This window comes from Peromyscus californicus, unplaced genomic scaffold (assembly GCF_007827085.1).
Source record: "Peromyscus californicus insignis strain IS unplaced genomic scaffold, ASM782708v3 Scaffold_20__1_contigs__length_68692818, whole genome shotgun sequence".
NCBI lineage: Eukaryota > Metazoa > Chordata > Mammalia > Rodentia > Cricetidae > Peromyscus > Peromyscus californicus.
The window spans coordinates 24606713-24895070 of record NW_026294503.1 but is presented as its reverse complement, the minus strand read 5'-3'; the positions used below and the strand labels follow the sequence as shown (position 1 = coordinate 24895070).

The 288358-nt window shown below is 45.0% G+C and overlaps 1 protein-coding gene and 1 non-coding gene across 2 annotated transcripts; both read right to left on the bottom strand.

Moving 5' to 3' along the window:
* Positions 1–2908: 2908 nt before the first annotated feature.
* On the bottom strand, positions 2909–3015 carry LOC128117277 (U6 spliceosomal RNA). Its single transcript, XR_008220760.1, has one exon. It is a non-coding gene; the product is annotated as a U6 spliceosomal RNA (small nuclear RNA).
* Positions 3016–113029: 110014 nt separating this feature from the next.
* Fer1l6 (fer-1 like family member 6) lies at positions 113030–238964 on the bottom strand. The gene is made up of 40 exons (XM_052747861.1): positions 238886–238964; positions 232437–232557; positions 229735–229789; positions 229514–229645; positions 225919–225981; positions 221754–221832; positions 221267–221423; positions 220336–220522; positions 219217–219409; positions 216474–216826; positions 211145–211253; positions 208907–209090; positions 203389–203509; positions 201479–201579; positions 198320–198410; positions 193910–194029; positions 191822–191974; positions 184011–184188; positions 179475–179599; positions 172987–173121; positions 169860–170009; positions 158950–159060; positions 158516–158677; positions 156967–157150; positions 154939–155162; positions 153165–153290; positions 151414–151450; positions 150123–150247; positions 148401–148532; positions 147384–147509; positions 142725–142852; positions 138506–138676; positions 136565–136725; positions 134874–135016; positions 133833–133921; positions 133334–133432; positions 131787–132028; positions 130241–130404; positions 118586–118686; positions 113030–116712 (listed from the first exon to the last, which is right to left on the bottom strand). The coding sequence occupies exons 1-40, from the start codon at positions 238962–238964 to the stop codon at positions 116526–116528; spliced, it is 5598 nt and encodes a 1865-aa protein (XP_052603821.1). The 3' UTR covers positions 113030–116525.
* Positions 238965–288358: the final 49394 nt, after the last annotated feature.

The window sequence follows — 288358 nt, the reverse complement described above, 5'->3', positions numbered from 1 at the left end:
CCTAAGGGAAAAGTAGCTGTGGCTTGGGAGGTACAGGCAGAAGACTCAGGCAAGGTCATCTTCAGCTATAGTGAGTCTGAAGCCAGTCTGGGCTCCACGAGACCCTGCCTCAGACAAACAAACAGAGCTGTGAACAGTTGGCTCGTACTGCTGAGGTTTCCAATTTTCCAGATTTGGTCCCATTAAATTCTAGTTGTTCAGAAACTTTACAATGTCTTCTCCTGGGATTTTTTTTTTTTAAATATGGCTCTTTGAGTTACTCCCTGTGAACCACTGATCTATAGGAAGCTTCTCCTCCATGTTATTTTCAACTGGGGTTGATTTTGCTCCCTCCCGAGGGGACATTTGACAATATCTGCACAATTTTGATTGTCATGACTTGGAATGTAAAGAGAGCTACCCTGTCTGGTGGGTTGAGGCCAGGGATGCTGCTGAACATGTGTAACGGGACGGCCCTCCATTGTTGAAGCCCCGGTTGTCCTCAACAGCTGGTGGTACCGAGACTGAAATCATGTGAGTTCTTGTAGGCAGGGTAGGTGCTAGCTCTCCTCTGTATCCCCCCAACAACAGGCCTTCCACACTGTGAGGTAGGAGGTGATTATCTTCCTGGGCGGCAAGAGAGGCAGAGGTGAGGAGGGGAGAGGACCTCAAGCTGGACGTGCATGGGAGGGTGGGGTGGAGAAGAAACCTTTCAAAGCGTTGAAAGCTGCCATGACAGCCGAAGGAAAAAGCAGCCAATTGAGGAGCCTTCAGAACATCTTAAGAATGTCTTCCAGCCAAGAGGCAAGGACAGCACAACCCCTGGCTTTATAGAGGAGACTCTTGGAGTTGTTGTCTAAGCGGCTACAGGTCTGTTTAAGTACAGCTCTCCTGCCTGCACATGCATCTTCTTGTCCCCTTTTCTTTTTTTTCCTTTTTCCTCCTCTTTCTCTTCCCCTCTCCTCCCCTCCTCTTCCCCCCCCCCACTTCCCCTCCTCTGTCCTGCTTTCAGAATTCTAGCGTGATAGTATATTCAACAGTTAGGGAGAGTGGTGGGTAACCTGGGGCTTTCAATTCATGGGTGAATATTCTGGCGGTCAGCGCCATGCTTTTTTTGTTTGTTTGTTTTTGTGTTTTTGAGACAGAGTTTCCCTGTGTAGCTTTGGAGCCTGTCCTGGAACTCCCTCTGTAGACCAGGCTGGCCTCGAACTCACAGAGATCCGCCTGCCTCTGCCTCCCGAGTGCTGGGGTTAAAGGCGTGCGCCACCACCGCCCGGCAGCGCCACTCCTTTATAAGTTGCATTTCTCTGTGTAGACAATGAACCACTTTAGGAGGGCAGTCAAGGTTAAAATCATCTTAACTCATTTTCCGCAAGTCCCTTTCCCTTTCTGAGCTCAGATCTTGAGGAGACTGTTGTAGAGGAGACGAGCCAGCCTCTCTGGATTGCTTAGCCTTTCTGTCTCAGTGTGTCTTCCTATCACTAGCCCATCATCTGTTGCATGCCGCCTGAAGTCTGGCGTGTTTTCTCACCAGGCTACATCTCGGGGCTGGGTGCTGGCTACTTTCACATTCCACAGTAACATCTGCCTGCAATATCCTTCCCACCCAACATCCAGTAAGCAGTTTAACCGAGATTCAGCCTTTCTTGGTAAGAATCCCCATGGCTGTACACAACAGATGTTTTCCGCACTTATCTTTACCTGTGTGTTCAGTGTCCAGGGAGCAGTGGTGGTGAGGGAGGTGGGTCAGCAGAACTGTCCCCAGGAGCATGGTAACACAGAGCCCGACAGCCTTTCCATCCTCTGTAAGCCCCACAATTGTATATTCTGAATGCCTCACACGGTTCGAAGTGCTGCAGTCAAGTTCTTAGAATACATTATATATAGTTTCTTCCTTTTTAACATACTGGGCAGTGAAGTCTTCTGATTCAATTTGTATTCATCTATACTTTGCAGCGAGACTTAATGTAAAATAACCTATTAAATACAACTCTTGAATTACTCCAATTTGGGAAAAATAGAAGTGAAATACAGAGGGCAGCTTCCGAGGGCAAGACATCGATTTGAGTTCATGCTAAGTCCCCCGGTCCTGTGGGCCTCTGGGAACTAATACACTCCTCTGTTGCTCATGCTAGGCCGCAGCCCTGTGCTCCTGAGTGCAAAGGTGTTCTTAGCTTATTCACTTCTCTGTCCTTGGTATTTACGGTGATGCCCCTTCATTCTGGGTGAAGCTCCTTCATTCTGAGAAGGAGCCGAGCACTGGCCGTGATCTCTCTGGAACCTGCCCATCAACAGACACCTTCTTTTCCTTTCAGTCTGGTAGTAAAATGTTTGAAAAAACATGGACCCTGGTGGATAGTTTTAAGCCGAAGAATAACAAGAAGTGAAAACGTTCCATTTTCTGTCTCCTTAGAGACTTACTGTGTGATCCAGTTGTTTTAAGTATTGAAATCTCAGTTCATCCAACACGTCTTTGGTGAAAGTTCAGTGCCACCCAAAAGAGCCCAGACCAAACACAGGTTTGAGGTCACCTGTGCATTGTGACCCCTTACATAGCTCCACTGACAAGTGATGATTTGGGCCTCCTCAGGATTTCTGGGTGTCTAAGAAACTATTGTAGGATCTTTGGAATAATGTTTAGAAAAAATCCTAGGTCTTCTGTTGACTGGCTGTTTTGTTGAGCCATTCCCTTAGACTGCAAAGGATGATTATCCCTCGGATTTATTTTTCAGTAAGACATTGCAGAGCAGTGGCCTTTTCATTGGAGTAACCTTATTAAATTCACAACAGCATTAAACACCCAGAGCAGGGAAGAGGGACCTTCATCTATGAAACCTTCCAGACACATCCTCTTTCTTGTGTGCAACCAGATTGCTCAGATGTTTGAGAGGAAATGATGTCTTGGAGCTTATGTTTTTGTTTTCTTTTACTATGGAACGAACGCTTCAGGAATTTGCATGTCATCCTTGTGCAGGGGCCATGCTAATCTTCTCTGTATCGTTCCAATTTTAGTATATGTGCTGCTGAACCGACCACAGCTTTTATTTGGGGCGGGGGGGGGGGGGGGAGCATTCACTGTGATGGTTGTGGACTTTCACAGTCTGAGTCTGATTCCCCTCCTTGGTGAACCGGGGCAAGACCAGCAGAAGAAATTGGTACTCTTACTTCAGATTTCAAAATTGTGGGACACACACACACACACACACACACACACACACACACACACACACTTGCCATTTTAAGCTGAATTTGTTACATAGCGATAGCTAACCAAAGCAAAAGTCGGGAGTTGGATGTAGGCAACTGTCATAACAAAACTTTTACTCTTGGCTTTGGAACTGGGTAGTGAGTGGAACTGGAGGCACCTCAGGGGGACCCCCAGTGAAGGCTGAAAGTGCTGGGAGGAAGTGGTACCCGAATCTGGAGGGGAGACAACCTATGCTGTGTGGCGGTTGGAAGTTTGGCAATACGTTGATGGCAGAAGACAGAAAAGACGTCCAAAGAACTTGGTAGCCTCAGAAACTGTTTCCAGAATGTTGCAAGTGCTAGCTGCCTGCTTTTGGCTACATATGACTCAGAGAAAAAGCTGGAAAGCAAAAGCATCAGAGCAGAAAAGCTTTCCGACTTGGGTCTTGAACAGATTTCGTAAATAAACCTGCCTGTCATCCAGTCTGCAGAGTTTGCAAATCTGCAGTTTGCAAATTTGCTTGGGGTGGGGGTGGGGTGCGGCGCAAATCCAAAGCGCAGGGAAAATGGGATCGGTTCTGAAGTCAGGGCTATGAGATCTACTGAGAGTGGACCTCAGTCAAGCCTCTACACACACGTGCTTCTAAGAATATAAGGGCATCTTCCCACAGTGCTAACACCCCTGCATATGGAGAGGCTTATTGCAAATAAAATCTGACGGCTCTTTTCTAATGGAAAGGAGCCTGGCAAGCATCATAAGAATCTCACATGCATTTGCTGAGTTAAAATCATATTAGCAAAACAGAGTCAGCCAGGCCTGGTGACACAGGCCTGTAATTCCAGCTTCTGGGGAGGCCGAGGAAGGAAGATCGCAAGTTCAAGGTCTGCCTGGGTTACAGAGGGAGCTAAGTCAGCAGGGGCAGTTTAGCAAGACTTGTCTGGAGAATAAAAAGTAAAAAGAGTGTTGAGGACATAGCTCTGTGGCAGAGCTTATGTCTGGTACTCATGAGGCCCTGGTTCGATTCTTAGTAGTGAGAGAGAGAGAGAGAGAGAGAGAGAGAGAGAGAGAGAGAGAGAGAGAGAGAGAGAGAAACACCAGAGCAGAGCTGGACAAAAAAGGACAGACATTAGAAATGGCAAGAGGCCTCTAGGCTCAACATGCAGGAACCAGAATGGGAAATCTATCTAGATATAGAAATAAGCTGTTTGTTTTCCTAAAAGAAGGATTATCTGGAAGCCAGTGTCAGGAATGGTGGAGAAGCACCCCCAGGGACCACGGCTGTCCTTAGAGCAGATGGGATGGGGTGACAGGCACCAGGCTGGGTTTCAAAATGGCTGTCCACCAGCATTCACTGCATGTGCTCTCTCTCTCCCTCCCCCCTCTCTCCCCCTTTTTCCCTGTGTGTGTGTCTAAGTGTGCAGGTGCTAGTGTGTATGTGTGTGCACAACATCCAGAGGACAATCTGAGGTGTTATTCTTCACAAGCTCTTCCCTTCGTTTTTTGAGACAGGGTCTCTGACTGGCCTGGAATTTGCCAGGCCAGCGAGCCCCGGGGACCTGGCTGTCTCCACTTCCCCAGCTCCGGAAACCAAGCATATGCCGTCACACCCGGCATGTTTTATGTGGATTCTAGGAATCGAACTCAGGGTTCTTATGCTTGCAAGGCAAGAACTTTCCTGACTAAACTAGTTCCCTGGCCCAGCCCTCCTTCAGGATGAGAGTCTCTAAGCTTGTTTGTGCTGTTCAGGGAGGCACAGTTTGCTGCTTCAGATCCTGAGACACCCCATCCACACCAGGATCTGATTAGATGACAAGGTCTAAACCTTGGGGTTGAGACTGCTGCAGAAAAGGATTCAATTCTCTTAGGTCTCAGGAGGCTAAGGACATTTTATATGTGGAGAGCTGGGAGCCAGTAGAGGCCGGAGAGGCAACAGCTACAGCTTGGTTTATTGATGGTCCAACAAACAGCACCTCCTGTTAGCTATGCCTTTGTGTGCGCTCCTTCCAGGAATCAGTCTAGGTTCATAGATCCCTTTCTCTGGAGGAGTTCGGCAGAAGGTGCACCAGGTCAGCTCAGGGGCCTTAAGAGGCGCTGGAAAGCTCTGCCCTGGTGCTTTGAGAACCTTAGCTGCCACACAAAAAGGTCATTGCTGCCGGGCCAGCTTCTCAGAAGGCTGAGGCAGGAAGATATGGCCTACCTAGGAACTTAGTAAGAGCCTGTCTGAAAACAAAGAGGAAAAGGAAGGTGGGCATAGAGCTTATTGGTAGATGCCTAGCCAGCAGGTGTGACCCAAAGTTGTCTCTCTCCTTCCTTCTCTCTCTCCCTCCCTCCCTCCTTCTTTCTCTCCCCTTCCTCCCTCCCTGCCCCCCTTCTCATAATAATAATAATATGACAGTAATAAGCTATAAGGGTAACTCTTGCTGGAAGAACCTTGTGAAGAGGCCTATATAAAGCCTTCCCTTCCCCGCATCTGAACCTGAGCTCTGCCCCAAGCCAGCCCATGGTGAATCCGCTAGTGATGTGCTGAAGGAAACAGCCTAGCCCACCAGCCACCAAGCAAGCCTGGCAGAAGCCTTGTCCAGCTAAGGGTGACTCTCACAGAGTGAGCAAATGCAAATGGGTCCTTTAGGCCGTTAAGTCTGGGGATGTTTGGTTATATAATATAGATAAATAAATACATTGACTCAACAGTAGAGCAGATAACAAACCAGTTATAATAATACTTCTGAGGAATAAGAATGTGTGTGTGTGTTGGAAATGCCTGATGGGTTTGATTGAAATTAACTGACTAAACACAGTCACAACCTGAACATAATCATAGCTGAAGAGGCAGACGGTGGAAATGGAGCAGGCTCATCATGCCCAGCTATTTTTAGCATCTGCTTGGGATTTGCAGTGGGATCAGGAAGAGAATAAACAAAAAAACACCAAGGTCTAGTAGAGTTGAGATATTTGTTCATGTATCTTAGTGATAGAAACTTGGCGTCACCTCTTTCCTGAAGGAAGAAAAGTAAGTTTGCACTGCTGTGACATGTCCCTGCTGTCCCTCCAGCTCCCGTTCCCCACCTTCCAGTCACACAGAGAAACCACCACAGCTCTTCAGATCAGCCAAGTTCTAACACTGCTTTCTTAAAAATTCTTGGCCAATTTCATAATCCATGTAATGAATTTTGGTTATGCTTACTCCCCATTACTTTCTCTCATCCCCACTCCTGACGAAACTTCTTCCCAACAGTCTTCCTATTCTGATGGTGTTTGTGTCCGTCCCAGTGAGTTGAGTTAAGGTGGCTGTGTGAGCATGGGTGAGAAGTTCTTTACTGGAGCACGGGCAGTTTACCAGTGACCACACCACCGGAGACAGCGCCACCCCTTAGGGACTAGTGAGACAGTTCAGCTGCTAAAGGCCTTTGCTGCCAAGCTTGACAGCCTGAGTTTGATCCCCGGAGACAACAAGGTAGGAGAAAAGTGACTTGCAGATTGTCCTGTGAGCTCCAAAGATGCGCTGTGGCATTCCTGTGTGTGTGCACACACAGTACATAAAAAAAAAATAATAACAAAACAACAACAATAATAATAATAAGGATGTTCCACCTCTTCTCCCTGCCTGATGCTATTAACTGTCACTAGTTCCTCAGGAGGGGTGGGGACTCTTGGCCTCCTTCCCTTCCATGATGAAATTTTGACAGACCCAATTCTCTCATTGATTTTTTTTCCCACCCCAGATTATCTTTCTGCTTGCATCCCCCATTTCCTCCATCCATCACTAACCTTTGACCTCCACCCACCTCCAGCCATGTTCGGGTGTGAGACATGCTGGCACAGCTTCTCTTGGTGGGAGACCTTGCTGATGCTGTCCACGTCTCCAGGTGGTCGGACTGACCAGGCTTTAGAGTATTCCTTGGTGCTCACCTGCATTAACCAGCTCTACAATTACTAGAGAGTTGCTTGCTTGGCTTCTGCTTCTCTTGTGCCCTGTGTTTCTGCTGCAGATACAAACTACTGACAGGACATGCCAACAATACATAGCATCCCTTGTGTGATTGTAACATGGCCGAATATCAGTGCTTTCCAAAGTTGCACCAAGAGCACTCGCCAAAATGTAGATTTGCAAACCTTTCCCCAGGTAGTCTCATCTGGGGGTCTGTGCATATTTAGGCTCTCCTAGATCCCTATGATACAAGCAGTCAGGCAATACCATTTTTACAAAGTTCTAGCTGGAGGGTTTCCTGTCTCCTTTTGCTTCTTACTGCTTAACCCTGGGCTGTTTCCCTCCATTGGAGAAGGAATGGGGAGACCATTCTGTGAAACGCAGATGAAGAAGATATGCTTGGATCCAAAAGGAATATCCTGGAAGTCAAAGATACTGATGGAAGCAGTAACTGTTTGCAGATATTCATCCCTCTTTTCTCCGATTTCTTTTGCTAACAGTAAGAAAAAAAAAAACACATTTCAAATGATGCCGACTGATTTATCCTCAAGACATCCTGTGAGTAGTGTCTCAAAGCTGGGGACATGTGTGCAGCTGGAGACTGATAAGCTACCTGCTTCCTCAGCTGTGCTGTTCTGGGAACTAAGTCTGTAATCATTGAATGCAACAGCTGTTCACTACACAGGTCCTCACAGCCTGGTCCAAAGGCCCAGAGCATCTGAATTGGCAGGAACAATAGCAGTCATCATGTATTTTCTTTGGGGTTGGGTGAAGAGTTAAATATAAGTGAGTGTAAGTGAAGGTACAATAAAGAAACCACCCAAATTTTATTATTGATGTGTGTGTGTGTGTGTGTGTGTGTGTGTGTGTGTGTGTGTGTGTAGAGAGAGAGAGAGAGAGAGAGAGAGAGCTCATCCAGAGGCATCTGGAAGAGTCCAGAGCAGACTGGACATAGCCAGGCTAGGGCAGCAAGAAATGGGAAAATCATATGTAGTATAAGGAGGATGAGCAGCTGAGGGAAGGAAAGCCCATGAGCTAGAGCTGCCTGGGTAGAGGAGGAGGTGAGAAGGGCCAGGGTGCTAGTGTGGGCTTTTAAATGTATGATGGATACTTGTGATTGGGGACTGAAGGAGCCTGGAGACCAGCATGGGCTTTGATATGCTGATAGGCATCACAGCTGTACATGTCAGTACATCACACATGGACATGTCAGTAGTCACATGTCCCTTCTGCCAGAGGCAGGGAAATTACTCATTTTGGTAGAGGGCAACCCATTCCACAAGTTGTTAAGGAATGCTTTTTTTTTTTTTTTTTTTTTGTCTAATTACCAGAAATCCTTCTACAGTCCAGCTTGAGTAGACCCTAGACTTAATTTAGGACCAAGTCACCAGGCCTGTCCTTTTTAGGGGGGAAATGGGTGCCCTTTGGATCTGACTTTCTAGCCTTTTGTTGATGATAGGGGTGTGTAGAATTTGATGGCTTCAGACCTGGGCAGGGTCCCCATGGACCCAGAAAGGCTGGAATGCTGGTCAAAGGCCAGAAGGCGGAGGGGATTCAGATAGGTGATGGTGTGAGACTTGAGGAAGTTTGGGTAGAAGCATCAGGTTTACTGACCATTGGGTAATTTCGACAATTTTCTCCTGAAAGAACTTGAAGAGACGAGATGATAATTATTACAAGAGATATGGAAATCAGTGGGCCAAGGAGATGTAAGAGCTTGGGCCCGTGAGGGACCTGACGATATCCTTGGAGTTAGCCCCTGGAGGCCACAGTTCGCAGGCCAGTTTTCTTTCACCTGGCTGCAGTGGCTCATCTCAGCTTTCATCAAGCCCAGGTCCTGCTGGTTTTGCAGGACCACTGAGGCTAGGGAGATGAGCCCACTTTGGAGCAGTTGCAGGTCACAGTCGATTCCTGGACGGTGTCCGTCAGCTGAGTGGAAATCTGCTGGGGACAGATATAGACTAGGGACAGAAGGTGTTACCATGACCACTGTCTGTCACCTGCACTGAAATCCTCATTGTAGAAAAAGCAGTTAACAATTGTCTGTAAATGCTGGAGTCGACCAAGGCCTTTAAGCCACAGTCAAACAAAGCCTGAAAAGTCATCAACGTAATAGAAGCATAAACATTCATCTGTAATAAGACAAATTTCTTGGCAGGGAAGAGAACAGAGGTCGGGAAGAGCTTGAGGACCCAGAAGGTGGTCTGGAACAAAGCGTGAACATTCTCTCCTCTCTGTCCAGAGGGCTGAACATGTACAGATTGGACAGAGGTGTTTTCAGCACAAATCGAAGCACTTTTAAGCTTATATTTAGAAAACAACCAAAGGAAAGTTAAAAATGTTGGGCTTATGACTATAGTAATTTTACTTATTTTTAAAAAAGTTTTAGTAGCCAGTGTTTTTGTTACCAAGATCAGATCAATGCATCAGAACTCCATCAAGTGAGCTTTGACGTTTTAGCTGGGAACATCTAATCATTGGCCATGGCCATAGGGGTTTGGTTACCCAGAACAGTCCTTGAGAAGCATTTTTTTTTTAAATAAAGAAATAGTAAAAGCAAGTTTTAGTCAATAACATGGTAGCTTGAGAATGTTTTTGGTAGCTTGAGATTGTTTTTTTTTTTTTTGCTGGGTGGTAGTGGCGCACGCCCTTAATCCCAGCACTTGGGAGGCAGAGGCAGGCAGATCTCTGTGAGTTCAAGGCCAGCCTGCTCTACAGAGTGAGAGCCAGGACAGGCACAAAACTACACAGAGAAATCCTGTCTCAAAAAAAACAAACAACACCGAGAGAGAGAGAGAGAGAGAGAGAGAGAGAGAGAGAGAGAGAGAGAGAGAGAGTGAGTTTTGTTTTTTTTTCATTGAAACCTGTTTTGTGAATTTACCCTTTGCATCCAGAGGCCTGTTAGCAAGGTAAACCTGGCTGTGAGCTTGCCTTTCTCAGGAGAGACTTAGCTCTAGGAAAAGTGAGGCCTGATTTTTACAGATGAAATCAATCCAGGCTGCAGGTAATCGTGCCTTAGCCTCAGAGCCTTTTTCCATTAAAAAAAAAAAGTTTTTTAAAAATTTGTATAAAATTCTAAACTATCAAGACTTTCTGTTATAGATTTTTATAGATAAATTTTTTTTTATTAAACCACACCCAACGAACTTACAAATCCTGAGATTAAGAGAGTTTACACAATGGTCTTACAAATCCTGAGATAAAGTTTATACTGTACAAAAGTTTAGAAATATAAGAGAGGGTATTTGGAGAGTTAAACATCTGTGACCACACTTTGTCATTTTTAAGGACAGTGAACAAAACCAAGAAAAGGAGGACATAGGCAGCCGTGAACCCTATTGGGAACAGTTTACTTTTTAGTTGTTTTTGAGCATATAATGTCATTTTCCGGGATGTTTTGTTTTCCTTCTCTCTGTCACAGAGTCCGGTGGACAACCTGACCCGGGACAGAGACTTTGGAGGAAACCTCAACAAGTGTGCTCGGGTCTGGGGCGGGAAGGCCAAACTCTAGCTCCAGCGTCAGCCCTTTCAATAAAGTAGAACCATGTATAACAATTTTTTTTTTTTTTTTTTTTTTTTTTGTTTTTCGAGACAGGGTTTCTCTGTGTAGCTTTGCGCCTTTCCTGGAACTCACTTGGTAGTCCAGGCTGGCCTCGAACTCACAGAGATCCACCTGCCTCTGCCTCCCGAGTGCTGGGATTAAAGGCGTGCGCCACCACCGCCCGGCCACAATTTTTAATAGTATACACATCCAAAAGACCTTTGAATATCTGTAAAACCGAGTTTACTGATCAGAGGGAGAGACTAGAGTGAGCAGGGAGCAGAGAAGGCTTAGAGAGAAGAGATTTTCAAGAGAGAGGAGCAGACTGGGACCCACATAAAGAGAGAACTGACTCCTGCGGGTGGTCAACTTGACACAAGCTAGAGTCACTGGAGAGGAGGGAGCCTTGGTTGAGAAAATGCCTCCATAAAATTGGGCTGTAGGCAAGCCTGTAAGGCATTTCATTAATTGGTGATTGATGGGGGAGGGCCACCCTTGGGCTGGCAGTCTTGGGTTCTATATGAAAGCAGGCTGAGCAAGCCATGGGGAGCAAGCCAGTAAGCAGCACCCCTCCATGGCCTCTGCATTAGCTCCAGCTTCCAGGTTCCTCCCCAGTTTGAGTTCCTATCCTGACTTCCTTCAGTGATGAACAGTGGTGTGGAAGTGTAGGCCAAATAACTCCTTTCCTCTCCGAGTTGCTTTTGGTCATGGTGTTTCATCACAGCAATAGAAACTCTAACTACGACAACCCTTATGTGGGTTCTGGAAATCAACTGAACCCTCTCACCAGGCCTTCAGACTTCTTTACAATAATACCAGGACCCAGTATAAAAACCAAAATGATCAAGTCTGATTTTCAAAAAGAGGGAGCCTGGGGGAGAAAATCACAGCAAGATGTCTCCTTCTGTATTAGGCAGTCTCTAGAAGACAGAACCTACAAAGGGTGTGTACGATGGGAGACGTACCAGACTGGTTTATCCGCCATGTGCTGGGTAAGCCCACAGTGGCTCTGAGTAAGCTGGAGAGGCTGAGCATCGAGTAGCTGCTCAGTGCATGAAGCTGGATGCCTTAGCAGTCCCAATCTGGTGTTGAAGGCCTGGAAGATTCCTGGAGAGTCTTGATTCCTAAAACAGTTAGAAGGCTTGAAGGAGCTAGAGTCTGAGGATGGTGGCAGCGGCGGCAGCAGCAGCAGCAGCGATGGCAGCAGCAGAAACAACAACAGATGCACCCGTCAACAAGAGGTGAAGACAGGCAGGCATCAATGCTTTTCCCTTAGACCTTTTGAAAAGGAAATGTTTAAGCTTATTTGTGGTGTGTGTGTGTGTGTGTGTGTGTGTGTGTGTGTGTGTGTGTGTGTGTGTGTGTGTGGTGTGTGCATGTGTGGGCATGCACAGCAGGCATATGGAGGTCAGAAGACAGCTCTGCGGAGTCAGTTCTTCCCTTCCACTCTCTTGTTGGCTCTGGGAATCCACGGAACCATCCCACTGAGCCACCTCACCAGCCTTCAGACCTCTGTCTGGTAACACCACCACCGACAGCCGCCCTCGCCAGCAGACGGTGAAGCGGGCAGTGAAGCCACACTGCTCTCCCCTCAGACCTCTCTCTGTTGGAAGGTGTCAGCCATGCTGAGCTGGAGGCCTCCCTCAGTCGATCTGGAAATGCCCCCCTCTCTAAGTCACAGATTCCAAACACTGATAATCGAAACTGACCATCCCCATTTTTTTTTTTACTTGTCCAGGCAATCCTGAAGCTCTCCATTCCTCCAGCAATTGTAGATTTTTTAAAAATCATCTTTAATGCTGATAAAAGGGCTGAATTACGGTGCTGTGGGTGGGCATAGGACAGATGATCTACTCTCTGCCCTATGCTCACCAAGTCCCATTCTCCTAACTTGGGGGAAATGCTTAAGACAACTGAAGATTCTTCTCAGTCTACTTTAAAGATTTGAAAAACCTCCAGAAACCCCAGGAGACCCACACCACCACCGAAGAGTCTTTTCCCAGAAAACGGCAACAGACAACAGGCAGGAAACAGGGGCGTGTTCTCATTTGAGAGCCTGCTGGTTTTGTGAAATAGACAGGTTCCCACCTGTTTTCTTGACTCCGGAAGTGAAGAAGACCACAGGGGGACAGTGGCTGAAGCAGTGGCCCGAGCAGTTAAGAGAGCAGGTTGCTGTGGCAGAGAGCCCTGGGCACAGCAGGAACTGAATTTACCCTTAGCTTTGCCTGTGACTTTCCAGACTGTAGGGCAAGTGCTCAACCTGCATGACCCTGAACTTGTATATTAAAGTTACTCCAGGAATACGGATGCTATATCTGTGGAGACGGGGAGCAGATACAAACAGCTGTGAAGGGCTGTACCACATATTAGCCATTTCCCTTGTCACTATGACCATATACCTGACAGGGTGACCTGAAGGAGAAAGGGTTTATTTGGGTCATGGCTTGAGAGGATATAGCCCATCACTGTCGGGAGTTAGGGCCACAGAAGCTGGGGATTCTCAGGGGCTGGGATTCCTCATCTCCACGGAATGAGAAATGGAGCTGGGCTGTACAGCTCAAGGCCTGTCTCCAGTGTCCAGACTCCTCTGGCAAAGCTCTACCTCCTCCAGCCTCTGCAGCCTCCCAGAACAGCGCCACTAGCTGGGAACTGGGTGTTCAAACACATGTCTACGGGGGATGCTTCCTGAGTGGGCTGGTCCAAAGCTGGGATGCACCTTCCATCCACACAGGCCCTTCTGTGGCTTTTCGACAGCATTTTGAATCTGATGTGGTTGCATACAGTCTTCTGTTCACAGTCCTTGGTGGAACTGTTCACGGTCACTAGAAATGCCAGGGGTGAACCCAAACCTCACTGGTGTCACTGAGGCTTCACACCCCCTTACTAAACTCATGGAGTACATTCCACAGTGATACACAGAGCGGCTGGGTTGTCACATAGACCAACATTTTATTAACAGTTAGATATTTATTATATTATACTTTAATCAAACAGTTTCGCTTGAATGAAGTCTAAAAATTGACTCAATGAAAAATGTATGGGGTTTACAGCAATGCCCAGGGAACAGAATCACACCAGTGGTGTCCAATGTGAACAGCTTGGGATACACTGTGAAAAGATAAGCCCAAGACATCTGAAGCAAAACTAGTGGGCTAGATGTGTTCCAGAATAGACTCTGCTGCACATCACCTACACCCCCGGGGTGAAGGAGACGGCCACTCAAATACATCATTTCTTCAGCAAAACATGAATATGAATGTAACGGGGGTGGAGGGAGAGTCTTGTTAATAGACTCATGTGAATTCAGGTCAGGTTTTTCAAGCAGATGAGTTACAAAAAAAAAAAGTACTGCTTTTCAGTTGTTTGTACATTCTGGAATGTAGAAACAGACGTTTTTAACTTGTAGGAAAGTAGGCCAAGAGGAAAAAGCAGCCCAATCCAGAACCTTAGACCCGAGTCATACTTCATAGATTTTTAAAACACTTCCCTTCTCACTGCCTTCTCTCTGAGGTACCTGGCCCTCAGATGAGGAGTCTGAGGAACAGCGAGGCTCAGGGGCTTTGCCAACACCAACCACTCGCTCATAACCAGGGCCCTGACTAGACGCCGGGCCCTTTTCCTTGACTCTTGACCTTCTTACCCATACCACACACCACACAATGAGCCCCTAAGAATCAAGGTGCTAGCAGAGGAATTCTTAAGCATGTTCCCCAAGAGCAAAATATGACCTCCAAGGAAGTGCCTACCAACTCTACAATTTCTACGAAGGCTCAAAGGGAAAGGTGAGAGTGGAGGACATAACGTTGACCTTGCAATGTTGAGTGAGAGATGTATCCATGATGCTCGGATTAGTCTCAGGCATTACATAAAATCCATCCCAAATGTTTACTAAGTTCCAGTGGTATTTCAGAGGAACTACTACCCCAGGGATTCTAACAGTAGGAACTCACTGAGCACCCGATATGCCAAGAACCCCTCCTCATGATACCTTGGAGTGTTCTTATCATTCCCCTCCCCTAGGTGAAGGAATAGGACTTCACAGACACAACAAAGGTCATCTTTCTGGAGAGTGACAAACTAGGAATGGGGTCAACTCTGATGGTGTCTTAGCACCACACTGTGCAGTATCCTGCACAGAGTGATGACAGAGTTTCACACTGCCCTTGGGATGGATGCTTTTTCCACTAACTCAGCTGTTGCTGAGTGAAAACACATAGTCCTTGAATGTGGCATGACTCATGTTCCAGAGTCCCAAGTGCAAGTTGCTTCATCCACCTCTATTTTGGTGCTGCAGTCCCTAGGAGGAGGAAACACAGGAGGGAGTTTGCTCGTTGTATGGAGGAAGCCACAGTAGATGCATGAGGTTGAGATGCAAAAGAAAGGGGGGGCTTGGGAGAGGGTTGGAGGCAAAGATTCAAACGTGAAGAGCCTCACTGTTCTCCCTGGGAAGATTAGAATCTGTTGCCTAGACAACAGAGAGTCAAACAATGCTTTTGCATAAGATGGCATCATGGATGCATTTCCATGTCTGTTGTCTCATTTGTCTTGGAAATCAAGAACTACTTCCTGGGGCAGGTATCAGCTAAACCATGACAGAAGACTGGTAGGATGTCACTACTAGAGACTGTTGACTTTCAGGGCAGGATATGGCAGCCAGGAATAAGCATATGTGTGCCGGGATTCAGGTCTACGACCCTTACAGTGAGCAGCCGCTGTATGCACTGTACTCGAACACGCCTTGTTTCTTTTAATGTTGTCAGAAGCCCTTTAAGGAAAATCATAGCTCCTAAAATATAGAGATGGGATTCAGATCTGTGCTTATTGGATCCCAAAGCCTCTTCTATCCCACAAGTCACCTCTCCTTATGAGTTCCATCTTGGCAGAGGCTGAAATAGAAAGCTGAAATTGGAGGAGTGTGTGTGTGTGTGTGTGTGTGTGTGTGTGTGTGTGTGTGTGTGGTATGTTTGTATGGGGGGAGGTGTGTGTGCATGTGCACATGTGTGTATGTGTGTGTGGAGGCCAGAGTTCAACATTATTCTTCAGAAGTCTATCTTTTGTTGTTGTTGTTGTTTGTTTTTGTTTTTGTTTTTGTTTTGTTTTGAGACAGAGTCCCTTGCATTCCTGGAACTCACTGATTTGCCTGGGCTGACTGGCCAGTGAGCCCTGGGGATCCTCCTGTCTCTGCCTCCCAGTGCTGGATTACAAGCACATGCCACCATGCATCGCACAGCAAGCCCTTTACCTCCTCTGTTATTTCTCCAGCCCCAGAATTGTGTTTTAAAGAGCCTCGACACTTTGCGGTGGATTTGGACTTGCTTTCCAGAACCATTGCTTTCAATCAGTCTCCCTGTAGCCCCAGGAGAGCTGCAGTGGTGGACATAAGATGATTGGACAAAGGCATGCTGCTCTCACTGGTGGCACTGAGCTCAGGGTTTGTTTTTTGGGGCTGCTCTTCTATTCTTCCTGTGCTTCTCTTACTTCATTTTCCTGAGTCAGTGGCTTCCACGAGAAATCAGAAGTCAGGAGAAAGAATTCTGTGAGCAGGCCTCACCACAGTTAGGGCTGTTCACAGTGTATCTTCAAGGACTGGGAGACACTGCAGAGAATTGGCTGAGACGTGGAGTTCCAGCTGGATCTGCTTGGCTGGCCTGTGGGATGTAACCACTCCTTAATCCCTACCATCCCTCTGTGCCTGCACAGTATGTCTCTTGGAATCCCGGGACTGTTGTTTGGGATTTCTGGGCCCAGGAAAGGTGCTGCAGGAAAGGAAGAGGTTATAGAGCTCAGAACATCTTACACCATCCTTACTGCATAGACCCCTTCCTGCAGGTTTTGACAATGGAGTGAGGAGACGTTACTGGACCATTGGAATCCAGAATTTTATTTATAACTACTGAGTAGCCCTGTGACCTTCAGACAACCACTACTCAACTCTGTTGGCTTTAGATTTCCCTCCAGAAAACAGAGATAATAAATGTTACCTTCTTGTATTATTTTAAAGATCAGATGATCTTACGCAGACTGTGAGCATCAAACAACGTCTCTCAGTCACCCCACTTGTCCACAGGAAGTAGACTACAGTTCTGAGGAGCAAGCAGGGCTACCAACCTCCTTGTTGGTCCCTGAACACAAGTGGGGCAGAATATAACCTAAGGTGTGTACTTTGAAGTCTCCTGTGTCTCTGAAAGTAAATGCCTGTTTTCTCTTTTCCCTTAACATCCTCTCGTCTGTCTCCATGTGGTGAACGTAAGGACTTTTCATTGTTCGCAAGGTAAAGGAGGGAAAACTATCTAGACATGTTCAGCATCTTGCAGCATGCTTCATCGCTGAGCTAAAATGTCAGATCCTCCCTGTCTCTGCAACTCTGAGTTAGAGGTTTTGTTAGAAAGCAATCTGTGGCCGGGCGGTGGTGGCGCACGCCTTTAATCCCAGCACTCGGGAGGCAGAGCCAGGCGGATCTCTGTGAGTTCGAGGCCAGCCTGGGCTACCAAGTGAGTTCCAGGACAGGCGCAAAGCTACACAGAGAAACCCTGTCTCGAAAAACCAAAAAAAAAAAAAAAAAAAAAAAAAAAAAAGAAAGCAATCTGTGAAGGGCTTTGGCATTAAATAAGGGAGCAAACCACTGTCCCCTTCAGAGTGGCACTGGGCAGTCCAGCAGGGTGCCAGCGTTGCTGCCTCTGGGGATTCAAGCCTGCCACCTGCCTGTCACTCTGTGTCCGTATAGATTTCCCTCACTCAGGGTTGCCTTCCCACGTAGGAGGTGGGGTCAGGGTAGGGTTTGGATTCCTGAGGTCATCCATCAGAGATGTCCCGTGACAGTGTGGTTGGATGGACAGAGCTGTGAGTGGGGGGTGCTGGAGGCACCATCTCAGATCTTTAGCAGCTCTTAGAAGCGGGAAAGACTGAAGCAGACACGACCTTCATGGTTCCCTGGTACTCGGAGGTAACGCTTTAGGAAGTCAACTCAGGAGAAGCCATACAACTGACTGCTGGAACAATCGTCTCTGGATGAGAAACCAGAGGGCCGCCGCACTTTCCTCCACACTGAAACATCCCCCTGGAGGGAGGGAGAAGGAAGGAGGCTCCTAAGACTCCAGAAGTAAACAAAAAGCCCCAGGAAGCTCAGAAAGTTCACCAGGGTCACAAGGCTCCTTCCCAAGGTGACATGAGCAGTGAGTGGTGCTGAGGAGCGAAGAATTCCTTGACTCTCTGCAAGCTGTGAAGCGAGCTCACGGGATGTAGCTTTGCGAGTCTTCACTTAGGCTGGCGTGGGCTCTGGTAACACCATTCTTTTTCAACTAACTCAAATAAACTCACTGTTTCACCAAACTATACCTGGGTGGAATGGCCTCTGGGTACCCTGTCTTGGACGAAGAGATGTTCATTCATGTCTTGTTCATTCCGTGAAAAGTCACACGAGAGCTAGGAACTCTGAGAAACTACTCCAGGTGCCCAGGCTGTAACACCAGGGGACAAGCAGGAATCTATGGACTCATTGGACACTTATCCATTGATAGTTTATGGGGTGGTTATCGGAACCAAAGACAAGAGGCAGGCTGCAGAAAAGGAAGAGAAAGCCCCGTGTCCTAGCTTTGTTTCTGTTGAGGTGAAATACTGATTGACAGCTACTTAGGGGAGGAAGTTGCAGTCCATCACGGTGGAAAAGTCAAGGTAGGAACTTCAAACAGCTAGTCATGTGACACCCACAATCAAGAGCAGAGAGAAATGCATGTGTGCATGCTCGACTGCTTGCTTGCTTACACTCATCTCCACTCTTACCCAGTGTAGGACCTCTGCCTAGACAGTGATGCCAGCCACAGTCGTCTGGGTCTCCCCACATCAGTGAGTTAGGACAATCTTCCACGGACAGGTCTCCAGGCCAACCCAACGTTGATAATCCCTCAAGGAGACTCTACGGTGATTCTAGGCTGTGACAACTTCATAATCAAGAGCGGGAAAGAGGCTGAGCCTCCAGTGACCACGGAAGAGCACCTGCTGCACCCTAGGCATCACCATCCCTACCCTTGGCTTGGGACATCCTCCCCTTTTATGTTCCATCCTACAAACACCCAGCTGGGCAACCTCCTCATCTAACTAGCTTTGGATTCCAGGACTGATGTCCAGGCACTTGGTGTTTAGGGAAAGACTATCAGGGAGCTTCCATAGGGAGCTAGCTCGGATTGATGGCTGCATTTCTCATTTTAAATCAGTGGTCAATCCCTCTTCTTATAGGAAAGGGTCGGGGTCCAGAGGGCATCACTGAGAATTCCAGGTTCTTATGACTTGGAGTAAAGAAATGGACGGGAAGCACGTCAGTAGTGGTGGAAAGGAAGCTTGTTAAGAAAGAAAAAGGTACTCCTGAGATTGGAGGTGACCCAGAAAGCTTGAAAAAGAGGAAGGAAGGGAGGGAGAAAGGGAGTGAAATACTTAATGACAAGGCTTTAAAAAAAATCAAAACAAAACAAAAAGCATACACACACACACACACACACACACACACACACACACACACACACACACACGGAATCTGCTATGTGTTGGCCAACTGCTCCTTGGCATGCGGCCTGCCCTGGAGTGTGGTTGATGTACCCAGTGGCACTTCGCTGGAGAAAACTGATTCTCCCTTTCCCAGCAGGTATCAGTGGTAAACAGCTTCTCGGTTAGGGGTGGGACTTTGTGTCCATTTCCCCTACAGGGAGTTGGGGGAGGGGAAAGAATATAATCAGAATATACTATATGAAAAAAATTTAAATAAAAACAGATAATCACAGGTAACGTTCAAACATTGGACTGAGGGAAGGATGATAAAAATTCTCAAGTAGCAAAAAATTTTCTCTCCATCTCAGAGACAAATGTGTCAGGCAGGTCATTTTTATTCGGCTTTGCAATTCCAAGAACCCAGAGTGGATGTGATATCAGCTGAGGAGCTGCAGTATTTATATAATATCCAGTAATGTCTTTTTCTCTCCTTGTTTAATCTTGCTCCCTACCCCACACTATAAAGAAAAATACTTCATCTAGAAATGCCAAGGAATCAATCATGTCTCTAAAGGGCAGTTTGGATACTTGGCATGAAGCTGTGAATATCTGAATTGTATGAGACATGGTGTCTGCCAGGGCCACCGGGTATGGGTGTGCAGTGTGTGCGCTGTACAACCCTGGGGTGGACTGTTCATGTTGTCTACGCAGCTGTCTCCCCCTCCCAGGTTGTGTGTACAAAACATGATGTATGGGAGTCCTTGGCATACAGAGAAAACCAACAACATTGTTTAGATAGGAAGGTCTCCAGTGCCTCAGATATGACACATTTTGCCTAGTGGAGGTGGTCCCAGGCCTAGAGCTGAATTTCTTTCTTGGGTGTTCCTGCACACATTCCTGAGAGGAGAGCTCGCCCGGGGAAGGGCCTGGACATGAACGTGTGGGATGGGGAGAAGCTGGGGTGAAGGCTGCTCTTTTCTCGTTTCAGGGACCTACAGTGTTTCTGACAGTGAGGGGCAGGAAGATGTGAGCGCTCACTACCGTCAGTCTTCTCTCCCTACTACGTTCAGTGTGACCTCAGATGTCATCAGCTAGAAACAGTTCCCCAAAGCTGCCCTAAGAATGAGTCCTGTGGTTTGTCTGAGCTGGAGAGGGCAGTGGCTAGATGAGACCGGATGGAATGATTCAGCGGGCTGAATTATGGAGCAGGGGCTTAAGTAGCAAAACGTTATTGTCACACAGGTCTTCTCATAAAGACACCAGGGTCGGGCACTGGGGAGATGGCTCAGTGGGTAAAACACTGGATGCTCAAGCACCCATGTGAAAAACAAACAAAAGAAGCAGCTGTCTGTCATCCCAGTGCTGTGGAGGCAGAGATAGGAGAATCTTCGGGGCTGTGCTAGCCCGCTTGTGAGATCCCCATTCGGTGAGAGACTCTGCCTCAAACTAACATGGATGGAGAAGCAACCGAGGAGGTACCTGGTGCTGATCTCTACCACCCACAGCCACCTCTCCACCACAGAGTGTGTTGGGCCCCAACCTAAGGACCTTGTTTTGACTCTGTCACCTCTTTAAAGGCTCGGTCTCCTGAATAAAGACACGTCATCAGTGATGCACATTGAAATGGTTGCCGGGTCCACTGCCCGTTCTGTGTGGTCCTTGTCGTCTGTGTGTAGTGACGGGAGAAATGTCTGACCAGTGCATCGCTCAACTGCAAGCGCGAGCATGGGGGGCTGTGCCGCTACCACTACCTTCTTCAATCATAGGACCTAGGAGGGGATTCTAACTCCCTCCCAACACCTGACATGTAAACAGAAAGGGGACACCCCCAGGGCTGTTGTCTAGCGGAGAAAGCCCTGGAGAATGGTGTATAGCGGTCGGGATCCCAGGGGCCAAGGGAGCCAAATCTGACTGTTCCCTCTTTGGAAAGGGACCCTGGCAGAGAAGGACAGCTGTACCTGCTACATAAGCATTGCGTCTGAAGCAGTTTAAGTGAAGCCTGGGACGCCGCTGGGATGGTGGTGGAAGCTGGGAGTTGTGGGAGTCTCTTGTCTGGTTCTGCTGCAGCCTTTGGATCACTCAAGAGGGTGAGACAGAGGGCGTGGGTAAAGAGGTCCAGGGGGTGCCTCTCATCTGGGTGTGCAGCTTTCCCAGTGCCATTCTCAAACAATTTCCTTCCACCTGCCTGACACCAATGGATGGCTGAGGAGCTCAGGACTCCAGTCTGTTTCTGAAAGATGGTTTGCTTGTTTCTAAACAAACCCAAGAACAATCACCAAGTAGCTGCTCTTGTTCTTTGAGCTCAGTATCCCAGAAGGCAGCACCTCCTGTATGAAAACTGTGTTGGAAGGTTGTAGAATCTTCAGGAGGTGGAGACTCTCTGGAGGAAGTAGATCACAGAGGGTGGGCCTGAGGTCTTCTAACCAGCCCCATTTCCTGTCTGCTCTCTGCTTCTTGACTGCAGACTCAATATGACCAGCACCCCCCCCCCCCCCCGCCCCCGTCCCGACTCCAGTCCTGCTTCCCTGCCTTCCACCACTATAATGGACCGTATCCCTTTAAAAAATATTTATTTTTAAAGTGTGTGTGTGTGTGTGTGTGTGTGTGCTTGCATGTTGTGTAAGTTCCCTCTGAGATGAAACATTCAGAGAATCTCCTTAAACAGGAAGGCCAACAACTCAAAACAGCTTCAGGAAGTCCCTGAAATTGACCAGACTCACTAGGCCCCTCCCTGACAGAGTAAGCAATAAAAGCAGAGAGTCCCTCACAGACCAAAAGAGCTAAGCTGTGACCTCACAGACCAAAAGAGCTAAGCTGTGAAGGACATTCGAGACCAGACAAACTGACTGGAAGAAGCAGAAAGAAACCAGCCTAGCTGCCTGGAAGGTTTAGAATAAAGTCACTTGGAAAGGACACTCTCCAACCTGTTGAGGTGCCCACAGGCTGTGCAGTGTGCTCTAGGTTTCCTAACTTCTGTGAGCTGTCACCCATGCTGGGGTGGGCCTTGGTGATGCAGCTGTCTGCGAGTCATTTCTGGTCCTGTAAGTAGCTCCCTCAGCCATGTTTCTGTTAGTAACTTCAAAACTCATTGGTTCACCAAGTTGGATATTGGTGTGTTGTGGGTTCCTTATCTGGGGTGAGTAGATGTGTGTGCAGTGGAAAAGGAAAAGTCTTGTCACACAACAGTGCAGGTGCCAGTGGAGACCAGAAGATAGCACCAGATGTTCTGGAGCTAGAGTGACAGGTGGTTGTGAGTCGCCCGACATGGTCGCTAGGAACCGAACTCAGGTCCTTTGCAGTTCATGCTTTTCAATGCTGATCTCTTCAGCTCCATTTCCCTCTTACATTATGAGCCAAGTAGTGTCCTACTTCCTTAAGTTGCTTCGTTGGGCATTTTACCACAGCAATGAGCAACATAATAGTGTAGGTTCATTTACTCCAGGGACGTCAGCCCTTGGTGTGCACCAGAATTCCAAAGGAAACTTTACATGCTGTGGACTGGCCTGAGCCATACCCTGGAAGGTTTCGTTCACATCCAGGTGATTCTCAGATTCAACTGGGTTTGAGAACATGGTACCAGGGGCATGGCAAGATGGCTCAGAGTGTAAAATGCCTGCCACTAAGATGGATGACCTGAGTTTCATTCCTGGGATCCACATGATGGAAGGAAAGAACCGACTCTCACCAAAGTTGTCCCTGATCTCCTCATACACACTGTGACACACACACACACACACACACACACACACACACACACACATACACACACAAACACATAATGAAATGAAAAAAAAATTATTGTTATTTTTAAAGGAACACATTAGATCCCGGGTCTGAATTTCACTTTTAGAGATTATGGTCTCTTCTAAAGCTTATGTCTCCATGGAAACAGCAGAAAATAAATCAATATTTAATTGAGGCCCTGATGACTCATTTGTGATTTATTTCTCATTTACTCTGGGTTAGGTTGACCATTCTCATTTCCATAGTGAAAGTAATCGGGACTAGAAAGTTTGACACTCCCTCAGCACTATTTCCTGAGCACCTGCTGTGTGCCAGATACTTTGGTAGATGCAGGGGACACAGGACCCTGCTCTCATGGAACCTCCATCCCAGTCTAGAAGATGGATGATTAGAGAGCGACTATGAGTTCCTGGATCATTAACCCCTGTTATTTTTAGCACACACTTTCACCTGAAGAACCTTCAGATTTGGGTGATAAATTATAGTTTATCCTACAGACCAAAAATATGATCAAAATAGAGGGTGAGTTAGGCAATCAATAAAACAACCCAAGCATTGTCTTCTAAGAATAACCCGATGTATAAATGTGTACCTCTGACATCTTAGGCATCAAACAACGGTCATTGTCTTGTTTGAGAGTGTCTGTTAGGAGAATGGACTTGTGGGTGACAGCGATGGAAGCAGGTTTGTACCATGATCGAGTTGTTACAGTAATCTGAAGTTGGAAGCTTGGAGGTGGTGAATGGCAAGGAGTTGCTGGCCATGCAGAGACCTGGCGTAGTGTTCCGAGAAATGGGGGCAGTAAGTAAAAAGTCTTAAGATGGAAGGAAACCTTTGTGTCTGAGGGAGAAATGACTGCTACCGTGTCCAGTGTCCAGTGAGTCCCTGGAGGATGGATGGAGATGAAATGGTGGGCAGGTGGGCTGTATTAGCCAGGGTCCTCTAAAGGAACAGAATTTGTGTAAATTTGAGATTATGTGTGCCACAGCACATAGCTGGAGGTTGGAAGACAACTCCCAGGAGTTGGTTCTTTCTTGCCACTTCCTGGGATCAGGAATTGAACTTAGGTCGTCAGGTCTGCACAAATGCCCCTCCCAGTGTTATCTCCACCCCAGACCAGGTGATGGTTTGAATGTAGGAAGATATGCCCAAGGTTGCTCGGCTTTGTAAATAGCCAGGCTGGTCCTTGAACTCCGGGCTGTCTGCAAACCCCACATTCCCACTTCATTCTCCAAACATCAAGTGTCATTATGGTGGGTTGGAAACCTCACTGGGTCACAGTTGGCAGTTTGCTCCATCTCACATGACCAGGAAAATGGCAGTCACTTGACACCATTGGCCTCTAAAAATGGCACTGTTTCCCAAACCTTGAAGTTTAAAAACCACTGGTTTTAATTCTGATTATACATGCTGAGCTGGTGGTGTTCCTGCCAGCGGCTCGGTTACACATTTAACTGTGGCTTCTTGTGGTTTTCTTTGTGCTGGGGACAAGGCTGTCATTTGCCTGTGGTTTTGTGGACTGCTGTGGATGGGACCACAGACTTTTTTTTTTTTTTAATGCAGCGGCTGAGACTCCTCTAAGGCACTGAGAGCCCTTTCAACAACACCTGGTGGGGGCAGCCAGCAGGGGTTGACCTTCTGGAACCAGTTGTGGGCACCTATGTCCCTAATGTTTAGGTTGCTAGGAAACGAAGCAGCAGAGAAAAGGGCTTTCTGAGGTCACAGGAGGCACAATTTGTGTTAATGGTATAAATTGAAATCATGCTCTAGTCCAGTGGTTCTCAACCTTCCTAATGCTGCAACCCTTTAATACAGCCCCTCGTGTTGTGCTGACCCAAACCATGAAATTATTTTCGTTGCTACTTCATAGCTATAATTTCACTACTGTTAGGAATCATAATATGAATTTCTGACATGCAGGATGTCTGATTGGTGACCCTGTGGAGGTCGAGCCCCACAGGTTGAGAACTCCTGCTTTAGTGTTTGCTCAGGTAGGACTGGTTTTCAGCAGAGGAGAAACCTCATGTCCTCTCCACAGAGCATATCTAAAGAGCGTATCTGCTCAGTGAAAGGAGGTGCTAGCAGCTGTGTGTGTGTGTGTGTGTGTGTGTGTGTGTGTGTGTGTGTGTGTGTGTGTGTATCCATTTGTCTCTGTGTAAGAAATGTTAGTAGGTGGGGATGCCCAATAGCATTCAAAGGACGTTGTCTCTGCGGCCTCTCTTTCCATCATGGCTGTGTTTTATGAAACCAAACCTGGGCCTTGAAGGTGTTGTTAGACTCTGTCCTGGATCAGCAGCATGCTCATCACTGGGTGGCCTTGTGGAACTGCAATACCTCGAGCATGCTGACTTTGAAATCTGGATGGGGAGCCTGGCAAGCTGTTTCAACAAGGCCCTGCGTGTGTGTGTGTGTGTGTGTGTGTGTGTGTGTGTGTGTGTGTGTGTGTGTGTGTGTGATGTGTGTGTTAATTTGAGACCCAAAGGGAAATGATGGTCTCTCAAACCCAGGCTTCCTGCAGCTGATGTCTCCTTGGGTTTCAGCTTCACGTGGTAAGCCAGTGTACCCCAAATGCCCAGCCTATGTCAGGGAGGCTGAATTGACAGGCCTCTTCTAGGGAAACCCTCAGTTCTGTGGCCTGTGTTTTGTTACCAGGTCATCACAACCAGGAGAGGCGCTGGAGGAGAAGGGTTCCTAAGGAAGCCTGAGATGACTGTTTTCTTGTGACCTTTCACATCTGAGCACGGCATCTGAATCACAGTGCTTTTACTGTGATTCAGAATCTTCTCAGAAAAGAGGAAGCTGGGGCCAGGGTGCCAGGGCCCATCTTTCTGGTTGCTCAGGGTACCAACTGAATTGTGCTCATGGTGACTTTGCCTATGTAAGAACAGGAATAGAAAGACTCCTCCCCACTAAACCCTTCTTGACAGCCCACCAGTCACAGAAAACCCAGCTCCTGAGTGAGATGCCCTCCCTAGCCCAGAGAGTAGCAGAAGTGACTGAAATGTCCAGGACCCAAGGCACTGCTTCCAGAGACAGCTCCTTCTCTGCCACCCAGATGCACTGTCCTTTGCCCTTGGGGACACAGTCCTTAAGGCCAGTTTATAGATAGGATGGGTTTATAAGGTTTCTTGACAACCCACCCTAATTCTTTTTTTTTTTTCCAAGACAGGGTTTCTCTGTGTAGTTTTGGTGCCTATCCTGGAAATCACTCTGTAGACCAGGCTGGCCTCAAACTCACAGAGATCTACCTGGCTCTGCCTCCCGAATGCTGGGATTAAAGGCATGCGCCATCACTGCCCAGCTTCCCACCCCAATTCTTAAAACAAACCAGAGGAAAGAGAACTGGCTCATGCCTCCCCGACCATCAGGGACTGTTTGACCCACCTTCAAACTCAGGTGGAATGTTGGAATTTTAGAAATGATGCTGGAGGAGCTGGGGATGTGACTCCATTGGTAAAATGCTTTCCTAGCATGGGTGAAGCCCTGGGTTTGACCCCGGGCATGGCATAGATTGAGCATAGTGACACATGCCTGTAATCCCAGTACTTGGGAGATGGAGGCAGGAGGATCAGAAGTTCAAGGCCATCCTCAGCTACAGAGCAAGTTAGAGATCAGGCTAGGATACAGGAGACTGTCTTAGGGAGGAGGAGGAGAAGAAGGAGAAAGAGGAGAAGGAGAAGAAGGGGGAAGAAGAGAAAGAAGAGAAGAAGGCTAGAGGGAGATGGAGGAAGAGACAGAAGAGGGAATGGAGGAGGAGGGGAAGGTGATGGAGGAAGAGAAGATAAGAGAGGCCTCAGTAGGATGATTCTGGTTGCATTACGAGCTAAGCAGGGGTAAGTAGGTTGGTCCTTAGCATGAGGCTGGATGGGAAGTTCCAGCTCACCAGTCAGTAACTGAGGCTTATTACTCAGCCTGTGCCTCAGTGTTGGCATCTGTGAAGTGGATAGGAACACCTGCTTCTCAAGACGACTCCAAAATTGATGCCCAAAGCCACCTTGCACACAACCGACAGTCTAAGATGGGAACTGATGTGATGTAATTATAACATTGACTGATCGACTCTTGGGAGATTCTGTTAAAAAAAAAAATGCAGATCCAAACCAAGTGAAACCCTTGGGCCTTGATGTTTGACACCCACACTCATTCAAAGAGCTCACAAATGTCGCTCAGCTGTGGGCCTTTTCTAGGTCCAAGTGGGAGGAGATCAAGGTCAAGCGCAACCCTGTTGCAGATGCTCACACACTTGCCCTGGAGTTGATGGAGGCAGGCAGATGAGGTCTCTCGTGCAGAGTTAGACCTGTAGAGGGGCAAAAGCCCTCTAGGGAGCAAATCTTAGCCAGGCCATCCTCTGCCTTAGGACTCCAAACCTTAGGAGGAGGGAGGCTGCTGCCTGTAAACCCGGTGCATGGATCTCAGCCTCTTCTCTATTAATCTGACATACACTGGAGTATTTACCTCCTGGAGGGCTGCATGGGCAGGAGACAGACTCAGAAGCGTCTAGGCCAGCTTTTCCTTTGAACCGTCGTCATAAGACCCATCTTTTCTGTTGACAATCTGGCAGATGTTTCCTCTCGCCAGCCTGATGAGTCATGCCCAGAAGCAATGGACTGAGTAGAAAAACGATCACATAAACCAGTTTTAAGGGGGATGACACTGGTTTGTCATATTCGAGTGGTAACAAGGAAAAACAGGAGAAAGGGGGACATTGAGAAGAAACTTGTGTCCACTCGGGAGAGAGCCTTCTATGGCTTTACTCCGGGGGAGGGGCAGGCTTTCCGCTGCCCTTGCTAGAGGAGTCTTCCTATTCTCTCTCAGACAAACCGGGAGCCCGCTCAGAAGAGAATGATGAGCCAGCACTTCAGTGTCCTGGATCCAGCAGTCACTTGAAGTGGGGTTGGCTCTTGCCAAGCTGGTCCTCTTCATACTTCTTGGAGACCGCTTTCCTTGAGCTTGTGGGAAGAGGAGGAAATAGGACCTGGCTCCTACTTTGGTCTCCCCTTCCAGAGGGATAACGGACATGGAAACCACTCCAGTCAGAAGGTTCCTGAAGAAAAGTCTGTAGGCCTGAGTTTGAGGCCTTGCTCTGCCTGTTGTCTAGCTCAAGCTAACCTACAGCTGTCACACATCAGTGTCCTCACTCTTTAAGTGAGCGTTTTTTACCCTGACCTGTTCCTAAGGTGAGACTCCAGGAGAGCCATGGAGGCTGAGCAAGCAAGATGCCAGTCAGGGCTGCTTCACTCTGCGTCTTGGGTCTTGTTCCATGAATGAACAGAGTAAAACCTCCACTGTGTCTTCTCACAGTGACAGTGCCACAGTTGAAAATCTTTGCCGGGGTTGAGCCTGTCATATCTGAGCGCTGTCATATCCCAGCTGGGCAGGGCATTCTTCTGTGATTTAGGCCATATTCATGCAGTAACAGTCTTGGTCTGTCTACATCTCCCCCGTGACAATCTCTACTCACAGCATCTGGCACTGGTGGTAACCCTTCAGAGTGGTCCCTCACGGCTTCAAGGTGACACACAATGGTTGAGGAGCTCCCTCACTCCTCATACTGTACATTCTGAGAGTTATTGTGGTGGACACTCACCAGCTCGCCCTCCATCCGGCCCGCAGTGGCAGAAGCCTTAAGCCGTTGGAGCTGTGACCTGATGTACTGCTCAAATGTGTGACTAATCCCAAGAGTGACACATGGGTTTCCTTCCTCTTCTTCTTAAAATGACTCATCTGGATAAAGAGGGAAACGATTCCAAGTCTGTAAGAGTTGGAAGTTCTCCTTCTTCCCCAGAGAAGCAAAGTGAGGAGAAGGGTTGCCTCCCCCATGCAGGGTTTGACGGAACCTGTACAGGTTGCATGCCCTGGGGTGTCTCTTGAATCCTACTGCCGAGGCTTAATCATGGCCATAGTGGGAGGAAGAGGCTAGACCTGTCACAAAATGGGTAGCTTGCAACACCCAGTTGAAACTATTGTCTTTACAAAAAGAGTTGTTTTATGTTTAATTACGTCTACATGTGTACATCTATGTGTTGTATGTGCACACGAGGGTAGGTGTCTGCAGAGGTCAGAGGCACCTGGTCCCCGTGGAGCTGGAGTTACAAGCAGTTGTGAGCTCGGGATGTGGGGGTGGGGAATGGGACTCAGATCTTCTGGAAAAGCAGCAAGGGCTCATAACTGCTGACCCAGCGTCCAGCCCCCGAAACTGTAGTCTTGTCTGTACAACAAGGGTACTGATATGGATGGTTCCTGAGGTGCTTTTGGTTCAAGGCAATTTAGTTAAATTTTGTAATTTTAAGAGAAGGAGACATATAAATTTTACCATTGCATTTCTGATCCTCTTGTCTTATGTCTTGTATGTATCTAATGAGATAAATGTACAACTCTTAAGAAATGTTTGTTTGTTTTTCATGACAGGGTTTTTCTGTGTAACAGCCTTGGCTGTCCTGGAACTTGCTCTCTAGACCAGGGTGGCCTCAAATTCACTGAGATCCGCCTGCCTCTGCCTCCAGAGTGCTGGGATTAAAGGCATTGGCTACCATCACTTGGCGTTAAGGAACTTTTAAAAAGCACCCCATTCTATACTTCTACTTGATACTCCTAATCCAACACAGTCCCATTTTGACAACCCAACCATAATCGTATAAATGTTACTGGGAAACTGTGTGTTAGCGCTATCTACATGGTGTTCTGAGCTTTTCATGTTGGCAGTGAAGTTGGAAGAAGAAATTCATATTCAAGAGAAAACCAATGCCTGGGAAATGTATTAAATGCCAAGTGCTAAGAATCAAGTGTCACAAGATCCCTCGAGGAATGAACAGAAGCATTTTCCTTGTGAGAATGGGGAAGCTGATTCAGAACACGGCTCTCGAGGATGGAGGCATTTCTCCTCTGTTAAGAGGAATTACCTTGGATTACATGCTTGCATGAAAATGGCCTTCTATTACCCAGACTGAAGAGGGGAGGGAGGGACGGTGGGAGGGAAGAAGAGAGAGAGAGAGAGAGAGAGAGAGAGAGAGAGAGAGAGAGAGAGAGAGAGAGAGAAAATGATTCCAGGCAGAGGGGTCATGTGAGCAAAGACCAGAGGCCTGGAGTCCCCTGGCTTTTGTAAGAAACATATCTTAGTGAAGCTTCAGCCAAGTGAGGGCCAAGGCTGATCAGAATGTTGGCTGAAAGAAGGTAAATTTGCTTCAGAGTAAGGAGGGCCTCGAAGAAAAGTAGACACAGGCATACGATAGGGGAGCTGTTAATATTAGTCAACTATTTTCAAGTGGAGTTGATGTGAATGAAAGTGGAGGCAGAAGGGGCAGAGAGAAAGACAGGTTGCTTTAAGGAGTTAATGGCAGGACCAAGCTTAAGAAGTAGTCACCAAGACCAGAGGGCTTCAGCGTCTACCTGGGGGTCCATAGATCTGTCATATCTGGTACAGCCGATCATGGCAGCGGAGAAAGCAGTGTAAATACGTTTATTTACAGGTGTGGAAAGTGAGGCTGACTGGCTAGCTGGCTAATCCTAGGTCATCTAAGAATGAGCCCCTTGGCCATGTGTGTTATCTGTCAATGGAAAGCCGAGAAAGACACACCTACACCATCACTCACCTTGTCCCAGCCCTCTCCATCTGTGGCTGAATGACAGAGTCCCCCAGGAGCCTGTCACGTGTTCTCTGCCCATCTTCCCATCGGCGCTCAGTCCCTGCTCATCAGAACCTCGGGTACTGCGAGGATGTGTTCTTCAAAGTCACCCCGAGCCACTGTTGCTGAAACTCTTCTGTGTGTCACCGTTGCTCTTACAACAGAGATGCACTTCCTCAGTGTCCTTCAAGACTCTCTGGTGGCCCTGATGATGACCCTGTGCCGGGCAACTCGGAGGGACTCCCAAGACCTGCTCTTCTGGCCATTTTTCACAGAGCAAAGGGAGGGAAGGAAAATCCATCTGGGTTTGACATCTCAGGCACCCATGGCAGTAATGACGTGGCACTCTGGTACACAGGACCATCTACCCACCCTCTTTGTATCCTGTCTTCATTGTTAGTCAAATTCATTTTTATAATATTAATCCTATGGGGTCATTGTGTTAGTTAAATTACTGTATATGTGTAAAGTACTTAGAGAAGTGCTTGGTCCAGCAAAAATGCTCAGTAAGTGACAGCTATGTGTCCTTGTTTCCTTTAACTGTTAACTTGACAGTGCAGAATTGTCTGAAAGGAAAGCCTTGACTGAGGACTTACCCAGATCAGACTGACTTGTGGGAATGTCTATGAGTCGTTGTCATGATTGTTAACGGATGCAGGAGGATCCAGACCACTGTGGGCAGTACCCTTCCTAGGCAAGTGCTTCTGAGTTATACAGGAAAGCTGGCTAAGCATAAGCCTGTGAATGACCCAGCAAGCAATGCTCCTCTATGGTTCCTGCCTTGAGCTCATATCCCAGTTTCCCTCAATGACAGATTGTGACCTGAAGTATAAGCCAATGAACCCTTCCTTCCCCATGTTCCTTTTGGTCGGAGTGCTTTATTACAGCCACAGAAAGGAAACTAGAACACCATGGCTATTGAGAACGCGTTCTACCAAAGCTCCCAGACCTGGAGCTAGTATCTGAGACTCCGGTGCCCGTCCACCTTTACCTGGCTGAAGCCTGGCCTGCAGATAGGAACCGATCAAGGAGAGCTGAATCTAAGGCTGGTAGCCATTCACAGCCCCACCTGAAGCCTGAGCCTCATGGAATATGCGCGCGCGCGCACACACACACACACACACACACACACGCCAACTAGCTTAGGCATTTCACCTCACTTGGTCTCTGGGCCCTGTAGAACCAGTGTCCTTGGTAACTAGAGGTAGAGATGACAGATGCAGCCAGAAATAGGTCCCCGGGCACTTGTTTGAGACTCCTAGGAGGGGCTGTTTCATCAAGGGACAGGATAAGCATCCATGGGAAGGTATGTCTGGGGAGTTACATGATCTCTTCATTAAGAAGCTATGGATTTCACAGCACCCCAATGTAAGGGGTAAATGCAGCTCTGTGGGCTCATGGCGCCTTCTGTATCAGTTTCCTGCCGAGTCAAATGAGGTCACGCAGGCACGAACCGGAGCCTGGCACTTTCTAATGATTTTAGTGAGTAGCAGACATTGTTACTACTAGTCCCTGGTGATAGTTTCATGGGAGGTGACTTCGCCCGGGTCATAATGAGAGTTCTGGAATAGGGAGAGGAGGATTACATGCCGCCTCTGCCCCTTTCAGTCTCCGTGTCCTTTGCTGAGTCTCTCTGTAGAACAGAACACCCCGGAGTCCTTGGTGAGGACTCAGTGAGGGGCTGGATGCAAACTGGGTAGAGCAGAGGCACAGTCATTGCTCCCGTGGGGCTGATTTACGGCCTCAAGATCACTCCCTGGGTACCGGACACAGCCTGGCAGGCACTCGCTTGTGATCTTAAGGTACTTACTTACCTTTGAGTGTCTTAATCTCATGGCTATAAAATAAAAGTGATACTGTTAGCCGATTCATAAATTCTTGGAATTGAATATGACAGATGTTACCCAATGCTAGGTGATGTTGTTATTGCTGCTTATTTACTGATGGTGGATTGATAGCTCAGGGCGGATATCTGGAGCCTGTCTTGGGTACAATCCTGACCTCAGTAGAGTGACTTTCTCAGCCTATGGATCTGCTTTCCTATCACTATGGGCCCCTTCCCATCTCAGAAAGTGCTCGCTCCAAGTCATGTCCATGTCAGTGGTAACCTGGTCCCCGCAGGTCTTTGGTGCGGACCAAATGGCTCCAGCACTGAGCTAGTGGATGGACTTTCATGAGAGTAAATTCAGGGGCATATTTTGTGTTGAAAGCTCTCTTTCTCTTTCATCCATCCCTTTGACTCAGGGCTCACTGTGCAAAAGGAGCTGACAGGAAGTGGACTGAGGGATTGGGTCATGGGGCTTAAGCACTGGCTTGGGTTCTAAGCTGAGGGCTTCCTAGAATGACCTGCAGCCAGAGATCAGCCTGAAGCCTGAGCAAGTTCTTTCTAGGGGTTCAGGCCCTCTGTGTGTTCCAGTGAATAGATTGCCATTAGAAATAAGGGGTAGTGTCAAATTCATCACGGTATAATCATGATGGACCACTTGAAGCGTCTACTATGTGTGACAGGCTGTCCTAATTCATAGGAGGTGAACACCATTTCCATCTCCACTGTGCCGGTAAGACATGGCAGATCTGGGCTCGGCTCCCAGTCAAACTGCCTCTCTGTGTTTTGGCTGGGCCTCTAGAAGCAGCTCCCGAGACTTCGCTGTGCAGTCCACTCTTCATTGTGATGCGAGTGCTCATGATAGAAGACTTCTAGCCACCCTTCCTGGTTCTACGGCTTTCATCAGCTGTGGTCACCAATGATAGGAGAAAGTTCTCGGTCTCTTCTTCTACCCTTTGCCCCAGGGAAGAAAGAAATGTCATAAGATGTGAGGTCTCCTTTCCCCCAGGCTCACTTATTATGGGAATTGCCCAGGAGTCAACATGGTCAGTAAAAGTCTTGACAGTTTCCAACGAGCCGGGAAGTCCAAAGGAGCCACCTCAGTTAGAAGTTAACACCATCTGGCCCATCGTTTACCTGGAGCCTGAGGTGTGTACGACCCTGTCTCTAGAAGTCTCTGGGATGCACCCATGCACATTTGTTTAACATGCCCTCCAGGTTAGTTTAATAATCAGATTTTGAGTCTTTCATTTGGATTATAATGATATGACATGTGAACAGAAAAATACAATTTGAGACCATTAATCAATTTGAGTTCATTCTGCCAACATTATTAGTCACCGTCTCTGTCAGTCAGGGCCCTGGAATTTCTTATTAGTTTGATGAATGTTTAATAAATTAGTTGTTTTTGAAATGTAGGATAGGGATTTTTTTATTTTTTTATTTTTAATCAGCTAAAGGGTAAGTGCCGCCACTCAGAGCACAGTGCCAGCCAGCAGCTGTCACTATTTCTAGGCCTGGACAAGCAACAGAAAAGTACATGTCCTGGAGCTGGTAGGGTGAGGTGTCAGAAGAAGCCTTTGCACAGTCTCCACGGGGACTCCATCAACCCACCGCCACCCATAGCGGGAGGTGCCTATCCCTCACTGTTGGTGAAGTCCAACCAGAAGCTGGAGGGTAAGGGGCTACCAGTGGTGGGACAACAGAGGGCAGCCTGGAAGGGCCCAGGGCAGCGTGGAGTGTTGTGGGGGACAGGAGAAGATCACCAGAACTTCTGCACTGCTCCCCACACTGACGCTGGTTGTGGGCCTAATGAGTATCACAAACTGTCTCTACCCCAGGGAGCTGTCTGCCTGGGGCAAACTTGCCAAAGGACCACTCCGCATCCTTCTTCCATGGCTCTCGGGATGCTATTGGCAATAGCTTTGGAACGGAATTTTCCTCCTTGCTGTTGGGTCATGACTACACAGCCTTCCTTCCATGGGGTGAGGCTTTTCACTGAGAAAATATTTGTGACAAGTCCGGGCGGCACTTTTGTTTTCCCATTGTAGACTTAGAATCTGGTGATCCTGTTGCAAGGTAGATGTCCCAGCTTTGGTTCCAGTGTTCATGATTGTCCTGGTCCCAAGTTCAAGCACCCACACCTAAGTTATTTATGTTCTGCTTCACCATCATTTCATTCCTCATGCCAGGAAGTCTTGGAGGTGTTTGGACCACTGAATTCAATGAGAAAGTGCATCAGAGATGGAGTCGTGTGAGAAAATCACCTCCACCGCTGTTCTCCAAAGGACTGCTTACTTTGCCATGAGGTTGACTGAGACTGCACAGATTGTCTCCTGACTTTTCTCTAGTAGAGAATCCTGGGGTCTGAGACAGCCCCCCACCCTGCTTCTTTCATGCAGATTATGCCTGTGAACATGGCTTTGAAGGAGTTGGGTTCTCCATTAGCATAAACACAGAACTTTGCTTTCAGGTCCTATCTTGTTCAAATGCGTTGCTCACATGAAAGTCCATCTGCTCTCCTGCGTATTTCACCTTGACACTCACCAACTTTCTCCACTCTAGGAGGACGGGGTTGTAAATGTTTGTTTGGCTCACTGTCATGATGCCAACAGCTGGAACAGTGCAGGCACATCATAGCACCCGATAAACTCTGAATAACTTTGTGCGTTATCTCCCCCACTCCCCACGAGCCTTTCCACTCACAAATAGGGGAACTAAGACTCAGACTGTGTATACTTTTGAAGATAGTCTAATTTATGGACCACCATCTGAGGATCAGAGGAAGGAAGTGGGTCTGAAGATAACCATTTCACTGGGAGCATTTCTTTTATTATTCTTGTTTTTAAAATTTCCGTTCAAGTATATATTGTATTCTTAGCATATTCCTTCCCTAGCCTCCCTTCCCTCACCCTGCCCCTCACTGTGAGTTATCTTTGTCCCCTAGACAGTTCACTGATAATTTCATACCATGTGTTTCTACATGATTTTATGTGTCTATATAAAAATCTAGGAACCACAAGTGAAAGAAAACAGCATATTTGTCTTTCTGAGACTGACTTAGTCTGCTTAATATGATTGATTATTTCTAATTGCATCCATTTCCCTTCAAGCCTTATTTATGGCTGAAAAAAACTGCCATTGTGTATATAAGCCATAAGCCATAATTTTGGAAAAAATCTAATTATCAGGTTTTTAATTTAAAAAAATTTAATTGAAATATTATTTTATCATTTCCCCCTCCCTTTCTTCCCTCCTACGTCTCTCGTGTTTTCCCTTCATGGCATCCTCTTCTTCCTTAACCATTGTTGTTACATATACATATAAGTAAACAAACATAAATACAACCTGCTGAGTGCACTCACTCTTGCCTGCACGTCCATGTTTCTAGGATTGACCACTTGGTATGGGAGAACCAATCGGGGGGCTCCTCTCTAGAGAAGACTAATTCTCTTTCCCTTAGCGGTTCATTGCTTGAAGCTTTTCATCTAGGTTGGAATGTCACCCGACGTTGGAATCATTCAGGTCGTATACAGGAAGCCATTGTAGTCCATTCATCTTTTGCTAGACACTTAGGTTGGTTCCATAGCAGCTGGTCTGAATAGTGCTACAGTAAACATCAATGCGCAAGTGTCTTTGGAATGTGTTGTCTTGGAGTCTTGGTAAATATCTAGCAGTGGCACAGCTGGATGCATGGTAGATTTATGTTGAGACACCAGGAGCATTTCTTGAGCTCAGTTCTGGTTCCTGGAGGCAGTTCCATGACTTCCCACCATGAACCTGATCCCCCACACTGGTTATTTCTTCTTCCTATTCCACTAGCATTGTTTGGAGAATTTTTACCCATGGAGCGATTAAGGAGGCAGCACCAGTTGGCTAGGTCTTTATGTAAATATTATCTTGCTTCCTCCTTATGTAACCACAACCTGCTTCTCACTATATGCAAGAGCTGAACACAGGCCAAGCCAAAGGTGTCCATCTTGTTTCTGTCCATCTCTTTCTGAGCCCATGCATATGCGAAGCTCTCTAACAGAGGACCTCGTCCTCTCTGCATCTCCAGTGACTAGGCAGCAGCTGTTATACAGCAGGTGCCTGATAAGTGTCAGCTGAGTTGACTTCATTCCATCAACTCTTCCGTACCTTAGGGTCCATCTTGAGTCCTAAAGGCTCTCACATCTGACTTCAGGCCTTTTTCTTAGGAGTTCCTTGTGTCTGGTGAGCAGCCAGAAGTGGGATGAGGGTAACTGTGGGCTCTCCTACTGACAACTAGGCACAGATGATGATTAATTTGGCAATTATTTATTTTGGTCTTAGGAAGCGTTTTTTGTCGCTCTTTAGTCCTTGATTGATGGGATGGCTCTCAACAGCATGTGGGTACATTTTATGCTTCACTGGTGAGTCCCACAAAGACCCACTGCATCAATTAAGCTGAGGGGCGTGAGAGGAGCCAGGAGGAGAATTTGTCATTTGTGTGGCAGACAAAGCCACCTGAGTCATGGGGCTGCAGGCCAGACAGGCTTCTATCCCACAGTTCCCAAGACTGAGTGCTGAGGGAAGGCCTGGCACATGGTATGTGGACCCTATGTAGCTGCTTTCTCCAAGAAACCTGGAGAGGTGGGACCTCTGTATCCCTAACTTTAATGCCAGGGATGAAGTATAAAGTGTAGGAAGGCAGAGAAAATACTCTGGAAGCCAGAAGGAAACATGCTCATTGTAGGGAGGGTTCAAAGGTGTGGTTTTGAGATTACAGAAGATTTTCTGGAAGATGACATTTTGAGTCTGGAGGATGGCAATATTGGATGTGCAGAGAGGGTGAGAAAAATATTTGGACATCAAGCATATCCTGAGCAGCTAAGAAGGGCATAAATTATGTCAAAGAGCAATAAGTTCCTCCTGGCTAAGCAAAAGGGACAGAGGGTCATAAACATGTAGCAGGCAGTGAGATCTTTAGGATGGATCCCAGAAGCCCACTTTCTAGCCTTTGAGCGCTTGGGTGTAGGAGCAGAGATTCTTAGCTTTGGAGTCTGACCTTAGGGATTTGAACTTGGATTCATTAGCTGACTAACCTGAGCAACTGCCCCAGTGGACACCAGAGCACATCCAACACCTTTTCTCTGACTCTGTCAGGAAACTACAACAAACTCCCATAATGCTCTTTTTACAGTTGTGTGGAAAGCAATCAGTAAAGGAGAACGGATAAGAACTCTTCTGTTACTCTAGTTACTGTTACACAGTGGCATCCGTGACAGGTGACCTTGGGATGTATAGGAAAGGAAGGCAGATGGCACCAGAATCTATTTTGGAAATACCTAGGTCATGATGTCCCTTATCAGCGTTTTTTTATTAATGATGAGCCGTTGATACTGACAGACACTTTTCTTGGTGCTTACAAGGTACAACATCATTCATCTATAGTAAACCATGTGGTGCGTTGTGTATCGTGTGTATTGGAGGAGAGTTGAACTGATTGTTATAATTGATTAGAGACTTTAGGTAGGAAGAACAGCTCAACTCGAACCATACTTTAGCTTTATTTTATTTTGTTTTTGGGTGGTTTTTTTTTGAGACGGGGTTTCATGTATCCCAGGCTGGCCTCAAACTCTCCATGAAGCTGAGGATGACCTTGAACACCTGACCCTCCTGACTCCACCTCTAGAGTCATGGGATTACAGGTGTGAAATTCCATGCTTGGTTTATATGATGCTGAGAACTGAATCCAGGGTTTTGTGCCTGTAAGCCAGCACTCTATTAGCTAGGCTACATGCCCAGCCCCCAACATATTTTCAAAAGACTTAGCGGGGTTGTTGCTGGTATAGTTGTAGTGGTATAGTATTATACCACTGATGTAGCTCAGTGGTATAATACTTGCCTAGCACCACTAAGACCCTGGGTTTGATCCTCAGACCCTTATCTAGCAATGCCTAGGCATTAAATACTAAATTAAGAACTATAATACACAGATCAGTAATCCATGATTCCCTCCACCAACCATCTCAACTGGGGCCACTGTCATGAAAATAACCACAAATGTAGCAACTTCAGCAAAAAAAAAAAAAAAAAAAAAAAAAAATCTACATAAGGTTCTGAATTTAAGGAACTAGTTAACTCTAGTCCAAGACCCACTGCTCCCTGAGACAGCACACCTATTTAAAAAAATTTTTAAAGTCATGAGTGATCCTTTCCTGGTTAAATCGATAAATCCCAAACTGAAATTATGGCACAGCACACATGTAAACTTTACAAAGCAAGACCCCAGAGTTATGCTACGTTTGAAGTCACTCTGGTTCAATTCTGTGAATTTTGAAGACACCTGGGATGGATGGAGTGGACAGCTGACCAGCCATTAGAAGCTCTGTGCTGATCACTTAGTGTTGGATAACCAACTGATGTGCTCTTCCCTGGAGAAGACTGATTCTTCCTATCTCCTCATGCCTTAGCTGCCCACAGTTCTTTGTGTCAGGTTGAGTGAGGCCTTACTCCTCACCCCTGATCATGTTAGCCTGTCTATTGTTGCTGTCCTTGTTTGGATAATGCTTAGGAAGTCATGTTGGTAAGACTTTTGTGGGTGTTTCTTCTGACACTCCTAGGAGACACAATCTCCCAGCGAACTCCCGGATCCTCTGCTCTTACAATCTCTGCACACACTCTTCCTCAGTGATCTCTGAACCTTAGGTACGGGATTTGTTTCTAGATTTATCCATTTATCCACTGGGCTCCACAACTCTGCATTTTAGTTGACTATGGTTTTCTGTGATGGTCTTTGTTTGTGTGTCTGTTGCAAAGGACGTTTCCTTAGTGAGCAGTGAGGACTACACTTATCTGTGGGTAAGGAGAAATATTTAGAAGGTAGTTAGGGATTATGTTGGTTTAGTAAACATATACATGTAAGTAACTTCATACAGACTAAGCAAGTTGTATTTATGTATTTAGGAATATACATACATACATACAAATATATATACACATACATACTTATGTGTGTATTTATATATATTCACATACATATATACATGTATGTAACAATGAAAAAAGAGGTCATGAATCTGAAATAGACCATGGAGGGGCATATGGGGGGGGGTGTTGAATCGAGAAAGGGGAAGGGAGAAATGTGTAATTGTTATCCCCCCACAAATAAGAGAAATAGCAACAACAACAAAGACTATGTGCATCCAGACATAGTAAGTCGTCACCAAGGAAGGGAAGGGACAGACTTCTGGTCACTGTCTTGTCTGCTTCCTCTCAGTCTGCCTCAACGTGCACAGCAGTACACACAGCAGCGTCTCATTTGACACTCGACGGTGGCCGGCGGAGTGAAAATCATTAACTCCGTGGATAGACAAGGTCACAGAGCTGGAGAAGCAAGCGACTTTCCCAAGGTCACAGAGGTAGTGAGAGGCAGAGCCGGGGCTGGGACACCGGGTGTCAGCTTCCATCTCAGCTGTGGCGGTCCAGGCTCTCTAACATCGTGCTCATTAAGTTGACAAGGAACGATTTTTAATCTCCCTGATGCAGATGCATTGCGCCCTGGTAAAGAAAGCCTGTTTCCTCTGAGATGAGTCATTCATTGATCACTCTCCGTGCATGGGGAGGGATGGTGGAGGTGTAAATACTTCTCTCCTGCCACGGGGAGTGCTGGAAGACTTTCTCGGACCATTTGCTTCCCTCATTTCCAGTGTCTGCCTGCCCTAAACCCAGGGTTTGCTTTAACCCCAACGGTGTACAAGGCATCCTTCCTCCACTCAGCCCCGGGGTAGGGTTTCAGCTCGTCCCCTCACAGGCAACATTGGAAGGGTGTCTGGCCCAGCGCTGTGCAAAGGCTGACTCACCCAGTGCTGAGCGGCCCGGTTCTTCATCTCTAACAGCGACACAAGCAAGGGTGGACTCAGAAAGCATTAAGTGCCGGTAGTACCATCGGCAGTCACACCCCCGCAGTTTCAGCGTCTCATGTGATGGGCTTTCTAGTGCTCTCGCACCCGTAGCCGGGTACTCACTGTCTTCAACCTCATGACCGTGTTGGGTAAGAGACTATTTCTGTTTATTAAGAAAGGGCAACAACGAACCAAAGAAACCGTTTCACCCCAGTCCAGTGGGTTTATTGGGGTGACTTACGGAAGCTTGGGTGACTTGAGCAGCTGCATCCCTAGAAAGCCGACCCCAGCATGGGTGACCACTCACAAAAGCTGTATCGGTGGAGGTGGATGTCCCTGCAACTTGCAGACAGCCAATCACTCCGCCAGAGTCTTGTGTCCCCCAGCCACTGTTTCTACACCTCAATACAGAGCATCATGATTTTTACACATCTTACAACTTCCTGCTGAGCTTCTGAGACTTCCCTTCCTCCTCTGGGAGGGAATATTTAGATTCTGAAGGAACCCATACATAACGCGGCTCTATCATGCAAATACTCAGCCTGGTTTTTTAGAAGATGGAATGAATCTGAGTGTCTGTGTGACTTATCCAAAGTCACAAAGATAACAAGTATTAAAGTTACTAACTGAATGTGGTCAATCCGGCTCTAGTGGTCACAGTTACCTATGCATACCACACGACCCTCACGGGGTTGGGTGGAGCCACAGGGATTCTTCAGAGTCATGACTTTGGCGGTTGGTGAGGTGCCACACTAGCTCGGATGTGTCTACACAAGCTGGGAACTGATTGGATGCTTCTAGGAAGGGGAAAGGCCGTATGAGAGTGGGCATTCTTCCTTGGAATGTGGGAGTGAGATGAGCTGGTGTCAGGAGAAAGGAAAGCTCTCTCCACTCTGGTGGAGAAATGAAAATGCCGTGTGCCTGCCTAGTCAAGATGTTCAGGTGTCAAAATGGTCAAGTGGACACACTGACAGCTTTTCATCGAAGGCTGAGGAGAACACCGAGACACGGGGCAGCACAAATTTGATTTCCTGTAGCTCTGAAGTCTGTTCCCTCAGCCTCACTGGCATCCCTGACTTCAAGGTGTGATTTAACATCAAGAGAGTCAGAGGAAAAGCAGCAGCCCACAGTGAGCTCTTTTCTTCACACATAGCTTAGGATCCCTGACGTTACATCCTTTTGTTTCCTGAGTCAGTGTAAATAATCTGACAGGGAGGTGTAGGGGAGGATTGTGTTAAATTAGTACCTTCTGGTCCTTTGACTGAGGACCCTCCAAATCTGCCAACCTTGACCTACCTGCTGTCAAACACGTGACTTTGAGGTTTTCTGAACTATTCCCAACCTTACGATGTATGGGCAACTGACTGTAGGCTGAATGTAAGGAACGGTTCTGTTTTTTTTAAACAAGAGAGAATCACAGGCCACACTTAAATATTATGACCCAGTGACTTCTCCTGTTTTCTCAAATCATGCAACGATTCTCCCTATCCAGTTCTGAAGGGAGGACCTGATTTGGGAAAACCAAGGCCCCAGTATGAGACGGACATGAAGTGAGTGGGAAAGCTAAGGGCCCTTCATGATCAGATTTCCAAACAGGGAGGACAGGGCCCAAGGGACCAGGCATCTGCTGGAATGTCCAGCTTACACCACTGTGTCTCTCCCTGGTCCCCCTTTTAGACCTCACAGCGCACAGCGCAGCAGACACAAGCTTGAGAGAAGAAACAGGTTCCGGATGAGAGGTGCTGAGATGTGTCCAGACTCATAGACAGCTGATTCCTGCAGCTCCGCCTGGCCTCCAGCCCAAGCACTCCTCACTGGCCACACCCTCTCTAGAGCAGAGATGACAGTGGATGCCATCTTAGGTGAGGCAGGCACACATGTTAGCCAGACTTTCAATGGTAAGGAGGCTATGTCCCTTTAAAACGTTTCACAAGCATGGGCCAAATATCAATCTTGAGCTTTGCTCCTTGAGTTCTGCTATTTACCAGTCACGTGATCATGAGCATATTATTGGATGTCTCTGAGGTTTGATTTGTCTCACCTGTAAAGCTGAAACAATAATACTTAACGCGTGTGAAGATAGGATCAGATGACATATGCTTCGTGCTACGGACACTGCCCAGCATTAGGCTAATCAAGGCTGTTCGGATTTTTTTCTTTACTGGTACTGATTCTTGAGATGTGGTCACAGAGTTGTTCTTATGCATGGGCTACCTTGAGCTATGGGAACGTTCACTCACTAATCTGTTCAGCAAATATTTATCAAATGCAAATGACAGGAGGGAGAGATAAGCTGGGGAAGAATTTGGATCAAGTCCTTTGCCTCATGGAGTTCATATATTCATATGGGGAAGACAAACTGTGACAATGAATAAATCATCTTAAGCTGTGATAAATACTGTGAGAGAATTAAACCTGGTAGGGGGATAAGAATGATACAGATGGTGGCTTTTTTTTTAAATTGAGTGGTATGCAGTAAAACCAGGTAAGACCCCAAGTTTTTCTGTGTTTTCTTACTTGGTATTCTTCCTGTAAAATTCTAGAGAATGTGTTCGTGTAGACTGAGCATCTCACAGCAGAGGTTGGAAGGACCATAAAGGCTGCTGTTCCATCCTCCACTGTTCCACTTTTCTAACATAACGCTTTATTTTGATGGCTACAGAACTCGGGGGGTAGTGAGCTAATGGAGCGTGCACACAAGGGCCGATCCGGCTCAGGCTACATTGATTTCTCTGTCCATATTCACTGACATCATCTTCTCTTGCATTCCAGTGAGCACTGAACTTGACAAGCTGGGACCAGTTCCTGAGTCATCACTTTTTGCCCCTCTGGGTTTTGTGAGTGCTCAGCTCTGAGCCAAATCCCAGGCTAGTCCTTCTGAGTATGATTGGCAGGAGGCACAAGGGGTGAGACTTCAGAGATCCCCTTTAATAATTTAGAAATTATTAAGCATGTCAGAAATTTGTATTGGGACCTTGCGGGGGAATGTAGCTCAGTGGCAGAGCACTTGATTGGCATGTGCACGGACCTCCCAGCACCAGGAACAAAACAAAACAAAGCAGCATACCAAATAAAAACAACCCAAACCCCCGAGATGGAAGTACAAACCTACTGTTCACTCCTTTCCTGTGTAGGTATGTACGTCTGTCTAACAGATCTCTGCTTGGCCAGCAGATGAGAGCCCTCCCACCTCCCATCCACGAGCACTTTCAGGTCTGTCTGTCTCGTCTTCCCATCAGAACTCAGCTCAGTCAGTGTCACCCAGCCCTGTCTGAATTGAGCAGATTAAACAGCCTGACATGTCTATCCTCCATGTGCTGTGGGACTTCACCACCGGGCTGCAGCTCAGGCCCAAGGGCACTTTAGATGCTTTATTTTTCTAGGTAGTTGATTTGTTTTTAAATCAAGAGTGGCCAAATGCCGGGACAGTCTTAAACAGTAGGGAGGGAGAGGAAAGTTAAAAGCACGTTTGTGTCTCACCTGGATGAGGCCATCACTGTCTATCTTCCTGCAATATTTATGAAAGTTTATTGAAAGTAATAAAACCCACCAAAGACAGGTAGGTGTCCTAAGTGTGTTACCCACATTAACTCCCTTTATCATAAAATAACAGTGTGAGGAAGATACCTTAGTTCATTATCTGCAAGATTTTACAGAAGAGCAAACTGACGTGTGGAGAAGCTAAGCAATTTGCCCAAGATCACACCACCAATAAACAGCAAAACTGGAATTTAAACCCAGGCACTCTGGCCCTGAAGTCCATGCTCTTAAATTTAGGCTTACTGTTTCTCCCTGTTCTGAAGAAGAAACAGGCAGTGAGGGGTTTTTGTTGACTGAATCCTGACTAGGTTCCAAACACTGCTAGGGCACCCCATTGAAGGGTGGAAATGGGACATTATCCCAGTTTTATAATTATTGTGAAACTATAACTCAGAGATTAAGTAACTTGCCTGTGGGCAAAGATGGCCAGTGGCAGAGCTGTGTGATTCCAGCTCAGACGTCTGGTTGTAAAGTCAATATATGCCCCTTTCTTTGCACCAAAAGATGGCTGATAAAAACACCCCAGAGTTAGAATCCCAGTCTCCCTTCTAGAAGCAGTATGGGTGTTTCGAAAGACCACATTACAGTCTCTGTAAATTTGCCGGCATAGAGAAGCAGCTTCTCCCCCGTGGCCTGTGAGTCCCTCCATCAGGCCGCATGACAGACAGAGCTGAGCCCTCCCTGTCTGCAAAGTGAGGACACTAATCATCATGATTTTAGCCTTGCAAAGCTACTGTAAACATCTGACGCTGTATTCATGGGAAGGGTTTGAAGAATAAAACCCTGTGAAGGAAATCCATAAGGCATGGTGCCTGAAGATCAAACCCTGGGTAACCAAGGGCAAAAATCTGGCAGAACCCAACGCTGCAGAAGTTTTGAGCGATTTCTCTGCGGGTGTGTCCTTGACACCCTTCTGCTTCAAAGTCATGCTCTCCAGGTCCGTTTTTCCCTCCACTGGCCCTTCTGTTCTGGAGACCATCTGCCGATGCATCCATCTATCTATCCACCCATTTAGGTTTTCACTGTGTGTTAAACATGCATGTTATCCTGGTTTCTGGCTAAAATCAGTATCCCCAAATAATGGCCTCTAGTGTGAAAGGCACACACAGCTCCTCGATGTGTGTATGTATGTGTGTGTGTATATAGACACATATATTTAGTATGTTATTAAATGCTTAAAAACCACTAGAGAAAATATTCTATATATATTCTCTTATTTGATTTTTACAAAAACCAAAGAATAAAGAGGTTATCCTCCCATTTTATTGAGGAGAAAACAGATTTGGAAGAATGAATTCTGTGACTAAAGCCACGTGAGGAGAATGCAGGGAGCCAGGGTCCATTCTCGATTATGATCCCAAAGTCAACACTTCACCCTGATTGTACTAAACCATACAAATATAATCACTGCAAACTTTTACCTTTTTTTTTTTTCTACCAAGTCTCAATAATAAGAGGGTTGGCAAATGGCTGCCTGAGACTGGTTGAGAAAGACACTTTGGGAATTGATATGAACTAAGATGAAAATATTGGCCTGAAACAAAAATCCATCCCACAGCATGGGTAAGGGAAGTTTGGAAAGCAGCATTAGAAACTGTTAACAAGTCGATGGCTGAAAAACCCAATCTTTTAAAAGAACCCAGAGCCTTCCTTTTGCTTGACTATGCCGATCCATTCTCTACCAGATGTGGCTCTACTAAGGAAGCGTGAATGGCATGGCCAAGGGATGCAACATGGAGGCTGGGCCTTGTGCAATGGCTGGAGGTGGTGAAGAAGTCCCAGCAAGCTTGTTGCTTCTACTGCCGATGCTGGGCCTGAAGTTGCCCCAGGGAAGTGTGGCTCGATGCTGGGAAGAAGAGGTGGATGTGGAGCAGAGGAAGAGTGAGGATGATGGGGGACCCCCAAAGATGAGCTAGAACCACATGGGCAGGTTGGAGCTTGCATCTTTCTCTCATCACCTCCAGCTGTGGGTGGCCTCCCTGCTCCAAGACTCTCACATGCTGAGGGCGGGGCTTAGCGGGAAGTCATTTTATCATGCGAGGCATGTCCTTGTTTCTTAGAAATTCATTACCTTAATTTGTTGTCTCCACCCTCATTTTGCTTTACTTTCTCACTGTGTGTATGTGTGTGTGTGTGTGTGTGTGTGTGTGTGTGTGTGTGTATGTGTGTGTGTGTGAATTTCCCTGAACCTCAAAGAGGGGGCACCAAAGAAAGCATATCTGATCAATGGACGGGAGGGCTAGAAGATGACACCGTCTGTCCTCGATACCAATGACACCATCTGTCCTGGAGTGCCCTGGCCTTCCTTGTCACTTGCCTTCTTATTCCAACCGGTGTGGCTCTGAAGATTCCAGTCATTGTCATCACAGCGATCCTTGCAGCAGGCAGCTGGCAACCCAAACCAGACAGCGGAGATGGAGATGGAGGTCTGGAGTGGGATGTGATCTTCCTCCTGGGGCTGCCCCTGCACTTGCTGCTTCCTGGCGGACTCCAGGAGAACAGCTAATCCCAATGCTTCCATCAGCACAGATGGAACCCTCCCCACCATTCTGCCTTCCCTACCATGATGGACGATGCCATGTGAAACGATGAGCCAGTTTATACCAGCCAGAAACTGTTTCTCTCGGTTATTTTGGTCATGGCAATATAAGAGTAACTGATACAACTGGTGTGTGTGTGTGTGTGTGTGTGTGTGTGTGTGTGTGTGTGTGTGTGCTTTCTTGTGTATACTTTGCTGTTGTCGCTGAAGGTAGGCCATGGTATGTAAAGGGACAGAGACTGGAATGAAAGATGCTGATGTCTAGGAATGGACGCATGTCTTCTGTCAGCCTGTTGACGTGGAGCGTAGGGCCAATCTGGGGTGGGGGGGGGTCACTGAGGTGATTTAGGGATTTTGATGCCGTCAGTCCTACAGGTTTCCACACACTCTTCTTCCTCCATGGCAGCCACCACTGCTCAATACTCAGCGAAGGGCTAAGGGGGGAACAGATTTTCTCGGATTCCTGCTGCAGGGAGAGTACCTCCACCACAGAGGATGCTTCTCTGCATGCATTTGCCTCTGTCTACACCTGATCCCTGTTGCTTGTTGGAGCCAGGCTCTAGGAAGCACCTCTTGGTTCTCCCGCCCAGGCCTGTCTTCAGCAGACAGGAGCCTTCCTGCCTTCCTGATGCTCCCTGCCGTGGCAGCCAACTTGCCTCACTCTTCTGAGCATCAGGTTCCCTGATTGGTTGAAGACTCATGTTACCTCCCTGGTAACAGAGAGGATGGAAAGCCCTACTTTAGGACCTCCGCCCCCCAAATAATACTTACTATAATAGGTTTAGATGCTCTGAATGCAGCGTATGTACTTGGTATGACCTCGTTTTATTTATTGTCCAAAGCAAGCCTGTGGGAGAGGGACTAGGGCCACCCCTTCCTTATAAGGGGAAACTGAGGCTTAGAAACGAGGAACAACTTTTCTAATGTCACACAGGAAGTGAAAGAGCCCTGTTCTCAGTCATTACATTTATTGATCTCATAGCTGTTGCTGTTATTGAGCTGGTATGATTCTCATATCCCTCAAAAAAGTGGAAAATTGTGCACATAGCTTTATACCAGTAATTGCTATTTTACTCCCAATTTCTTATAAAACAAGCCCAACTTAAAGTTAAAACAAGAAAACTGGCTAAGGGGTGAACTGGGGACATTATAATTTGTGCAGAAATTGATTACATAGCTTTCTTTGGGGGGGAACTTTCTGTACCCTTTCTGTAGATTTGATTCAGTTCAAGGTCACAGGGAAGGGCGTTCTGGTGGCTCTTGAGGCTCAGGCAGCTGCTGAGGTTGATTGTGTTTACCTATTTTCACTGTGGTGAAATTGTATCAATTTCAACCTGATAGCAGACCTGGAACAGTCTCTTCCCTAGGTTCATTTCAGACTCTTTTGAAGATCTTTTTGAAACATCACTGTGGGCTCTGCCACCATTCTGCCAGCCCCAGTGGGACACTTTAGACTAATATGCCAGGAATCTTGTGTCCTGATGCAAATCTCATGCCTCTCCTGCCTTACCCAGCTCTGAATCTTGATGATTCTTAAGAGCCACTAATCAGCCATGAGGATTGTGGGATAAAGGCTGCTACATGCTTGAAGAGCTCAGGGCAAGAGAAAATAATTATTTATCAAGTCACTCTGTTCCCAAACCACCTTTTGAAATTTTGTTTCTATGAACTTCCATAATTAGCTTTGAGAGAAATCAGTCACCTTGAAATGAAAAAGTAATGGATTCTTGAAGGGTTATAAATAGTCACTGAATGGCTGCCCTGGACTATCGCTGCTTATGTGCCTAGTGGTAGATGATAGGAGGAATTAATTGGGAAGAGAGAAAAAAAACCCACAGGAAGGAAGCTGTTTTCTGGAAACTCTGTCTGGGAAAATCTTGTATGTGCCTGAGGGTGCTGTGGGAACCTGGGTCGGGGTGGGGGCTCTTCCCCTGTTTTCCCAGGCGAGGTTAGCATGAGATGTGGGGCCAGTGTCTGGTGGATGCTCACTTTTTCCCAAGTATGATCTCAACCCACCACAGTTCTTCACTAGGAGTCTTAGTGGAGACATGGTAACAGGAAATTGAGGCTGCTCTTACTTCTTTTGAGATACCTGGTTATGGTTTGAAGTCATCCAGATTTTTATTTAATTTTGTTTTCACAACAGTAGGACTTATTTTTCTTCCCTTTTAACTTAATATTTTTCCAGTTTAACATCAGCCCAGGGATACAAGAGTGGGACCATTGTCACCTCAGCACAAATCAGTGATGCCAACCTGCCTGGTAGCTTGTGTCCTCATCACAAAAATAATTCCCATGTCACTTAAGAGAGTCCCTAATGAAGCTTTAAAATGTATGAATTTCTCCTCAAATGAGGGTAGGAGAGCATTTTTCTTTCTTATATATCTCTCTGAAATGTGCAGTAACAATCTCCTCAAAAATAAAATTTTTGCCTCCAGAGGAAAAAGAATAAACTATGAATTTCATTAAAACCTGACCTTTGACCTCTTTGTGGCATTTCAAAATATGATGAAATGGAGAGCACCAGGCCATAAAATACCTCCTTCTGCTGCACAGTAAACACAGCAGTTGTGGAGAAGAGCCACTGTGGTGTGGTGTGACCTATGGCTGCATTGACTGGCTGTGGTGTGGTGTGACCTATGACTGCACTGGCTGGCTGTGATGTGGTGTGATTCATGGCTGCACTGGCTGGCTGTGGTGTGGTATGAGTTATGCTGCACTGGCTGGCTGTGGTGTGGTATGAGTCATGCTGCACTGGCTGGCTGTGGTGTGACTTATGGCTGCACTGGCTGGCTGTGGTGTGGTATGATTCATGGCTGCACTGGCTGGCTGTGGTGTGGTGTGACTATGGCTGCACTGACTGGCTGTGGTGTGGTATGAGTTATGCTGCACTGGCTGGCTGTGGTGTGGTATGAGTCATGCTGCACTGGCTGGCTGTGGTGTGACTTATGGCTGCACTGGCTGGCTGTGGTGTGGTATGATTCATGGCTGCACTGGCTGGCTGTGGTGTGATTTATGGCTGCACTGGCTGGCTGTGGTGTGGTGTGAGTCCTGGCTGCATTGGCTGGCTGTGGTGTGGTATGAGTCATGGCTGCACTGACTAGCATTCTCCGGGAACAGCAGTTGTACATTAAGAAAATGACTGACACACTGTGGTTACCCAGTCTCTAGTATTTGGCAGACAGCCTCTCAGACATGAAGGGAAGCTATTACTTCAAGGAAGCTTATTGACAGCATCCGTTGTAATGACAAAACCTGCAATTTCAAGTGGAAATTACAACCTGGAAGCTGTTATCTGTCACTTGCTGGTGGCCGTGTCAGAGGAGCAGCAGGTGGCACTTGAACTCAGGAGTTTGGCCCACCAGAATACAAGGCACTGATGGGCGAATCTTGGATGGGCAAGGCCCTGAGGGCTTAGGCTACAAAATGTCTCTGGCTATTGCTGTGCCTTTACATGTTTGCCACTGACATTTTTCTCTGGTATCTGGCATGGTGTGAATGGGTGTGGTGGAGAGACCCCCACTGCCTTTAATGTAGTGTGATTATTTCACGGAAATATTTCATTCTACTGGGCATTTTTACCTGTGGACTATTATGAGGATGATTTCCTCTTAAGCTTTACTATTTAAAGTGTTACCCCTGCCCCTGATAAAGCAGGAGCTGCAAAAGATAGAAAATAGGAACAAGGATGTATCACACAGCCAGGACTTATGAGAGTCTTTTTTTTTTTATTTTAAGATTTACTTATTCTTTATGTACACTGGGGTTTCACCTGTATGTATGTCTGAGGGTGCCAGATCCCCTGGAACTGGAGTTATAGATGTGAACTGCCACGTGGGTGCTAGGAATTGAACCCAGGTCCTTTGGAAGAGCAGCTGGTGTTCTTAACCACTAAGCTATCTCTCCAACCCGACTTATGAGTTTCTATGAGGAGCCATATAAACTATGGTTTAGATTAATGATTAAGGAAAACAATCGAGTCCCAGGAGTTAGCTCAAGTTCTTTCTGATATTGGGAAATGTGTTCATAGGTTTTGATGTGCATCACAGCTAAAACAAAGCTTTAAACAATTAACTTCATGTAACTAAAAACCAAAAAATTCGATGGTTAGTTAAAATAATTGGACAGGCTTCTAAAATACAAAAAGTAGATCAAGTAAGCTGTTTTTCTGGCAATTATAAAAACTACTGCCTATGTAAACGGTTATGGCTGAAAGGCTCCTGATCTGTGAGAAGTCTAAAAGATAAATGTTTAACTGTATGTGGGTTCTTGGGGGATAATTTGCTTTTCACCTGTAATGCGTAAAATGTTTAATCATGTAAGGGATATGGACAACGGGTTGTTTTTTAGTTGTATTCATTGTAATCATTCACTTAAAAATAGAATGTTTGAATTTTTATATTGCTTGAAGGATTCTGCTGGGGTATATAAGCTGTGAGGGAAAAAATAAAGACACAGTAGAAGGAAAACACCAGGAAAGAGGTAGAATAAAGACATCAGGAGACCGTAGAGAAGGAAGTCACCAGGAAATCGAAAGAAGGGAAACATCGGGGTGGAAGACAACAGAGGAAGAATAGAGCAACAGAAAGAATAATGAAATGAAGAAGACGCTTTTATCCCTCGAAAAAGAAGTCTGTGTTTTCTTGCTGACTCTGCATCTCATTCCCAGTGTCTCTGAGCTGCAGAAGGCTGGACCCTCTGCACCGAGTCTGGACAGCCCCCAGACAGGAACACTTTCCTGAGATTGATGGGAGTATTTACAAATGCGAGAATCTTTGCCTCCTATAAGAAATTTTTATCTTTCAACAGTTGAACTTCAAAAAAAAAAACAAAAAAAACAAAAAAAAACCCTGAAAGAGCCGGGCGGTGGTGGCGCACGCCTTTAATCCCAGCACTCGGGAGGCAGAGCCAGGCGGATCTCTGTGAGTTCGAGGCCAGCCTGGTCTCCAAAGCGAGTTCCAGGAAAGGCGCAAAGCTACACAGAGAAACCCTGTCTTGAAAAACCAAAAAAAAAAAAAAAAAAAAAAAAAAAAAAAAAAAAAAAAAAAAAACAACAGTTGAACTTAATTCATATAGTAAATGCTAGATATTTGAAGCTAGTGTGTATTAATCCCAAGGGAGTTTCATTGGGCCATTTCCATTCATGCCTATAACAGACTTTGACTACACCCACCCTTCTATTACATTTTCTTACCTCATTGTCCATTTCCCTTCCCTTCCCACATCCCTAGTAGGCTCCCTTTTAATTTCATAACCATTTTCCCCCATCTCAACTTCCACATATGAGGAAAGTTTGAGATTGCTTATCTTTGTGTTCCAGCCATTTTCCTACAAAGGAAAAAAATAATTTTATTCTTCTATATAGATGAGTAAAACTCAACTCTCTCTCTCTCTCTCTCTCTCTCTCTCTCTCTCTCTCTCTCTCTCTCTCTCCCTCTCTCTCTCCCTTTCTCTCCCTCCCTCCCTATCTCTCTCTGTTGGTCTATCTACACATATATGTATGACACACAGACAAACAGAGTCTCTCTCTCTCTCTCTCTCTCTCTCTTACACACAAACACACACACACACACACACACACACACACACACACACACACACACCACCCCACATCACATTGTCTTTAACCATTTCTGTATTGATGGGAGTCTGGTCAGGTTCTGTAACTAGGGGCGTAGGCAATGAGTGTGGACATGGAGGTATCTCTATAGTAAGTTGACTTTGATTATTTGGCATAAGTACCCAGAAGTGGAGTCTATGACTGGGTCATATAGACGTTCTAAAAACAATGTGACTGTCTCTGTTATTGTGTGGTGAGCTGTTGCTTACATAGGGAGGACCTGCAGAACTAAATGAATGAGTATTTCCCGAGTGATCATTAATATGGTGGCATAGCAATCTATCTGTAGTAAAAGATTCATCAGAAATGCGAAATGACTCAACAGCCCACAGTGTAACAGAAATCATAAAGTTCATTCTCTGAGTCTGAACAGTGTTAGATTTCATGCTAATATTTCAGAAGCTACTACTTGTCCATCCAGTTAGATGCAGTATCAAAGAAGATCTTTACTTCTCTGGAAAGGCTATTATTAATGCCCACCCTTTCCAAACTGTGTATCTGAGGATTTCCCTCACAAACTCCATCCTAATGCGTGTGCCACACCGCGGCGAGCCCAGAAGCATACACAAGAAGCTAGCTATCTTCTGTTGAACCCAACATTTCAGAAATTTGCAAGTGTATGTGTATTTTCAGAACATGTTACTTACGTTCATATGGAACACTAGTTTCCATTGTTGCTTTAGATGAATTAAATTATATTTTGATTATTTTTTTAGTTTTCAATTCTGGTATGGGTCAATATCAATAAATATATCCATGTTGTTGAAAAGACTGCAAGATCTTCACTAATTTTTAATAATATAAAGAAATCCTGAGACCAAAATTTTGTGAACCAAGAAAATTAAACCATCCCTGAGTGGTCTGCCAAGTGGTACTTTATTATGTTTTTGAAGGGACATTCTGTATTGTCCTTTGCTATATTTTCAAAATTTTGGTACATTTTTAATGCTTTTATTTTTTTGATTTTATATTACTATTATTTTGGGCTTTTGAGACAGAGTCTTTCTGTATAGTTTCACCTGTCCTCAAGCTTGCTATGTAGACCGGGATGGACTTGAACTCACAGAGATTTGCCTGCCTCTGCTGCCTCCTGAGTGCTGGGATTAAAGGTGTGTGCCACCACACCTGAAAATGCTTTTACTTTTATTAAATATCATGGACAGGTATTAGTTGTCTATTGAATGAATCATGTATTGCTAAAATTAGGTCTTCATGAATTAAAAGTGACAAACTCGATTGAGAAATCTAAGTGTTAGGATAGGCTTGCACATAGGACTATGTGCTCAGGTACTGAGGCAGGAAGATGGCTTGAGCTCAGTTGAGGAGCTTAAGGAGACCCCCCAACTCTTGAAGGAAGAGAGGACAAAGTGAAAAAAAATGAAGAAAAACACAACACAACACCTCTACTCATATTGAGCCTGCATCCTCCTGGGACTTAGGGAAGCTGGGCTGGGGATTTTTCAGCTCTGTACTTGTTTGTTCAATCACATGAAAGCTAATTAACCTCTCCAACTCCCATTCTCTGAACCTGTAGTATTTACCTCTCCAGGTGGAAGTCAGAACTCCAGAGTGAGTGGATAGGATGCCCGCTTCAGAAGGGTGGGGGCATTAATAAAGTTGTCATCACAGCACATACACGGCCTAACCCTTACATTAGCTTCCCACAGCTGCTGGAACACAGTACCACAAAGTTGGGAGCTCCAGAGCAGCAGAATTTTCTTTTTCTTTTCTTTTCTTTCTTTGTTTCTTTCATTCTTTCTATTTTTTTTTTATTACAGTTTTGGCAGCCAGAGGGCCTGAGATGTGCTCACAGTTAACATCGATGTGTTGTCAGGACTGGATTCTTTTTGGTGGCTCCAGGAGAGAACCTATTTCTTCCTTCACACTCCACACTTCTGCTGGCTGCTGGCCTTCCTCAGCTGTGGCCATATCCTCCATTCCCTGCTTCAGCCACCACACTGATTACTCTTCTGGCCAATATCTCCTCCTCCCTCTCCTCCTCCTCTCCCTCCTCCTCCCTTTCCTCTTCCCCCTCCTCTCCCTCCTCCTCCTCTTCTCCTGTCCCTCCTCCTTATAAGAATACCATGATTATACTTCCAGCCATGCAGTTAATTCAGAATAGTTTGTCACCTCTAGAGCCTTGATTTTCTCATGCCTGCAAAGCTTTTGTGCCTTCTCAGGCTCCAGGTTTCAGGCATGGATGTCTCTGGGAGAGTTATTAAAGTACTCTTCATCTTATCTTCCCATAAGAGGAGACGATGTTTACAGAGAAGGTATCAGGGTTGATCAAGGGTGAGGAAAGACAGGCTCCCCTCTCAGCTCCCACCAGCCCATAGTTTGGAACTATAGAGGCCTCTGACCTGGGCAGGGTCTTTTCTTCTGTGGACTTGTAACAAAATTACCCCTGTGTACAAGTACAGTGTTCTCTGTACTCAAGATATTATTGATCTCATTCTACACAGTATTCATGAATTATGTGATATGGCTTCTTGGTCTTCTAGTGACTAGGTATTGATAATAATAGTTCTATCTCTGTAGTTTTTGAAGGCATCAAAGCCCTTAATGGGAAGACTAATTATTAATAATGGTTTAATTCACAAACAGATCCATAACATATGACCAAATGGGCCACAGCTTGGCCTCCCTGTTGTACTCCCGTGACTATACATTATGGCTCCAGATGAGCCAACACTTGATACTCTACTCTTCTGAGAGTCTCTTGGTTCCAAGTGCCTCTTTCTTGCCACTGTGGCCTATTTGATTCCATCATGCTAACTTTCAAGCTCACTCCTAGACTGGGTATGTAACATGGCTTCATGAAGACTTTGACTTTGGGGTGCTGTCTGCTGAGTTCTGACAGGATGGACCAGAAATAGCCCTTGGAAGAATAAAAAAGCAAAGAGAGTTTTGTATGTATTAAATGAAATGCTGCTCTGGCTTTGAGGCAGGGTCTCTCCCCTTCAGTGAAAGCCTTCAGGAAATGCCTTCACAGGCCTGTCCAGAGGCCTGTCTCTACCTGATTCCTCATCAAGGCCTCATCAAGGTGACAGTCGAGATTAACCATTACCTTACTATTCTTCAAACTAAACTTCTCAAGAAAGAATGTCATCTACAGTGGGTGTAATGGTGGCCTCCAAAATCATAGACCATGTCCTGATCCTCAGAACCAGAGAATATTACCTTAATGGCAATGGAGCAGATGTTACCTTCTATAGTGACAGATGTGATTGAATTAAGGGTCCCAGGAGACTGTGATTATCCAAGTGGATCCAAAATGCCTCCACAAATGTTCTTATATGAGGTAGAGGATGTGAGACAGAAAAGCAGAGGGCAGAGAAGTATGGAAAAGACGGACATCAAGTCAGAGGCATGGATTTGAGTAATGATGCTACAGACCAAGGGATGCCAAGGAGTGTCAGCAGTTAAGAACCATTCTTCTAGGAGCCTTTGGAGGGAGAGAGGCCATGCTGACATTTGACTTTAGACTTCTGGCTTCTGAGACTGTCAAAGGAAAAAAAATATCACAGCAGGAAGTCATTCAGTTGGTAATAATGTTACAGTACACCCAGGGAATAAATTTGCCTTTGACGGGTTGAGATAGGCATAGCAGCCACTTGTTAATAGTAACGTAACAACTGCTGTAATAAAAGCTAGTACTTAAGGAACACGCACTCTTTGCTAAGCGCCACACTCATCGTGCTAATCCGTAATCTTAGTCAACTGCATGGAGATTTCATTAGACTGGCATTGCTGTAGGGGAGGGAGCCAAGGCTTTGAGCCTGGGCTGGACAGCTAGTGATGGGAGGGTATTTCTGATTCTTCTTGTGAGTCAGCAGTAATCTCCAACAGGACTGCAAAGGCAGCCCATTCCATTGGGAGGAATAGCCAGAGAAAAGGGGGCCAGAGCAGCAGCTGGCAGAGAGAGGCCAGCATTTTGGGGGGCATTGAAGTTCCCCCACTGAAGTTTCATGAGTAGGTGCTGGGATCAGATGTAATATCCATTTCCCTACTGGAGACTCAGTTTCCCTTCAATCGTATACATCCACAAAGGTCTATAAACTAAATTCTGGTAGCTAACACAAGGTCAAAGGAAGGACCAAAGAGAAGTCACTTCTACGCTAATTTATGCACTGCAGCGGGCAGTTGGAAGCTTCAAGAGATTTCAGAGCTTTGATTCCATGTCACTAGTTATACCAGGCCTGGGCTCCAGGGGAGGCGAGGTGTTTGCAAGTAAGTTCAAAGGATGAAGAAATGAAGAACTTGTGTTAGATGTGGAAGAAACAGGTTGGCAGACAACCTTTAAGTATTATTGTTATTATTATTATTATTATTGGTTTTTTGAGATGGAGTTTCTCTGTATAGCCCTGGCCATCCTGGAACTCGCTCTGTAAACCAGGCTGCCCTCAAACTCACAGAGATCTACCTGCTTCTGCCTCCTGAGTGTCAACTTTTAGTTCTTATTCTGAGTATTAAAAGACCAGTCAAAGACAGTCACTGTTTCCTGTAGACCATGACTTACTGATAAGGGATAAAATGAAAAAGCTGTTGGGCTAACACTTGCTGAGTGTTTTCTACATGCTGGGTGTCTCACACAAGTTCTTTAACTCAGACTTCAAAATAACCTTGGAACTGAATTTTATTTCTTGGTCTTTTCTTCAGAGCTCCTAGAAGTTGCTCAGTCATTTTTACCCACCAAATGGGGCTGGTAAAATGATGGGACTGAGGGACCACAGTTAGTACTTTTTCTAAACCAACCACTATAAACTAACACTGCTATTAAACAACAATATGACCTTCAAGTATATCAAAAGGAACGGCCATACCACCCTGAACGCGCCCGATCTCGTCTGATCTCGGAAGTATATCAAAAGGATGTGTTGAAACTATCTGAAGGAAACACAGTTTGTACAGTTGGGTGTGTAAATCTAAGAAATATTTTTCTGTGTTATTTTAAATAGGTAAAGAGCTCCAAGCCTAATATTAGCAAAGTAACGTTCATTCATCTATTGGAGGGTTAGATGGCAGTGACCCTGGAAAACAGCGCACATTTCTTCAGAGTCCCTCCTCAGGGAGTAGCCAACCTGAGTCAAACACATGAGTTTTCAGTGAGTTTGTTGATAACTTTACACGCTTATGGCAGAAAGGTCATGCAGAAGTAGAGGCCCAAAGTGGGCAGGAAGGCCTTAGTGGAGAATAATGGGGAATAACAATATGGCTGTCTAGATGCTCGCAGACACTCTTGCACAACCCCTACCCCTGCCCATCCTGTGGCTTTTAGCGCAGTCAAGTTCACAGTATGGGTTCTAGTTTGAGGCTCATCCACTAGATGGTTCTTACAAGGCTGAGAAGAGGTGGACCTGGAAACCAATAATAAGTATTTGTGAACCTCTACAGCAAAATTTAATGGCTGTGGCAGTTTTCATTACAGTCTATGAAATAGCAGTTACGGCAGACTGGAAATGAAAGTGACTGTGACAGACAGTATGAGAAGATCACGTTAGCATCAGAATGAGCGTTAGGATGCGGGTCATCCACGCAGCCTACAGACCTTTAACCTGTACTCTGGATTCACATGTGTAAGCCTGTGATGTGGGTTCCATTTAGACCTCTTCAGGGTCCCAGATTCATCTTAACTGTACATGTAAACTGTTCAGCATTGTGTTGATGTATCTATTTTCTACATTTTTTAAGGAAATAAACGCAGTCAAGTCAGGCCCTAGATGGTCTAGTCCTGACGGCTCCCTCCAACCTCCTCTTCCTATTTTTCTTCTACAAGTCCATCTTGCCTGGAATGTTTGTGATGCTAAAGTACCTCTTGTCTTTGCCCGGTGCACTCTTTCTTCGGCCTTCAAGCCTCAGCTCAAGTGCCATTTCCTGTTGAAGGCTTCCTTCCCCTCATTCTGTTCTCATAGCACTTTATACACATGGCTTTGGTGGGAGCACCATGTATCCACTCTCATCCTGGGTACCTGACCTGAAAGCATCATGCTTTAAGACTCATCGGCTTCAAGGCTTGCCTGTGCTGCGTGCCCACACCACAGTTTGCTACTCCCTCCACGGCCTTTTTCTCGTTATACATTGACCATATACAATGCATTTGTAACATGAAATTACTGATCACCCTCCTAAGGCTGGGAGTGTAGTTCAGCTGACAGAGTGCTTTCCTAGCATGCATGAAGCCCTGGGTTTGATCCCTGGCACCATATTAAAACTAAACAGAGTGGTAACCACAGCGCTTGGGAGGTGGAAACACGATGATCAGAAGTTTATGGTCACCTTTGGCAGGACATCAAGTTCGAGACTAGCTCCTGTGCTAGGCACTGGAGGAAGGGCCGTGACCTAAAACACCAAATGAGCCCACATTTCAAAGAAAGAGATTAAAACTAACCAACCAACAGACGATCATTCCAGGTGGTGGTGAGCACCGGGAAGGAAAGAGATCAGAGATGTGGGAAGAAGCTGCATGGAATTGGAGAGAGCTGAGGAAGTGGAGGGATCAAGGATGCCACAGAGGCATGTGCTTGAAGGGCGAGAAGCCAGACATTGTAAAAACGGGGACAACTGTGTCCTCGGCAGAGGAAGGGCAAGAAAGCCAAGGCTCAGGTAGGAACCCATAAGCCTGTTTCAGAGATGGTTGATGAACGGGGAGCTGGGTAAATAAGAGTGATTGGAACTAAAGCCGGAGAGGGAGACCCAAGGCAGGGTGGGATTTTGTAGGCCTTTGCAACATGAGTTTTAATTTTCAACACAGTGGGAATGTACAGGAAGATTTAAGCAAAGGAGCAATACAGTCTGGCTTATACGCTCCCAACGCCACTCTGCTCAATAGGGTGGGGCAAAACTGAAGCACCATGTGAGAGATCATGACAGCGCCCCAGCTGAGAGTGGCCTGGACTGGGAGTGGCAGCACCAGAGGAGAGAAAGGCAAGGATTTGGGTTATGTTCTAGAATTTTCACAAAAGTGGGGATGACTTGAAAGACATTGATCCTGTAACATGCAGTAACATGTATACCACGTGATACTGTACCATGGTGAGATGCTGGGGTTCTTCTCAACCCTCAATCTGAGGCTTATCAAATGGTCCATATAAAAAATGTCTTCTCCAGTGGGAAATCTCCACTAGGAAACAGCGAAGTCTGTCTCTGGGCTGGCAAGAATGGAGGCGCTGGAAACCGCATCTCCAGACAAATTTTGATTCAGCACGGCCCCTTGGCCAGAGAAAACCAATGTTGGGGCATTCTTGGTAGAAGCAGATCCTGATTATAAATGCAAGATAACCCCCCATGCCCAATTCCAGATTCTGCCTACTTGTATAGCATTTTCCCTCAAGAGAAACACATCCCATTCTGAAGGGGGGTCGTTAAGACTCAGGAAACAAGCTTCATATTTCAGGAAGCTCCTGGAACTTAGATTCACAAGGCCCCTCCTCAAGGTTATATAAGCAGTAAGGACTTCTGGAGAAGGAATTTCTCTTATCTGCCTATCTGCCTGCAAGTCATGCGGGAGAGCTCCATGGTTGCAGCCTTCATGAATCATCACCCATGCTGGGGTGGGTTTTTCAGTAATGCAACTGCTTTTGAGTCACCCATGTTCCTGTCAGTAACTCTTTACCCACACTCCTGTAAGTAACCTCAGCAAATACATTGGTTTTTCAAATTGGAATCTGGTAGAATAACTGCTTCTGTCTGTCACTGGTGCCTTGTCTGGTCTGAGTAGGTATTTATTCATATCTCTTGAGGAAAAATGAACACATTCTATCCTTATACTCTGTTGGCTGCTGAGCTAACAGGAAGCCCTATTGCACTTTACAGTTCTATACTACAAACAGAGCCCCACAGAAGACAAAGTAGCAGGTCTCTGCATAGAAAGGGCATGCAGCCAGGGTCCCCACTTCTCTGCTCCTGTGTTCCTCCCAGTGTTCCAGAACTTCTTGGAGTCTAGGGAAGTCTAGATTTGAATGAGCAGGGCTCCAGAGCCGGCATAATGAACTTTCCTGGTCTGAATTCCATGCCACTGTGATGGATTCACTCACTAATGAGCAGGCCTACAGCAGGGGAAGCTGGGTGCCACGCACCCTCTGCCTTCCTGGGCTTCATTTACCCACAGTTCTAGCAGTAGCGACTTCAAAACGTCAGCCACTCTAGAAGGTCAGGTTTTACTGTTTAAATTGGAGCAGGCTCAGCTGATGATACTTAGAACGGACAGCATGACAGATGCTGATTTTACCTCCTAAAATGGTGTTTATAAGAGCTTATCTCATCAGAATTCATTAGCATCACATTCACCACAGAGAACGTGTGAAGAATGCTGATGAATGCTGATCACCTCACATATATCACACACCCTTTAGTATCTAGTTCTGGAAGAGAAGGGGACAGAGATAAGTGAGATATGGTAAGTGCCTGGGAAAAGGTCAGGGATTTAATTGACAAGTCATTAGTTGAGGCAGATCCAGAGAAAAGCAATATGATATAGGGAGTAGATAGTGGAACCTTAAATAACTAGTGTGAACAAAAGATGGTCACACTTCATATGTCATGTAGTATAGGTGTAAGGATTCGTCCTTAATTACGTCATCAGCCTTTGACGGCGTCCCAGCCTAAAAATCGGGTGGGCCCTCTGTGCGCTCTGTCTTCCCTCCTTTCTGCTCCTTCCTCCCGTCGGCCCCCCTCTTTCCCTCTCTCTCTGCCCCCTCTGCCCCCTCTGCCCCCTCTCTTCCCAATAAAGCTCAAAAAAGGTAACCATGGCTGTGATTCTTTCAATCAGCACGCTCCTCCGCCGGCATGGCTGCTGCGGGCTGCGACCAACCATGATCATGAGGAGCAGTGCCGTAGCATAAACAACAATAGGGTGACAGATTTCAGCTTTGGAGTCAAGTGGACTGGCTATATCATCCACTAATGTGCTTATCTTGGAAAAGGCGGCATAACTTCTCTATGCCTTAGTTTCCCCATCTGTGACACAGAGAATCATATGTTATCACTAGAACCTTCCAGTGAAAAATAAATGAGATGAAGTGTCCAATGACATAATATATAATGGATGCTCAAAATACTAGAAAATATTAATGTAGGATCTTAGTGTATGTATTGCTTTTCTATAATTTCTTCCCCACTTTTGATGAAAATACTGTTCTCTGGAGTATCTTAGACTCCCTAGGAAGCAGGAAGTTCTGGTTTATCTGTGCTTAAATGTGGTAGAGAAATATATTATGCACTGTGTTGGAAATGGCTAACTAGCTAAGATACTGAACTTGAGGAAGAATACTATGATTCTAACAAAGAAACAAAAGGAAAGCAGCTTATTAGAACATGACATGCAGGAGAATCAGGCTGCACATGGGAGAATCAGGCTGCAATAGGAGAATCAGGATGCACACAGGAGAACCAGGCTGCACACGGGAGAATAAGGATGTACACAGGAGAATCAGGATGTACACGGGAGAATCAGGATGTGCACACGGGAGAATCAGGATGCACACAGGAGAATCAGGATGTACACAGGAGAATCAGGATGTACACAGGAGAATCAGGATGTACACGGGAGAACCAGGATGTGCACACGGGAGAATCAGGATGCACACAGGAGAGTCGGGATGCACACAGGAGAATCAGGATGTACACAGGAGAATCAGGATGCGCACACGGGAGAATCAGGATGTGCACACGGGAGAATCAGGATGCACACAGGAGAGTCGGGATGCACACAGGAGAATCAGGATGTACACAGGAGAACCAGGCTGAAATGTCCATTTTTTAACAGTTGGAAGGATCTTTAGAAAGCAGCTAATTTATTGTCTGGTTAGTACAGTTGAGGCTGCTGGAACTGCAGGTTGGGTAACTATCTGGAGACCTCTCCCAGAACCCAAAGAAACAGAGCAGAGGTTGTGTCTGAGTCCAGGGACTCTGTGTCCTTCCGTTTCCTATTGCTTGTTTCCTGGGACAGCAATGGCAGTACACCAGTGAGAAACACTGGTCTTGATTCAGTGTGCCGTGAACTGATGCTAAGTGGTCAGTTGGGTGGTGGACTGAAACCTGTGTCGAAGGTAGTCCATAGGAAACAAAGCTCAGACACTAGCAAATTCATGTTACAACTGAGAGAAAAATTGAAATTTCAGATGCACAGATGTTGGGGTACAGTTAATGTTTGAAAGGGAACTGTTTTTTAAGCATTCTCCGGGTGAGCCAAAGAGAACCCCTCCACTAAGTCTTGACCTTCACGGCAAAGAGAGAATCAGATCCTCTGAAAACAGCTTGAGTACCATTTGTAAAGAGCCAGGGTAGAGATAGGTGGTCCTGAAATAGACTGTTCCTCCTGAAGCCTTTGAGGATTTGGGTGGCCTGGATCCTGAGCTCCACTTAACCCCTGGAGGAGATGGATGTGGTCACCAGAGTCTACGCCTTTGTAAGGATGGCGGCCCCCAGGATGTCTTTGATGGTGATTCATGGATCATAGAGGTCCAAGGGTCCAACAGATGGACCGATAACTAAGAGGTTGCCTTTATTTATTTATTTATTTATTTATTTATTTATTTATTTATTTATTTATTTATTATTCATTCATTCATTCATTCATCCATCTATTTATTTATTCATTCATTCATTCATTCATTTATTTATTTATTTATTTATTTATTTATTTATTTATTTATTTATTTATTTATTTATTTATTGATAGGTCTCTTTATACAGCCCTGAATGTCCTGGAACTGGCCATGTAGAATAGGTTGGCCTCAAACACACAGAGATCCGCCTGCCTCTACCTCCCAAGTGCTAGGATTAAAGACATGTGCCATCACACCTGGCTACTAGGAAACGATTTGATTTGTGAAACTGAAATAAAAGTCTACTTTCCAAGGAGACACGCATACTTTAAGTCATTCCCATGGCAGAGAATAAACTGCTCCCAGAGCTTGAGAACCCACAGTTCTTTGGCTAAATAAGAGCTTAGGTGCCCCGAGGAAGAGCCTGTGATACCGTCATAAATATTTAAGAGAACCTTGCTTCCCTTTCTGCAGCTGTTTGCAGGGGTCAGCTTATTCTGAGAGGAAAAATTTCACCCCAGGTTTTAGGGCTTTGACACTGGCTTTGAGGTTGTTAGCAATTCCCCAGCAGCAAAACACACTACCGTGGGCCAATCAATTCCATTTTTACTGAAGGTTGACTCCCTGTGGCTCACGCTTACCCTCTGTTATTTCCTTAGTACTGTAGTATATAATGGAACAGATGGGCTCAGTCCCCAGGAGAGGACTGAGGACTCATAACACAAGGATGTTATTGCAGGAAAAACAAAATGGAAGCTCCCAGAGCTGCCCTCCCTGCCAGAAGAGTCCATCAAAAGCAGAAACACATCCCCGGGGGAAATACAAGTGTTTGTGGCATTATCAGAGACTGGAAATACACAAGGATGGTTGTACTTCTATCACTGTCTTGGCACAGACTATCACAAGCTTAATCAGGAAGAGGTTCCTATTGCACTGATTTGATTAACTTACTGCAACAGATCTGCACAGACTCTGGTCCCACAGGGGCAGCTACTTATTGGGAAAATGCATGTTAATCTACCCCAGTGAATAGACTGATCGCAAAGCAGTTTGCTTTGACCTACAAGACACAACAGGCTGTCCACCTTCACTGCGGCTTTACAAAGTTATGTCCAGTGCTCTTCTCTGCCAGGACTAAGCACATCGGAGACTTGGCCATCTCTCTCATCTCACCATCTCAAGGGATTTGATTTTGGTTTGTCACATCGATGACATGTTGGATAGTCTGGAGAGTAGAGGAATCTACACACTTATGCCTTGATAAACAGCATCAGAGGATCCTGACACCTAAGGCAAGTTCTTGAGTGTCAGTGGGAGATCCCTTTCCAAATGATATCTTACTCTACAGTAATCTGCATATACAGCAAGAGCCTGTATGACCCAAGCTTCTCCTATGGCCCGGGGACAAACCAAGGGCTGTTGTTTGCCTAATACACATGGCTTAAGCTGAGGCCTGTGTGTCCCTGGTATGACTGTCCTATCAGACTCGGTGTGGTTTCTAAGAGCTTTCTAGCATTAGTTTAATACATGGGAGTGAGTAGGAACTGGTTAGAAGAGCTGACAACCAGAGCTGCTTAAGACGTGCTGGGCCATCTTTTCTAAGCATCATCTAATCTGGGTGGACTTTTAGACCACCAGATGAATAAATCTGGGGAGCTCAAACATTATAATCCAAAGCCACTTTCTCTATCAATGTTAACTTGCCTTTAGTATTCCTAGCAAAGAGAAGAAGCCATTTTGGTGTGTTGGTTAGGAGCTCCTATTTGCAGCAAGAGGGATTCAAGTTCAAATCAGGATAGGGCACTACATTAGCTCTCTATTGCCACCATAACAAGCTACTAACCAACTTGGCTTAAGACAATACAAATCAATTATTATTGTTATTATTATTATTATTATTATTATTATTATTACCACTCTATAGCTTAACGGTACATAATTGATCTCATTGGGCTGGACTTCAGGTGCTGGCAGGACAGTGTTCCTTGGGGAGACTCCAGGGGAGCTTCATTTCTTGGCCTCACCAGCTTCAAGATGCTGTCCATCCTGTGTAAACTGACAACATGACCACTCCATGGTGTGGTTAAGGGACGGTTTTCATTGTAGATATAGGAAGAATACATCCGGGGACGTCTGGAAGAGTCCAGAGAAGAGAGAAAAAGTAGCGGACTGAACGTGGCCAGCAGCAGACCGGGCCTGGCCAGGAGAGACGGAGGGGCATGGTGGTGATCGGAGATAAAGACGGAGAGAGGGCCAAGAGAACACGGAGAGAGCACAGCTGGAATAGCAGGGTTATAAGGGGAAATGGGTCGCTGGGGGGGGGGATTTTCCTCCCGTGCTGGAGGAAATCTGGGATGGTGATGAGAAGAGCTGAGCAGCTCCAGGACGCCAGCGCGGACTCTGAAATGTGTAACAGGTACTTGTGATACTGAGAGACCCTGGAGGCCAGCATGAGCTTTGGTATCTAATAGACACCTCAGAGAGCCATTTGTCCCTTCTGCCAGTGACAAGGGAAATGGCTCCTTTGGTAGAGGGGAACCAGCTTCACAAGGTCCTTGGGGAGGCTGGCTTTTGTCTAACAGCCCAAACTTGGAAAAATGGAGTTTCCTTTGTACCTGACACCCACTCCCCTGGCATCGCAGCCCTTTCCCACCATCAAAGGCAGCATCGCTGCATCTGCTGGACTGTTCCTTCACATCTGCAGCTCCCTCTTCTTCCTGTAAGGACATTGTTGCTTACCCTGGATGCACTGAGATTGTCTGGAACATTCTCCTGATTGTGTGGTCAGGTGATTAGCAGCTTTATTCCCCTTTGCCATGGAATCGAACACAGGTTTGTAGGTTCTAGGGACTTGGGTCATCTGAGGTTGGCATTATCTTGCTTACCATGTGCACCAAATAGGTGTATTACTTTAGGCAAATTACTTAACTCCTTAATCCTTAAGCACTTTCTTTTGTAAAGTGGGAACAATAGAGGTCAGTTCACGAAGTGAGATAAGAATTACTTGAAGCAAATAGACCTCACAAATTTAGCTCAGTATCTGACACATACTGAACAATTCCTGTAGTGTTCTCTCTTTATTCTTATAAACAAGCAATTACTAATGCAGAACTCCCACACTTGTGCTCTAGACCATGGTGCCCTTAAATGATGCTTCCAGACACCCCAGCCAGCGACAGAGGCAGCAAAGTCTCAAGAGTCTGGTTTCCATACCTCTGCCTGCCTTAAGCCTGGCTGACACACGTCCTCCTTGTGACGGACGCCTCAATTACCACCGTCAAGGATTTGGGCACTTGGCAGAGATTGTCCTGGGAAGGAAGGGCTTTTGTTGTCTTAAGGACAAATGACTCAGTGGATATGAGCCTGGCACAGTTCCTGCTTCTATGAATGGCCACAGACATCCCAAAGAAACCAGTCAGTCAATGCTAACTCTGCCTTGAGACACAAACAAGCATACGGTGACATGTACTGTTTCAGGTACCCTCACCTTCTTGGAGTCAGTTGCTTTTGACTTTAGCTACTGGGAGTATCACACTGTCTCCTGGGTCAAGTGAGGGTAAATGCCTGTATCATGAAGACATAGCTCTTCTTGGCCGGACACCCCAATTTCTGTTCCTGAATCCCTCTTTTAGGCCACACTTTTGCCGTAGGCTTCTCAGCTAACAGAATGGCTTGATGGGAGTGAAGTGGGCCATTTGGGGTTCACTTCCTCCTCTAACTGGCCTCCTCTTCCGCTCCTATGTCCAGACTCACCACAGAGCAGCCCCTGCCCCACTCTTAGGCAGGGTCCCCCCTACTCCTAGGCTTCCTGTCACTCCTGCTAATTTGGACCTCTGCTGTGTTTGTTCTTACGCAGTTGTCTGTCCTTGGATTCTGATTTCTCTTAATCCTTGGGCTGAAGTGGGATAGTGAAAAGGTAAGGAGAAAGACGTTGATAGATGTCTGTTTCTACAGTCTTCTGGGGCTGATCTTTCCACCTCCTGAGAAAGCGCTGGTAAGTCACTTTGGTGTCTTCCAGTGTGATAAGGGAGCCTCTGGCACTCCATAGGTGGGGACAGTCCTCCTGATATTGCCACCAGAGCTGTCCCATTGAAAATGCCAATAGCTTCCATTGAAGGACACTGTTCTAACTGGATCATCAGTCTTCGCAGAGTTAGAGGTACACGTTTGATGATCCTTGAATAACAAAAAACAGGCAGGTTATCCTTTATGTGCTTTTGATTTTTTTTTTAGAGTATGCGATGTATATGTGTGTATATGTATAGTATGGTGTAGTACATACATGTTTGTGAAGAGCTGAACACCTTCCAACAAGATGTCTAACCTCACCGAGTCTTATCTGCTTCTTCTGTAAAGTAGGAGTGATTATACCCCCCCATTCACTGAGTAATGAAGGGATCAGGGGTTCTCCACAGTAACTGCTAATAAACAGTAGCTATTATTAGTGGTGATGATGAGTCTCTAGTGGCTGGCCATGATGGAGATCCTGGAGGGGACTTATTTTCTCTCATTGCTCCCTCTCTCTCATTTGCTACCAAAATAGGAAACTATGTGTCACTTTAAACCCAACTAGCATGCTGCAGGTCACAGGGAGGTGTCACAGGAAAGGTCCAGTCCTAAAGCTGTATCCCATCATGCCTGCTTGCTGGGAAGGAGGACCAGAGTGCTGACTGGATCATCCTGGGATTGGCTGGAGTGGAATTGCCCCCAAGGGTCTCATCTTGTTCATCTGAGAAGGCCAGTCTTAAACTTTGGCATGCGTCAGAGTGACCTGGAAGGCAGGTTAGGATATGTGTTATTAGGCCCACTATAGTATTTCTGCTTCAGGTGTATGGGATAGGGCATTTGCAACATTCTCCCGAGGCTCTGTGGACCCAATAAGAGTGGAAACACACTGGGTCAACATTCACGCAGGGATGGCATAGGAGAAAATACTGATGCTGTCAGCCTGAGGGATATATTTTGAGAACCATTGAGTTGGAGAAATGAGAAGGATATAACTGGATCTATCTGGATCCTGCTAGTGAATTCGCCTTTTAAAGAGAGTATTTGTTATTTCCGTTATATACTCGTTTTGTAGCCTCTGCTACTGAACCTTACTGCTAAGTGATGTAAGTTGAAGATGGCTGTAAGATACACTTAGAAACAGTTCCAATTTTGTTGGGGAAGCAGAGCCTTATCCATGGCTGTCACCTTCTGCCCTCTCAGAATCAGGCAGAGTCACTTCGTAGTTCTGCTCAAATACCTTCCAAGGTAGTCAAGGCCACAGTACTTGCTGACATTCTGGGGTAACTTGACACTGGTCTCAAGTTGACACTTGGAAGAATAGACCTGTCTCCCATGGTGGCTATGGGCAGGACAAAGTGGCCTTTGCTTATTATGTGAAGGGCCAGGCACTGCTGAGGTCTGGGCCACCAGCAGCGTGGCCACTGGCAGGTCCTCGGCTCCCTCTGGGTGACAGTCTTCCTTGTACAGCATTTGACAGCCGCCTGTCAGCTCAGCATCAGATTACAATGCTGTTATGATTTTCCATGCCTTTGTGACCTCTGGTCCCAGGCTGATCACAGGCTAGCTTGTCATTTCTGGGTATTCCCCATCGAGATAACAGAGACTGTCTGGCTAGCACACCCCTCCCTCATCCACCCACCCTTTGGGCCTGTGAGCTAATCAGCTTTGAAGAGCTGTGGTGTTTTTCCATAAATCTCTTCTGTGCCTCCTTGTCCATATTAATGCACTTCGGAGACAGCTGAAGAAGAGCTGTGTGATGTGCCAGTCATGCCAGGGGTGAGGGAGATTTCCATCCGCATGAAGCAGAGCTATGGGAGAAAATACCCTCTAACTTGAGGCGGACCCCCTGGAGTCCTGCACAGAGCCTATGATCAATCAGGAGGATGCAGGGCTGCACATCTGGCAGGATTCTGTTCTGTACAATCACAGATAAGCTGCTCTCATTTTTCTTAAGAGCTGCAGATTGGTGCCAGAAACCGGGGCCAGCGTCTGCAAGGACTAAACAGCGTAGGACACAAATAAGTTTGAGTTCGTGTCAATTGCTATGGATCGGGGCAGCTACGTGAAGTTCCAGGGTCAAAAGAACACTTTGAAGTCAGAGAAAGTAAACAGGCCTGATCTTGGAATTGTGTCTGTGGGCCATAGGCTGGCAGAGTGGCCTTTGGTGGCCGCTGTCATGGTTACTCGCTTTTGTTTACAGTCTGGGAAATTAAGTCCTGGTAAAGACAAAAAGGCCCTTGTCAGATGAAATGACCTGTTGGTAGTAAATGTAAGAGCAGAACTCAGATTATCCAACATTATTACTTCAAAACATTTCCAACCTCTTCAGAAGAGAAGCTGTGGACACTAGATTAGTTCAAATCCCCAGATCCATTATTACCTGCTGTGAGGTTTTGGGCACCCCTTAGAATTTTTGTGATTCAGTTTCCTTACATGTAAAATGGAATGGAAACATCCATGGCATTGTTGGGAGGTTGCATGTGGTCATGGCATGTGGCTCAGGGCCTTATATACTCATGCTCAATTATCTTTCCTATTCCCAACAGTAAATTCTGTGGGTTATTTGGATGGCCATTTTTGGAGGCACTTTGAATATCACAGAGGTGATTTGGCTGTACAGATCTGTTTTCTTTCCCTGGGAGTTAAAGGTTTGGCATTAGATGACCTTCAAGGTTTCTCCAGTTCTAAAATTTTGTCTGTTTGCATGACTAGGAATAAAACCTAGGGCCCTGTGCAGACAATGAAAGTGCCCAGTCACTAAGCTGTGTTCCCAGACCTCAGCTCAAAAAATCTCTGTGATTGCAAATGACTCCCGGGACTCTTCTTTCGTTGCTTCTATGAGCTGGTACTTTGGAAATTAGCCCTGGAAGGACTTCTGGAGCCTGACCAAGGTCATTCCAGGTATAATGCATTCTGATCTCCATGTAGTAATTCATGGCATGAGACACCAGTGCACTGCTGTTGCATGGTGGGATGGATTTCTTTAACCTTTCAAGGGCAGGCACTGACCTGAGTCTCAATGTCCCAGCACTCTGTATGGGGCCTCCCATGTGAAGGTGGTGGACTCTACTCCCAAGGTTTGAGGAAAGATGTCCAGGGTTTATCCACAGCTCAGAGAATTAAATTTTGCAGGGGGTGCACAACTGGGTTAGCTTGTGAGTCTGAGGCTCTGGCCCTGCCGCTTCCTCTGGTGGCCACTTGACTTCCAGGCATTAAATGGGGAAGCAGTGAAATGACCCGCTGTCCTTGAGGTGGTAGCCAAATGGACAAGCAGGAAAGGCTGCCATCTATCTGGTGGGGCTGGACCAAACTGGAATGCATCAGCGTGAATAGCTGTGTCTCCTCTGAAAGCCGTTCCAGGCACAGGTTAACTAGAACATTCTGCCCCTAGGAGGGAGGGAGGGAGGGAGGAGTTGGGGTAGGCAGGACCCGGGAGCGTGACATAAGAGAGATTTATAAATAGGAACATGGAAACTTGGGGGAGAAGCCAAGCAAGGCAAAGGAGAATGGGGGAAGTCTCTGAGAGACCATTCTGAGATGCAAACAGCTAAGGAAAGAGAAGCCAGATTTCTTGGAGGGCCATTATGTAACCGCTTCTCCAGATTAGGCTGGGAGAGCCAGACAGACAGAAGCTACAGAGAGAAGCGTCAAGAAGAGGGAAGACAAGCTTTGCTGCCCACTTTGCTTCAGTCTCTATCCAGCTAGCATGCTAACGCCATGCCCCATATACACCTGACTCTGGACTAAGTGTCGGGGACACAACCGTAATTAAGGCTCCATCTCTCTAACCAGGGAGGAAGACACACATTGCTCACAGTATTATGCAACATATCACAAACTGTTTTGTATTTTATCACGCTTCCCCCCCCCCCCCCCCCATGAATGCACACCGTTTCTCCATCCAAGACCACTTCCATTCCTCCTTGAGAACTTATCATCCTTCTTTTGGATGTAATGTTTTCGATCCCAATCCCACTCTGGATATGAAATGTCTATTTCCCTAGTGGGCCATCTCCAAAGGCACAGCCGTCAGAGTGTCTCCCTGGGATTCCTCCATGGGAGCTCATGAAGGAAAGACCTTTTTTTGACTCAGAAAGACAGGCAGTTGAGAGGGATAAGAGTGGCAGCTAGTGAGAGGAAGAAACCACACACACACACACACACACACACACACACACACACACACACACACCCCATTGAGAGCTGCAGAGTCCGTGTTGTCTGCCTCTGCTCTCTCCTGGTGCTTATAGCCGATGCCTGGACTTCTATGCTCTCCTCTCCCCGGGTATAAAGGGGATGAAACTTGCATTGAATTCCTACTGTGGGTATGGATCAAACAGTATTCTAGGCACCTTGCATGTAACTCAACTTCATTCTCAAAGCGACCTGTGAGGTAGGGTCAGGAAGCACCTTTTCTACGCAAAAAGTGAGTGATGGTGTATAAGCTGTTTAAGGTCACGGAGCTGGTAAGTGACACACGCTGTCACTGAGGTACAGAGACCATCAAGAGAGAGGTCATCCTAGCCTTCAAGTTGGGCCTTGGAAAAACACAACGTAAAAACACAAAGAAATATTTTCCTTTTTCTTTTTTCATCTTAGAGACTTTAATTTATTTAGCTTGAAAGCTTAGCTGAATAAAAAGATGAGGAAAAGTAAGCTGTGAGATTGCTTTTCCTGATTCTAAATGTAGCTTAAACATATTTCTTTTTTAAAAAAGTATTTTAATGAAATAAGACACAGTAAGATAAAATGAAAACCATCATACCAAAGTCAGTTAAGACAAGCCAACAAAAAAAAATAAAGAAGCCCCAAGAGAAGGCACGAGAGTTAGAGACCCACTCATTTACACACTCAGAAGTCCCATAAAAGTACCCAGCTGATGGCTATTTGTATGTATGCAGAGGACCTGGTGCTGACCCACACAGGCCCTGTGACTGTGGCTTCAGTCTCTGTGAGTTCATATGAGCTTTGCTCAGGTGTTTTAGAGGGACCTGGTCTCCTGGTGTCCTCCATCTCCTGTCTCCCCCACCTCCTTTGCCCCTCTTCTGAGGTTCCCCAAGCTCCGGGGGGAGGGATTTAATGGAGACATCTCATTTAGAGTTGTGTGTTCCAAGATCTCTCTCTCTCTCTCTGTAATATCTAGTTGTGGATCTCTGTATTTGTTTCCATCTGCTGTAGGAAGACAACTTTCTGGTCATGACTGAATAAGGCACCGATCTATAAGTGTAGCAAAATATCATTAAGAGTCATTTTATTGTTACTTTTTTTTTTTTTTTAAACTAGTAGTACTTGGTTTTACCCTATGTCTCTGGGCTATCTGGTCTCTGGTTCTCGGTCACCAAGCAATGTCAGGTTTGGGCTCCATCTCATGGAGTGGGCCTTAAGTCAAATCAGACATCTGTTGGTTAACTCCCATGAGGTTTGTGCCACCATTGCCCTGGCATGGTTTGCAGGCAGGACAGATTGTAGACCAGAGGCTTAACACCAAGAAATACCAAGTTAGGGCAACAGCCGCAAGGAAGAGGAGGGTCTGACCCGAGCTAAAATCTGATGGACAAGAAAGCAGGGCATGTCTGAGCGACAGGTGGAGAGCACTGAGACCTTTTTGTTCGTGCTGGAAACAGGGAGAAAGGTCGGCAGGAGGCTGTGGTACAATGGGCTGGCAATGGAGTGGGGAGAGACCATAAGAGAGAGAGGGACTTGACAGAAATGTCAGAGTTGTGCCCCGTAGGACTCCAGGGACCGATGAGGTAGGGAAAGAATCAAAGATGGCTTCCTGGCTGTTAGAAGCAAAGACAGGCATCCCCACAGCCGGGCTGACATCGCGGGACAAGGAGCCTGTGTGTCAGGGGAAGAAGAAATGGAAATGGACTGACGTTAGATTTCTGTTTAGGGGATGGTCTCCTGTGTTTTAGTTAGAAAAAGAAGGCCGTGGGTACAGGATCCTCAGCAAACAGCTCTTGCTAATTAGAACCTGAAAGTATTGCTCCATTTTCATATAATTAGATTCCTCTCAGTGGCTGTGAGATTTGCAGCAACAGGGAAAATTCTCTCTACTACCTGCTTTCCATCTGTGGTAGTCTGTGGGCCAAGTCCCTTTCGAACGGATCTGATCCATATAGTGGGCTCTACTATAAATTAGACACACTGTACTAATTCAGTATACAAACATGACAAACATCTGGAGATGTGAACAGAGGGACTGAAGAGTAAGAGGAGAGGAACGGGTGAATTTGACAGAGTGAGGCACAAACCCTGAGCACTGAATGCTTCCTGCTGAGAAAAGCTGCGTTTTGCTGACCTTGGCCTCCCGAACTGGTTTATCAAGAAGATAAAGATGTTTGCTGGGGCAAGCTTTCATTGCCTGGAGAGGGAAAGAGACACTAATCTGAAGTGTCTACTGGTACTCTGGAAACAGAGAGGAGAGTCTGCGGCAGTGCAATACAGTGCAATACGTGGAGAAAGGAGCCTGCTGAGGAGAGGGATTACCCATAGCGCACCTCTGCGGAGACTCGTGCCCCAGCCTAGCCAGCACCCCTGGACCTGTGTTGTGTTTATTTCCTTTCTGGGATGAGGCAGAATAGGTTGGTGATAGGTTCTGCTCTGGAATTATTATGGGTAAAATTGCAGATCTAGCCGAGCGGTGGTGGCACACGCCTTTAGTCCCAGCACTCGGGAGGCAGAGCCAGGCGGATCTCTGAGTTCCAGGCCAGCCTGGTCTACAGAGCGAGATCCAGCACAGGCACCAAAACTACACAGAGAAACCCTGTCTCAAAAAACAAAACAAAACAAAAACAATTGCAGGTCTGCAGGTCTATATGTCTGTCCAAGTATTGAAGAATGGGACTCAGGGGTCCTCCTAAAAAAGACGTAGACATCAGGAATTTGTATTGAGAGCGACAGTCATGGTCTCTTGCTGGAGCCTTTGCTGTTGTCCAGGAAGATAGGCAATCCTGTAGAACCTAAGTTTTGCTTGAAGAACTGAGCGTGCAGGCTCCCCTGTAAACACAGCCTCAGAAAAATGGAGCAGCCAGCCATGGCCTATGGCCGTTCAGTTAGGTTATAAAAACTTGAGGTCAATAAAAAAACACTTTCTGGCCTTTTTTTTTTTTTTTTTTTTTGGGTGTGTGACATTAGCTCACATTTATGAAAAGCACTTAGAATAGGGCCCAAGGCATATGGAGCATTACGTAAATGCTAATTTCTTACTGTTCCTGTTTTATTATTATTCTTTTCGTCCTCACCCTGGGAGGCAGACAAGGCAGGCAGTGGTGGAAGTTGGTTATTTTATGGATAATGGAAAGCAACTCGGGAGATTAACTTGCTTAATTCATGCAGGAGAACCAGCAGCAGAGGCCAGAGTCAGCCAGATATTGTAACGCCTGTTCTCACGCATGACTTGGCTTGGCACCTAATAACCCTGCTGCTCACACCGACAAGGACAGTGTTCATGACCAAGGCTCTGTGTGTGTGGGGGGTGGGAGGGGTTGGTGAGTAGGGTCTCAAGGATACACTGAAGTTTTGATCCTCCTGTCTCCTCTGCCAGAGCACTAGGGCTTTAGGAGAGCACCATCATGCTTGGTTTGTGCAGTGCTCAGGACTGAACCCCAGGGCTCTGTGCAAACACTCCCCACCAGCTGAGCTACAGTCTCAGCCCCAATAAAGCTATTTATCTAGAGCCAGAAGTGGGTCGGAATCCTGATCCAAGCATTGGCTGGAGCTGGTTTTGACAGGGGCACTTTGTATTATATGTTACAGGACCATGTTCGTACTTCGTTCCATGGGAAGGAGTCTGCACGTAGGCACAAGCAATGATTTGTTTATTGTGAGTAACATTAAACTAAATGTTATCCAAAGGGCAGCTCAGGAGCAGAGCAAGATCCAGTGGCCTTGGTGTATGGGAGTCCTACTCCTGCTACAATAATAGTAATAGTGATAATAATAATAATAATAACAATAATAATAATAATAATAATAATAAACAATAAGGGAAGGAGGAATTTCAGAGACAAAACTTGGACAGATATACATGCCTTTTCTACCAAAGGTTGTTAGCCCCCAAAAGTCAATATTCCATAAACCTCCTCCATCTCAAAACGCTTGTGTACTCGTCTATGTGCCCAACCCCTCAGTATTTCTGAGACTTGACTCTGTCGCACCCGCCCTTTCATACCAATTGTGAATTAGTATCAGATCATGAAGTTGGGCTCCCACCAATGGGATGAGACACAGTTATCATCTGTGTTACAATAAAAACTAAATACATCCTGCCTGCTAGCTCAATTTGGGTAGTGGCACACCCTTTTTGCAGAAAGAAATCGCCTTTCCAGGTTCATTTCACTTTGTTTGTGCATTTCTGCTTTTTTAAATTTTATTTATTTTCATTTTATGTACATTGGTGTTTTGCCTGCATGTCTGTGTGGGGGTGCCAGATCCCCTGGAACTGGAGATACAGACAGTTGTGAGTTGCCATGTGGGTGCTGGGAATTGAACCTGGGTCCTCTGGAAGAGCAGTCAGTGCTCTTATCCACTGAACTATCTCTCCAACCCCTTGTGCCTTTTTTTGTATGACACCAAGAGCATCTTTTCCAACAAGAAGGACTAAACTTTGACTTGTTATATTGCATTTGTTGTCAGGGAGGCATTTTGGACCACTATCTAATTTTTCATCGTAAGAATGCACAACATTTTGTGTAACCAAAGTGTTATTCTTGGAAATCATTTTGTTTCAGCATCTTAAATGTTCTTTTAGTCAAATAATTGAAAATATTTTTACTAGGATAGACTGAAAAATAGAATTGCTGGGTCAAAAACTGTATAATTGCTTCCCGGAGCTATATGGTATTTGTAGACAAATTATTTTTTTGTTTATCTTCTAGTGAACACTTGTACAAATTTCTTGCCATCAAGGATCATTTTTAAAGGTTTACTTTATGTGTATTTGAGTGTTTGCATGCATGTCTGTACGTGTGTGTGGGTGCCTGTAGAGGCCACAAGACGGCTTTGGATCCCCTGGAACTGGTGTTCTGAAGGTTGTAAGCTGCCATGTGGATGCCAGGATCTGAAGCCATGTCCTCAGCAAGAGCAGCAGGTGATCTTCATTTCTGAGCCATCGCTCCAGCCCCCATCATTTTTCATCCATGCATATACCTTATTTTATTTCTAAAAAGTTTAAGAATAAATTGTAGAAACCATGTTCTCTTACCCCACACCTTTCAGCATATACTTTCTAAGACAAAGACAATTTTCTTACAGAATCATTCCATGTTATTAATCTGTGAAAATTAAAAAATATATAATTATTTGTATACTTTTGTATTTATCTTCTATCAACTGTCATCTATCTGTCTATCATCTATCTATTCTATCACCTATCATATTTTCACTAATTCTACTAACACTTCCTTAATAGAAAGAGTAAATCTTGGGCCATTTGTTGCATTCAGTTGTCTCATGTCTTCAGATTCCTTGAATTTTTAATGCGTTATTTTTGAGACAGGGTTTCTCTGTGTATCCCTGGCTGTTCTGGAACTTGCTCTGTAGACCAGGCTGGCATTGAACTCAAAGATCCACCTGCCACTGCCTCCCGAGTGCTGGCCTTAAAGGCATGTGCCACCACGGCCCAAGGCTCCTTGAATTTTGAATAGCCCTAGTCCTTTGCCATTCACAACATTGACATTTTTGAAGAGTATGGGTCATTTAGCATAATGCCTCATTGTGAAATTGGTTTGGCTGGCATTTCCCCATGATTAGATTCAGGTTATAGATTTCTGGCAGAAATACAACAGAAGTACGTTGTGTTCTCGTTGGTGAATGAGCTTGTGAGGTACATCATGTCTCTTGTGTTTCTGTGATGCTAACCTTGGTCAAGGTAGACCACTTTCCCCATTAGAAAGTACATTTTCCCTTTGTAATTCATGATTTTTTTCAGCGGGGAACTCTTTGAGACTATACCAGAACGTTCTTACTCATCATTTTTTAATTTTTATTTTTTGCTCACTAGGTTTAACATTCAAATCAATAGATGTTTAGGGCAGTTATGAGAGTTGCAGATGGTAGTTTTATAGTTCCATCATTCATTAGTTGATTTTGCAATTTAAGAATGATTTTTTTCTGTCCAATTTATTTGTTTGTATCAGCACATTAGAGCCATGGCTGCCACTCTGTGTTGTGATGCTGACCCTGTCCCAGATTTGGCCTGTGGTAACACCTTCAAGCTGGCTCCTGGGTCCCTTGTTCTTTGAGGATTTTCTTACTTTCTGGATCATCGGGTTGTTGTAAGGGGACAACACAGCTGCATGATGGGAGTATCAGAGAAGCCACAGCTCTCCTCAGTCACTTCTTGGCCTTTGCATTTCTTCCCAATTCCCCCTCATCTTCATCACAAGGCAGGGTGTTCTAGAACATTTGAACAAAGTGTCCACGATGGGGCTTAAGGCTTCTGACTTTCCCATCAGTGGGCCTTCATCCAGCCCTCTGGATCAGGCAGACCTCTGGATTACAGAGCAGGGAGCTTCTCTAACGCTCACACCCTCTGCTGGACTTTCAAGGCCTACCCCTTGCCTTTGCTGTGAGTCTGTTTCCTCTGAGAGTATCACATCCCCCAGACAAATGTGTGTGGGAAGGGAACTGCTAAGCAGCCACCCTGTACAAGATGGCCCTCGCCACACACAACATTCTAGCTCTAAAAGTCAATACTGTTAGTGTTGAGAAGTTCTTCTTTCTACTGATTTTTGCCCAAACTCTACATTTTCCCATTAAAATGTGGAGCGAGAGAAGTGGGAAGATGGCATGAACCAACCCTAGACAATCCTCTAGTGCCATATACCCGGGAGTGAATACCCAAGGACATCCTTTTTCCACTTGATAACCTCCCACAGGTCACATTTAAGTAAATGCTCAAGGACAGACAGCTACCTAAAGCAGCATTTAGGGGTCAGTTTCCTGGGGTACAGAGTGAGCAAAAGAAGCAGGCCAGCAAATTTGGAGGATTTGTACCCCTTCTCTCTTCACCATCAAGGACTATCTTGTTGGTGAACTGATGGTCTCGTTCATTTCTTCATCAGTTGCTTGGCTTCAAAGTGACTTTCTCTTAGAAGCCTTCCCCACATCCCTGGCCTGAGTTTCCCTCTCTTTGATCCTTCCTTCTTTTTGGCATTCCTATGAGTCAGTGCTCACATATCGGCCATCTTCATGAGGGTTCAGAGCAATTGTTGAGCAGGGCTGACCATTACTCAGCTGATATCTCCGGGTTTGGTACAGGAGGCTGACCTGCAGCATTCAGAATCTGCTCAGAAAACAAGAGTCTATGGGGCTGTGTCACTGGACTGAATTGCTGAAGACCTTCCTTGAATTGCAGTAGTCCATCAGTGGCAAGAGGGCTGGGCCATGTTCTTGGCTCAGAGAACACAGGCATTTAGGTATTATGAGATGCAATGGAGAGGTTGTGAGAATGACTGTAGCCGACCTTGATAAATCTTGACAGGGGGTCTTAAAGTTCTTGTTGGGAGTTAGCAGGCTGCCCTCACAGTTATAGCATGTACATGCAAAACATGAACTGAGTCATGGTCATGGGAGCTAAGCTATTTCCAGTCCTGGCTCTGACACTGTTAGCCATGTGATCTGGGGCAACGGAGGAATGATCTTCCTTTAACCAATGAGCAAAATGGGTCTACAAAGCAATCTTTTCGGGCTGCTATGAACACTTTCTGAACTCAACCTTCATGCCTTTACCCTCAGCATCATTTCCGCCCAAACGCCACACACACACACACACACACACACACACACACACACACACACACACACGGCTGGGGGGGAGGGGTCAGGTGCGGTGGAGGAGGGAGAGAGAGAGTGAGTGTCTTAGTGTTTCTATTGCTGTGAAGAGACACCATGACCACGGCAACTCTTATAAAGGAAAACATTTAATTGGTTGGCTTACAGTTTCAAGGTTTAGTCCATTATCCTCATGGTGAGACTTATTGACATGCAGGCAGACCTGGTGCTGGAGAAGGAGCTGAGAGTGGAGAAGGAGCTTGATCCACAGGCAGCAGGAAGTGATCTGAGACACTGGGTGTAGCTTGAGCATAGAAAACCTTAAAACCCACCACAATAGCAACACACATCCTCCAACAAGACCACACCTCCTAATAATGCTATTCCCTATGAACTTACTGGAGCCAAATACATTCAAACTACCACAGAGAGGGGGTGGGGGACCAGAATTCAGAAGTCTGTATATTCTGTTCCATCCTCACTGACATCACTTTAGCAAAGCCCACCATCCTTACACCCCTTCCAAAGAACCATGATTGCTCCCCTTCCTCCAGTTCATCTCCCATACAGTACCCAGGTGACCCTTTGAAAATGCATATCAGATCAGGATCAGCTTTCTCCTTTTTAAGGCGAGCATCTCTACAGCGTAAAGCTCCAATTTTTGATCTGCCTTGGTCTCTAGGTCCTGGGTGATCTGACCCTGAATGCTTGGTGTCTGTGTGGATCACTTCCCTGGGGTCCCCATACACAGCCACATGCAATTCTTCAAACCTGTTCCTTTTCCCTGGCCTTTTGCATAGACTGTTTCCACTGTCTGGACTGCTTCCTTTCACTGTCTGCATAACTCTTAACTCTAGAATGTGTCTCAGGGTTCTGATTGGATACTCCTTCCTCCAGGAAGTGCAGCAATCCCCATCGTGAGATTTCCCATATCCTTGCTTTTTTTTTTCTCCTTGCACACTATTTTGGGCACCTTGTATTTTATCTGCTTACTGCTTTCTGTCCTCTGATGGACTATGAACCCTAGGAAGATAACCCCTGCCCTGTCATGGCATACACAGGGCTGTGTTCCTGCTGAGATCAGTCCATATGGTTTGGGTGGAAGATCGGAGAATGGTGGACTGTTGGTGTCATGTGACCTGGTGACTTGGCTTCAGAGACTCTTGCGGCCCCCAACCTTAGAGAGGGAAGAAGAGAAATGATGGGTGAGAAGAGAAGAAACAAGGGAGAAAATTACAGGCACAATAACCCCAAGGGTTTCCTGTATCCCAGCCTTGGAAGTCTACTGCTGCATCCAATGAAGTGTTCTTGGTCCAGTCAGCCTTAGGCCACCAGGCACTGTCCTGTAGCAGGCAGAGTTGGGTTTACCAAATGGAGACGAGGTAGTGCAGGGTTAGTGGGAGAGTATGGAGCTCAGCTGGCATTAACTAAAGCAGAGTTTTGATGATCTGTGTACAATGGGACCTGTATCAGCTCTGGATGGCAAGTAGATGCAGACACTGGTTTCCGTGGAAACCACAGATTGAGGTAGATGAGGAATGTTGTGTCTAGGAGTCCTTTGTCTGGAACTATCACTAGGCTGGACATCCAGATTGCCTCTTTGAAGTCAACGTGATTTAGAGCTCCCAGGTGAGAGACATTTCAATCTTCCTGGTCTCATTTCAGATGGTTGTTCTTGAGTCTCTCAGTAAGTGGGAAAGCAGCCTTCATAATGAAGGGTGTGTGTGGTCCTGTGACTCACCTCAGCCTCCTGCCCCGGGAGTCACTGCAGTCCTCCATGCTGGCCATCTGTCTTATCTACTTGTTTGTCTGGCATGATGAAGGGCCAGGAAAATTTTTGCTTTCTCTGAATTTAAGACAAAGTTTCATTTTCTTGGGGTTCATGAGTGTTCTACCTGTCTGTGATTTCTGTAACAAATGGATGCCTTAAAAAGGGAAAATGGAGAGTTTTACAGTTCTAGAAGCCAGGATCCAAAACCTGCTGAGGGCTCTGAGTAAGGGTAGGTCTGCCTCTCTTCTAGATTTTGCTTTCTGCCCATGGCTCTTGATGTTGCTTGACTTGTAGACACATTACTTAAGTTGGCCATCACCATCATCATCACCATCACCATCACCATCATCATCATCATAGTCATCACCATCACCATCATCATCATTTTTTTTTTTTTTTTTTGAGATGGTGTCTGGTGACGTTCAGGCTGGCCTGGAACTCACTCTGTAGTCAGGTCCAACTTGACTTTCTGACCTTTCTGCTTCTACATCCTGAGTATGTGTGTGTGTGTGTGTGGTGGGGGGGAGTTAGGCATTTGTTCTCATGCCGGTTTTTGCTGTGGTGGGGACTGAACCCAGAGCCTAGGCAAGCACCCCACCACTGAGCTCAGCACCTTGGTCTCTATCTTGACATGCTCTTTCTGCGCTTGTCTCTTTATCTGAAGGTCTTCCTGTAAGGACATGGTTCTTTTGGATTAATGGCACACACAATTCCAGGATGGACTCAGATCAGTTTAGCCAATTATACCTCTAACGACTGTATTGCCAAGTAAGAGCAAGTGACTTCAGGCTGGTTAGGACCTCAACCTGCCTTTCATGGGAGACACAAGTCAACAGTGAAGAACAGAACAAATTTGTCCCTAAGCTCTAGCCGTAGGAGGATCAGGGCCTCCAGGCTATCCAGATTGGGAGGGGACTTGTTTGGGAGCATCTCAGGAGTGCATTGGGATCTATGTTTCTGTTTCAACACTGTCCTCATGTGACTTTGCATGGTAAAATATAAGCACAGAGCACAAGCTCCCTGTATGCGGCAAGTCCTGGGTCTGCAAGATCATGCTTAAACTCCCAGATGTGGATTTGTTTGATGCAAAAATTAGAATCCCAAGTGGCAGCTGTTCCCTAAAGAATGCGCTCAAAGCAGCAGCTAAGTCCAGCCCCCATCACATGACGTCATACTCCCAGCCTCACAGGATAAGCCCAGCCCCCACCACATGATGCCATACTGCAGCCTCCTTCTTTCTCAGCATTTGGTACCATTTTTCATGGTTTATATTGTGAATGGGGCATTACATGCCCACAAAGGAAGTACAATTTAAAATGAATATTAAAAAAATTAAAGCCCAGTAATTCTGACATGAGCCAGGGTTGAAATCATCACTGGAGACCATTTATTTCAAAAGAGTCCAAGTCTTTCTCAGTATTTGGTTGGAAAGAAAGGGGACAAGAGACTGTAGTAGCCAGATTTGAGACATCACCCCCCAACCAACCACCACTGAGTACAAGGCACCTTCTGTTCTAGAGAACTTAGCAGTTTGTGAAGTACTGTGTTAAGTACCATGCACAGATGACCCCATTTCAGTTTGGGGGCAAACCCTTGAGGGTTAAGCCAGCTCTGATACAAGCAAACCCAGAACACTAAGCTATTCGGTGAAGTCACTTACCAGCTTAACCTTCCTTCCCTTTATAGACGTGATGATGATGGTTTCTACCAAAGTGCCCAGCTCGTCAATGACACCAGCCTTCTATAGAACCAAATATTCACAGTGCCAGCAGCCAAGAGACCTTCCGATGTTTTTCTTTTTTGGGGGGTGAGGGTGGGGAGATATTTAGTGTGACCCTAGCTTTGAAAGAGACACCCCCAGTACTACAGTACCACACATGGTCATTTTTTAACATTATTCCTACACCACTTTGAATGGCGCAGTGACCTGCACTAATGAAGAGAAATGATACCACATGTAAACAACACTAGGCACCAGCTTTTGGCTCATCCTGATCTCGGGCTTTGGGAACAATCGAATCCCCAAAACCATTTGCCCCCTTTTTCTTTCCAACTCCCACATGCTCTCCAGTGCTCGGCCTTGGAACAAATAGGAGGTGGGGAAGAGGGAGGCTCATGCTGTGATAAGAGCAGCTGAAAGACTTTCTATTATCTCACTTTAGATTTCATCATAGAACTTCTTTCTGGATAATTACAGTTTGTTTTCTGCCTTTCCCCCGCCCCACACCATGATCCAAGCTCATGACTAGCAGTTTGTTTGGTTTGCTGCTGAGTCTCTGGCACCCTGCACAGTGCCTGGCACTCGGGAGCACACTGAGAAATGGAATTGAGCAAATGACTGATGGATTACTGCGGTTGTTTAAATTCTGACAGCACCGAGGCTTAATAACCACGCTTCTAAATTCTCTCCTGGAAACTCTTCTCAGAAAGTCTGGCTTAGGGCCCAAGAAAGGGCACCTAAAAATCCCCATACGTCTGGAAGGATCCATAAGAAATGAATCACTTTGGTTGCGGGGGGGGGGGGCGGGGGGCGGTTGGCAATTAGTGACCACAGATGAGATGGGGACTTTTCACAGAGTACCACTTTTCATGGTTTTTATGCGAGTGGGGCATTACATGCCCTTATAAAGGAAGTACAATTTAAATTGAATATTAAAAAAAATTAAAGCCCAGTAATTCTGATATGAGCCAGGGTTGAAATCATCCCTCGAGACCATTTCAAAAGAGTCCAGGCCAAGTCCTGGCTTCACAGTGGTCCTTGGGATGGTTTCTTGTCTAGCCAGTGGAGGGAAGGAGGTCTTCTGAGACACACGGATGTGGGGTTTTCTGCTCTTCCTAGCCAATCAGAACTGGTTTTGTCTGGGTCATTGAAGAGCGATGAGTTGTTCCTCCCGGGGGCAGTGCCAGCACACTAGGCTAGAATTGTTCCGCCATGGCGTCTTTCCATCCGCGTTGTTATGCTCTGGACTGTGTGGACAGAAACAGCCACATGGTCATTGAAGTTTCACAAGTGCATACGCATGTTCCTCGTGTTGGAAGGCAGACCAAGAGGGCCCACACAGCTGAAGGTATTCAGATTAGTGCTTGGTTCCAGTTTCGGACATTGCATCCTCGCTCCCTTTCCATCATCATTATGGGACTTGAAAGCTACCAAGTCTTTTCTGTCCTCTAACGCCTTTGGAAAAGAGTCTGACCTTTGCAGAGCTCCGTAGATGCTCAGGGATTCCATAGCCCAGGTGACGACCCAGGGTGAGGGCAGGGTGGGTCGTGTGCTGTTTCATCACGTGTCTTGGTATTTTGTCTGGTTGGGCTCAGAGCCTGGCCTTACTACTTGTTGTGTGACCCGAGTAACCTCAGACCTCTGACCTCTCACAGCCTCAGCTTCTTAAACAGAAAGATGGTGATTGTAACAGTATATACCATTTAGGAATGCAAACATCTCATTGATAGAGCATTTACTCTTTTCTTAAGGCTGGCTCCAGCAGGGTAATATTTACAACAAACAAATCCATACGCCATGGTTTGAATCTCCTCCCCTCCCCCCCAAAAAAAAACAGGGCTGGTGATATGGCTCGGTGGGTAAAGGTGCTTGCCGCGGAGCCCAACAACCTGAGTTCAATCCCTGGGACCCACATGGTGGAAGGAGAGAACTGACTCGTACAAGCTGTCCTTTGATCTCTACCCATGTGATACGGCCGGGGCATGCTCTCTCTTACACACAAGTCCATAAAATGTAATAAGAAAGGAAAATCCGTGTAAAAAATTATCATCCTCACTGTGGGTGTTGAGAGTGCAAAGACTTCATTCATCTAACCATAGCGTTTGGAGGTAGGACTTCTGCGGAGGGAAGTTAGGAAGAGACGTGATCCAGGCCATTCTGTCTTGGCATGTGATGCCCCCTGCCACCTTGAGTCCCACAGAGTCTTTATCTGACTTTGAATTTTCCATCCTTCAGAACCATGAGCCAAATGAACCTTCTTTCTTTATAAACTGATAAATACGCTATTCAGTCGCGGTGGTAGGAAACGCAGTGTGACGCCGTATCAAAACTCTTGATGAGATCTGTTAGACTTTCTGAAGTCCCCAAGAAGGACAACAGGATTAAGCCAGGCAGTATGAGGAAGGTTTTAAACCCTCTAAAACATACCTCCCCGAAGTTCTTCTCATCCTGGGACCACCCCATTTTTCAGCTCCTGCTGCTTTCCTTCTGAGTACCTGCCTATATTCTCTTCCCACCTCCGTATCCCATCTCCTTCCTATAGCCAGGTTCTAGCCATGAAAGTGCAGTCCAATAACCAGACAAGGATCCAGAACTATCCGCTGGCCACTGATCTAGACCCCAGTGTAAAACTTTTCCCTGGAAACTGGTGGGTTTGAGAGTGTGGTGAAGCCGAACACCTCTCTTCCAGAAATGACCGTTCCAGGGCTGGGCAGCTTCAGGACGCACCAGCCACAGGGGGAGCCACTAAGTGGCTGGCCTTGCCAAAGCAGGAAGCGGGAACTCTCGCCACAACGGGACACCTGATGTGGTCAGCTAATGGTGCTGATGTCTGGAAATCCCCACTGTCCACTGTGACAGCAACATGAAGAGCTGCTGGAGGTCATCGTCATGTGATCACATCTTCTCCAGGGTGGTACTGAAGGCTTGTGAACAGTGGAGCCGAGTTAGGATTTGAAACAGCTGGAAGCTGCTGTGTGTAAGGCTGCTGCAGACACCAGAGTTACAGCATTGGAAGGGTGTGTTGCTTTTGTCACACCCAAACAAAATGGAAGAGCTCTCCTGTCAGGACTCAATCCTTTAGTTCATGTATACAATTACAAATGCAAAACTGTCCCTTTTTATGAAAATCGGACAAATCACAATTCGTGAAAATTTGTGTTTTTCAAAGCTAAGGGAGCAGTGCCTGTGATAGCTCATGGTTTATGCATCTCAGGGGATCAGACTGGCCCTCAGTGTCTGTGACACAGCATATTCTGATGAAATCTAAGGACTCCAGATGTCGTAGCCTGAAGAAAACAGTGCACACCAAAGACACAGGGCCCTAGCTATCCTGACATGTCCCCTGTCTACGGCATAGGTATCCCCTTTACTCCAAAGCCTAGATAGCTGAAGTTAATAAAATAGAAACTAGTATACATCAGTCAGCAAGGGGAAACACAGCAGCAATGTGAAGTGGTCACTATAAAGGTCGGATTTAAGGGGTTGGCTGTCTGAAGAGACTCTGACTTAAGGACTGGAATAAAATACACTTTGGAGATGAATGACCTTGCCAGTAGTCGTGAAGAAAATGTCCAAAGCCAAGGGTTATGTATAAGAGGGAGGATAAAGTGCTGGGAAGAATTCTCTCTCTCTCTCTCTCTCTCTCTCTCTCTCTCTCTCTCTCTCTCTCTCTCTCTTTCTCCTCCTTTCTTCTCCCATCCTCCCTCTTAGGTTCAATCCTCATCACCATGCACTCACCCTACATGACCGTCCCTAGGACCCAACTGCAGTGCGAGCTAATTATAATTTCCTAGTGACTAATTATAGCAAGGAACGGAAGACCGGAGTGAAAACAGACCAGAGCTCTGTGTGAGTGTGCACGTCTGCATCTGTTTGCACGTGCAGGTGCACTTGATTTTGTGTTTAAGGATATTAGTTTGAGGGCAACTGTAATAGTGCTTTTTCACTCACTGTGGTGACTGGTATCCATTCTTGATGACTAAGAGACACTTTGTTAGTAAAAAGCCCCCACAAATCCAGAAAAAATGAGAAGGCTTCATGAATAGCAGCAGAACCCTGGTTGCAGAGAGACATGAGGCGTGCTCGCCTTCTGCCTCACCTCTGCCTGTGTCTGTCAGATCTGGCACCCCAAGCCCTGGTCACTGTCTGTCACATGGAGTGAAGTCCCACCACGTCTCTAGTTCACCTAAGGTGCTCCCCCAAGCCTTGGATATCAGCCTTTGCTGTCTTCCTTCTTCCTCCAGGACACTCAGGACCATAATAAAGTCAATCACTTCACAGTGATGATTCTTACAAGTAACCAAGCAAAGGTAATTTTTGAAAATGATACACTAGACTATCAACTGGAAAAAATCCCACTGTCATTGAAGGTACGGATTGCTGCTAGTATTGCATAATTTTCTACAACATTTCAGGATCTCTGGGAAGCAGCTGGCTGCATTTTAGAAGCCTTAATATATCTACCCTTTATAGTAGCTGTGTATGTCTGGAAACGGAGCCTAAAGAAATAAGAAGACGACAGAGGCTGGGGGAGATGGATCGTGGGTAAAGGTGCTTGCTGTGCGAGCATGCAGATCTCAGTGTGACTCCCCAGAACCCACAAAAAACTGCGCGTGGTCATGTGTCTGTAATCCCATTGTTTGCACAGCAAGATGGGGAACCAGAGATGGGAGGCTTCCTGGAAGCTCATGGCTTAGGCAGCCTGGTACATGCAGGTCAAGAGCAGTCTCAGACAAGGGGGAGGGAATGTGAGGCCTGACATCCGAAGGTGCCCTCTAAGCTCTTCACATGTGTTCACACACAGATTATACAAGGACAATCACAGGGACTGGGGGTGTAATTCAGCGGTAGAGCCTGCCTGGCACGTTCAAGGCCTTGGATTCGCTCCTCTGCGCTGGAAAAGGAGACTGAGAAATACTTAGCTACTTAGCTAGTTAATCCCATGTGTTCATAGGAGAAATCTGTAGGAAGGTACTGGGACACTCTTGTTCCTCTAACCACAGATAATTGATTTAGTCAAGGCAGTGAATATCGGTGTGATGGAATACTACATAGCCATTAAAAACAGATGTAATCTCTATTTATTTACAAGAGAAGGACATTCCTTTGAAAGCAGATTATGAAACAAGATGGTAGAGTTTTGTATCTGGGAAGATGGCACAGATGTGAACTTTCAAAATTATTATTGTTGCTTTTTTTACCCCTACTCTCCGAGACCCTACCCATGGTACCAAGGTCAATGCGAGGAGACTTGAGTGGAGAGAGCTGACAGACTGCAGATGGACTCAGGACTTCAAAGATGGCTTTGTCGTGAGGCCCCTGCTGTTTTTCTTGTGTAATGTGGATGTTGATTTGGTTTTTCCTCATATATGTCAAAACTGAGGTAATGAAGCCAGAAACCCAGAAACCCCACAGGTATAGATACCAAAACCGCAAGAAAACCTTTCTCACTATCTACACAGGCATCCCAGCAAGCCAGAACACTTTCACACCATGGCCACGCTTCACAGCATAAACTGTAAAAGCAAGGTGGGGGGGGGGAGCCTGGAGCCACACCCTCCAGTTCTGTTCAGTTGCCCAACAACCCCCCAAGGACAGTGTCAGAAAAAGTCAAGGAGGAGATTTTGTTGCTTGAATCTTAAAATGGTCTTATTAATAAAAAACCCAGAGCCAGATATTGTGGTAAATGCTGAAAGATCAGAGACAAAGGAACAATCCACTGCCATGTCTCACCTTGGCAACTCCACGAATCCTCTGACTGAATGCCTCTGAGTCCTCAGCTGAAAGCTCTCCCGAAAAGCCTTTAGTTCCTGTCTCCTCACACCTTATGTACCTTTCTCTGCCCTGACATGTCACTTCTTTCTTAGTGCTGGGGTTAAAGGTGTGTGCCACCACTGCCTGGCATCTATGTTTAATCTAGTGGCTTTTTTTTTTTTTTTTTTGGTTTTTCGAGACAGGGTTTCCCTGTGTAGCTTTGTGCCTTTCCTGGAACTCGCTCTGTAGCCCAGGCTGGTCTCAAACTCACAGAGATCCGCCTGCCTCTGCCTCCTGAGTGCTGGGATTAAAGGCGTGCGCCACTGCCTGGCCTCTATGTTTAGTCTAGTGGCTTGTTTTGTCTCTCTGATCTTCAGGCAAGTTTTATTATGGTACACAATATATCACCACAAGATTTTGTTCCCATTTTATATTTGAGGATGCTGAAACCCCCAGAACATGAAGGAGTTTCCCGTAATCTTGTGGCTAGTACAGTTTCTGTACTGCTAAACCGCTTGATTCAGTACACTTCAGAGGAACCTCCATTATTACTACTAGCCTTGTTCTGAGTTATTTAAGGGAGAGGGGGAACATCCTCAGTACTGGCCACAGGGTGGGGCTGGAGAAAGGCCTTTCCCGTGTCCATAGCTCCCTGGCAGCATAAACAGAGGGTCCCTTCACATGCACAGAGTTCTGCATTAGAAGGGACTGCTATCAGACAGACAGCCATCATCAACCCTCTACCCTTGCTGTGTATTTGCCACTGAGGTCACTCATCTATGGCTGTGGTGATATTGTATTCCCCAATATATTATGCACCCTAATAAACTTATCTGGGGTCAGAGAACAGAATAGTCACTAGATATAGAGGCCAGAAAATGGTGGCACACATGCCTTTAATCCTAGCATTCCAGAGGCAGAGATCCATCTGGATCTCTGTGAGTTCAAAAGCCACACCGGAAACAGCCAGGCATGGTAACAAGAGCCTTTAATCCCAGTAAGTGATGGCAAGAAGCAGAAAGGTATATAAGGCGTGAGGACCAGGAATCTCAGCTGAGATTCATTTGGATAAGGACTCAGAGGCTTCCAGTCTGAGGAAACAGGATCAGCTGAGGAACTGTCGAGGTGAGGAAGCTGTGGCTGGTTCTGTTTCTCTGATCTTCCAGCGTTCACTCCAATATCTGGCTTCAGGTTTGATTTTATTGATAAGACCTTTTAAGATTCGTGTTACATGTGGCCTTTGCAAATGAAGCCATAGATCTTCTCTTGTGTCAGAAATGGTTATGCACTCCATCTGTTGAGAGACAGGCAGAAGGAGGTGGTGCCTCTTGAGCTGGTAGAAGCTCTTGTTTCTAGGTTGTCTGGGTCCAAGAGACTAGCTGCCAACTGAATACAGAAGGTTATCATGTTGGGAGGAAAGAGAGCTGGGTCCAGACTTAGCAAGGAGGAAATCCTACTCCCTTCAGGGAGAGATTGACTGTGTTGGTAATTCCTGCTAAATTTACAGGTGTAACTCCTTGCCAAGTAAGAATCTTAATTTTTTTAAGCCCATTCACCTAAGAGCTAAAGATAGACACCTGTGAGAGATAACTCCATTAAAAAAAGCTTTTATTTCAGTGAATAAAATAAAACTCTTCATTAAAAATTAAACAGTGGATTTCCAATGTACTAAATTAGAAATGTCAGATCTTAGAAGTCATAACTCAAACTCTGACAACCAAGCAGCCAAACTGAGCATCAGTGTCTTTTATTTGAATTACCAGGAATGAATGTTGCAAAGCATTAAAAATTTGACAAATACTAATCATTAGGTCAATTCCTAGTTGCCACAAAACATCCCACTGAAGGCCCTACTACTCAATGCATCATGTTTAGCCTTCAGCAAAGCACTGTGAGACGTGTCAAAAGTCAAGAAAAAAGCAGCCTGATGAGATGAGCTTTAGAACCAGACTCAGCTATGGTTCAGATGCTGGACTCATCAGGCCAACAGCAGAAGGGTAAGCATGAGTAATGCTGTGGATGCTGATGGGAGAATAAGGCAGCACAGGAGAATTAACAGATGCTGTAGAAATATGACTTGATCAGGAATAAAAGGAATATATGGGGAGGAGGAAAGGGAGGGGAGACATTGTGTAATTACACTGTAATTTCAAGAAAAGGGGAAAAATGAAATGTAAGAAACTACACTCTAATAGAAATGAAGTTGCTTTGGTGGATCTACTCATCTGTAGATTGGACATGGTGTGGGGAAAAATCAGTGAAGATAGGTCAGTTAAAACTTTTCAAGCTTAAATACAATAAGGAAAAATGAGAAACTAAAGAACAGAGCAGAACAGAAAATTAGGATTAAATCTTCAGAAAATCAGAATTAGACAAGGGAACAGGAGGGATAACTGAACCAGTGATAGCGGGGATTTCCAGTGCTGCTAACAGAGACCAAATCACAGATCCAGGAAGTTTCAAGAACAGCAAGCCAAGTGAAGCATGAAAGCTCCATGTAGCTTATCACCCTCAAGCTACAGAGAATTAAAGACCAAGATCTTTGGACCAAACCTGAGAATGTAAAAATATACCTTGTATATGAAGTATTAGGAAATAAATATTAAAATATTTGCATAAATAAAAACTACAGCAAAGTTCTCATCAGAACCTTTGCAAACCAGGAAAGAACAGAGCTATACACTGAAAGTGCTGTAAGACAAAAACCCACCAATGCAGAATTCTTACCCAGCAAAAGAGTTTGGGGGTGCAGAGACTTTCTCAGCAAGTCAAACAAAAATTTATGAAATTCAATAAACCTTTCCTGCAAGAAACACTAAAACAGATCTTACAAAAAGTTGAAAAAATGATGGGTCATTGACTAGAAAGGAAGAGCACCAGAGAAAGAAAAAGTAAAGGTAAAAGGAAATAATTACTGGCATTTAAATTTTAGTTTTAGTTATGTGGATAGGTGTATGTCTGTATGTGGGTATGTGCACATGAGTGCAGTACTGGAGGAGGCCAGAAGAGGCCACTGGATCTCCCAGAACTGCAGTTAAGGGAGTTGTGAGGCACCTGATGTAGGTCCTGGGGATCAAACTTGGGTCCTCTGGAAAAGCAGTACATGCTCTTTTTTTTTTTTTTTTAAATCACTAAGGCATCTCTCAAGCTCCTCCAAAGAAAGCATTTTATTTTCCTTATTTTTAATTTATCTTGAAATAACTGCTTGTTTAAAGAAATAATAGCAACAGTATATAGGATGACTATAGCATATGAATAAGAAAAATGAATAGCAATTGTATCATAAGAAATGGGCAAATAAAATGGAAAAAAAAAAGCCTCTATAATAAGGTATCTATGGGGGCCAGTGAGGTGACTCAGTATGTAAAGTCCTTGGCACACAAGCCTCAGAACCCGAATTCAATCCCCCAAACCCACGTAAAGTGGAAGGAGAGCATCGACTTCACAAAGCTGTCTTCTGACCTCTGCACATGTGTGGTGGGTGGCACAAACATACCCCTCCACACAAGTTTAACATTTTTAAAAGGTGCCTATAATGCCTAGGAGGTGACACAGTGTAAGCTGAAAGGGCATGCAGAGAATAGACTCACTTTGAAAAGCATAGGGTCCACATTACATTGCAGAATGTTAAACAACAGAACGGCGGGAAGTAAGAACTAAGCACCATCCCTCTTGCATCTCACAGCACCGCTTCTGGAGGGCAGCCATTGTGAGGGACCCACTGCGCATCTGCAGGCAGGTTGGAGCAGGCTCACTCCATGCACATTTTTCTGTGCCTTACTTTTCTTCACTCAACCTTTTTAGGGACACTCTTCTCTGCATATTTAATAGAAGGATTTAGGGACACCAATTCATGCTGGGAAATCTCACCGCAGTGATGGATGATACAGCCAGAGAGAAAGAGCTCACGGGCAACACATCCGCCAGCAGTAGGGTACACTTGGCTTCAGAGCTTTCAGACTTGGGTGAGGCTGTGAGTGAAGGAGGCTGGGGTCTGAGAGATGTTCCTAAACACCTGCTTTAGGATGTTAATTCACCTCTCTTACCTCATTGAGCTGGCATTCTTCTCTCAAAGCGCAAAGGCTTTGTGATGCCCTTTGTGTGTGGCTCTGGACTTACCGTTAGAGGCAGTACATAACTCCTCCACAGGAGTTCCCTGAAGGAGCTCTAGTATTGTTGGTGGTGGAGACCCTGGACAGAACATGGGATCAACGGAGGATAGAAAGTCTCTCGCTAGCGAAGCAAGGAGCAGTAAGCACCCTTGGAGCTCAGTGACAGGGGTGGGAGGCTGAAGTTGAACTAACAACAAGAAAGTGAGTATCTTCGGCAAATAAAGGAATCACCCAAGCCCTTAGGAGGGGATGAACAGAAACACCTGCTCTGCGGGGCCCTCTGATGTCCTAAAGCCACCTCCGGCTTTAGAGAGGTGGTGTTTTCCGTGGGCGTCAGCCAAATTACAATGGGCTTGACAACAGCTGTGCTTCCAAGACGTTTCCAGGAACAAAACAAAAACGTTCAGCTCTCTGTGCAGGGAAACCTCAACGCCCCCGACGTCACAGAGGGGCAGGACACGCGCACACCACACGTACAAGGCATATATGCAAACACAGTCTGGGTAATTAGTAGTTTCAGGTTTCCTGGAAAGCACACGCTTTTCGATTTGGTGGGTTGACAGGAAATAGTCTAAATCATTCTTCGCCAAGCCGAGGGGTGGTGGAACAGAATTAGCCAGCTAATTCTGTATTTTTCCAAAGAACTAGTATAAACAGATTTTCAGGAGGAATTTCCAATCCAACTTTCAATTTGTGTTTTAGACTTTTCACGAGGATCTGCAGAACAGTTGTGTTCACTTTTGGGAAAGTAAAGGAATCCTAACCCCACAATGGACTCTCTTGTTTTAATTTTCACATTGGAACATCACCAAAGCTGGTGGATGTGCCAACCCTGGGATATTTTTGAAGAGTCCTTAGTCCTACAGCCTGTGGTTTTACTTGTGACGTCATTAAACATGTTGAATAATGTACAAGAATTGGGTTTTGGGAAATGTAAATGGGTTGACCGCAGAGCATCTGTAGGAAAAAATTCTGATGCCTATTTGAACAGGGAGGTCTGCTGGGACTTCCTGTAGCGTCCTCTCCCCTGCCAGGTGGGAAAAGAGAGGGAATGAAAGTGTTATATGGCAGCAATTTATTGAACACCTGCTGGATGCCACACACTTGAGATTGGTCATTCTGTCTTCTGTGGTTTTAGAGGAGGCCTTTTGTGACTGGGTTTTACTAAGGTACTGGTGTGCTGGCTATTGGAAGAGGCCCCCACAAGCATGGCATAACCATAACAAAGAAGAGCTTGCCTTGTGTGTGGCTCTCCTTACCTGGTTTGAAATCTGAAAAGCTGAGACAAAACTGTTTACGGAGAATGGGTCTGCTCCCTTCTGGCCTCCTCTCCAGTGGAATGTTTTTTGTGCAGCCTTACTCACTGACCCGGTCCAAAGAACACAGTCAGAGGTTAAGCAAGGACCGGCCTTCCCTTTCCCTCCACCCAGCTCTCCTGCTGTGACTCTGATCCAGCTGTCCTAGCATGGTGGCAGCTGTAGATCAGAAGGCACACAGAATGGGAAGACCAGCGTCCCCAGCGTCCCTTCAGTGCACACGCCGGAGCGCAGAGGGGGATGACTTAAGTTTGGAGTCTCGTTCTTATGTTGGCTTTGGCTTCACTGTATGTTGGATTGACACATAATAGATGCATTTATTCATGGGATGCGGCATGATTTTTGACTACACACATGCATTGTAATGGTCAAAGCAGGTCAAAGCAGTTAGCATATTAATCACCCTGAATGTGTTATGGTTTGGATGTGAAATGTCTCCCACGGGTTAATGTGTTTGAACATTTGGTCCTTGGCTGGTGGACCTGTTTTGCAAGGCTGCAGACCTTTTGGGAAGTAGGGCCTATCCCACGGAAGAAGAAGAAATGGAAAGATGGGCATAAAAGGTTGGCAGGATTCTCATCTCTCTGAGCCCCAGTAATGCCAACATGGGTAACAGGAGACATGGCTCTACTGTGTCCCCTTTTAAGACATGTAATCCAGACGGCTTCCCTCTCCTCCACACTCCAAACTGAAAATGTTATTGTACTAAAATGCAAATTGGGCTAAAATTAATGTAACTCCACTCCCCCACAGGCACCTAACCCAATTCTTGAAGCAAACGAATTTACACAATTTTATTCTAAGAGGAAATAATCTTTCAACTAAAAATCCCTGAGTCTCCTAAGTACATGTTCCTGCTGCTCTCTATCATCTGTGAGCTGAGTAGCAGTTCAGCAGTTCTGCACTGTGAATTTTCCTCTTATTTCAATGTGGTAGACACTGAAATAATTTCAGCAAAAGAAAAGGTGGATACAGCAGTACGGGCTAAGGCAGAGGAGCTGGGGTGAGCCAGAGGAAATAGGAACCCCCTTACAGATGACCAGACCCCACTGCCTCCTCATCCAGGGGACACGTGAATTAGACCACCTGAACACTCTTTAAAATGATATTTTAAAGTAGTAAAGCTATACAGGCCGAACTCACACATCCCAAGACATCACAATCTAAGGAAGATGGCTTAGGCCTCGGCCCATTGCTTTTTTCTTTTTTTAAACAGTTATTAGTTTTATTAAACTGACATGTAAACGGATATCCGATTCATAATAATATTTCATAATAACAATTCATAATAATGGAGTATTGCAGTCACCATCTAGTCTTTACTTCCTGGATGGGAGAAAAATTGATGCTGAGCAGAAATCTTCCTTCCGTATATTTTAAAGATAATTATCCAATCACAGAAAGGTTTTTTTTAAAACAAATTTTTATTTTACATTGGTAAAGGGTTTTATTTTTACAATATGTTTTCTCCCAACATAATATTTTTTTTTTTTTTTTTTTTTTGGTTTTTTGAGACAGGGTTTCTCTGTGTAGCTTTGCGCCTTTCCTGGGACTCACTTGGTAGCCCAGGCTGGCCTCGAACTTACAGAGATCCGCCTGGCTCTGCCTCCCGAGTGCTGGGATTAAAGGCGTGCGCCACCACTGCCCGGCAATATTTTTTATTAACTATCTGGGGACGGCTCAGGCCCCTGTCCCTTGCTAACTGAACTTTCCCACATGAAAGTGGGACAAGTAACACGCTGTGCTCTGGTGATGTCGCCGTGATTATTTTGTTCATTCATTTTGTGTGCAGCTGGTCTGTGTTGGGACTGTGTGACCTTGGGGACATGATTATGACAGTATGATGGTGATTCCAGCTGAACTGACCAAGGACCAAGGACCAGTGTCCTCATTTTAAGTTGTATTCTCTGGGCTTAGTATTTGCTTGACCTTCATGTGTTACTAGGCCACCATGTCACCATGACCTCTTTCGTTGTTCCTTAAACTTCATGGGGACTGGGGCCAGTTGTTCCTGTGACTGTCTATGCATGACGAATGTGCTTTCTAGTCTTTTCTTCCTGGATCACGTGTGTCCAGTTGCAGGGCTACATGCTTCCCTGTTGAGTTTCCTGGGGGCTGTGCAGGTTCTCTTGTGGAACTGCATGGAATGATTCTCTAGGAACGATGCCTATGCCCACATCCCCTCTCCAGCTTGTTAGTGTCGCTTTTCCAGACCTGAATGCTGAGATCATTGGCCTAACCTTCTGTGATCTGGAATTTGGAAGAGAGGAGCAGAGGGCAAGGCTCACACACATGGTGTACTGACTACGAAGGCCAACGAAAGGGTCCTGAGCCTCCCTAAGCCTCTGACACACAGTGGCTGTTCAGTAAAATATACCTTGCCCCTCCTTCTCCTCGTCTTACCTCTCTCCTCTTTCTACCCTCCTTTCCCCCCTCCTCTTCTCCTCCTTCCTTCTCTTCCTTTTCCTTAGTCTCTGTCTTCCTCTCTCTCCTCTTCATCCTCCTTCTCCTCTTCTTCTCATAGTCTCATATAGTTCAGGTCGCCCTAGAGCAGTGGTTCTCAACCTGTGGATGGTGACCCCTTTGGCAAACTTCTATCCCCCAAAAACATTTACATTATGATTCATAACAGTATCAAAACTACAGTCATGAAGTAGCAATGAAATACTTTGATGGTTGGGGGTCAGCACAACGTGAGGAGCTGTATTATAGGGTCACAGCATTAGGAAGGTTGAGAACCAGTACCCTATGTAGGCAAAGATAACTTTGAACTCATTGACCCTCTCACTTCTACCTTCCAAGTTCTGGGATTATACCATGTCAAACAAAGCTATCCTGTTAGTGAGATTATTTATAATATTTCCAATACTGAAGTCAGAGAGGTTCAAAAATCTATCCCAAGACCAGGAGAGCTAAGACTCAGGCCCTGCTCAATCAGTTTGCAAAGCCCCTGAGGCTTGTTGGATGATGATGATGTAATGACAGTGTTGATGGTAGTACTAAAACCAAGAATTGAGCCCATGGGCAAAATGTTGAGTGAAGGCCAGACACAAAGACATGGAGTGTATGGATCAAGTTTTCAAACCAATAAAACTTAACTGTGGTGATAGACATTAGATTAGTCATCTTTGACAAGGGGGTACAGAGAGATGGAAAGAGGCATGAAGACAAGTTTCTGGGGGTGCTGATAATGTTCGGAACCTTCTCTTCAGTGCTAGTTATACAGGCATGTTTGGATTATAAAACGCCAGCAAGCTATGTGCTCGAGAGTCGTGCGCGTTGGCCAGACCTGATGATGCAGGAATGTACTCACAGCTCCTTAGTAGTTGAAGCAGGAGGTATGCAAGCTCAGTGTGTGGACAGCTCAGCAAGATTGTCTCAAAACCAAAAGGAAAAAGGAGCCAGGGTTCAGTGGTGGCACCTGCCTAACGTGTGTGGTGCCCTGGGTTCAATTCCCTGTTAAACAAGAGCAAAAAAGGCTTGTGTATATGATTTTATTATACTATATATCAATTCAAAATTACCTAGTCAAGGAAGAAACAAAAATAAATCAGGGAAATAAATTTAGAGCAAATACAGTCACATTCTCTCCCTCCAGAGTAAGTTGCTGTTTTAATATGTGAAAATCATTGTGTTATATAGTTGCAGGACGGAAGCCAATTTTTACCTCACTGTCATCATTCAACAGCAATCACAGTTTTTTAGTATCATGTAATCATCAACTAAATGGCTTGATATCCCATCCTCATATTTTCAATGACTCACTTTGTGTTGTTTTACCTCAGAAATCAGGCAAAAGCCCCTATAAGGGCCCTGAGTACTGTAGGAATCATAGCTAATGTTACTGTTAATCTTTGCTGCTTTGTACATTGATGAGATCTTAGTGGTGTATGCACATGAAGAAAGCTGTTGTGATTTGAACAAGAAATATTCCCCACAGGCTCGTTTATTTTAACTCTTGTCCCCCAGCTGCTGGCAATACTTGGGGAGGTTATGGAACCTTAGGACAGTGATTCTCAACCTTCCTGATGCTGCGACCCTTTAATACAGTTCCTCATGTTGTGTTGACCCTCAACCATAACATTATTTTCATTGCTACTTCAGAACTGTAATTTTGCTACTGCTGTGAATCATAATGCAAATGTTTTGGAAGATAGAGGTTTGCCAAAGGAGTTGTGACCCACAGGTTGAGAATCACTCCTTTAGGAGGTGGAGCCTTGCTGGAGGAAGGGAGGGGGAGGTTTTATAGCCTGGCCCCATTTCCTGTTCTCTCTCTGTCTCTTTGTCTCTCTCTGTCTCTGTCTCTCTCTTTCCTGACTGCCGGGCCAGCCTCACGCCCCTGCTCCTCTGCCTTCCCCGTCATATTAGACTGTATGTTCTCTGGATCTCTGAGACAAATTAAACCCTTTTCTCCTCTGACTTGCTTTTTGTCAGGGTATTCTGTCCCAGCAACGGAAATGCAACTAACACGCAGGCCACACAGCACACGTCATACGTGAGAGATGGATACAGTTTCACCAAACATACTGCACAACCACCAGCCGGTCAAGGAAGAGGCTCTCTGCAGATCCCGGCAACTCCTCTTCATGTCCCTTATCAAGCACCACCCGCTCCTTCTCCCCAAAAGGCAACCACCAGAGATGTGTTCAAGTTGGAAGAACTTTCCATTAGGACTAAATCTCCTAATAAAGGTGGTTTGTCACTGGGGGAATTCTTCCCCAGGGAGACACAGTTATGAGAAATGTTATTGTTTGCTTCACATTCTTCCCCCAGAATCCAGGTACACAATGAAAAGGTCACTTTTCTTGAAGTCACACCCCTCTTTTGGGATAAACACAGGCTCATCACGTGAAGGAGCTGTGTAAGGACTACTGCTGCTCTTGCATCAGACGTCTGATGGGCTTCACCGGTGAACGCACTAGTTCACAGTGTGCTGGCTGGTGACGATGAATTTAATTTATTTGGCGGACAGGCTGTCTGAGTCACCTGTTTTTTTTCTTCTTGTGGGCTTTGATCGGTTGTGTTTTCAGAACGTTGTATAGTTGGTAGATAATCGATTTGCGGTCATTTATATTATCACTCAATTCTCCTTTTGACGCCTGTAGAATCTGTACTTAGGTACCCTCTTTTGCCCCAAATATTAAACATGTTGTTTCCTATGTGCTTTTAATTTTTTTTTTTGGCCTTGTAAGCCTTTCTAGTTTTTTCCTGTTCAGTACTCAGGGTTGACTCTCAGTCCTGTGCATACCCGGCAAGTACTGCCACTGGGTTGCGTCTCTAGGCCCTTTGTGAGATGTGGTCTTGCTTAGTTGCCCAAGCTAGATTTGAACTTGCTCGGTAGCCCAGGCAGGCCTTGACTTACACCCTTCCTGCCTCTGGAAGCTAGCATTACAGGACTATATCCCAGGCCCAGTGAGAGCCTGCTTCACTTCCTTCCCTGTGTATTCCGTTGCTTTTCCTCTTGCCACATTTCAAATTTTAAACACACCTGATATTTTCTGACATGTTATGCCCTTTTAGTCATTCAACTAAAGGATTTTCTAATTTAGCTATGAACAAGTGGATTTAGAAGCATGTTATTTCTTGCCCAATACTCGTGGAATTAAAAAAAAAAGGCTTATCACTAACTCCAATTTGTCCAAGAGCATTTTTTGTAAGATTTAGATCTTTCAATACATATTTGGACTTACTTTATTGTTATTATTTCTTGAACATTTTCAAAGAGCATGTAGTCTGCTACTACTGTCAGCTGGGTTTGAGTTACATGAATGTCAATTAGTTCAAATTGGCTTGACAGTGCTAAATTCTTCTCTTAGCTACCAAGAGAAGAATGTTAAAATCTCCAAATATGATTGTTACCTTCTACTCATTTTGGACAATATTTCCTCACAAATCTTTGTGAGATATATCTATATCTATATCTATATCTATATCTATATCTATATATATGTATATATATGTATATATATATTATATGCTTATTATGCTTTCTTGGTTAATTAATCCTCTTGTTAGTATTTAGGATATGTGCATGTGTGTGTGTGCTCACACACTTGTGTGCGTGTACCCACGTACTCATGCAGAGAACAGAGGAGGACATCAAGTGCCGTGTTCTATCATTCTCCATCTTATTTCCCTGAGACAGGGTCTCTCACTAAACCTGGAGCCAGGCTGGTAGTGAGTAAACCCTGGTGATCCCTGCCCCTGTTCGCCACAGAGGCGACAGGGTCATGTGCAATGCACACCCCGGTTTTCTTATGTGGACTAAAGTTCGGAGCTCAGGTCCACATGCTTGTGCAGCAAGTGCTCTTAACCCTGGATCCGTCTCCCCACTCCTACTCTGAGCACTTGATGTTTAGAAATGGCCACTTTGTCTCTAGAAATGCTATGTATTTTGGTACTTTGACTTAGTATGAACATGCCAGTTCTCTTATGCCAATGTTTTCTATAGTTCTGCTTTCAACACACACATTTGTAGAGACAACATAATTGGACTTTTGGTTTGTTTAAAATACAATTTGACATCTCTGTCTTTTGATTGGAGTAGTTAGTCTATTTTTGTTTAATATAATTATGTGTAGAGCTGAGTTTAAGTCTATTATTTTGCTATTTCTTTTTTCTTTTTGTTTTTTTCGAGACGGGGTTTCTCTGTTTAACAGCCTTGGCTGTCCTGGAACTCACTTGTAGACTGGGCTGGCCTCGAACTCACTGAGATCCACCTGCCTCTGCCTATATTTTGCTATTTCTATTCCATTTGTCACATTTGTTTTCGGTCCCTTTGGGTCTTTCCAAAACTAAGCTAAAGACAGACCAACTGAATCAAATCAGGACCTTTTACATTTTGTCAGGATTTTCTTTTGTTATTTAGCAGGACGGTTGGTCCAACACAGTCCAGTCAACAACCACTGACAGTAAAACTTACCATTGTCACAGAAAAAGACCCATCCACACATGGCATGCCCGCAGCTCCCCCATGAAACCCAGTCAGAGTAACTCAACGTTATACAACATGGCTAAGTTCCTGGCTCGCCCTAAGACTCGAGCTCTTTTATTGGCCTGAAAGTCAGAAATATTTTCTCCTTTATGTGTTGGGGGGGCATTGCAAGAATGAACCCCATAAACACTAAAGTGTGGAGACTGAGTCTCATCTTACCCAGAATGCCCTTGAAATCTCCATTGGTCTGCTTCCCACTCACAAGTGCTGGGGTTACAGGTCAGTACCAGCACATCAGCTAGGGTTTAAATAGGTTTTTTTTCTGATATTATTTCAACTCTGTGGGATAAATCTGCTTCCTCAGTCATTCTGTAAGAAGGCTTCTGAATCCATCAACCATTTTTATTATCAAGGAGTTCAACTCATTCAGTTTAATCACAACGTGTAATCAACAGCAAACTTAATTCATCTCTGCCTCTCTCTCTTTAAACATCATCTATTTGGCCGGGCGGTGGTGGCGCACGCCTTTAATCCCAGCACTTGGGAGGCAGAGGCAGGCGGATCTCTGTGAGTTCGAGGCCAGCCTGGTCTACAGAGCGAGATCCAGGAAAGGCGCAAAGCTACACGGAGAAACCCTGTCTCGAAAAAAACCAAAAAAAAAAAAAAAAAAAAAAAAAAAAACAAAACATCATCTATTTGTACTTTAATTTAGCTTAGCATAATATAGATTTACAAAAACCCCCAGTGACATTTTAAGGATAGGATCTGAATCATTACCTGTCATCCAGGCTCATCAGCTTGTCTTATTTATGTTGTTGTTGTTGTTTCAGAGTTGGAAGGAGAGGTATGTGGTGAGTTATTTATTGATCTTAAATCCAGTTGGCTTTGAGAACATGTGGAAATATAGAAGCAAATTAGGTTTTATGCATCTGCAACCAACTGTTTATCATTCTGTAGACTGGAATTCTGACTCATTTTTAGTTGAAAATAGAGAATATAATTCAAAAAAGCATCTAGAGGGAACTAAACCTAGGAGGGACAGGAAGCAAGACACTGGTGGGGAGGGCAGAAGAGGAAGGGAGAAACTTTGGGAGACCAAACTGACAGGAAAAGTCAAAGGGGCTGGAGTCTAGTAGAGCTGAGTTGAACCTCAGGACTTCGCTCTGCTGGGAGCTTGTGGACGGGTTTCACCTGCCAGTCAGAGGTGCTGCAAGGAAAGAACAGGAAAGGGAATGAGTCTGAGTGAGGCCATGGCCAAGGAAGTTAGGTGGGAAATCTCTTTCCCAGGTGACTCAGGCTGTGGAAAGCAGCAGCTCTGCCATGCCGCCTTTAAATGGACTCTCGGGCCACTGTACACCTGCAGCCTTCTGTCTCAGTATTTCTAAAATGAAGAAATTAAAACCAACCATCTAAGCCCCCAAATTTCAAGATTTTGGAAGGGATTTTTGAGGTCTAACCTGGCATTAGGCATTTAAAAACCCTTTGATGTTGATACAGGATGGTCTGCTGCATGTGTGTATGCCAGTGCGCATTTCTCTGGGGAAATGGTCCTTCATGCTTTGTTACATTCTACGACACTCTAAGACTGAAAAAAATTATCAAGAGACAGTGAATAATTAATTTAATCATAGTAACAAATGTGATTATGTTAATTTTACAGCATCCTATTTGATTCTTCCGTGTGTTACATGAACATATGGAAGAGTAAGAGGTAGGCTGTGCCTTTGAGAAATGGGCAAATCAGTCAACAGTTAGCCTAAGGGAAGTTGAGTCTCTTTCGGGATGGGTTGAATTGAGTCAACCTGGGATCCTGGTTATAGTTCTTTCAGTACCTGGTGTGACACTCACCCCCAATTTCCTCAACTCCCAAACAGAAGATACACTAAGAAAACGTATCTTCTTAGTGCTTGAGATTGTTCATTCACATCACACACGGCTATGTTGGATATGAGAGGGCCATCCATGAATGATCTTAGTCAGTCTGCCCCTGTGGAACATATGGACTAGTTGGTAGTTGTGACTGTTAATCTTGTGGGTCAATGTGACAGGATGAAGAGACATCTGGGAGATTAGTAAAACACATCCGTGTGTGTGTGTGTGTGTGTGTGTGTGTGTGTGTGTGTGTGTGTGTGTGAAGTTTCAGAGACAATTAGATCGTGAGGCTCTGACACATGAATGATTCATCCACTGAGGAGTCAACATTGGAGAGACTATTGGGAGCTGATGGACTTGATCCAGTTGATGGAGTTGCTAACTCACTGTTAAAGTGAGACTCGTTGGAGAAAGTATGTCACTGAGGGCATGTCCTTGGTGGGTCTAATTGCCTTGTTCTTTTCTTGCTGCTACTTCATTTCGCTTCTTGGCCACCATGAAGTGAGCTACCCTACTCGGGGAGGCCAACAATGATGAATGAAAACCTCTTAATTGTCTTCTCTTGATTTGTTTTGTATAGATTTGATGATAACAGTGAGAAAACATGATAAGCTATAGGACTTATTTCCCATGGTAAATATGCTATAGCAGAATTGAAAAGTAAACAACACTGTCTTAGCTAGGGTTTCTGTCGCTGTGATGAAACACTGTGACCAAAAACAAAGTGAGGAGGAAAAGGTTTACTTTGTTTACACTTCCATACCACAGTTCATCATTGAAGGCAGTCAGGGCGGGAGCTTGGAGGCAGGAGCTGATGCAGAAGCCATGGAGGAGTGCTGCTTATTAGCTTGTTTCTCAAGGCTTGCTCAGCCTGACTTTTTATAGCACCCAGGATCAAAAGCCTGGCCGGGGGGTGGGGTGGGGCATGGCCCACAGTGAGATGGGTCCTCCCATATCAATCATCAACCAAGAAATTGCACCACAGGCTAAACTTGTGGGACATTTTCTCCGTTGAGAGTCTACCTTCCCAAAAGACTAGCTTGTGTCAAGTTGACATAAAGACTAGCCAGCACAGACACATACAATTATTCATCTCAGATGGGAGCCTGAATAAATGGAAATGGCTTTACTCTCTCCTCCTCTCCTTTATAGATGGATGAACCCAGGGAATCAGGAAGCATCTAGACAGCCCAGGCATACACAGTGCTTTATGAATATTGAACAACTATAGAAAATGCAGCTATGAGATTTCTCTGGAGGAGGTCTGTGTGCATTCTGTGACTTGCTCCCTGGGAGATGGAGATGCTTATGTCAGTATCCCGGAGGCAGCTGCTTGGAAATGAAAAGAAGTGAGACATCCACTCTGACTTCTGACTCAAGATAATGGCTTGAGTGTGGGATAAAATGGCATAATTTCAAAACACATAGAAATAATAGCTACATCGCTCATGTATATCAGCGTTCTAAAGTAAGACAGGGCATCTCTATAGACCAAAGTTGAAAAAAAAAAAAGATCTCAAGGAGAATGATGATCTATTAGCATTGTGTGTGAGTTGGAGGCTTGTGGAGGAATTTTCTTAATATTACAAAAGAATGAGTGAAAATGCATTGATTGGGGCGCCAGATCGGTGATTACCAAGAAGGGACCAGCTGTTCATCTTTCTAGTGATGCAGCACTTCGGAGACTGAATACAGGCAGAGCAGTGGCCTTTGTGGTTAAAAACGAAGAGGTAGGGAAGATGGAGGAATGCAAAGACAAGAGGACAACAGGGTAAAATTAGGGGCCTGAAAGGTGACATCTGAAGATTTGTTGCCTGAGAAATTCCTGGGAATCTACTAAGACATAAGCATTCAGAACCCACCTCCCCATCCCTCAAATCTACCACCAGAACCAAGAACAAACATTCATCAGACTGAGTGAAACCCGGACACTCACAACCCTGCTACAGAGCAGTAAGTTAACAAACAGCACAACAGTTAATCTTTGTTGTTAACTCACTGCACTTAAAATCACCTAGGAGGCACACCTCTGTACATGCCTTTGAGAGCATTTCCATGGAGTTTTAACTGATGTTGGAGGACACAAACTGTATGTGGGCAGCATCATCCCTTGGGTTGGGGTCCTGGATTGAACGCAAATGGAGAAAATGAGTGGGGCATCAGCATTTGTCTTCATGCTTTCTGATTGCAGTTCCAATGTGAACATCTGTCTCATGTTCCTGCTGCTATGACTTCCCACTGTGATGGATTTCACACTCAAACCATGAGCCGAATAAATGTCAATGTTAGGTACTTTGTCACGGCAATGAGAAAATAACTCATGTAGATAATAAAACTTAGCAAAATCCACAGAGGAAAATCAGACTGCCTCCAATAAGGTAGACTCTGTGGCATCAACTTTTCATGAAAAAAAAAATGCAATGTGCGGTACCTGGGGATGATGGAGGGCTGGCCTCAAAGTGCTGTGGACATGTACCTTTGACCCTAAAATTCTAGATCTAGCCAAGCTTGTGTCTAAGAAGCTCTCTAGGTGACTCTGGGACACTGAGTTTGGAGACCCCTGGGCTACATCATTCTTTGGCTGGGCATTGCAGAGAGTGCTTCTGTATTCTGAATTCTGGCTCTTTCTTTGCTGCTGCAAATGACTGGAGTGTGGCTTATCTGCACCTGCCCACGAGAGAGTGGTTTTTGGATGAATGCTTGTTTTGTAGTTGAGTTGGTTTCTCTGGAGGCACCAAAGACAAAATGATCAATCCTTCAGTAACTTCTGTTGAGTCTTTGGCTGGCACTCCCTGGAGTGTAGAGCACTCCCGCACTTTCTAGTCTTTGTTGTGTGGTACTGAAGAGTGAACCTATGGCCTCACACATGTCAGGTAAGTGCTCTACAGCCCCATGCTCACTGTGTTTGACTGAAGCTTTATGAACACACACTGAGACTCAGAGGGAAAAAATGCCACTGGCTTCAGCTTTTGGGTCTAGAACAGGAGTCTTTGGAACACTTAGAACTGTACATCCAAGGAGTAGCCACATTGAGGCACCAAATCCACTACAGTAGATTCTCCCAGGTCCTACGATTAGTAGAACAATCATTTCCACCGAGTTTTCTCCAAATTTGTGACATAATACTTCAATTGAGGCACAGAATTAAATCATAACCACAATGCAATGAATGTATTTTTTGGGGGGGGAAATAGGATAATATAACCTAGATTTGGGGAAAGTCTATATGAAATATCTGCAATTGGTTGTGACAGAGAAGGGACAAGCAGAATAGACACTTCAGAATTTTTTTTTTTGTTACTACCACTGGGTAATCTATGTAAAGGCAACAGGCATTCGGAAAACATTTCTTATTCTCCTTATAAATTTTTTCTGTACTTGTTAATAAATATAACATTGCTTCTTGCTCTACCTGTGGCATAGAAAAAGGATCAAAGGATCACATTTTAAAAGTAGTTTAATTATTTAAATTCGTGATCCATTTTATTATCACTATTAGTCAAATATAGCAATTCCTTTTTATGATTACTATGAAAGAGATATTTATTGAAGAAAGTTTGGAAAAAACAGGAACGTGTATAGGACATGAAATCACTAGTAGGTCACACACATCGGTGCTTGCTGTTAAAGTGGTGGTATATTTGCCCCTGCTTTATCCCCTTTCTGAGCCCCACCCTCTAAGCACCCCAGCTGTTATCCATTTATAGTGCTGCTGAAGCCCTGAGTGTGTGTGCACGTGTGTGTGCGTGTGCGTGCGTGCATGCATGTGTGTGTGTATGTAAGCCTTCTGTCCTCTCCTGTAAGATGTCTCTGTCTTTACAGGAGACACATTGCTAAGACTTGGGGCTGATGGTGGCCACTTCACTGTGATCTGTCAGAGACTGTCTGGTTTTGACACTGCGCATTCTCCATCTCAGGCAACCTGGGACAATGAACTTAATTCTGTCTCCTCTTGCTGCCCACCAACAGAGAAGGACAAAGGTCCTATCTGTCTCTAGGGACCCCAGTTCCCACACTCTGAGAGGAGTTTCCTCTGTCTCCCATCTCTACGCGAGCTCTTCTGTTTCTTCCTGGTCCTCGCATATTCAGTCCTGCCTGGTTTCCTCTCTGGAAACTTTAAGTCAGGGTCGAATTGGATAGTGTCCTTACATGGAGTTTAGTCTACCCAGTCTGCCAGTATGGTCAATAGCACCTGGCACCATCCGGGATGCCTTACTGAAGATTTATCTTCAGAGCAGAGAGCTAGGAGTTTGCTTTGTTCCCAAGGCAACTAGCCAGGTCCAGAATAGGGAAGCTCTCCTACTCAGGATGATGTGGGTTGAGAGATAGGTACTGAGGGTGGCAGAGGACAAGCCAACCTGTGCAAGAAATAAGAACCACCATTCAGCCTGTCTCTCTGTGGTGCAGACATCCATCTCACACCCAGAGTGTCTGTTCACACCAGCCTGGTGGGAGGAAGGTGATCAGAGGGAAAGAGCGTCAACTTTGAAGCCCAAAGACTCAAGGTTCAAGTTCTGCCTCAGCCATTCACTGAGTAAACTTTGTGATCTCTAAGTTAGGAATTCTGCCACCTTCACAGGGCTAAGAAGAATGTATTATACCAAGTAGCAACACACACCGGAAGACTATGTGTGGCTTTCAATAACAGCTGCTTGTGTTATTTTCCAGATGAAATCATTTTCGATCTCAGAAGACATGTAAATGTTTGAACCTGGATGAAGTTGGGCCTCTGGGATGTCGGCGGCTTGAACTGCATCACCATGTTGGACGCCTTAGTCCTAGTCCTCAGAATGTGACCATATTTGAATATAGGATCTTTAGAGAAGTTGCCCAGCTACCGTGGGGCTAATCCACTCTGACTGCTGCTCTTATACAAAGAGGAAAGTGGACAGATATACACAGAGGGAAGACCACACCAGCACCCACCACAGCCCAGACCTGATTATCAACTCCTGAGGATGCTGTGTGATATGACCTGGAGACTGTGAACACAGAGCTAGCTGATGAAAGCCTTTGTTTGCACGTGGAGCCATGGCCATTTCCAAGTCACTGGGCCTCCAGGGGTAGCTAAGCCTCCTGTGACCTAAAAAATCAATTTTCTGAAAGCTAATTTACTAAAAGCCATTCTCCAAATGACCACACTGAATTATTGAGAAGCTGAGATGAGTTTCAGTTTCGTTCTTGTGCCTGTCTTAGCTCATGGGTCTGTGTATGGCAGGTTAAACGTGGGGGGACTTCAGATGTGTGTGTGTGTGTGTGTGTGTGTGTGTGTGTGTGTGTGTGTGTGTGTGTGTGCCTGTGTCTGTGTGTCTGTGTGTGTAGATAGTTCTTAAATGGGGGGTCTACAGTCTATGTTTTTCTGGAGTCTCTCCCACTACTAAATCTGACCAGTTCTACCTCCTTGCCCTGCCCTTCTTCCACCATTTTGACAAAACCCAGCATTTTTTCCTTAAAAGCATTCTGTCTGTCAACTGTACATTATAGACATGCATTTGCCTGTCTGTAACTGTTAGGGTCATGGTTAGCTGCAAGCCACAGGAAACCCCACTAACAGCCCTGGGAGTCTGAGGAGGGCAGTCCAAGCTAGGGCTGTGTCACCTTGCGACATGCTCTTATCAGCCTTGGTTTTATCCTCATGCTGAGAAGTGGCTGCTGTACCTCCAACCATCACATCAACATTTCAAATAGGATTCAGGAAGAAAGACAAAGGGTTATTTCTTTTATTAGATAAACTATAAGGGCTCAAAATTCACACCTTGCAGAGTTCTGAATATCTGTCCTTAGCAGCTGGCCACTGGCCACATTGCTGCTCCACACAGCTGCTCACATACCTGCTGCTGCCTGTGTCAGAGGGGAAATTATGGTGGGTGAACCATTTTTGGCCCGATTCAAGGTTTTATCTAAAGCTGAAGCTTTTTTTCCTGGGTGAGGAAATAAGGGTTTTTCAGAGGCTAAACTCCTACAGATGAGATGGGGGTCATGATTCCATGAACGGGGCATTGTGACTGCAGCCCCAGTTTTCACTCATCAGTTGATCTGATCTGTGGAAATACAATATGAAGGGATAAGCTATAGACCATAGAAAGTGTGAAATCTAGAGTGTTCTGGAGCATAGGAGGGAATGTGAGCGAGTTGTGTTGGGGCCGAAAGTAAGGTCAACAAGCAAGCCCCAGTGGGTAGAAGATCACAGGGCAGCCATGCACCTTCTGAATGCCTCTCCCTCTCTCTGTGCCATCCCCCCCATCTTCCATGAGGGAAGCAGTCTCAGTCACATACTCACACAGCCGTGATGGCTTGCCACCCCCCGGACCCAGAATACAGACTGATATCTCTGAAACCGTGGGCCAAGGAATCTTTTCTCCTTTACATTGTTCTGTTGTGATGTTGTTGCCTTCATTTAAAAGTAACTAATGTGTGTCTATGATGACAACATCTCAGACAAACTTCAAACATTCAAAGGTGAACTTGAAGACGAAGGCCAGTTATGCATGGGGTTCTAACTGCTGTACTTGTTCACAGTACAGAGGATCCCCACACATGAAGTCTCATGGCTTCCAAGCCCACCTGTGAGAGGAGCAGAGCAGGTGTCTCCACAGTGTGTTACCTGGTGCTCTATTGGTCCAAGTGAAGAGACTCCAATCAGGTACTAAAAGAAAATGACTCCACATCTGTCAGGCTAGAGTGTGGTAGTTTGAATGTATTTGGCCCCCATAATCTCACAGGGAGTGGCACTATTAGGAGGTGTGGCTTTGTTGGAGTGTGTGTGGCCTTGTTAGAGGAAGTGTGTCACTGTGGGGGCGGGCTTTGAGGATACTGCCCAGTGAGTCAGTCGACTTCCTGTTGCCTGCAAGATGTAGGACACTCGGCTATTTCTCCAGCACTATGCCTGCCTGCACGCCACCATGCTCCCTGCCATGATGGACTGAACCTCTGAACTGTAAGCAAGCCTCCTCAATGAAATGTTTTCTTTACAAGAATTGTCGCGGTCATGGTCTCTCTTCACAGTAATAAAAACCCAAACTAAGACACAGAGAGCACACTAGTTTGGACTCGACACAGCTGCATACAGCCACCACCCCTGACAACCCTCTGTTGCTTTTAGAAGTCTAGGTGCTTGGTAACTTTGCTTCCATGACAAAAATTCAGAGACCACATATCTAGAAATGTTTTGGTGGCTCCCCAGTCAAGAGGGATTGCTGCCCCCTCTGTCTTTCTGTCTTTCCATATTGCAGTCTCGGTTCTAGAGCTGGGGTTGCCTCACGAACCAAGGAAGCGGCAGGGGCCTCAGTCATTACGTCCACAGTTCAGGGCAGGTTAAAAGATGACAAGGCATGAGAAGTCTGTCAGCTGAGGGAGCCCTAAGGAGATTTCCTGGAAGTCTTTTCCACAATGTCTGCTTCCATAGCCATGGCTACCCCGATAGAAAGAAGGAACAGGTCCTCTTGGCTCAGCACGCTGTGCTCCCAGACACCTGGGGTTCTGCTACTGAAGGAAGAAGAAGAGATACTTGTGCCATCACTACTATTTCCAGACTGGCTGCATGCCTTCCTCTTTGCCTGTTTCTTCCCATGCCTCATTTCTACCAGTGCCCACCTATGAGGCACTCAACAAATGCCTGCACCCAGGTTTTTTTTTTTTCTGTACCAAGAATAACAGGAATTGGGGAGGGGGTACTCCAGGAGAGTGAAGAATTGCAAAGAAGAGTTTAAAAGTTCTGGAGTCACATGCATGAGGGATTCACACTGCTATGTTTAACCTGTGGATGCAGCCATCAAGCAAAAAATAAGAGGCTTGCAACTCACAAATGCATGCTGTTGGATAAAAGGTACTTGAAATACTTGGGGAACCAGAATGAGCCCCTGACTCATGATTGGAACTTAAAATTAAACACAAGAATTTTCCGGCAGAGGCAGCCCTGTCTGTCTGAAATGAGTGGTTAAACAGCTCGAGCCGTTTCTTGGTATACAAAATTGGATTGTGGGAGAATTTCGGCAAAAATGTGTGCACTGCTCTGTCATTTGTGACCATGGTCCTTGAGACTGGTGTGATTTCTATAGTAACTGAGCATTATGTGAACCCCCCGAGAGACAGAAGACACTGTGCTAACTAAACCTTAGGAAGGTGTCTCCACCTCTCTCCTTAGTCACCACCGAGACTCACTGTTACATAGTAAGGCTGCAGTCGCCATGGTCTATGTAGTAAGAACACATGCTTCAGAACTGTTGTTGAGTTAGCGGCTGAAGGCCACACTGTGGAAAAGCGCCTATGCCCAAGTTCCCATGTTACTCTCTCCGTTTGCAAAGTCCATTTTCTTTCCTCTCAAAGATCCGAGGACTGTGATGCTTCAGAAAAACAGAGTGCTTTTCTCAACTGCTCATCATGAGCCCGGTGTGCAGAGACCCATCTTTCTCTTGATTGCAAAGGACCCACTGCCGTGACGGAAGGCATTTACAGCTCCTGGAGTGGCTGTGCTGGATCTGGGTAGCAGAAGGGCGGGAGGAAGGGCAGAATCCCATCTGCTCAGCTCCTGAGGATTTGAATCAGGCAGGGAGATGAGATGGCTCCACTTCCACTTTTACTTTTTTTTTTTTGAGCTAATTGCACTTGAGTCTGAAGAGAGAGGGAAACATCTTGTTCCAGAAAGAAAAATGTCTGTGGCAGTGAGTTCCACAGTCCTACTTTGTTTGTTTGTTTGTTTGTTTTTTAATCACCTTGACAGAAGCTAGACTCATTTGGGAAAAATGTTAGCACCAGAATGGCCTGTGGGCAGCCCTGTGGGGGGCATTTTCTTGATTAATAACTGATGTGGGCAGACCCACAGCAATAGAAACCCTAACCAAGACAACCATGCCGCCCCATTTCACACAGAGAACCACCCAGCTGGCATGCAGGTCTCTGCTGAAATGATTTCCTCATGGCAATAAGTTACAGTGTCAGGTGACGGTGGGTGTGGCTGATGGTGTGATGCCTCCCTCTACCCCAAACAGCCCAGGTCCTAGGCTCCAGTTCCTGGACTGTGTGGCTTCACATGACAAAGGGTCTTTGTGTCTGTAGATGTGATTAGCAGAGACCCTGGAATAAGAAGGTTGTCCTGGATTACATGTGTGATGTCACCTAAGGCCATAAAAACAGAACTTTCCAGCAGTGGATGGCTGGCGGAGATGTGAGAACAGAAGAAAGGGACAGAGAGATGCCCTCTATACAGGAGCCAGGGGCCACAAGCCAAGGCATGGGAGACACTCCCAGAGCCTCCAGAAAGAGCTCTTAGGGTTCAGCTTCACAGCATCCATGCTGGGTACATCTGTGTTGTCTCCTCAGCTGAGGCCACTGAGGTTTGTTTCTGCAGTGACAGACAGCAACAAGTGAGGAGTGTTATGGGTTGAAAGCTTTGTTAGCTTCTCTGTCAGCACACGGTCTTCTTTCCTCAACCCCCATGTCCAAGCAGACTTTACATCCCAAATCCATCCTTGGAAGTCATACCAGGGATACTGGCTGTCTTCTTCCGAGGCCTGGCTTCATGTCGGCACCTGTTGGATCCTCGAAGCCTCCCTCCCTCTTTACAGTGATTCTTAACCCACTAGGCATTGGCTCTCATTTTTTAGAGGGAGAGATTAAGGCTCAGAGATGTGAAGGGACCAGTAGAAATGGAGGTGTTAGGATTCCAACCTCCATGCCCTCCCTTCCAGCAGCTCTAGGATGAGTTCACCAGCCCTTCTGGAATCAGGCTTATGATCTCATCCCACAGTCCTGACCCAACACAGTTTCTGATGTGCGGGCTGCTGCCCTGGGTCACAAGGCAGTCAGCAAGGCAACAATAGGGAGATCCTATATTCTCCCTCGGAGCACTTGAGCCTTAGAGATCCAGTCTCTGTTGTTTATTGCCCACCTCTGCTACTGCTACCAAGTGAAGTCAGTTCCTAAGGGAAGGACTACAGTGGCTGCCATCTGTTCCCCACATACACTGTAAAACTAACTAATCACACTTCTCTGTCGGTTACTCTTCAAATACAGACTAGAGCCTGTAGTGGATACCTGTTCTACCTTCCTTGAAGTACTAGCCCCTGGGGTGTGGCCTCGGGGCTCCCCTTAAGACCTGAGATGCTCATAGGCTGCCTTCTTTGCTCCCTTGTGGGCTTGGATGGTGGGAATGATTCAAGCGGCGAGAGCAGCGTGGGATAGGACCTCAGCCTTCCAGAACCCTGCCTCTTCGGTTTAGTGAGTTGTCTTTTCCGATTTATCTTAATAAATTCCTTATAACTCCCTTGGATTAAACAGATTCCCTTGGATTTCTCGCTATAAGAACCCGTAAGGATGTGGCCCCAACTTGACGCTGCAGCCCCACCTCAGACCCTCTGCCCCTCACTCTCACCTCAGTCTCCTTCATTCTCCTCCAGGGCCGGCCTCGAGTACTCCTTCCACAGGACCTTTGGATGTGCTGTCTTCCATCTGGAATGTTCTCTTTTCCTGATCACATCCTCCTTGGCTATTGCTTCCCTGGCATGTCTACCTGGTGTCTGGGCGGGGTGGAGGGAGGTCCCTCATGAGGCTCTGTTGCTGTTCTCAATACTTTGCCCTTGTTTAGTACGTCCATCTGTAGCTTGGAAGGTGTGATTATTTGGTTTGTCTCCTTTCCATGCCCCGTGTGTTTGCCCAGGGACTTTATTTGTGTACATTGGTGTCCCCAATGCCGTCCATGCAGCTAGCATGAGGACGAGACTCAATAATTATCTGCTGAGTGAAGAAAGTCAGGAGGCCCCCACTGTGAGGTGGACCTTATTATGTCTATTTGTGTGTCATGGATTACTGGAGTTGTTAGGGTCAAAACCCAGGCCCTGGCAGCTTTAACTAGCTAGGGTTGGCCACCCACCCTCAATCTGCCAATTAAAGCTATAAGTAATAGTGGAAAGGAGTCTTACTCAACATGACCATGTTGGGAAGAGGAATAAATGAAAATGTCTAGTAACTCCATGTCTGGTTTCACGGTCTTGACATAGGTTTAAGCAGAGAGCAGGAGGCGTGCGTGACTCACATTCCCAGTCAGTGTATGGTCCTGCCTTCCACCCACCATTGCCAGCTCTCTCCTGCACTCTTCTTCTTCTTCTTCTTCTTCTTCTTCTTCTTCTTCTTCTTCTTCTTCTTCTTCTTCTTCTTCTTCTTCTTCTTCTTCTTCTTCTTCTTCTTCTTCTTTCTTCTTCCTCTTCTTCCTCTTCCTCTTCCTCCTCCTCCCTCCTCCTCCTCCTCCTCCTCCTCCTCCTCCTCCTCCTCCTCCTCCTTCTTCTTCTTTTGAGACACGGTTTTCTCTGTGTAGCTTTGGAGCCTATCCTGGAACTCACTCTGTAGCCCAGGCTGGCCTCGAACTCACAGAGATCCGCCTGCCTCTGCCTCCTGAGTGCTGGGATTAAAGGTGTGTGCCACCACCACCCAGCCCATGTCATTTCTTGCTGGGAATCAAAATCTCCCTCTGGCTGGCCCCAGCTGGAGATTCCTGGAGAAATTCCAGCTCTTTGGGGACCATTATTTTAGTAGTCTGAGATCACAAGTGTCTCTCTTTAAAATATCTTTTCTCTAGGCTGGGAAATTGGATGCTCAGGCATAGTAGTGCACATCTGTAATCCCAGTCCTTGGGGAGCAGAGACAGGCAGATGTCCAGAGCTCATTCACTGGTGACCCATCCTAATGTAATTGGTGAGCTTTGGGTTCAGAAAGAGGCTCTGTCTCAAAAAACAAAAATGGAGACAGATAGAGTAAGTCATCAGAGACCTACCTTTGGCATTTGTGATTCCTGCCCTTCCACATGCACCTGCATGTGCATGATCACACACACACACACACACACACACACACACACACACACACACACACTCCAAACACGCCAATTTTAAAAAGTAAATGAAAGGTTTTCTCTCTGGCCAGGGTGTCTACAACAGAAGAGAAGAACAAAGAACCAAATGGTTCCAGGGTGTGATCCCGTATTAGCTATCCAATCCTATAGGATGTTGTGATTGTTGCTGGGGCGAATTTTGTCTCGCATTATTTGGGGGGAAAGAATTGAAACGTTGTTTAAAAAGATAAAAAGCATTCTGAAATGTATTTAAGCCATAAGAAAAAAAACACAAAGGTGAGGACTCATGACAACTTGGAAAATGGGTATTCTTTTTTTAAAAACTGCTTATCTTTAGGACCAGGGCTGCATAATTAGGCAAGACATTATTTTGTTTAATTTTTCTTTGCAGGACAGGCCATATGTGATATCCTATGTATAGAACACCAGCCATGGCTGACGCCAAAATTATCCTTGCTTACCAACTCCATCTCACACATTTCTAAAATGTTTCTAAGGCTTCTGCCACCAGGCTTTTTAGCATCTGGACATCTTTTGATATCAAGGGGAAGTTGATGGACTCTGTTTCACTTAGAAGGATTTCCAGATAATTTTCTTGTTTGCTTTTATTAGCTGTTTCAACAGTTTGCATAGTTTTGTCAAGAGTTTACCTTCCAGAATTCACCAGAAAGCACCTGCCCTTCCATCCAAATTTATCTAAAAATAATGGTCCTCCTTCCAACCACACTAGAAATGTATGCATTTTTTTTCAAAGCCTCATTTGGGAAACACATTTGTTGTTCACTGCCTTCCTTGGAAGACTCACTATTTGAAGTTAAAACAATAATTTTGGGGGGAGCTTCTAGAATGCAAATCCTGTGGTAATCTGACCATGCATACTGCTTTCTGCTGTATCTCTACTACCCGGTTTATGGGAGACAATAAATGTTTTCAAGTGAACAGAGGTAAGTTTATGTTTATTAAATTTTTTACATTAAAACACTACATGTTTATTACAGAAGTTTTGGGAGAAGTAGAAAAATAAGAAGGCAAAGAAAAGCTTGTACTGCTAGATAACTACTGTTCATGTTGGTATATTGCTCTAGACATTTTTTCTATTGTTGTGTATATATTTATTTTTACAGCATGCTGTAGATAGTTTTCTAATACATATACAAATACTTACTTATAATGAATTTAGTACATATGCCTCATGGCATCAAACATTCCGACCTCCTCATTAAGGATGGATGTACATTACTGCACAGTGAAAATGAGCCACCACTGATGGAGCCGATCTTACTAGGAAACATTGCCAAGGCAGAAGCTTCTATCTCTCAGCACTTCAGGAAAATGTGATGGTACAGTTGCCAGAGACAGAGAATCCACATCCAGAACTGAGCAAACAGTGCTTAAGTATAAAAATCACAGGGCCTGTAAATCAATAGTGGGATGCTTGTCCAGGTGGGCCAGGCTTTGGGTTCCAATACCAGCACTGTAGTTTGTATTTTTTTAATCTTTCTGTTTTTGATGGATCCTGGAAATCCTAGAATGATTTTCTGTGTAGACATAAGCACTTTTGCCTTTAGAAAAGTTACAACTATGCAATGGTATTATAATATACAGGAGAAGCCACGCATGGTGGGGTATGCCTGTAATCCTAACATTTAGGGAATAGAAGCACGGAGATCAGGAATCAAAGGTATTCTTGGCTATATGGGAAGTTTGAGATCCAAATGGACTATACCAGACCCCATCTCATAAAACAAAACAAAACAAACATAAAACAGATAAAATAAAAGCCATGGTCTTGATGCTTCTAGGGTCAAGAGGGGAACCCCAACTTAGTTTCCCCATTACGACCCTAAATGACCTTTGGTGATAGGAAGAAGAAAAATTTATGGGGCCAAAAGTCCTGCAAGGGGATTGAGGTCAAACATGCCATTTCCTCACTGAGAAAAGAGGACCCTCATTTCAACCCCCACTGTAGAGAGCATGGGATATAGGGACTGTGCTTTGGAGAGCAGAAGTTTCCTTTCAAGACACGCTGATACATTTGTCAAGTGGATAAGCTGTTGTTCCTGGACTGGTTTTTACATTCTGTGCTTGAGACTCACATTATAATGAACCCAGCTCTCCTGCTGGTTGGGTAAGGGATGAGCAGAGGCAGCGCTGGCCATTCATATCACAGTCAAATGACCCATGGGGACACAACACATGGTGGGAGGCTGTCTATCTAGCAAATGAGAATGCCCACTGGGTGGCAGGGAGCCTGCCCTGAACCCCCACATACACAGAGTTATAGCTCATATGTCTTATGACAAATTGTGAACATTCCACTTGGAAATTGCCACAGAGCAAATTCAAGTGAATTTCTCATTGCTCACTACTGCTACTGCCTACGTTCAGTTGACTTTCAGGGTAACCCGGCTGCATTTTGTCTCTCTGGGGGAACTTCAACAATAAAATATTTTAGATAATCTATACACTCTTTTATCAAACCAATTTGACAGCCTGAAAGTGAATGTGTCCTGTAACTGTGAAGATTAAACCAAGTGATATTTAGGGCATGTTAAACAGGTAGTAATTTGCTAAATACTTCCAGTCTATTTACTAAGACATTTTATTTGAAATGCAATGCTTCTAAATAAAATCATAGACTCAGAGTTTAATCTTTTTGAAGAGAATCTATTCCACGAAGAAAAGTTTCACTGAGGTCCATGTGAGGTCACTGTTGATTAGCCTGGAGTGAAAGAGTCGTTGTTCTAGGTTACTTGTGGGCAGTAACAAGATCTGGGACTTAGGAGTTTGAAGGATGGTAGCAGGGATTGGGGCAGAGAGGACTGCCAGAGCGCTGTCTTCCTGGAGAAACCTGGCTTGCACTGAGACCCAGGGATGGTTATTGGGTCCCCTGAGTCTATTCCTTTAGCATTCACCATAGCACCTCCCACAGCACACGATCTTAGAGGTTCACACAGGAAATGGAGGAGAACATTCTCGAAAAGAGGTCTGTGTTCTCCGCTGCCCTTATGAGCTTCCCACGACAATCCTCCGGCTGATGGCTCCTGGCAGGGTGTAGATGAAGAGGACCAGGAAGACGATGAGGATGATCAGAATGAAAGCAATGATGATGTACTTCTTGTAGTTCTTCCAGATGAGGTGGTACAGGCACTTGAAGGGGCTCACGAACCACGAGAAGGAGGTGTCTGGGCGGCTAGGGAAAAAATGAGGGAGGAGGGTCATGTTCAATACCCAGGAGTCCAAAGCCCACAGGAAACACTTCTAATACTGTCTTTCCGTTGAACCCATAGGCAATGTCTAAGAATAGGGGTGAAAGACCATTCTGCCTGAAGCAACAGGAATAGAACAGTTTACCAAGTGGTCTGTAACGACTCCTTCCTGGTGTTAAAGTTTACTCTGAATAGAACCAGAACCCCATAAGAACCAAGACAGAAGCCCATACCCTCCATCCCTTCTTCTGTCCCTCTATGACCAGCTCAAGCCCTCCTTCTGCATGAAATCTGCGCTGACCACCTCGGTCCATCGGGAACCCTCCTCACTCCAAATCCCTGCCTCACCTTGACTGGCCCCCTTTCTGACTACAGCACGTTTGTCTTCTGTACTCATTACTGTGTTATGAGTCTCCATGCTGTGTCTCCTAAATAACTGGAAAGCTTCTGGGAAGGCAGAGCTTAGGCCTTATATTTCTTTTGTGCTCTCCAAAGTATTTTTATATTGAAAGAGGTTTTTCATACAAATATTATGATCACAGTTTCGCCTCCCCCCAACTTCTCCCAGATCCTCCCCACCTCCCCACCCACCTAACTCCATGCCCTTTCTTTCTCTATTTAGAAAACAAACAAAAAGTAAACCAGAATAAAAACAGAAAGAGAAATAAATAAATAAAAGAAAGAAGGAAGGAAAGAAAGAAAGACACACAGAGAAAGACAGACAGACAGACCTAAAATCTATAGAAACACAAAACTGGAAACTGTAATATACAACAAGAGACCAGTAAAACAAAAAAAAATGCCCAAACAAAGCAATATGAGACAAAAAGTCTATAAAAATACCCTTGAGGTTGTTTTGTGTTGGCCATCTACTACCCTTAAGCGTGGTTTATATACCCAGTGAGACTGTATTGGAGGGAAGAACAACTTTTTCTTCTGCAAGCAGCCATCAGTTATAGATAGCTTCTTGGTTTGGGATGGGAACATGTGTCTGCTTCCCCCTCTCATCACCGGAACCCCATTTTTACTTGAACTTGTGCAGCTGTCATAGTCTCCGTGAGCAAAGTATGTCTGAATGGATGCTTTAATAAACAGCTTTGAGCTAATGAGTAACTAAGTACCCATTGTGCTTCTAACATTATGAGAAGTGCAGAACATGGGTAGAGAAAATACCATGCACCCTGAGTCTGGGGAGAGATAGGACAAACATAACTCCAAAAGTCATTTCTACACATATTTCACGTATCGTTCCATTTTTAATGACTATGTAACCAAGAATCAAGTGCAACCAGGCACCACTATTTCCCTAATAATGGTGATTCTGTGGATTTAGTTTTTAAAGTAATGATGTATTAAAAAGAAAATGTTTTCATCATGTCAAAAAAAAATAAAAAGGAAGAAAAATGGCAAAATGGAGTTGATTAACTGACTGTGAGGGTGGTGACCAAATTGATGAAGGACACAAGTTAATATGGGATATTGTGCTGATTAGAACAACTAGGACAATGAAACCTAACTTTTCAATGAAGTGTGAAGGGGTTAAGTCAATCCTGTAAGTTTGGTTAGAGAATGCATAACGTGAGTTAAAGATGGGTGAAGCGCTTCATCCGGGGAAGGCTGGTGAGGCATACTACAGGTGCACATTCCTGCTCTGTCTGCAGACAGTCGGAGATCTTCAAGGCATTTTTTCAATCATAAAAACAGTCAACTACACAGGTTGGATGACACTAACCTCCTGACCCCTGACTCCTGAGTTCTCTGGGAGGTAACAGAAACGCCAGGACCCCAGAAAACCCTGGGGGCTGCAGAGGCCCTGCCCTTGCCCCAGGTTCCCAACTACAGCCCAGCCATACTCACTTGGGCTTGGCCAAGGGCTCAGGCTCCTTTCGGGCTTTCCCAACAGGGTTTTTCTCAGCTTCTTCTGCTGTGACCAAGTGGAACTCAGCTTCAACCTTGCCCTGCATCAGACAGAAACGTTAGTTTCTAATCCCACAGACCTGTTGGGGGAAAACCCAACTCTCTAAATGTGCCATCATCTCATAATCTTCCTGGAGATTACCAGGAAGTATTTTGACTAGTCTGTTGGTTTCTTTTGAGAAGTAGCAAAAAAAAATTTTTTTTTGGTCCTGGGAGAAACCATCTTGTGGGGAATCATAAAATCCCCAGGGTGGGGCTGGAGAGAGGGCTCAGTGGGTAGAGGGCTTGTAAAAGTGTGAAGATTTGAGTTCAGATCCTTATCACCCACATAGAAGCCTGAGGTGGCAGCATGTATAACTCCAGTAGTGAGGAGGCAGAAGCAAGTGGGCGGGGGAGGGGGGGGGGGGGGGGAGGGGGTGAGGGGGGCGGGGAGACGACGACAACTAGACAGCCAATCTAGCTGAAACAGTGAGTTTCAGGCCGAGTGAAGAGACCTTGTCTAAGATAGAAAGTGATGGATGCAGATACTTCAACATCAACTTTTGGTCGCTACACATGCGTACCTGGGCACACACACCTGTGCACGCATATGCACATGCCTGCTGTTAGCCATAAGAGCCCCATAATGATGCTACTGCTGAGTTTTGTGTGTAGAAAGGGTTCCACATGGGCAAATAGGCACAGATATCCCACATGCAGATATCCCACACGGACCACTCTGGCATCATTGATATGGGAATAAATAAGACTAATGATAGACACTGAGTAGTTATTAGAAAGGGACTAAGGACTCGAGGGGCAGGCCTCTTTGTGTCAGCTACTTTCTTTTCCATCAGTTCTCAAGAGGAAATGGGTGGCTGTGACCCTGAATTTTCAGAACAGCTTCTCTGTCACCCATCATTTTATGTGTGTGTGTGTGTGTGTGTGTGTGTGTGTGTGTGTGTGTGTGTGTGTTCACTAATGATATCAGAACTAACCTTTTATTTTAGAGCTACTTCTGCCTCCTCCATGGCAAACAGTTCCTCTGATTTGTAAGTGGTGAGTGCCAAGTAATTCTTTCAAGCACCATGCCAAGGTTTTGGGCAGTGATGTAACTCCTGGACTGGCAAACTACAATGCAGAAATCAAATCATTCTTTTTTGTTGTTCAATCATTCATTCACTATATGATAGGCCCTCTGTAAGCCAATGCTGGTCCAGGCTCTGGGGACTCTGATTTGCTGGAACACCTGTTCTTAATGGAAGAGATTTTTTTTCTCCTCCTGCCTTAGGTCTCCTGGGCTGAGATCCAAGGTGATGTGACAGGAAGGGGGCAGGAGAGCTGGCAGGGGGACTAAAGCATCATAGAAGCATTTTTAACAAATGCAATCACTGTCACGGCTTCTCTCTTTGGGTTACCTGTGAATTAGAGATTATATGACTGTTTGGTTGATTTCCTGTTCCACTCAACCATGTCCTGTGATTTAGAGATGTCTCTTAAATACATGAATATGTGTAGTCTCTCATTCTCATTGAGAAATTATGGCAGTCAATGACCTACCTGTGAAGTGCTCAGAAGATATTTTAAAACTGCAAGAAATAAGTAATATATAGCTTCTGTAGTTTACAGTTATCTTTTACACAATTATCAGCATATAATACTGAGTAATTCAAATTGCAGTTATACATCTTGTCTACTGGCTCATTTATTCTATTATCTCTCAGTCTGTCTCAAAAATCAAGCAAGGTAGCTATCCTTTTTCATTTTGTTTTGTTTTGTTTTTTGAGACAGGGTTCCTCCGTGTAGTTTTGGTGCCTGTCCTGGATCTGGATTCTCACTCTGTAGACCAGGCTGGCCCCGAACTCACAGAGATCCACCTGGCTCTGCCTCCCGAGTACTGGGATTAAAAGTGTGCGCCAACACCACCCAGCTGGTAGCTATTCTTTTTAGAGATGGAGAACCGAAGCCAGAGATCAATATTTCCAAGGATATACACACACTAAGCCATCCAACTAGAATTTGAATCCTGGTCTGTAAGACATAGAGGCTCCTGATATTTCCATGGTAACAAACTGTCTGGCAACTTATCCATTCATTTGTTGGATATTGGATTAGAAGGTTTAAAATGTTCTTCTCAGATGATTCCATGATGCCTTCATGATACCACCTTGAGTCTTGATGTCCCCATCTGTCAGCTGCTCTAGAATGAGCTGACTGTAACATCTAGGTTGTGCTAATGACATAGTTAGAGCTCAAAGAATTTGTTTAAAATGTTGGACAACCCAAAGCAACATTAGATGCCCTAGGATTCAGAAATGTTATTTGTATGTATTGTGCGTGTGAGAGAGAGTTTCTTTTTCTTTCTCTCTCTCTCTCTCTCTCTCACTCTCTCTCTCTCTCTCTCTCTCTCTCTCTCTCTCTCTCTTTCTCGTGTGTGTGTGTGTGTGTGTGTGTGTGTGTGTGTGTGTGTGTGTGTGTGTGTGCTGTGTGAGAGAGAGAGAGAGAGAGAGAGAGAGAGAGAACACCTACTATAGTCAGTTCTCTTCTTCATCCCATTTGGGTCTTGGGAATTGCACACCGTCCCTCAGACTCGGCAGCAAGCTCCCTTACCCACTGAGCCATCTTTAATAACAACAAATAACTGTGCCTTTTCTGAAAAGTTCTGAAGGGATTCCACAATCTTTGCCATCATTCTGGCATTAGTATATGTATTTGATCCCAGTTTACGGACAGGAAATGGATCTCTTGAAGATGGCATAGAACAGCACAACTCAGTATAGACAATAATTGAATGAGTAAAACTTAGTGATCTGTATTGAAGCAATGTGACCTTGAGTGAGTGGTCTGTCCTCTCTGAGACTCTCTGTCCTAAGGATGTTTATAGTATGGACATACCCCCTCCCCCCTCCCCCAGGATAAGGTTGCTTTCAGACACACATAGATGAGTCCCCACGGGTCCAGAGTGAAACAGGAAATCATAAAAAGAAGGCTGAGCACATAAATTCTGACCTCAGCATAGATATAGAAGTCATCAGTTATAATTATGGAGAGCCCTGTTTATTCTACCCTCGGGAAACCAATGGGGGAAGGTGTGACTGTCGAATTCTGATAAACACTGCTTCTCATTGCCTATCTCTGTATCCAGAGGGCTTCACTTCCCACTCTATCATCAGTATTCAGCCTCACACCAAACAGAGGTCTTAAGCTAATAATATCCTCCAAATGTAATTTAAAATCAGGGCTAGAAGGAAAAAAAAAACCCACACAGACAGTTTGAGAGACTACCCATTAACCTCATGACATCTGTGGATGGGGAAAAAATGATAAGGAACGGTCTGTGAAGAGAGTGTGGATGTTCACTACCTCAGTTACTGTTTATGAACTGCAAACTTTAACACCCTGGGAATGGCTATCAGGTAAGCAGAGAAGAGACTGTGTTCAGAACGGACACACCTTTTTCATCAATAATTGATTATTATTGCTCATTAAAATGCGACCTCACTGGTATTAAAAGAGTCATTTGCAAAAAATTCATGATGGAATGTGCATTGGTAAAATAATTTAAGGAGAAAAATATACATGGAGAGTTGTAGTTTGAATCTTCGGGCCCATGCTTTCATGCTTGTCCCCTAGCTGGTTATGTTATTTTTCAGGGACTGTGGAACCTTCAGGAGGTGAGATCCAGATGATTGAAAGTAGGTCACTAGGGATGGGTCTTTGAAAGTTGTGTGAGGCTCCATCGGCCTCATTCTCAGCTTTCTGGTCCACCATGAAGGGAATGACCTTTGCCACACACTTTCACCTCCATGTCTTCCCTGAAGATGGACTGGGGGTCTCCCCACCATGGGCTGGAGTCCTGTGCTGAGTAAGGAAGGGGAGAAGTTCAGCAGCAGACTGCCCTCCCTCTGCTTCATGACTGTGGATGCCGTGTGACCAGCTATGGCCACCATGCCTTTTCTGCCATGCTGACCAGCATCCCTCAGACCCTCAGTGAAATAAAGCTTTCTTTCCTTAAACTTCTTGCCAGGTATTCTAGTCCAGTGAAAGGTGACTCAGACACACAGAAACCATGCACATACCAGTGCCTAAGTCATAGTGTTCATGAGATGATATGCACAAGAGGGTGTATGAGTTCTCTCCACTCGTTGGGCTTTTCCTGTGAATATATACTATACAAGCTCAACCTTGAAAACAGCCTTTACATACAAACATACCCCCTCTGGTCTTAGAGAATGGGAATCTGCCCATGCATCATGGCCTGTATGCCAAGCAACCTCCTCAGCCAAGCTGTGAACTCAGAGATGCCAGGAATTCACCCTCTTCATCACTGAACCCTTAGCTCTTAGACACTGAGGATGCCGTCAGCTGATTTCTCAGCCTGAAGTACAGCCGCCTCCTTCTTAACTTAGGGCTTGCCCGCCCTGGGACCTAACCTCGGGTACATGTTAAGTTGTGGGATTTGCCTGGAGAAGAAACTCTCTGACCTCCACATCTTAAAGGAGTGATTTATTTAAAGCTGGTCTTTTCCCCTTAGTTCATATTTTATTGTGATAGTCTTTATACATTTTGCAGTTTCTATATTAGACTTTAGCATGATTTCAACTGCGTATCAACACTCTTGGCCATATCTTTGTATGTCCATGCACGCTTAGATTTACTAGGGGATAATTTTTAGAGCCACCAGCTATAAATCTACTTATTTATTTATTTATTTATTTATTTATTTATTTATTTATTTATTTATGTTTTTTGGAGACAGGGTTTCTCTGTATAAAAGCCCTGGCTACCCTGGAACTCACTTTGTAGACCGGGCTGGCCTTGAACTCACAGAGATCTGCCTGCCTCTGCCTCCTGAGTGTTGGGATTAAAGGTGTGCGTAGCCATGTGCTCCCTCCCCTCCCCGCCCAGGATATAAATTTACTAAAGTCTAGGAAAAGCTGTCAGCTTTACAAAATTATACAACTGAAACCTATAAGTTTACTTTGCTTCATATACTTACAATATTTAATATTTATTTATTTTGAAATTTTTTCTTTTATTCTTTCTCATACATTACATCCCAACTGCAGTTCCCCCCCCCACTCCTCCCAGTCTCTCCTGCCACCTCCCCTCTCCCCCAGATTCACTCCTCCTCCATTTCCCTTAAAAAAAAAAAAAAGATCATGCTTTACAAGGATATTCACTGAACGTGGCCTAACAAGTTACCTTAAGACTGGGCACAAGCTCTCACATCAAGGCTGAATGGGGCAGCCCAGCAGGAGGAACAAAGGTCCCAAGTGCAGGCCAAAGAGTCAGAGACAGCCCCCACTCCCCCTAGTGGGAGTCCAGCAAGAACACCAAGCTACACAACCACAACATATATGCAGAGGACCCAGCTCAGACCCGGAGAGGGTCCATGTTTGTTGCTTCAGTCTCTGTGAGCCCCTGTGAGCCCCGTTTGGCCTTTAGGAGGACTAGTTGGTGCAAGAAGTATCTAACACAGGGTGCAATGTGTGCAAATGCCCTTCTGCTCTGCCAAGGGCACCCACCCTGAGCCCTCCCTGCAGGCAGCTTGCCCTGATGCCAAGGATGGCGCACTGCACACAAGGAGCTATGTGAACCCAAGTGTCTAAATTATACAGCTTGGGCTACTGATAAGCAGCTTTAAAAATAAGTCTGGCAGATGTCAGAGACTGTAAACAAATCCTGTCACCCCTGTCAGTGACTGGGCAAAAAAGAAACATCAAACATTCCCAACACTTTGTGGGTGATATATACATATATTTACTTTTGAGATGGGGTGCAGTGGGGGAGTCCTCACTGTAACTCAAACTAGTCTGCAACTTACAATGTAGCCTATATCAGTTTCAAATTTGGAGCAGTCCTCCTGCCTCAGCTTCCCAAGTGCTGGGAGAACAGGTTGAGCCACCATTCCCAACTCTATGAATAATATCAAAGCACAAGATCCATGCAGAGGTGGAATTTGAGACTGTGCCACAAAAACACTCCTCAGGCATCTAGTTCAGCACTTGCAGCTTAGAGACCTGGAAGTTGAGACTCAAGAGATAGAAGAAGGTGACCTGAGGGTCGCTCTTGGACGATCCAACTTTCTGTTACTTTAGGAGAAAAGTGCTGGGTGGCCTGCCTTCCTGGATATGTGCGTTGATTGGTTACAGAACAGAGGACAAGGGGAAGCCGGGGTCTACTTCCTTCTGCAATCACTGTAGGACTTTCAGGACCTGACAGACACAGCATGAGTTTAGAATGACATCATTCACATGCTCCCTTTCGGATGCATAATGGAAAACAGAGATTGAAAAAGACTTAATTCTTTCTGTTGATGACAAGGGAAGAAGACCAGGCATAGAACCATAAGCCTAGAGGGTCAGGAGTTCAGGGCCTGCCTGCGCCACATGGAGAGACCCTGTCAACAATAAACAAACCATATAAACCCGTAAACAGAATTCCCTCTCTTCCTTTCTCTTAGAGCAATTTACTTTGGAAGAGCTATAATTACAAGCACTTTCTCTTCTCTTTGAAATGTATATAAATGCCTTTGAAAACTGGGTAGGCTTTATCCTTTAAAATATCCAGGCTTGTCTTTGTCAGGGGCTTAGGAACCACTCTTTTTTTTGCAATGCAAACACCAAAAAAGTTAGCATCCTAGCCTGGGACTGCATACAGGCAAGTCCAGCTCCCCGGGAGAAAGTTAAAGGACAGGGAAGCCAGCACGGACTATTTGGGGAGACTGGAGACTTCGTGTGTGTATACAAATAAATCAGAGAAAGAGGAGTAGGGGGGATATAAATAAATCTACTGCTACTTCTGAGGAGAGGTGGCCCAACTCTGGCATTTACCTCATTCCAAGTCACAAAATGTCTCTTGTCATGAAAATTTACAAGTATCCCCCACCCCAGCCCCAACCCCACCCATCACAACAAAGCAATTCTCTAACTCAGTTGGTCACTCCAATCACTGGATTAATCTAGAATGAATTTGGACTAGTTATCATTTACCTGGAAACTAGGTATGGAGTGGGTTGTAACTGCTTGGCTCTGTAACAAGGATGGGGTGGGGTGGGGAGTGTTTCTGTCTTTGTAACCTCTTACTTGTGGTGCATGTCACATCCCAGGTTAACTATCGCTTAGCGTGTTAGCTTGTTTTATGTCAACTTGATACAAGCGAGAGGCATTTTGAAAGAGGGATCACGAACTGAGAAAATACACCCCCACCAAGACTGGTCTGTGGGCAAGCCTGTGTTACATTTTCTTGATTGATTATTGATGTGGAAGGGTCCAGTTAACTGGGTGGTGCCAGTCCCTGGCCTGAACGTTGTAAGAAAGCAGGCTGAGCAAGCCGGTAAGCAGCAGTCCTTCATGACCTCTGCTCCAGTTCCTGCCTCCAGGTTCCTGCCCTGACTCCCCTCAGTGATGGATTTTTTAAGCTATAAGGTAAAATAAACCCTTTCCTTCCAGAGTTGCTTTTGGTCATGGTGGTTTTTGTTGTTGTTGTTGTTTTGCTGTTTTAGAAACCCTAAGACAGTAACCAAACTTTTCATCTCTATTTTCTTTTAGATAGGTTTTATAGTTCAGGAATAGGTTTTCTTTTACAGATACCATCTTCCATGGAAAAGATGGCTAACAATTTCAGGACCAGGTTGGTTAGGACCAGGCTTGATGTCCCTCCATTTGCATGGGTTTTTTCCAGAAAGGGAAATGTTGTTCAATGGTTAAAACCAAGGAATTTAGGAGTGGACTGCTTGGGTTTAAACCGCGTCCTTCCTTGACCAGCCATGTTGGAGCTATGTGATGACCTCACTATGCTTCTCTTCCTTAACTACAAAATAATAAACTAGGGATTGATTGATTGATTGTGTGTGTGTGTGTGTGTGTGTGTGTGTGTGTGTGTGTGTGTGTATGTGTATAATATATATCATGGGGCTTTAGCAGATGAATGAATTCATAACCATTAAGTGTTTAGTGCTGTGGAAACATTGAAGCCCACACAAGTGACACTAAACAGAGACTAATGACCCAGAGCTCCATCATTTGTCAGTCTTGTCACTTGCACGTGACAGAGACTCCAAGACAGGCAGTCTGCGGAGAAAGGAGTGTGGTCAAAGGGAAGTTCTTGTGGTTAAAGTGCGCTGGCCTGGGGAAAGAAAAAGCAGGCTAGCTATGTGGTTAGTTGCAGAGCTGGTACCCTTGACCAAATATGACCATTTGAGGCTGGTGTCTGCAGAGGCTGGGGTTTGGTTTTCAGAGATTGGTGCTGCAGACGTCGGAGAGCAGAGGTTGGGTCTCAGGCTCCCACAGTAACATGTGATCCCACCGATGTCAGTTTGCATTTTCAGCCCTTCACAACCTGTCAGGGCTCAGTCAACTGCTGTTAGCAATGCCTGCCATTGCCGCAGACAGATCGCACCCCGCTGTGTCAGCTGGTGGCGAGAGGCTTCTTTATTGGGGGGGCCCCAAAACAGCTTGACCACACAGCTGCCATGACAGGCTTAGAGGCCCAGACACAGTTTCTGGCAGGCAACACCCGGACCCAGAAAAAGCCATAAGCTGACCTATCCAGTGGGACCTGCATCTAAGAGGAAATACCTGACATTCCAAACATTCCCTATACCCCTAGACAAATGTCAGCCAATCAGGGTCCTGAACCCTGGAAATCCCCTCACCCCAACCTCTGCTGTGATAAAAACCCCACCCTGCCTGGGCTCTGGGCTCTCTCCTCTCTCACTGCTGTGACAGACAGAGAGACCAAGCTCAGAGCTTGAAAATAAAGGCTCTTTGCTTTTACGTATGGGATTTGGTCTCCATGGTGGTCTTTTGGGGGTCCCCGTGATCTGGGCAAACTTTTCTAGTTTGTCTTCCCAAGAAACAGCAAGCTCCTTGGGACCGGAGTCTGCTTCCTACTCAACAGTTAGGGATACCCCTAGGAGAGCCCTGTCTGGAGGACACTCCCTGCGACTACTGAGATAAAATGAATAGCTGATAGGGCAGCTAGGTGACCTATACTCAAAAAAGAAACCTTGCAGTGAACAGAAATGAGCCACATTTAATTAATAGCTCCTAAACTTAATAAATAGCCTTGACAACAGATTGCCGAAGTCCATTATCTTGGTCAGTTCACCAGAAGTATTGTTTATAAGTGCTTTAGCATAATGAAAATGCCTCTATTTCCCCCTCTATTTTCTTGACCCATTAGGAGAGGACATCATTGTTTATAGACTCAGATATGTAGCTCTTTATGATGGCAGAAAGAGGCAGAAGCAGGGGATGGTGAAAACATTATTACCATGCCACGACACACAGATTCTGACATGCGTTGAATACTTAGAATATTCCAGACACAGATGCCGTGCCCTTCCAATGTCACAACAGCCTCATGAGGTGCTCATGTTCATCTCTGTTTTTGCAGGTATGGACGCTGAGGCTGGGGGATGAAGTTGCCCGAGATCACACTGTGGGTTAATAATGGAGCCGGGCTCTGCACAGGAGTCGGCCGTGAACCTCCTGTTTGAAATCCCTGCATCCAGTTAGTAGGCATTCCTCTTCCCTTCGATCTCTGTCAACCACCGAGGTATTTGGGTGGATTGCCTCTTCTGTACATTTTATAGAGATAGAATCGGGTACCATGTGGTCTCTGTTCCTGACTCTTTCCCCCCCCCCCCCCCCCCCCCCCCGTGTCATGATGTTTTCAAGGTCGGTCTGTGCTCATTACTCCACTTCTCTCCATGGCTGGATAACTATTTTTAGTTGGGTATGTGCGTCATTCTTTATTTATTCGCTCATTAGCTCATGGACGTCGGGTGTTTCTACTTCCAGGCCGTTATGACTAAAGCTGTCATAAACTTTCACAATTCCATTTTTTTAAAGATGGCTGGGACCCTCTCTGCTGCTAAATCTAATGGACACATCTAAATAATGTACCAGGCACAGGCTCCATGGATCAGGCCCCACTGCCATCTTTTCAGGGCATGGTGCTTCCTGACTTAAGGCTGGCAGGAACATATAAGAATGGCCTCACCTGGATCTTGCTGTTGGAAGTGCAAGGATGCCGGACCTCCCCATACACTGAGTAAGGATCTTCCATTTAACAGCTTCCTAGGGAATTCTTACACACATTAAACTTCCTTAATGGGGGCTCCAAGAGACTCAATGGTTGATGTTAAGTTCCATGTGCAAGGTCTTGACTTGAGAGCATGTATTTAGATTTGTAAAGCAATTCTCTCTCTGTGGGATTGTGGTGGTTTTGAATGAGACATGTTCCCTATAGGCTCTGGCATTGGAGCACTTGGCCTCCAGTAGGTGGCGCTGTTTAGGGAGGTGGTCCAGCTGTGCTGGAGGAAGTATGTCACTGGGGGCGGGCTTTGAGAGTGTATAGGCTTGCCTCACTTCCAGTGCATGCTCTATTTCATGTCTGTGGTTGAAGATGTGGTCTCTTAGCTTCCTGCTCTAGCTGCCCTGCCTACCCCACCATGGTCGACTCCCATCCCTCTGGAATAAACTCTTTCTTCCATAAGTTTCTTTTAGTCACGGTGTTTTAACCCAGCAACAGAACGGTAACTGAGACAAGGAAAATCCCAGCAGTCCTTCTTAAAGAATTTCCTCTCTTGGCTTCTGTGGTAGTCCATGTTCTCATTTTCTCCCTCCATCTCTACCTTCCCCTCCTTAGCCTCTTTGTCTGGGATTGATCCTCCCAAGCCACCGTCTTAACTCCTCACCCTACACCCAGAACCAGCACAGAGTTTTAGTGCAGTCAGCTCTCAGTAAGTCCTCCAGGGACCCAGAAGACTGAGGGTGGCTGGTGCCTCAGTTTCCCCCCAATATCATCAGGCCACAGAGCAATAAACTAAGAATGAAAGAGAGAAGAAAATGTTGCAGAAAACGTAGTAAGAGTAGATACCAGGGCATCTGACCAGCAGTGTTCAGGGGCTTCCTTGCCTCATACACACTGAATCCAGAGCAGAGAGAAAGGCTAACAGGAGGGAGTCCTGCTGCCTGCCTCAGTACCATTGTACAACCTACTGACTTACATAGGCCCTCCGTCCCTACAGAGGAGCAATGGGGCAGGTGTCGGGGGCACTCAAAGAATGTTAAAAAGAAAGACCCTATCCAATAGCTTTAAAGGATCAGTAACTCCAGTCATAGGTGGTCCAATATGGACCAACATAGATCAACCTGAAAATGCAGAAGAAAGAGAAAATGTCCCTACCAGCTATCACCCTCTTCAGGAAGCTGGGAAAGGATGGGCTGTCATTAAAATTGGGTCCCATGTTTGGAGGTTAAGGAACGAGAGAATTACACTCAACTTGTGCATTAGACACGATTTTATGTATAACTTCAAGAAATGTTTAAAATTTTAAGGCCAGGGGCATGAGTTCAGGTAAAATAAGGGAAAATCACCCCAATGGAGACAGCTTATAAACCAAATAGGCTGAAATACGAAAGGATTACTAATGCATTTAGAACGCTTTAGAAAGTCTAGCTTCTTGGCAGGACCTTTGCTTCGAGGGCTCTAAAGAGCTACTTCAAAGCACTTAACGTGAAGTTCACAAAACGACTCACTGAGAGACCATGATGTCCCCTGATGCGCACCCCCCCCAGCCCACCTCCTACAGCTGTCACTTACCGTGAGCTCCTTGCTCTTGGCAAAAGGCCACCAGCCACGCACGCGCTTTTGCTGGAATATGGAGATCTTGTTCTCCTCGCTTGCATTTTCAAACTTGGACAGATCACAGGCTTTTGCAGATTTGGCTGCCCGAGGGAAGCTGTTAAGATTCATTTCCAGGGAGCCTGTGAAGAGATGTCCTTAACAGTTATGGCGGGCTTTTCAGTCACTGTGGATCAGCAGGGACTCCTATACTCGCTGGCCAGTCCCTCAGGCAGCATTATATTGCATGTGAGATGTGCTGGCTATGTGAGCAGGTATACATGGGATGGAGACACGTGGTCCCATCAAGAATTAATAACATGGTAGCGGGTGGAAGGCAGAGCAGAGTGTTATTTGAATCTCCAGGCTTCAGTTTGGAGTACTGATACAACAGGGCATCTTCCCGGCTCGACATGCTGCTCCCTGGATGACGGGCCTCAGCTTTGTCATACTTCAGTACTGATCCCCCTGTAGGAGTCCCCCATACATCATCTTGCAGGTCACAGTCCAAGTCCTTCTGCCTTTGCATCTACCGTCTAGGACAGAAGAGGGCCACCCAGTTCACGGCAATACTGCTTCAGGGTAAGACAGTGTCATGAAGGAGTTGTGTGTCTCATTTTGACAACTTTCCTCTTATAAAGTAACGTTTGTTAAATGTGAATATCTATCTATATCTATCTATCTATCTATCTATCTATCTATCTATCTATCTATCTATCTATCTATCTATCTTCTATTACCCAGTCTCACCAAACTGACCATGTCTCTGTATAGTAAGTAGCACATAGCCCCAGCCTGCCACCCCTTCTGTACATATAAACATGTATCTTAAAGAAATGAGATTTCCCTCCCACACTCTGTTTTGCTTAGCACATCTCCTCCAACTTTCCGGACCACTGACAGTTTCAGTATTATCATGGTCATGACTGTTTCAGTATTGTCGTGGCTGCAGGGTTGTTGTTTACGGAGTGCTCCCCATGTGTGAGGGCTTGTGGTGGGCTCTTTTTCTTCAAGATTTATTCTTATTCGGCTATTTTATTTTACATGTTTGTATGTGAGCCTGAACACATGCATGTGTACCATGGTGATGCAGGTGCCTGTGCAAGGGCATCCAGTCCCCTGGAACTGGAGTTTCAGGTGGTTGTGAGCCTCCTGATGTGGGTGCTGGGAACCAAACCCAAGGGTCCTCGGTAAGAGCAGCATGTGCCCTTGACTGCTGAGCACCTCTCCAGCCCCTCTGGTTACTCATAACAGATCAGTAATGAACTCAAAGTTTAACTGTTTCTTAGTGTTAAATAGAGCAAAGACCAACTTGCCTGAATGTGTTAGGCGCCTATCATATGCACAGACTACAGTTTTGCCAGTTCCCTAGTAATAGCTGGTTGGACGGTTGGTATTTTTTTTGTGTGTGTAATCGCAAATAGCACTAAAATTATTGTGCTCATAAGGAAATCGCACTCAGCTCTCCAAAAGCTAGAGTGACATTCTTAGCATTAATATGTACTTGAGAAGGCCGCTGGCTTACCCAGGAAGTCATCTGAGGACAGTCTTTCAAAGTCCCAGACCTGCAGCACCAAGACGGCTGGGGTCTTACACTCCATCTTCTCTAGGGAAAAGATGTGCTCCCGTTTGGTGATGACCATTTGCTTTTCAGCCGGCAGATACTGGAACGGAAACAGGAAACGCCAGTTGAAGTTCCCTTCTCCAGTCAGGGAGTTGTAGTGCACATCCGTCTCCTGCCTGTCGTCCTCCAAACCCTTGATCCACCTGCATAAAGAAAAGGAAATTCACACTCAGAGTGCGCTATTCAGGCATCAGCAGAATCAAGAGTGACATGACCAGCTTCAGGCACCCGAGCCGTAGCTTCCATTATATGTAGCTGGGTTCAGAGGGAAGTTTCCATTTTAAATGAGAAAGAGAAAAACGGATCAAAAAGAAGACATCCCAAAGCAGGCTGCGTTAGTGTCTTCGACTGCTTATAGATCAGAAGCTCTGTGCAATTAAGACAGAAAGTAGGAAGTAAACACGTGATCGGAGCCCCTGTCGTGCTGGGAGTCCTCTGTGGAAAGGTGGTCATCTCCACTCCAGAGTATTGGAACAAGATTATATTGACGCCTCTACAGTTGGGTGGTTAGACCTGCGTTTGTGCAGTGCTGGCGAGGGGCCAGGCAGATGAGAGGTGAGGGAGAAGACAATGAACATGAGCATCTTTTTGTTCATCTTAATGACCAGGACTTGGAAGTTGCTGAACTCTTCCAGAAACCTTCCATATGGTGAGTCATGACAAAAATACCATTTTGCAGAACACATTAATGTTTCCTGAATGTGACTGGAAAGCAATTTGAGATGATTTTAATTCTGTTCTTCAAATGTTATTCTGCTACTTCCATTCCTCCTTCTTTGTCATAATTCATTCCTCTATTCTCATTCTGGGGAAAAAAAATGAGAATTTTGAACTACTGGGCTTCGACTGTCAAGTGTATTTAGAGCACAAGGCGCTTCTTGCTCAGGAACGGCAGAGGACGGTCACCATGAGGCTTTGATGAGCTTAGACCTGATTCTCTCTGCCCTCACCTGTTCCCTGAGAGGGACCTGAATGGAAGATGGACTGAGATATGAGAGAGATATTGACTGCTTCACCTCAGGGTCCTAGACGGGAATCTCTTTTCAGTAAGCAGCACTAACAAATGGGAAGGCCTCAATTCCAGCCTTTACACCAGCATTATAATCTGCTAAACACATGGCTCTTCTCACCTTAACACTCTTGTTGCCCTGCCTGTTTCAGTTGAAAGGCAGATGTACTTTTAAGGATGCCTAAAAGGTCGGTTATCCAACATTTAACTGAGAGATAGTTATATAAGATTTACTCACTGAAAATGTTTTCATAAAATAATCCTTAGCAAAATGAACGAACAAGACAAAGTTATCACACAGAAAACAGCCTTACCTAACTCAAAGCAGGACAGGTCCTTCTGTGGAATTGTGGGTAAGTAGCTCCCGCAAGGCACAGACTGGCTAGAGACTGAAGAGGGGCGATGGGAAAGGAAGAACGGCGCTTGTGGAAGACCTTACCCTTTGACGTAAATATCACTTGACTTTTGACCCGTGAAGATATTCTCATCTTCTAAAATGACGTCTTCAGTATTCCAGATGGTCACCCTCAGCTCATATCTGGGGTGAAGGAACACAGTGTTAGGTAAAGGACCTTGAAAGGGGGCCAAAAAGCATTGCACTCCGTCTGTAAGCCTTGAGTCTGTCAAGGCCATTGGCATCAGCACTGGAAGTCGGTCTGTCGGAACCATGTAGCTCAACTGGAGATCTCAGATTCACTAGGCTATGGGTGGGGCAGAGTAGCTGCTTCTTCCATGGACCAGCTTGTCCAGATGAAGAGCTTGAAACCCAGAAGCCACTGCTTCAACCACCTCCATCACCACAACCCACGTACCACTGTCACCGGCCCGGTGGAAAGTGTGGGGTGAATGCTGACTAACCTGCCATCTCTCACCTCAAACCCTATAATCTTTTCTTCTAGGACCATGGTCTGCTCCCCGCTTAGGATGGGCAGACTTACCCTTTGGGTTTCCTTGGTGAAATGTCAACAGGAGGTCCAAGCTGAGGTGTATCTTTGGGGAACATGTCCACCCACATTTGTAGACGGCCCTTGTCAATAAAAGAAGATTTCCTTTAGCTTTGAGAAAGGGCAGGGCATGAAAATTGACTATTCATTGTGTTAAAACATCCCTTTAAAAGAAATGGATGTTAGATATGATTTGGTTTCTCTACATACATGTAGCCTATTTGTTAATGATGGTAGAGGGGTCTCCCTCTCTCTTCCTTCCTTCCTTCCTTCCTTCCTTCCTTCCTTCCTTCCTTCCTTCCTTCCTTTCTTTCTCTGTCTCTCTGTCTCTGTCTCTCTGTCTCTGTCTCTCTTCTTCCTTCCTCCCTTCCTTCTTTGAGTTAGACTCTCATGTAGCCTACGCTGGCTTTGAACACATCATGTACTTAAAGCTGGCCTTGAACACCTGATACAACTGCTTCTACCTCCCAAATTCTGGAATTACATGTACTACCATGCCAGGGATAACTTACATTGTTATTAAGAATTTGCTAAGGCATAAGTTAAGAGCTGAGGAAAGGCAAGAAAACCTTTATTGAGCCTCTACTAGGCAATGGACATGGCACTGTGCACTTGATGTATACTGTCTCTTGAATTCTGGAATATCAGTTAAGTTTCAAAGTTTCTCAAATGGTCAAGTTCTTCTAAAGGACTTTGATAATTCAAATCATAAAAATGAAAACAAAACAAAACAAAAACAGTACTGCCCAGTTAGGTATACAGACCTCTTGAAGTCTACTAAACCTAAATGTCATGCCAGGGTCCTTAAGATAGATTCGAGGGTTCAGTTGACCCCCTTTTATCATCTTCTCAATGTAGATACATTTAATAAATCTTTCTTTGCTTTTCACTGTGACTTTGAGCTGCCTGCTGAGGGTAAATGGAGATTTTGAGTTGCCCACTGAGGGTGAATGGAGACTTTGAGTTGCCTACTGAGGATGAATGGCCAACCCTAATTCCCTTACACTCTGGCCTTAATAAAGTTGGCAACACTACCTGCTCCATTCCTGGCTTATCCTTGTGGTACAATGGCCGAGTTTCTATGTGCTCTGGAACCAGCCTACACCCGACCTCAGGGATGTCCTCCCAAGAGTGTAACACCTTGAGGGCCAAGTGTTCGTAAGACTCCACCATCTCCTCTGCAGGGAAAGAGAAGGAAAGAGACTTGTTAGGTGCTGTTCCTCCAAAGAGTGAGTGCTGTAGATGCTTCTTAAATTCTTCCTGTAACGATCCATTCTAAAGACACTAGGGGCTAGGAGCAAAGGAAAATAGAAAACGGGAAGAGCTGGAGGTAGCATGGTATGAAAGAGAAAGAGACCAAATGCAAAGACAGAGACCTGAGATGAGTCAATTGATAAGAAGACAGAGACAGCAATCAAACCCTGGAGTGGGAATTACACACACACACACACACACACACACACACACACACACACACTCTCAACCAGATTCCTGTAGATCCCACAGATCGGAAAAGATGGATGCCAGACACTAAAAAGGATATGTTTGTTAACACCATGGTGTGAAGGCCTAGGAATCAGGGTGGCCTTAAATAAGGTGGTGGCCCAAGGTGTGTTTGTGGACATCTTTGCTTCCCCAGGGATCTCCCAACTATAAACACCTATACTTCATTCCACCAAAGGAGGTGATTCATGATTTAAAAGGTAAAAACAAAAACAATAATAAAAATACTGGTGAAAAGAATATCACAAAACAAGACGAAACTATTGAAAGAATAAAATATTTTTTGACAAAGTTTATAATGGTAAAAAATTGCTATGAGATAATCAAACCTGACTTTATAGAAAGGGACTACAGAAACAATGGCCTGTTGGCAATAATTACATTGGTAAGAGCTGATAGAGCTAGACAATCAATGAACAAAATCTTTGTCTTAGAGTTTAATCATTTGGGAACTGACCTTATGTACATAATTTCAGATTTTTTGTGGGCAAAATGGTAACTATTTAATCATTACTTAATCAAATGTAGAGTTTTGACCAAATAATTACATCATTCTAAGAGTATATAGTGAAGAAGAAATTTTTTCAACAGAAATATGCATCAACATGTCACCAATACACTGTTTAAACAGCAATAACTCGGCATGCAAGAACCTACAGTGTGCTCTTGGGTCCAAAATAATGAAGCAAAGAGTAATCAATGAAACTGGTGGAAGTCCATAGTGTGAAATGGTCTCTACCACCTTATTTTGACTCTGTAGCAAAAGTGTGGAAAATTTATACCAGAATTGTGCTGTGTCATTAAAAATGACTTTCATCCCTTTACCCCAAATTTATGGAAGCTTCTTCGGGATCTCCAAGGTGTGTCTCATGATACTCATGGGAAAATATCCATCTTTTGATGCTAAGATAAGATAGTTTGGCACAGCACTTGCGGGGCAGCGGGTTGGACCTAGTGTTTTGCACTGTGTGATGTTCACTTAAAGCTGTTTCTTGCTTTACACATTTACAAGTCCTTAACAGTTACCAAGCACACAAGGCACAGTTAGCAGAACTTGGTGATCGTGAGTCTTGTCATTAGCCTACTTGATTCTCTGTCTTTTCTTCTGGGAGCACGATTACTTTTGTAATCAGGTGACCCAATGTCCCCAAGCCTCAAACACCACTGGATATAGCCTTTTAAAAAAGAACAGTGCATCAGCAGAATGCTATGCTGGGGGTTACCAGAGTCTTCCTCGGCAAAGGCCGTTTTTCCAGAAAAGACCTTGTTTCCGATCTGTATCTTCCCGGGACGAAAGTGTGGCCCGTCGAGCTTGTTGTCTTTGCAGAGCTTGGTCAGGATTTCTGTGGGTTTGGACGTGTCCCTCCAGGCATTGTACCCTTCTCTGAGAAGTGGAGGAAGGACAGACAGATGAGGTGAGGCTGGCTGCCCTCTAGGGGAACACACTCTGAGATCCCCAGTAAAAGCTCAGCTTTCATTGTGCGGTTTCCCTCACACCCACTCACCTGTCTTTACACCTGGGCTACTGCTTTTGGCTTTGTTTCCTTTTCTCCTCTTTCTAGTCAACCAGTCAAGCCCCTTTGCCTATGTACAGCTTGCATGGAAGACAGGACTTCCAAGCAGCTTGACCTAAAGATGGTTTGCAGGAAATGTCGAGTTTTTTAGAAGTGATAATTCTTCTTAAAGAAACATTGAAGTGAAATTCATATAACAAAATTCATCATTTTGGAATTGACTTGTACAGTGATGTATATAGTCACAGTATCATGCAATCACTTCTTGCCATCACCCTGAGAGAAGATCCTGTATCCAAACTGCACGCACTCTCTATTCCCACTTCCCAGCTCCATTAGCTTGGGTCAGTCTGGTTTTCTGCTGCTCTGGGGTCCAGGCAAGTTTTGCCTGTGTTTGGTCATGTGTGTGCTACTTAAGAGGAAAGCCCAGCTTATGACCTCCCTGTCTCTCCTGCCTTCCTCTCCCTTCCCTCACACAACTCATCTCATAGACTCATGTCTCAGGCAGAAGGTTCTGACATGTTTTTCTAACCAGTGACTTTCCTGGTGGGCTCTTCTAGGTCTCCCCAACCCTTTCATCCTTTGAGGAACAGCTAACTTGGAGGAAGAGGATCACAGGATGGGGGGGGGGGGGGGGGACTATGGTTCCTCCTCATCCCCGGCATCCTGGCCCACCACAGTAGGAACTGCCACTATCAACTGTCCTACAGGTCAAAAGTCACTTGGCTATACCACTTTGCAATACGTTCATATGGTGGAATACTATACAGGCCCAGTAAAGCAAAGACTCGAGCAATATTAAATGGTAGTTATAAATCCATAAGCTTGCAACGTGAGGACAATAAACAAGTTACAAAGCGTGGAAAGTGTAATCCAAGTTCAGAAGCAAATAGTATAGAAAAATACTAAAAGGAAATAAGCAAAAACCTTTATATAAATACTTAATTTTTATTAATTATGCAAAATAGTAATTTATGCAATTTATTTATTTATATTGACAAACTATGTAAATTAGTTTCCATTTCCCATTTAGGAAAGTAGTTTTTTAATTACAGAATGGAACTACAATGAATGTCTATATTTTCCTAGCTGTAATTTGTAAGATTTTGTTAAAAAATATAATAAGATTCAACATACATTAAAAGAAAATCAAGCTGGTAGCCTACATTTAAAAATAAAATTGAATTGCAAATCTTTGTAAAGAATGTTGGATCCACTCTTATCGCACGTATAAAGTGGGGATAATAATACCCCAGCGAGTTCTGGGGGAGCTGATGAGTTATTCCATGCAAAGCTCTTCAAACAGCAGGCCCTAAGCACATGCAGCTGTTGTTTACAGAATGCCGAGACACTGACGCAAACCATTGTATTAACCATTCTTCCTCTAGCACCGTCCACCAGGGAATCCAGACCACCAGAAACAGGTGAACACACAAGCACACCACAGCCTGACTCTTTACTCTTGAAGAACCTGCCCTGGGTTTTAAACTAGAGGTGCTTCCCCAGGCCAATTGGCCCTCAAATGCCTTGATCAGTCTCCCCAATCCAGCTCTGCTGATAAGTTGGATAAGCGCATGCGCAGTCCAGATGCCCTTAAGACTGTGGCCCTGGGACACCAACAGGGAGGGGTTCCACAGGAGAACAACTTACATCTCGTATTGGCTCTGCAAACCGCAGATGGCTCTGTGTTTGCTGTAGAAACGATTCTCCAAGTCGATCTTGGTCTCCCCGATGAGGTCATCTGACCCAATCATGTCGTGGTCATAGATCAGGACAGAGAGCAGGGACTCCTTTGGGAAAGTGGCCTGAATCTCAAATGACCTGAGTGCAAGCAGAGGGCTGGGAGTGAGCAGTGTTTGGCAGTATGGTGCTTCACCAGCTTTCTTTCAGTTAGCTTCCTACCCGGGTGGAGGGACTGACCGGCTCAGCAATTCAGTCAGCACTGACAGGAATCTGTCTAGTACAACGGACTTCTGATTCCTTCGTCAAATTTCAATAGACAATGATCTGCCTTTTCACAGGCCATATCTCAGAGTTGCTTACTGGGGACTTTGGTCTGATTTTCAATCTGATTTTGGCCCTGGTTGTTAAACACTGGGGATGTGACTTAATCTCTTTCACCCTCCTTGTATGAAAATGAGAACAATCAGGACTTCTTTAAACATAGTGTGGCGGTTAGATGCAAGGTTGATCATATAAAACACACATTTCACTTCCAGCTTTTCAGCTCAGACCCGGTAAGAACATTATCATTCTTTTCGGTCACTGCTTTATCGAGGAACACCAGCTGGAGTTTTCAAAAAGAAAACCTTGCTGATGGAAACAAAGACTCGCAGGCTGTCTCCACAAGACGAAGGGCCCTGAGAACAGAATACCATTCTCAGATTTCCGCATCGTTGGAGCTTGCATTTGGCCTGCAGAGAATAGATATTTAATGGCTATTTCTTTGAGCTGCAAAGCATGTCAGAAATTTTTTTTTTATATCCAATACCTCTATTTTGTAGATAAGGAAGACAAACTCTGGGGAACCTAAGTGAAGAATCATAAATCCATCCTTCCTGAACTATGTGATGGGATCCTAAGTCTAGTGTAGCAGAGACAGCCACACATTCAGGAGATAATTACCACCTGCACCTGTACTCCAGTGAGAAAGACAGACAATTTACAGCACCAGGGATCATAACTGATGGGGTAGGCTCTGAACAGCCCAGATGGGGCTGCACAGGGATGAAATCCATGTGCTCTTCATCTGTTACGCATGGTAGTGCCTTCTTGACTTAAAATCCTGGCTTCTAGGTTGCAATGGCTATTCTGGAGGTTCATTAGAAGCAAGCACCCAACATCCATCACTGAGTTTTGCTATCACTATGGTAGCCATCAAGGAAGGGCTTAATAGGAAGGCTTCACTGACCCTGGTAACGATGACAGAGGATTTAATGGCTCTGGCGCGTCTCATCAAGCTGCACTCATAGTTTAACCTTGCCTGAATTTCCTGGAGCTGCCATCCAAAGAGTTTGCAAAACCACCATCCCAAGATTGGATTCCTGGTTCCCCCCGGGAACTCCTAAGCTTACATCGGGTCCTATGTCATTGATGATACCATTAGATGTCATTGCTTGAGCAAATGCCAAGACAGCATAAGTGTGCAGAGGTTCAGAGGCTCAAAGCAAAGATCCCCACAGTTCCTTTGTTCATTCATTCATTGCCTAACTTATTCTTCTGGTGTTTATCACACCACCACTATGTGACAGGTCCTGAGAGTAGAATAATTTCTAATAAGTGAGGGGTATACAAGAGTGACAGGAGATGGCAGGAGCTGAGACAGAGTCATAGGCAAAAGAGAAGTCCCTTCACCTGGACCTAGACAGCAGGGAGTTCTCTGAGCTCTAGACCTGGAACTCAGACCTGCCTGTCCCCTGTTTCTACGGGACTTGCCACAGTGTCTTAATCCCCCATTCATTTTTCTCTCAGTAGTCACAGGAGCCCTGAAAAGCACAGACTGCAGAGAACCTGGTACAAGATGGATTTCCAATAACTGTGAGTGGTGTGTGTGTGTGTGTGTGTGTGTGTGTGTGTGTGTGTGTGTGTGTAGGGAACCAAGGAAAGTGGGCAGATGAGGGCCCGGCTGGGAACAAGGCCTTCAGAGGTGAGTGAACCATCAGAGTCAGTGAGCTATTTAAATCACCCAAGTTCAGTAATTTGGGATCCCATTGTTTTCAAGGCGATAAAGACTATGGGACACTTTGAGAGCTGTGAAAAGAGCTGCCAAAGACTATGGTCATACTCAACTTCAGAACGATGCGGAGTAGCAGAGTCCCAGCAGATGTCACCACCACATGAAGGAAGTTTGGTCTGTATACCTATTCTTTCACTCACTCATTCATTCCTTCACAATAAGACATTTAGTCAGTACTCAGTGTGTGCCGGGCGCTGTCTGCAGGGCTAGGGAAGTGGTGCCGGCCTACATGAGTTCATGCACCAACAGATCTGATCTTCCAGTAGAGAGAAGAAGATGGCGAATGAAAACACAGACGAGTAAACCTGTGCCAGAAGCTGTGAAGGAGAAAGGGAGGCAGCTCAAGGAGCCAGGGTGTTAGTGGAAGGGGCTGTGACAGCCTCACATGAACACCCTAGTAGGTGTTCCCCTCAGGAGGTGGGTCCCTAAGTCACAGGTTAGGCACACATCCTTCTGGAACACAGTAGGACTGAGCCAGGAATGTGTGTTCTGGAGTAACAATGAAAGATGTGTCCCACCAACCATCTGCCCCTGGAGAGGCTATGAAAGAAGCCCTGGGAGGCTGTGTGTGTATGTGTGTGTGTGTGTGTGTGTGTGTGTGTGTGTGTGTGTGTGTGTGTGTGTATGGTATATCCATCACGCTGGCCTCCTATATTCCAGAGCCCTTAAATAAGGCCGATAAACCAAGTCTAACTCATGTCCGGGGAACTGTAATGGCAAAACGTAGCAGTGGTTACATAAGTGGCAGATCACAGTAAAGGTCATCTCTGGATCAGAGAAACAAGGATAAGCTTCCCTGGTATGTCATTTTAATCGTTCCCATTAATCCAGACAGGCCAGGTCGTTTATTGCCTCATTTCCTTGGCAGCAATAAAATCTGAGAAGCTGATTCTGGTCAAATGCCATGGGGTCCGAAGCCAATACAGATGGATCTATAAATGTGTATGAGTCTGGTGGAGATTTCATCCTGTGCCCTTAGTTCCTCAAGAGAAACAAATTAAACATACTTCAGATATTGCTGAAGTCACCAAGGAGGAGGGAAAGGTGGCAGATGCAAATTGAACACTGATAGTGCTATAGATGTCTCGCATGTTCTTCCAAAGGAGTCTAGCTAGGGTTGGGTGTCAAAGGAGTCTAGCTAGGGTCAGGTGTCACGACTGCTTTATAGATGAGGAAAGCACCAAAACAGGTGGAGTTAGCTTCATGAGGTTGCAGAGTGCACATGACAGTGAAACCCTGGCTCCAATTCCAAGGGCAGTGGTAGTCAGAGCACAAACTCAAGCAGGAAACATGTATGATATGCCATTATAAGGTCAATGGCGTGTGGCTGGAGTGATGGCTCGGTGGTTAAGAGCACTTGTTGCTCTTGCAGAGGACCTGGGTTTGGTTCCTAGCATCTACATGGTAGCTCACAACCATCCGTAAGTCTGATTCTAGGGTATCTGATGCCATGGGCACTGTACACACGTAGTGCACATACATACATGCAAGCAAAACATATACACACATGAGTAAAATAAATAAATCTTTTTAAAACTTGTTGCCATGTAGCAGAAAATTCCTGTGTCTAGTTCTACTGCACACCCATGCATACAGTGTATTTTAACAACTTGCAGGAAAATAAAACACAACTATGGGATGTCACTTCAACTTTTGGACCTCAGGAGTCACGGCAAGTGGTTGGCAAAATGATATGGTGGAAAAACTCTCTCTAATAGGAGACCAAAAACTCAACCATCTGGCTTAGTCCTCTCTAATTCTGAGTTGAATGAATTTGCATGTGAATTTTCTTAACCTCTTTGGATCTCAGATGTCTTGATTGTAAGAAGAAAACTCTCTCTACAGAACCAGGAGGTGGTATCCATGACCCTTCCAGGTACTTTTAAGGTCTAGGAAATAGCTATTTCAAAACTATGTGTCTGAAGATCACTACATGCCAAATCCCAAACAGGAAAACTTTCCACATTTCATGGACATTTAGTTGGTGTTATCAAGAACACAAGTCAATATTTAATCCTCAGCTACTATTTTACTTAAGACACACATCCACATACCATTTCTACTATCCCTCCAGGAAGACAGAGGCAGCCAATGCAGGAAAGATGATATAACCAAATTGGGATGGCCACTGACCTTCCAAATACTGGATTCAGTTGTTTGGGGATGTATTTGTCCCGGTCTTTGATTTCTGTTTTGCCAAGTCTGAGGACAATGTAGGGGTCTGATTTGCCATCTGGATCAGCTGGGCTAAGATTAAATGCCTGGAGAGGAAAAAGGAAATGACTCTGACTGTTGTGGAATTATTAGTTGAAGATGTGTTACATTTGTTGATGCTGCGGAACATTTGTTTAATGATGCAAAGATGTGTTGCATTCTTTTATGTTGCATTTGTTCAACTCTGTGAAGCTGTGTTACTGTGCATGTCTAAAACACCTGATTGTTCTAATCAAGAGCTGAACGGTCAATAGCAAGGCAGGAGGAAGGCTAGGCGGGGCTGGCGGGCAGAGAGAATAAATAGGAGGAGAAATCTGGGAAGAAGATGGAGGAGTGAGAAAAGGAGGAGAGGAGGACATTAAGGGTCAGCCACCCAGCTACACAGCCAGCCACGGAGTAAGAAGTAAAGAAAGGTATACAGAAATAGAGAAAGGTAAAAGCCCAGAGGCTAAAGATAGATGGAATAATTTAAGTTAAGAAAATCTGGCTAGAAACAAGCCAAGCTAAGGAACAGCTTTCATAAGTAAAAATAAGTCTCGGTGTGTGTACTTATATGGGAGCTGGGTGGAGGGCCTCCAAAGAGCAAAGAGTAAAAAACAACTCCATTTGACCCAGTGGCCTCAACCCTGGCTTCACATGGGGACACTTGGTGTCCAGGTTCTATCTTGAGATGTTCAGGTTTTCTGGATCCTGAGCTTTGGTACTTTGAAAAGCGTCTTAGAGTTTTAGAGTGCAGCTAAAGTGAAGAACCACTGCTTTCACATCCTAGTCTTGGTGTTAAAAAGAACCATATTGGCCTCATCTTTCTCTGCTATCACCCACCCAGAGGAAACCAGTCCTTAGCACACGGCAGTGAGGAACACACCAGAAAAGGATGCAGAAGACATGAGCCCATGCTCTAGTCCTAAGTAATTGTGTCATTGTGGACAAGTCACGTTGTTTCTGGATCTATCTGTAAAACCATGGGGGTGGCCCTAAAGACCCTGACCAGCACCAGTGGTGCCCACGGGCATTACCCCATGAGTCTTGCCTTTAGCCATGGCTCCCTGAATGGTGATGTTTCAGATCATGAAGCCTGATTCCAGACTGGCTGGACCTCAGGCTGTCAAAAGTGAACACGGTGAAAGGAAAGACCGTGGTAGAAGGCCAGTAAGACATGACATCAAAATTGAGAAACTCAGTTGTGAAGAAAGCTGAGAAACATATTTAAGACTGTCTCCTGCGGACAGAACAGGGTACGCAGATGAAGCTACATATTCAAAAATGTTCTCTAGAGATTGCTTAATAGTCAAAATTTGTAAACAGATCACATAACAAAGCGCAATCCAAATCAGCCACTCCCCTGTTTCTCCTTGTCGAATCACTGGTATTTAATTCTCTATACAGCAGTGAACTCTAATGCAACCAGTGCACATGGCTGTTCCTTCGTTTATTTTTATATTTCCTAGTTCTTATGCCACTCAGAACCAGCATGTGATCTCCACGAGAGTACTGTCCTGTTCATTACTTTATCTCAATGACATGGAGCAGGGTCTTCTTAATATTTGTTGTATGAACAAGTGATATTATATCCACTCAAGAAAATACCACATGGCTGCTAAAAGGAATGAAATCATATACTGATTTGGAAAAATATCTGTGCTAACTTCTGAAGTGAGAGTAACATAGTGAAGAACTTTGATTTCTTTCTGTTTGCATTTTTTAGTTACTTTTAAAACAACTTTTTAGTATCTCTTAAGTTATTTTAAAATCAGTGTATTACATAACCAGCTAATTGTATATTAGTAAGTAATAGAGCCGGGCAGTGGTGGCGCATGCCTTTAATCCCAGCACTCCGGAGGCAGAGGCAGATGGATCTCTGTGAGCTCAAGGCCAGCCTGGTCTACAGGGCAAGGTCCAGGACAGGCTCCAAAGCTACACAGAGAAACCCTGTCTCAAAAAAATAATAATAATAAAATAAAATAGAAAAAAAAGTAATAGGAAAACACACACAATCACCACTGCTAACAAGGTCCATGCCGAACATTGGCTCTCCATCTTGCAGTGACTTGGTTGCTAATGAAATATGGCACAGTCATTTTTCATTCAAGTCCTTCCTGTCCTCAACTGCAGCCCCAGCCAGACTTCCTTCATGCTGCCCACCCCCGCTCCAGGCAGGAACCTGGTCCACAGCAGCCCTGACCTCCGTATAGAGAGTCCTAACCAAGAGAAGTGCGGTAGGTGTTGTGTCCCGTAGTACTGTGATTCAGTGAGAGAAAAAGGTGGGGGCCGGAAGTGCAGACAGCGCAAATGACAGTTCAATAGATCTGTTTGTTTCCTGAATTCTCTGGGCCTTTAGTACTCATATGAACTTCGAGAGCCTCCCGAGTTGGAGAAGAAAAATCAGCTATTGAACACAATATTTGTCAAATTTACTTGAACACACACTCTATCTCTTGAGGAATGTATATTAATTCTCTCCCAGGATGCCAGGAGCATCCTGAATACCATTTTGAAAAGGCCATTGTAGAGCACCCTGTAGGCAGGTGTTTATGATAGGCTACCCAGCAAGGTCTGAGGTTTATCAGAAGCACTGCCACCCTTCCCAGCTAGCCTGCTTTTTTGAGGACAAAGACTCCACCACAACCTGCGCCCTGCCCCCCAGCTGTCTGATGGTATGGAGGAGAGAAGGACACCCAAGAAGCACGATGCAAGGACAGTTCATTTTCCCCTCTCATTAATTTTTTTTCTTGAGACAGGGTCTCACTGTGTGCTTGGCTAGCCTGGAACTCTCTACATAGGCCAGGTTGGCCTGGGACTCTCCCTCCTGAGGGCTGGTACTTACTAAAGGCTTGTGCCACCACATCCGGCAATTTGCTTTTCTTTTGTGCTTTGTTAATGCTCCTCATAAGTTATATAAGGAACATGAGGAGAGGGAGCACTGAATAAGAATACTGCAATCAAAGAAAATCACAGAAATGAAACCCGAGCAACGAGCTAAAGACAAATCCGTGACCCATAAGGATGTGTACAACTGAACGTCATGCTTGGTTGTCCACTTTCCCTATAAGTTAAAAAGTTTCACAATTAAAGTTTGTGACCCATTATCAAACCAAAGGGAAGCCTAGAGAATGTAATGTTTGGAGGGTTTTTTTTTTCTTTTAATGCATTCGAAATGAAACTTCTGACTGCAGCAGTGCACCAGCAAAGCCATTGGGGGAGTTTCATTGCCCTGTTGGGTCCTGGGTGCCTTTCCTGAGCTCTTCCTCCACTGTCTTCTCTCTGAGTGTTCTACTTCTGATTTGGTTTCCTTTCCTGCAGGTAGGTAACCTAACAGAGCTGATAAAGCTGCTCAGAGAGGTCCTGTATGCCAGGAAGTGAAAAGCCAGGAGATGTCTGTGTTCCTGAACGACCTTCACGCCCTATAATCTGGGTGATCCTAACGGCATATGTTGAAGCCTAACTGTATTGGAGCTATGGCTGGCTATAGGCAGGTGACTGAAATAAATGTCACAGGAGTGGAGCTGTAGATTTCAGACGTTGCTCTTTTGCTCTCCACATTCACATCCCCAGAGGAATGGCCACGTGAAGACACAGTAGCAAGGCAGATACCTACAGGCCAGCAGGAGAGGTTCCACCAGATGCCGACACCACCAGGTAATCATGGACTAAGTCTCCAGAACTGTGAGATATACATTTCCATGGTTTAAGCCCACTTGTGGTGTGGGAGGCAAGGTGGGAGATCGGCTCCCACATTTTACCCCAGGGTACTCTTGAGGAGTGAGGGATAAGAGATTTAAATAGAAGGATAGAGGGGAGAGAAACAGAAACACTAGATAACCTCATGTAGATGTAACCAACTGTCTTTTAAAATAAGAAACACAGAACCAATGCAAAGAAGAAAGCCAAGAGGTCAGAGCTAAGAGCTAAAACTTTACCCTTCCTCCTGCGGTGGTCCTACCTCTCCGAACCAGAGCTACCCTTGTGTTAAAGTCTTTATATAGACTTTCTGTTCTGCCTTCTCATTGGTTGTAAACCCAACCACATGACCGCCTCGTCACGGCCTGTCTGTATAGACCTCCAGGTTTTCCATGATTGGTACTGAGATTAAAGGCATGTGTATCCAATACTGGTTGTATCTCTGAACACACAGAGACTTACCTAGCTCTGCCTACCAAGTGCTGGGATTACAAGCGTACGACACCACTGCCCTGCTTTTCTATGGCTTGCTTTAGCTCTGACCCCTGGGAAACTTTATTTATAAACATACAAATAACATTTTAATACAAATAAAATATCACCATAACCTCAGGAGGGCCTGGATCCCTATTCACTAGTCCCCCCTCGTTTCTTCTAAAGGGTATTTATAGGAATGCCAAAAGGTGGAGCAAAATACCTCCCCCTAGCTCAGCCAAATGTACACTCTTCCAATCACCTAGAAACCATGCACATGGTCAAGCAATCCTCTAATGCAGCCCTGCTGGATAAAGCAAGCTCAATCTTATTAGGAAACCTTTGTGGGCCTCTACATTGTGGTATTTTGTTTCAGCAGCGTGGGTAAGCTAACCCACCCACTTAGATCAAAGGAGGATGGCTTACCGCGACAATGTACACCCTGATCAGTACTTGAATGGGATGATTGGGTGGAATTCCTTGCTGGATTCTCAGCTGCCCACTGTCCTCTGAGGTAGAATCCTCTGGGCTTTTGTAGATGCAGAAGGAGCCCTGGAACCACAGAACATAAGCCAGAAAGCAGAATGGTCATGTGACCCACGAGAACCCACAGTGAGCCCAGTGGTGGGAAAATGAACATAGCCCAAGTGTCTAAAGGACATGGGCTAGTGCCGCCCTTTGTCACAAGGGAGGGGGGATGTCCTTGGGCAATTTATACAAGCTGCTTACCTCAGCACTTATTTGTGGTACACTAGTGCCTGGGGTCAGTATGTTAATGCTCTCATCACAGGGCCATTGCATGAGGAGTGTGACAGAGGAGATCTGAGTGCTCTTTATGTGTGGAATGCTGTGCCCAGGTTTCCCTACTGGCTCCTCCTGTCCTGAGTACAGTATTCCTCTTTCCAGACACAGCCACTGAAGCTTAGGGAGGTGAAGTATATTGTTCAAGCTACTAGCTACTGTAACAAACAGGATTTAAATCCAGGTTGGCAAACTGAGTCACTCAGGTTATTTCAGTATGCCATGCAGCATATTAAAGGCCCAGCATGCAGTAATGAACTACAGATACTAGCAACTGCTTTGTGATACTGAAAACCTGTCTGTCCCCAAAAAGTGTTTGTACTGTTTATCTTGCTTTTTCAATTGGTAAGTCTGCATAGATCGAGTATTTAATGTGTTATGGATGGGACAGCAAAGGACAGTGGTCCTTATGGGTAGTGACTATGTCTTCTTATATTATACACAGTAAGTCTAACCCACTGGCCGTAGATCAAAAATATCTCCCAAGACTGTGGCTGGGCCTTGTGTGGTTCAGAGAAGGTACTGGGTGGGCACTGAGGAGCCTTTACCCCCATGTCCCTTATCACAACCCCATTGTTAGAAGTGAGTTAAGGCTGGCATTTACAGACAGAGACAAAGAATGAGATCCGCATGGGAACCTGCCTTGAACTTTCCTATGACTCGGTCTCCATCTAGACCATGATCATCTTCTGTAGATTTGCCTCTGAAGAGTTCGAAGGTCTTCACCCAGTCTTCAAAGTTGTTAAATTCACTCTCAAGCTCACCATCATATATCTTTAGAGAGAAGGAAGATTATATTAAGAGGACAGAAGGTTAATTACTCTATCACCTTTAAATTCATTCTCATTCAGAGTTTGAAAACAGACAAATCCTTCACCAGAATATAACAGAAGTGGCCTGTGGCTCAGTGCCCAGTAGAGTCCTTGTTCCCATCTGAAACCTTATGAGGACAGCCTTTAGTGACTCCATTTCAGCATTCTGGTCTTCTGAGCTTCACCAGAACCATCCATTTCTGTTTCCTGTTAGCCATGAAGGGAATAGCTCTCCTCTACCACATGCTCTGGACACCATGATGACCTGTTCAAGCACACGGGCTGGGCACGCATGGCCTGATCCCTCTGAAGCCATGAGCCTTACAAGCCCCTCCCCCCAGTTGTTCCCTCCGGTATTCAGATCAGAGTGATGCAAAAAGGTCTAATAGAAAAGGGTCAGCATTTGTTTAATGAGGAAGATCAGAATTCTCAAAAATTGGCCTTGAAATATGCCCCAGGGAAAAGGTAAGCGACTGCTTGTTGATTTATCCTCAACAAGATAAGGAAAACATTTGGCTAAATACTCCTAAAGCTAACTATTATGAATTTTATGAAGCCCTTTGCATAAAAATTTGAGTTCCAAGAAGTATAGCCAACTGAAAACATTTCAAAGAGTTATTTATTTTTATGTGTGTGAATGTTTTACCATCATATATGTGTGCTACGTGTATACCTAGTGCCTGTGGAGGCCAGAAGAGGGCATCAGAACCCCTAGACTGGTGGTTGTGAGCTCCCAAGTAGGTTTTGGGAACCAAGTCTAGATCCTCTGCAAAAGCAGCAAGTGCTCTGAACCACAGAACTGTCTTCTCAGCCCATAAAACATTTTTAAATATACAGGCATAAACACAACAACCCTTTTTATGTTTAATTGATGTTATTGGCCATTAAATATAGACTGTAGTACTTTTAGGAAGTTGAAATCATTAATATTTATTAATTCTTAACACATTTAAAATGGCAGAATGTTTATTTTTGTTATAATGTATGCAGATATGAATTTTCCAAGTGGGAAATAATATATAGACTTTAGAAATGCAAGGTAGAATTCAATTTGAGGTTTAGAAATATAATTAAAATACTTATTCAACTTTCCTCTCAAAATTACTCAACTTGATCATCTACATAAGTAATTGTTGGACTTCAAATTTTCATATCCATCCATACATCTCTAGCTAAAGCCCTCTCACTAATAGGGAAATTGGTCTGATGGAGCTGATTTTAGTTAAAACTCCTGCTATTTTGAGCGTGCACATAAAATAGTGCTCCAAGAAGGATTGAAGGGAACTTTTACACTGTAAATTATCTCCCAGGTTGAAGCTAAACAATGTACATTATACCCTTTCTGAATACAGGGCTGTGGAGAAAGAAAACAGACAAGCTTTCTTGTCTTGGCTTACCTGCATGTTAGACTTTATTTCCTCACATCAGTGACTATAATGAAGACGGTGTGAGTCAGTTCAAAGAAAGGAATCACTACAGTTGACCGAATCACCAAGAGAAGCCTGGTTCTGAGCTCTGCACCCCACCCACGGAGGCCCTTGGGCCCACAGACCTTTAAGACAGCCAAGTTCGGGATCCCATCTTTCCCATCATCTTTCAGTTTCTTCTTGAGCATTTTGTCTTTCTTCTTTTTGGGGCCATCCTCTATATCCAACACCACCTCGTCTGGCTTTGCGTCTGTGGATATTCGGCAGAAATAGTTATCGAATTCTTGACTACAGGGTGACTACATCAGCCCTGGAGTCTGTAGCATATGTAAACACAGTGTTTGTGGCTGCCCTAGGGCCAGGCAAAGTGTTAAGTGGGTCAGGTCTGTGCATAGATGCATTAAGCCAGGCCCAGAGAAGTTACATTATTTGTTCTTTCCCCCAACTAGCAGAGAAAAGACCCTGATTTTGGATAATTCTAAAGCTTTTTGTTACCTTCCTTCTCAAATGTCCTCAGGGTCTCAAGAGTCATCTAGTTCAACATAAGGTTCAAATATGTTAAGAGTCTTATCCAAGGTCATGCTAAAAACATTTTTTAGTATATTTTTAGCAGCATCATGTGAAGAAAAAATGACTAGAGATGGATGTTGAGCTCTGCTATTTCTAGCTGTGTGACCTTGGATGAGTAACTTGACCTCTTTGTATCTCTGTCCCATCGTGTGTATGATGAAAATGCTGTTGGAGATGGTTGGACATAGGAAGAATGTGAAATGGAACACATTAGTTAGGAGCCAGGCTCTCGGGGATGTGCGTGCGTGTGTGCGTGCGTGTGTGCACATGCGTGTGTGCACGTGCATATGTGTGTGTGCATGAATGTCCATGCCGTCTGAACCGTTCTTGTCTGCTTGCTGTTACTGCTGTAGGTAGGCTACGACTGGAATTGAGCTCTTGGTCATTCCCCAAGCTTCTTTTGTTGGACCTCTGCCATATCAGATCTAACCAATCCTCGCAAAGTGAATTTTAGATCCCGAATCCAGATCTTTCCACTCAGCCCTATTCATATTTATCTTGTTGGTTTGGGCCTGTGCTTCCAGCTTGATCCTATTTTTATCCTGCTGCTTCTAAGTGAAAGCTCTGCACGGGGCACGAGCCGGTCAATTCCGGTAATTAATTTGAATTACAGACCAGTTCAGCTCCAACACCTATAAGCCTTTCTTTTCTGGTACTGTGGGACTGACCCAAAGCATGCCAGGCGGGTTCTATTCTCCAGCCCTCTGGAGACCTGTGACGTGTGTTGCCATTTTCTTTATGTGGACAAGGGAGCTGAGCTGTAACACATCTGTCATGACTTCCACTCGTAATTCTTACTCGAATGGCCCTGTTCTGCATCCAAGAAGCCCCCAAATAGCCACTCACCTGTGGCCCTTTTCTCCTTCGAGTAGTTCTCCTTTTCCTCAAAAAGACAAAAGAGGAAATAAGATTATCGATACTGCTATATTTAATTTACTAAGCCCAAGTGCTACCAGCTTTAATTTGATTATCCCAACTCTCTGCATCCCCAGGAATGCCATTTTAAGAATATTAAAATAGTCCCCAAGAAGTCTCCAGAATGAAGCCTCACTGTGAAGACATGACTCCTAGCTGCAGTGGGCATGTCCTAACCCTAGAAAACAGGTTTCTGCACACCCAGCAATGTGTCACCAAGGGGAAGACTACTGTTCTCTGTGACAGGCTTTTCTAAGCGATGGAGAGGACAGATCGATTTTACACTTCCCTGGACCAACCCACAGCCTGCCCTATGAATTTTTCCTGCTGGCACATTGGGCCCTTGGGTGGGTACCAGGGCTTGAGGAGGGTAGTAGAGAAACAGCGAAGAGTTAACTATTCATAGGAAGTAGAAGCATCCACCCAGCAAAAGGAAGGAGGTGGAGGCAGGGGCTAGTGTTTGATTTGTTAATTCACTGTACACTAGTGTTTTTGAGTAGTTCTGGATGAAAATGTAGTCTCTCTAAACTAGAGTCCGAACAAGCTCAACTGTGGTAGCATGTGACCAGTTCTTACTTTCTTTTTAACTTGGTGTTGATAAATGTGAATAAAATTGGTCCGAGCTTTAACCTGAATTTCCAGGGCCCTGGCTCTCCGGTGTTGGGACTTGATGCTTGTCTTAGTCCATGTACATGGGGCTTTGTGGTTCCTCTGGCAACCTACCCATTATTGCTATTTGCTGTGCCAAGATCATCCTTTGCTTGGATCATTTCCCCTACAAATGTAGAATCCTACTGAAGCCCTGGTGCTCTGTGGCCCGGGGATCCCCTGCCACTGCTGCTCACTGTTGAGACCCCTCTTCTCCTTGCTGAGCTCCCTAAGTCTCCCAAGGTCAGAGCCTGTGTATACTGACTATACTGAATATCCTTCGAGGGTCTCCAACAGAGCTTACATACTACACCAGTTCCAGCCAGAGGGTGGGGATCTCGTAATCAGGAGCCCCAGTCTTCTAGGATTTTCCCTAATGCGTTTAACATAGTTTTTAAAGTTAATCTTTTTTAAACTTAGTTATTTGATAATTCATACAATGAGTTTTGATTCACCCCCTCAGGCAACTCTGTCCAAATCTACCCCTCCCCTTCCCTTCCCACCCATCACTGTGTCTTTTTCCCATCAAGGTCAATGTGTGATGCCTAAACATTCTTGGATGCTCAGCTCTCCAGGGACCATTTACACTGCACCCATCCTTTCAAGGGATCATTGTGGAAGAGAGAGCCAAGAGAGTGTAACAGCCAGATGTTGGTAGATGACTACCACAAGAGAAGTACATCTTCTGGACACAACAGCGGCACATATGGACTCCCATCAGCTGTGATAGCATCCACAAGACCCGTGCAAGCCTGAATCAGACCAATTCCAGCGTGGAGAGAGGATTTGGGTCTGAAGTTCTGCCCCTAACTGAAGAGCAATTGTTAGTGGTTGGGAGAGGAAGAATCTGTTTTCTCTAAGAGTTTAGACCCTGATAAGTTGGCCAGACCACAGTGGAATGCCAGCCAGGGTTATGTTTAAGCCCTGAGGCTCTTTATACTGAAATTTAAAGGGAGATGTATGGCCTTGAGGGAGGAAGGAGAAGATGCCATGTTCTCCCTGGCCCCTCGACAGTCACAGGCAGGAATCTCTACCTTCTGTGCTTTCTTTAGGGAGGCGTCGTACTTAGACCACCAATCAATGACATTCTCAGCGGATTCATCTGCTATGGTCCTCTTCCTCCTTTTGGTGGATCTCCTAGAAGGCTTCCTGGGATCTGGCTAAGGGACGAGAGGTAGGTTACTAAACTTGTCACGTGTAGAAGCCAACTGGTTAGTTGAGAAAGAGTGTGTGTAGATGCCCAGTAAGAGGTGGGCAGAGGTATCTGATGGTTTTGTGGTAGCAGTTTTCCATGCTGCTTCAATAAATGAACATTTAATCATATTTCCAACCATCCTTTAATTAATTCAGCCAACGGTTACAACTGTGTCCGACTTTGGAGATGCAGTGGAGCTTCCACACAAGCCCAGAGAGCTCCAAGTGCAGCGGAGGAGATAGTGTCCCAGGCCATGTGGCACAATGTCATGGGACAGAACGGGGGTTGGCTGCAGACAGACTTGGGTCAACAATCTCTAAGCAAATCATACGAAATGTGTGACTCTCGGTTTTCTCAACTAAAGATGATGACACCAGCCTCCCTCACTGTGGGAAAGTTCTAGTGACGGGAAGTAGGAACTCCACAGTTAGCGTCATTTCTCATTTAAGAAGTGCAAGTAAGTGCCATCTAAAACATAAGCGGTGGGTGGTAGAAGAGATTTAGTTACATGTAATAACTATCAATGCATAGCTCAGAAAGGAGGTATTTGAGGAAGACAGCTGTCTCCAGAAGACTCATCACGCACCCACCATCCTTTCTCTCCCCAACATCTCTAGTGGACCTACTGTGTGCCAAGTACTCTATCAAGGACAGGAAACACAAAGACACGATGTTAACAAATCAAATCCAACCTGGGCTAACGGGTTTATGATATTAACAAACTCCAAGACTGAGGATGTATTTAAGTGTCTGGTTCAAAGCTGGGACAACAGAGAGAACCTGGTGAGAGGACACTGAGGAAGGATGTGATTGGTACAGCCTGATAAACATCCCCATCATCAAGTCATACTTGCTTTTGCATTCCAGTTTTTACTGTTTACCGGGCAAGAAACTCCTTAGGATTTTTTTTCTTAATTTTGAGACAGGATCTCACTACGTAGCCCAGGATGGCTTTGAGTTTGTGATCCCCTTGCCTCAGCCTTCTGAGTGCTGGGATCACAAATGTGTACCATTATAGCTGGCAAGGAAAAGTTAAAAATGATCTTGGGATTTGAAGTTAAATCTGTGACCGCAGAAGACCGACAGCATCTTTGTCCTGTGGCCTTTGGTCCTCTCCACCCTCAGAAACTCACACTCACATTCCAACCCTGCTCAGTTCTGAGCTCAGCGACTGGGTGTGTTCCGGCTGCTCTGGCAGTAGACACCTTCCCGAAGTACACTTAACTGAGGGTGAAAAGTCTTCCTCCTCTTTAGAATTCAAAGGACACGTCTTGGTCATGTCTGACCTTGAACAAAGGAGGTTCCAAATGTCTGTGCAGTAGTCCTGGGTGAAGGAAGCCTTGCCTTTCCAAGCTAATGAATTTCGAAGAGTTTCTGTCCTGTTAAATATTACTGTCACATCTGACTAACTCTTTAATTTCATACACAGTGACCTTCCAACCCTCCAACAGTACTTTGAGGCAGACAGCAGTATCTTCATTGTGAATGAGGAAACTGATACCCAGAAATGTGAAGTTGCTGGCTTGCAGGGTCGCATAGCTAATGGCTGGCTGGATTCTCCTGTGCAGATTCCACTGAGCCTGGCAAATAGGAAGCAGATTACACTGACTGACCTTGACTTTCCCATCTTTTGGTGGTTCCTGGGATACAGGTTTGTGCTCGGGCTCCAGCATCGGAGAGGAGTCAGGGATATCGACCAGAGTGGCTGTCTGGGCCTGGGCAGAGTCAGGTACCACTGTGGGAGGTGGCTCAACATCCACATAGACGTGATCTGTTGGGGGATCCTGGGAGGAGCTGAGTTCGGAAGACTCGATTGCTGCTAGTGAATCTGAAACGACTGAATGAAAGCTCATTCAGTTAGTCAGGAAACACAGCGGTTATAACTAGCTTCCCCAAGTGACAAATTCTTGACATTTCTGAACCCCGTTTTCCTTATTTCTAGGAATATAGTAACTATTTTCCTGGGGGTTAAAATGAGACCATCATGTATGACATCTTTTGTACAATAGGCAATCCATAAATGGCACTATTAATTATATTATCTCTTAGAGAAACTGTGGACACTAGGATCATGAAAGCCAAGGTTTAGGGCACAGGTCCTCTGCATTGATGGTCTCTCCCAGTGTGTAAATCTGCAGAGATTTTGAGGTTTCAGAAGCCATCAAGCCCCCAAGTGAGGGCAGTACACGGGGCACATGATCACATGCGCTTAACAGAAAGCCGAGTTACAGCCTTGGAATCTATGACATTCTAGCTGGGCCGCTGATGTCATTAAGGGTAACACTTGTCCAGAGTTACCAAATGCCCTCTGCATCTCATGTGGTACAGCTCAGCACTGGTGGGTGTGTTTCAGCCTGGAGTTTCCACAGTTGTTGAGGCCTTCAGAGGCTATCATTCCTCTGCTTGCAGCAGCAAAGTTCATCCAACACACTCCCATAAGTATCTACTCTGTGCTAGACACAGATGCCCAAGCTGAAGTAGACACCCACCGAATAGCAAACCCCCGATAACCAAACAAAGCAAAACCTAACCTTCCAAAATTGGATAGTAGGAGGTGGAGAGGAAGAGGCTAGAGAGCGGGGTGCAAGAAGAGGCAGAGGGGGCTCCAATGCAGAAATGGGAGAGATGTAGAGTGGTGTAAAGCAGCACAGTGCTCCAGAGCGCCCTCTGTCTGGATTCCATACAATTTCATGTGCACATTCCCTGAAACCAGTAGTCTTACTCCTGGATAAGTAGGCTGGAGAAATCCCCACACAGCATCTTCCTGTGGGAAACATGCACAGGCACCTTCATCACAGGATGGTTGGTGAAAGCAGAGAGTTGTGAACAACTTAAGAGTCCAGTCCAGTTCAAAAGGAAAGGAAAAGGGAAATACAGTGGAAGCAGTGGGTAGTCATAAGCTAATGAGCACATGACAGTGTGGATGGATATTAGAATGTAGCATTGAGTGAAAGGAACCAAAAAATGTTATAACACCCTATCATGTATGTAGATCAAATGTGCTTAAATTTACAAGAGGAGCCAGAAAAAATGGCTCAGTAGCTCAGAGTGCATACTGTGTTTGCAGAGGACCTGAGTTAGGTTCCTAGCACCCATGTCAAGTGGCTCACAGTCACCTGTAACTCCAGCTCCAGGGCATCTGATGTCTTTTTCTGACCTCCATGGGTGTTATACTTGAATGTGTCTGTCTTCACACCACACACACACACACACACACACACACACTCATTAAATCTTTAATTTTAGAGCAGTGTTGATGAGAAGTCTACACGGGGGAGGGGTCTGACAGACAGGCATAGGAGGAGAGTGGTTCTGACAGAGAAGACTTGAACAGCTCAATGATGCTGCTGTAGCAGGGAGCTGAGTGGTGTCATTAACTCTGAAACCTGAGAACCAAAAGTGGAAAAAATTAAAATAACACCAAGCATAAAGCCAAGGAAAATGGCAGAGAATGGGGGCTGGGGAGAGGAGTTTAAGGAATACTCAAAGATGCCTCAATAGAGGGTTGGATTCTGACATGAGAGAATAAAAGCATAGATTCATTAGAAAGACCCAGCCAGCCACGTGAGCATTCTTTGAGGCAGAGAGGCCCGGACATACCCACAGCCACCCTGACTCTACAGTCCTTTTCAGTCTAGAACACGGGATGCTCTTCCTACCTCCATCCGTCTGTGAAGTCAGGGCAAGGGGCTCTCTGGATTTACACAGAAACTGTTTCAAGCAGTTGACGGTGTAGGTGCCCACGAGGGTGCTTCTCCCGAAAGCTCTCCAGTCGACCACACAGATGCTGAGTGGTGGGTGCAGGAGCTCATTCTCAGGCAGCTCCTGCAGAAGAGGTGGGGGGAAAATGCCACTACCTGGGTGGCTTTGTCTGCTCTGGCCCTGTGGACTCATCTATAGGCTGGTCTGACCGGATGTCTGCCTCTCTTCTCCTTGCCTTGACATTCTAGTCCTCAGACCAGCTCGGCAGCTTGCCCAAACTCTGCGGGACTGTCTTCCCAAGTCCAGAAATAAGCACTAAAACTTTGATGGATATGTTCTAATAACAAGTCATCCCAGGTACAAATCCTTGAAAGATTTCAGTTGCAAAATATCTGCTACTCCTGTATTTCCATGGCAATGTTTTCAGTCCTCCTATTTGCTATTATTGACCACAAGAACCCTCATGTCAAAAGACAGTTTGGCCAGTCCCCATACGTGAAACAGATGGAGAGCAAGCCACGAGACACAGAACTAAGGGGACAATGCTCTACACACTTGTCTCCTCTAGTGCCCAAGAGGATCCATGACATCCACCGTGAAGAGCTGCACACACTTTAGTGGCCCCTTTGAGCATTTAGAACACGTATCTGGGGAACTATGTGGGTTGGACAAAGAAAACTTTTCCTAGTTCCAAACCAGAGCAAAAAAAACATGCATGCTGACATATTGAAATAAATAAAAGTGCAGGTGTAAAGACCTAACTATACACACAACAAACACTGACATTCTCAACACAAGGGACATTATTTAACTGTGACCATCAAAGTAAGTTTCTATAGAGCATCTTGTTCTCAGAAGCAACTGGAGAGCTTGCCAAACCAAGGAGGTCTGTGGCTCACTCTAAACACTTCTTTATTTGGTAGACTGGGCTAGACCTGATGTTATGTATTTCTTTCTCCTTTGGTGTGTGTGGGGGTGGGTACGGGGTATTGAACATGCTAGGCAAGCATCCTACCGATAAATGACATATCCAGCCCTCTCTTTACTTTTCATTTTTAAGACAAGGCCTCACTAAATTGCCCAGGCTAGACTGGAACTCTCTTTGCAGCTTGGCCAGGCCTTGAGCTTGTGTCCCTCCTGCCTCAGTTTCCTGAGTAGCTAGGATGATAGGCCTACGTCATGATGCCTAGCTGAGAATGTGCAACAGGTGAAGCTGGTAGGGATGAGTTGGGGGCTGTGCTTCAAAGAAGCCTGTCTAGGCAAAAGTTTTCTAGTTTTCTTTTATTTACTGTAGGATCTAGACCTGAACATTTGAACAACGGGTATCTACTTTTTCTCATTCTGAAAGCCTGGCTTTCCATAATTAGGCTGCTCATGCAGATGGTATACACCTGGAATCCTGAAGCATCTCCCCAGGCCACATGGGTGAAGGTGAGGAGCCCAGCTCTGGAAAGGGGGATGAGTAGATGAAGGAGGAGAAGCCCATACCACTTCAAAGGCTTCTGCCTGTATGCTGAAGTTGGGGTTGTTCTTATAACTCTGGATCACGCAAGACTTCACGCCTCGTCCCCCACATTCAATGAGAACCTGTGGCCGGTCCACAGAGAGGAGCTGTACCTTCTTCATTTCTCGGACACCCCAGAAGAGGACCTGAGGAGAGGGTGGGCAGAGCCAGAGGGAAGCCTGGTACATGACCAATGGAAAAGCCACACGTGACTCCTGGGAGTGACAATGTGGTCTTCCAACTGCAAACTATACAGCTAGTGGTAGACCCTGTCTTGTTCAGTTCAGCTAGTGGGGTCTTCCGTGGCTCACCTGCCCATCCTGCCACACCTCTCCAACTATGCAGGTGGGACCTCCCCACCTCCCCGCCCCCCACCATGAGTCCTATGGGGCAAGCCTCTCCACTTCCTGAGACATACCTCGACCCGGTATTTACTCAGCACTGGCCGGATGTTGGAGGGAACAGGATAGATCTGTGTGATGTCTGGTGGGTCAATGGGAGGGAGGCCCTGTAGTCCAGAAGAAGGAACCTGCCGTACAAAACAGTCATTAGTGAGAGGCTAGGGAGAAATGGGGATGCGTAACCAAGCTATGCAGCACCTTCTCAGCAAGACATCTTTATTTCTTCAGACCTTGCCGCATACCACCTTCAACAAATCATTAATGATAAGAACATTGATTGGCAAGCATTTAGTGAGCACTCAGGGTATGCCATGATGTTGGTAAGACATAGCTTTCAGTAAACTCACAGTAGATAATAGAGAGGGGAAACCCCCTTAAGTGTATAGATGTTCACAGCTTGATAAAATAACACACAGAATTGCAGCGATGGATGGAAAGGGGACCGTGCTCACACCCTGAGCTTCTGATACTTAAGGATCCACTGGCTCCAGAGAGTCAAGAGCTCTAGGCAGCCCATAGTGCACAGCTACGGAATGAGATCATATTTAACGGAATAGAGACTTACTGCTAATCACTGAAGCAGAAAGTAAAATCTTGTGAGTGTGGAACTCGGGAGAAAATGGGTCACTTTTGTGCACAGTGAAACTACAGGACAACCAGCAAGCTTTGCAGAAATATCCCGCAAAGAACCTAGAGAATTTCACTAAAGAACGGGAATTTCCCACATGTAGGCCATGCTGCCATCTCTTCGAGACCTAATCTCACTGTCCACATCTGTCAAGGAGCCTTTCCAGACTGGGTCCCAGTTATTGTGGCCATTTTCCTGCCCTATGCCCATTGACTGCCCCGCATCTTCTGTATAGGCACAGTAAGCATGGGAATCTGGTGACCAAGAGCAGGAACCAGGCTTTTGTGAGTGACCCTGTACAAGTCACTTCCTTTCTCTGAGCCTCAGATACCGAGCTGGCCAACACTTCAGTCCTCCAGGATCACATGCTCTGTTAAATACCGCGTTGGAGTCTGTGATTCACCTCTGTAGGGTTTTCGTCTGCCTGCAAAATCTACCGAGCTGGGCCAAGAGGAAGTCTTTCCTTACTTCATCTCCTCCAAACCCTCAAGCAGTACTGCACACACAGTGGCTTCTTGACAAATGTTTACTAGCTGTCACATTAGCCCCATATGCTAGAAAGTGCCTGATTGCTCATCGAAACCGGCAAAGCGCAGACATCCCCCATTTCATCGTTACAGACATAGATGATACAGTCGGCCACGGCAGATGTGGTTAAGCTAATTACGTGAAAGCCCAGAAGAAAGACAAGCAGACGCTACAAATACCAAATAGGCCGGAGATCACGAAGCTGCAGAATGAGCCAGAGAAAGAAGCTGGTACCAGGAGGACAAGTGCCCAGCTGCCTGGTGGGCCAAGGTGAGTGGTGCTCTCTGCCAACATCGCCTCACCTGGGAGGCTAACCGCTCCTCTGACTTCAGTCACAGAACCAAGACTAAGAGGCACAAAGACGGATACTGTGTGCTTTCTCACACTTGTATTTCTTAGAGCTTATATAGTTATGGGAAGTCTTGTGTGTACATGAGACTTGAAAGTAGAAGTGAGAACTGTCTAGGTGAACAAAGGGGACTAACAGGAAGGGGAGCAGGGAGAAAGGGAGGGCACATGGTCTACTGGTATAAAAGCATCCTTATGTAACCCAGTACCAAGCATAAGGAATAGGAAAAAAAAAAAAAAAAAAAACAGCTGAGACCATGGTGGGAAAGGAGCGCCTATGGACATGCTTTGTTTCTATTTTAATTTGACATATAACAGCTATGCATATTTATAATGTATAAAGTAGAATGGTTTTTTAAATGACGTGGAATGATGAGATGGGGGCACTTGGCATACCTGTCACTTCAGGTGGCTATCGTTTCTTTGTGTGGGTGTGTGGGGGGGTGGATTTCTGCTAATCGTGTTTGTCCTACTGCTACAGGTCACTAGACATTATCCCTCCCACCCAACAAAAGCATTCATCATCTTTTCTCCAGCCCCCACCCCCCACTTTCACACTTGCCAGGCTCTAAGAACGTCATTGGATATGCTTTTTAAAAGGCGTCGTGCATGGGGCTGCAGAGATGGTTCAGCAGTTAAAGGCACTTACCTCTCTTGCAGAGGACCCAACTTTGGTTCCTCATACCCACATGGGAACTTACAACTATGTGTAACTCCAGTTCCAGGGGATCGAATGCCCTCTTCTGGCCTCTAAAAGTGCCAAGCATGCACATCCATGGATGCAGACAAACACTCACACACATACAATAAAAATAAAATCTTCTTTTATAAAAAAAAAAGGCATATTTAAAAAATCCTTTTTAAAAAGGAAAGTGTGTTTCCTTACCCTGGGAGTGCTGAGATACCAGCCTGGGCAATCCTCCGAAAAGGCACACATTTATGACCTTAAATATTCACCCCCAGCTCTTAAGGGATCCTATAGTACGATGGAGATGGAATCAACGGTTAAATTTCTTCATAATGAAACGGGTCAGTGTGGCCTGGAGAAATGGTGTGTATTTCCTCAGTGCACGGGGCCCTGGGAACATGAGGGACTGTTACAAAGATGAAATAATTCAACTCAGGGGCAAATGGAGTAACTTGTGGTGAAGGACAATTGCTCTAATATCCCAGGGAAGATGAAACATGAGAAACTCAAAAAAGGTCTGGCTGCACAACTCGGGCAAAGGTGAGCCAAATTTGTACCTAGCACAGGAATTAAAGAGCTGTTTATTCTCAGGGCCATGTATGACCCTCATCCCAGCCCTGCACATCTGGGCAATCACAGATGTTCAGAAGCCTTTCTCCTTTCTCTGCCGTCCCCCACTCATCATCTAGCCTTCAATAGGTTCTCCTACTCAGCACAGTGATGGGGACCGGGCTTCAGCTCTCCAGCTGCAGGAACTGGGGAAAGTTACTTTGGATCTCTGACTCTCAGTCCTATCACTGGCGGAATGGGGACAAGTCCAGAGTCGCTGTGAAGAAGTGTTGAGAGGCATGTCCAGCACTCACATGCTTTCTGCCACAGAGGATTCCCTAGGAGCGAAGGCAAGTTGCATTGGCCCTGCAAAGAACAAGGCTCCACTTTAAGCCGTCTCTAGTTAAACGGAGCTGATTCTGGACTGCTGCTGTGTAGGGTGGGTGAAGTTCTGAGTGAGTGTGTGTAGTTGACATGACCACCACCCTGTCAAGGACTCCAATGCCTCAGACCCATGGGAATGGCAAGGCCTTCCTCTGGTCTGATGTTGACAGTGTATGCACAAAGTTCCAAACACAGATGCCTCCTCCTGAGGGTCTAGAGCCTGAGACTGCTGCCTACCGAGAACCCTACTGAGATTAGGTCACCCACATCCTCACTTAGCAGTATACAATAAACACTGGCTTCCCAGTGTGTCTCCATCAGAGTGCATGGCTGCTGGTGGCCATGTCAGAGGAGCAGTAGATGACAACTGACTTCAGGGGATTGTCCCATCACCATGCAAGGCACCAATGGGTGAGTCTCAGATAGGCAAGGCCCTGAGAGTCTCAGCCCCAGAATGTCTCTTGCTACTTCTGTGTCTTTGTGTGTTTGCCGCTGCCATTTTTCTCTAGTATCTGGCATGGTGTGAATGGGGGTGGTGGGGAGATCCTTACTGCCCTTAACTGTAATGTGATTATCTCTTGGAAATACCCCACTCTACCTGTGGATTATTATGAAGATGATTTCTTCTTACGTGGTACTGTTTAAAGTGTTGCCCCCTCGCCCCTAATAAAACAGGGCTGCAGAGGATAGAAAATAAGAACAAGGAAGTGTCACATAGCTAGTTTCTCTAGCTGAGGAGCTGTATATCCTGTAGCTTAGGTTAATGATTAATAAAAACAATTGTGTCCCAGAAGCTAGGCTAGCTCAAGTTCTTTTAATCTTATTGTTGAGAGATGTGTTCACAGGTTTCAGTGTGCATCATAGCTGAAACAAAGCTTTATATATGACTCAAGTTTGGGTTAAGATGCTCTTGTTAATAGCTTTGAGCTTAAAAGTAAAACCCAGGGAAACAATCAAAAGTTTAGAAAGGCACATAGTTGAGTGAAGGACTCATTAAAGTCAAGGAACAAGAACAAAGCAGCCCAGTTATTATCAGCCAATGTGCCTTTCTTGCTAGGATGGCTTGGTGATCAAAGATGATGATTAATTCCTTGTACCCATTTCTGCCCTCAGCTTCCTGACATAAAAAAACTGTTGATGGGTGGGTATGCACCCTGAGGATTTAAAGTAGAGATGACTGATTCTTTTTCATATATAAAACTTTAGATTTGTGTTTCTTCTAAGATTTCTTGTAAGATTACCTTTTGAGATAAATAATAAAACATTTGGTCCTTTGTAACTGCAAAATGCAGCCTGGCAGTAAAAGAACTGGCTGAGGAAAATGTCTTGCTTGCTTACATTCTGTTAATCTATAACAAGTTGCTTGGATATGAGTGTGTGTGGGTTCTTGGGACAACTTGTTTTTTACCTGTAATGTGTAAAATGTTTAATCATGTAAGGGATATGGAAAACATGTTGTTTTTCTTTTGCTTGTATTCATTATAATCATTCACTTAAAAATAGAATATAACCACATTGTAATTTTTCATACTGCTTGAAAGATTTTGCTGGGGTATATAAGTTGTAAGGGGAAAAATAAAGTTAGTTAGAAGGAAGATATCAAGATGGACAGAAGGGATACAGCTGGATAGAGGTAAGAAAAGAAATAGAGAGAAATGAGAGAGAACAGTGAAAGACCCTAAAAGTGTGTGTGTGTGTGTGTGTGTGTGTGTGTGTGTGTGTGTGTGTGTGTGCTTCCTCTTTTTCTCTGGCCCCAGAGAGTTAAGTTTGCCCCCCTCACTAGCCCCAGAGAATTAAGTTTTACTCCCTCATATAGAAAAATCAAGTTGAGTGTTATTCACTGACTCCACTGACTCCCCATCAAACCTGAGCTGCTGGAGGTTCATCCTCACGTCAATCCTGGCTTTTCTCTACATGTGTCTGTCAGTTCTTCATTCTCCGTTGCCCTAATCATGTCAGTTCCAAAGCTGTGCAAGATGAGGTGCTGGTGCTTCAAAATAACTCAAAAATTAAAAAAAAGTTAAGTTCTCTAGAGGGAAACATTATCAGTTTGGGCTCCAATTTCTCTACATATTGTTATATACAATGCCCATTGTGCAATAAAGCATGGTATGTAATGTGGTCGAATGCCAAGAGGAAACAACAACCAAGGAAACAGATCCCAGGGGATTTGGGTAGTGCCATCATCAGACAGAAACTCTACAAGAGCAAGACTGACTCTGTCCAATAAAAGACATGATGAAGGATTTCAGTAAAGAGTTGAAAGCTAAAGTAAAAAGGAAGAAATGGAAGTTCTACGAGCACACATACAGCCACCAGAAAACCTTGGTGAAAGTCCATTTTTTTTAAAGGCACAATAATAAGAATAGTACAGAACTTCTCGTCAGAGAAGGGAAGCCCAAAGGCAGAATAGTATGTTCAAAACATGGGATGAAATTGTCACCAACCCTGGCAAACAAAATGGTCTCAGAAGAAATATATTGGGTCCTAGTTCAGATAGCAAGTGTGTGTGTGTGTGTGTGTGTGTGTGTCCCGGCTAGATACAAACCTTAGTCACATGTGTGACACTGCAGTAGATAATGCTCCCCAGGAAGGAGATGTGAGAGCAACATTGTCAATGTCCTGACATGTTAGCCACCGGAGGAGGCAAGTGTCATCTCTGTGATTAAGCTGATGATGAGGTCTCCTGGGGCCTGAGCAGAGTATTCTGAAAAGCCTTAATACAACGCCAGAATCTTCCTTCTTGTTCTCCTGACCCCATCACTAGCTTATTTCAGGTGAATGGCTTCTACAAAATCCAGGTCAGTAGATCACTAATTGATAATGTTAAAACAAAAAGAACACACAGAGATGCTATGTAAGACTAATCCATTCACTTAATTTGGACCACTAGTGAGATGCTTTAATGAGCAGCAAGCATGAAGGAGGAGACTCTTACTTTGCTCAAGTGGGACTTAAGAGAAAGGCAAGGACAATATCTCTTTTCCTTAATCTGTACCAAAGAGACAAAGATTAAAAATAAATGAAAAAAATATGGACAAAGCTCATGTGACGATAAGTGAAAACTTCCTGGGAAGTGGCATAGGATCTAGGAAGGCAGATATGCCACATAGGTTTATAAACACTGTACACTGAACAACTCCAGGGGGCGCTATGCATGGCATTAGATAGAAATGGCCCTTTCTTGGGATGTGTAGTGAGCCTACTTGGTAGTAAGGTAAGAGAGCATTTCTAGAATTTGGAGAGTGTGGTAGACAGATAATGGCAGCAAGATCTGTGTTTTGTCTACTTAGGAACATTCCTCAGGAACACACCCACACATAGCAGACACTGAATAAATCCATGTCTGAGTGTATGGATCAATGAGTACAGTAATCCTTGTCTTCAGCAAGCTGACACAGTGACAAAGGAGGCATGGGCTGTTTCAGTTGCCTACAAACAATGGGGCGAGTGGACTAGACAGAGAGGCAAAGCACAGGAGAGAACATTTGAAATAGGGTGGGCGAGCTTCCTGGAACAGACACCCATTGCTCTGAATTGTGATGATTCTCACAGACAGGCAAATGGCTCGGCAGGAGTTGAGGTGGGCAGAGTGGGGAGGCATTTCAGAATGAGTGGCTGAGTTATTTCACCATGCCTATGAGCAGAAGAGTAAATCTACGAGATCCAAGACCCTGCAGTGGGCGGCCATAAAGAGGCCATAGCGGCTGCAGGGTAGGTAGAGCTAATGTGTGACCCTGAGAAAGTAGTTTGAGGCCAACTTTTGAGACAGCTTAAAAGCCAGACTGAGAATTTGATATTCACATACAGTCTGGATTTTTTTTTCTCTTCATGGAATGCTAGCCATAATAAAACCAGCATGGTTTTGTGATTACATTTGGAAATACTAGGTTTTGAAAAAAATATTTTTAAATGTTCTTCAGAGAGCCTTTACCATGGTAGCAAGTATTTCAAATCCCCGAGAGAAACGTTCCAGAGAAGCACTTCTCAAACTCTATTCACTGCATTTGGAGGAGCTGGTGTTTTAAAAAAAGCAGCGTTTGGTAAGTAGTCTCCTAGGTAAGGAGTGGGGAGCAGCTGAAGATGCAGAAGGAGGCAGAACACCCTCACCTCCCGTTCTGGAAGGAACATGGAGAATGATGCAAACAGGAGAACGATTGGCACGAGATCTAGAAGAGCCCACGGAACAGCGAAGATGGGAAACAGGCATGGAGGCAGCTACGGGGCTGGACGCCATGGGCATAGATACCACGGATAGAGTTAAGCTGGCTTTGAGCACTTCGGAGGGGCTGGGATAACAGCTGGGGACAGGCTTGGACTAGGAAGAGCAAGGGGCAGCCAACGTGGGCGGCTGATGGAAACAATGGATCTGATGAGTACATAGAAGAACCATGCCACCAACTGCTGAGTCAGGGGAGTGTCTCAGCATTGGAAGCAGGGGAGTAAGTCATCCACAGACCCAAAGAGGTGGCGGCTGTGACAAATGAAGGCATCTCCAGCCCCAGCGTGCTCAGCATGTCTGAGCTCCACCTGCTAAGACAGCCGTGCTGACGATCAAATCATAAATGAGAAGTCCTAATGAAAGCCTGGCGGATTGCATCTCCTAAGCTTACCTCTGACAAAGCTCCTCTATAGGTCACCTGCTGAGAAGCAGCAAGTGTCTCATCCGTGTGCCTAGTTCTGAGAGACGGGGTGGGTAGGATCATGGGCACCAAATGGCAGAGCCCTTGGGGCATCTTTAGGGGTCAGCTTGTTCAGCCCCTCATTGAAAGACTTCTGGAGAGACTTAGAGACTCGGACCAGGAACTTATAAAGACAGTTGTGAGTTGGGAAGAGCAGCTGCCTAGATTCAGCTCAGCTAACCTGGAGCTCAGCATTCCTGTGTGCAGGGTGGCAGACCAGGCCTTGTTCTCCCAAGTCAGTCACCACAGTCCTCAAAGGTCCCATGCTCTAGTAGCCTTACAAAGAAACTGGGCACAACTGTGCTCGTTAAGAGGAAACTTTGTATGGCTAGGTAGAATAAGTCAATGGAAAGTAAATTTAAGACAGAGTGGGGCGACGTGGCACAGTCATTAAAGTGCCTGCCACGCAAGCATGAGGACCCGGGTTTGACTCCCGGCATCCACAAAAAAAAAAAAAAGTCAGGTGTACCTGTAACCCCAGAGCCGGGGAGTGGGGGACAAGGGTCTCCCTAGAGCTTGCTAGATAGCTAGTCTAGCTGAATTAGCTATAGGTTCAGTGAAAGGCCCTGCTTTCAAATAAGTAAGTAAGTAAGTAAGTAAGTAAGTAAGTAAATAAGTAAATAAATAAATAAATAAATAAGCATGATTGAGGAAAACATCTGACATCCCCCTCAGGGCTCTACATGCACTTACACACCCACATACAAATATGGATGCACACAAATATGTACACAGACACACAGTGGCATATACACACAAAAACTCTAGTGAAAACCAAAGTCTTATTGGAATATGTAATGTGAAACAATTATTAAATTTCCTCACTCTAGTGATTTGGAGGGACTGAAGTTCCCAGAAGACATGGGAACTTCTGGAGTCGGAAGCCTGCTGTCTCTTGGGAAAGGAAGCTGTCAGTTGATGTGATGTTATAGAGGAACAGAACACAAAGGCTTCCTCTAGAAGAGGGGGGGAGCGGTCAGGGCGGAGCTCCTTTAGAATGGGTTCAGCGTTGTTTGGTGTCTGCCTGGGCTTGAACCCGAACAGCGTGCTGACAGCTCATTTGAGGAAAGACTGGACAGCTTGGTTTGCAAGGCTGCCTTCTGTTCCGATACCCACACTTCGGGGTGGCACGCAGCTACCCGGCTACAGATGGTTTTGTTGGAGACCACTTGTTTTATCACGCTGACATCCTAGAATTAGTGTCTGTCTTTCTAGTGCTACTTTCCTACTCTGCTGGACTCCAACTGCCTGGAGCTGGATGAAGCCAGTCCTTGAATTCCCATTACCTTGCTCCTACTTATCCAGACTCAGCTTCCCTGGCAGAGTTTACTCTTTCTCCAGAGCTGCCATTTCCTCCATAAAAAGTTTTTCCTCCGGTGACTCAAAACACAGGAGATAAAGTCTCCGATAGGATGGACTTAAGAATGCATCACTGCAGCCAACTGCAGCTTCCAGGCTACAGACAGAAAGAGAATTTGAGTTTGAATGCAAATACGTCTAACCTAAATCTGTCCTTAATAATGAACACAGTCTAGCCCTCCATTTTGGTTAGAAATCTGTCTACCCAGAATCTAGATTCTGACCTGCCACGCTGACCACATCATTGCCTTTCTATCCATTTCGATTTCTAAAATCAGTAGTTGGGACCAAAGATCTTGCTTCAATAGCCTGTGGCATAGCAATATTATTAATAATAAAATAGTATGTACGGACTGCTCTGTACAAGACACTTTGGGTAGAGTGATTAACAGCTACGTTTTTAAACAGAAACAGGCACATTATAGCAAGTGGTAGGTCTGAAATTTCTCTCCATGGGATCTAGTCCCCCTACCTTCGTGGTCATTCTTGCTGTGTGTGTTAGGAATGTGTGCCTTCCGTTTTCCTTATCAAGTGAGTTAAGTTTTGTTTTATTTTGGATTGGGATTTCTGAAAATCATGTTTTCCTATAAAAGATGTTATTAATGCAAGGTCAAATATGTATGTTCAAATTGTAACCCCACCACTATGACATTTTGGGGGTTCAGCCGCAAAGAAGAATACAGAGTCCCCATAAATGTGATGGTGATGAGTCTCTTATAATAAGAGACCCAAGAAGAACATTATTCTTCCAGCCACATGCGGTACAATGAGAAGGTGGCCGTCTAAAAACCAGGAGGTGGGCCTCCATCCAACACCAAATCTGTCAGTGCCTTTCTGGAATCCAGCCTCAACTGTGAGAATATCTAACAAACAATGTTTGTGGTTTGGGTTGTTCAATCAACGGCATTCTGTTACAGCATCCTGTATGGACTAAGATGAAAGACTGACCCAATCCGAAGGCAAAGAGCCACCAGCACCTGGTGCCACAGATTGTGCAGGTCCAGGAGAAGAACCTCTGGAGAGCCCATGCTCCCTTTTTGTTTGTCCTTGGTTCAAGTCCTGCTTGTTCTCTACTGGGCAGCCAAACTTCAGAAACTCAGCTCCCCTTCCTAGACACACACACACACACACACACACACACACACACACACACACACACACACACACACTCCCTCTAGGACTGCAGGGAAGGACTAGGAGTTTGTTGACCTTGGAGAACAATGTAATATAGTATAAGAAGTAGAAGCTTTAAAGGCCCAGGTTCAGAGCTCAGCTTAATTGTCTATCTGCAGAAGGAGATGAGGCTGGCCAAGTGCACCAGTCCTCAGCTCACTGTCTCTCAAATGCAAATGGTAATATGTGTCTCCAGAGGCTTGAGCAGGGGTCGAGTATGTTGAAAGATAAGAGATGCCACAACCATAACTTCAGGCACATGGCAAGTACCCCACAAATGCCCGATGCCTTCTTTTTTCATGGTCTGATGGGATTGAGGGATTCTGCTGTAGTTCAAACATTGATGACCCAACCCTCAAGGATCTTTCATTCTAGGATTCTGATTTGTGGTGCAGCAGTTCTGAGACTAACTCATGCTATCAAAGTTCTTGAATGTCAGGTTCTAGTCCCCCAAAGAAGACACTCACAGACACAGGATAACAAGGATGGACCAGGCATTTGCTCCACTGAATAGCACATCCAAGGGGAGCTACATCTCTGGCCAACCAGAGCAAAAAACATCTGGTACAGATGCTCTGAACCTCTTACCTGCAACAGCTCAAACACAGCAAGAAGGTCCCCTCCAGAGAGGTTTCCACAGAAGATGGGGTGATAGCACAACTTGGGGGGCTCATAGTCCTGGTCAGCTAGGGTCACAACCGGAGCAGCCACCGTAGCACCCAAATATTCGGGCTTCCCCTAGAGAGGCAATGAGTTTTTAATTGTCATCTACTTAGTTCTGACCAGCAACAGTGCAATTTTGCAAATCATTTTTACAAAGTTGACAGCATCAGCTTTCTCCTCTTGTCTTCTACCAAGCACCTCTTGCCCAGTCCCACCCATGACTTGGGGGACAGAGGGTACTCTCAGACCCCCAGTGAAATGCTAAGAGGATATAATCTTGGGGCCTCACTGGTCCAAGACTCCTTCTATAGAGAGCTTAATTAAAGTAATCAACCAGGACTGGAAGGAGAAAAGAAAGCACAAGATAACAACAGATGTTCCAAGGCTACTGTGGACAGGATCATGAGCTTTAGACCTACGTAAACCTGAGTCTGTGGTCTCTAATCTGCCTCTTTCTAGCTTTGTGACCTAAGCTAGGCACTCAACCTTTTTGAGGCTCATAAATAGGGCTAAAGCTTATTTCTGTTCATAACACCATAAGAAATAATGTAATCTTATATAACATTTGTATTATGTGCCTAAATCCATAGTAATGGAATATTGATGACTGAGGCCAGTATGTTTAAGTGAGGGTAGTGGAAAGGGGAAATGACCTTTGTATGTATGTACATGTATGGACTTCGAGTTTCTTTAAGAACTATTTATGGCACCTGCCTCTTCCCCAAGCCAGCTCTCAGGCCCATGATCCTCCAGGAAAGGCAGGAGTTATAGCATTTGATCTACTTTGCTATTTATCTCCAGAATCATGAGAATATATGTTCCATATGGGTAGGACTCCCTGCTTCATTCACACTGCATCCTCTAGCCTGGGAACCCGCTGAGCGTGTATCTGCTGAGTGACAGCTGGTAGACATGATCTGGGTAGTCCAAGGACATCGCCCATCTTCTGTTTTGTTTGAGGTCAGGCTTCTGCAGTCATGCTACACTACTGCCTTTGGATTCACGAGCCAGCATTTACACCGCCAGCAGGGAAGGAGGTGGAAACAAGGCTTTAGCTCAGCCACACTTGAAAACAAACAGAAGTGCCTGCTGGGTCCCATTGGCATCCTTCAGGAGGACTGATGGAGTCAGGACAGCTTGGTATAAAATGCCTGTTCCTCTTAGCAGTTAGTTTGTTAATCATTTTTATTGGGCATGCTTAACTCCAATGAGCCCTGGAAATGTAAGAGGGAGCATAAACCCGAGGAAACAATTTGCCATATGTAAATGTGTTTCTTACAGTGCCCGTCAACCCTCACGGACCGCAAGCCACGGGAGAACGAGAGAAAGTTCTAGACTGGAAACACAGGCCAGAAGAGTTCAATTCTAATCATCTGATTATCATAGTTTAGGTTCATTTTAGCTGCAGCCCGGGGACATGATCTTACGCATGTCTTTCCATATTTCTCCCGGAGGAAAGCACAAACTTTCTGTATTGTCTGTCTTTCCCACAATCCTTTTTCCTTTATATCTGAAAGCATTAGCTTGATTTTTTTTCCTGTGAAGAAAAGGGCATCATTGAGTGGGGATCTGAAAAGGAAATAGAAAGTAATGGAGTAGTGGTGCGTAGTACAAGAACTAGCAGGCTAGGATAGCAAAGGACTCCAAAGATGTGAGATTCTCTTTCAAATAGAAAACAGACACTTATGATGAAATGTGCATTCCAAGGAAGAAGAGTGAAAGGGTATTTACATTGTGGGTCTTCCTCCAGAAAATCTGTACTGCGTGCTGAACAGGGAAATTAAATACAGTGAACCCCAATATACAGTAATTATGAAGGGGCCGAGGGAGGGGATGCCACGCTTGCAACTACCAACTGTACATGAAAGAGTAGACCCAAGAGTTGTGTTTTCCTGTCCTGACTCTCTCTCTCACTAGCTGTGACTTTAAAGAAGGCATTTGAACTTTCTAGAACTGTCTTCCTTTCTAGAGAACAAGAAGGGCAGGACAAAACCCTCACGTTCCTCATGGTCCCTAAAACCCTTGTGAATCTCACATCTTGTTTCTTCCCTGACCTTAGCCCACCCCAGGGCTATTGTGAGCACACCAGGAGTAAGGAGGCTTTGGAAATCTTTTCAGAACAGCTTTTATACTTTATAGATTTAAGCTTCCTGAGGGGATAGAGATGTCAAAGAAAAGAAATAAATCTTTGTCATTCATTGTAGATTTCTTAACTTAGAGAAGAATGCTTGTCATAGTCACTTAAACTTACCAGTCAGCTTTGGGAGTTACCTAAGGTTTCAGAGCACAAATGTCTTTGGAGAGGTTTGGTTTATCACCAAAGAAGGCCGTGATGAATAAGCTGTTGCAGGGCCAAGCAACAGACAGGTAAAAGAAGTGACCCAGTTACAAGTCTGAGTCAGCAAAGATGCCTATGCATTTCCCTCCCGCTAGGTAAGAGCAACACAGACCTGTTTGCAAAAGGCTTGGAGAAGTTTTATAAACATCAGTAACATGGGACCAGCTAGGAGGGTGTGGTAGTTGTGGGTTGGCTTAAGCAAGCATCACATCCCTACAGAAGTGGGCGTTGACTGAATTTTGCTAATTTGATGGGATTTTGATTATAATGTAAAGGTAATTCTGAAGAACAAACCCTAAATAAAGCAGTGACTATCATCAATGTGGTTCTGTATATCATAGCATGCTGAGGTCAAAGCCACTGCTGGCTCCTGACCACTCACAGTGTCAGGACTTCATTGACTTTTTTTTAAATGTTTTTCCTTTATTTATTTTTATTTATTTATTTATTTATTTATTTATTTATTTATTTATTTATTTATTTATTTTTGGTTTTTCGAGACAGGGTTTCTCTGTGTAGCTTTGCGCCTTTCCTGGAACTCACTTGGTAGCCCAGGCTGGCCTCGAACTCACAGAGATCCACCTAGCTCTGCCTCCCGAGTGCTGGGATTAAAGGCGTGCGCCACCACCGCCCAGCCTTCATTGACTTTTGAGTCAGTTCCTGCAGTAGAGGTTTTGGAAGAAGGTGCAGTCACTGTTGCCCCGTGACACTTACCACCGCATCACTGTCATAGAGTTCCACCACCACTAGGGGGGGAGACTCCGCCAGCTCCCTCTCCTCGCCATGCAAAACCAATTCATTGAAGAGCAGCATCTGGTTCCAGGTAGGAGAGAGAGTCTGGGAAATGATCTGAAAGAAAACCACAAAGGAACCATTTAGCTGAATTGTTCAACAGAAACATGGATGCCGAGGAGAACCCATGGCAACTGTTTACTCAATGCCAGGGAATGCAAATTCACAGTCTCTAGGAAACTTCATATTCATAATGTCTTATTAATGGAGTACTGCTTAGTGTCCTATTTGCATAAACAACTTTAATTTACCATGGTGCTATGATGGCGTCAGCTGCCCTTATTGAGTGCTTATTATGTGCTTCCTATAGCACTGTGCATGCACTGTCTCATCCAAACCTCAAAATTGTTCTGGGTACAGTTATTTGCATGCGTGTTGAAGACCAAGAAACAGGTTCACATGTCCAAAGTCTTCAGATGACAAACTGACATTCCATCTGGATCATCCACTTTTACCAGGTAAATACCACTGGCATCTCCACTTTAGGGATCCCTTCCACTGAGAAAGGGGGGGGGATCAAATATAATCTTGTTATCAAAGGCTTTAATGTTGACTTTCAAATCTCATATACTTTATGTAGAAGTCTATAGCTGTGTGGCTGTTCATTGACTACTCTGAATAGACCAGAATCATCCCTCACCATTTGACATGACATCCTTCTTTCACAGGAGTTGCCATGGCAGCAAAAATAGTGACATTGGTAATGGTCTATACCCATCATACAGATGGAAAAACTAAAAATCAAGGCAGGATGATAGTATGAAGAATTGGTCTAGAACCGTGAGGGCCTCATCAGAACTGGCCCAGAGCTTCCTTCCCAGGCTGCTCAAGAGGAACGTTTAGAGGGGAGGATATTATTTAAATTTGAGTTCCCTTCTCTGTTTATTTAGACATTTGGAAAGAGGCCAGTTTCGCAGACAAAAGGCTGAGTTGTTCGCCAAGTAGGTGGTCCCGCACCTGGGCAGACACTGCCCATCACTATGTGGAGCCCGTACTGGAAAGAGTCCACGGTCACAGCTCTCTTCCAAGCTGTGCGATCAAATGGGTCTCGTAAGTGAATGTGTGCAGCAGCTGCTGGATCCTGGGGAAATTTCCACTGCACCTCAGAACTGTGCCTGACCCACCACTATCAACTCCAGGAGGGCTGGGAGGAAGAACTGGCCTGCACTAACCCTCAGACTTACATAAAACTGCCAGCTCAGTTGTAGTGCCAGCCAGCTCCGGTTAAATTGTTTGCACGGTGATTACGGAAGAATAGCTTTATGGCTCTTTATGTAAGCCGTGAAAGCATCGTGCGCCTGCAGCTCACCTCCTTTCTTGGGTTTTTATTTTAGACTATTCCGTGTCTCAGATACAATGCGGTTTTAAAATGCTTCTGAAAAATCTAGCTTTTCTGACATAGGAAGACAAAAGTTCAGCCAACCCACAAACAGGAGCGACACCGTCGCATGTGTGCTCCGTGTCGCTTTTGGGGAGACAGGTGAGCTCTCTGCAGCACACACCTGACTGACAGTGGAATGTCAAAACAGTCAGTGATCTTCACAGCATCTTCCCTACAGATGTGTTTGAATCACTTCCTTCCCCTGCGGCTGGAAATGCCGTTGCATAACATTCCAGAGGCCAGCATTCACTCTTCACTCTTCATCCATCATGTACCTACAGTGTGCTAGGCTGTATCCTCTGCAAAGTGTGTACTTGACAGCCATTTGCATGGATGGATGAGAGGGCACTCACCTGTTCTCCAAGTTGCCACTATATGTAAAATGTCACCTGGTCACTTTAGAGCAGTCCTGAATGACTCACCCAAACAAAAGTCTCCCACTTTGCTCAATTACCCGTGATTAGCCTTGTTCCTTAAGGGCTTCCTTGAACTGAGGTTCAAGCATCGTTTGAAAGTTCAGGGTAAGACTTAGTTAGCACTGTAAACAGTTAGTCAGATGTCCTGGATAGAATATGGCAGTAGGAGTAAAGACTAAATGGAATTCGGGCTTAATTAACTACCTGTGACCAACTTGTACAGGTGACTTAATGTCTGATGTTTCCCTTCTTTAAATGGGCTAACACTCATTTTGTCGGAGGTAAAGAATAGTCACTGCCTGGCATACAGTAGGTGCTCAGTAAGTGCTTGCTACCCTCCCTAAATATACTCCATCTCGGTCCATATTTGTTTATAAGTGAGTAAACATTGAGGGCTGGGAAGTGGCTCAAGGCTAGAGTACCTGTCTAGCATCTGTCAAGCCTGGAGTCCAATTCCTTACCTCTCTCTCTCTCTCTCTCTCTCTCTCTCTCTCTCTCTCTCTCTCTCTCTCTCTCTCTCTCTCTCTCTCTCACACACACACACACACACACACACACACACACACTCACACTCACACACACTCACACACTCCCCTAAATGCCTACTCTGTGACAGTCTTGGTACACTGGGTGATCTTGTCTAACCATCCATGACTTCAGGACTAAGCGTCAGTCTCATTGTTGGCACCCTCAGACTTAACCATCTCTACCATCTAAGATGCCCCACCCTCTCTTTCTGTCTCGTCTCCTTACACACATCTGGCTCCTCTCCTCATCAGCTCTCAAAACCTTTCTCTATGGTTTCCTCCTCTTTTCCTTTATCCTTCAAATCCTGTTTCTCCATAGTGTTTACAATAACTGGACATCCCTGGCCACCAAGTCACTTTGTAAAGGACTGATGTGCAGAGTGTCCTTTCGAGGCTGGCTCTTCCACACGCCAGGTGCTCAGTTCTCCTGGGAACCAATGCCAGGACACATGGGTGCTACCTTGTGAACACTGGGCTTAGCTGGGCTTGCAGGGCTTCAGACTCAGCTTTCCCCAGTAGAAATATGAAGAAGGCCTGCCATCCATAGACCAGGCCCTCAGTCACAGACCAGGCCCTCTGATGTAGCCCAATACCCAGACAGGAGAGGAAAACCTGGGACTTTCTAAATAAAATCAAGACAGAATGGCTAGGCAAAGGTGACCTCGGAATTGGAGAGACCTGGGTCTCCGTCTTGGCCCACTGTCTCCTAGCTGTACAATCCCCAACCCTTACTTTTTTTTATCTCCAAAATGGGGAGTTACAGTGAGGGGTGGTAAACAATGTACACAAAATGTTGATTGTTGTGTCTGGCACGTGAGAGCTATGAATAAGTGACAGCTGTTATTATTAGCAAAAATTGGGCACTTGATTCAAAATTAGAGGCAGATCCAGGGTTCAGCAGAACCTATTTTTCCCTTTCAGATGATTATTTGATAAACAAAGTCCATCTGTGCCTTTGAGATATGAATCTCAATTAGACCAGCATGCTGTATGGAGATGAAAACCAGCAGGATAGTTATGTGGCAGTCCGGTGAGCTCACTCAGACTCCCCCAGGGTCACTTCAGAGGGCCTGGAATTGCGTGGTTGAAGCAAGTGGATGGATGGCCCTTGGATCTGCCTTCCAAGACTGCTCTTGTCTGGGGATGGCAGTTGCAAGAGCAGCCAGCATGAGCAGTCAGGCAGAAGCTGTTGGCATTTCATTCCATCTCTTTATTAGGGAGATGTATATGTTGCCATCATGTCTACCACAGATGAAGAAATTGAGCCCTAAAGGAAATTCTGCTTAATGCCATATATCTAGTAAGTATGAGACATTGGATTTGGACCAGAGCAACAGAACTCTACAGTTGTGTATTGATGTGTGTGTGTGTGTGTGTGTGTGTGTGTGTGTGTGTGTGTGTGTGTGTGTGTATGTGTATACACGTTTGTAGGGAGTACACATATGTGCAGGTGCATGTATGTGTACATGTATGTGGAGGTCAGAAGGTAACCTCTGGTTTCATTCCTCAGAAGCCATCTATCTTGTTTTTTTGAGACAAGTACTTTCACTGACCTAGGGATTGGCTAGGTAGACATTGAGCCCCAGCAATATGCCCATCTCCATTCAATTCCCCAGTGATAGGATTAAAGTGTACACCACCACACTTGGCTTTTTACCTAAGTTCTAGCAATAAAATCAGATCCTCATACTTTCCTGGCAAGCACTTTACAGGTAGTGCTCTCTCTCCTGGCCCCTCTCCAGGACCTATGTGGACAGTCACTGCTGTGCATGTCCTCTCAAACACCTGTTGCACAAATCCTAAATGGTCTTATAATAAAAACCCGGAGTCAGATATCAGGGTGAAAGCTGAAAGATCAGAGAAGCAGAGCAAGCCACAGTCACCACCTCTTACCTCACCAACTCCTCAACCTGAAGAAGAGCGTGAGTTCCTGTTTCCTCCTGCCTTAAATTCCTTTCTCTGCCCAGCTGTATCACTTCCTGTCTCAACCTTCCTAGTGCTGGGATTAAAGGTGTGTGACTCCCAAGTACTGGAATTAAAGGTGTGTGCCACCACTGCCTGGCTCTGTTTCTCTTTTAGACTGGATTAATCTCGTGTAGCCCAGTGTGGCCTTGAACTCACAGAGATCCAGAGGGATCTCTGCCTCCTGAGTGCTAGGATTAAAGGTGTGTGCCACCACTGCCTGTCCTCTATGTTTAATCTAGTGGCTTGTTCTGTCCTTGTCTTGTCCAGGCAAGCTTTATTTTCTAGGTTACAAACAATATATCACCACAAAGACCAGCCAAGAGGAAGGTCTTCTGCCTTCTTGTCTCCATTAGACAATGGGTGAGGATGGGAACACTTTCCTTCCAAGGTCTCTCTACACTTCTCTGAGACAGAATGGACCCATCTCTCCAAATGGCTCCTGGAGGCCTTTGCACAGCCAGGCACATAGGGCTTAGCACAGTACCAACCAGCCTATCTGTCTGGAGGGCCACGTCCATGTCTGCATCATACATTATGCAGGAGGAGGGTCTGCCCCACCCACTCTTCTCTAATTTTGCCAAATACAAATAGACTAGATATTATAACTATAATTCTTGCTTGATAATTGTTTTGTTATATGTAATTTTACTATGTTAAAGTTAAAACCTTCCTTTTTGAAAAAAGAAAAGGGGAAGTACTGGGGATGTCTTTCTGGATGCTGTGAATGTGTTGCTCTGATTGATTGATAAATAAAACGCTGATTGGCCAGTAGCCAGGCAGGAAGTATAGTATAGGCGGGATAAGCAGAGAGGAGAATTCTGGGAAGTGGAAGACTGAGTCAGGAGACACTGCCAGCTGCTACCATGAGAAGCAAAATGTACAGACACCAGTAAGCCATGAGCCATGTGACAAGGTAGAGATTTATAGAAATGGGCTAATTTAAATGTAGGATCTAGCTAGCAAGAAGCCTGAGCCATTAGGCCAAACAGTTTTAATTAATATGAGCTTCTGAGTGATTATTTTATAAGTGGGCTGTGGAACTGCAGGGGCTTGGTGGACCTGGAGAAAAACTGTCCAGCTACAACCCACCATCTCCTAGAGCCCATGGAGAACCAGTACTCAACAGACACTAGCTAAATGGATGTGATGCTGGTTCCTATCACACTCTCATGTGATAAATCAAAATATAGCCGAATCCATCAACTGGGTCATGGGGTTTGTCCTGGAGAAAGTGCGTGCCCTCTTGACACCAGTCAATGTAATGGCCGCCGTTCATCAGTCGCTTAATGCACTTAACTTTTCACGTCTTCACAAAAGCTCTGCTTTGGAATGACAGAACTGGGGTCTAGGGAGTTCTTTGTCTGGAGACAGCTGCAGAATAGATGAACCAGAGGCTGACCTTGTGTCTCTTTGTTTCCTACCTCTCTGAGATGGCCAACTCTGTATGATCTTACCCTTCCCCAGCCAACAACTAGAGAACAAGCAAAGCTTTGGTGAGTGCGACTGAGTGAGAGGATCTCCTCCTGCAGGACTTGTGCTGACTAGGAACCCTTTTCTGAGCTGGTGCTTGGTGTGTGAGACAGGAAGGAAGCAGAGGAGTCCACCATCTGCCCATCTCCTGCGACAAAGCACCTATCACCAAGTGGTGTTCTCCAGGGGAGAGGGCTTGAAGCACAGTATCGGTAAAAAGCACCCTAGCTGCTAAGTGCAAAGTTTAGAACTTCCTGATGGGAAAGCTGGACCGCCCCTCTCCCCCTTCCCCCAGCAGGTAATGACAGACTCTAAGTCTCGGGAGGGCTGTCTATGCTGGCTTCTCCTTTCTCGTTCCCTCGCTACTTTCCACGCCTGGTACTCCTGCCGGTGACTGGGGAACAACAGACTCCTCTTCCCACTTTCCTTTCCTGTCCTTGTCTTAGCTTTAAGACTTGCCCATCTGCTTTAGGACAGTGGTTCAAGGGGACCGATATACCTTCTGTACGCTCCTGGCCCACATTGGCTTCTGAGTCTGAAGGACTGGCCTACCGGGAGATGTAACGGGCAGTGTGAGCCCTCTCTTTCTTTCCCAGCTCCGCTGTGCATCAACTACAGCAGAAGGGGGGAGGCTGTGGGCTCTCTGGTTACCTTTGTGGTCTGGCACTGGGACAGGAATGTGACTTTAGCGAAGGGATCTGAAAGTCCATTGCTGTCAGCCGCAATGAGGCCCCGGGCTTGGTACATGTGTGCTCTCAGCTGGAAGACATGCTGGGCTGTGGAGGAATTATGGAAAGGGAAAACATAAATAGGCTTTTAGGAGTAGTATGTGTGAACGTGTGTCCGCAAGTGACAGGTGGCTGTGCATCCACAGAAAGGCCACAGCGACACGAGTCCTGCCCTCCTCCGTGACCAGGTGGAGAGGTACTAGAGCAGAGTCCCTTAGAAGCACACGCCCCCCCTGAGTTTTTACCACACTGTGTTTCTTAATCATCATCACAACCATGTGAAATATGCCATTCTCTCCCCATTAATATATGGGGAAAATGACCCCCAAATGGACAACATACTTTCCCAAGTGTGCAGAGACCAGATTTTTCTTCTGCCTAATTCCAAAATCCACTCCCCCCCAACAAAATGTCATATTTTAGCAAGCTTAAGTCCCTAGGAATCTCTTGTTCTGTGTGTGGGGTGTGTGTGTGTGTGAGTGTGTGTGTGTGTGTGTGTGTGTGTGTGTGTGTGTGTCCACACGAACACATGTGGGCACATGAGTGTACAGGCTCATACACAGTTAATATAAGGCTGCTTTACAAATAGCTTTTACTTCCATAAACTCAATAGATGTATTGAGTTATCCATCCAGCTATTCTTCTACTTTGGCATTTTGAGTGCCTACTATGTAGGATTTTGGTATTAGTCTCCAAGGCACAATTGATTGTATCGAGACAGTTCTTGCCCTTGGAAGCTCCTAGAGAAGGCTGAAGATTAGGTGAGAACCCAGATCACAGTGTCGGGAGGGTGTGGTTGAATGGTGGTGAGAGGTCTGGCCAAAGGGCCTGGAAGACAAGGAGCAGGAGTGAGCACGTGTTGGATAGGATGGAACACAAAGAGAGAGACAGGTTGGAGGAGGTTGGCATTCAGTGGAGGACAGCGCAGCTGTTTACAGTCTTTGGTCTGTGGGGACCTCACCTCCACTGGCTCTTCCAACTCACTCCTTGTTTTCACGTTCCCTTATTCCCTTTTGCCTTCTTACCCACCCATGTCCACATCTCTGAAAGGCACTATATTAGTATAACCCATGTCTTTGTGTTGCCATGGGGATCGCTATGAAGGAACCCTTTGTGTATTCATTGAAATAGGTCAGCTTACTTAAATGAAGGGCACACATATCCTATGAGCACCCCCCGCCAACCTTCATCCATCCACTCCAGCAACTTCTAGGCATAAGTCCCCCATGTCCACACAGGAACGTGAACACAGTCATTTGTAAAGTAGAGGCTAATCATAATTCCTCATAAAGCTGTTATAGGAGGCTGAGGGCTAAGGCCAGTGCCTGGCACTGGGAAGTGGCAAGAAGGTGCTGGTATGCTCTTCCTATTGATTGTGGCAATGTTGCCCATGGTGGGGAGCATCTGGAAGCAACCTGGGTATCACCTCAGCAGGAATGGACAGGAGAAATGTATGTGGAAGTGAGGGTCACGGACAGTGGTAGTCACGTGACCTCAGACCTCAGAGATGAACGGACAGGAGAAATGTCAGGCAGCTTTTAAGCATTTAAAAATAACACGTTTGAAGTGTACACAGCAAAACAGCAGGATCTCAAGAATCTAGTACATAGTGGGAAAGGCAAAATAACACAAAACGTGACAAATTGTTCCTGTGAATTGAGATGACGTACACATAAGAGAACGGGTCGTAGTCACCAAAGCGCTTTCAAATACAAGGGAGCTGATTCTAGGGGAGGTAGCTAGTCTTTCGAACAGACCTTCAGGATGGTAGTGTTTGGTAGGCAGGGATTCGAACCTTAAGTGGCTGTAGCAAGGATATAGGATGAGCCAATTTAAAAAATCAGTAACAGCAAGTCATTCGGAAGCAGAAGTCTTGGCTACTTTGTGTGGAAGTAAGGGTCACAGACAGTGGTAGTCACATGACCTCGGACCTTGGAGATGTGCATGAAGAACTGGAAAGGGCCAGAGGCCACATAAGACACTTGAAGAGGTAGGGGTGTGTGTGTGTGTGTGTGTGTGTGTGTGTGTGTGTGTGTGTGTACACTCAGGAGCAGATGATATCAGAGTAAGATATCAGGAGAATAGCATTGTAGGTCAAGCTGTCAATGGACAGAAGAGATGTAAGGGGTAGGTCTAAGAAGACAACAGTGTCCCCTGTGGGTGAAAGTTTGAAGGGCCAGATCCCCACACACTGAGGGGTGGGGAAAACCTTGCTGCCCTCTTCAGATGATAGAGAACTTGACTCTGACAGACAGGGTGTGGAGGGACAGGGAAGGCAGGATGTTAAAGGTAATTCCTTAGGTGACTTATGAAACCTGAACATTTCTGTCTCTGCACCCCATGACACCATCTGGCTTACATGAGGACCAGCACGGGGCCTAAAAATGCAGCAACCTTCTCAATCCCCATTCTAATCCTGCAGGCAATTAGGAAACTGGAGCTGTGCACATTGCCAGTCCACGTCGGTTCTTACAGTGCAAGGCTCCGCAAACTCCGAGCAAGTCAGTGGAATGAGAGAAGCGATTTGGGGGGGCTCAGTTCTAAAGCCCTTCCTGTCTCCATAGACACCAATTAACTCTAGTGTTGACAGGCTGAGCTCTGTCTACAAGAGGGCCCCTTAAAATGGCAGCAGTAAACAAAGCAGCACACAGCAGATGTCACAGGAACACAGGGACAGGAGTCAGCTGGGAGACAGCCATGTGTTACTTCACATACCACCGAGTTCAGCAGATTTCTCAGGAAGCCTTGGGAAGGTCCCCTCCCTTGAGAGAATGCCCAGCAGCTGCCCTTGAGATGACTAACCCTGAGATTTTTTCACAGCTCTTCCAATAGAACACTGCACAAGTCTAGGGGGTACCACTTACTTAGCCTACATTTGGGGTTTCTTTGGGACCTTGAATCTTACCAGTTCTGATTGTTGGGGTAATCTAGCCAGATTCCTCATGCTGTGGGGGCCCCCTGTGGTTATCAAGGACACATCTGGATGCCCTACTTGAAGTTAGGATCACCTCTTGCTCATCTCTACATCCCCCCACCCCCGCCAGGTTTTCCACCAGGCCTTCCATATATAGATGCCAGGTAATTATTTGCTGAATGGATATCCTCTGGAGCATAAAATTCACCAGTCAGTGTGGAAGGCAGCCAATGCCACCAATGTCAGTGCTCAGCAGAAGGTCATTAGGTAACTCCATGAAAACGACATGCTGCATGGCATCTCAAAGTACCGGAAAAGCCTCTACTCCCCACCCTCTCGGATTATTAGTAGTTGAAACAGTGAACATGTCTGGGCCTTTGGATCTGTAGAGATGTTTGTATCTATAAGGAGATAACTTGATGTGCGTGTTATTTGCCCAAAGATAGGTGCTCTCAATGACTTAATGAAAGGCAGATAAGAAAGTAGAGTTTGGAGATGGTTTACTCAACCCTTCAGCAGCTCAATGATCTTGGGCAATTTCTGGATCTCTCAGAAATGTACTCTCCCCATCTGTGAATCAAAGGATCTTCCTAGGGTTGAACGAACTATCATGTGTATCGTATACAGCATGGTACTTGGAACTCCGAGTTATGTATTTTCCCCAAAGATAACACACTTGTGTGTTGACATTGAGCACAGAATCTGTGAGCTGAACCACTGTACACATATCTCCAGAACCCTGTCTTCTCTGACTATGGAGCCACTTGGAGCACACTGGCAGTCAAGGTCAACCCACACTGAAGGATGTCTCACAACAGTGGAGACATGGGCGTGTTTGACTTCAGTGTTGACAGCTTTGGCTCAACTCTAAACTCAACTTCAGTAGAAGTGAAGGCCAACTGCAATCTGCTTTGTCTGAATCCAGCAGCTAAAAAAGCACAAAAGTTAAAGTGACTTGAAAACAGAGCAGAAGGCAAAAGTAAGGCATTAACAATAATATAATTTAAATGTGTGTTGATATGTAAATTTAGTGACACTGATAAAAGTGACTCTATGGATTAAATAACTTCATAAAATATGCTGCCTTTCTTATGAAGAAGCAGCCAAGCCAGGAACTGGGCTAGAGGAATGTAAGTGACCTCACCAATACCAGTTTGCACTGGGTCACTGTAAGGATATGTACGAGGTTCAAACCTCAACACTGTGCAAAAAGGAACAAAAAAAAAAAAAAAACAACAACAAAACACCTTGCTTTCATGAGTCTTATCAACACAAGAACTTTTTGCTCAAAACCCAAACTCATCGGAATGAAGTCCATCTATGAAGAAAGTCCACACTGCTCTTGCTCTACTCACAGAAATGCATAAATAAATGGGATATCGCTTTCCATTTAGGAAGGAAGTCCATTTGGAATTGCACTAAAGAAGGCAATGGAGTTGGTCCCAACTAAAATACCACAAATGCATGAATGCTGTCCCCGCCACTGTTTACATAAAAGCCCATTAGAGATGTCTCCTGCCCCTCTTTGTCCTGTGAGCACCATACCTTGGTATAGCAGGGCTGATGGAGGGTGATGGGTGCCAGATGCTTTGGAGGGCATTTCTGCTTCATAGCCCACAGGCAAGTTGTCCAAAATGGCGTTGGAGTATTTGGTGGAGCCCAGCCACAGATATATATCAACTTTTGCCTGTACAGTCCAGCCAGCTGGCCGTTTCCCAGGAAGCTGGGGAGAGGGGACAAGGAAAGCTGTTTTAGCACCAGAAAGCAAGCATGGGCCTTATTCTGAGAAAAGGGATCCTTCCTGGACACATGACCTCGAGGTCTGTACAGAGGGCCACCCTCTAGGCTCTGTTTATATCACAAAACTGAAAATAATGGCCCCAGTTACCACAACGCACAACTCCGGAGGACGACCTGGGTTTGGAGGCCTTAGCCTTAAGCATGCACTCTGCTAATCACTACCAGGTCTGGGACCACTTAGGTCTAACAGGCAGGTGTGCTTATTGCCCTGTTTCACAGAACAGGAAGTTAGGCTCAGATAGACAAGTGTCTGTGTCCCCGTAGTCCTTAGCTGACACACCCAAGACTGGAGCGAGGGACTGATGAGTCCAGATGTAGACTCTTGGCTGAGCCCACAGCCTGCCTCTTCACCATGTTTTCCAATTCGCCTTACCTTCCTAGAACTCTGGCTACTGGGCTTACCACCGGAGTTTCCGTCCCCTCATTTGATTCAGGATTGCCTATCCTACTCTCCTATCCCACGCCTCTGTACGAGGGGAGGTCCTGCCTGCTCTTCCAGGCCCTTTTGCTAGCAGACATTTTCAGATCCTTCCTCCTCCTTAGGCAGTGTGGCTTTATGCCCCCCCCCCCGTCCCCCTCCCCCACGCCAATTCTCTGCTTCCTCTCCTGCGATGGCCTCAGATGTAATATGGGAGGGGGATGGGTACTTGTGTGTGCAGTGTTGAAACGGAAGCAGGGAGTGGTGTGTGGGTGCAAATGTATGTGTGGGGTTCATAGACCCCAAGACCACAAGGACACAGATGGGTGAATTCAATGTGCCTCTTTTGCTTCTTAGTCACCAGGTTTGGGATCTCCCTGTCCCCATCTGCAAAGTTCCAGGCACCAGCTCCAGCCATGTTCAGGACTTCTGAGGAGCAGAGCCAATGGCACTTAAGTCGATCTGAGCAGAGCCGATGACACTTGAGACATGGCTACTTCTCAGGATTCTATTGACTCTTCTAAGTGCCTCTTCATGGCAGCTTTTGAAATTGCCTCTCAGTAACTTCTCTTCTCTCCTACACTGAGTTCTTTCCACGGAAGATCATAAAGTCCTATCACCACAGCCATAACTTGTTCTGACAACTTCTAAAGCACCCACGGGGAGGCTTTGACTCCAAATTGAGCATGGCTGTTTGCCTTTGTCACTTGCTCTGAAGGTTCCAAAAGCAGATCTGGAACAACTCTCTCAAACCATGACCGCAAGTGCCCCTGGGCTCCGGCCAATGGGTGGTGCCAGGGAGCATCACAGATTCTGGGACTCAGCCCTGTCCTCCAAGAGCTCAAACCTAGACAATGGCACTCACTCAAATGATGCATGGGTAACTTTTATTATCATCTTGATTGGCTTAATAAGCATCTAACGAATCAGTGAGATACACCTTTGGGTGTGTCCGTGAGAGTGTTGACATAGGATTAAGTGGAAGGAGCGAGGGTAAGGCACACACTGAAAGCCGGCTTCACCATCTCATGAGCTGGAATCCCAGAGTAAATAAAGAAAGGAAAAGGAGGAAGTGAGCTGAACAGAAGCGCTCATCTCTCTTCTTCCTGCCTGTGGACAGAATGTGACTAGTCACATCATGCTCCCCCCACCCACACTTCCCAGCAGACTGTGGCAGACTGTGTGGCTTCAAACTGGGAGCCAAAAGCAAATCCTCCCTCTCAAGTTGTTTCTTATTGGGTACTTGGTTATAGACACAAGGGAAGTAGCTAATACAAGTGAGAAAAGAGGAAAAAAAAAAAAAACACTAAGGCAATGTTTCTCAACCTGTGGGTCGTGACCTCCTGCGGAGGTCACATATCAGATATCCTGCCTAACAGATATTTACATTATGTTTCAGAACAGTAGCAAAGTTACAGTTATGAAGTAGCAAGGTAAATAATGTTATGGTTGGAGGTCATCACAACGTGAGGAACTGTATTAAAGGGTCGCAGCATTAGGAAGGTTGAGAACCACTGGTCATTGGGAAAGGGAAGGAACCTCAGTGTTCTACCCTTTCTTTAAGATTCAAATGCACAGCTTCCCGTACTTCTTTCTCCCTTCTACGTGTTCAATGTCTCGTGGTCTGAAAGCATTAAATGTGAAATTTCAGAAATACGTCATTGATGAGGTTTATTACAATGTACCGTTATAAATGTTCCATTTTGCTATTAGTTATTGTTATAAACCTCCATTTGTCGATTAAACTTTATGATAGGTATGCGTTTACAGGGAAAATAGTATGTGTGTTGTAATTGCATGCCATCCCCTCCCTGGGTGTCTGGAACATTCTCTCAGTGGATAGGAGGGCACTATCATGCTGAGCTTTAGACAGTACCTTAGAGTAGGACCAGTCAAGAAAGCATCCCAGAAGGAGGAAGGAATACAAACAGAGATCTGGCAGTAGGAGCTCATATTTAGTGGGTGTCTATGCTGTGCCAAGAATGGTAGAGAAAGCTTTCCGACCTGAAGAGCTCACGCCAGGGAGCATAAGACCAGTGCAGAGGAGTCAGGATTTAACCCTTAGGAAGAAGGATACTGTTATTTACTCAGCTAAAAAATAAAACAAGCCGGGCGGTGGTGGCGCACGCCTTTAATCCCAGCACTCGGGAGGCAGAGCCAGGCGGATCTCTGTGAGTTCGAGGCCAGCCTGGGCTACCAAGTGAGTTCCAGGAAAGGCGCAAAGCTACACAGAGAAACCCTGTCTCGAAAAACCAAAAAAAATAAAATAAAATAAAATAAAACAAGCCTACTTCATTTTGGGTAAAGGCCACTACTCTACAACCTATAATTTTTTTTTTTTTTTAGATATTTTTTTTTTTTTGGTTTTTTTTTTTTTTTTTTTTTTTTTCGAGACAGGGTTTCTCTGTGTAGCTTTGCGCCTTTCCTGGAACTCGCCAGGATAATAACGCCTGACGCGCGTTGAGAACTTACGCGGGTCTAGGCCCTGGCTTAATGTTTCCTCTTGCGGAATGTTCTGTCACCTGCATGTCAGAACAAGCACTCTTTCATTCAGTCTCCCAATGGTTCTGCAATACTTGTTTTTTTTTGAGACAGTGTTTCTTTGTGTGGTTTTGGTGCCTGTCCTGGATCTTACTCTATAGACCAGGCTGGCCTCGAACTCACAGAGATCCGCCTGGCTCTGCCTCCTGAGTGCTGGGATTAAAGGCGTGCGCCACCACCGCCCGGCTACAACCTATAATTTTAAAAATTGTAATAAGATAAGTGACTTTCCTTCATCATTTCTCTGATGATTTGAAAACTTGTTCAAGCAAATGAATATTTATTGAGAAGGCTGATAATCTAATTCAGTTCTATACTGTTTGATTCACATCTGGAAGGCCCCGGGTTTGATTTACAGCATGGAATGAAAGCGAGGAAGGGAGGAAGAGAGAGAGGGAGAGAGAGAGGGAGAGAGAGAGAGGGATGGGACCAAAGAAAACAGAGTAAGCATGTGCCAGCTTAAGGCTATTTGTGGTAGTAACAGCATCTCTTATGCTATTTGTAGCCATCCCTGGGACACCAATTCACAAAGGCAGGGGTTTGTGTCTGGTGTGTCACAGTGCTGTTTCCAAGTCTTAGAAAAGAGTGCTCGGTGCCAGAAGAATGCAGCAAATATTTGTGGAATAAATATTATGATTCGCCAGGATAATAACGCCTGACGCGCGTTGAGAACTTACGCGGGTCTAGGCCCTGGCTTAATGTTTCTTCTTGCGGAATGTTCTGTTACCTGCATGTCACAACAAGCACTGTTTCATTCAGTCTCCCAATGGTTCTGCAATACTTGTTTTTTTTGAGACAGTGTTTCTTTGTGTGGTTTTGGTGCCTGTCCTGGATCTCACTCTATAGACCAGGCTGGCCTCGAACTCACAGAGATCCGCCTGGCTCTGCCTCCCAAGTGCTGGGATTAAAGGCGTGCACCACCACTGCCCGGCTCTGCAATACTTTTAATGAGGATGTTTTAGGAATAAGGTGAATGTCAGGGAAAAACACAGTTATCTAACGTCACAGAGCAGACAGCATTAGAGTGAACGCACACCCAGCCCTGTGCAGAGTCCCACCCTGCTCCTCACACATGCTGTGTGTGTCTGTGTGCACACACATGGCCTGAGCATCCAGTTAAAGTGCAGATTCTGACTCGGGAGTTCCAGGGTGGAGTTTGAGCTTCTATACTTCTTTCTGTCGGTGTGGGCCTGCTGACCCACAGACCTTAGTTTTAAGTTTTTAAGTTGCATGGCTCTTAACATACTATTAATATACTATGCTATATTTCTTCCAAGTAATGGAAAACAAAAGCAAACATCATTATTTTCTACTGATGGTAAACAAACTGTGTGTGTGTGTGTGTGTGTGTGTGCGTGTGCGTGCGCGCCTGTGTGTGTGAACCGCAAACGAATTCCACAGGATACTGCTACATTCCTAAAGTCATAATATGCAAATTTTCCAAACAAACAAAAACCCATCAGCATTCACAAATCAAAATTGCTCTCACACATCCACATTTGATTTATTCAACCTTTTGAGACTAGAATGGAGATCAGCTAAAAACAGTAATGAATGGAGAGGCATAGAAACAGTCTGATAACCAACATCAAAATCCTGCGTGAGATGAAATGCTCAAGTCTCAGCCTTTCCCAGGCCACATCTATCTCCCACCTCCCAAACTGGGCCCTGGACTAGAAGGTCTGCCCATTAGAGTCCTTGTTAGAGTCGGAAGGAAAATGTCCCTCCTGGACATCTGAGCACTTGTTTCCCGGCTCCTGGCACTGATTGGGAGGCTGTAGAACCTTTGGGTCTGTAGTTTAATTGGCAGAAATGATGGGGGCCTGTGAAGACTGTCTCCTCCCTTGTGTTGGCCCGTTAGCTCTGCTTCCTGATCTCTACCCCAAAGGAAGCCTCTCCTGCAAGCTCTTGTCACAGATCCACTCTGTCACCATTCCTTCCCCACCAGGAAGGACTGTGCCACCTAACACTGTGCGTCCAAGTACAAACACTCAACCCCGCCACTGAGCCTGCCAGGCATTCGAACACAGTAGCAGGCAGAGTGACTAACAGGCTGTAAGTAGATATTCCGGAGCAATATATTGACAAACTCGGCTTTCAAGGCTTTCAAACGTTTGGGTATTTCCTGACTGCAGACCTTCCAGCAGTCTTCTTCTGACCCACGGGCACCGTGAAACTCCACGACTTTCCGGAGTGACAATCACAACCTCCTACAGGTCTTTGAACAGAGGCTGCCTACAAAAGCCACCCAGCAGATGGCTGTGCCATCGAATACACTCTGAGGAATTTCGGGCTTAGAGATTGTAGAGATTTACAGTGTTTATTTCCACTTCTGAATTCTCCACTAAGGACCCAGAGTGAGACTGGGTTTCCCTGACACAGCCTTGGTTTTTTTTTTTTTTTTTCCTCTTCAGGCTTACTATTTAAGGAAGGAGAAAAATAAAATAAATAAATAGAAAGAAGTGGTGGGTGGGAGGGAGTTGAAATGAAAGGTGACAGTCGAAAACAGGACGGAAAAACACTTCTGCTGAATCGTCCTTTCAAGATGTAGAAGTAACTGAATTCAAGGAGACTTAGAAAGTTATCATTCATGGCAATCCCAGTGCAAAGGAAAATGCAGATAAAGAAAGCCATAAACACATTGATAAAGATAACACACAGGCCGGAAGCGTCGGGAAAAGCGTTTCTCCCGTCTCAACTGTATCTATGCCCTGGCTGGATGCGACAGATGCTCTTTGCTCTCATTTTGTACGGTGCCAGGATACATCACAATATTTAGCAGAGGGTAACTTCATACCGTTTTCTAGTATTTTTAGCACGGGGCCTTTGGAAATGATTGGCTGTTTTTAAGGCAAATCTTTCTGACATCTGCAACACTCTTTGAATGGAGAAGGTTAAATACAGTCTCTCATATTTGGGAATGAATGACCTGGGTTAAAAAAAAATGGCCTTTTTTTTTTCACTTACAGTTTTATAGGAGCAGATTTTAAAAGTTAATTTACACACAGGACAGGAAGAGATGAGCAAAGCCACTGGGTTAATAAGAAAGAAATAAGCAAAACCTGCCTTCACTGCTGTGTCAAATTCTGACAAGGGTAACTTCGGGAAAGAAGGGTTCACTTTGGGTGGTGGTTTAAGGGAAGCTACAGTCAACCGTAGGGGGAAGGCACAGAGGTGGGAGGTGAAGTGGCTGTCTGTCCGTCAGGTCCACTTCAGGGCCATCAGAAATCAGAGACCGATGGATGCCTGCCTGTGCTCAACTCTTTCCCCATTTCCTCCTTTCTATTCAGTCTGAGACCCCAGGCCGTGGGATGGTGCCACCACACATAGGGTGGTCCTTCCCACATCACAAATGCACCTGGGCCGAGTCTCATATTCATTCTAAATCCAGTCAGATCAAGCACCACAGCCACCAACAACCAACAAGTTCTGAAGGGGTTAACAGCGTCCCCTGGGACGCTGGATGCCCATTGTTTGAACACAGGTGTTTATTGAGTGATTGCTCTGCAGGAAGCGCAAGTATGTGTTCTTTGCTTGAATTTACTCACTTAAGCCTCACAATCACATCCATGTAGTGGATGAAAAGTAGAATAAACACTCTTCAAACAGATGGAGAATATTAAGCAACTTGTCCAAGATCACACAGCCGTAAATATTTGCCCAGAATTCTGTTATGGGTTGAATTACGTTCCTCCCAGATTCATCTGTTTTAGTTCTTAATCTCCAGCACTCAGACTGTTACCCTATTTGGAAGGAGGGTCATTGCAGATGTGATTAGTTAAATAACTGTACTGGAATAGGATGGTCCCTGAATCTAGTATGACTAATACCCTTATAAAAAGAATGCTCTCTCTCTCTCTCTCTCTCTCTCTCTCTCTCTCTCTCTCTCTCTCTCTCTCTCTCTCCTTTTCCTTTCTTTCTTTTACTCATTCATTTTTTCTTTTTCTTTTCATCACTGGGGGTTGACCCTAGGACCTTGCATGTGTTAGGCAGGTTTGTTACACTGAACTACATCTCCCCTACATGTCCATTCCTCTCTTTTTTTTTAAGAAAAAAAATTAAGATGGTATCTCACTAAGTTGTTCAAGATGGCCTTGAACTCACTCTGTAGCCAAGGCTGACCTTGAAATGCCTCAGATTCCCAAGTATTTGGGATTGAAGGCCTTCATGCCCAGATAGGCTTGAATTTAAACAAACATATTAATTGTATGTATGATGAGGTTAATTTAAAAAATACATTAAAAATATAGATTAACTCCTGTGAAGAGATGCCTTGGAAACATTATACAGGAGAAAATGACAGGAGAACCAGATAGAGAAAACGTCCAGTCTCACTAGTAATCAAAGGAGTGAAAATCTAAGCTAGACGGTTGGTCATTAGATTGAAAGAGAAATCTACATGCCTCTGAAGACATAACGATTAGAAAGCTACAAGAAAGCACAGAACTGGAATTTAGATCAAGAAGCCTGAGGTCTCCCAGCTGTCCTCTGTTTCTGAAAACACTGGAAGGCGTTCTAGACATGGACACATGCTAAAAATTCTAAGCCACTCAGGATCAAAAGAAACTGGTCTTCTTTTGGTCTCAAGCCAACTTACCTTGAGAAAGTGGGTTTTGATCTTCCCGCAGTGCTTGCCCATCTGCTCTCTGATGGGGGAGTAAAGCAGGTCTTTGGCAGCAATTCTGGCATAGGCTACTCTCTTGTTGTTACTGAGCATCCAAATGAAGACATCTGGGAGAGTGTGCTGTGGCTGTGTGGAGGAGGGATATAATCAGATAGGTTGGTATTTAATGGATGTGCTTCTAGAGTCTACCTATCCCCAAAGAACCCTTCTTCTGCAAGCAGAAGATAGAAGAAGACAATGTAGGTATTTAAACACCTGTACAAACAAGCCAGTGAAGTGCCACTTGCTTGAGAAGGAAACATCTTGGTCATGAGGTAGGAATACATGTGACTTCCACTGTATTTGCTAGATCTGTGTTGGAGCACCTTTGATTGCCTACATTTCTTGATATATCAAGCAAACGCTTTTCTACAGATTTCCATTGATTCTTTTTCAATGCAGATATTGACTTAGCTTCAAAGCATTATATTTCCTCAGAATCATGTATCATTTCCAGAAAGTTCAAATGAAAAGACAAGAACAAAAGTGTGCTAATGCCCTTGAATCATTTCCCAGTTGCTTTTAGGAAAAAGAAAACAAATCTAGAGAAGCCTTGTGCCTAAGATCTAGTTGCCAAATAGCTGACTTCCATTTCAGCCATTTGGAGAAACTCCACTAAACTTTTTAGAAATTTAAAAATTTTTTAAATTGAGCGATTCAACAAGGAAATGCAGGTTTTCATTTCAAGTGTTCCATGATTTTGTGTTTGAAATGTACATTTATGGACCAATAAAACTATAAAAATAGGAGGAATAGTGTTTGAGCTGGAAGTAGGTGCCCTGTCTTGCTCGTATTTGACATACCTATTTGATACTGAAAAGGGGCGTTCACCCCTTCTATCTGATATGGAGCCAAAGGCAAAGGTAAGGGATTCTAGCCAGCTCACAAAAATGGCTCTGGAAGGTCTTGCCCTTCTCCCCCATTCTCTCTGTCTTGCTAAAAACTATTAGATTACATCCCTAAAGCTCTCCACCAAGTGCTATTCCCTTATTTGGCCACTTCCTCCTTCTGAAGTTGACTACTGAAGTCCAGTTATCCAAGTATTGAAGTCCAGCAATCAAAAGCCCCCTTTGACTTGCCCAATTAACATGCCCAATTAAAATCAAACCCCTCATCCTAATACAGAGTTTCCATTTTTACCTTTATAAACTGCCACTTGCCTATGGGTCATATCTGTCTCCTCTCTACCCAGAGGCAGTCCTTTGTCCTCTGGGACAAATATTCCTGTCCTCTCTCCCTTGTTCCCTTCCCCTCCTCCCTCATCCTCTACCTCTGGTCTTTGTCTCTTATTCCCTGTCCTTTGTCTCTCTGGGGCAAATAGATCTCTCTGTGCTGAGAACTTGTTCTTAGAGGTCCTGAGCCGATACTTTTCCTTTCAAGTGGATAGTCTGGTTAGTTACAGACAGGAAGACCCAATCCCTATCCCCTCAAACCTTCCATGTTCTTCATAAAAGTCTCTTGTCTACTGTTTAACATTACCTGTCTCACTGTTAATATGCTTCCAGAGGACAAATACTAGGAGAGAGAATCACGATGTCTAAGAGCCAATGGTGCAAAAAGTTCAAGTATCTCTCCCCGACACCATCTCCCACAAAGTCCAACGTAGGAAATGTACCCACAACCGTAGGCTTCAAGAAAGATTCAGTATTTGACAGAAGCAAATATGATCCCTCTTAAAAGATCATTCTAGAAGATACCAGAAAACATTCCTTACAACTAACTTTAAAACGGGATGCTGTTTAATCTTTATTGAACCTGAGTTTAAATTCTCTTATAGTTGAAAACCTGTCAAAGTCCCCACCCTCAGCATTCTTATTTGGACTTTTCTTGTGCTAGGGGACATGCTTTTTATTTTGCTGAACACTCTGGCTTTATGAAAAATCAATATAGCGATCTATATTTGACTTAATTTTTAAAATTTCTCCTCCCATCACTAAGCAAATATTCAACTCATTCATCCCCCCTCTCTGGGAAGATTTCTTCCCCATCCTCCCAGTGAACTTTGTCTGTAGGGTTGATTACCTCATCCACAAGAAAGCGGATCTTCTCCACAAAGCTCTGGGCTTCACCGATCATCTCATCAAGAGATAACTTTTTCTTCTGTTGTTGAATGGCCCCTTTGGCCTCCTTGGCCATTGCCTCCTAAAAAAGACAAGAGTTAGTGTAGATCTTTCTAGAAGTCTGGGGAACAAACATTGCCCCGTGGCTGGAGTGTCGTAAAGGTGTTTGCAAACTCCATACAAGACTGTATTGAGTCCCGCATTGTGCATAGGAATGTGGAGAGAGTAGGTACCATTTCCTTTGGTAGATAGATGGGATGCTGAGACCGAGAAAGTGCAGAAACTTGTCCAGGCTACAGAAGTACAAGACAGTATCTGAACTAAGCTTCCCAGTGCTTAATAACAACTGTAATAATGGCAGCTAAACTTTGTTGAGTTATTACTTTATGCCATGCAATGTTCTTTCATTACTCCTCTTAGTGACCTTAGGAGATGGGTATCAATATTTCCATTTTAAGGTGAGAAAAAAGTCACACAGCTCCTGGTCCTGATTTGCAGCTCAATTCAGAATGAGCATCACTTTCTCATCTTAGAAATATGAAGGATGCTTCCAGCCCAAGGTACCATCTGAGAAGCAGGAAGAGAGTCAGGAGAGTGTTTCAAATACCAAACACAATTATCGTATAACCCAGGCATTATAGCACACCTCTGCGTCCCAGCACTTGGAATGGGGATGGAAACAGGAGAATCAGTAGTTCAAGGTCATCCTGAACTACATAGCATGTTTGAGCTCAGCCTGGGCTACATGAGACCATGCCAAGAAAGGAAGAAAGAGTGGATGGGAAAGAGGAAGAAGGAGGAGGAGATCATAGGGAGGGGCAGAGGAAGGGAGGAAGAAGCAAAAAAAATACTTATTTGTATTCACCCTTTCCAGCTATACTTACGGGATTTGTTAAAAAGAAAAAGAAAGAAGTCTCTTCCAGTGCCCTGTGAATTGGCTGTGCTTACTCCTTCCTTCTCATAGCATCCCCCGCTCCCCCACTGGGCCCCAGGCTCATGGCTCCTCGGGAGGCCCTGGACCAAGCCAAGTTCAGTCTACCCTAAGGCTGTAACATTAGGACATTCTTATTGCTCTCATGTTCTTCCTGGCCTCCACATGGCTTAAATTTAAACATCACCATTTATTATATGATGCCACATATTTCCCTGGTCACTGTGGCTTTAGTGAGTTTCCCTTCATAATCATAACCCGTGATTATTTTTACGTACGGGTTGTTTTCCTGTCTGCATTTTGACTTCTAGTTGGACAGGGAGCCCCTGTCTGGTTCTTATCTTGCACCATTCATGTTGTCATAGACACCACCACACAACAGTGACATACAGCACATCCTTGCCACACAGAGCGTAGTAAGGATATTTGGAATGAGTAAGTCAGTCCGTTTATGGACTCCCCAAAGACAAACTGTCAGTTTTGTGTTCCTAACACTTTGTCCATGCCTGACACACAAGAAGCCTTCTGGTGATGCTGACTACAAAAGTTAATACCTGCTGTCTGTCGGGTACTAAGACTGCAGTTGGACATGATGTTTCCTTGGACATTTTTGTGAAATGGAAGCAAAAGTAACACATGCAAATAAATGTACAAAGCATCATGATTTCAGACAGGGGTGAAGCCAGGCTTCCTGGAGGCTTTGAATCTGAGCTGAGCTATAAGTGAATAGAATTCATCAGTCAGTAAGAAAACAAATGGCAGTCCCCACAGAGGGAACAATCACACCAAATGACAGTCCCTACAGAGGGAGCGTTCACACATGCAGATACACAATCAGCAAGAGTCCAGCCAGTTGGAGCACAGATACAGGGTAAAGGCATACTGCAGGACAAGGCCAGGATGCTAGGTCAAGCACAGCTCTGTACAGCATGCAAAGGGAATTTAGACTCTGTCCTACGCATTATTGATGGACTCCATTGATGTGCTATGAACAAGTGATCATGTTGAATTTCGTTTCTGAAGGCTTTTCAGTTGTGGAATTGAAGATAGGCTAGAGGAAGTCTACTGCAAAGTCTAGGCCAGAGGTTCTAAGCACTAGTTCAGGTAGTAATTCACAGGCTAGCGAAGTGGTGTAAGTTCTAGAATGCTTAAGGGACAGAATCAAGAGGATCTGGAGTGGCATTGACTGTTTGAGGTGGGAGATTAGAAGTCAGCATGGATACAGAGGCTTCTGGCTGGATCAGTAAGTACTGCTGGGTGTGCCAATGCAGGATGGAGGAGAAAGCTAGAAGAGGTGGGGGTGAGTAGGAGATACTGAGTGGGAAGTGTTCCAAGACATCTGATTTCCATTAGGAGGCAAGATATACTGATCCAGAGATGAGAGACATGAGTCTACGATGGTGAATTTTTATAGCCAACTTGATTAAAGAATACCTTGGGCATTAAGAAGATACAACTTTGAAAGTGTATGTGAGGGTGTTTCTATAGAGGTTTACTGAGGAGAAAAGACCCACCCTGAATGTGGATAGCATCATCTGTTGAGCTAGACTGAATGAAAAGGAGGAAGTCCACTGGACACCGTCATCCCTCTCTCTCTGCTTCGTGAACTGTGGAGATATGAACAGCCCCAGCTACATGCTCCCACAACCACAAACACTGCTGTACCCGCCCTGCATGATTGAGTGTTATCTTTCAAACCCTGAGCCTACATAAATCCTTGTGGTGATATTGTGCTCCCCAAAATATTGTGCACCCTAATAAACTTATCTGAGGTCAGAGAACAGAAAAGCCACTAGATATAGAGGCCAGAAAATGGTGGCACACATGCCTTTAATCCTAGCATTCCAGAGGCAGAGATCAGTCTGGATCTGTGAGCTCAGAGCCACACTGGAAACAGCCACGCATGGTAACAAGAGCCTTTAATCCCAGTAAGTGATGGCAGGAAGCAGAAAGGTATTTAAGGCATGAAAATCAGGAACTAGAGCTGGTTAAGCTTTTAGGCTTTTGAGCAGCAGTTCAGCTGAGATCTATTTGGATGAGGACTCAGAAGCTTCCAGTCTGAGGAAACAAGATCAGCTGAGGAATTGGCGAGGTGAGGTTAGCTGTGGCTTGTTCTGCTTCTCAAATCTTCCAGCATTTACCCCAATACCTGGCCCTGGGTTTGTTTTTATTAATAAGAACTTTTAAGATTCCTGCTACAAATCCTTCCTCTCATAAGTCTGTTCACTGTGGTGAGAAAAGGAACAGATACGAGACATCATTAAGATGCTGCCATAGCCGGTTGGATCCAGCCAGGACTGATGGACAATGAGCAGACAGAACTCTACAGAGAATATGCAATGGAGAGAAGACACAGACAGCATGTCACTAGAGGATCAGAGGAAGGACCAGACTGAAAGATCTTACAGATGATGGGAGCCAGCCCCCTGGGACATCCTGGGGGACAGAAGAGAAGTGTTCTAGAAAGAAAGGTGAAGGAAGAGTTTAGGTACCCATGTTTAGTCTCTGGAATTGGATTAGCTAGTTATGAGTTCTTAAACAAACAAAAAAGATCTTCCCGAATTCTGCTCATATCTTTACAATGTCCCCCACAGAGTCAAATACAGAGAGATTTTTCTTGGCAGAATTATCACAGCATCACCCAAATGTTCCTTTGTGCTATTGCTGGAACTGAAAGTTCAAGGTCAGGTATTTCAGGATCTGACTTGGGCTGACATTTCTCAGCCATCACTCATTCTACAAGGACCGAGCATCTGTAAGGTCACTTTAAACATCTGCAGGCACGGTGCTAGTGGGCAGGACACAGAAGGTCGTCAGTAGCTTCCTGTCCTCAAAAAGTTCTGGCAACCCTTAACACGATTCTCAGTAGGGACCCGAGGAGGGGAGAATTGCTACTTCTTTTTAGCTTCTGATTTGTGAGAGAGACATGAAGGCGGCGGAAGAGTCTAAGAACATAGCCTTAAAAAGAAAAAGAATACGGGCATTTTGGCTGCATGTCTGTGTACCATGTGCAATGCGTGCTGAGGCCAGAAGAGGGCATCAGGTCTTCTGGAACTGCAGTTGTGAGCCTCCACGTGGGTGCTGAGAATCAACCTTGGGTCCTCTGGAAGAGCAGCTGTTTTTCCTAACTACCCGGCCATTTCTCTAGCCTGGGTCTACCAGCTTTAAGAAAATGCAAATTTCAGAGGAAATAAGGGGAGGTTCCATCTGAATGAGAAGTGGAACTGTGGGGCTTCCAGCTCACCCTTGTGAATCCTCAATAGACGTGAGCGCCTTTCCTACCCAGCACACGTTCTTTCCCACTGCTATCTCTACCTCACAGAAAAGTGTGTTCTTTAAACCTTGTCCTTGTCTGGCCTGTGACCTATGTGTCATCCGTGAGGTTTATTTTTAAAGCACATGCTTTAACTCCGTTCAAAATATAAATAGGTTTTCACATACCAGCTCTTGCCAGCAGAGCGTGAGTCGTTTCTTATCTAACGCAGTTTGGTTCAACATCTTCGGTTTCTTTTCTGCTTCAGAGATAAAGGAGCTGAAAGAGAATATCCGTTTTGCAGCCTACTTAGTGAAAATCCATTTGTATGATTCCAGAGATCTGCAAAAATATCTACTTTCTGTGGCACAGTCAAAAGCTGATAGAGCCACAGAGCCAAGGTTTTTAATTTAGGATTAAACAATGGTGTGCTAACATTTCTCATAGACAAAAAAAAAAAAAAAAAAAAAAAAAATTGGAAATGATCCCCAGACCCTGTGCCTGTGTTCATTTGGGGAATTTATGAATTTCATTTTCTTTCAGTACATACCCATTGCGACTGCTATCAAATTCCATAGCAAATTTGCCTGAAATAATACAGCTCTCTGTCTTACATATTTAAGACATAGCAAGACTTTTCTAAAATGTTTCGTATCAAGCAAATATTTTAGAATGAAGACTGAAATATGTGCCCATCTTCTTGAAGAGGAATATTTTTGGAGATGAAATTTTAAATGTGTCAAGAAGGAAAATAATAAAGGCTATGAGTGCAATTCAAGAAAAAATGTAAATGATCTGAAAATCTTAAGGAAGTACCATACTGTCTTTAGTGATGACTTAAATGATATTGAAATCAATGCTACTTCATTTATAAATTAATAATATGCAAAATTAGTGGTGGTGTGGGAGAGGATGGGAAAATGTATGCTGCTGTAGAAGTAACTGGTTATTTCTTACAAACTACTTGATAGCACCTGTGGACATTTTAACATGTGCATAATTGATTAAAAATTATAGTAGAATTCTTGTCCTTTGGAAATAGTGGAATGATTTTGCAAGAATATATTTATAGAGTATATGCTTTAGTAATAAAATAAGCAGAGCAATAAAATATTGTTAATGACAAATTAAATTTATTTTGGTATATCTATGTATGAAGATGCCTGTGCTATATTGCTGAGTGTCGAAGCAACTTGTTGGACAAGTATCTGCTATTATTGTGAAGAAGCAAAGTGTTTTATGAGTATGTGTGTGAGGATGTGTGTCTGCAAAGGCAGGAAAACCCAGTCCAGGAGGACGAATTCATCTCTTTTCTCTGAAAGTAGGAATGTAGAGAAAATTGAAAATGTCTCTTTTAATATCATATCCATAATAGAACTATGGGATATGGAATATAGATGTGAAAACTACCACAAAGGAAACTTATGAAGAGAAGAATAGGATGAGAGACCCCACACTCATGCTCTGCCTGGTGCCTATAGGAAACCCTCCTAGGTTCTCTTTGAAGATACTATTAAAGCCACATTTTTTGTTCCTTTTTACAAAGAGTAAGAGGACTATATTTGGGGATAGACGTAATCTTATTGCATTCCTGTGTTTATTAGAAATACAGGGAATGCTATCCCACTCTCCAGGATGAATCAGCCCAAGTAGACATGTTACCTCCTTAGGGTCTCTGCTATCACACAGAGGCCAGTGGAAACACATTTCTCTGTATCAGAATTTGGGTGAGTGATAAGGTATGGGTTCCATCCAGTCTCCATCTTTCAGACCCAGCCTGCTCTTTGACTGTGCATGACCTCGTCACCCCTACACAATGAGCGGCTCATCCTTGCTGTGGAGGAGACCTCGGAAGACCAACCGCTCAACCAAGAAAGGAGCAGGAAGCAGGAATTCCAATCTGACCTCGGGTCTGACCTGCCCTCTCAGATCTGCAGTTACCAACTATAAATCCACCATTTCAGTCATCGACACACGTGGATGGTTTGCCAGCTGACTGGAAACGTGAAGAAAAGAGGGATCATTAGCTATCATCCTCAAGTAACCCCCTCATGTAGAAGAGTTATTGAGCGATTGCTTGCGTGCCAATACTTCCCAAGATGAGAGATGGGGTGATGAAACTTTGTAAAGATGTATTTAATTATATATGTGTGTAATTGAAGATGTATGGAATTAATATAAAAAGTATTTAATATTGTTTTGTGTTGAAAGATAGCAAAACAACACATTTATTTCTTTGTCCACGTGTGGGTGAATATATATGAGGCTAGATATATACACATGAATGAACACACACAGCAGACTATCTGTCGTATCTACTGCCGGTCTACTGGTTTTTACCTCTGATATAACTTAATCTCCACCCGCTTTTTAGTAATTCCATTTTTAGCAAGTTCTCATTTTTCTTGTCTTGACTGAGTTAATTTTAAGAGATGGTCCAAGTTGCTTCTACTTGGGACAAGTTGCCGCTAAAGACCCCAAGAGAGCTCCGCCTACCATCTGTGTTGCTACGGAGTCCCTTGCTGTTACTGCGGGTTGTATTAGTGACTTGGTTCAAAGAGGATGTGTCAAGAGCAATCAGATGAGGTTTCGGTCAAGGCCCACTGTGTTTTCCACCTGACTGACACTCTCTCCAACTCTTCCTGTCTGTTCATCGTGATAAGAGCATCTTAGACAGACCCGTGCAGCAAAGGATTAAGGATGGATGGCCTCAAACTGAAAGCTAGCAAGGAACTGAAGTCCTCAACCCAACTACCCGGGAAGAACTGAATCCCATAGGTAACCAGAGGAGTGATTTGGGAAGTGGATCCTTCCTAGCTGGGCCTAGAGATGACATTAGTCCCAGTAACCCAGGGAGTCCTGTGCTCAAAATCCACTCCTGCCTTCCTGATGGACACAAACTGCCATGTGAAAAAACAGTGACAAGCCACTAGGTTTGAGGGTCAATTGTTACTCAGTAATAGATCAGTATACCCTGCTTTCAGAGTCTCTTAGTATATTGTCTGCCACCTAAAATAGAAGTCCTTAACTGGGTTTTTTAAAATCAATTAAGTATCACTTGATAAAGCATTATGCATCTAACTGCCGTATAATTGTTGAGTATCTACCAAACAAGAAGTGCCTTGCTGGATGCTGATGCTGTGAGGACTTTTTCTTGTTCCGTAAAGAATCGTAGCAGTTGGTCTGTCTAGTTTCGCCTTCTCCCCTTTGACTTACGCGGTAGTTCTTTATGTATCAGGAAGGGATACAATACTGTAAAGTGCCCATCCGAATGTGTGTGAGAGCAGCTGATTTCTCAAGGTCATTAAAAGCTGAGTCCACCTGAGCTGCCTGGTGCTGTCACTCACCTGCTTTGACTGATGAAGTCACTGAGCACGGTCTTCATCTTCTCTTCCGGTGCCTCCTCTGAAACCTTGACCAGCTCCCTCACTTCTTCTATGCCTTCTTCCTGAAGACAAACCACAGCGTGTGGGACTTGTGGTAGAGATCACCGATTGTCACATTCCAGAAACAACAGTGGCCTGTCTTTGTCTCTGTGGTTTTGGAGAGGCAGGAAGAGCCCCCTCTTTCTTGAACTTAGCCTGGAAGTACTGCTGCCTTCCTACTTCGATCCCCCCTTTCCTCAGGTCCAGATGAGCATCCTCTCCTGTATTACTCAGAACCATTGTGTCCCAGATCGATTCCTATCTAACTAAGCATCATTCTGTGTCACCCATATTGTGGGAAACTTAATATCATGAGAAATATTTCCTAATTTTAAAATGTATGTATTATTATAAAAAAAATTTCAAAGTCAACATTTGTCAATTTTACAAAGTAATGTAACCCCACTGGCATTTGAAAAGCAATTCTGAGTATATCAGGTTTGGGGGCAGGGAACAGGGTAGATTGGATATAACAGTGACTATATGCTGATATACTTAATAATTTTGCATTTCTCTTTGGGCATCAATTCCAGGATTCTACTCAGCATCCCAGAGGAAAATGGGGTCTAAAGGGAAATGCCAGTATTCCTACTGCTTTGCTAGAATTTATAAAAGCTGCATTTTTACCACCTGCCAAAATCTGGTGCCTGAGGACTCAAGCTCTGTTCTTTGAACCTCCAATACACAAAGAAGAGGCATCACAACGGAGTAAGTAGTCTAAGGATTTGGGCTCTGGCTTGGGCGACCTGGGTTCAAATCCAGGCTGTGGCTTACTGGTAAATCAATCTCATTATACACAGTTTCTCATTTATAAAATAGGAAATTAATAGGAACCACCTACCTTACTGCCATAGAGGGAATAAACTTAGTCATGGAAGCCATGAAGGGCTATTGACACTGAGCAGGGAATTAGAAAAGAGTGCTAAAGACTATTGCAGTCTCTAAGGAATATTCTGGTTTGCTTTGTCATTGCTGTTAGTGGTGAACTCTATCTATTCTGCCTGAAGAATAAATAAGGCCTGTCTTGCAAAGCCTGTGACCTGCACATTGTGTGAGCCTAGTCTAGGCTTCTCTGGCTATTTTCAGAGTCTAGCTCCCCAACGCCTAGAATCCCACAGTTGAAGACACTACTTTGCTTTACAGAAGTTGGGTTGTGAAGCAAAGAGGAAAGAGATACACGTTCTCTCCTTAGGGTGGCTTCTAGTGGACCAGGAAGGTGAAACAAGAGTCATCTGATGAGGCCGTGGACAGTGAGTGGAGGATTAGAGGATGTCCCTCCCCATGAGACCTGTGGGTAGCAAGAAATGTGAGGGTAAGGAAAGGGCCATTTGAAGCCAGGATTTGTTAACTTTGTGAGATATCTTCTCCTCCTGCCTTTGGGAGATGAGGATCCAGCCACTTGTTAGGTCCTGTAAGAGCAAAAGCCAGAGCAGGGGTTCTGATTTGGATAGGCTGATTTGAATTTGGGGATTTTGCAAAACATTCTCATTCCTCTGGGTTCCCATGATCGAAGCCTTGAAATACAGCAACCCCAATTCAGTGATGTTTGACCTGAGGTCAAGGCCATGGTTGAAGAGAAAAGCATATCTCTCTTTTTTTTTTTTTTTTTTTTTTTTTTTTTTTTTTTTTTTGGTTTTTCGAGACAGGGTTTCTCTGTGTAGCTTTGCGCCTTTCCTGTAACTCACTTGGTAGACCAGGCTGGCCTCGAACTCATAGAGATCCGCCTGGCTCTGCCTCCCAAGTGCTGGGATTAAAGGCGTGCGCCACCACTGCCCGTCGAGAAAAGCATATCTTTATCCTAGTTTCCCAAATATGCCAATGAAGCCACCTACCAAGAGGTCAGCCATTTTCCCCAGCATGTTGGACCAGTGCAGTCTGAATGTCTGGTCTCCCCAGGAACTGATGAAGGAGACACAGGGCTTCTTGGCACCAAAAGGCAAGTAGTTGTAATTTCTGTAAAGGCACATTAGGTGTGGAAGTCAGCTGGCAATCAGTGGTTTTCAAGCGACCCCAGGCGTTTGTTTATGTGTTATGTGTTCTGTAGGGGTGCAGAAGGGTGGAGACGTAACTGCTAATGATATCCTTAGACTGTAATTGGAGACCTGTGATCAGTGAATGGTGGGTTGTGTGGCTATCATGAAAGGCATCAAGAGTTACCTCCAGACCAGTGTGGGGTAACTTGGAATGTGGAGGCAGGAGGAGGGATAGTTCAAAACCATCCTCAGCAACATAGTGAGTTCGAGCACAGCCTAGGCTACATGAAACTCTCAAAATCAAGCCAAACATACAAAAGAAGTTACTCTTAGACATGGAGTAAAGCTTAGAAAGTACCACCAGTGTGTAGAGTATGTTGGGCAAACCTTCCTCAAAGAAGGCTTAAATTGATAAAGGAAAAGAGCAATGTTACTTTTTAAAAATGTATATTCTGAGCACATTGTATTGATTTTATTGATAGGAATGAAATTTCTGGAGAAAAGTAAATCATGTTACTAAATGGGGATAAACGCATACATCCCAATCTAAACCAGTACTCGGTAGCTTAGCATCATTCTTTCATTCGTTTATCCATCCGTCCATCCAACCAGCCAGCCAGCCAGCCATCCATCCATCCATCCATCTCATACTAATTGTTACCAGGCCCCGGTGTCAATAATGTAGGTGACTTGCTTAGCTAGGAAGGGATAAGACGAATAGCCAACCAGCAAAGATATGGAGCCCCAAGGATTGCCTGACGGTGGCAGAGGAATAAATATTCCCTAATGCCGATAGGAAAAGGTCATTAACAGAATGAAGTGGAAGTCAGAGAAGACAGAACTAATGTGTAGATTTGGTTCCCAAGGCGGGGCTGGGGCGGGGGGGGGGGGGTGTTGGGTGGGTGTGGAGCCAGGGCAGGCAGAAGAGGCATAGCCAACCGGTGAAGTTCCCTGGCTACAGACAACTGTTTTAATGGTCAGGTTTTTCCCAGCCCCCCTATAATTTTCTCACAAGCATACGAGATCCTAAAGAGAAGTATGGATGGGAGGCAGGAGCAAATGCTTGGGATGGGCATGGTGCTGACTTTGGAGAATGTGGACATTGTTTAGAGAAATGTATTTATGGTGGTTTGGAGAGAAAGGGGCAGAGATGAGGTAGACAGAGGCATAAAAGAAGGAGAGGGGGGAGGAGAGAAAGGAGCCATAAGAAGAGCAAGGAGGGGGAAAGGAAGAGAGGAGAAAGAAGGGGAGAGGGATGGGGTGGGAGAGGGGAGGGAGATGAGATAGAGGGAAGGAAAGCACCATGGAGGAAAGAAGGGAAGAGGAAAGGGGAGGAAAGGGGAGTGGAGGGGAACATGTTTTCCTTTCCAACAAAAGCTCTTTAGCCTAGAAGATCGGATGTTCTTTTTTTAGCTCTCCAGCCTAAATTTCTCCGGAAGGATGATGGAATTAGCAAAGGGCCCCCTGGTCTACTCTGTAAAAAATAAATAAACCAGCAGGTGTCCATTCAGAAAAGTAAGTCAAAGAGGTTCTTGGCAGGGAGGGGGGATGGGGTGGGGGAATGGCAGGGGATGGGGGCAGGGGGACTGAAGTTGTCATTTCAGCAAGAGAGCAACAAAGACAAAGGGTCAGAAACCAGACTATTCCCTATTTTATGTCTACAATCATTTCACTGAGAATCCTACATCTAAAGCGCCCACACACTCTAGTACTTCCTCTTGGGGGTCCTTTGTTTTGGGTTGGCTTGTGCTAATGGCATTCTGGGCCTTTGTCTCTGTGGTTTTCAGAGTTTTGTGACTGTGTCTTTGAGGACCAGGCAGTTGAGGCTCATTGGGTAAGCCGTAGTGCAAATGGAAAAGCCGCAGATGAGAAGGTGCCTGGTTGGCCCATGGAAAGTGAAGGGCTGGCCAACAGAACAGCAAGCAGCTTGTGACCCGGGGGGGGGGGGGGTGGGGTGGGGTGGGGTGGGGGGGACGGCGGAGGGGGCAAGAATAAGCCTGCAATCCTCGGGATGTAATCATGAACCTCCATTGGATGTCACCTCCGTGGATTGTATTCCTCATCTCTACCCAGCACAGATTGTGCACAAAGTGCACATACTTTGTAAAACCAGAAATCCCAGAACACATGCACAGTGGAATGTTATTAGTGGCAATAGACATACATCATTTGCACGTTCATGTTTGTGTGTGCCCATGTACGCCTGTGTCTCTGTGTGCATGCAGACACAGGAGTACTGCAGATATAAAATCTTCCAATGCATCTGCAGCCTCCCTGGCTCACTGCTATATGGATAAAGCATCAATACAGGAACTGAGAAGTAAAAAGAAAGCTCAATTGTGTGAAATACTCAAAAATCCCAGCATAAAATATTGGTCATCTTCAGCCAGTTGCCCAACACGAGAACAGAACCCATCTAAGGGCACCTGGAGACTGTGCTCTCTAAATCCTTTCCATACAACAGCCCCTGGAATCCCACTAGCAGTCTACAATGGGACAGCCCATCCAGGCGGAGGACATCTGGGGATGCAGAGACCTGTTGAATAGTCCCAGAAAGTCTTCCGGAGCTGCTGACCCCAGGTGCAGGGCTTCTTCACTGACACTCTCCAGCTGTAAATTGGGGTTAAAGCACAAGGAAGCTTCGGGTTCTTTCTGGTGTATGTGAACTAGGATGGGGAACCAGGTATGGCTGCCTTGGAGCTAAAAAGAACCCTCCAAAGGTGACCCATGGAAAATGGAAAAGGTTCAGAACATGCAGAGAATACTAAATATTGAGACGGTAAAAAACTAAAATTATTTTTATTTGACCCTATTTTGTCCCAAGTGGTCTTCTTTATCTCTGAAATCCCCTCTTATCCTGTAAGATTTCATCTTCCCTATAACTGTCCCAACTCTTCACGTCCTCCCAGGACATTAGAGTTAGTCACCCACTCCTTCTCTCTGTTCCCGTAGCACCCTGTGTCCACAGCAACTCCTTAGCTCACTGAAAACCAGATAGAGTGTGTCAGGTACAGAGATGGGCAAAGATGAGGTCGCTGCCCTCCAAGTGCCAGTCTTACAGGCAAGAGAGACAAATGAAGCCACCGCAGTCCATTATGATTAGGGCTCGCTAAATCCCTGAGGAGTACAGAAAGCTCAGTCAGACTTGGGACAGGGAAAAGGATCCTGAAGGATAAGGGAAGCCAATAGCCAAGGTGTGGGCTTATTGCCAGGCAGAGTGGAGAGTGTGTTCAAAACCCGGGAGCAGCAAAGAACAGTGTACAGCTGGGTATCCTCCAGGAGCATCGAACAGCTGGATGAAAGGGGTGCTTGGGGGAATGACCCACCCAAGCCAGGTAGACGTGTTTGTGTGTGTGTGTGTGTGTGTGTGTGTGTGTGTGTGTGTCTGTCTGTCTGTCTGTCTGTGTCTGTCTCTGTGTGTGTGTTTGTCTGTGTGTGTGTGTGTGTGTGTGTGTGTGTGTGTGTATGTGCCTGTCTGTGTGTGTGTGTGCCTGTCTGTGTGTGTGTGTCTGTCTGTCTGTGTGTGTGTCTGTGTGTCTGTCTGTGTGTGTGTTGTCTCTGTGTGTGTGTGTGCCTGTCTGTGTCTGTGTGTGTGTGTGTCTGTCTGTGTGTCTGTCTCTGTGTGTGTGTGTGCCTGTTTGTGTCTCTGTGTGTGCGTCTGTCTGTCCCATCGTCTGTGTGTGTATATATATGTCTGTCTTTCTGTCTCTGTGTGTATGTCTCTGTGTATGTATCTATCTCTGTCTCTGTCTCCGTCTCTGTCTCTCTCTCTGTGTGTCTGTCTGTCTGTGTGTGTATGTGTGTGTGTCTGTGCATGTGCGTGTGCGTGTGCGTGTGCGTGTGTGTGTGTGTGTGTGTGTGTGTGTGTGTGTGTTTGAGCACTTGATGGTCACCAGATGCTGTGCTGTTTTGGAAGGTTAGAGACCTTTTTGGAGGTAGAACCTCACTGGAGGAAGTGATCACCGGATGTATTGCCTGGCCGCACTTCCCGTCCACTCTCTACTTCCTGATGGTAAACATAATGGGAGCAGCAGTCAGTCCTTCTTCATCATGGTGGACTGTATCTCCATGAAATAGAAGACAAAATAAACTTCTGCTTCAGTTACTTTTGACGGGTATTTTTGTCACAGCAATGACCAATACATGACCAGAATTAAGGACACAAAGAACCCTAGGATTTATACTGACCAGAGCTTGTCATTTACTGGCCTTGGACATATAGGCAAAGCAAAGCTGGGGCCTAGAGCAATGTCTCAGTTAAGTGGGTGTACTGCTCTTATGGGGAACCTCACAACCTTCACTCTGGATCTGGTAATGGATACTCAGCAAGCACCAGGACTCACATGTGCACACACCCACACACAGACACACAAAGGCACGGAATTCAATAAAATTAATCTTTAAAATGTGGAAAAGAAAAACAACCGACTATGGGTTGGAAGACTCTGAGTAGAGGGATCTGTCTAGAGATGGGAAAAGAAGTCTGGGGAGCAGTGTATAAACCACCCAAATGGGGGCATCTGATCGGCCTTTTAGGAACAGGACCGTCTGAGGAAACAGACTGGGAAGTCGGTTCCCAGGGGAAGTGTCCAGGCTGAAAAGAGCAAAGGGCTGAAAAGCAGTGGCATGGCCTTGATGTCGCTGTGCAACATCTCTAGATTCCAGTCTCCTCACACATCAAATGAGGACAGCAATGTGCTACCATGAGAATCCACAACATTAGAGACTACTCACACATGTAGCACAAGACTAGGCAAGACAATACTCTTGCATGCTTGCTTTTATTTCTTCTCATGAATCTCCCGAGCATTGCTTGATGGGGCTTTCTTTAAACCAACTCTATATTTTTCCTGGTATGATTGGCTGAAATTTTGCATGAATTAAAGAGTTGTGACAGTGAGTATAGATGCCCGGCTGTTTTCTAAGATGGTCATTTTGAGTGCTTCACCATCATTCTTTAGTTTCTCAATTACTGTGGCAAACTTAAGGTCAGAAATTACACATTCAATAATCCCACCAAGTCAAGTTACTTGGCAGTGCCCTGACAAGAAGGATAACCATCACCTGGGGTTTGGGCAGAATCTTAAAATCCTCTTCCTAGTTTACCATGCTTCTTAGTTAAGAGTAAAGGGGACTTCATGTGTGGTAACCATCATGGCTGCTCTGCCTTTAGATGGATTCCCTGGGTGTGTCATGGAGGGCTGCAGGTTTAATAGAATAATAGTTATCATGCTTCCCCTGTTCCCAACTTCTTCCCAGCACTGAGATAAAACTTGTGTTTCTTATTTTACTGAAAAGCTGAATGAAACAGTTCCAGGAACTGGCAAAATTCTCACCCAGCAGAAACTTTGTTCTCACTTGCCCTGTCTCCTCCTACCTGTTCCCTTCCGTCACCAGAGGCTTCTCCGGGTGTGTGGTGGAGGCCATGGAAATGACACTGTCGTGGGCCACGTCTTTTTCTCCTTCATGCAATAGAGGAAGGACATCCTCTTCCACCAGCTCAGCCGATTTCTTCTTACTCCCATGATGAGACCCTCCATCGATCAGGTTCCCAAAGTTACCTTCAGAAACGATAGCAAGCAGGGAGGGCCTGGGTGTCAGCAAGTGGGATCCATCAGCTTGGCATACCCACGCCCTCTCCCAACCAGCAAATAAGATTCCAGGATAAAGGCAGAAAGAACTAATGATGGAGAGCCAGAAAACTCGATTGACAAAGTCAACGAATCTCATTTTCTTCTTTGTCAAAGCTACACAAGTTACAAACTAAGAAAGACAGTTGAGAAGAAGGAAGTCCACTGGAGATTTTAAGTTTTTTATAGCCATGTTATTTTATCTATTGTAATTTTATTATTATTTTGTGTATGTACATACACTCATGAGTGAGTGTGGAGGTCAGAGGACAACATGCAGGAATTGGGTTCTCTGTGTCCAGCTGCCCATCAGGCTTAGCATCAAGTGCCTTTGCTCTCTGGGCTATTGGCACTTTGAACGTCTTAGTGTGTCTGTCCTACCAAAACTCATCACGGAGACTTGATAAACTATCATTGTGGATGTGTTAATTTGTGATCGAGTTTTTTCACTCAAAATATTGGGAACCTTCTCAAAACTGTTTCTTCTCTAAGAAAAGACTTTTTGTCTGAGTATCCAAAAGGCAGCATCATGTTTTAAAAAGTGAGAGTGAGTTTGGTATTGAAAGAGAGAGTGGTGGTTGCGGGGAGGATTTCAAATAGGGTAGGTTTTGTGCTGTACACATCTTCATGTAAGATAAGGTCTCTCCAGCATTCACAGGGACTGCACAGGTCTGCTCCAGTTGGGGGTCCTAGAACTGAAAGAAGTGGACACAGGCCCCTATTACTAAGAAAGAAGCAATCTCAAATTGATAGCCACTTTGACGTGAACATTTCATTTCCTCCAAGGAAGTCTTCATGGGGAAGCAAACTCTTCTTAAGGGTACTGCATGCCCAAGCAGCAGAGAGCCGACAGAAGGTGAACTCAACAGCGTGGTTGGAGCTTCTTCATCTCATAGTATCAGGTCAGGACTTGTCCTTTTTTTCTTTTCTTTTTTTAAATTTTACCTCACTATTTTTTTATTTATATACTCTTCTTCTCTCTTTTTGCTCTACAGGTCCTTTGTGTATATTCAATGACTTGCAGTTTAATGTTTTTAGGGATTCTTGAGTGTGAGAATGGATGGGTCTCTGTTTCTTTGTGCCTTCTCGTGGGCTCTTTTCCTTCGGTTTGTTTGGACCAATTCTGATGTGTTCATTTTTGTTTTATCGCATCATATCATATTATACTATATTACATTATTAACCCCTTAGAAGCCTGTTTGTTTTCCAGTGAGAGACAGAAAGAGGGTGGATCCAGATGGGAGAAGAGGTGGAGGGAACTGGGAGGAGAGGAGGGAGAGAAAATCATGATCAGGATATACTATGTGAGAAAAAAAATCTATTTTCAATCAATCAATAAAAGGGAAGAACAGACAAAGCCTCTGTTGTCATGGCTAACTTTCACAGTTCTGACGGACATCTGCACCCTGTGGACATGCAGACACGGGGCTCTGTGCCAGCTCTCCGGCTGTGTGGCTCAGAAGGACTGAGTCCCATCTCTACTTCCTTCTGCCCTGTTGCCACAGAACTGCCTGAACGTGAATCTGCTCTTCTCGGCTGGAATGAGTCCTCTTAATCGAGCTGCTCCTTAGCCGAGGGAGACAGCGGGAATTATAGCCATAGCAGCTACTGAGTGTGTGATGCTTCCTATTAGTTCATCAAACCTTCCCGTTCTGTCAGGAGTTACTGTCTTTCCCATTTTACACATGAGGGAAACAAGACCCAGAGAAATTAAGTCAGCCCAAAATAATAGAACCAAGATTAGTAATCCAAGTCCCTGAACCCAAACCTTTAGTGATTACTGTTAAACAGACAGATAAACAGCAACTAGATCTGTAGGAATAAATCTACTCTTTATGTGACATTGGGTAGACAAGGAACTATCATTTCTTGTTGAGGTGCCACCTACCATCTCCACCAGAGTATAATCACACCTTCATGTAAGGCATTAATCCATTTATTCAAGAAATAAACTTGCCCCAAACACTGCATGTGTCTGCCCTTACCAATAGAAACTTCAAAGCTGATGGGCTTGTCTCCGATCTTCCGGTCAATCATGGTAGCTTCAAAAAAGGCTCCAAAGAGTAAAAACTCCTCATATTTTTCTGGTGTAATCTACAGAGAGGAAAAAAAATTGCTAGACAGAGCTGGCTTCCTTTTCTCACTAGAAAGCCAAGTTAGTGAAACTTGTTTGGTCTCGTGTAATTCATAGACACCCGAGTCTCTGTTACAGCTGGAAAAGTCACATCTTGCCACTGAGCAGACCGGCAGCAATCGTGGCCAACAAACTCAAGTCCAAACCCAGCTAGCTGCTGGTCTAAAATGGCACAGAATTACCTTATGAACTGCTAACTTAACATACAAAAAAAATGTCTCCTTTCATGGCAAGAGATGAGCTTGTGTGTCTTCCAAAGATGCTTGGAAGGACCCAGCACGGAACAGGTTTGTAGACCCAGAAAACCATAGATGAGCTGCTGAGAGTCACCGCGCTAAATGCTTGCACGTCAACATAACTGTTTGAGGGTGCGCACATACATTTATTATTTGTTCCTTATAACAAATTTTGGAGCTGGAAACTCGTACCATTCCCATTTTATAGAAAAGGAAACTGAAGGAATGGAAGCTTGTGTTGTTGAGTAACTTTCCCAGGCATTCTGATCACAGACCCTGGGTTCTTTGAGCTTAGCATGTGCTAACCTGTGGCCTTGTGTGGACCCACAGTCAAAGTTTACTTCCTCAAATAATCAGGAAACTCAGATGAAAAGAGTGAAGTGTTACACATAGGCAGATGCACCAATCGATCCTATGTTTCTGGGGTGCTATACACACTAAACACTGTTACAAGGATGTGAATCACTTGTATATGAATCACAAATGCTTTTATATTGAAAAGGACATTAGAGTATCTACTCCAACCTCTACCATTACAAAATAAGGCCTATAGACCTTACCTTGGGAAATGTGGGGATGGGGGTTGGGTTGTGGGGGAATGCTGGGGGTTAGGAAGAGGGAAGGGGGGAACCTGTGGTTGGTATGTAAAGTGAATAGAAACTTTCTTTATAATGAAAAAAAGGAAAAAAACAAAACAAAACAAAATAAGGCCCAGAAAAATTGAGGGGCTTCCAAGCCCACCGGGAAGTTAAAGTCAGCTAAGGCTTTTGAGACAGGGTCTTCACCAAGGCTTTTTGGTCAAGAAGCCCACAGATAGTCTGGAAGACTGGATTATGGCAGGCCATAAGGCAGGAACCATTATGCATTGGTTCTCAACCTGTGGGTCACAACCCCTTTGGCAAACCTCCATCTCCAAAAATATTTACATTATGATTCATACTACAGTTATGAAGTAGCAATGAAAATCATGCTATAGTTGGGGGTCACCACAGCATGAGGAACTGTATTAAAGGGTTGCAGCATTAGGAAGGCTGAGAACCACTGCACTATGAGGTAATACTCGGTTCTTTGCAAGTAGCTCTTCCTAATGTGGAATGTGTAGACAACTTGGGCAACAGATGCCACTGAGGCACAGTGACCCAGCATCACATTTCTGAGTAAAGATTCTAAGTGAAGTCATGCAGACAGGATTCCCTTGCCTTGCAGCTGGATTTACTAAACTCCACGGAAAGAACAGAAAGGTGGAGCTAAGGAAATTAAAGAACTGTGGCCTCACAGATGTAGGGTTCCATCGAACAAGAGTCCTGAACCAGGCCCCTCAGAGAACGAAGGATTTACGGTAATTGGGAAGAGGTGACCTTTCCCGTAGCATTGGAATCCAGGAAATGTTTCTATTGACCAGAACCACAGGGCAGGGTGGGACATAGTGCTGGAGCTTAGTCACTGTCTATCCACCAGCCTCTTATCTTAGAGTCCAGGGGCTGAGTTTACTCTCTGGGAGGAGGGTGTAAACCACAGAGACTAGAGGGAAAGCAGACCACGTGACCTCCAGGATGGCAGATGTCACAGCCAACCAGCCAACTAAGCAAGTGGCATCCATTCTCTGGCTGTTGCTTTCCTTGTTTGTGACAAAAGTATCCCAACAGAGCCTGGAACACTTGGTAAAAAGCAGACATATAAACCCTACAAACAGTAACTACAATAAGTAGTTCAATAGTTTGAATTATCTTCTAATTCTCCATGTTCTTCAAGCTCAAATTTAAAGGGCCCTCCCTTCCGGAAGCATGCCTTAAACTATTCTTTCTTGTTGGGGAATAGTATTTTAAGATGTGTTACTTTTGTTTATGTTGCATTTGTTTAACTCTGTGAAGCTGTGTTACTGTGCCTGTCGAAAACATCTGATGGTCTAATAAAGAGCAGAACAGCCAATGGTGAGGCAGAAGAAAGGCTAGGCAGGGCTGGCAGTCAGAAAGAATATATAGGAGAAATCTGGGAGAAGAAGGGTGAGGAATGAGAGAAGAAGTAGCCAGAGAAGGAGAAGGCCAGCCACACAGTCACACAACAAGCCATGGAGTAAGAAACAAAGAAAGGTATACAAGAATAGAGAAAGATAAAAACCCCAAGGCTAAAGATAAATGGGATTATTTAGGTTAAGGAAAGCTGGCAAGAAACAAGCCAAGCTAAGGCCAGGCATTTATAATTAAGAATAAGCCTCTATGTGTGACTTATTTGAGAGCTGGGTGGCAAGTCCCTCAAAAGAGTTAAAACAAACAACAACACTTTCTAACCCCATAAATGATAGCAATTTATAGTTCCTAGTGCACTCATCACTTCCTGCTTCCTGTTGGATGTATTTTGCATGAGTCCTCTCCCCTTTTACAACATAAGCTCTGTGGAGTTAGGCTCTGGATTTACTCTTGCCCGTGTTGAGCAAGGTGTTTGTTATGAAGCTATTCAGTCAGCATTCACAGAGTTTAGAAATGGTCACATTCCCTGGCTGGCTACGATCTGTGAGAGAGTGGCAGAGGAGAGAGAAGCTTCTGTAAGTAATGAGGGACACTAGGAAAAGGCAACATCAGAGGGTCTCTTGGTGTCCAGATGTGCAGTGAGGATGCTGCAGCCAGTGACACTGGGGCTCTGTGACCCTGGGGCTCTGTGACCCTGGGAAGCTGAAAAGGAAAAAAGACACAGCAAGAAAGGATTGATGGGGACAGGTTGATCTGCTCAGGCTGTGGGAAACATAGAGGCCCTGGGTAGCAGCTTTAAAATGTGTTCACAAAATCTTAGCTAATTTCCCCCTAACTCTATTCTGGAGTTCTGCATAAAGGGTAGATAAAATGGTTTGTTCCTGGCAGCAGAAATGTCAGTCTGTGACATCATGGCTTGATCATGGCCTTGCTCCCTTTTATATCACCACTCTAGGAGGAAGGAAATGAACTACCATGCTGTAACGATACTCAGAATTTATGGGAGGCTCCCTATAGTAAGGAATTGCTTTCTCATGCCATTAGCTAACAAGGTACCAAGGCCTCCTGAGTGTCATACAGCCATCTTGAGATGGGTCCTTCAGTCCTGTGACACCTTCAAAGGATCATAGCTTCTACCAAGATCTTAATGAAACTTTCCTCCAAGGAATGTCGGGACCAGAACCCTTGTACTGAGGTATCCCCAAACTCCTCACTCACAGAGAAAATAAGCATTCAATGTCAACACACTAAGCTTTGGGGTGACTTGTTGTGCAGCAACAGAGGGCTAATGAATCTGACGAGAAACTACCACCAAGACACCAAGACAAAGAGAGGGTGGAGACATAGAAGCACCTGGATTGTCCTGTGTCTACCTCCTTCTCCAAAATAGCCCAGTAGCCTTCTCTATACCTTGGCTTATAGAAAAGTCTACTCCCTACCCACCTCCCTTGTTTTCAGCTAGAGTATCTTCCTTCAGGAACCCTCTTCGATTATGAAAATCTCCTCATAGCTTCTTTCTTCTTGGATATCCCTATCCAACATGGCTCACAGCAAGAATGGTTACCAGACAGGCAGATGTAAGACATATATGCTTGAGTGACCACAACACATCACACAGGCTACCCACCACATGCAAAGTCAAGTTTACAACGTTGGCTTATATTCTGAACATGCTTGCACACACACACACACACACACACACACACACACACACACACACACACACACACACGCTCACTGCCCCATGCAGACCATGCCAATTCCAACCCCAACAAACTGATGATACACATTTCCAGAGAACGTTTCCCAGATGAGCATCCAAGGAGAGGTGTGGAAAAAGCCAAGACACAAACAGCAGGTGGCAAGCTCTAAACAGTCACTCCTCGGTGGAGGGAACAAGCCGTGGGTAGCAGCTATAAAGACATTGCAAGCTTAACCATGTGCATGCTAAAAGATCTGATGACAATTTATATACACTTTCTCATCAGCCCCCAGAAGTTGTCTATGACAGAGCGACCTATAAGACCTCATTTAGCTGAAGAATAAACAGGAACCTAGGGCACTGTAGTATTAGAGCCATGAGTAAAACTAATGCCAGGGTTTCCAACCCGTGCTCTGAGTTCTCCCCAGTGGTTTCTTAGGATCCCAGTTGGAAAAACAAATAGCTCTTCCAAGGTAAGGATGACTCTCGTACTGCAGTCCTGGGATCTGCCCAGCTTCCCTAGGAACAGACAACTCTGGGCGAGCAGTTATCATCTCCCTTATGTTGACCTGAGAGACATTCCCAGAGACAGAATTAGCCAGACTCCGCTGGAATCAACCCTCCTCTGCTGCTGATGACATGCAGAACTCATCCACTTGCTTGACTACAAACCATGCAATTAGGATAAAAAGTTAGAGGACAGTCACAGTTGATGCTCATCTTGACACCCCAGTCTCTTGCCCATACTACAGCGTTGGGCTGGGGCAATGCTGATGTTTTAATGGTGGGAACTCACTGAGGATGTGTGTTCTGTGGGGCTGTGATTTCATCCTGGGTTTATGAGGTTTCTCACGTTCTCATCCCCCAGCTTGTGGCCTGTTCTTCTCCCCTTTCTTTCCTCTTCCTACATGGTCCCACATCCAAAAAAAAAAAAAAAATACTCCAACATAATGCAGCCAAACAAACTAGACAGCAGAGTTTCCTCATCCATCAAACCACCCACTCCCATCAAGGTCTCCAACCACTTTTGTGTCTCCTCTGAGTTCCCATGAGATCCACACTTGAGAGGTTCTGAAGAAGTCTAGCATGAGCATATGGCCACACTGCTTGCAAGAACAGACAACACACCCTGGGACTCAGCACTAGGCCAGCATGATTTTTCCAGGAAGCTGAGACCTGTACGGGAAAAGGTCTTCTGGAGCCATGGCCAGCGCTGTCTCCCTCTGCCCTGGGCTCCCCTACCGTCAGGCCCAGAGGAGCCGTGCTCACACCTACCTCTGGGGGGACCGTGAAAGATTCCACCTCCACCTCCGTGGAGTTGGTCTTGTCAGCTGCCTGCTGGGCTCGGCCTTCCTCGGTTTTGTCAGCCTTGTCCTTGCTTGAGCCTTTAGAAGATTTGGAGTCTTTGTCTTTGGAAGACAGCTTCAACTCCTTCAGAGCTTTGGAGAACTTAGACTCCTGGGCGCCCCCAGAGAGGATTTCCACAGCAATTTCCACCAAGATCCGGCCCCTGAAGGCCACACCTTCCCCAAAGCCCTCATTCAACTCCTGGTAGTCATCCATGAGACTCTGGTTCCTGGGGGAGCCGTACAGGTTAATCCAGGCAGGTCCAAAGGTGGGAAGAAAGCCTGGGGAGAACCCGAGTGTTAGGGATCTTAATGAACTTCCACCTTTACCATGTTTGGTTTATAGAAGTTGCATGTAAAAATACACGATATACAGACAAAAGAAACTATTGAAAAGGCATCCCCTCCAAAGACAATATTTTGCTCAATTTCCATCTAGTCTTTCTTTTACACATTTACACTTTTCACCCCGTGTGACATTACAGAGGGCACTGTGCACCCATTTCCCACCATTCAGTCATCGAATGTTTATTCCTAACATGAGCTAGGCAACACACTAGATGTTTACATTAATATTTACATTATAAACATTGTATATGCCTGGTGTTGTGAGAAGTGATAGGTTGATGGAACGTGGAGGAACGGGGTGAAGGGGTCATGAACCAGCTGGAAAGAGCACGGAGAAGGGTATGTGAGCAGAGTTTGGATAGGTGAGAGGCCTTAAGGCCTTGTTATGGATTTTTCTCACTATCTTAGTATCCTTAAGAATATGTTAGAGGGATTCTCACCAAATTGATAATGTAACCGTGTCTCTTAAGACAATTGTGGCTACCACGTGAAGGCCTGCAGGAATGGCTGTGGGCAAACTGCTTTGGGAACCATTTCACCATGAAAGCTAAGGGCACTGTAGCTTGGACTAGAAGGATAGGGTGGTAGAGACAGTGAGAAATGCATGTTCTAAAATATTTCCTAAACATTGAACTGAAAAGACCTGGTGATTTTTAACTTATTCCTGTCATAAGGGGTTTCTCTTCTTAATATAGACCATCTGAGAAAATGTATGCTATCCATGAGAACGTATGTGAACGCAATGTCCCTTTATTTTTTCAGTACTGGAAATCAAACCCAAGGCCTTTCACCTTGTAGGCAAGTGCTCTTACCACTGACCTACACCTTCAATTCCACGCATGCTTCTTTCTGAAAGGCAAAACAGCATGTTTCTGAAGACTCAACTGGGTGGATTCAAATCCCAGCTTTGGGACTTTGCAGCTGTGTGAGCTTGGACAAATTTCTTCACTTCCTTGTGCCTCAGTTTCTTCATCTGGAGGAAAAGCTAATAGTGCCTACCTCACCTATCAAGATTAACAGGATAGTATCTATCAAGTGTTTCATATGGACCCTTGGGACATGCCCTACTATTATGAATAAAGAGGGAGTCATAATTTCTTTATCAATTTGCCCACAGTTTCCAAGTAAATGTTTACACATACACACACACACACACACACACACACACACACACACACACACACACACACAAATGTCTCTTTTCTTCCACCTTGACTTCTATAGACTAGATTCTTTCCCTCAGATTCTGTTCTCCTTTGAGTAAACTTAAAGAAGCAGCAATATTATTGTTAAAAAGGATAGAAAGATTTTATGGTTCTCTGGTGTCTGCTTCTAAGACATAAACATCTATCTTTCTGAAAACCATCAAGAGGCTCCTAAAATGCTGTGAATAAAACATGTTAACATCTAGTTGAGAAAGTGTAGATGGATGAGTGAGTGTGTGTGTGTGTTTTTATATATAAAGTGGTAAGTGCTGCTGCAATATCAAGAAATAGACAACATACATTCATTGAGGGCTTTCTGTAAAGCCAATCTGTGAAGGACATAAAAATACACAAGTCTCTGCTCTTGGAAAATACTCAGCTAGTTAAGAAAACAATAAAGCAGTTAAACTAATGTCATCTCTACAGGACATATGATTAGATCTACTTAACATATACATATATGTTTGTATTTGACCATTTAATTGTATATATTTGTGATCTATGTATGTAGGTATGTATGTATATATGTGTATTTGTCAACTGACACACATTTGCAGTTCAGAGAAAGATTTTTATGAATTTAAATGGGGGTTAATTTAGGAATTCTTACACACCAATGTGATTTTGGAAATAGAGTCATATACCGAGTAAGGATTCTTCACCTGCCTGCCTCCTTCAGCACTCTGTGGATTACCTGAGGCTCTCCCGGCTCTCTGAGTTCACAATCACCCACAGCCCCTGCCACCCTCATGCTGTCCTGTTCCCATCAGGTGACTGGGGACATAATTTTTATGTAGGAGGGAAAATCAACCACTGGAATATGCAAAAACTATTCGCACAGAACCATACAAAGACATGTAGGAGGACAGATTTGGCCTACAGATCTTAGTTTACCAACCTTTGGTTTTATCGGAACTACATTTTGTGACACCCACAGGTAGGTAGCAATGGTCATGGAAGGCCTGAGACCAGAGCTTGGTTCCATCCACTAGCTTAACTGAGCCAGGCCACAGACCACAGAACCACGAAAGGTGTTAGCACATGCCTACATGGCCCACTCTCTTTAAAGGTAACTATGGCTCTGAGACCTCCTTCCAAGCCAGACACGGGAAACTCTACCTTTGTCTCCATCCTGCTCATTGGAGATTTTCTTCAGGTCAATGAAGTGGGTTGCCAGGGCGACGTCATTCATGCTGCCTTCATCCCACACCTGAATTTTCACCCTCCGGCACAAGGGAGGGAACATTTCCTTGAAGACCACCTGCTCATGCCACACAGGGTCTGCACAGTTCTTTTGCACTGAGGTTCGCCCCTAAAAATACAGCCAGGAAGAAGTCAGCCATGGAAATAAATAGCTAAAGAAAACACTTCAAACCACCTGGGGATAAAAAGGGAATTACCAAAGACAGGCTTGCTTCCCAGGACACCTATGAAAACCAGCTGCACCCCATTAACATTATTGGTGACCTAGATGCAATGTGGAGCATTGGGGCAAAGGCATTGTTCTTGGAAATTTCTACTCAACAGATAAGTGTTGGGGTGAATGCCTGTGGCATGAATATGAGCTGTTCTATACAGCTCCAGGAAAGCAGCAGACATAGCTAGACCCTGAGCTCATGTCTACATAAAGACCTGGGTGCATGTTATATATGACCTTCAGTGAATCAGTGCTGCAGCCTGGGCCTCAGTTTCCTTGCCATACATGGGGATCATGTCCTATATGCCCTCCGAATTCAACCCGAGTTAGAAATGCCCCAGCGTTCACTCCTACTGATGGGAAGGGACAGGGACATATTCTGAAAGTATAAAATGCGTTCAAAGTTTCAAAGTCCAGGAAGGCAGAATCCAGCTTTGGCCATGAACCTAGGCCTCGATTCTTCCGATGGCTCTTGAGAAAGGAACAGAGGTGTCTAGCGATAGGAGAAGGGACTACCTGGAACACTGGGAAACAGGTCAGGAGAGAGTGGTAACTCTCCAGGGCCTAGGGCCTGGTACTTGTTTAGAGAAACAGCCAGAGGTGAGGAAATATACGTTTCTCCCTGACCCTAAGCTGCACCAATCCGACTGTAGCTCCTCTCCACAATGTCCAGTGAGGTGCGAGCGGGCAAGCCTCCTCTACACTCCCCTTCTTGTGACAAGGTCTTCTCTGGGACGCTTTTAACCTAATTTCATTTGATTAAAAATGTTCTGGATGCAGAGCAGGACGTAATTGTACTCCTGGTGACAAAGTTTCCTCACCGTCTGCCCAGCGAAGGACACCTCCACAAAGGGATCCACGAGGTCCTTACTGTCACCCACAAACGCTTTGGTGACATTTGCCATAATGCTGGAGTTCATTTTGGGTAACCCTTCTGCTCTGTACAGCCTCACATAGAATCTGGCCCAAGGTCTCTCTGATGGAAATCCTTGAGGGATCAGAATGTTCCTAGAGGGGAAAAAGATTTTTAGAATGAGAAGGTCTGTCACTCAAGAGTAAGGAGAAAGGGCAGGCGCACGTTGGAGGCGGAAAGAAAAATCTGGCTATAGAAAAACGCTGGAATTCATCACTAAACCAAGTTTTCTTTCTAGTTCCTTCTAGAATTTAACTTTTTTTTTTTTTTGCCATGAACCAGTGGTTGAAAGTATGATTCTTTTGAAGACAAAACAGTTACATGTGGATAAATCATACACTCTCAAGAATGGCTTATTCACATAACGCATACACTTCAGTCTCAGGAAACATGGAAAAGGAGGTAGGAAGACAGAGCAGAGGAAAACTGCTATACAATCGTCTTCTCTTTAAACAACAACAAAAGGACACGAAGAGGGGCATAGGGAAGAGGGGTTTGATTTGGGAGGGGTGGGAGTGGAGTCGGAGTGAATATGAACAAGATGCATTATATGAAATTCTCGAAGAATTAATGATAGCAATAATGATAACAATAGAGTGGCTTATCTAAAATAAGCTGTTACAGGGAAACAGTGTTCTTGTCCCAGAATCTGAGCTCCCGAAAGAGCCACAGCTCTGAGAAGATATATTCAGGGGTTGCTGACAGAGCGGGGTCTCTGGGGGACAAGCCATGAGCTTGGCAGCATTCACACACCCATAGGGAAAGGAGTGGAGAGAGGAAAAGAGACATAAAGTGGACAAATAAGTTCTCTTTTAGGGCTCTCGGTGGGTCGGCCTCACTTCTCTATTTGCTCCTCAGCGTCGAAGGTTTTGGGGTTGGTCTTTAAGACGTCGCCTTTCCCGGTCACACTGATGTCACACTTCAGGTAGCCCTTGGTGCCAGTCCTGATGTCACCAGGGTCTGTAAGCAGTGCCCACTTGTCGCAGAATTGGTGACCTACAAACACACTTTGTAAGTGTATCCTTCACAGACGGGCCAGTGGTTTCCCCATCCCTTCCCACACCTGCAGGCTCCTGGTTCTCTCCTTCTGCTGCTCAGCATAGTAGCCGTTCCCAGATATCCCCAGTCCCCAGGCTACCCACCCTCTTCTCTTCCCTCCTCCTCCCTTCCTTCCCACCCTCTTGTCTGACTTTCTTCTCCAACTGACCATGAGTATTTGGGAGACCTTCAGTCTAGAGAACCACACAGAAATCTCCCAGCTTTGCAGATGAGAGAGTAAACTGAAGAAGAGTAAGAAAGCAGGATGGGGAGGAGGGGCTGGCTCACCAGGCTGGTTGTACACCGTCCCCACATCCACTCGGAAAGAGCCAATCAGGAGGCTTCCTATCAGCTTGTGGTGTAAGACCTATAAAAGATGGAGCACCAAGCCTGACTCATTTGTCCTTGAAGGTGTATCTGTGAAACGGACTCTGAATTCACCAACGATACTCCTAGGACTTGACCTTTGTCTGGATTTGACCTTGTCTGGAGCACAGTGGTCATCAACCCATAGCATAGGGTCCTAAGTGTCTCATCGGTACCTCTTTCTCTAGCAGCTTTTTCTGTTCCTCTGCTGGAAGGATGCATGACGCGCTCAGTGCCCAAAAGGTTTCTTTAATCAAATGAACCATGGTAAGCTACCCTTCAATACCCACCTCTTCCCGCTCAAACTTGACCCACCCTTCAGTGGCTAGAGCAAAGGTCACCTCCTCCAAGTGTCTGTCCTTGATCTCCCTGGCTGCCACTGTTCTTTCTTTCCTCAGCCTCCAAAACATTTTTCACAACTTTCTTGAGAGCTTGTCATGTGTTGACAGATGTTTGGTACTGAACAACAGAGTAAGTTCTGTACAGTATGGTGTGTGTGTGTGTGTGTGTGTGTGTGTGTGTGTGTGTGTGTGTGTGTGTGTGTGTTCTCACTGGCAGTGAGCAGAGTGTCTAGCTTGGGTACAGCAGCATGCTGAAAGGCTGGTGTCACCAGGAGGAAGTCCTGAAGGAAGGGGGCATAGTCAGTGCTGTATCTGGAAGTCACAGTGTATGAGACGCTAAGGGAAAAGCTGGACTTCTTTAATCTTTAATCCAGAAAAGGGGAGCTGTTGGGAAGAGGACTGTGTGACTGAAGCACCCTCAAATCTTGGGCATGTTGCATCCAGAAAAGGGGTCAGGTTCCCTGCATGGTTCTTGAGTAACAGGTTGAGATTTCAACTCAGTTAAGGATGCTATTTCTTTTGCTGGTTAGAATCTTTCAGCAATGAAGGGTTCATTCTCCAGAAGGAGTGACATTCCCGTCACTGGAACCCAAGGGCCTCAAGAACTCCATGTCATCCTGGAGGTACCTCCGAGACTCCTGCTAACTATAAATACTATGATTTCTTTGATTAAGGGCAGTGTTCCTTTGATTTTATCCACCATGTGCCTCATTCATAATGAATTTCAATGAATATTCAGTGAGTTAATGGATGGTTGAAAGAAGGGTGAATGGTAGGTTCTTGTAGCTTCTGAGTGGCTCTTTTTGTCAGAGGCAGTAAGAAAAAGTAGTCAGCTGACCTCAAGAAATGACAGCCATCCCTATTTTTCTTCCTCCTCTCTCTCCTCTCCTGTTTGTGTGTGTGTGTGTCTGTCTCTCTCTCTCTCTCTCTCTCTCTCTCTCTCTCTCTCTCTCTGGCTGTGACTTCTTAGTGTTGACAGAGGGGAAGCAAGGACAGCTTGGCTTCAGCGGAGGAGCTATTTAAGACCACACACAAAAAGCTACCTCATTTTCTGTGGCCAACATGACTCCCTGAGGTCTGAGGACGATCAGATGCCTGTCTCAAGTTCCTTTCACAATGTAAATGTCTCTGTGAAAGATGGAATGCAAGACCCTCAACTGGTTCTTCCAGTCACACAGGAGACCTCTTTAAGGTATCTGCCCACTGGCTGAGTGCCAGGCAAGCCTATTGAAGTTGGCTATGAGGTTACTAGGCTCTGAGGTCCTGGGTTCCTTGGGCCACTGTTAAAGGAAAATTGTCTATGGTACTACCAGGGCATATTATTATACCATGGTTATTCCAAGAGCATCTAATTATAGTCACCCCCACCCCACCCCTTTTTAATAATATTCTTAATTTGTTATTTGAGAATTTCACAATATACAATGTAGTTTTGATCATACCCACCCCCATTTCCACCTCCCCCATTCTTTCTGGAACACTCTAACATGTCTACCTCCTAAATTCATGTGTTGCCCCCCATTTTTTACTTCCCACTGAATCCAGTTAATGCTGCCCATACGTGCTTAGATTGGGGGCCATCCACTAGAACATAGGCAACCTATCAGTGACCATACTCCCAAAGAATAAGGACACTGGCTACTCCAGAAGCCAGCCACTGCCATTCCTCTGCTGGGGGTGGAGCCTCGTGAGTCCGTCTTCCATTCACACTGGAATTTTGGCTGACTTGCCCTTACATCCACAGCAGTTTCATGGCTGTGATGGGAGTAGCCAAACATTGTCTGATTGAATTTGAGGACTGCTCCCCAGGAGAGACTTTATGCCTAAGAATATAAACCTGGTCCAAAGGCCATGGATGGGGAGTGACAGGTCCCAGAGGGGAACCTGCTACTGTTATTTTGCTAGGTGGCCATGCTGTCAAACTATCTTCTAAATACTTACATTTACACATCTAAATCCGTGCCGCTTTCTGCCTTGGTCAGGTAATCTGCAGTGGGCAGTGGTTAAACAAGGACTCATAACCATCAGAGTGCTCCAAACACATGACCATAAGTCATCTCCCCTTCCTTAACACCGAATTCATTCTGGGAACACTGGCTTTCAGTTTATGAACCAGCAGAAAAATTGTGTTAAACATAAGAGGGAGGGTTTTTCATTAAAATTTTTGGTCTCTCTCCCCAGGGGTCTTTTAAGAATGACAAGACTGTCTTCTCCCAAAGAAGGAAGGAGGCAGGCAAATCAGCTTTGGTCCTATGTCTAAAATTCCAGGTGTCCCTCATACAGTCATGACTCTTGTCTATGATAGGACTTAGAGGCCTGGTGATGAACTTCATCTGCAACCTAGCACGTCCCTTAGCTGAATCAAGGCCAGTGTCATCAGGTGACGGCTGGAGTGATGGCACAAAGCCCTGGAAGCCATCCCAGCTCCCAAAATATCTTCTACATCCTTGTCATCACATCTGAAACTCAAATACTAAGAATGTTTGGCTCTCGGTGACTTTCCATTCCTCAAGAGTCATACTCTTCAAGCTCTCCTGGGCAGGACGATATCATACCACTGGAACCCATGCCTTACGAGGGGACTTCGTTGACATTCAGCTGCAGTTAAAAGGTCATATCACCTATGCATTGATCTAGTGTGTGAGTGAGTGATAAAAGCAGGCCAGGAAGAGAAGGACAGGGAAGGAAACTTCCAAGATGAATGTCAGCCTAGCAATTCCCACTAGAGATGGTTTGACTGTTGAGGGAACCATTCCCTCATTCTCCACACACTTTTACTGGCATATAAAGTAGGAGTTCTGTTCTTTGAGAAGTCTTTGGAAGATAGCACCTGTTCACTCTTGAGCCCTCACCCTATCACCCTCAGGCACACCCAGCCAGCCTCACACCCCTCTCCGTGGAAGAAGTGGCTATTTTCTGAGATTGAAGGATAAATGCCATCACCTGCCACCCAGTCTTCTGTCCCTTTGCTGAACAGTGTGCAGTTGGTAATGGGCCCTTTCTGCTCTCATTTGGGACAAGATGACTTCAGCATCCTTACTTTGCTTTCCTGTTCCTGCCATCCATGTAAGCCTGGATAAGGCCCCCAGCAAGCCCAGGGAGCGCTCACTCTTTCTACTCTTCAGTCCGGATTTGCGGACAAACTTCCTCTCCCTGGAGGGGCTGAGGAAGAGCTGTCCAGCAGATCCAACTCCCCCTGCAAAGATCCTGAGGTCCACACTCAGCAGCGACTTTCAAGAATGCCAGAATGCTGCAAATAATTTCCCTGCTTTTTAGGCATTATCAGTGATGAGGCGAACATATGCGATCCCTCCCTGGTTCCTATTCCTGTTTCTCTATTTATCACTGACTAGGAGAAGAGATGGTTATGATTAATTAGCATAGCTATCATACCAATAGAAAAACATAACATTAACTTGATTTTAAAAAAATAACTGAAAAATGGCAGTCAATTAAGATGTCATTTGCAGCATATGCTTCATATCCCCACATCCAATTAGCAAAAGTTTTCTGTAGTTTACTGCTCGCTTCCAAGAAGCAAAGATTCTCTTGAGATGGTTTTCCTTCATAAAATCCCCCGCATTGGGGATTTCAAGCTTTAGCCTGCTACCTCCCCAGTCGCTGACCCATATTTATCCTCCTGAACCCAGGCATCGCTAACCACGCTGTGCTGACCCAAAATGTTCCCCGTGCCTAGAGTCTCTCCTCCTGACCCTAAGTACCACCACCTGCAATGGTATACTTACTGAGATCTTGATGATCTTGTCAAAAAGATGCACTTGGGGTCCAATGAAGTCAAACACGAAGTACTGTAAAACATGAAGTCCATCTTGGTCATCAAACCCCCAGTTTACATCTAAGAACCTTGTTCCTGGAGTGGGTTAGATCTGCATCACTCTAATCCACTGCTGCTTAGTCCTTATTGGCAACAGTAGATCAGCATTTGATTGGCTTGTCCCCTACTGAAGATCATTTAGGTTGCTTTCCATTGTTTTATATATTATATTTAAAATGCCACCAACCACATTCTTGCATAGGATAACTATAATTATTCCTCTAACATAAACATAAGGAGAAGTTTTAGATCATGTATTGTATGAAGTTTTAGTAGTATTCAAAGTTCTTCCTTGAAGGACTAATAACACTATTAAAATTTTATATACACCTGGTCCATTATCCAAAAATTCTACTAATGTCTATTAGTTACTTTTCCATTGTTATGGTAAAATACCATGAGCAAGGCATGAAAAAAAAGAGTCTATTTTGGCTTACAGTTTCAGGGGGACAAGATCTGCCGTTGTGGGGAGACTTGGCTCTAGAGCAGAGAGCTGAGAGCTCCTATGCCAACCCCAAACACAAAGCAGAAGGGAAAAACTGGCAGTGGCACCAGGCTTTTCATCTCAAATCCCACCTCCAGGGACATACTTCCTGCAGCAAGGCTGCATCTCCTAAACCTCCCCAGACAATGACACCAACCGCGAGCAGTGTTCAAATATCTGAGCCTATGGGGGACATTCTCATTTAAACCACCATAAAAGGCATTCATTTTACATTCTGGCTTTTGCTGTGTCTTTTCCAACCCTTGATATTGCTAGTTCTTTACCTGTTTGGTTTCTTACGATAGCTGAAAATGGTATCTTGGAGTAGTTTTAACTTTGAGTGAACACATTTGAAATCTTTCTCGGGATTTTTCTGTTTCAAACATTCTTGTAAAATTATCAAGACTAACCATGGAAGGAATGAAAAAAAAGATGAATGATAGAGACTTTTAGGATGAGAAAAGTTATTAAATTCCAGAGTTAAAGAATTACCTTGGGGCTGGCAATATGGCTCTGTGGGTAAAGGCACTTCTCCAGAATCCACATGGTGGAAGGCGAGAACTGATTCCTGCAAGCTGTCCTCTGACCTCCATATGTATACCATGATACATGCACACATGTGTGCACACGCTCACACACAGATAACTGAAGTGTAAGAATTATCTATATGGATCCCCAAATTTGCATATAGGAAGACTGATGATTAAAGAGATTAACAGGTGATAGATGACCAGATTCATAATTCTAGTTACTTCTGGCTCTCAAACCACAATTTGATTCTCCTAAAGAAGGGACTAGACAGTGGACGTTTCATAGAGGTTGAGTCAATTTCCTCTCAAATGAGGTTGTAGAATTTAAAGGTACAGAAGACCTTAAAGGGAGGTGTCTACATGAGTTGGCTGATGGAGGAGAAACAATGGGGTGGGCTAGGAAGGATTGGGACACTGTTGTGTCCTGGCTTCTTCCCTTTGCTCTGAGGCAAAGATATTAAAGAATGATAAATTGTGGAAAGACATACCAGTGGGGAGAAAAACAATGACAACGAACACCTTTCTTTCCTGGAGTAAAATAGAAAAACAAAACTAAACTACCATGTGCTATACTAGGAGACCTTCAAAATGGTGGTCCCTGGGGCTGAGGTGTGGCCCCACAGAAGAACTCCTGCCTAGCTTATGGGTTTGATCCCCAGTGCTACCATAAATAAATAAATTTAAAGACGATGTTAAATATGTGTTCTTTAATAAGAAAACAGGTATGACCTTTAAAGAAATTTTTCATATGTAATGTCCATATACATATACTTTGTAGACATTTCACTATATTTTTTTAAATGTTTGGAACTCGAAATACAGATGGACATTTCACTTTAGTGCAATTCTTCACTCTACTAAGGATGGCTATGTGAGCGATCCTTTGGACTGATGGATCAGTTCTACTATTTGCTGTCTTCAGCAAAGTTTCATTGTTGTACTCTAATGCCTTATAGACTTCTGGACCTGCACCCATTGTTCTAGTTAGCAAGCAAATATTCACCAATCCCTTCTTCCTCCTCCAACACCTGGTGACCTCAGCCTTCAAGGCGAGAAGTTGTGACAAACGTCCTTGGCTTGCCTTCCGTTCTTTTTCTTGGTTTCCTCCTTGCTTCACTCGGGCTCAATTTAATGCCATTTAGAGCCAAGACTTGCAGGCATAATCATAACATTCGACAAGTAAATGGGGCTTTGAGGTTTCAGAGCATTTGCATACACACTCTTCAATATCACATCCATGCCAGAAAGAGGAAGGGAAGAGGGGGCCCAGAGATGGGGGAGTAACATCTGGGAGCCTCGGGGACAATAATGACAAAGAGGAAAGGAATTAGCAGCTCAAATGTGATTTGGGGGTTTCCAGTTAATGTCATTCTCCACGCTGTCCCTGCCTTCCTTGTAGATTACCGCTAGGGTTAGTAATGACTCCACAGCACTTTTTTGGCAATTCATGTTGTCAAGCAATCTGGCAATATCCAAGTTTAAATCCCTCAGTCGGACCACATAAGTATATTTTAAGTACTAGCCAAAGGCTAAAAGTTTTAGTGTCCGTAGCTGAGAGACTAAACAGTAAATTATGACCTATGAAAGCAATGGAAAATTCTCCAGCCATGAAGCCGAAGTGAGCTTGACCTGTGTGAGCAGCTGTGCCCTACCCCAAAGCCCACTGTTCTGTAAAAAGAACAAGGCCTACGACAGTGTTACTGAGTCTGTCATTGGGGCACAGATTTGTGTTCCTGTACATGCTTGGGATCTCTCTGGAAGATCCTTGAGTATTGTGAGAATGGATCTTTCCAGGGACGAAATCTAGGGTACTAGGGCCCAAACATTAGAGGGAAATGAGGTTTTCCACCATATATATTATTGTATACTCTGCCTTATTTTTACCAAATAACATTTTATTTACAAAGAGACTGTTTAGAAACTTCCCTCTTTGGGGTCTTCCTTTAAAATTTCTATGTATTGCCCGGCAGTGGTGGTGCGTGCCTTTAATCCCAGCACTTGGGAGGCAGAGGCAGGCTAATCTCTGTGAGTTCATGGCCAGCCTGGTCTACAGAGTGAGTTCCAGGAAAGGTGCAAAGCTACACAGAGAAACCCTGTCTCGAAAAACCAAAAAAAAAAAAAAAAATTCTATGCATCTTAGAAAAACACAAGTGTTTTGCTTTCCAACAAAGTATGCTTATTTCAAATTCAGTCATTAAATTTTCAGTGTGGCTCCTGTACCGTGTCTCTAACCAACATTCAAGGTTCACGGAATGCAACCCCAAGGCTTAGAAGCAGGGCAATGAGCTCATGAGAAATAAGAAAGCTGACCTCCTGTTCATTGTCTTGTTCTCAGCACTTCAGGGCTGTGCGTGGAAAGAGCTCAGACTGTGCTGTGAACTTAGACGGGAGACAGAGGAGGAGCCCTGAGGAGCTCGCTTTCCTGCTTGGCTAAGGAACCCTTTGTATGTCACCGACGGGGATGTGGGCCCAGAGGATGCTCTGTGACTTGCCTCATTATAAAATGGGCTGTTGGTCCCCTCCTTCACTGTGCTCTGCTTCTTCTCCTCCCCAATCTCAATGGTCACAACCGGGTCGATGTTCTCGCCCACCAGCTGCCGGGCCTCAGTGATGGTTATGGCGATCTGTAACACAAAGCAGCGCTCATGCCTCTCTGGCCGTTGCTCTTCATTCTCATGAGGGGGATGCTGGGTAGGATGAGCCAATCACTTACTTGATAGTTTTGAGATTTGACCTCCCCATCATGGATCTTGGTCAGCAGTTTCGCTCTATTGAAGTAAAGTTTAATATACTGTTTTATATTTGTTGATAATATTGTACACAAGTATAAAATAAAAAATAAACAATGTAACAGCAAATTAATATATCTCAAGTAAGAACATACTTCAGATGTGTAAGCCATGGTAACATCTTTTCCAAGAGTTTCTAAATGCCTTCATTTACACTCTATCACAGATTCTCTCTACATCTCCTAGGAAATAAATATAAGCAGACAAGTAGCTTCCTATGACTCAGTTTCCCTGTCCTAGTAATGAGGCTGATAATATCATTATACCACAAAGCAATTGCTAGAATTAAATAATTGAATGCATACAGGCATTTAACCAAGTGTCTAGCAAGAATAAACGCTAGCATTTTTATATGTAAGGTTTCCCAGGTCTTTTGTTTATAACCTTACAGAAATAACAATTCCTCAGAAAATCGGAGGCAAGGATGGTCGAAGTAAAGATCTACCCTTTGCCTGACTAGTTTTAGACCCAGGAACTCTTTATCCTTTCTAGAAGATATAAAAATTTTGAGTGTTGTGATTGCTTTTGAAAGGATTGGTAAAGGAGGAAATTGGAAAGGAAGACCAAAATGTCATCTCATTGAGTTTCACAATCCCAGGGAATTCATTTATCTGGACTGTCTCAGGTAATTGAAAATAGATGTGCAACACCTGGGCACTTAGATATTGGCTAATCACGAGCGGAGAAGGATCCTTGTTACCACAGAAGTGGCAATGTGTGGAAAATGAACTGAGAGTGAGTTGAATTGAATTTTGTTCGTCTGGCTTCTAACAGTGACATCGTGTAACTGCCTTCATCCTGCATCTGCTGACCGTAATTCAGCCCAATAGAAAATGCTGTAAGTTACAAAAATAATTCTCAAGACTTTTGGATGAGACTGATCTGAGTTAGAATATTTTTCTCCTCAATTTTAGGCTTTCTATTTAATTTCCTTATCTGAAATAATAATTCCTATCACAAATGGTTAACTCTGAGGGCTGAAGGTGAAGAAAATGTATATATCATTCACATGCTCACCAGTCAAATGGCAAATTCAATTACTCATAATTTGAAACCTAGTGCTCGGCTTAGTTAAGAATAAAATAAAGATGAATAGGCCATCATCTCTGCCCTTGTAGAGTTAGCAATCTATCCAGGGGAAAGAGGGCCAAGGCGTATAAGGAAAGATCTAGTATGTAAGTGTGAAATGTCCCGTAGGGGTATGTGTGTGATGGAAGAGCTGTAGAGAAGAAATTCCCTGGGTCTCAGTGAGCAAGAAAGACCTAAGTACAGAGGTGGGGTCTGAACCAGTATTGGGAGGGCAGAATTTCAGTCCGTGAAATTTCAGGAATGCTCTGACCAGGGAGGAAGAATAGGCCATCACCCCTTACTTCTCCTTCTGCTCTCCTCTCTTCTGTAAATGACCTGGGACACCACGAAAGCTGCTTAGGAATAACTGAAGTGCCTAGTCAGAAGCCACAGGGAGGGGGTGGTAGCTGTCAAGGTGCAGTGGAGACGGAGAGAGTGATGTGACAGTGTGCACACAAAAGTGTCACGTCTGCTTTTAAGTGTCACCTCTGTGTTTGTTCAATGACTTCTACCCTTCTCCCACTTCCTTCTAGCCTTCCCCTACATCTACCATGATGTCACGGCTTAGAAAGACCAGCTCAGGATCCACCCCCCAGAGAGGTACCAGTTTGTATTCCTGTTAGTAACTCATCTGCACGGAAAGAGAATGGAAGAGCCTGATAAACTACTACTCATCAGATACTGACATAAACAAATGCAGTAGACAGAAAACACCAGTGACCCTAATTACTGGCTTCTCCCTGGATCTGCATCTTATTGTCCCCCTCCCATTCCAACCCGGGCTGACCCTGTAACTTGCGTTGGTCAACTCGGTGCATCAGAAATGACCTATGCTAGTTCTGAGCCTAAGTCTCAAGAGACCTCATGTGCCTCCACTCTCCCCAACCCTGCCACGGCCAACGTTGGAGCGCACTCTCTGCTCTGTGATGAGTACAGTGGTCCTGGCCCTAGATCAGCCACCCACCAACCCTGAGCTAAAACCACTAAGCTGCCAAGTGACACACATGTGAATAATAATTTGATAACTGTTTGGCATCACTAAAACCATCTAACCGACCCACAGACTCAAGGATAGCAATAAAGGTTTAGATTAAGCCACTGATTGGGGTGGCTTTGGTTTGGTTTGGTTTCACAATCACAGCCAACTGATACAGCCTGCAGAAGCCAGTTTCTTCTGAATCTCCTCTGGTCGTTTAAGAAGTACCTTCTCGTTTGGGAGACACACGAAACTAGGGTAATTAGGATCCTGACAAATTAAGGAACAGGTTAAGGGACAGCTCCCAAATCTGCTTTCTGCTCTTGGGCTCATCTCTGAACTCCCAGGAATGTAACCAGAGTCATTTAAAATCTGAAGCTAGTGGGACCAGAATTCTGCTGAAGGCTGACCAGCATCTGGAGGCTGGCGCTCAGAGAGAAGCTGAGTGGACACAGAACTCTCTTCCTTTCTTAGACCTTTGGCTCCTGGTAGACACTGACAATGTCTTCTTTCCAATTCTCTGAGAGCCTGGCCACTCACGGTGCAAAGTGTCTGCACTGACTACCTGTAAAAACACCATACCTCCTCTTTGGAGGAGCCACGGGGCCAGGAGTGATAGAAGCATCGTCATGAATCACGTCTCCCTCTGGTCCTTCCTGGTGAGAAGGCCCTTCCTGTGGTGCTTCAGAGTCGCTCTGACCATCTGTAGATACAAATGAAGAAAGAGAATCTTGTTCAATCAAAGTAAGGTGATAAGCAAGCCTCCGCTTTGTGTCCACTACCATAGGAGGCACCGTAGCTCTGCCACTGTTGAATTTGATGTTGTATTGACAGAAAAGCCAGGCAAGCAGACACAAAATTGTGTGTGTGTGTGTGTGTGTGTGTGTGTGTGTGTGTGTGCATGTGTGTGTGTGTTCATATATAAGAACAAACAGAAGGTTCAAACAAACAGAGTCACAAATTAAGGATATCCATCCAAGACCTTGACAAGATGATCTCCAAAGAAAATGAAACAGTGAGGAAACTGGAGGCAAGATCCCAGGTGAGTGGTCATTCTTGTATGTGCTGGCCAGCTTCGAATGACAAAACGTTGTGCTGTAAAAAGAGAGGGCCTCATCCTTGGACCCTACAAGTGGTGCCTTGGATAGTGAGAGCAAAACAAGGTGGGCCGGGGCCACTGCAGACACAGCTAAGACGGTTAAAACAGGGAGTAGGGAGAGTCTTCCGGATTAGGAGGTGGGTCCTCATTGCAATCACGTGTATCCTCACAAGAGGGCACAGAGGGAGATTTTAAACAGGACTCAAGACAGCTATGTGACCCTGGAGGCAAAGATTTGACTAACCAGTATCACAAAGCAAGGAACAGCCCAGCCTCATCCACTTTGTTATGCTTTAGATCTTAGATGTCCCCGAGGCCAAGTGTTGACAGTCTGGTGGTCAAATTATGTCACATCTGGGAGGTGGTAGACCTGTAAGGTGTAGGGCCTAGTGAAAGGGAGTTATGTCACCAGGGGTATGTCTGTGCAGTGGAGATTGGGACCCTGGCATAAGTCTCCCCCCACCTCTCCCAGCTTTGCTCTGTCATGAATTCCCTGTCATGATGTTTGGTCCAGCTACTGGCCCCAAAACAGCAGAACCCAGCAACCGTGAACTGAAGCCATGAGCTAAAATACATCTTTCCTCCCTATTGTTAGGTCTAAAACCCAGACAAAGGGCTAACTGAAGTACCTAGCTAACATATTAAAGCAGACCTGACTGCCACGTTCTCCCAGCATCCCTCAGTCCCTAGCTGTTACAGGGTATGGCTGGCATACCCAGCTCCCTACCCTGAACTCTCCAGCCCAGGGGCTGGGCTGCCCTATATGATCCAGCCATTTTGGCTAGGATGGTCCTTCTTACATTTTACCCTCCTGGCCTTCTGGCTCTCCCCTCCCCGACTCTCCTCATATGGCCTGGCTCAGGGTCATGTTCAATATGGGTCCTCCCAGATGTTTCTGCCTCTGGCTATGCTCTCCCTCATATCTACAAACAAAACAAAATAAAACAAAACAAAAACAACAACAACAACAAAAACACCTCTCCTCCACCATACCTAGGAGCAGTCATGTTCTCCCTTTTATTATTTTTTTATTATTATTCACTTATCAAATGATCACCTCGCCTGTTCTGTCATAGTGATGAAATGCTGACTAAATGCATCAGAGGTTGGAAAGAGGAAGAAAGGTTCTTGAGATCTTTGACCCACAGATGCTGAGTTCAGGCATCTGGGCTTCATAACTGTGAGAGAATAAATGTGTGCTGTTTTAAGTTACCAAATTACCTGCCCTAGAAAGGACAGCTTACTAGGAAGCCCGAGGAAACAAAGTTAGAAGCACTTAGCAAACCCAAGTGAATTGGTTGCAGTCATATCCCCAGATTCTTCCTTTCTAACCCAGATTCCGGCTTGACTCATAGCGACATTGCCTGGATGCCAAGATGGTTTCAGTTCCCCAGATGATGATCAAAGTTGCTGCACATGTACATGTTACTTACTTTCTCTTGGTTCTATGGTTTTCTTATCTCTGTTTAAGGCAGAGCTGAAGCCTGCATTACCAGAGTCATTAGGAAAATAAAGTGTCCCAGCCCTGTGCCTGTCACAGCCTAAGAAGGGTGGCTTAAATGAGTCATAAAACACTCCTGATTTTTTTCCTTCTATAAAATGAGAACTGAGTAAGGAAAGAGTCCCCAAAATGTTTTAAAGCAACCAGGATCTTTTTTTACAGATGTAATTGTATTTTGAAACTCTCCCTTCCTCTTTCTCATCCCCCTTCTTTGTGTGTGTGTGTGTGTGTGTGTGTGTGTGTGTGTGTGTGTGTGTGTGTGTAATTTAAATAATCTTGTCATCTAGACACCCTCTCCATAAATCAAAGCAGTGGAGATTATGAAGGAAAAGGTCTCAAAATGATGCAAGTATACCAAAAGCTCATTTGTTCCAAGTTTCCTGGGTGTCAATTTTGTGGGGTGGAAACGAAGCTTGCCACAGGGCTTATGAGACTCAACTATAAATACATCAACTGAATTATTTCTAATATTCTTTCCAGCTTTAGCATGTTTGGGTTCTGGTTTTAACTGGACATCTATGCTCAGCAACCTTGAATCAGAAGACAGATGGGCTCTAGCAGCCCACTGCCCGGGAGCTGGTGTCCCTGGGCATGGTCTCATTAGATTCTCAGTGGCTACAGAGAGGAAAGCCGATGAAGAGGAACTGAATTTACTGCAGTCTCAGTTGGGAAAGTCGGGCCAAAGCCAGACAAAAGGGTTCTCGGAATTAACACTGGTGCCTGGCCGAGCACCTGCAGCCTTGTAGCAACAATATAAGAAACATTTTCTGCAGACTACAGAGTCTATGGGTGCAGAACTGCTCATGTGGGTGCAAATGTGCAGTGAGCATCCTTAGGTACCTCACAAAAGCTAGACAGTGTGCAAGGTTAGATGCTGGAGAGGCATCTAACAGACCATGCGCCCCTTCCTCCAGAGATTATACGTGGGAGGGCGGCGAGAGAGACCCCCAGAGATCTCAAGGTAGGAAAGTCACCAGCTGCCCCTTCTCTATGGCAGCCACTCATTCACCGATTGATTCATAATGCTCTCTCACTCACTGTACGTGCAGGGTGATCTTCACAAAACACAAATGAAGGATAGCACGTGACTTCTCTTGATGCCCTCCAGTGGCTTCCTATCCTGCTTAGAAAACCACCCGAAGTCCGCACGACTCAGTGCCGATGCCTTCCTCCATCTGGCTTCCACGCGCTCCTCCTGACAACCTAACCTTGTCACCCTTCACTGCTCTCTGCCCACCCAGCAGGCCTTCCTCAGTTCCTTCTGACCTAACTCTGACCCAACCTGCTCTTCATCCATTAGTTTTTTTCTACACACACACACACACACACACACACACACACACACACACACACACACACACACAGCTCCTATCTCTGTTGCCTGTTCCCTAGTGGCCTCCTTCCCACTTTAAAAGTCTTTGAATGTGACTTCTAAGAGAGCCTTTCTCTGGATGCAGACAGTCTCTGTGTCAATGAGCCAGGAATCCATAGAGACTCCCCACCCCAACCCCCAACAGCCTCCCACTCAGCCCAGCATCTAAGCTTCCTCGTTCTTGTCCTCACTTGTAATGCGCTTGCCGCAGTGAGGGTCCTGACGGCGTTACTGACAGGGACGGCTGCAGGATGCTGTGGGTGTAGGGAGCCCACAGAAGTTCATGCAGTTGTTTGAGCTCAAAGCAGCTACTCTGCTCCTATCCCATCCTTCCAGATGAAGAGAAAGAGAGAGAAAGGGCAGAGGGAGGAAGAGGAAGAGGGAGAAGGAGAGAGCTTTTACCAGAACCTAAAAAAAGGGGGACTCAGGTTGAGTCAGATCCTGGTTCTTCCAGCTGAGGGAAACAGCCAGCTGAACCCCAAGTTCCCTCAAACCCACTTCAAGCCTCCTGCTGGGGTCCCATTGGCCAGATCCAACCTGAGAACAGAGGCTGAGGGATCTGGGTCATACATACATCCTGAGACAGGACAGGAGAGAAGGGTGGGAACTGATCTGGAAGGCAGAGGACTTGCGCCCAAGGTTATCTTCCCTCCATATTGGCCCCACATTATACGCCAAACCTAGCCTGGGGCCAGACACTTAGCAGGTTTTCCACTAACTTTCACTGAAGAAGTGAATGAATGGTCAGAGGAGTTACAACTTGAGCAACTAATGAACAGAGGGGTTAGAGTACCAACAATTTTGACATAATTGCAATGCCTCAAACTAAACATAAAATAAATTTTAAGGGTACCTAAACATATCACACACACACACACACACACACACACACACACACACACACACACACACACACACACCATAGCTTCCCAAGCAAAACCAAGAGGGAAGGACCAAAGATTCTGCTCTGACACCCATGTTTGTCCCTTCTCTGCAGGACCAGCCCCTCCCAGCAGGACGGATACCATTTACTTTCTAGGAGGGGCTGATAGACGCCTGCCCTGTTTGTTTTGTGGGCTGAAGACTTAACAAAAACTAGTCACAGGGCTAGCCTGTGACTGGCATGCCTGTTGTTGACTGCTCTCATCTCCTCCCTGCTGGGTAGTAAGAGAGAACTCCTGACCAGAGGCCATCCCAGCAGCCAGGAAAGCCCAGGCTCCCTCCATGTCAGCTTTCCTACTTACAAGCTGTGGGCTCATTGGGGCAAGCCACTCACCCGTTAGAAGCTCAGTTCTGAAACACAGGCAACAGAATCTACTGCTCAGGGTCATGAATGATGCGTGTCAAGCAACACATGGCAGAAGCTCATTAAATATGTCGTATGTGTAAATTTCATAAGGTCCCAGAGGGAAGGGACCATCTCTTAGTCAACCTGGGGTCCCCACGACTTAATTTCAAGGACCAGGAAAAGGTCCGGAGCCTTTTAAATCTCCCATCCATACATATTATCAATTTGATTGAATAAACAAGTATTCCTTTTAAGTTCTCAGGGTGGGAGGAGCAGGTTTTGTGTGTGTGTGTGTGTGTGTGTGTGTGTGTGTGTGTGTGTGTGTAGGCCAGAGGTGAACTTTGTGTGTCTTCCTCAGTCATTCATCAGCTTGACTTTTGAAACAACATCTCTTATTGGTCTGGACCTTACTGATTGAGAAAGGCTGGCTCAGCCAGCCCCGGGGATCTGCCTGTCTCTGCCACCCCAGGACTGGAATTGCACACCACTCTGCTGGCTTTTTCAAGTAGGTTCTTAGGATCAAACTGAGGTCCTCATGCTTGTATAGCAAGTTTAATGACAGAGCCATTACCCTAGACTTCCTTTAAGCTTTAAGCTGTGTAGCCACTGAAAACACACTGCATCCCCTTCCCATCTAAGGGTAACTCTTAGTCATGACCACCAACATCTCAGTATGAATGAGTGTCCATTGCTTTCTCTCTCAGACTGAGTTTTACTCAGAGCAAAGAATGGTTTGAGGTGGGGCGTGGGGCTACAGTGCAGCTAGCTATAGTGAATGATACCTCAAGATGTGTGAAGATGGACTATACCCATTGCACCATTTGGGTCTAGAAATGGTCCAGAATGCCGGCCTTTCACTGGATGTTATCAAAGCCACGAGGCAGATGTCTCCAGGCGGCCACCCCAGCCAGACCTGTCCACTTGGAAACCACAAATGCAGTGTGATTTCACCAATGCTGAGTGTCTACCCAGTGCAAGCCTTGGTCCTCACTTGGCAGAAGGAGTGACCCATTCAAGGCACAGAAAGCCAGGCAACCTGGACTGAGCTCACAAAGTAGCTGCTTCCCAGCAGGCTCCCTGAGGCTCCGGGCAATCTGACTGACAGGCATTCTATGCAGACAGACAGAGCCTTCTTAGAAGGACCTGGTCCCACTTGGTTTAGGCACTATTGTTGCCATCTTGAAATCCCTCTTAACATCTTAACAACGGCTCTACATTTTCACCCACACACAATTCTGCAGCTAGCTTTTGCCATGCATGAATTGTATTCTCTTGTGTCTCTGTAATCTTGTCGGGAAAACTGGGGTAACGATTCCTGCTGGTAAGAGGGGTTAAATGAGATGATGTATAGAAAGCCCCCTCCCATCTTACTTTGAGAATCCTGACTTTTACTTTGAAAAATGTCCTTGATCCTCTCCAGGGCTGCGTGAGGTCAGCTTGGTGACCCATGCCATGCCCATTTGATAATGGGAGACTCCTGAGCCGCTGATCCAGTGAAAACAAAGGCAAAAGCTGAGCTTGAACCTGTTGCCACTGTCTCAGATGGACCATTCCATGGCCCAGCAGGCATGTACCCCACTCCTGTTTGTCGATGATGTTGGGCCTTGGGGTGATTTCCCTGAGGCCCACACCTGTGTTCGGAAGAACCTGAGAGTCAGCGGGCAGATTACTGCACCCTGCACCACAGACAGCCACGTTCTCAAATAAGGAGAGTCCCTTCTGTGAGGCCCTTTGGCCTGGGTAGTGGGCAGCACCCCACCTCACACCTCACCTTGTGCACCCTTGTTGGTGAGGATCAACCCCTTCTCTGCTTTATTTTTCTTCTTCTTTTTCAGCTTCAGCCCAAACATTCCTTTCCTGCAAAGAAGAAAAACTCATCAGTCCAATCATGGAAATGAATCATCGCCCCTGCTGGGAAGAAGCAATTACACAAAGATGGTGGGTCCTACTGGCTGGCCAGCCCCCTCATCTACCCAGGGTGGGAGTCAAAAGAAGGTGTTGGGAGAGCATCACCAGTCCCCCAGGTTGTCCTTCTTGTCTAGAAACTACCACACATGATGGGAGACAGGCTGGGGATTGTAATCGTGCTAGCCTGGAACCTCTAATGTCTTCTGGCTTGCCCATGCCAGGTGCTATATTGACTCTTAAAGAATGACATCCTAGCCGGGCGGTGGTGGCGCACGCCTTTAATCCCAGCACTCGGGAGACAGAGCTAGGCGGATCTCTGTGAGTTCGAGGCCAGCCTGGGCTACCAAGTGAGTCCCAGGAAAGGTGCAAAGCTACACAGAGAAACCCTGTCTCGAAAAACCAAAAAAAAAAAAAAAAAAAGAATGACATCCTTTGCTAATGACAGCAGTTGTCTCCTGCCCAACTTACCGATGAGGAACCAGAGAGGGTGGCAACAGTTTCTCAGGCCACACAGCTCCTGGAGATCTGCCAAGTCTCACAAGCCACTCTGACCACCGAGAAACCTGAACCTCCCAATCCTCTTGGCAGCCATCTCTTCAGCGGGCTCTCACACTGCTTCTAAGGTCAAGAGGCTCTGGTACCTGCTGAGGCCATGCCATCAGCACACTGCTCAACTGGTCCATGGTGTGTGCCCAAAATGTGAGCACAGTGGAGGACTTTGATTGCCTTTCATTTCACACAGGTTGCTTGGGGCTGCAGAGTGACCCCTGAACAGGGTACCAGCCCCACTTCACTCTCCCCCAAATGCACACTTCCTAGACCCTGGGCCTGTGCTTCTGAATGTGGGACTCTTGAGGTGGTGGGTTTCACGGTCAAGGTCATCTACTCCATAGTCAGCCTGCCCATCTCTCATCTCAGCAGTGTCTTCTCAACCTAGAGCAGGCCCTGAGCTCTCCCAACTTCAGGATCCCCATATGGGTCACAATGTAATAAATGGTAAGAAACTGTCATGGTACAATAAGTTGCTCAATAAGCCTTTGTTAGTATTAGTTATTATTATTGTTGTTGTCGTTCTAAGGGATAGTATTAAGACTATCAAACAGAGGAAACAAATGTCCATTTTATTGATCTACTTATTTCTCAGGCTTTTGTCTTTCTTTGACTTAGATGAGGAGTTAAGTAACCTGATCACTAATGCCGAGGAATGGAATGGACTTTATCAGGTGGGAGAGAGTTCGCTTCCCCGAAGGTCTACAAGCCAAGGATGCTGTAAAGGATGGTGTATCGAGGACGAGCATCACAATGGAACTCTGTCTGACCTAGGGGATTTGGGGGTTGTTGAGACTGAGATGCAAAGAACGGGCTTCGGTAGCACCCAGACATGGACTGGACTCCTCTCTCCTCGGGGAAGTCACAGGGCCTCTCGGAGCCCCACGTCCCTCATTTGTGTAGTGGAGATATACCAGAGTACCTGCTGCATGGGCCCAGTGGGAATAAATAAAATGCAGCAGAGTAAACAGAGGGCTTAAGTGGTCCCTGTACACAGGATGTGGCATATGAGTGCTCTCTGGGAGGGAGTTTCCTCTCCCTAAATCCTCTTAGGATTGCTCCAGAGAGCAAGTACATGGGGGACTCCCCTTTCTGAATTTTAAGAGAGCACTCTCGGTAATAGCTTTTATTAGCCTCTTTTCAAAGGGTAGCTACCAAGCTGGGGACCCATGCCTGGCACTTTCCAGACCCTGAAACCATACATATACTCCCCAAGAGCTCATTGCCATGATTGGTTCATGAAGACAGAACCTCATATCCCCAGGAACTTGGCCAGTGTCTGCTGGCTGCTTGTCAAGGTTGAGCTATTTCCATCTGCTGAAGGGAAGTTGCTCCCAGTCAATGATAGTGGCACTGGAAGGAGCCCCAGCGTACGCAACATGAATGGCCTGGCATCCTGGCTTCTCCCAGAGACGCCCATTGCTAAGCTATTGGGGAACAGCTGAGAATGCTACCAAGGCAGAGAAAGAGAGAGATCCCCATCCTTTGACACAGGAACCTCTTCCCTTTTGAAACAAAGAGCACTTGACCCTAATGTCCACTGGAGTCTCCTAAGGGTTTGTGTCTTTAAAAAATGTTGATGTCTTGAACTACCTGTAGAAAGTTTTACTTAATCCAGGGCAGGGCTGGAGTTCAAAGCCTCTTGTCTACAACTCAAATCCCTGCAGACTAACTAAAGAAACCTTTCAGGAATGCCCCAGGCCTTTCAGTCAATTTGCACATCCCCTCGCCCCCGCCCACCACTGGTATGATGATGTCAGTTTGAAGAGCACGCAGGGTATCAGTTGTCCAGGGCGCTCCTGGTGTGAGAGAGTTTCTCTCTGAAAACTGATTTCTCCTCCACCTCTCTGTGCCATGCAGGGGCAGAGAAGTGTGGTATGCCTGTCTCCACTGGCCATGGCACTGGAGGACCAGACCAGGGCAGAAGAAGCAGAATCGGTGCTGGAAGATGAAGCCTCAGAGGCAGCTGCGTGACTCTGGCTCTAGAGTTGGGGACTGGGTACTTAGATGAGCTTTTATCCCCCAGATGACACAAAGACATTTCTTACTCAATTAAAAATGACATTAAAATAGGAGGTATGTTTATGAAATGTAAGGCTTGCTACAAATCACTACAGTATCAATGGAAAGACAATAGAAATCTTAATTTTTGCACCTATAATGAGCCATGTGATGGAAATACCATTTTACATGTGATCTCCTAGGATCCCCACAACATATCATGGTGTGAGGACTACTGTTACTACTTCTCATAAAGTAGAATTGGGGCTCTAGCCAATACATGGGAACCAACTAACAAATCAGGAAAACTGATAAGGTAAGTCTCCATCGTTTCTTCCCTCACGCCTGCCCTCTCCTGCTTGGGGATTATTCTTACATGAAACTCCGAGAAGATGAGGCTTTCCAGAGCAGGATCTATGATGTCTCCTCCCAGGCCACCCCAGGGGAAGTTAAGAGACACACAGACACACCCATACCAACCTGGTCTCCTCGGGCTGAAAGCTACCGCGACTCTGATATCTGTGTCCAAACAAGAAGAACGTTAAACACGGCCTGGATTAGACTGGCTTCTGCCCATTTGCTTGTGGCACTGGTGCAAAGCACCTGGAATGCCAGGCACGGCTAGTGTGGCACTGAGAAGGGAGGGCTGGACTGGTGTGAAGGCATGTTCTATCCTCTCTCTAGTTATTTCATTGATGGTGGTCGTAGAACTCCTCCGTCTTCATAGGGCAGTCCTAAGTTACCTCCGCTTCCCAAACTGAGTCATTATGCAGACAACCTTCCTGGTTCTCCTGACGAACTGTTTATAGAGAGCTATACCCATATCTATAGGTAGCTAATTTCATGTCTTCTCTTTGGATCCAGAATTAGAAAATTGCCTGAAAACTAGAGTTGTGTGGTTTCTAAATTGAGTCTCCAGATTCCCTTCCAGCATGAGCTTTTCCAGCTTCGATGCAGGATAGAAACAGCTTGGGCCAAATGGCCAAGCACTGAGCTAACTGTGCAGGTCTATGCTGCTTTATCTCTATCTAAGAGGCCATAGGATACAAGTTGTTTAGGTATCCCACCTTCCAAACTCTCAACTACAGCATCCAGTATAGGAAAAGGACACCCCCTCCCCTGCAGCTAAACACCGAATTTATCTCCAACACCTGTAAAAGTTAAACTAATTGTCATTATATTTTTATTAGAATTTTGTTATCAAGAGAATCAATTTGTATGCAATCAGGTCTGTCTTAAAAACGAGTGTCGGCATGGTGGTACAGATCTGTAATCACAGCGCTGAGGCAGGAGGATGCCTAGTTCTGGGTCAGCCTGGGCTACATGATGAGACCCCTGCTCCCAAAACAAAACAGACAACCATAATGAAAATCAAAGTGTTTCCACCATTCTAAGATTATCCAAAATCTTAAACAAAGTCCTGGTTGCTGGAAATGATCTTATCAAACAAGTTAATCTAGCCTCAGCATGACGACATTTTTTCCCCCTTCTGAGTCCTGGACTTTATATCGATACATGCATACAGGTGTGCATCTAGGACATGAATGTAGAATCTAAACTGTCTAGTGGAACAAAGGAGACTAATAGGAGGGGTGGGGTGACAACGGGGACTTGGGAAGGATGGGGAAACGTGCTATATAAAATGCATGCCATGGACAATGAGCACATATTATTTAAGGCCTGGAGAGCTGGCTCAGTCAAGTAAAGTTCTTGTGTTACAAGAACAAAGACCAGCATTTAGTCCCTGGGGCCTGAGTGGGAACAGAATAAGGCCAAGCATAGTGGTACACACTTGTAATCCTAGTACTGGAGAGATAGAGACACACCCATGAGTGTGTGTGTGTGCACGTGCGTGTGTGTGTGTGTGTGTGTGTGTGTGTGTGTGTGTGTGTGTGTGTGTGTATGCGTGCACACGCATGTGCATGTGTGTGTGTGCAGGCCAGAGGCTAACCTTGGGTGTCATTCCTCAAGAGCTGTTCATTTTTTTTTCCACTTCGTTTTTTGAGACAGGGTCTCACTGGGTGCTGGAACTCTGTGATTAAACCAGGCTGACCAGCCAATGAAGCCTAGAGAGCGGTCTATCTCCACCTCCTCAGCCCAGGGATTATAAGCACACACTACCACCTCCTCAGTGATGGACTGTGATTGAGATGCATAAGCCAGGTAAACCCTTTCCTGCCCAAGTTGCTTTTGGTCATGATGTTTAAGACAGCGACAGACTGCCGGGCGGTGGTGGCGCACGCCTTTAATCCCAGCACTCGGGAGGCAGAGCCAGGCGGATCTCTGTGAGTTCGAGGCCAGCCTGGTCTACAGCGCGAGATCCAGGAAAGGCGCAAAGCTACACAGAGAAACCCTGTCTCGAAAAACCCCCAAAAAAAAAAAAAAAAAAGACAGCGACAGACACCAACCAGAGCAGGAGGACTTCAGAATGTATTCCTGTTCCCTCTCTACCTCCTGTCTGCTCCATGACATGACCAGTGGTCCCACATACCACAGACAAGAGTTGATAATGCCAACACGAGAAACGGTGCACTCTGAACTACGATTCAAAATAAGCCTTTGACAGTTGCTTCCAAGAAAAGCAAGTAATAGAAATGGGACCTATGGAATCCTGGCAAACAGCACTCTTGGTTTTTGTGGACATCAGATGCAGGAAAATGCATGCCTCTAAATAACTGCCTGGGCTGGGAGAGACTCAGAGCCTTATGTGCCAGTGTGGCTTGTGACCCTCCAAGTGAATGACATGCTCAGCCTTTCCTAATGGCTTTGACCACACATTTATCATAACTGTGTTTACTACTGACCTAAAGAACACCACTGGTGACTCCAGAGAAGAAGAATGCTGGCAATATTAGGGTTCTCTCCACACCCATGCATTCCCTCCTCTACCTCCACACATCTCCTGGCCTAGCTCAGGACTTAGACTTCTGCTCCAGTCTCTATCCTTCCTGTGGTGTAGTCCATTCTGAAGCCATATTTGAAAACTGGAAGAGCAAAGAACCTTCTTTATTCAATAAATTTTAGCTACCAAACCCCTTAAAGATAACATCTTACCATAAGTACACGTTAGAGCCTTCCCCCGTTATCTTGGAATAAAGTGAGACTGAATGCTGGCTCTCACTTTTTCAATGTGCTTCATTCAATTCCTCAGAACCATAAAATCTGACAAACTGAATTACTAACTGAATTTAGCAGGATATCTATAAGCAAGGGCAATAAAAAAATCAATGCACCTCTTTGTACCCAAGGAAAAAAATAAAATTAAAATCGTAAATAAAACATTGCTTATAAGAATTAAAAAAATTATAAAACTAAGAAATAAATCTAAGAAATACATGTGAGACTGCTACACTGGAAATTATAAATTAAAATAAATGGAGGAATGTTACATGCTTGTGGATTGAAAAATACAATATTAAAAAGATATTCAATTTCTTTAGCTTAATTTGGAAATTATTTGCCATGTTTATTTTACAAAAATTGGCTTTGCAAAAATTTACAAAATACACTAATTATTAGTGGAAGTGTGTGTGTGTATGAGAGAGAGAGAGAGAGAGAGAGAGAGAGAGAGAGAGAGAGAGAGAGAGAGAGAGAGATCTACAAAACACTTAGTTTTTAGGAGAGATACATTTTGGATTGAAGTCCCCAGCTTTAAGTGTTTGTTCAGCCACCTGCTAATCATACAACCCTGAGCAAACCCTCAATTTCTTTGTGCCTTAGTTTGTTATTTGCAAAGATGGAGGACAATAAATGCCCCTCTTGTAGGGCCGTTGTGAAGACCCAATGAGATTATACATGCAGGATACTGTTTGCAAACACTGACATGTTCTATCCCACACACACTAGTTCAATCAGAAAACAGGATCCATGTTCTGAGCTTCCTTCCAGACTCTCTGCTCTGTGGTCTCGGCACGTCAGTGAGCACCTGGCCCTCAGATCCTGCACTTCATCCCAATGGACAGTTTCTCCTGAACTTGTCCCACTCTTCTGCCCTGAACCTTCCTCACTCTGGGCCTACTGTTAAGGTGACTTCCTCCACCTTTGCCTGTCAAGATTCAAATCTTTCTTCCGGGCTTAAGTCAACCACTTGCTTTGATGTGATGTGTTCTTCGCTTTTGCGGGGAGGAACAAGTCACGCATCCCCTGGCCTCTATCAGCACTTTGGTTTTTTTCTTCGTTACAGCATTTGTCATGTTGACATAATAGCTTCTGAAAAGACATCACTCACCTTCGCTATATGCTGAGCATGTGTAGGCAGCAGCCGTGCCTGGTTTCTGTCTGAACCCCAGCTATCAATCACAGTATTTGCTATGTATAAAGGTCCCAGAAGGTTGAATTATGGACAGATGGAGGTGGATAGAGCATGCTGATAGAAAAGCGTTACCAAATTCAGAACTTCGTTGTCGCCATTTTAAAGTGTGTTCTGTGAGTCACAGAAGAGATAAAGGCAGTCTGAGACTAGAGCAGAAGAGAGCCATATAAAATGTCGATGGCCGTCTGAGCCTTGCCCCAGTGCTTACCCTGGAACTGTGGAGAGAAAGTAAACTGTCCACTCTGGGACCCGGGAAGCCATTAGTACTCTGTTAAATGGGACATCAGTTCTGGCTGTCATCAATCCTCCATCCATTTCCTACCATCACCCCCTTCAATAATGCATCCTTCCCTTTCATTCTCTTTATCACGGTTAAATGTCTTCTATTGGCTGGGAATTTTTCTCCTGACAGGGTTCAGGAATACTGTATGAGGTTGTTTGTTTGTTTGCATGTTTGTTTGGTTACTTTGCGACACATAGGTTTACAAAGATAAATACTGCAGAGTTCCTTAGCTGGAGCATTCACGATGCAGAGACATAGAAACCCGTGTGATTGAAAGCACAATGCAAGAAGTGCTCTCTCACATATAGACTAAGTGCTTTTGAGAATGAAGAATGACTTACATGGACCTGGAAGGCACTAAAAGGAGGTGGTGCTCTAATTGGGTCCTGGAAGAGGAATAAGGCACAGAAAGAAGTGACTGGGAAGGATGAACATACACTAGATTCCTACTATGTGTCAGATTCCTTTGCATGATATTGTTCATATAATGACCACAATGTTGGAGTGAGCAATAGCACTCTCAAAACATTCAAAACCTAGACAGTAACTTAAAGAGGCTAAGCCACTTAACCAAAGTCATGGGTCCAGACAGGGTTCAGATCCCAAAGCCAGACAAAAGGAACAGTATACACACTGGTGCCACCAGGACCCTCCAGTGACTCCTGTAGGAGTCTGGAGTGGTCAGAGAGGCCCTTTCTTCTTAATTAGCTGTGAGTCAAGCTGTTCCCTTTGGCTGGTCCTCAGGAAGGTCTATATCTCTCAGAAAAGCATCTTGTACCAGCCTCCAATACTATCTAGGCTATAAACAGGAGTCAAAAGAAAGCCTTCCTCCAAGCCCCATCTCTTCATTCAGAATATAAGGCCTTCCTTAGGGGGATTCCCTAGAATTAAAGCCTTCACTCCAAACTTCTATTGAAATAGTCAATGTCAGATCTGAAGAAACAACTCCTCCAGTTGTGATAGATACCAGCATTCCACATGTTTCTTACCATATGCTCTCAGACAAGACACCACACAAAAGGGCCAGAACTTCACAACCAGCCCCTGGTAATCCATAGCATCTCAGAGCTGTGGCACTCTTAAAGAACCCTTTTGGTGTCCCCGTTAACTACAATCGACCGTATTTCTTACATATCTCTGGGGATGAAGGATTCACTGTCTTCCAAACGACCTGATAATCTGGATCACTGCTTTCTTCAACGTATACGGGATGGTTAGTACCAACCGTCAAGTTGACAGGATTCAAAATCACCTAGGAGACAAATCTCTGGGCTTGTCTGGGAAGGAGTTCTAGATTAGGTTAATTAAGGAGAGAAGGCTCACTAAAACTGTAGACAGCTCCATTCCATGGACTCAGAGAAAGAGAGTTAAGTACCAGCATTCACTTCTCTCTGTTTCCTGACTGTCGATGCAGTGTGACCAGATGATGCTTCAAGCTTCGGCCTCCATCCCCTTCCCACCATGATGGACTGTGCACCTAAACTCTGAGATGAAACAAACCTTCCCTTCCTTGGGTTGGATTTGCTAGATATTTTGTCAAAACAGGACAAGTGAGTAATACCGTAGAGAAAGGACCAAGCGTGGCTTGACTTGGATGCTTGTCAACCTCTGCCATTTCAGCAGCTGCCTGAAGCTCTAGGAGACAGCACCAGGGTTCCTTTGGCAGAGGTTGGTGGTAGGGAGTCGAGGGATGGGCAGCTTTGGAATACCAGCAGCTGCAGGCCTAAAAGGGACTCAGTGACTCTCGGGTTAGCATCATTCTAAGCGATGCCAGTCTGCCCTGTTCTGGAAGGTCTCAAACTCCGATACTGTGTTCAGACAGAGGATGCATACCAGCCTCCAGTCAGTCTGCTCTTCTTTCCACAGGCCCTGGACAATGCCATTCCCTGGACCCAGCCTGAGCTAGCATTTAAAGAGATTCCCCTCTATGACACTGGAGTTCTTTGTAAAAGCATAGGCCATACAAGAAAATTTCCCCTTCACATGCCTGGATTGTAGAGTGGAAGGATTCCATGTCACCCTGTTCAGAAGGACCATTACAACTTTTGTTTTTTAAAGTACAGGCTGGAAGTGTTGGTACACAGTCATGGATCTGAACACTTAGGAACCTGGGACAGAAAGATGATGAATTCAAATCCAACCATGACTACCTAGTGAAGTATACACACACACATGCAAAACTGGAAAAAGTAACCTCCCAAAATGCTAGCAAAGATACGAGAAAAGGGGAACTCTTGGGTCCCATTGGTGAGAGTAATAGTGTAGCCCCTATTTTAAAAATAAAAACTACCGCCGGGCGGTGGTGGCGCACGCCTTTAATCCCAGCACTCGGGAGGCAGAGGCCGGCGGATCTCTGTGAGTTCGAGGCCAGCCTGGGCTACCAAGTGAGTTCCAGGAAAGGCGCAAAGCTACACAGAGAAACCCTGTCTCGAAAAACCAAAAAAAAAAAAAAAAAAAAAAAAAAAAAAAAAAAAAAAAAATAAAAACTACCACATGATCCAGCTATTCCACTGCCAGGCATGTACCTGAAGGATTCTATGTCCGCAAAGCACTGAGGTACACAACCATGACTATTGCAACACGCTCCACAATAAGCAAGTCATGGAATCAGCATAAGTGCCCATGTACTGATGAGTGGGTAAAGAAAATGTGGTGTATACACAGAATAGAGTGTTACTTGGGCATAAAGAAGATCAAAATCATGCCATTTGCAGAAAAGTAGACAGAATTGGGTAGCCAATTGAGCGACATCAGCCAAGTTCAGAGAGAAAATATACGTGTTTTATATGTAAATTCTCCAATTTTTAAAAGACACGACTAAAGGGACTACCAGGGAAGGAGACTGTGTAGGGGGAGAGTTAAGAGGTTGAGATAAGGTAGCTGGAAGTACGGATAGATCCAAAGCATATTATATATGTGTTTACGGAAATGTCACAGCGAACCCCATTAATATGTGCAATCGACATGCATTAATAATGATAGTAAAAATAAAACTTTAAAAACAGAGAGTGAAGGGAAGGACGAGAAGGCTGTGAACCAGAGAGATGGGAAGAAAACGAGAACAGGCAGAAGAGGCAGAATTTAGCTTTTAAGAACAGAAGGAGCTACCAATGAGTTGGGGCAGGGAGTCTGCCTCCCTTCCACTCGGTAGCCATCACACCTTCCAGTACGCCGCACTGAGCCCTCGGCCAGGTGAGCCCTGCTAAGGTTCCGGTTAGGACTTGTCAGGGTCCTTGTGCAGGCCAGAGAGAGAGCTCATGCTTGACAGACCTCACGAGCAGGCTTCTCTCTGGCAGGACATTCAGAATTGGACCTGGATCTCCTTGTTCGGGGTTGTTTCATTAATCCCTTTTCATATAATTGAGAGTTGGATTCCCTTATAAAAACATTTAGTTTGTGTGGTGGTTTGAATGAGATTAGCTCCCATAGGCTCACAGATTTGAATACTTGGTCACCAGAGAGTGGCGCTATTTGAAAGAATTAGGAGGCTTGCTAAGTGGGGCTAAGGGGAAGAGATCTTTTTTATCTTGACCAAAATCCTCCTTTCTCATGTCTGGGTACATGGGTCTCAGAGGCTGGCTGGGAAAGAAGATACACATTTGCACAGGGACCTCAGGTTACCCTGAGGAAATGTCGAGGAATCCACACACCTGTGTTCTTCTGCCAGGATGCTAAGATCCCAGCAAATATGGCTGCCATGGGCTTTTTCTCTGAGTTCAGGCCAGCTCTACTCCTTACATCTCCATGCCACTCACTCAAAACCCAACTTTTTCCTTTCTCAGAGCTTTGCTTTGGGATCCTGTGCCTTACGTAAAATGCTCTGATGGGTAAAAATTAGAGTCTAGTTACTTTTTCCTATATCCCCAGAAAAGCAAAAAGAAGTTCCCATCCTTTCCAAGCACAATGTTGTTCAAGTTCAGTGCTGAAAGTCAACAGTCAAGGTGTCTCACCAACGACCTCCCTTCCTTTGCATGTCTGGGCTGCCTAATCACTTCTGTGACCAGAAGGGGCTGATTAGATCCAAGAGTAAAGCTTTAATTAGTGCAGTCAAGTATGGCTCTCTAAATCCCTCGAACAGAGCCAGCTCAAAGCAATTACTCACAAACAGTGCCCAGTCATCCATTCCCCAGACATGACTCAGAAGGAGAAAAAAAAAACCCAACTAGAAATTCGGTGCTCCAGCTTTCACGGACGGACGGACAGACTGCCAGGACAAAAACAAAGCTGGAAGCTCACCTGTCCCATCAAATGGCCCTCTGCAGGTGCATGGAGGATACTTAGGACCACTTCTCCTGAGTGGGACTTCTGTGAGATTCACGGGGTCCCAGAAGCAGGGTCCTGCCATACCTCTTCCCCCCAGTGCAGCCTAGTTCTGGAGGGTTCTGCTCAGGTTACTGTTAACTGAGTTGAGCAGAAGCTGGGGATTGAGCCCCGTGGCCAGGAGGAGGCCCTTGCAGGCCTGTCCACTTCTTCAAGAGTGACTGTCTTTGGAATTTCAGCCACAGTTTGGGGTCAAAATCTAACAAGTCCCACAAGTCCCAGATAGCCCTTCCCAGACTCATCCTAAAAACACCAAAGAGAAAGGTGTAAAGCCATGCACACTCCTAGGCCATGAGCCCAGAAGGCTCAGAAAAGACCTATGGTTGATACTGACTTTCAGCTCCAGAACTGCACAATGATGAAGTCCTCACTTGTTCCCAATGCATGATGGGAGTGAAATCATAAAGGAGGACCCCAATGTGTATCTATACATAAACACACATAACTACTTATACCTGCCTGAAACCTCAATTTACACAGTGGCATATGCCACGCAGTAAGCAATGAGAAGGTGGAGCCAAGACCCTGAGTATATAAAGAGGAACTGCACATCCCCTTTGTCCTATTGGTATGAAGCTCTGTCCTCGCTCGAGTACATGACCATGTGTAGGGTCCTCGGAGGCAGGAAGGCTGGTAGGATTTCACAGCGTACTGGGTAAGACTGGGTAAGACTCAGGTTCTAGTCTGACTTTGGCCTCATTCACTGTGTGACCTGGAGCAAACTGCATAACCTCTTCATACCTTCATTTTGTTGCGGATATCAAGTACCAGTACCGATGGGTGTGTACATCTCAGAGTGCTGAGGACTCAGTGAGTTTCTGTGTGGAGAGCACCAGGCAGGTCCTAACCCAGCCACGGATATTCTTACAGTGCTGAGGCTCAGAGGAGCTGACAGATGTGTTCCGAGTGGCCCAGCTACACGCTGGCCACTGGAGACAGAGCTGCACCTCTCGCTGCTGCCTGAATGCTTCCTCCTGAATGCTGCTACGCTGAGACTGAGCTCGTGTGCAGTTCTCTGTGATGGACACACTTCAGTCCATAGTTTCTATTCTTTCTATTCTGATGGCTCCAAGCACTCTGAGACGGCCATTGTAGACTCTGTTAATTGAGCGTGTCACCCAGTCTTCCCAATAGCATTGAGCAAGGTTTGATCTCTCTTTCACATGAGGAAATTGACTTGCAAAATCTGGCTAGGGGTCAAATGGCCAGGTGTGGTGGCCCAGGCCTGTAATCCCAGCACTTGAGGGGCTGAGGCAGGAGGATCAGAAATTTGAGGCCAGCCTAGGCAACATAATGAAACCCTGTCTCACACACACACACACACACACAGAGAGAGAGAGAGAGAGAGAGAGAGAGAGAGAGAGAGAGAGAGAGAGAGAGAGAAAGAAATAAGTAAGCAAATATTTAAAAGGAAATACAAAGCCAGCCATCTGCCTAACTTCCTATCATCACCAACAGCAGAAAGCACCCACCCCACCCATCCTGTCTAACCCCCACTGCTGCCTACTCCCAAATGTCAATCAGAGCCACCATTTTTTCAAGTATCCACTAAGAGTTAGATACCATGCAATCCTCACTAAACTCAGAGCACTTCGGCTCAGAGAGGTTAAGGAACCTGTAGCGTAGCCACACGGCAATCTGACACCGAAGATCACCTCTACTCCTTTTGCAGCCTCACCCTCCCTGGCCCAGTCTCCAAGGACAAGCATAGGAACAGCATCTCCAAGGACCTGCAGCTGCCCAGCCTGAAGAGAGCAGAGCTCTGTGAAGAGAAGCAGAGCATTGGGTCTCACCTCGACCTCCAGGCCCTTGAGCAGGCAAAGAAGCCCACACTCACTGACTCCCTGAACCAGGTGTGTCTGAGGAGGGACCATTCCCAGCACTCGTCCTGGAAGGAAGACCGCTCCCCTTGGGAACTGAGAGGCTCAGCAGCCGAGGTGTGTGGTACCAGCTGCCCCTCCCGCTGGGTAGGTCTCGGCCCAGGAAGTGCCCTTCTGTGTGTACTTGTCTGGCAGTGCCCTCTCTCTGTTTAGAACTGCTGTGCTCGGGTTGACTGCCCAGCCCCAGGGCTCTGATCAACAAATACAGAAACCCAGGACAGGTCCAGAGAGCAGAGGCTGCCTGTGTGTTCTCATCGGGAATCAGGAAACCACAGGTAGGTCAGGGCTTGAAAGAGCGCTGGGGATGTAGCTCAGTGGAAGAGTGCTAGCTAGCATGTTTGAGGCCCTGCATCCTACCCCTAACACCAAACAAAGCAAACTCAAGAGAGCCTAGCTCCAGACAGTGATGGAGCCTTGAGGCCTGCCTCCATCAGCCATCATGCTGGAGCCTTTAACCGTGCTCACCATCCCCTGTTCAGTTGTAAGTTTTCATTATAATAAAAAAATAAAAATATTAGGAAATGTTTCCTCCCCACCTCCTCTTCCTACCTCCTTTGGGGCACCGATGTCAGAGCTGAGTCTTGGTTTGAATGTTCTCCTGGCCGTCTATTCTTTCCACTCTGTCCTTCCCAAGCATTTCCCAAACTGATCTCATCACACACACTGATGCTGTCCTGGTCTCCTCCTCCTCCTCCTCCTCCTCCTCCTCCTCCTCCTCCTCCTCCTCCTCCTTCTCCTTCTCCTTCTTGGAATACCCAAACCACCAGTATCTGATCCAGACCTTGCTAGTCATAAATACATCTTTCACCCAAAAAGATTTCATTTTGGAATACATATGGAGAGAACTGGGGTAAAGCCAATATCATCAACTCCGTGGATTCTATTTAATCAGCTAATATATAAGAGTCTCCAAAAACACCCTAGAATATAGTGACCCCTTAGCTGATGTAACAACAAAACAATATTATCCAGGCTGTTCATTCAGTAGGAGTGTCAAAACAATTGAGTGTCAGTTCTGCATGGACCACAGTTGTAGACCACTTGACAGTACACACACACACACACACACACACACACACACACACACACACACACACACACACTCACACACACACACACACACACACACACACACACACACACACACTCACACACACACACACTCATCCTATCCTTAGCTTGGCTAGGGGCCTCAAAAGAGATGGTTTAGTGTGTTCTTTTCTCAGGCAATACAGTTGTTGAAAAGCAATACAATTGCTGAAATCCAAGCTACCATCTGGCAATACAATCTTCTCTCAAAGAAGAATAAATTAATTATTCTTTACATTGAAGCTGCTTTCCTCATTTTAGGAAATGACTTCGGATTATGTAAAGCTTATTTGATTTATCTGCTTCCTGCAAATGACACTGATACAAACAATAAATTTAGATTGCCTGCAAATTTTAATCCTAGGCTTATTATGATGGGCATGCTCAGAGAATTCATCTTAGAAACATTTGCGTTCAATGTCAAGAGTCAGCCACTTGACCTCAATTCCTAGTCACGACTCAACAGCTGAATGAAAGGAGACTAAATGCCACAAGACAAGGCATTCTGGAGCCTCTCAGTAAACAACCCAAAGATGCAAAAGCCAAGCCTGCAGGAAGCTTGATGAGAAAACGCACTTCTATGAGGCAGTGTTCCTGGATAAACACAGCTAAGTAAGAGTCACCTGACAGAGTGAACCTCTGGGCACCTCTGAGAATGAGGGACCAAAAATGCATCTCTTCAGGGATTTGGGTGTTTTGAATCCCGTGAGGTTTTTGCCTCTTTCTTCCTGGGAGCACAGGGATGGAACAAGGGTACCCTTCCTCTGGTGGAGTAGGGAGACTAATTGCAGTTTGCCACTTAGAATGCCATCACTGTTTGCTCACTAGAGCAGACATCTTACATAGATGGCATTCAGCCTCCATGATCTTTAAAGTAATCAAAACTATTATCCTCCCTTTTTAGATGAAGAAATTCAGGCCTCAGGTAATAAAGTTGCTGGTAGACGATCATGGAATTTGCTGTTGACATTTCTTTCTTGTGCCTTATAACTTTTCAATGAAGCCTGTTACTTTGGAAATTATGAAAAACATCAAAACAGAAAACTTAAACTTATTACTAAATAAAGAGTCAGAAAGAATTAAGTTTCTCTCCTAAAGTTGCTGGTATTCCAGATGGGAAAATGAAAAGCAATTAACGAAGCTGTGTGATACATAAAAGTGGATTCTACCTAACAGGCTATAGCTGCCCGAGATCGCTTCCGGATCTGGAGTTAAAGTTACTTTGTATGGGGCCTCTGTTCATCCCTGTACCCACAGGACTGAAAGGTCAGGTTGAGGTTGTCTGTGACCCCCAAAGTTCTCTTTTCAGGATCAGGACATTCCAAAAACATATTACCTCATCCATGGGCCATAGCTGACTGGACCACAGGTGAACTAACATTCTGGGAAAAATAATGACAGCGTTTAGCCAGGTGGGCGAGAGAATTCACATTCAAGTTGAAGAGACTTTGGAATCTGGTAATGAGACAGAATCTTAAAATTCACACAGGGAAAGGCAGTCTACTGAGACCACAGTGGGAAAACGGAAAGAGAACTGCTTCCTGTTCTGATTATGGGTTGACGGAAGACCTCGGGTAGAGCAGGAGTCGTAGGAAGCTCGGTGGCATTGGCAACAGTAAGCAAAGCTGAGATGGAGTAGCTGGGTCTTCATAAGTACCAAGCAACAAAGTGCCAGGGGAAGCTGATGCCCCAGGGGACCCCAGGATAATCAGAAACCCTTGTGTGAACCCCAAACAGCACAGTAGCTCCTGAGAGATGTTCTCATCCCTAAGATGCACACTATGATGAGGTTTCTGGCCTCCAAAAAGCTACTGGAGTAGAGTCTACATTAATGATGAAAAATAGCAACAATGGCAGTTATGCTTTTGAGCTCTTATGCCCAGAAACTACAGCAAACTCTTTTACGTACTTACTTCATTTTGTCTCCAAAGCTATTCTATGAAGTAGGAGCAAGAATCTCTATTTTCCAGAAGAGGAAATAGACAGAGGGCTCAAGGTACTGGCCCAGACTCAATCAGCCTTAGACGATGGGGTCAAGACATGACTCCGAATCCTCCTCTCTTAGCCCCTGTATTTTACTGCTAATATTCAGTATATCCATTGAGCAAACTTCCACCATGGACAGTGACTTGTGTGTTGTTTTTCTGTGCAATCTAAACCCAAAGCACACTTAGGCTGCACAACCCAGGGAAATTGTCACCGAAATTGGCAGGAAGGTGAGTCTCTTTCTATAAAATAATATAGTGTTTGTAATCCTCACTCAATTATTGGTATACAGTGAATGGTGAAGATTGCTTGTGCTGGCACATTCTGATCACCTGAGAAGATATTCAAATCCATCACTACCATCACCCTTGGTGCCTTCCCAGGCATACCGACAGCTTCTAGAAGACAGAAACACAGTGTATTCCATTCTCCTTGCCTTCAGCTTCATAACATCCAATAAATATTATACAACCAATGCTCAGACTTTTAATAATGAAGAGCATGCTGGAGAAAGCTTAGTAATTCAATTCAGCTATGTCACTTAGCAGATCATGAACCAGATTAGCCCCGAGGTATACGGATCAGACTTGGAGTGAAATCCAAGAGCCCCATCTATCATTCTAGGGCTGCTTTTACGTCAGCATGTGGATTTTCTTGATGAACGCAATAGTGTTGGAGGTTCAAGTGAAAGGAATTCTCATGTTGGAGAAGTATGGGCTGCCTTTTGGGGAGAGTCTAGAGTAATTGTAAAGCTTGTGGACAGCACACGTTGGGACAACCTGTCGGCATTCACCCCTGTGTAGTACCAACTCCCTGGGCACATGGTCAATGGCCATTTTCACCGTATTATCTGTCTCCCATTCTAATAGACCGCTTTCTTTACTTCCATCCACACACTCAGCTGCACAGCTGTTTGAAGGACTCTTGACAAGTAAATGTAAATCATCGAGATGTCACCAGTCCTGGAAGTGTGTGTGTGTGTGTGTGTGTGTTCTACTTTGAGAATTTTTTAAAAGCCTCATCATCTTCTGTTTTCCTTTTGTGGGTTCCCTCTCCTATAACTTCTCATCTCTACAGACTTGAAGGCAGCAGAAATTAAAATTAGTGCAGACAGATTGTTTTATAATTGGCTTGTTACTCCTGTCATATTTTTCATGGAGCAGAGAAGGGATGACTGAGACAAATCATTTGCCTTCCTGTAGTAATTACTATGTGCTTTCTGTCTCCCGTTACCATGGATACCTGTCAGGGCGGTGCTATGCAGGTGTTTATGAGCATCACCTAGACTATACCCATGTATTTTTTCTTCATCAACAGCATTTGCACCCCAAAAGTCTCTCACAGACAACAATGACTAACCCAACATCCATTTCTAGAAATATTAGTGGTTAGTAAGTATAATCTGGAACCCATTGTTTTTGCAAAGATTGAATTTAGACATTGATTTCCATGCCTCTGGAATGGTGTGTGTGTGTGTGTGTGTGTGTGTGTGATGACTATTTTTGGTTGTCAAGTTGACTTTATCTGGAAAGAACTATAATCCAGAAATGGGCGGTGCGGGGGATGCTTGTGATCCAGACCTTGACGTAAGAAGACAACCTGCCTTTGATCTGGATCTTGAGGTGGCAAGACACACACCTTTAATCCAGGCCTTGAGGCTGGATGACATACTTTAATCTGGGCCACACCTTCCACTGGAAGGACAATGCAAGAAGGAAGGGTTCATTCTTCACCTGCTTGCCCTCACCTTGTCAGCACATCCATTTCTTCACTGTCATTGGAGCCTACTTCTTTGGAATTCCAGTATATACAGAAGACCAACTGGGATATCCAGCCTCCGCCTCATGGACTGAGCAACTGTTCTCACATCTTTTATTTATGTGTTTGTGTGTATGTGTCTCATTCGAGAAGAAAGTGTCAGAGCTGGAATTACAGACAGTAGTGAACTACCCAATGTGGGTGTTGGGAACTAACTCTGGACAAGAGCCATACCCATTCTTAACCAGTGATCCATTCTTCCAGTCACTTGCTTGGGGTCACTCTGACACAAAGTGGTGGGAAGAGACTTCAACCCAGGCAGGCTCTTTCTGAGCATATGAAGAAAAAAAGACAAATCTGTGACTAGATAAGAAGCAATTTGAATATCAAAAAAATGACAAGAATGGGTGGTAACACAGTATATAAACAAGCCACAAACATATGGATATTAAAAAGGAATGAGGTGGCTGGAAGAAGAAAGGAAATGAGAAATCTTTGAAAAAAAAACAGAGGGAATAATTTAAGAAATTAAATCACCTTTTTACAATGTCTTTAGTGATGATTAATTACCTCAGAATCATCCATGAAGGCTCTGCTCAGGCACCCCCTTGGGAAAGAACCAGGCTGTCCCTGCAGCCCACTGGACAGTTATGTCTGTGGTCTGTGGCTTCAGGCTTGATTGGATGAACACTGTGAGGATTTCCCAGCCCCCACCCTGCCCTACTCATGGCCTTGTCTTTGGAACCCAAGCTTTCTTTTCTCACAGCAGGTGTGTACCCAGTAAGGGGTATTTGAGGGAGTCAGGGGGTCCAGGCAGGCCCCTAGTGACCACCTTCCTCCATCCCACAAAGAGAAAGAATGGTGTCTGCTCCTGGGAAGCATGCCGGCTGTCCTGGGGTGCAGGTCATGCATTAGCCCTCCATCTTGGGGGATTCTAATTCTGATCAATCCAGGGGAAAGCTTCCTGAGACTTTATGAATCCCCAGACATACGACCACCCACAAGCATGCTTCCCTATAAGGTACCATGAAAGATGCTTAAAAACGTCAAAGTGCCTTGTGAAGTAACCACCACCACCATTGTAGGGACACCCAATAAGGATGGTCCAGAACAGTAGAACAATAGTGAGGGGGGGGGGCGGGTGTCACTCATCCTGTCTCCAAGAGGAAATCTGCCATGCTCTCTCTCAAAGAGCTTTAGTCACGACTCTGTTCTGAGCCCCCAAAGCCCTTCGCACACAATCCAAATCAAAGTAATTAAGAGTAACATCCATTTCTTGAGCTATGACTTCCTGGGAGTCAGGCCCTCTGCCCGCGTTGCCCAAATACCATCATATTTCATCCCATGGAAACCCCTAGTGTACGCACCAATTTACTTCTATTTTTTAAATGAGAAATTGGGGAAGCCTAGAAAATAACTTGCTTGGGACCACTTTGACAGAGGGTGGTGGGACACGGGAATTCAACATAGGCAGGGTTTTTCTGTGACCATGAGGTTAGTCACTGTACCCCTAGCTCAAGTGTCTACAGCTCCATCATTAATTCTGGCTCCTTTCCCTGTGCCTTTAAGGCAAAGCTCATATGAATAGTTCTTTCCTCTTCTCTCCAAGAGTGAGTGTGTGTGTGTGTGTGTGTGTGTGTGTGTGTGTGTGTGTGTGTGTGTTGATGATGATGATGATACTGTTAATTCCCTTACTCATAAAACATAAAATTATAAAGCATCTTTCTAGATACCAAAGACACATGATACAAGAGAGGATGAGGTTATAAAAACATGAAAATGTAACACCAGAAGCCTGGGCCTGAGATGAGGAGTGGTTTGGTTGTACGCATATATATATCCTGCCCTCTAGATCACAGCATCAGTAAGGGTGGAGGCCAGGTTGTTGTGCATTCCATTGCCCTAGGAACAGAGGCTGAGGCAATGTCCCTTCCACATCTGCTCTCTCTGCCCCTCATTCTCACACTTGACTGCAATCAAAGACATCTGCCCTTCATGCTAAAGACTATTATATTCCAAGTATAAGTTAAAGCCAACTTAAACAGTAGAATTGTGGTGTAGTAGAAAAGCCACTAGGCCTGGATAAAGGACACTTGCTTCTATATTCACTGATCTAATCCATCCTTGATTCAGATTTCTTCCTATAAAGAGAAAGATGCTGTAAATTTCTATTAGTTAACTTTATTTTGTGTACATGAACATATGCATGTATACCATATGTGTGCAGGAGCCCTCAGAGGCCAGACTATGGCGTTAAAACCCCCTGAAACTGGAGTTACAGGTAGTTATGAACTGCCATAGAGATACTGGGAACCAAACTCTGGTCCTCAGCAAGAGCAGCAAGTGCTCTTAACCATTGACCCACCTCTCCATCCCTGAGGCAATAATATTTTCAACAACTTTCAGTTGGCATTGGCATGAGCTCTATTGAGTAAGGACTTGTGCCCTGGAAAGTAGATAGGATTCTGGAAGCAGAATTAAGTTCACTTCTCATTGTTGTAGAAAAACCATACAACTTCTCCAATTTTCACTGACTAGAAACAGTGAAAACCTGTTATCCTGACTGTACATGTGTAGGAAATGCTTTAGAGTCTCCGAACACACAGCTCTGCTTAGATTCTCTCTCTCTCTCTCTCTCTCTCTCTCTCTCTCTCTCTCTCTCTCTCTCTCCCTTTTCCTCCCCTTCCCCCTCCTTCTCCCTTTCCCCCCTCTGTGTCTATCATCTCTATCTATCCATCCATCTATCTATCTATCTATCTATCTATCTATCTATCTATCTATCTTTATCTCTCTTTCTTTTCTCTTTCTCTTTTTCTATATCTTTCCCTCCCTGGTCCTCAGCAAGAGCAGCAAGACCTCCCTCTCTCTCTCCCTCCCCCTTCCCCTCTCTTCCCTCCTCACCTCTCTCATGTGTTACACAATGGGCAGACAATAAACAGGTGATCCATGAGTGACTAAAAGAGTCAAATCATGTGTGTCTAGTGAGATGGTTTTCTGTGCTTCAACCAGCTTTCAAACCAAGAACCTGGGGAATTCCAGAAAGAATTCCTGGAACCAGGTCCTCTTTATAGCTCACCTTTTAATTGCTAGGAGATCCTGTCCCCAGGTTATAGGTAAATTCCTAACTCCTAGCCATTTATTGCACCAGTGTTAAATCACTTTCTATTTCCCTTGGAAATGTCTGCCTGGCTGTGCATCACTCTCTCCAGGAGATGTTATCAACAATGAGTCACTCTAAGTAAACAGTGAATCCTTTAAGAATCATCTGGTAGACAGTCTTGTCTTACTGATATCTTTCAACAGCTGACAGGGGACGCATATGAAACAATTCTGTCCCCTTGTCAATACCCTCTCACTCCAGTTATAGCCTCTGGATTTCTTAATGCTGACATATAGAAACTCTCTCTGGCTTGATTAAGTAGGAAAATGGGTGAGTTTCAGATTCCCAAGGAGTCCCAGAAAACTAGGCTCAAATCCTCCAACTTTAGGAGGAACTGTACCCACCTCCCCACAGCTAGCCCCTGGGTAGACCTTGTCATTGGACATAGAAGCTTCTCCACCACCTTGGAGGCTAGAGGTAGGGGGCAGGGTGGGTAAGAAGAGCCAAGATGCCAGCATGGACTCTGTAACAGGTATTTGTGAAGCTGAAAAAGCCCAGAGGCCAGCATGTGATAGTAGGTACTATAGTTAACCATTTGTCCCTAATTTCTTGTGGATCTGACACCCAAGTGTCCTATTTGGTCCCCAAAACAAGCATATTGGAATCTTCATCTGTTACTTCCCTATACAAAAGTAAACATTCAGATTTTGTAGAAAAACTTTTCTCCAAATTCCATTAAACGACAATTTACACATCAATGCAACCCTTGATTTATATTCAAGTATTTGGAGAAAATAAATATAGGAGTTTTCCCAGGGGCCTGCCCTAAGAAGATTCCTTCCCAGAGTCCTGGGGAAGACACTACATCTGGCGTGGGGTTATCTGAGGGAAAGAATCTATGTACACCATGCTCTTTCGTCCATATACTTTATTTCTCTAAGACATATTCTATCTATACAGCTTCAGCTCCTTCCTCACATTCAGCTCCTCTCTGTCCCTTCTTTTTCTGTCCCCTCATAGCCCTAGTAATAACTAAGCCCTTATGCTTTTGATCTTATCTTCATCCCCTGTTCCTTCATCCTCCATTTTTCCTTCCTCTTCTCCTCTCCTGACCTGATTCTTATTCTCTACAAAGATCTGCCTTGTTCCTTTCTCTCTGGCCATGCCACTCTGCCTGGGCCAGGAATTCCACTCCAGTCTTTACTGCACCTGGTTATGCAAAAAGCCCCATTGTCCTGAGTCAATAGCTCTGCAATGCTACTAGGCCTGAAGGCAAGGGATGGCCTGAGCTTCATTTGTACAAGAAACAAAGCTATGCATCTACAGTCTGCCTGTCTCCTAGGCTCTGCAGGGGTGTTATCTAGTGGATCAGCAGTAGGTCTGAGCTGTTTCTGCTGTTTGCCATATAGCCTAGTAGTATATGAGCACACAAAAATTTCATAACAGAAGACGGCTGATAAATATTAAAAACTGGATAACACTAAATATTCCTTGATAAAAGGCTTCCCTCTTGAAGGACTCCTTGGTCAATCAAGGTATAGCTTATTATATACTGCTGAATCTCTGTAGTATATTCTTATGGCTCGCTGCAAATAAATATTCCTGTCTAACCCTTATAAGCCTTTGTACCAATTATATAAATAATTCTTATCATTATTCAAGATATACACAAGATATCCATTTCCAAAATGGAAAAAAAAATAAGCTGTGAGAAAAGCCATCTGACAGGAAGTCCTGTGATGAACAGATGCAGGAAGGTAGCTGGTGCGGCTTCACGAAGCACCCATCCTGTCAGAGGAATCTAAGCCAGCTCTCTAACCAAGATGGGTGAAGACCACTGAGGATCAGCAATAAATGTGATCTATTTTCCTTTTGTCAGGGTTTAAGATTCTTCACTCCGGTAATGTGGCCATCAATAAAGCCCGACAACAGCAGTCATCCCACCCAGCCATTAACCAGAGCACAACTTCTGCGGGGGAAAAAGCATTAAACAAAGATTGCTACTCTGACAAATGGTGCTGTCACAAAGGCTGCTGTGAAGGTTTTCAGAAGCTAGTATATTTATTACAGAGTGCAGGAAGCCAAAATTCCAGTTTAGGACAGGAAAGACTGAGCTGTCCCTTGGACATTTAGACAAGGGAGTGTGATTATTGTCAATGCATCTTTTCCCCTCAGCAGTCACAGGTTTTCCCCATCAGGTCACTAAAGGTTCTGCTGGTGGTGAATGTTAACATTAGAGTCCCAGAGAAGAGAAAATAAAGGCCCCTCCAGGAAGCCCCATAGCCCACCCAACAACTGGATTCACTGTAACTGCTCACCTGCCAATGGCTTTAGTCAAGCCAAATATTGAAGTTTTTGTCCCAAAATGAGATTGACCATTGACCTCTTGAGCAACTTGACACACTACTATGCCCCCAAACTCCACCTTTTTCACTGCCTGTCATGTCTCCAACCCTAGGAAAATTACAAAACTCCTCTGGGTTCTTGTTTTATGTTCAGCCAAATGGGACTAATGTGGGCATCTGTGTTAGAAGGTATCACAAACACCAAACAAATATATTAATGTAAAGTAGTGACACTAGTGGTTGCCATAGAATGATGGGATGTGGAGAACTGCATCTCTTCATTTTTTAATCATTGGTTTTCATTTTTCATGCATGCGTGCACCTGTGAAGGCCAGAAGAGAGTACTGGATCTTCTGGAGTTACAGGTGGTTGTAAACTGCTGAATGTAGGCCCTGGGAGTCAAACTCTGGTCCTCTCTGAGAGTAGAAAAATATTCTCAACCATTGAACCATCACTCCATGCCCAAAACGCATGTCTTTCCTAGAGTCTTTGGAGACAATGCATTAGGAAGTTCAAAATTGCCTTATTTTAGAAAGATAAAGAATCAAATTACCCCCTAGTAGAGTTCAACATTTTATAGCCAATTGTGTTAGTGTTTCTATAGTAAAATACACAAACAGTCACGTTAGCTGTGCTTAAAGAAAACTTTTTGTTTTTAGAGATTTATGGATTTAGAAATTGTGTGTGGGGATTGTGAGCCCAGGTGGTGGCTAAGTCACAGCTCATATTCTGTAACACTTACCTTGCCCCACATCTATCTTGCTCCCAGAGTCTTCCACACTTGATGAGTTTCCTTTCTAATTATTTATTTTCCCCGCTTTTCAGATGTGCTTGTAGGGTGCCCGAGTGTGTGTATTCACACTTTTTTGTGTGTATGGGCACATGGGTGTGAAGGCCCGGGGCTGTTGATGGGAGTCTTCCTCCACAGCTCTTCCACCTTATTTACTGAGGGAGGGATTCTCAGTCCAGCCCACTGCTCATCAGTGTGGTTAGTCTTGCTAGCCAGCTTGCTCTGCACCCCGAGGCCGAAGTTGTAGGTGGGATACCACACTTGCCTGGCACTTATGTGGGTTCCTGGGGATTGTTATATAAATGTCCCCTCCTTAACCACAATACAACTCCACCTACTCCATCTAGCCATCTCTGCCGTGACCTCCCTGAGCTGCCTGGTTCCTCCTGTGTAGACTCCTGTCCCTAACGAAGTCTCTGAGCAAGTTTAGGCAGAAAGTTGATGCACCAGCAGTGTTTACTACAACTGCAGGAGCCTTCTTGGAGGGATTTTCTACTTTTTCCTGCTTCCTCCATGTCCCTGTGGCCTCCCTGTGACTCAGACAGAAACCCTGCTTATCTCTCTAGCCACAGATGTCACCTTCTGTCATGCAAAACAAATGTCCCTGCCCTCAAATGGCAATCAGCCAGAGAACCAGAATCTCAAGACGTCCTATACTCAGGGGTGACGTCACATGAGCCACCAGCCATTGTACCCAGGTGGCAGTTGCTGAGGGCAAGGGCCATGGAGAGCATATGACAGGTGGGAGGAAGGAATTGGCTTATTTCAGGCTGGCCACAAGAAAGGCTGTATGCAAAGGATGTGGAACCCAGTCCTTAAGGGTTTACAGAATACCCCCTGACCTCACCCACCAGCAGAAGTGGCTCCTCCCAATGCTATGGCAGGTCCCCTGAAAGGCAAGTGTCTACACCTTAGCTTTGCATGTAGAGATCCTCCCCCTCTACTGACAACCATCCACTATTGATTACAACTCCGATTGATCCCATGTGGACTCCCTGGACTAAGGACCCCTCAATAACAAACCAAGGGCTGATGTGTTAGCAATATTCCACTTCCAGTGTCAAAGGAAAGATCTCAAAGCCTGTGTCTTATCGATGAGAATCTGACCCCACTCTCTGCCTCGCACAAGGTCCTCCACAGATGCCTCTTTAACACGTCGAGAGCTATTTTTAAGGACTCCAAAGCAAGATTATTCATCTGCTCCAAAACTGCACCCAGTGTTCTGTGTCCCTTTTCATCAAAAGCAATGGTTCTCCACCTGTGGGTTGCTGCCCCTTTGGGGGTCGAATGATGCTTTCACAGGGGTCTCCTAAGACCACCAGAAAACAGATATTTACATTACAATTCATAACAGAAACAAAATTACAGTTCTGAAATAGCAACGAAAATCATTTTATGGTTGGGGTCACCATAGCATGAGGAACTGTATTAAAGGGGTGGAAGCATTAGGTAGGTTGAGAACCACTGATCTAAAGAGATCCACTCTTAACCCTCTACCAAACACAGTCCACATTGCACAACTGGGCAGATAAGCAAATCTGAGCACACAAGGATATTTATTACATAATTGTTACATAAGAAATAACTCAAACATCCAGCAACAAGGATCTAAATAAAGTAATGTTATGTATGGACTGAAAAACTGAGCAGTCATTGGTGACAGCTGTACAAGCGTGTGTTTGTTGAATTGAAAAGGTGCCCATCACTTTATTGGTTCAAGAGGAAAACATAAGAAGCTTTAACACTCACGGTGTCCTAGAATGCTGAAATGAAAGAAACCAGAGAGATCACAGACTCTTTAATGTTAAATACTTTTCGTTCATCCCCCCAGTGATAAGACATTCAGTATGTGCTGAAGAAAAGTGGGTTACAGAACAGTGTGAAGAATATGATGCAGTTTCTGTAAAAATAATGAATATATGCATGCAAGGGTACCTGGAGGGATGTTTCATCAAAAGCATTTCTCTCTGGGATATAGTACTAGATTCATTTTTATCTTTGTCTTTATGTCTTTTCCTGTGTTCTTTTTCATATTTATAAAGATTGTGCATTACTTTTGCATTCTGAAAATATTGTAGAAGTTCGTGTTTTGGCAAAAGGGGTAATACCTGAAGCAAAGAAATTTTCATCAAATACTAGTTAAGTGGAAACTTCCCAGAGTCCTTTTTGTGCTGTGCATGATTTGTATACATCTCATGAATAAATGACGATCTGAAGAGCCATGCTAAATGTCACAGCACATAAAAAATGCCTTTGCCTGTTTTCTAAGTAAACGCTGAAGACCACTCCAGTGTGAACTCACTACTTTGCAGCTTAAAAAGACTTTTACTCTCAATGTCTCATCTGATCTTCAAGCAAGCTAGTTGCCCAGACTGCTTCCCATGTTTTTTGGTTACTACCAGTAAACATTTCTAGGTTGATACCACTGTTTGCTGGTTGGCTGGCTGGTTGGCTGGCTAGCTGGCTGGCTGGCTGGCTGGATGAATGGATGGATGAATGGATGGATGGATGAATGGAAGGGTAAGTAGGTTGGTGGGTGGGTGGATGGATGGATAAATGAGTGAGTGAGTGAGTGAGTGAGTGAGTGAGTGAGTGAGTGAACAAAAGAATGAATTAGCACACCTCTTTTACTGACAAGAAAACTGAGAAGCAGAGTTAAAACAATATTCCTAAGGGGATATAACCAGAAAACCACCAGATTGGACTGATTATTCTTTTTTACCCAAAAGGCTACCCCCCCCCATTACTTTTCAGAATGAAATACCTCAATGTTGTAGATCCTATTGATTAAACAAGATCCATAATCAAAACACCTATGGCACAGGTATTGACCTACCAAAACACTATCAGCTCCAGCAACTGTACGGGCTCTCAAAGGCTTCCTCCTAGGCCAGGCCTTAACTCACAACTGTTGCATACAAGTGGACCGTAGGTGTCAGAAGGGCACTTTAAGGGCTTAATGAAGGGGCCAATTGCTTCCTGGTGCAGAAGTATTTCATTGTTTTAGCAGCCAAGAGCCATGCATGTGCATGCATCGTGCTAAAATCCCTCCACACAACGGAAGGATTGCAAAGTTTTTACAAAGCCACTAAAAACATCTACATCCAGGTGGATCCACTGTGCATGAGTAAGTGGAACCAAATGCCATTACCCTCTTCTAACCATTATCTTGAGATGTGGTAGGGGCACATTTTAGGAAATGAAACAAAATACAATCAATCCTCAGGAAATATGCAAAATGCTGCAAGATCAGCCGTCATCAGGAGCCCAACATTCTCTGAACACATATTCTGGAAAGCAATCAGAATGCCCCTGATTCTTCGTGCACTACAATCCAAGAAGGCAGAGAATCTATCCTTGAGTGATAGATACTAGGTTATAACAAGTGGAAAGTTTCAAGAAGACAAAACCACTGGGAAGTCTGAGGGAGACTTGTTCCCACAAGAGGAAATCTAGACTTTGCTTGAGTAAAGTATCCTTGGCCTGGAGCTTCAGGAGTAGGTGGTGCTTGGAGCATGGAAGGAAAATGGACCCTCAGCCATCAATACAGGCTAGCCTTCACAGAACCACTGTTATTAAAGGTATCCACTGAGAAAAAGTGCAAGATGGACATATGTACATACTCACTGACCTCGTTCTGTCTCATCTCTGCACGTCTTGCTATCTAGATCTTCCTTCTGGAACATTCTCCTTCACTCCAATCTCCATCTCCATGCTCAAGAATATTATCGACTAGTCATCCTTCCAGCTTACAAATGTGTTCTCTAAGAACATTTTCTTCATTCCCTGCCCAGGCTCCAACATTATTCTTTGTATAACTCTACCATATTATTCATAATGCATAAGCTTTCACTATTTATCAGCACCACCAATCTGTAAATATTCTAAGAGAAGGACTTCTGGGGGCCCAGTAAAGCACTATACTCATGATATGATCAATAATAATTCAATAAGGAACTGGTTACATTTTTTAAATCATTCATTACCTCAATTCCATACCAGAATTCAGATCCTGTCCCTGACTTAAGCTTTCATATACCTATATATTTCTTCAATATCATGTTGCAGATGAAAATACACAAATCAGCTCCTTTCATCCAGCCCCAACAAGGCCTCCTCTGAACCACAAGACTAATATGCTCTGCTCCGTGAGGCCATTCCCATCACCAGGCCAATGTTTTAGCCTCTTCACAGCCCTGTGAACAAGTCTGTGAGAGAAGCCAGTGAACAATATACCTGAGGAATGGTTGGAAAGATCTCAGCCCCCACTGAGAGACTGAGAGAAGAAAGTTGGCAGCAGAGAATGATCCCATGGGGGAGAAAGGAAGAGACATGTTGAGCAAACCAATAGTTCAGTCCAGTAACATAAGAAAAACCCTGCTTTCTGATCATTTAATAACTGCTACAGTCCAGTGCAAAGGATGAGAAGAACTGTGTTCAACATTTGCAATGGTTATCTCCAGTGATGAGTGATTACTAAAATGCTATTTATTTTCTCATTATGTGAGAAGTGTATCTTTCAAGTGCATAATCAGTCTCAATTGTTCCTCTGTTGTATGGCCTTTGCCTGCTAAGCTTTCAATCTTAGTTATTTAGAAAGGAAACCCCCTGGGGTTGGGGATTTAGCTCAGTGGTAGAGCGCTTGCCTAGCAAGCATAAGGCCCTGGGTTCAGTCCTCAGCTCTGGAAAAAAAAAAAGGAAACCCCTTATTCCCTGCTCCCCTGGCTATGACCACACCCAGAAACCATCCAATAAGAGAAAGCAGTACATTACTTGGCTTTAGATGGCTTCTCCATTCTTCCCTTTCTTAGAGCCTCCTCTGGTCGGGAACTAGCAAAATCCTGGTGTCTGGTTTTATCTAGGTCCTGGACACAGGCTTTTGAGTCTCAGAGTAATCTAGTGGGTGAGGCTATCTGGAGGCGTGGCCAAATCAACAAGGCTGGCTGTGCACGGCTGTTTGCGAGCACCTTGTTCCCCAATGCAATCAAAGGTATAAAGACAAACTGTTCCCTAAGAAAGGACCGATCTGTCAGGCTTCTCAGCCACTCCTGATGTCTGGTGTGCTCCTCGGGTCCCTTCAGGGACAGAACCAAGAAGTAAATGCCTTCAGTCCTCAAATATTCTTCTCAGAATTATGCTGAGACCATCTCCTCTCAGGGAGAGCATTGGCTATAACAAGATCACCCAGTACTCCCAGTATAAGGATGTTGGCACGAACCTTTTGTGGTGATGTAATATCCTATCACCTGCCCTGTTCAGAATATGACTGTTGGATGTTTGAAATGTGGCTGGTACAACAGGATAAATTTGTATAATTTAATGTAAATATAATCAGCCACATGTGACTATGGGTTACTGCTTTAAAGACCGTAGTTGAAAAAAAAAATCTCAAAAAGTCGTTCCTAGAAAAAAAAAAAAAAAAAAGACTAATAAATTGTTGGGATCTGTGATTCTCAACCTTTGCAGCTGTGAGATCTTCATATTTTTCCAGCGCTGCAGTCAAACCAAGGGCCTCATGCATCTAAGTAAACTCTCTTCCACTGAACCCTGTGAAACTCATACTTGACATCAAAGATGGATGCAGCCTCTGCTCATTCTAATAGAACACTTAGCATGCATTAAGAACATTATAATGTCTAAAATTAACAAAAGTTCTATTGCATTTTAGTTATTAAAATTAAAGAGATCAGAACTAAAAATTCCATAACACTTTTAATTAGGAAAAGCATGATGATAAAAGTACTAAAAATCCCATATTTTTAACTGCAGTGTATTAACTACTACAGCCTCCTGAAGCACACACATTAGTAGTTGCAGATACTGTGTGATTTTGCTCTGCCTTCATATATCTCTAATACACGATTCCCAGAGCCTCCAGAATAATCGCACAGCCACCAATGACCATTCCCAAAGGAAGAGCCCAATATGGAAGTCAGGGGCTTCCAACCTCTGGTTTTAGGAAGGGTAAGGGAGGGAAGGAAGGAAGAAGGGATGGAGACGGGGGAACAAAGAGAAATTCCAACAAAAGAGGAGTCTTCCCATGTCACATCAAGAAACTCAACAGTGGTACCAGCCTGGCTCCCCAACTCCAAGAGCCAAAGAAAAGAAACAGCTACAAATCTATAAAGGGTAGGCATATGATTATACTGAAAAGCATTTCCTTTTCTTTTTCGTTCTGTTGGATCTAGGGAGAAATAAAAGGAGCAGAGTTTCTACATATAAAAGTGCATAATGAGCCGTTAACATAAACATTGGGGGGTGGGGGGGCAGTTATGAGAAACTGAACCAGCTCTATTGATGTTTTAGTGACATTCAATAACTTGTGATTTTTATGTTAAAGCTTTCATTATTTCCCAGGTCTTTGTGGGTTTTATTCATATCCACGGGTATTGTCCCAGAAATAAGCAATAAAACAAAGATCATTTCTTTAAAATAAGCCAGCTTAAACTTTAGAACACAAATCAGTTCTTTGAGAGTTTTGTATGTGTTTCCCATACACTCTCTGAGTCTCATGGAGACAAAGCTCTATAGGTGCAGTGTGCATGGGGATATCAAGTCTTCAGCTTTGACATCAAAATACACCCGGGCATAAAGGCTGGGGTCTGGCCCCAGGAATTATCAGGTCCATTTTCAAGCACTGACAAGTTTCTTGATGTGCGTGGGTCTCAGATTTTTATTCTGTTAAATGGCTTTAATCCATCATCTTGCAGTTTGTGAGAAACCAGAAGCATAGCACGACGTGTTCACTCTACAAAGACCAGCTACTGTGAGCGTGTCGATGTGTCCTCCCAGCTCTCACCTTGGTGAGCACTGTGTAATATTTATGCTGGAAGCTACTAATAAACAGGAAGTTAGGGGCTGAGGTTCAGTGAACTCCCCTATTTGTTCACTCCATGTCAAACAGCTTCTCCACTGCCAATAGAAGCCAGAGGCAAGCCCACCATAAACCTAGGGTGTGTGGTAAAAACAGAGTTCACAGTGTACATGCCAGCTGTTCTCTCTATCAGGGTAAATTTGCCCTGTGGCTCTCTGGAATGAAACCAACAGTCTGTTTGCAGAAGACCATGGGAATTCAAAACAACTGTACTCCAGAGAAGCAGCCCAGTACAGGCAACAGCTACTGTTCTCAGCACCAGGAGCCAGGAGCCTTGAGTTGGAGGGTTTGATCTTAGCATTTATAGCTATGTGTCCCTAAGCAGGCCATTGCCTTGCCCTGGGCTTCTAGAGTCCCTTTCTCCTTTAAAAACAACAAAAAAAGTAGATTTGGTAATGTTCAGTGATCATTGGAGCTGTTTCTGTCACAGCATCCCGGCGTGAACTGATTAAACCAACAGGAAAATGTGCACAGAATACAGAGCTCCAGAGATGCCTGAGCTGTTTGACTTCAGTCACTTCGTCTCTGAGCCTTGGTTTTCATGCTGATATGGAGCGTGGCTGTTGGAGGATTTGCAATAGCTAATGCCAAGTACAACACTGTGCCTGGGCCACCGCAGATGCTCAGTAAGTGATGGCTGCAGCTGTTATTATCATCCTTGTCATTATTATTACTTTTGTCCTAAAAGGTGAAGTCTAAAAGACGTTTTTATCACATAGCAAGTACAAAGCATCCAATAACAATATCAATTCTTTCTTAGCAATTTTTTCTGAAACTGGTCAACCTTGTCCTCCCGTACACTAATTGTTATTGCTCTCCAATTTTCTACCTGAAGTCATTTGTTTCTATCACTTTAACTATTTAACACTAACAACAAACAACATGGATGATGAGGAATGTCACACGCATTGTCACATTGGCTCCAGCAGCAGCAGCAGCAGCATCACCAACATCATCACAGTCAGTATCATCATCAACATCATCATAGTCATTGTCATCTCTGTTTCCCATTTTACAGCACCCGAGCCCGGCCATACTGAACCACTTACCTAGCCCTCACTGCCCATCCAACCAGGAAGTCAAGTTAAACCTTCAGACTCTGAAGTTCATGATTCTTACAGCTTGTCATCAACTTTACAAATTAACTCAACGTTTCCCTTGCTGCTGCTGCCCTAACTAATCTTAGAATACAGTCCTTTTGAAAGCAACTCATTTCCTCCATATGCGGAACTTGAAACACATACTCCTAACTCATCTCTCTGCCTTACACAGCAATATTTGTTCCTCCCATCAGTGCCAGAGAAATCTTTCCAGCACCGTTTTCAATGAGTTCCCTCCATGATTTCAGCCCTCGTTTCCGGCAAAATAAAGAGTATCCTCAGTGTCCTGAAAGATCCAGCTCCATCTACTTCCTGTGTGACCACTCAGTCCCTGCTGTGGGATAATGCTTTTGTACACTGGTTTAATAAAATGCTGACTGGCCAGTAGTCAGGCAGTAAGTATAGGCGGGATAATCAGACAAGGAGAATTCTGGGAAGAGGAAGGTTGAGTCAGGAGACATCAGGGAGCAGAATGTAATGGTACACAGGTAAAGCCATAGAAAATGTGGTGACATATAGATTAACAGAAATGGGCTGAGTTTAAGTGTAAGAGTAAGTCAGTAGCAAGCCTGAGTTAATGACTGAGCAGTTTTAATTAATATAAGCCTCTGTGTGTTTACTTGGGTTTGAGCAGCTGTAGGTCAGGCGGGACACAGGAAAACCTTCAGCTACAAGTCCCAGTCACTCATCTCCACAAAAGCTCCAGTAAGGCTAGTCCCCAAGCATGGCTTTCATCCTTCTTCCTCTGAACCTTTACCTGAACCATTGCCTACACACTGGGGTTATCTGTAGGTGCATTCTGATCTCATTGTTATCATAGTTTTGTTTCTTCTAACCTACTGAAAATGTTTTAAAAGATCTCTAGCCTGGTGTGGTGATGCTCTCCTGCTACATAGCCTAGGCTACAAAACAAGACAACAAATGAAGAACTGTCTAGCCTTTCCTGAAGAATTCATACAGTTGAATTACACTGTCAGCTGAGCTGAGAAATGAATCATCCCTTTTCCATGGGCACAGATCCCTCTCTGCCCACAATTTTCATTGTCTTATATCCAACTAGACTCACTCATAATTGTGATAAGCATGGTTCCTCAGACACTTGAGCTTGTAGCCTTTGCCTTGTGTTCCCATCCCCAGCAATGTTCCATCACGCAGACTTCTTTTAAATTCACAGATGATCTCAAATCATGTCTTCTCCATGAAGTTTATATTGGTTCCAAGTTAGAATTAATCTCTTCATTCTCTGCCCTCTTTTAGACTTGTTAGTTGGTGCCTCTGCCTGTATCAATTTAAAGACTTTACCAACTCCATCCCTCTCACTAGATCATAAACTAGGACTAATTCTAATTCAACTTTGTGTCTCCCATATTGCCTAAGACCACACTTTACCCCTAATAAATATAAAAAAAAAAATCTTGGCTTGGGTTTGATTTATTTCAGTTGAATCAACAGTTAAATTTGCTAGTAAATTCTAACTCAGGTCTTCTCCAGATCCACTTCTGGGCTGAGCTGCATTAGTGCCAACAACACCTGCTTCTCACGAAGGGCCTTATCTAGTCAGGAAACAAACGACTTTTCTAAGTTCAATTGATGTAAGATTTAAGCTCCTAAATAAATCATCATCCAAGGAGAAGCAAGAGCAGTGTATTGTCTCTGGCTGTGAACCAACACCAGACTCAGAGTATCCCACAAAGACTTCCCGAGTAGAGAGAGATGGGGAAAGGGAGGAAGGGAGGGAGGGAGGAAGGGAGAGAAGGAGAGAGAGAGAGAGAGAGAGCATTCTCCACCCCCAGATGGGATTAAACTGCCCTGCATTGTGGTCTAGTCACAAACTCCAGTCTGTTTAAACAGTGGCTGCTACTCCACACACAGTATTTACTCATAAGAACCCATTGTGTTCTTATCACATTCAGGTTACATTTTTTGTGAGTTACTTCCTCATCGCTTTGCATTTTCTCTTCTGTTAAAACACAAAGCCTGGATCTGATTTAAGCACATAGTGTTTTATCAGGATCTATGGTAAGTTCTAGGATACACAAAATGCATTTTGTTCTCATCATGGGATGATTCCAGCCTAATGTGGGAACAAATAAAATATTTTGATAATTGGTGTCAAATGCTAGAACAAATGAAATATTTTGATAATTGGTGTCAAATGCTACACATAAACAGAAAAAAATCTTCACCACCGCACTTGTGTGCACTATGGAACCTTCTTTGTCCCTCTGTATTCAGTTTAGGGAATGGCCATTTGTGACACCATCATCTGAGCTTCCTTTCAATGCTCTAAGTATAGAAGACAATTCTGAATTAGTCCTTCTCTGAGTAAGAACATGATTAAGATGTAAGGGGGCCCCTTAAGACACAATTATGCCCTCTGAGACAGTTATTAGGTGACCACTCCAACCCATACTGGAAGAATTAGCAAAAGAAAAGTTGGGTTGCCTAATCAAATACTGAGCTGTAATAAATTGAAGTACTGACTGACAGAGAGGGAGAGAGCACAGCACAGGCCATGAGCAAGGACAATGGCAGAAGCAGCCACGGCCATATGAAATGATGCCCAGAGCCCCTATACCCATGTCTCTTCCTTTTCTGTATTCTGTAATATTTGTATTATCCACAATAACTTCCCTTCTTCTCATTTATGTCATCTGATTATTTTGCAGAGGTGTGCTGGTGGTAGCAAGATTTATAATCTAACCCAAGAGTTGACAATCTGTAGGCTAATATAGTCCTAATATAGCCCCCTATGGACTTTTATAAATAAAGCTTTATTGGAATACAGCCATACACGTTTATTTACATACCGTCTCTGGGTGCGTTCATGCTACAATGGCAGAATCAGAGAGTCTAGACAAACACTATATGGACTGCAAAGCCTAGAATGTTCATTACATGGCCCTTTGCCAACCCCTCCTCTAATCCAAGGGGATCCACAATATCAATCGATGTCTCTAAATACTAAAGGAGGAACGAGCATCAGTCTTAGACCCAAGACTTAGAACTGAACATTTACTCAGTAGAAGGCATTGGTTTCTCTTTGAAGGAGGAGTTAAGACATATGAAGAATAGTTTCATCATATTAAATGGGAGCATGTTTTATCTTCTGTGCACATTGTCATTAAACACTAAACATGAGGGAAAGCTGTAGAATTTCTAAATGAACAAGACAGACTGGACCTGTCACTCAGACAGATTTATCCTATATTAGAAACCATGATGTGGTTTTTGGTGGGAGGTAGAGACCATCTTCTAGAACAGATCCTAAAAACACTAGATGCTTGTTTTTACCCATACTCTAGGAAATTAAGGTTCTGGCACCTATCAAGTGTTGGCCAACTGGGCACATTTGCCCAAGGCTTTGAATCTGAAGCTCATGATATACAAAGAGAAAATTCATGCTATGATTGGGTCTGGGGTGGCTTCTTTGTTTCTTTTGGATTCTGTTTCCTTTCTGATTCTAATTTTTCTGTGTTCCCACCAACCTTATCAAACATGCAAAATCCTCTTTAAATTTTTTACTTAATTTTCAATACACTATTTTGTTGATTCTAATATGCATAGGAAAGTAAGCATATTAAATGAAGAAAACCGTAATTAAATAGTTCTATGAGTTTTCCCAGAGTCAGTACAGCCTCAACTTCAGTCCCTGATTATGATGAAATGGATATTTATTTATTTAATTGGTTTGGGTGCTGGGAATTGAAGTTAGGACCTTCCATTTGAAGCAAACTCTCTACCACTGGCAACGCCTTCTTAGGGAGCTCTCAGTCATTTCATGTGACAAAAGTTGTTTTCCTTGTTTAAACCCAAGATTCTTCTGCTTTTAGTAACGTACAAGGAAGAAATTACCATAATTGCTTCATGTATTAAAAGATTATAATTCAATGAGAGCCATGCTAATCTTTGTATGTGTGTCATCACATGTAACATTCACAACTACTAATCAGGTTCCGACAGCGTAGTAGTCGTCATGCTCACCCAACAAAACTACTATTAAATTTCCCATTTTATCGACTTAGAAAGGTCAAGTGCTTTGCTGAAGGCCACACAGGTCAGAAGCAGTACCAGTTCTGTCTACATATGTAACTGAGAGCCTAAATCTAGCAAACTTCTCCCAGAATTTGTATACTCCTGTTGTAAGTGAAATTGAGTTAATTTTATGAATTCTAGCTAAGATGAAATTCAGCAGCTAAACCAACTAGGTATTGAAGGATGTGTGGGTAAACCAGCTATCTTGAAAAAAAAAAAAAAAAAAAAAAAAAGCAAAACACAACTGTTCTTAGTTACAATGTTTGCCGATTTCCATTGTGTAAATATCCTAACTGTATCAGATTTTAAGCTGCTAATGATTTATCCCCACGTTCACAAGTTTCCTAAATGCTTGACGATTTGTTCTTGCAAATCATGTGACCCAGCTCCAGCATGCCCCTCTGCCTATGCCCTATTCTATTGTCTTTCTGTGTTGTTTGCTGCCTTGTTTCATCTCATATTCTAGAAATCTGAGTTGAAAGAGATCTTAGAGTCCATTTAATCTCCTTGTGGGCCAACTGGAGATTCCTTTCCTGGTCACCTTGAATTTTAGGTCTACCTTCTGCTCGGCACTGATAGTAGGAAGGAGCCCACTGCTTCCACAGTTCTTGCTTGTGTGAAATCGTCATCGATGTTCCAAGTAACTGGCACGATTTGGGAATGGGTTGCTCCACTCCGTGTTTCATTGGTAGACTGATTGCCCCCTTGCCCTGGGAATACTCCACCTGCATCTCCCTGTGGCCCGCGGTTCTCACAAACAGCAGCTTTTCCCAGGACCTGCCTTCCTACCCCATGTTCAGGGATCAGGGCTCATGGCTGTGTGGTGTGGGCTAGCTTTGCTGTGCAGTCATTGTGTGCAGAGCCGGAGCTAAGACCTTTCTGAGTCTTCCGTGCTTGCCCTGGCAGCCTCAAAGGAGGCCACTGCTTTGGAGTGTGAGATGGATCTGAGTGGCAGAAGTGCTTAGGAAGGGAAAAAGCTAAGTTCATTAAGTTGTCAGATCTCTCCTCTCAGAGAACGGAGAACGTCAGATTCTTACATAACTAAGCATCGCTTTCCAGCAGTGCCCAGAACCACCGTCTTCAATCCTTTTGTTCTGCAATTTGCAATCCCAGGGGCGTTGATAATCAGCACAGCATCACCAACAGAGGCGATGGTTCATAGAGAATATTCTACAACACTGAAGGACTCCATTGGACCCTTTGCTTTGCATGTAGGTCAACAGACACTTCACATGCCTGGTGTATTTATTATGCTTATTTTTGGTGGCAGTTAGAGGGACAGCAGGTGCTAACTCTCCTGACAAGTCCCTTCTATTCATATTTTAGATAACACAGGAAATAAGTTTCACTGTGACATCTCCATATGCACATCTTTGTTCTTATTTACAGCCCCGCTGCCCTTCCCCCTTGACAGATCTTCTTCTTACCCCCACAAACAGACCCTTCTTTTATGCAAATGCTTGATTTGACACAATATATTTTAAAAAAACTAAATTTAAAATTTCAACTTTCAGTCCATTTTTAGTTAAAACTAGAATAGTTGTTAATTCTGTGTACTAATTGAACTATCTTGAGTCTTTTATAAGAAAACCTATTAAATGTGTAAAAAATACATTTTTACACTTTTAACTTGACTTTAGATTATGTTTCTATTGAGATACATTTAAATGTCAGTATCTTGAGTATATCACATTCTATTTTTGAATCCTTTACGTATCTGAGGTACAGTGTGCAGAACCAATGCGGCTTCTTGCTTGTTTTCGTCAGGAAAATGATACTGGAATGGATTCCAGCCGTTCTCTCACATTTTGTCTAGAGCTCTCTTCCGTTTCCACAGCCGAGTTGAATATTTGCATCAGAGAGGAATTGGTCCATAAAGCTTAAAATATTTATCGCCCTGGCCCTTTCCGGCTCTGCCAACTCCTGCCTCCCTGCCAATGTAATATAAATTATGTGAAAAGTCTGCTTCTTTCAATAGAGTTAGTAACTCTGCTGCAAAGAAGTCAGGAAATATAAACGTTACCAAGTAAATAAATAGTCTGCTATGAATATATAGACTTACCATTGCCCATTCATCACCGAAATGGGACTGGGCTGTCAACAGAACATCTGGGCAGGCAAAGTTGTCATTAAATTCAGCCCCCCTCGACACTGTGTCAGCTTCCAGTCTATTAAAAAAATGATTGTTTTTACCTATTTTGCTGCTGTCATCATGAAGGCAAATTTGTCCAGACATATTTCACTGAGCAATAGCTCAGTTTGTGCCTTTCCAATCTTTTCCATTACATTTTGACTTATTTATTTTGTGTACAGGTGTGCATGTATGTGCGTGGACAACTTCTGGGAGTCAGTTCTCTCCTTCCATTCAGTGGCAACTGGGGGATTGAATTCAGCCTCATTGGGCTTGGCAGTAGGGGACCAGAGGGAGAATGCACCACCTAGATACTTTTCATCTAAAAGAACTGAAATTTCTACTAAGTATGAACAGCCGTAAAGGTGAGGGCATGCTTAGTGCTGGGTCAGGAAGTCTGTGAACCGAGTGTGGCTCCTCTGTTGCCCATAGCCCTCCCACTCTCCTTTTCCCCCTGATCGGTGTCATCCATATACCACCTTCTGGGACCATGCCATGGGATATGTCTTACCGTCTCTCTCCCAGGCCATTCCCCCACAACAAGCCATTTACTTATTTGATCCCAAGACCTTGACTCAATGAGCTCGGCCTGAAGACAGCCTGGGTGGTGTGTGTGACATCCTGTCCTGGGTCTTGAAGCAGGCATCACTGAGGACAAGACTCAATCTTCCCAGTCATCGTCCTGGTCCTGACCGCCTCATTTCTAATTGTCAGCAGAGAATGTCTTGCTGTTCCTCTGTGGCTCTGACATTGCGTGTCTTATTAACACCAATTGCTCAATGAGCAGGGCCAGCAGGAGTACATTCTGCCGTTCTCATAAGTGAGACGAATGATCTCAGGCCCTTTCTCCAGCCCCTTCCTACCTAGTAATCATGCCAGAGGGTGCTTCATTGGGCACTACTATATTTTAATTTCAAACATTTAGTAATCTCACTTTTCAGCAAAGAAGGGTCCCTGGGTTCCGGGTCTCACACAGGCCACAGAGTACTCCTGGGATTCAGTAACATTACTTTGTTATCAGAGTTCTTATTTTTAATTATCTTCTCTTACAGTAAGAAAGACTAGCGTCCCATTTTCAGAAGAAGTTTTCTTTCACTTCGGTTTCATTTTTAAGAACAAGAACGTAAGTAAAATGTAAATTTTGGGTACAATGTTCTGAAGAAAGTTCTGGTGTCTTATGCACAGCAAGTTGAATACATCTAACAATTATGTATTATATATCTTAAAATAGTACAGAGGAAATTGAATGCAGTCATTATAAAAACGATAAGCCTAAGGCGGTGGATAAGCTAAGTATCCTTAGTTGAGCTCTACTCAATGTGAATATGAATTAAAACAGATTTAATGTGTTGATCAAAAATCTTTTAGATCTATAGTGAAAAAAAAGGTTAATAATAATGGCACATACCTCTAATCTAAGAGGTAGAGGCAGGAGGATAAGCTGTAAGTTTGAGGGTAGCTTGGTCTACATAGCAAGTTTCAGGCCAGCCAGGGCTACCTGAAGGAGATCTGGGTTCAAAAAAACAACCCCAAAAACAAATACTAAGAAATAAAATAAACAGCACGTGGATGATGCCTTCTGAAAGTATTTTATTTAAACACACACATAGTTCTTGTTCTGAACCAGGCACTATTCCAAACAACTCACTAACTCATTTATTCTCAGAATAAGTTTTGTTGACGAGGACGCCTACTCCAGGTTTCACAGCAAGGTCTTATATGGAGCACTCAGGGTCTTCTGGCTCCTGAGACATAGCTCTTACCCCTGCCTAGCACAGGAGTCCAGTCCAAACAACAGAAGCACTGAAGTGGAGGGTGGTGGCTGCTCTGGGAGATGGTGGGTAGGCCAGTAGACTGGACTTCAGCGATGAAATGGAGTTTTAATCAGTTGCCCAATATTTTAACTTCGTCCTCTCCAAAGCCTGCTCCAGGCTTCACCTTTGACTTTGATGTTTAATGTTCCTTTATATTTGGCCATGAAGGAGTTAACATTTGGGAGCAGAGTGTCTCAAATGAGTCCTTTCAAATTCTCTTGCCCCAGTTCTCAGTAGAGCGGGCTTCTTGCCTCTGTCTTCCCTGTATCTGTTTTGGGAGGCTCTATAGTTGGAGCACACAATGTCGCTGTGCCAGCCTTCCCGTCTCCCAGCTGTCTGTAATTCTTTCTAAGACTTGTTGTCTTTGAGAGAGACACAGTGTGACTCAACAATTTTAAGCCCTGTTTCTTAAAGGAAACCGTCTGCTTATCTGAAAAACAAATAAAAGCCATGTTAAAACAATTAGAACAACAGATTTCTCACAATAGCATGATTTCCTCTGAGCTGTCTTGCCTCACATTCACGTCCTCTTTTTATCAGACTTACAGTGATAAATCTGCCCAAATAAGGACCAAATTAATTAGCCAACCTCAAACTTAGCTGGGTTTTTTAGTTGTTGTTGTCTCTATTTTCTTTTCCATTAGAATTGAAGCTTTTTTAGGCAAGTGGACTGGCTGATGTCGTGTGTTAACTACCACGAACTAGAGTCATCAGAGAGGAAGGAGCATCACTTGGGGAAATGCCTCCATGAGAGCCAGCTGTGGGGTATTTTCTCAATTAGAGATCAGTGGGGGAGGGCCCAGCCCATGGTGGGTGGTGCCATCCCTGGGCTGGTCGTCTTGGGTTCTATAAGAAGGTGGGCTGAGCAAGCCGTGGGGAGCAAGCCAGTAAGCAGCACCCCTCCGTGGCTCCTGCCCTGTCTGAGTTCCTGCCCTGACTTCCTTCAATAATGAACAGCAATGTGGAAGGATAAGCCAAATTAACCCTTTCCTCTCCAACTTGCTTTTTGGTCATGGTGTTTTGTCACAGCAATAGAAACCCTAAGACAGCAAAGGAAAAATCCAATTCATTGAGATACAAATTTTGTTGTCTTTATGAGGGCAGGTAGAGAAATCAAAATCAAAGGTCATTTATTTCTCTACATATATGTTTCAGGAATTTTTTTAAAGGCGTTGTTATAGACTTGGGGGGGGATGGGTATTTTGACACAGAATTTCTCTGTGTAGCCGTAGCTGTTCTGGAACTCGTTCTGTAAACCAGGCTGGCCTCGAACTCAGAGATCTGCCTGTCTCTGCCTCCCCAGTGCTGGGATTAAAGGTGTAGGTCATCACTGCCTGGCTAGACTTTCCTATCATTAGAGAACTTCCATGAAAATGCTGGTGCAGATCCTGTGGGTGATGCAGGTTCAGAGGGAAGAGGACAGGTCCAGGGACTGTCCATCACAGCCACAGAAAACAGTGACCCTTGGCACACCTGCCTTTGTAGTCCTTTGCCTCCCCCCACCCCCTCCCTACTTCATCTCATTTGATACCAATCACACCAGCTGCTGGTGACTGAAGAGCCCTCCTGTGCCCACCTGAGCCCCGAGAATTCGGTGGATGAGCCCACAGCTGTCACTGTTTCTTGCCAAGAAACAGCACCAGGCAGAAAAAGATCATATCGCTATTTCGGGAGTACAGAAGAAATAGGACGTAGGAAAATATGTTTAACAGATGAGGGTTGGATAAGACTGAACGGTGAATGAAAAAAATAAAGAAGCTAGTAGTTACAGGCAAGTCCAAAGCACTGATCAAAGTTACAAAGAAAAGAAACTATGGCTCCTGGGTAGATGAGCTTGCTAAATGTTTTCAATACATTGTGTCACTCAGTCCCCATCAGTGAGAGTTTCTGTGTGTATAGTGCTGTGATGGGCACCAGGAACATAGGGCAGCCCGTGCCTAGAAAGTTCTCTGACCAGTGGGGATAAAGAAATGGGAGGGAACTGGACAGAGACCAGCACATAGTTACAAAGCTCCGAGTGCAAGCAGCTGAGGAGCAGAGAGGCGGGGACTGTCAGCTCCCTGCAGGGACAATGGAGAGTCAGTACACAGCATAGATGGCAGTGTCTTGGCCTGCGAGGGGGTGATGGTGCTTGGATTGGGTATAGGCTCATAGATGGGATAGGAAGTGCAAGCACTTGGTTTGGTTTTTTATTGTTATTGTTTTGGTTTTTGTTTGGTTGTTGTTTGGGTTTTTTGTTTTTGGTTTGTGTGTGTGTGTGTGTGTGTGTGTGTGTGTGTGTGTGTGTGTGTGTGTATGTGTGTGTGTTTTGTTTTTTGTTTGTTTTGCAACAGGGTTTCTCTGTGTAGCCCTGGCTATCCTGGAACTAGCTCTGTAGACCAGGCTGGCCTAGAACTCATTAATCTACCTGCCTCTGCCTCCCAAGTGCTAGGATTAAAGGCATGCGCCACCACCCCCAGCTCCCTAGTTTTCTAAGTTTTAATATGAGTGAGTATTGGATCTTGCCCAATGCTTTCCTTGTATCAATTGACATGATCATTTGATGTGGTGAGGCCCATTGATTGAGGTTTGAATGTTCTACCTGCCTCACAAACCTGAAATGTCACTTGGTGATTTAAGATCCCCTTTGTAGACATTGTCAGACTCGAATGCTTTTGATCTGGAGCACATGGCCACACTCTTCAGATTGGAATGATGAGATGGGACACAGGAGAACAGATGTCTGTTTGGGAGGTCACTAGCCTAATTAGATGGAGAAGTAGAACCCAGGATGTTCTGATGGCAACGTGAACTGAAAGGAAGAGCAGGAATGAAGATCCATTTGGAAGAGAGACTAGTCATGATTTGGCAATACGAGGGGATGGGAAAAGAAAGGAAGAAGGCAGAGGCGCCTCTACATCTGGAGCTTAAGCTGGAGGCAGTGGGCTGCATCACTCAGCGAGCTGGGTTATTCAGAATGAAAGGCATTTGGTACCAAAGAGGTAGAAATGATGAGCTCAGGGCCAGACGTATTACCCAAGAAGTGGTGACAGGACACCCACGTGATGTCCAGCCATGTCTGGAAATGCAAATGTATGAATATAATATAAATATATATGTAAATGCATAATAAATATAATATAAAATAGGATATAAATGTAAATGCAAGAATATGCTAGAGAAAGACTTGGAGGTTACCTAGAAAGTATGATGGCTGGAGCCGTGTGTGTGCTAACCCAGAAACAAAGAAGATCACATCTGGGCAGTAGTAAGAATACTGGAAATGTCTAATTCTGCATTGAGACAGGCTAGTTAAAAAAGTTACCTTCTACGAAGGTGAAAAGGAAGCTGGGCTAACCATTTGCTTTGAAGCTGACCCAGAAGCGCTTCTTTCATATGTCTTGGAGGCAAAGGTCCCTTCCTGTTGTTTCCTGGGTCACTTTGAGCAATCTCACAGTCTCACTTGATGTCAGCCGTACATTCACACGCTGGATTCCGATACACCACAGGCTAATGGGTCCTCCCTCTCTGAGCTGTTGCTAAAATCATTTATAAAGTGCTCAGAAAGTGGGCGAGGGAGGGTGTCTGTACCCTTCATTTTCTTTAGTTAGGCCTCCCTTAAAATGTCTGGAAACTCTCTGATGACTTCTTGCCTGGCTGGACCATTAACTCAGAATGTTTTTGCTTCTCCAGTGGAAGTCAGAGAAAAATTATTACCGCTGTGTCCCGAAATTAAGCAGACAATGGCTCCCCCTGGAACACAAGACTAAAGATGAAAATCGATTCAAGTCACCAGATTTTTATTTATGTTTTTTCACAGATTTACCAACAGGTCTGCAGGGAGGCATGTTTGAGGACTGGGGTGGGGGGTGGGGAGTAGTATGGTCACTTGGGGGCACCTCACGGTGTGCGGGCAGCAGAGAACCATTTTTCTGGGAATGGAAAACAGCTTGTCCCTTAGCGTGTATTTTCATTAAAGAAATGAGCCTGGGTGATGATAAATAAAGTGATCAGGGAGAATGTGCAGAGCAAGATGAAAAGCTGCGTTGAACTCAGCCAGCCAGCCAGCAACAAGCCTGCTCTGAGTCAGTGCCCCAGAAAAGAAGCCGTGTTTTCAAAGTTTTATTTATTATTATTCCCTTTCTTTGATCTGTTCTGGAAAGCCCAAATCACTAATTCAAAACTCCTTACCACACCAGACGCTGATTTTAAACAGGATTTTAATAAGGTGGCATCAAAAGTTTACCGAATCCTTTTAATTGGCATGTTTTCCTTTTAAAACCTTACTAGGTCACTGGCCCAGGTATTTGCCTCTATCCAGGCACTTGCTGATTATAATAGTGAGAGGGAGATGGGGAAAGAGGGCCAGAGTAAGGAGAGAGCTCACAGAAGAACACTCAATGGAAGAAAACACAGAAAAGCATCTGTTGTATAATTCCATGTATATAAAACAAAAAGAGGCAAAAGAGGCCCACGGTGTTAGTCTGTTCTTTGGGGCATAGTGTCTTTTAGTGGTGGGAGTGGGTCTCATGCGTGCTCACGCCATTCTGTGCCTTGGGGGGTGATTATGAGAGATGGTGCTTGGGTAGATATTTATGAAGTAGCACACGTAAGGTATGTGACCTTTAATATATACATATGTTATATCTCAGTAAGACCTTTAAAATAAGGGAAAATGCTGTCTTTCCTACAAACAGCTACATGCAAATATTGAGAGGAATGACATCATTTAGTGAGTATTCCCCATGTGACAGGTGCTATTTTGAGTGCTTACCAGGTAAATTAATTCATTTTTTATTCTCAAGGCAACCTTACAAGGTAAATACTAATGGGCTTTTGAAGACAAAGATATGGAGACAAAAGAAGACATTGGAGTCAGGTTTTGAACCCGGGTTCTCTGGCTCCTGAACCTGTGCTCCTAACCACTACATCATGGGTGGCTGAAGTGAGACACTGGAGTCAGAGCTGGCCATTTCCCTTCTTACCCCGCCCCCCAGGTCACTGTGTGTCTGCAGAACAACATCATCCCCACTTGGATTTCCTCTTTGTGCCAGGCCTCCTTTATGGCATAGTGTCTTTTAGTGGTGGGAGTGGTGACCAGCTGGTACTATTTATCCTTGTGTGGAACTGAACACATGTCATGGGGTATTTAGCATTCCTGGGCCCTGGCCATTCATGCCAGGGAAGTGATCCAGTGATTGTCACAATTTTTTTTTTTTTTTTTTTTTTTTTTTTTGGTTTTTCGAGACAGGGTTTCTCTGTGTAGCTTTGCGCCTTTCCTGGATCTCGCGCCGTAGACCAGGCTGGCCTCGAACTCACAGAGATCCGCCTGCCTCTGCCTCCCGAGTGCTGGGATTAAAGGCGTGCGCCACCACCGCCCGGCGATTGTCACAATTTAATACAATACCCCAGAGTGGGAAAATAACTCTGTGGTCGAGCATTTACCTGGCATGACAGGCCTGGGTTTGATTGCCACAGTCACAAAAAGGAATTTGTTTCCGGGTCATCTATAAACAGTACTGCACTGCTCCAAATGTATGGTCCTTACCCAGGACATTGAAATGATCTCTGTCATCGCCACCCCCAAGAGCCAGCATCTCCCATTCTAACTCTTCAGATTTTTTTTCCTGGAAGCCCCAGAGACAACACTAATCAGCTGTTTGGTGAACCATTTCCCCTTCTTCCTGGATGTCTTCTACGCTGCATTTCCCAGCCTTCCTCAGCTGTCATCCTGTGACTGAAGTGTGGCCAAAGCATATGAGAGAAGTGATACTCTATACCCACCTACGAGGCCCCAGTCTTCCTCATCTAATGGTATTGAAACGACATGGTCTTCATCAAAGCCGGTCCCATCCTCATTCCACTGATGACTGAACTCCTAACAAGAAATAGCACATCAAGTCATTGCAAATCCAAATCTGTCACAGCAACTAGCCTTGCCCTGAGACATCTTAGAAACTACTTGGGACCTATGAGGATGTTGAGATTTACTGTGTCTCAAATGTTTAGCTAAAGCCCCAAAGCTTAAGGCAATAAATAATATGTCTCCATCTTCCAAAACAGAGCATCAAGCAGCTGTGAAGAACTAACTCTAGAATGTTCTAGATGGCACCAAACTGGCCTTGAGAAACTCAGCCCCACTGTCCCTAGCGGCCATCTGATCTTTAAAAGTGACTTCAAGGAAATGAGGCAGGAGAGGCCAGCCTAGAGTACGGACCAAAGTCAGTCTCTTGGGTTTGACAAACACATCATGGTACTAGAAGATGTTACCACAAAAGGAAACTGAGTGAGGGGTATATGAAAAGCCTGTCATTTTTGTGACTTTTATGTAAAATAAACTGTTACTTTAGGGAAGTTCATATTTTCTGTGAGTTCCTGGGACAATTTTCTCATTCTGTTTTTTGTCTTCATAATCTCCTGTCCTTTTACCAGCCTCTCCCTCCCCATCCTTACACACACACACACACACACACACACACACACACACACACACACACACACACACAAGCTTGGTAATATTAACTTTCAGTCTCCAAGGCCAACCTGTCTAATCTGCCAGCAACAGGGGCCCACAACGAGTCTTCAGTATGGCACTGTTCCCAAGAGTTGTCAGCAGCCAAGATGGCAGGTTAATTCCACTGGACCACTTCCATCATGGAAGGGGCAGGGTTTCCTTCTTTCAGGAATAGATAGTTACTCTGGATGCAGATTATCCCTTCCTAAGCATGAAATTTCTACTAAGACTACCATGCATGGGCTTACAAAGTCCTATCCAGCCTCCTCGTACTGTATTCAGTGTTGTTTCTGATCTAGGAACTCACCTCACAGCAAAAGACATGCATCAATGGGCTCACGCTTGCAGAACCCACTGGTCTTGAAGTTCCCCACCATCTTGAAGAAGCCAACTTCAAAGAACCTTGGAATGGCCTCTTGAAGACACAGCTACAATGCCAACTAGGTAACAAGACCTCATGGGCTAGAACCAGATTCTCCAGATGATTAGTTATAGACACTTTGAATCAGGGCCAATGTACTCTTCTGGTTCTTCCACAGCCAGGATTCCATGGGGTGGCATTGAGGATGGTACCACTCACCATCACCTACCAGCAAAAATGTTGCTGCCTCTTCCTCTAGCCTCAAGCTCTGCTGGCCTGAGGATCTTAGTCCCCAAGGAAAGAATGCTTCTGTGAAGGGAAGGCCATTAACAAGAAATAGAAAATGGAGAGGCTCCATTCCAGGTTGCTGGGGGTGGGAGTGGAGGGGTTGACCTGACTCTACAGGACCGTAGTAACACAGCACTTTGACCAGCACTGCCCCTATCTGCCTGACCCCGGTTTCATGGTTCCTATTCACACGGCAGAGATCGCACAACTGGAGATCATGGGTACCACATCTCACACACCCTCTGAGAACTGCACACTGGCCCATCTGGACCATCCTCCTTCCATGGCATAGATTACACATGGAACTTGCACACAAGAAAACTCACCCCAACTGTAAAAGTACTTCTCTCAAATGGAGACCCCTGCATCCCACTACCAATTGCCCTGACCCTTCATGAATGAACTTTTCGATCATGCCAGATGTGTGCCCTTATCCACCTGAAGTGTTTGCAGAGTACAAGGGGAATGTAGATGGGAACTGGCAGAAGGTGGTTAAAAAATACTAGGTATGACCATGTGACCAATTACAGACATGAAGGACTACTCATTGTGAATGTCTTCTTTGTTTTGTTTTGTTTTCACTGTTGTTGGGGAGGGGGGCAGGGTCTCACTACATAGCCCTGGATGGCCTGGAACTCACTACATAGACCTGGATGGCTTCAAATTCAGAGATCTGTAGAAAGATTGTAAGTGCCAGAAAATGTTGATGACTCCTGTGAGATAGAGTCTTCGAAATACTGTCTTCTATACCCATGGACCCTCAACAATCTGGTTGCTTGCACAATGACATACCAGCCAATAAGCCAACATAGATGAGAGAGAACTTTTCAAGGCCTCGCCCCTAAATGAATGACTGCCAATGGCTGCTTTAAGGGAGGGAGATTCAGTTTTTTCCAGGGACAAGCTCCTTGATAGGTTTCCCAACCCTAAACACATGTAGATATAGGCAATACTAATTGGATTCAAAGAACATACACACACACACACACACACACACACACACACACAAGGAGTTGGGGAGAGACAGAGAGACAGACAGAGCAGAGTCTAATAAAGATGAGGTAATGAATTTGAGATGGAAGGGACACAGGAGGAGTTGGTAGGTGAAGAGGAAGGAATGGGAATAATATAGACACTGGGCACTCATATGAAATTCTCAAAATATTAAAGTTAAAAGATTAAAAATACAGCACATTTTATCTTGGATGTTAAGAGGAACTCACGCTATTTCATCATTTTTCTGTGCCTTCCAAATGGATCGAGTGATCGTGGTCCTATGAGTTAATTCAGAGGGCTACAGTAGAAGGGATGCAATTGTCTGACCAAGTCCCCCCAGCTCCAACTGAGAGCTTCCCAGGAGTCCCCCGGGTGTGCTCAAACATAATCAAATGGGGATGCTGGTGGGATCTTACTGGGCTGTGATCACTTCATGTCCCCTGCAGGATTCATTAGGTCTGGAAATTTAATTACTACTCTGTCTCTAAAGAGACAGGATGCATGACTGAAGGGCTGTAACTCTTATTCCTGATCTGGGTTGGTTGGTTCTTCACAGAAGGGAGCATTTGGCAGGTGTCTGTGCATTGCATAGCAATGTTAGTGAATTCAGCAAGACTCCCTGAGAGTGAAGGTCCTTGCTTCCCTTCTGTGCTGGGATGTGCTCCCTTACCTTACACCACTGGATGGATTATATCTTCCTGTTCTGGCTTTCCTGAGAAAGAGCACAGAGCCCAAATGACTAAAACAACCTTCTCAAAACCTTTCAGCCAAGACCCTCCACAGAGTGGTCCCTGTTTTATCTCCGGAGAGCATGGCCCTGAGACCTGAACA

Excerpts from the sequence above, each read along its gene's own strand:
- Fer1l6 (XM_052747861.1), bottom strand. The coding sequence starts at position 238,964 with ATGTTTGGGCTGAAGCTGAAAAAGAAGAAGAAAAATAAAGCAGAGAAG. Across the intron at positions 201,580-203,388 it reads GGAAAATGGCTGACCTCTTG|GAAGAAGGCATAGAAGAAGT; the intron begins GTAGGTGGCTTC and ends GTTTGTCTTCAG. Across the intron at positions 194,030-198,319 it reads CGCTCTGCTGGCAAGAGCTG|GAGGCAATGGCCAAGGAGGC; the intron begins GTATGTGAAAAC and ends TGTCTTTTTTAG.